Source organism: Astatotilapia calliptera, chromosome 22 (assembly GCF_964374335.1).
Source record: "Astatotilapia calliptera chromosome 22, fAstCal68.1, whole genome shotgun sequence".
Lineage (NCBI taxonomy): Eukaryota > Metazoa > Chordata > Actinopteri > Cichliformes > Cichlidae > Astatotilapia > Astatotilapia calliptera.
This window is the reverse complement of record NC_137442.1, coordinates 11,290,995-11,574,047: the sequence shown is the minus strand read 5'-3', so window position 1 is coordinate 11,574,047 and position 283,053 is coordinate 11,290,995. Positions and strand designations below refer to the sequence as shown.

The 283,053-nt window shown below is 40.0% G+C and overlaps 3 protein-coding genes across 5 annotated transcripts; all 3 read right to left on the bottom strand.

Annotated features, from left to right (window-relative positions):
• Nucleotides 1–40,107: 40,107 nt before the first annotated feature.
• Nucleotides 40,108–169,038, bottom strand: samd12 (sterile alpha motif domain containing 12). Of its 2 annotated transcripts, none has more exons than XM_080296400.1 (5): nucleotides 168,880–169,038; nucleotides 142,239–142,447; nucleotides 126,883–127,012; nucleotides 110,742–110,882; nucleotides 40,108–41,118 (listed from the first exon to the last, which is right to left on the bottom strand). In XM_080296400.1, the coding sequence occupies exons 1-5, from the start codon at nucleotides 168,890–168,892 to the stop codon at nucleotides 41,087–41,089; spliced, it is 525 nt and encodes a 174-aa protein (XP_080152526.1). In that variant the 5' UTR covers nucleotides 168,893–169,038; the 3' UTR covers nucleotides 40,108–41,086. The 2 variants fall into 2 exon arrangements, with proteins under 2 accessions (XP_080152526.1, XP_080152525.1); XM_080296399.1 differs by lacking the exon at nucleotides 168,880–169,038 and adding an exon at nucleotides 168,106–168,277 and having other exon boundaries at nucleotides 40,942–41,118.
• Nucleotides 169,039–174,060: 5,022 nt separating this feature from the next.
• Nucleotides 174,061–177,446, bottom strand: abrab (actin binding Rho activating protein b). 2 transcript variants are annotated; one of them, XM_080296367.1, is made up of 4 exons: nucleotides 177,303–177,446; nucleotides 177,080–177,137; nucleotides 176,223–176,993; nucleotides 174,061–175,765 (listed from the first exon to the last, which is right to left on the bottom strand). In XM_080296367.1, the coding sequence occupies exons 3-4, from the start codon at nucleotides 176,975–176,977 to the stop codon at nucleotides 175,282–175,284; spliced, it is 1,239 nt and encodes a 412-aa protein (XP_080152493.1). In that variant the 5' UTR covers nucleotides 176,978–176,993; nucleotides 177,080–177,137; nucleotides 177,303–177,446; the 3' UTR covers nucleotides 174,061–175,281. The 2 variants fall into 2 exon arrangements, with proteins under 2 accessions (XP_080152493.1, XP_080152494.1); XM_080296368.1 differs by lacking the exon at nucleotides 177,080–177,137 and having other exon boundaries at nucleotides 177,303–177,442.
• Nucleotides 177,447–190,220: 12,774 nt separating this feature from the next.
• Nucleotides 190,221–249,387, bottom strand: angpt1 (angiopoietin 1). Its single transcript, XM_080296398.1, has 9 exons — nucleotides 248,458–249,387; nucleotides 226,877–227,032; nucleotides 226,095–226,216; nucleotides 224,644–224,876; nucleotides 217,635–217,762; nucleotides 215,774–215,875; nucleotides 211,280–211,446; nucleotides 196,352–196,482; nucleotides 190,221–192,139 (listed from the first exon to the last, which is right to left on the bottom strand). The coding sequence occupies exons 1-9, from the start codon at nucleotides 248,851–248,853 to the stop codon at nucleotides 191,976–191,978; spliced, it is 1,599 nt and encodes a 532-aa protein (XP_080152524.1). The 5' UTR covers nucleotides 248,854–249,387; the 3' UTR covers nucleotides 190,221–191,975.
• Nucleotides 249,388–283,053: the final 33,666 nt, after the last annotated feature.

Below are 283,053 nucleotides of genomic sequence, written 5' to 3'. Positions count from 1 at the left end.
AACTAGGATTGTGTTAACCAGAGAATTTAGTGTAATTTGAGACGTGCTCTCTCAAAAGAAAGCTTGTATCTTTTGAATGCAGTGTGTGCACATCATTTCACATTTCCGTAAATCAGGTGAGACAGAGAGACGCAGTTGCTTGAGCAGAGGCAGCTGTGTTAACCGCTCACCATCAAAGGCACCACATACCCTCCCCAGTTCATCCCATGTATTCCAACTGTTTTGGAACATTTTGTGGCTGTGTGGTCTCGGCATGATTGTGATGAGGGCTGGGAGTCGTTCCAGTGAGCTTTGCCTTGCTCCGCTCGCTCATCCTTCCTTGTGTATGCTTCTAATATTCCCACCACAGAAAAAATTCCCTGCTACAGTGACGCTTTTGTCTCGCTTTCCTTCACAGGACTGTATTAGGGTGGAGATTTGTGAAGGTGAGAAAGCCTTTGGTCGCCTGTGAAGCCCTATAAGGTGGATTGTGCAACACTGTCACGTAAAACATTCCTTTTTAATCAGCCAAAAAGAGAAAAAAAAAGGATCTGAAATAAAGAAAAACATGTGCTGATTTTCTTCCCACCCCCTTAAACGCAGCCCTGATGACAGTGTGATCATGTGCAGGGAATTTAAGAAGTAGAAGTGACTAGTTTTTACTACCAGGAAAAGAGAGAGGCATTCAAAGGCTATTAGGACTATTTGGAATAAAGATTATTAAAGTAATGCTACATAAGTTCACCATCACTAGAAAATGCTTCCCAGTGTGTAAATGGCCAAACATTTGAGAAGAATATATGGGACTGTAAACCATGTCTATAGAAAAATATTACACATTTTTAACATGGAATGTAACAAATTACCTGTTAACAGCAAGCAAATACTTCCAGTCTCATATGCAGCATTACTGCACAGCTAATATGATTCTCAATTTGTAGATTTAATAAATGGATGAATTTTTGCTTGTGCAATCTCTACATTTAATATCTTGACCTGGGTACTCATTTGGCATTTGAATAAAATGATAAGATGCTACACAGTGTTGTCTAATGAAAAAAAAGAAGCAATAATTTCTCTTATTTTAAGCCGTGACTGAGCAAACACGCTAAGAAGGTAGTTAAACAAAGACCTGGATTACCGGTGGACTGACTCTCCTTGCGCAGATAAACTGTGTATAAAACACTTCCCCTCAGTGATGGCAAGTAGCCACGATAAAGACTTGCAAATTCAGGCTGCGGTAAACAAATACCCATGGCTGAAAGGTAATCTGTGAGTTCAGAGAGTTTCAGGCAAAAGGAAGACAAAACAGCCTTTGGGCTGCTGCTGATTGGTCGCTGATAAACTCCCCTCAGGATGATGTAACAAGCTCGGCTTGACAAAGGGCATGTATGTGTGTGGTGTGTATGACGGTGCGCGCAGGCTCTTATGCCCCAAAAAGACTGGATTTCAGGTGTGTTTGGGTCCATGCACCCGGCATGCGTATGCACTGGAGACTATATTTTGCTGGCTGTCTGTGTGTGCATGTATACGATGAGTCACAAATCTTATTGAGTTTGCTTTTAAAGCCTGTGAAGTCCCACCTAATACCTGGGAATAGAGTTCCACTGATGTACTGTGTAATCTTGGCTACATGGTCTCACTGGGAGTGTGCTCTTCCAGCCCAACACTGCCGCTTTTATTTAGAAGATTCAGAAAATAACACAAAAGCTTTCAGAGAGCTCTTATTGAAGCATTTGTCTTGTCACCTGCTTTACAATTCCCAAGTGCTATATTGTTGCAAAGTTTGGGTGGGTAAAAGTTGAGAGTCACGGAGATGCAAACATATTATAATGAAATGCTGGTCAAAACAGTGTCTGCGTTGCTCAACCTGAGGCAATAAATTAATTCCACATATTCTCATGGCTGACAAACAACAAACGGCACAATGACAAACAGGTCAGAAGTTTAGCTTAAAGAACTGATGAAGCTGTGGCAAGTGAGTGGGAGTCAATCTGGACTTTCTGTTCTGACTGCTAGCCTCACGGACTGCTCGAGGCTACTGAATGCTAAATGGTGTAGCCTTGGCTATCCTTTCAAAGTGCTGCTCATTCCGTGTGTGGGATGCCTAGTAATCTCCTTATTCTTTATTTATTTAAAGCGACCTTTCGACTCCCGAGCCGAGATTGCTTTGGGCAAACTGAGCTGGGTTTAAATGTTCGGGGGTGTGGGAGGGAGGCCATCGTTTGTTGCCAGGGCCCTGAGCGAACCGCGCTCAAACTCTACAGTTTTAACCCCAGAATTCTTCTGGGAAGCGCAGGCTGGCAGGCAGCGGCAAATGAAGCGTTTCAGGTTAGATGTGGTGATAGGTTTTTGTCCTCATTAAAAGAGAAATCCCTGCCACTGCTTCCTCATTTGTATTCCACGGCAATTCATTCGAGGTGGATTTTGATTTGAGGGATTTGGATGGTATAAGGCCACTGAAGCCAGGAGGAGAAGAATGAATCTTGTAGCTTCATCTTACGCAAAGCCCTGAAAGAACAACTTTACATATACTTTTCCCTCACTTACTTTCCAACTTTGCTATTAAATACAAACCCTCCGCCTTGGCTGAGCAGCAGGAAAGTATTCCTGCATATGGAAGGGTCTAACCCTCGTCCCGTGAAACACCTATTCTTAAGCACACTTACTGCTGAATGTGCCAATCACTTGAAACATTGGCCCCACTTCAGGGAGCTGAAACATAATGAGTGTCAGTATCATTAAATCTACCGTGCTGATATTAAATCAGTATCATTCAAAGGAGCTCATGCTGATATCATTGCTTCAGAAAGTGCTGATGCTGCTCTGGGACCTGCAGGCTCCAGTACGAAAGGATTTTGCATCCATTCAGAGATTCTCTAATTCCCCCAGGCACTACACTGCACAGTAATCCACTTAATTTACAATTACCCATGCAAGCCACACTCATATGGAATGATAAATGGACTCAAGTAATCCTACGGATAGAGCTTGCGAGTGTGGAAATCAGACCGTACTGTACACGGTGTGTTCTGTCGTTCTATCATTTGTCTTCATATACACAGCAAGGTATATACACAAGGACCGCTCTCAGTTTAGTATGCACACCCACATACTGTATTTACAAATATATATGCTGGACGTACCCCATGTATCTCCCCTGTGCAGACTGCATGAATTCCTCCCTGCCTTTGAGGAGATGCGGGGCTAAAATATGGCTGCGCAGAGTGAATGCTAATGTTTTAACCTCCCTCCTTGTCAGAGATCAGAGGAGAGTTTGCTCTTCTTACCCCTTTGAACTTTAACCTGCTTTTTAACTCTGCCAACCTTTATCTTTGCTTCATCTGCAGACGGAAAAGGTTTTTGGTGGTTTTTGCGCAGGCGACAAAGCATCTACAACCAGGAGAGAGCGGCGTCGTGAGGTATAATGTTTACTACGTTCACCGTGATTTTGTTAATTGTTACTGACTGCAAAGGAGCAGATTCTAATGCAAATATGAGTTCAACAGGTATCTAATCATAAACCAGAATATAGGGCAAATTGAAAATGCAACTTGCTGATGATATTGGATGAAAAGTAAACAACTGTCACGCTTCAATTGTGCAAGCATTTGCACAATTCAGAGTCCATTAGATATTAATAAAGATATACTTGGTTTTTCAGGAATCAAAGACATGTACCTTGCCTAAAAATATTGAAAGACTTCCCCTTTATTCTTTTTTCCCCCTTTGATTAAGTGCTATACTGCTTGTATCCAACTTCTTAAACGTTCAGTTTGTGTTCATGAAAAAGAAAGATGAGTTGCTGAATTACAAGAAACACTGCTTTGGATCAACTGGCAGTTGATCCAAAATGCTACAACAAGAGTACTGATAGGGACTAAAACTAGAGAGCATAGCTCTCCCATATTGGCTTCTTTTCATCGGCTGCCTGTTAAATCCAGAATCAAATTTAAAATCCTTCTCCTCACAAGATCTTAAATAATCAGGTTCCAGCTTATCTTACAGAGCTCATAGTACTGTAGCACCCCAATAGAGCACTTTGATCTCAGACCACTGGTTTACCTGTCGTTCCTAGGGTTTTAAAAGTAAAATGGGAGGCAGAGCCTTCAGCTTTTAGCCCTGTCTTCTATGGAACCAGGTCCCAGTTTGGATTTGGGAGGCAGACAACCTCTCTAGTTTTAAGATTAAAGCTTTCCCTGTTAATAAAGCTTACTGTTTGAATTTTTCCTTAGTTATGCTGCAAAAGACCAATGCTGCTGGGAGCATTTTGTCTTCACTCACCTTTTTTCACTCACTATGTGTTCATACAACACTCTACTTTACCCACATTATTTTAAATCTCTGTCTGTCTTGAGTGTGTCTCTTGCCCTATTTTCCTCTCCTATCTCCAACCAGTCACAGCAGAGTCTGATTCCTTCCTGTTAAAAGGCAGTTTTTCCTTCCTACTGTCACCAAGTGTTTGCTCATTGGGGGGTTATTTTATTGTTGGGGTTTTCTCTGCATTTTTGTGAGGTTTATAACTTAAAATATAAAAAATCTTGAGGCAACTGATTTGGCGCTATAGAAATAAAACTGAATTGAACTGAACTTCTTTCCATCTCACTGACAAGAAGAAAGCAATCCACCATTGTGGCAGGAAACAGCCTCTGCCATCACTGACCATCAAAAATACAGACTCTGTCACCAAACAACTAATAGAGATTAAGTTGGAGATGAAGTAAGTTACCAAGTACAGGGAGGGGGGGTTACTTTGTATATGCACGTTTCCCTTTAAGGCAAATAAATCTTATTAATCTTATTCTTTGTCTCTCTCCGTGTCCACATGACATCCATCTCTGATTCGCTTGCTCCCACAGATCTCTCACTTTGGTCTCCCCGACACATTTGATTGGCCTCTATTTCAGTTTCTAGTGAAAGACAGGCAAATCTATCTCCGTCTTTCACTTTTTAATCACCGTCTCTTGCTCGTTTCCTTGTTCTTTCTTTCTCTCTGACTTAGCCTCTCTGACCCTTTGACTCAGTCAATTGTGCTCCCTGTACCTCGCCCCTTTTCTCTGCTTTGATTCACACGTTTTAATTGCCCATTCTCCCATCTCCGGAATTAATGAAATCTTTAATCATACAAAGATTTATTAAGATTTAGACTGGTGGGAAAAGAATGTCGAACAGGAAGGAAAAATGAAACAATATGTGGTATTTAGCTTCTTGCAGAGAACAGCAGATGTTGATAGCAGTGATTAACCTACAGCCAAATAGCTCAATCGCCCCTCGCTAACAGGAAATAAATCACACACGAACCTCAACAATCTCAAATGAGAAGCATGTTTTTCTCCCTCTGCTTTGTGTATCATTCGCTGTCTAAAGCCTTTGAGATCAACGCTGTGAAGGAAACATGGTAGATCAAAGTCTTTTCCCTCAACCCCCTCTTGCTGCAGTCCTCATGCAGGGAACGACAGATGTGGGTGATGGGTTGACGGCAGAGAAAACAATGCAGTGAAAAAGGTTAGAGTGACATGTGAGGGCATGTTATGACTGCTGCTTTGACTTGACAGTGTAGGGTTAATTATGGATGGCCTCCTCTGTTGGTGAGGGCTTAACATTAAGTTGCACAGCCTAAGATAGCCTGGCTGCCTTCTGGCTATGTGCGCATTAGGTTCCCTTATGTTTTATTACTGCTCGAGAATGCATCGGGCCGGTGGAGTTCCACGCAGGATTTTCTGACATGGGAAGTTAACAACAGTTTTTTAGCTGATGTTTTATTGCTGACACATTTTACTAATGGATTACGAGTGAAACACATCCCCTGAGTAACGTGGAGCTGATGTAACTGCTTAACTCGCCCGACTGAAAAGAGGAACCAGAGACTCATGAAGAAACACATCTAATTCCTTCTTTCCTCAGCAATGCGATGACAATCTATTCCCTATAAAATCAGTCCGACATTACGGAGAAACACTTCCACTTCTTTCAGAGGGTGAGATGAGAAGATTGATACCAGTGTCATGGGTACCTTAGCGTAGTGCAAAGCATGAAAGTGTGTGTGTGTGGGGGGGGGGACGGCTAACTTAGGCGAATCAAAACTCACTAAAACTGAAATATATTAGCACAGAGTTTCCCACACTGAGTCACACAGAGCAGGTATTGTAATACATGCTGTCAGTTTATCTGCACCTGGCAAACTATGTTGAAACAGGCAAAAGCTCTTCCACAGAGGACAGACGTCGATGTTGTTTCCACATACAATAGATGCCCAGTCAGAGCGTCTCTTACGAAACTAACTATGAATCATATTATTACAATAAAGAGGCCAAATACATGTTTCTGTTGTTTAAATCATTTTTAACTGACTGAAAATGAATTTGATTACTAAATGGCTGTGAACAAGTCTCCAATCCAACACTCATAAGTCATTTACCTTTACTTACATGTACATTTTGTCCCATTAGTTGCTCGGTGAACCTACATGACTGGACTGTTAACTCTTTACCTACTGATGTCTACATTTCAAACCTACCGTGCTATTGAATCAGTAGGTGGTTCAGGTAGACTTTAGAGTGTCAGGTTAATAGCTTAACCTTCCTTGGATTTATTTTCTTAACTTTCTAACTCTTTTGTGTTCATTTCATTTTGTTAATATTGATTAAATATAATATAATATAATATAAAACAATCCTTATACACGAACATCAACTTAAAAGCACAGGTGTAATTTGAGAAACACACTGAGCAAACGGTGCCTGCTAAGTACCTACTGGGGAACAGTCATCTATAGGAACAGGAATATTGAGATACAGCAGCGATAACTTGAAGAAATTGTTTAGGTTGATGTCTGGGCCATTGTAATACCCTCATTTTTTTTCTTTTTCAGCTATTCTATTGTAAACGTGCAGCATTGCTTGGGATTATCATACAGTTGTAGGTATCAGACAGGTGGCCTCACATTTGACTAGAATACTTTGGTACAAAGATGGTAAGGTTGGGCGATATGTAAAAAGTTTCCAAACAACAGTCGTCAGTTTAATAACAATGATAGGCGATATATTCGTGCAGATTTTTTGATGGCACTGTAATCATGCACTGACTGATTGCACACTGGAGGAGAAGGCGCAGATAGAAGTGGACTGTTACCTCAGCGAGGCGGTCGTAGACAGAGAAGAAGATCCGCCGGCTTGGTGGAAAATGCATGAAAAATGTTTCCCATTGATATCACACATGGCATGGAAAGATCTGTGTATACCAGCCACAAGCACCCCATCAGAACACATCTTTAGCACCGCTGGTAATATTGTTAACCACATCCAAAAACCAATCAATCAATCAATATATTTGTCCAGTCACCCAACCCTAGTGCACGGTCTACTCAGTGACTTCAAGGTGCCCAAATCATCACCCCTACGCCACTGTGCTTGACAGCTGGTATGAGGTGTTTGTGGTAAAATGCTGTGATATGCTAGCAAACATCTATACTTTGGTCTCATCTGCTCAGAAGTTGTTGGGAAGTCTTGTTGTTCGATAATATGCAAGTCTGTTAAACCTAAGCCATGCTGCCGTGTTAGTTTTAGAGCGAAGAAGCTTCCTCCTGGCAAACCTTCCAAACAAGCTATACTTGTTTAGTTTTTCCCTTCTTCTTTTTTTCTTTTTGACTCTCCTTTACAATTCAGAGCCATGATGGTGACTGTTGAGAGTTGGTAAACCATCCAGCTACTCATAATGAGCATTATGTTGCCATGTTTGTCAGCCTGAAGCAACTTATGGACACGCAAGTGGAAGAACAGAAATATAAAATCTAAGACAGCCTGTGCTTCTGTTCCAAGGAGATGGTTGCTTTGATGGGTTTTATGTTTCCAATTATGTACGGGTTACACAAACAAGAAACAGAGTATTAATCAGACAGCTTTAGTGATAGGCATATTTATTCAGTGTGTACATGCATCCTTAACACCTAAGTAGGTCACTAGCTTTAAAAAGATGAAGAAAACCCCTGTTTTTACTAATGATTTATGCGCACACGTATATATAAATCAACAGATTATTAACCATTTTCTGTTGACGCACCGTTTCATTCCACACTATAAATTTACATCAAATTGTTCAGTCAGGGATAAGTAAGATATGCCCAGTTTATTTGATTCATTAAAATCGGTGCCTACAAAAGCACCACTGGAGGGTCTGCTGTGTTTTCACAAGACACTGCATATTCATAGGCGTTTGATTGCACAGATGCCATAATTAGCTCGGCCGGGAAAAAGCATTCTGAAGTGGTTCTGCCCGAGTGTATCTATTTAAAAGACCTTGTTTTTGTATTGTTCACAGAGTTATGGATCGGAATGAAATGATGTCAGGGTGGAGGAAAAAAGCCTGAAACATTTAGTCGATTTACTGTCTCACCCGTCGTGGAAAAAGTTGCTCAAGCCAGAAAAGTAGTGGATTTGTCTCTGTTGTCTGCAGTGTGAGGAGTAATTTGCTACATTTGGGGAAATGTGGGATAATTTTTGCTTTGTCATGGGGAATGCAATGATTCATGCTAAAAGAAGCCCAACATCTGGCCTCATTAATCATTTCTTTTCAAGTCTGGGTTTTCAGGGAATCGTTTTCTATTTTTTTTTCTCAACACATTCTCTCTATCTTTTTCTCCCTCTTTCCCCCACCCCCCCGTCTGCACTGCTTGTCATCTGTTGACATTCTGGCATGCCTCATCACCCATATCACTCCTCCCTCTTTATTTGCTCCTTAATTTGTTTAGATGGCAGGAGAAGGAGAAGGGCGAGAAGGAAAGTGACTAAGGTGTGGTAGAAGGATAGAAAAGAAGGATAGAGTGTGGGAAAATGAAGAAGTGGAAAGCTGTAAATCAAGTTTGATGAAATCCATTTAACAGTTAGGGAGTTCCTCATTACTCACTAAGCTCCGAGTGAATGCAGTGACACATCCACATTAATGCCACATGCTACGCTGCCCGGGGCCAACACAACACAACGATAAGAACAGTGTTTTCCATTCACTGTGATGTCAAGCACCCACACGCCACTCGTCACGCATTTACAGCGTTTGGAAATTGCTGCTTTCTGATAAAGTTCCCATGACCACTGTGATTACAGCTGACACATATGTTACTCTTTATTGCATTACTTTCATAATGTTGACTGATTGGGTTACTGAAACTGAAAGATGACACTCCAACTAATTGCAAAGCACTTGGAAGGATGGAAGCATACATTAGGGTAAAGGAGCAGGTCGAAACACATCATAAACTGCAACTGAAATGTCAGTGCTTTCATGAGAAAAGCATTAGTCACTGCAGTTTTCCCTAAAACAGGATATGTTTACACTCAAGAGACAAATTCCCGATGACTAAGCTCCTTTAAACTTGATGAAGCAGTAATTTAATTCAAATCACTGTTTCTTTATTCTTTATTTTTCTCCAAAACTATAATTTCTTTCCAAGCCAGATCACAAGCCAGTGCTTTCATCCTGCTCAGAGGCTCGACAGATCATAGAACATTTCTTTCTAGAGGCCGAGGATGAATTATGTAATCGGTTGCTTAATATAACATACTTGGTGAGAGAACTAAAACAAGAAAGACCCGACTGATGCGATGGCATTCTTCTTCCTCATTTTCTTTCAGATGGTATCTTTAAGAGTCGCCACAGCAGATGATCTGCCTTCATCTGACCCTGTCCTTTGCATCCTCTTCGCTCATGCCAACCCTCTGGATGTCCTCTTTCACTACATCCATGAATTTCCTCTGCAGTCTTACTCTCTTCCTCCTACCTGGGAGCTCCATACTCAATTATTTGCCTCTCTAACTCAACCCGATGTACTCATTTCTAATCTTGTCCATTTAAGTCACTCCCAACAAAAATCTTAGCATCTCCAGCTCTGCCTCCTGTATTTTGTCATTCCCACCATCTGCAAACCTTACATCACAGAAGGTCTCACTATCATTTTGTAAACCTTCCCTTTCAATCTCGCTGCTTCTGTCACAAATCACCCCTGACACTCATCTCCACCCACTCCTGCACTCTCTTCTACACCTCTCTTGCCTGTTGCTTTGGATAGTTGACCCCGTGTATTTAAACTCGTCCACCTCCACTACCTCTACACCTTGCGTCTTCACTGCTACACCTGCCTCCCTCTCAATTACACACATTATCTGTCTCGCTTCTACTGATTTTCATTCATCTTCTCTCCAGGGCATACATTACCACCTCTCCAGGCTCCGTTTCATGTTTCACCCGCTCCCTACTCTTACTACAGATCATCTGCAAACATCATACTGCGTGGACACTCCTCCCTTAGAACAGTAACTTCCGAAAAAACTTGTGTTATGTGACAGGTTCTTTTTATTTTGATGGCTGTTTGTTTGCCAGAAAGATTATGCATAAATAACAAAGCCAAATTTCATGAAACTTGATGGAAAGATGGAGCATACACATTATAATTTGATAAACAGGGAATTAACCTTGATGGATGATGCATTTTCTGAATGTCGCTGCAGTTTTGTTTTGTTTTTTGGCTTGAACAGCTACATTGCAAGGTCAGCAAAAACTGACAGGCAGTAGAGAGTAGAAAGAAAGTGTAATTCACATTTTCTGCGTTACACCCAACTGAATGTAAATGAACAGTGTGTTACCGATTTAAAAATATCTGTAATGTGAGTTGCACATCAACGTGCAAAGTGCAAATAAAGCAGTTCCAGCGAGACAAAGTAGTCTGTCTCAGAATTACAATGCAGCAAGTTTAAGTCCCAGTTTTTTAGTGTGGCATTATTTTGGCACTTTTCTTTGGCACAGAGAAGCTGCAGCTGCAAGGACAAGCTCACTGGCACTTACAAACAAACATATGCTAAACTCACTCACAGCGCCATCAGAATATAATCAAGATCTCTGTGGTGCAATCTGGGCACAGTAAAATTTATAAAAGCTGGGAATTGCGACAGAGCTGTCTTTGAAAAGGCCAGTTTAACGTTGAATCTGAAGTCTGGGGCAGCAAAGTGGAAAAAAGGTCACAAAGCAATAAGGTTTAGTGAGGTATTTTTGTGCTCTCAAACCACAGTCTTCTTCCAGATGTTTGTAAGATGGTAGAGCTGCGATAACATGAGCATCCAGCTAAAGGGAGTCATTGATGTTATGATTATTAGATAGGAAGCTACACCTAGATTTTTTTGCAGACAGTGATTCAGTTTTTGAAGAAAATACATACTATATATGAACTGGCTAATCCAGCTGACAGGGCAAAGATGAAAAACACATTTCTTACCTCATTTTCCTAATCACTTAACTTGGAAAACATCTTGAGGTGAAGGAAAATCGAGGAGAATTTCTAAGGACTTAGTGCTGTGCAAAGAATCGGACTAGTCTTGCACTAGAATCTTCACAACGCCTGCCACACTAAACACTACATTGTCCAGAAGATGAAATATAAAATATGCATGTTACTTCACCCCATGCGTTCCTCTGGTGAAATATTTTATATACCCTATAAATTAAATACATATTGTTTTCTTTTTTCCTGCTGGTGAAATGACCCAGTGGAACTCCTTTTCCTCTGTTTTGTTGATGCCTTCGTGACTGAAGTAAACTTCTCATTCAGGACTAGAAGATCCTGAATGGATTAATGTTTATCCTAAAGGCTGCCAGTACAACAATGGACATACTGTGTTATGCAAACTGAACCACAATGAACTTTAAATCATGTTTACTATATTTAACACCTTGAGCAAAGCCTAACGTTTGAAGTTCAGCTGTTGGTGCACCAGGCTGAAAATTCAAAGCACATCAGCAACAAACTTATAATTAAGATTCATAAGATTTTCATCACTTTTCAGGTGTGTTATTAATGTTATGTTGCTATGATTTGTGGGATGGCATTGTCTCCTCTCCTTAAATCAAGGATAAGCCAGTGTATCCTGTGGTAAAGGAGCTAATAAAGAAGCTCTGATGTGGCTTTCCTTGGCATTTAGACAATTCAACCAGCCCCTTTTATGGCTACCGTACAAACTTGTGGGGCATTTTGCTCAGTTAGGAACCTTCCTAAGGAAATTTGACTTCTCAGCCACACCCTTGCATCGATGACATATTTTCTTGCTACAGTACATCAACACTTACAAGTATGAAGCAAAATGCATCCCAAAGCGCCTCGGGAGCTGATTTGAGTGATCAGATGTCAGTGCATATCAGTAATCATTTACACTTTTATTTGGGCTGTTTGCTGTATCCACGAGATATATTAAACTACAAACTCACCCATGGAGACACTACACTACACTGCACCATCTACGCATGTGCCCTTTAAGTGGACTCCAAAGAAGAACAGGAATGATCTCTGCTTTTCGTTGTCTGCAGGTGTCGTGTAGCAGCAGTAGAGGTGGGCTGTTACATGTAAATATAGATAGCATCACTGTCAATGTGGGTATTGGAATTGGATCGATACCAGTGTGATAAAATCGATATTTCGTTTCTGCCCTCTAAGTTTAGCATGTGGACCACTGAACTGTGTCAAATACACTTTTTCGGAAATGAAAATATACACGCACTGTGAAAAATGCCTCACCCTTTTGGTTTTTAAGTTGGTTTTATTTATAATCTGTCACACGTTTAAACAACAGAAGTTGACCCAAACTGCTTTAAAGACCTTCCAGGTCTGCATAAAAACTGATTTTTCGAAATACACGAAAATCTGAAAGGCACGTTTTGTTCTGTTAGCTAGCAATTTTGGAGAGTAAAAATCTAAGTGATTTAGCTGCCTTTATAAGTTGAAAGTATCAGTATCAGCGTTGGTATTGGCAATACTAGCCCCATATTTACTTGGTATCAGATCAAATCAAAATGTGCAGTACCGCACAGGACAATGCAGCAGCACTAAAAGGAGGTGAGATGGTGTCTTTGGCCAAGAATGATGTTTAAACCTCTGCTTGGCAATTATTTTCCTGAACAAAGACAGTTACCTCAGTGCCCACTTTTCATTCTGCAAGGTCCTCAGATCTGATATCAGTAACGTCTATAATCTCCACGGACTCAAATTTTAAGCAAGTAATCCTACATAATCCTCAAAGAACAGCAATTCATACACGCCTGCCGATTAGAGAATTTATAATCGCATAGCTCACTGTAAGACATTACCATCGTTTTTTTCACATATGAAAAAGCACATGTTTTTAATGAAACCTGTCTGGAAGCTGTAAAGAAATGCTCAGGTTTCAAACAGAAGCTCTGACAATACAGTCTGTGTGTATAAAAGTGTATGAAAGATGTATTCTTTAAAAATATTACCCTGTTTTCTGTTGGGTATACAGTATAAATATCAAAAATTACTACAAGCATTCCTTATAAATAACAAAAGTCTATTTTAAATCCACTTTGTTGTATATACAACACACAGTGACACTAAAACTTAATGTACAGACGAGCACTTAAGACTAAATAGGCTCAGCATCAATACAACCCATTATACTGAAATTACAGCTACACAAAGCAGAGAAGCCCCAAACATACAAATACTCACACATACCCACTCACACAAGAACAGGGAGTCATCCAATTTAGTGAATTTAATGCAGTGTGCTAAACAATAGTCTACATCACAGGGAAATGCGCACAATGAAGCCATACGAAATAACATAATTGTGGTGTGCTTGCCAAACAGGCAAAACAAAAACCCAGTCTCATGCGTGAGTGCTCTATAGACCGACTTCTATTCAGAGGATTTCTGCGCTTCATGGACGTGTCAGAGAGAGATGTCATTAAACTCTCACATACTGACAGCAGCTGAAATGATAAATTATGGGTTTGTCCACTTAGATCTGTAGAATGTCATGAAAACAGCATTAAACAACAAAAACCGGCACTCTTCAAATCGATGAAGATTAGGCCTCAACTTGTAACAGGACATGGGAGATTACCTGTTTTAAAGATGAACTAAAAATATAAAAACCCTCCACCAAATCAAGGCCAAATCCCAACTGAGCAGTTGTAATTTAGCATGAAAGATCTGTCGGCTTTATACTTCCTTATGTGTGGAGTTTGCATGTTCTCCCTGTGTCTGTGTGGACTTTCTCTGGGTATTCTCCCACAGTCCAAAAACCTGCATGTGATTAGGTTAACTGGTGATTCTAAACTGGCTGTAGGTTTAAAAGGCTGTCTGTCTCTATGTGGCAGCCCTGCGACATACGGGTGTACCCTGCCTTTCATCATGTGACACCTGGGAAAGGCTCCAGACTCCCCGTGACCCTGAATTGGATAAGTGAAAGAAAAAAATTCAGCTTTAGATACTCATTTACACACTCAAAGTGCTTTTATCTACATTGCTCATTCACCCAATTAGACACACATTCATGCAGGCTTTTATATACTCCTAACCACTTTCTAACATTTGCACACACTCACACTCCAGTGGAGGGTTCAGTATCTTGCCCCAGGATACTTCTCCCTCTGTTCAAGAGTCGGGGATCAATTCGCCAACCTTCAGATTGGCAGATGACCCACTCAACCATCTAAGCCCCAGCTGCCTCAGCATGGTGGGCATCACAGTGGTGCTGTGGTAAGCAGTCCTGTCTCATAGCAAGAAGCTCCTATAGGTTCAAATCTACTGGCTAGCTGGCCCTCTGTGTGTGGAGTTTGGATCTTTTCTTCCACCTTCCTCCCAAACACATGCCTGCTAGGTGTTGGCTGTAGGTGTGAATGTGATCATGAATGTCTTTATCTGTGTTACCCTGTGACAGACTGGTGTCCTGTCCTGTTTGTACATTGCCTTTCACCCTGTGACAGCTGGGAAAGGCTCTGCCACACCATGACCCTAAATTGGATAAGCACAAGAAAATGGATTCATGGATCAAACCATGTCATTCTGCTCTTTATTCTGTGGGTAACAGAATGAATCTGAAGTCCCTTAGGTCTCTCTGTAGTCTGCTTTTACTGTCTACCTTTGTCTGAAATCCAAAGCATTGTTTCATAGCTCAGGATTCCAAATGATAAGTCAGAGTGAGCCGTGCAATAGTGAAAACCTGAAAACTGGTGTTTATTTAAGTATGTTTAAATGAAATAATGCCAACAACATCATGTTACACGTTTTTATGCTTATGTCTCTTTATTCTGTTTTCTTTTGGTGAAAAACTACTAACTGATTATGGAAAAATAAGGAGAAACTATGCAAAATAGTAATTAATCCCTCATTATGAAAGCTCAAGCGCTACAGAGCCCCTTATCTCCAGCTGGCTTGGACACCGATTCCATAAGGGATTTTGAGCCAATAGTATTGGCAAAGAACAAAAACTACGCTCGAGAAGCTCAAGGACACCCCACTGGCAACTGACATCTAAGAGTTAGCTTGGTTCATCGGGGTCCAGAAAAATAAAGACACGCAGATCAAGGTTTTCTCGGGCCAGTATTGTGTGTATATTCTCCAATTTGAGCTCAGCTAAGATAGAAGATTTTCAGCCTCTTGCTGTTTCATCTGTTCTGTGGGAGAAAAAAAAAACTGAGGGGTTTTGGGGAGGGGGTTAGCGGGGACACTGAATCATCTGGCCTTTGTTGGCCATAAACCTTTGTAAAATTGGGACTCACCCTAACCCTTTATCAAAATGGCAGATGAAAATAGAGGGGAGGGGAGGGGGAGCAAGAAAAACCAACAGATAATAAAGCAACATGAAAGAAGAGAGAACACAGGGCGGAAGGTGGATGGATCTGAATATCTGGGCTGCAGAGTACACTGAAGAAGGGGTGACGCAAGTGGCGTGAGACACAGATTAGAGTAACTGCCATATTTTCTTACTGACTTCTCAGACACGGTGTTTCTAGCATATCTAACTATATCACTCATTCGTACAGTATTACTGCGGCACATGCTCATTCTATGCATGCATCGCAAACATCACATGTTGTGGAGGTGGAGGACAATGTGGAGTGGAGTATTCCTCTTTCTAAGAAGCAGACCCAAGGGTTTGTTCTGGCCTCAGGGAGAGCACTCTCCTCATCCTCTCAGGGAGGTACTTTGCCAAAGCAAAGGAGAGGAGTGTATGCCATGTGCAATGCCTTTGTCAGGGTCTTTAAATTTTAGTGAAAAGTGTATGGGTGGCATTTAGTTGTCGTAGAGCCAGAGTTAGAGCTTGGTTTGCATTGCTAGTAGTGATAAAAACATGTTCCCAGTGGGTGTGGAACTCTACCACAGCTGCTCTTTGTCCCTTTTACTCTTCATAACTTTTCTAGAATTTCTAGGTGCAGTAGAGGGGTAGTTTGCAGCTGGGGGCAAATGAAAATCAGCCCCTCCAAAGACAGGACTGCCTGCTGCTGTTGGCTCAAGTGGGGGAGTTCACATACCCTTGGGTCATGTTGTTGAGTGGGAGAAGATTGGAGCAAGAGATATGCAGGCAGATCAGTTCTCTGCTGGAGACAGAGAACCACAAGTGTTAAACCTAAAGGCAAAATCAGTTTATGATCTGCATTCTTACATTCACCTATGGATGCAAACTGTGAACAGGGACTCAAAGATTAATACTGGCGGTACAAATGATGGAAATAAGCTTCCTCGAAAGCGTGTCAGGTTTCACATTTAGAGAGGCTTGAGGTGCCTGGACAGTCTGCTTCTCAGAGTAAAGTTAGTATTCCTCTGAATGGAAAGGAAGCAGCAGATTCCTGCCAGCTGAGGTGTCTTTGGCATGTCTAAGTGGGAACAGGCACCCAGGGCAGATTCATCCAGCAAAGAGGTAAAGGCAGTGGTGACAGAGAGAGCTCTGGGCAGCTCTTCTTAGACTGCTTCTCCTGCAACAAGGACCACGATAAGTGGTATGAAATCATGTTTGGAGTGAGGTCTGTGGATGATTTTCTTTTTTTTTTTTTTTAAACACAGCTGTTCTTTTAGTTGTATATTAATAGGATGCCTCTATAGATTTGTCAGTAACATCGATTTTTATTACTATTTCACTAATTCCAGATGAATTCAGTTAAAGTATTACATCCTACTGGCTTTAATAATCCCTTAATCTTACCTCCAGCACCAATAGGTGCTGATAAAGCTTATAAATACAGTTCAGTGGCTGTTGGATGGGCAGCCTTTTTATTGATTGTCATCACCAGGCAATACATAAAACAGAGCACCAAATTTAAATTTGTTCATGACCAAATACATTTTCATTAAGTTTAGATTGCATTAAGTACAAGTTCATGAATGTTAGCATGCTAAAGTAGGATATTGTTGCATACGGTTAGGAAGCAGAATGTGACAATAATTTCACCCACTGATTCAGTAGCTTTTAAAACCACCTTTAGTAGCAATAATTTGTAGTTATTATTTTCTGTATGACGGGTATTATTTTAGGTTACGCACAGCTCTCTTAAGGTCCCACTACAGTATTTCAGTCAGGCTGAGATTTGGCCATTTCATATGACTGTATGCTAGAGAATCACAAAGCCGCTGACATAGCTGCAGATGGTCTCTCCTTTAATTTTTTAAAGACGTGAGCAATAAAAAATAATGAGTTGGCTGATGGATTCATGAAGCGACTCATTTTTAATCAAAATTTGACCAATGAAATTGACTTGATTTATTTTAGTTTCTAAAAATTTACCAATATCAGGGAAGTAAGGCTAGTTCATGTACAGCGAGACACGAGTTAGGCGAGTCAGAGCAGGCATCAAAAGATATACTGGAAGAATAAAAATGCATACAGATATTTCAAAAAAGATGTAAAAACTAAGTTACAATAACAAAAACAGCAAGCCAGTATTTAATATTTTGACAATCATGTTTTATAAGTGATAAATCGAAAAAAAACAATTAAATGGGCAACATGAAAATCTCCTGCAGGCTGTCACCATGATTAGAGCCCTTGGTTCTTTCCTCTTTCCTAATGACTCAAGAGTCAGAATTATTAGAGAACCAGTGCTTTTAATTAACTTGCTCTTCCTGCTCCTATCATATTCATCAGCACTGTAACCCTAATGTGCAACATTAACACTGTAGATTGCATTAAGACACCCAACAGAAAGTGTGTCAGTGTTTTCTTGTGTAGAAGAGGGTGAGAGAAATATATACGAAATGGAGCCGGAGAGCGTTTTTAAAACTCGTGGTTTGGGCTGTGTAAACAGACAAATTCACAAATTTGTAAGTGTCAATAACTTTCTGTAGAATGATTCTCTCTCTGTATATATATATATCTCCTATCAGACATGTAACTTTAACTACAGCACAGTTGCCAAGTCTGAAAAAAGTTGCTCTTTTTTTTTTCTTTTCTCACTGACCCCCCTCCTCGCTTCACGCTACTCTGAGTTTGAGCTTGCCTGAACAGCTTGGTGTGCATCTCTGTGATACATTCCATCTTCCAACGGCTCCGGAAGATCATAAGAAGGATTTCCTCCATGATTTATTCCTGACAAATTGTTAGTATGGAGGTAATATGAGGCAGACACAGAAAGTAGCATTATTCAGATTACTGTGCAATTTGTAGCACCCTGTCGTACCCTTAATATAAAGAAATTGTAAGATTTTTTTGACTTATCCTGCTTTGTTTTGTTTTGCTTTTTACCCTTTTTTTTAACTTTCAGTATGTGGTGGAAATGTGTAATACTAAGATTTGCAGGTGAAGGATCAGAAATATGGTTAAACGGATCCTACATCTGCACAATGAAGTAGAAGGGAAGAGAATGAAAGAGGAAAAGCTGTATCGCTGTATGAAAGCTCATAGTATTCATAGCATGAATGCCTCGGGCAAGAGAAAGAATTACATTGGGAGGGAATGAATCTCAGGCTTTTCTTGCATTAAATGAGAAAAACAACAACAAAAACATATTACAACTGACTTATGGTTGACTAATAAAGTGCAGAGCTGCACTGGAAAGAACAACTTAGTGAGTATTAGCAATTTAATGACCCTGTATTCTAAATTATGTCCAGTGTCATTCACAGGAAAATAAACACAAAGCTTATTATAGCCGAATTTGGAAAATTAAATGTAAACCATCATTCAGTTAGTCAGCGGTAAGGTCAGTTATTAATCACAAGCTTTAGATTTAAATAACATTTCAGCAAAGAAAGCAGCAGCAGGACTTTGCAGTCATCGCCATGTTTCTGAAAAGCTGAGCTCGAAGTCTAAAAGCCACGTTTCCTAAAACTAAGTAGCTCAGAAATATAAAGGAGCAACATTCAGAGCAACCTCTGTTGGACTAGAGCACCAGGATCTTTTAATCGATGCACCTCACCTGTCGCTTTTCCTTATATTTGTTTAGAACAGGTTACTCAAGTTGTGCACGTTAGACACAGACTGAGTAACCTTATCTTCACTTCACCATTGTCTCTTGTCCGTTGTGTCCATTTCCTTGTGACACACACACTCACACACACAGTGAAACAGACAGAGAAGCAGGGAAACAGCAGTGGTGAAAGTAGTTCTAGTTGTCCCTGGTGAAAGTACCTTTCTTTGCTAAGGACATCATTACTACACCTTTACAGAGTGAATAGTTGCTTGCTGAGGCCTGTACCATGAAGCAAGTTCACCATACCCCGGCTATCTTTCTGTTATCTGGATTCACTTACCCTGACACTGCCATTAATGATAAGTTGTCAGAGGAAGCTGGTTATCAACTTGCTGAGTTAACCCAGAGCTTCCTGGTGCACGTTCACATGAAAGGGCCAGTGTTGGCAGTATCTGACCAATCGCAGTTATCGTCAAGTGTATTTGCAGGAGAGTGGCCGATCTTTCAAAGGAGGATGGAAGTGTGGGACGAGGGAAGGCTGAAGAGGTTAAACACACAAAGCAAAGACTAAAAGCTACACGGCAGGGTGTTTGAGAGGAGAAGCATTGTAGAGTAATAAAAAGTTTGAGCTTTGGTCAGGAAGACTGGAAAAGAGTTACTGTGTTAATAAAGTTTAATCTATTTGAAGCTTGGAAAGAGAGCCGGTAAAAACGGCAACTCTGTAAGTTTACAGACTGCTCAATATCACAGCTCTAGCATTAAGATAGAATACTGTGGATTATTGAGTATTGGAGTATTTCATTTAATTAATGGTAAAAAGAGTGTTTTAGTTTTTTCAGCTGGTACGTCTGTGGTGTTTTAAAAGTCTGATAGTAAGAAATAATTATAAAACGTAGACTTGGTCTACATGCGAATATGATAAGCAAAGATAGCAAAGGTACAAATCTTTTTAAAGTTTTAAAGCAGCCAAACAATCTATAAATATCTATATTAAAATGCTCATAACAAGGCACTTTTAAGTAATTTTGGACCCTGGACTCGCTGTACAGAGGTCCAAGGAATGGTGACACTATTTTCTTGAGAACTCAACTGGGGTTAATCCTGAAGTCACCTGGAAAAGATGAAATCCTGCTTCACAGTACAGGCTTCTGCTGCAGTAATACCATATACATTGTCTCATAAAGAAGGTTTAAAATCAGAGGGCCAATTTCAAAAGATGTATGTCCTTCATATCCGTTACATTATGCCCTGGCCAAGGGGAAACCAGAGCACAACACAGAAGAAGTGACTCCCCTGCTTCCCATTTCTGAGTCTAGAACGCTGCCACTGTGAAATCTGCTCTCCAAACAATTTTAGCTTATTTATCAGTTTTCTGATAGAAAAACATCCGAGTGGGAAAGGACAAAATGACCAGTTATTACAACCTGCAATAAAATAAAAAAATAAACACAAACATTAACATACACGGGTATTTTTGAAAATGCAGATTTTTGTGTTTAGGTGTGGACGAAGAAAACGGAGATTAAGTCACGCAATGCCAAAGGTGTGCACAGTTTTTCACGTCACGCTGTGCCCCACGTTATTGTTTACATGAGATAAATTTCTATAATAAAAAATACTGTTGCTGTTAATCTTACTATCTGCAGTTTTTAGATGCTTGCATATACACACGCAGTTACTGTCCCTCATTTAGAAAGACAGAGGAGTCCGAGTGAACTTCGGACGTGGCTTCTACATTTAACACAGACGCTCTCACAACCCAAATCTCGATGTCGGTTTTGAGTGAATTTCATTTAAAAAAAATTACATTTATGATTGCTGTATGCATTTTGTTCATTCCTAAGTTGTGAGCCAAAAATAGTCTTTAATTATTAACATTTGAAATGATGAAGGCACTTGAAAAGTAACACAAAATAAGCTACCTTTTCAGAAAAGTTAAGTTTTTGGTGTTTACATGTGGATGGAGAGATTTTTTCAAAACTGGAGGTGTGGATGGGATTAAAACCCCCCAGAACAAAAACGGAAAATCTCTGTTTTCAAAAATACCTGTGTATGTGTGGAAGTAGCCTAAGACCATCAAAAAAAAAAAAAAAAAGATTCCCAAGATTCAAAACCACTTTTACTGCTGGGTGTGTGTTGCCAGGAGGGAGAGTCAAGCGTCTTGTCAGGCTTGAGTTTCAAGGTGGTTCCTCCAGTCTTTCACCTATAGATCTTACGTAATTGGGAAATTAGCTCTAACTGTAGGGTTTAACTAATAGCAACAAAGGCAAAACAAGTACCTTCCAACAAAACGTCACTTGGAAGCTTGTTTCCACTACTAATTTTCTTCTTTTGTCTGTCTGACAGTTAAAGTTACAGGTTAGTATCTCAAAATTTGATTTAGACAGTGGTTGAAAAACATTTCCATGAGTAACAGATGCGGTATTTTTTGCTAGATGCTAGCATTAGCTTGCTAACATGGTCACATCTTATAATATTTACTTATGATATAATATTACTATAATATTATTATTATTATTATTATATATTTATTATACTAATAAACCTTGCTTAAAACTTACTTCTAAAATATAATAGTAAGCACTTACTGTGTTCTGTATCTTAGCATTTTAGCATGCTAATGGGAATTTTATAATGCTTTCAAAGCCAATTGTAGACATTTTATTTGTTATTATTATGTCTATGGATCTAGCTGAAATGTTAGATTTATCAAAACATTTGCAGACATTTTTATGAAAAGCAAATATTCATGGTAAATGGCCTGTATTTATATAGCGCTTTACTAGTCCCTAAGGACCCCAAAGCACTTTACATATCCAGTCATCCACCCATTCACACACTGGTGATGGCAAGCTACATTGGAGCCACAGCCACCCTGGGGTGCACTGACAGAGGCGAGGCTGCCGGACACTGGCGCCACCGGGCCCTCTGACCACCACCGGTAGGCAACGGGTGAAGTGTCTTGCCCAAGGACACAACGACCGAGACTGTCCAAGCCGGGGCTCGAACCGGCAACCTTCCGATTACAAGGCGAACTCCCAACTCTTGAGCCACGATCGCCCATATTCAATTCAATTGAGTTTTTTTTATTTAGCACCACACCACAACAGAAGTCGCCTCAAGGTGCTTTATATTGTAAAGTAAAGACCTAACAATACTCAGAGTGACGAGGATTTATCACCTGCCTCAACAGTGATGAGTAAAACGAAACAAACAAAAACCATATTTCTACATTACTGGGACAAATATTCTTAGACATGGTCAGATGCCAGGTGCAACATCACCCTACTGTGTCTCACAGCTAGCAAACTAAAAGTGAAGTTTTACATATTTGTGGCACATCAAGGTTTTGCCGCCTAATAGTTAAGCAGGTACAAGCTGACCTACATGCGGTAAATAGAGCAGTTCTTTGAATCAGCTATTAATCAAAGTGAGTCCTTACAAACTGCTGTTGTGCTGCACAGTTAGACGAGACTAAAGGCAAACACTGTTATGCATCATGTCGGCGTTATAGTCCTACTGAGGATCTGTTTTTGAGTTTCTCCCAGGTAGGAGGTCCCTCAGGTTTCTCTCTGCATTACTTCTGCGGGAAGATGATACGTAACGCTTCATCTCTTCCCGTCTTCCTACCTGTCTTGATATGCCAGCTACAAGCAACTGTATCCATTTACTGTAACTGTCTGTCAACGAGTTGGCCCACCTGCTTTCTAGTGTCTTTTTAAAACAGGAATCACGGCTTTTTTCACTTGAAATGAATTCATTTCACCCATACTGGACTCGTGCCACTGCACACCGTGCTATGGGCTGTTGGTTTGTTATTGTTTCACTCAGCTGTTATTTTTTTGGGGGGTGGGGGGGTGAACCTTGCTAAGGAATGGTGCATTTGCACAAGTGCTGTCAAAATGCATGACTGTTAGTCGTCACAAATGTGTGGGTGGGCATGTGAAAAATGAATGGCATTTTGAGTGAATGCACTCTGTTGTGCATAAGTTTGTATCAACACAAGGAAATGTCCTGAAATGTTGCTCTAACCTTGCGCTCCAGATGTTTTCATTTGGTATTCAACAGACTTTAATATTGACTGACTCCGAACTGCCAAAACACATCAGAGTGATAATGCACATTGCAGTAGGCTACACTGTACTCAGTTCCCAGATGAGGCACATTTTCCCATGTTTTTTTTTTTTATGCTGGTGGAAATATCTCTGATGCTGACAAGCTGAAAGATCGGAGGTCTCTCCTGTTAAGTAGTACAAAAGGTCGCTCTTTGTTTCCTTCTATTCTTCCTGCTTTCCATCACCTTCTAGCCCCTCAGTATAGAAATTTGGATTTCTTTGATTATGTAAGTTTAACACTGCACTCTCAGTTTTGCTTTGACTAGTTTATTTTGTAGATTTCTCCGTCTTATGAACCTTTCTTAACAATGCATATACACCTTTTGGTATCTGTAAAGACTATCAGAGGAAAAGAAGAGTCAGAAAAGGTAACACAACTCATTAATAGAGTTAAACTTTATACTGGATATTCATCTTCGTCAGTTACATCTCTTCTGAAGTGGAGCTTGTTTACCAGCTCTTAGAGAGTAGTGACAAATGAGGCAAGTCAGACAGTCAGCATAAAAACCTCAAACATTTCACCTCTGCTGAACCTGATTTACTCTCATTAACCTAACTTCCTCCCTCAGTGGCTTTCAGCTGTCTTTGACCCCATACCTTCAGCCTCCTGCTTTCCAGAAAACATGTCCTCATTTCTGGCTCCCCGATGCCTGAAACATCAACCTGTGAAACCGATTCCTAAACGGCAATGTTAATGTGTGACTGCGATTTTAATGACTTGTTACACTGAGAGAATAATGTGGCCATCGTGAATGTTTGATCTCGACAAAGCTACAGCATTTGGGTTAAATGAACCAAATATGCTAATCTTAGTAGCCGTAATTTGCAAGGACATTATTATAAAGCATTAATCTGTGTTTTTCCTTTTTAAGAATATCGAAGTCTGAATATTTTTCTATCCAAAAGATAGGAAAATTGTTATTTTACCAAAGTGAATTGTACACTTTTTTCCCACTTTTTTCTGTGTATTTATTCCACCACCCACTGACACAGGAATGGGGAGCAATTCAAAAGATGGGTAACCTCTGAGATAAAAAACTTGGTATACCAGCTGATAAAATGTGTGGTAATCATGAAATAGAAACACGTTTAACCACAAAACTAAGCCCGTCAAACTGTTTGTATATATTATAGAAAAACATTTCAAGCCACGCAGAATGTTTCTGATGCATTTTTGAGGTCTTAAAAATCTCGTTGACTCTTGTTGCAAATAAACAAACAAACATGATTTTCACTTTCTGAAATATAGAACTGATCTTTTGGTATTGGACCAGCACACAGTTTAAAGCCACATTTTGAAATACTCACAACACTGAATGTTTGTTTTTGCTCATGGAAACAAATTGTTCCATTTTGACATTCTTGAAAGAGTAAAAAAATCTAACTGAGCATCTGCAGAGAAATGGTTTCAGTCAGAGCTCATCACAGTTCAGAAGCAGCTTCAGTGGAGGTTACACATGATCTTCTTATGGCCTCTGACAGTGGAATCATCTCTGTGCTTGTCCTGCTAGACCTCAGTGCAGCGTTTGATACTGCTGACCATAATGTTTCAGAACATGCTGCAGGTAATAAGGTACTGCACTGCAGTGATTTGAATCACTGAATCATATCTACTATTTTCAATTCCATTAACATTGTATGTTTCCCATAGGCAGTATTAGAAAGAGTAGCATACATGTTCAGTGCAGATGGTTCCCGACTTTATCTATCCTTGAAACCAGATGACACACATGAATTAGCTAAATTAGTTAATTTCCTGCTTCTAAAGTTGATAAAACATGGGTACATGAGATTACTTTTGGATACAGTTTGGATTTGGGAAGCAGAAACCAAATCCATCAGGCTTAAAACTTCTCTTTTTGATAAAGACTGAATCAGGTGAGCCTGAATCCTCTTTTGGTTAAGCTGTAATTGGCCTATGCTTCTGGGGGCTTCCCATGTTCCTTTTTCACTCACCTCTTTCCACTCATTATTTACAATATATATTATATACAGGGGCCAGTAGTTATTATTAATCTCTGGCTCTCTTCCACAGTGTGTCTTTTATCCTGTCTTCCTCCTTTCACCCCCAATTGATCGTGGCAGATGGCTACCTCTTCTCTAAGCCTGATTCTGCTGGAGGTTTCGTCCTGTTAAAAGGGAGTTTTTCCTTCCCACTGTCACCAGGTTCCTGCTCATAGGGTTTCTGATTGTTGGGGTTTTGTCTCTATTATTATAGGGTCTTTAAAATATGAAGCACCTTGAGTTGACTGGAATAAAGAAAACTGATTTGATTTAAAATGAAAATGACAGCAACAGTGTCCTTATTCAGAGGTTGTGGTCAATCACCATTCACTGAGGAGACTGTAATCTGACACCAGTTTAATCCCACATACGTCTGTTTTCTTTATTTCTACTTCTTTGTTTGATATTGACTCTGGTTTTCAATTGTGGTTTGGCTTCTTTATTGGTGATTTTCCTGCATTACGGACACACAACACATTTTACCAAGATATATATCAATTTCATTGTTATACTGACCACAAATAGGGCAATAAGTATCCATTTCTTCTTCTTCTTCTGGCTGCTTTTTCAGTTGTTACCACAGAGGATCATCTGCATCCATCTCACCCTGTCATACCAACCCTCTGCATGTCATGTCCTCCTTCACTACATTCATGAATCTTCTCTGTGGTCTTACTGTTTCCCTCCAGCCTGGCAGCAGCTTCATAACTTCCACATTAACTATCCCTCGTCTGCACATATCTAAACCATCTCACCCATGCCCCTCTAACTTTGTGTCCATACAGCTCAGCCCAAGCTGTCATTCTGTTACAGAGATTTCTTTTTCCCCCATTTTGTTTTAACAAAAAGAAAAAAACAACATTTAAACAGCTCAACACACACCCGACAATGAGCAACACCACCCCCTCGACAGTCCTACTACACAGTCAACAAAACCACAAAGGGTTAGAGTAAGCAGTAATAACAAATAAATGCTATAGTAATAATAATAATTAATCAAATAAAACAGGGGAAAAATGCATCATCTCAGTCTACTATCTATATGTCTTTTTAGGGTATCCAATAAACAGCGATAATAATGTGTTTTACAGAGTGGGCAGAGGACTTCCGCTCAGCAAAACTGTTTCCTTTCAGAAGCACATTTTTCAAGTCCAAGGATAGATAGTTTAATAAGAGTAACCAGACCCTCAGGAATGACTCATAATTTCCTTTTATAGTAGCATACAATCTTTCATGCAGGAGGATATTAACAATTTTCCCAGTACCAAAGGTGGGGAAACTTTGATCCAGTTGTGTAAGTTACACTTTCTTGCAATTACAAGGAGCTTCTCCAGCGGTCTGTAATGTGGTGCAGGTAGGTGGAACTCTCTGGAGCGCAGGCCTGAGAGGAAAACACCAGGACCTTTTTACATTTTTATTTAAAGTATTCCACTAAGTTCCTCTGAGACAAATGTCCAGAACCTGAAAATTAATTTTCACTCCCAGAAGGAATGAAAATATGTTCCCCTATCAGAATGGCACTTAATGCACGGTGGAGAAAGGGAGCGATTTATCTTGTGCAAAACAACAGGAGTGATAGGCAGCCTGTGAAGAATCTGCTACTGAGTCTGTCTCGGTCCACTCTATGTAAGGGTGGATTGGATCAAGGCTACAGCTCCCCGTCAGTTGCCTTCTATATATGCTATATGTAAATCATTTTTCTAATTTATGGGCAAACTTTGCATAAATTAGAAGTACAGTGCCAAGGAGTGAATTGCATTTTGATGGTTAACAGAAATGGAGGTGACATGAGAAGATTAGGTATGAATTGTGTCCACCCTGGTCACTCTCAAGAAAATCTGAGCATCTTCGACTCTGTGACTTGTCTTTTTGTCATTTGTAAAACGTCCTGTCCTTCATCCTGCCTGTACTCTTCTTCACCTACTGTGCAATATCAGCTGCTTTTGATGGGCGATCCCTGATCTTCAAACTCATCCACCTTCATAACGTCTTTTCCTTTTGTCTTCATTGTTACTGTCTTGCTTCAACTGGTTTTATTCCTCTTCTCTGCAGTGAACAGTTTGTGTCCACCTAGGTAAACAAATAGATCACATATCGTGACTATTTCCAGTACTAAGTGGATTTCTCAGAACAATGCCATATCCAGCACATAGAGAGAAACACAAACATCCATAGTCCTACTTTTCACTATGGTAATTTCAAATTGACTGCTCTTTAAGCTATTTTTTTGGCCTCTACAAACTGGTAAATCACCAAACTTGTTTGCGAGGTGACTCATAAACTAGAGCTCAGTAGTCTAGGGCTTAATGCTGCTTTAAGATTAAGCAATTAAGACACTTGGATGAAGATAATGAAAAAGCAAGCGCTGATTGCATCTTCGTCTGCCATCCTGCATTAAAGTCAGACGTGCTACAGCCTCATCATCACACCCTTTCATTTCACCTTGCCAGATTAAGTACTCACATTGTTTTATTTGTAATGAACAGAGGATCAAAACAGGGGTGAGTGAAATTACGATAGCTCTAAAAATATACATATTTGGGTAATCTGACCCTTTAACTCTATTGGTGTAGGCCAACAGAGTTACTACAGGCCTAATCTAACACAACACAAAACTACTCAGATTAAACACAGTGACATATAAACTGTCTCTCTTTTACTTTTTCTGTCCAATCCTACGTACCCGTGTTTATACATGTGTGTGTCTGGAAGTTCTAACTTGGTTGGCACCCAGGTCCCAGCTGTCGCAGTACAGAGAATCTGTGCCAAGCCGGATACCCACAGGGCACAGTGAAGCCAGAGGCTGCCAGCTGGCCCACCACTCCCAGCCCTCAATGACTTACACACACACACATACACAATCCTCACACTCAAAACCTCTTCCACAGACCTCTCAAACTCACCCACTTCCCCCTCCTCAACACACACATTTAGACGCACTCGGGATGGGCAAACATCCAAATCTTGGCATGTCGGAGCCGTAAAGGCGACAGGAGTGTCAACAACATCATGCTGCCGATACATAATCCTGAGTACACCAGCACAGTCACATAGCCTCAATCAATAAATCAGTCCCCTCACTCAACACGTCTTAAGGAAAAAGAGGCGGGGCAATTGCTGCTGGGACATGAAGTGATGTCATTTTTAATTATGGCGCTCTATTTATTACGGTAATGCGAGATCATAATAGCTGAGATTAAGAGGCTGACTTGGAGATAAATGCGAGAGTGTAATGTTCGAGACAGAATGTAGGCCAGCGAGACAATCAAGACATTGAGCTGTAGCTGAAGGATAAGAGCTGAGTGTGACTTTTGTTCCCCAAATTGTTGTTTATTCACTGTTTTGTTGCCATAGATCTTAAACTGCCCATTCATATTGAAATGGTTATTGTTCAGAGCTATTTCGGCCTACACATTATGCAAATCTCGGGAAGGCCAATCAGCTGAAAATGCTCCACAGTGCTGGTTCTTAGAAATGGAAGAATACTTGTCATCACGGGTTATTGTGGATGGGAGGAAGAAAGCTCAGTGTGTTTGTTTGGTGCGAGGTCATCGTCTGAGGTGTGGACGGGATGTCATTTTTTCCTTTAGCTCGTGTCACTTTGTTCCAATCTGTGCCTGGAAGTGCTCACAAGAATATACCGAAACACACATCCATGCATATCTTGTGCCAACCTATGCACGCACGCACACAATATCAAAAATGCATATGGTGGAAAACAGATACTCCTACTTCACCCATACATGCAGGCAAGAAAGACAACACTACGACTGCATATGCAAAATACACCCAGTCCCTGCAGCTCTGCTCAATTCTGACTCACTGACTCATATGCTGAGTGCAACATCAGATCAGTCAGTGCAAGGGTTTTGCCGAAATTGAATTTCCAAAAACACTGCATAACAAAAGCACTGCAAATATACATGCATACTGTATAACATCTGTATATATAGAAAGATGTATTGTGTGGGTTATTGCAAATAATAATAATAATAATAATACATATTGTTCATCTGTATGCCTTTGCAAAGAAAATGCAGCTTATAGAGATATAAGCTAGCTAGGCAGAACCTTCATTATAATTCTACTGTTTTTTCAGTGCTCACTGATATGTTGCTATTACAGCCTGATAACAACCAATCCGGTAGATTTTAAATTGTTGCCATAAGGAAACCACTGGTCTTGTTGCATCACAAAGCCCATGTAGGGGGCATAATCTTAATACAAAACATCACAATCGTTGTTTGTTTTTGCTTTAACAAATCTATATGAGTGTCTTCTAGTTTGGCACACCTAACACATTGCAAACAATGATATATATATATATATAACCAGTGTCGGGTGTAATGCTTTCCCAAAGGCATTAATGTAATCACATTGCATTTCTTGTAACCTAGCAATGCAACAAGTTACTGTACTAAATTAAAAAAAAACATATTAAAGTGATAATTATGCTATATTGCGTTATAAAGGTTCTTCGGTTGTCTTCATGCCAGGTGGACAGTGTCTTGAAGAACTCAGAATGATATCCACCTCTAAAATTTGACATCATTGGCCATTTCTGGGTCTTAACTCCTCTTCAGTTCCCAAACTCAAACAAACTGTGGCATCTCTGAGAGTTAAAACTGTCTGAAACAGCAGTGGGGGAAAAACTACAGTAACCAAGAACTTAATCACAAGCACTACACTCAAGCTAGGTAGCGCTCTGCTTTACTTTCAAAACTACTTCAGTCTTTGTGGGTATGGATTCTACAAGATGTTGGAAATATTTACCTGAGAATCTGCTCAGTGTCGACATAATTCACGTTGTAACTCTAACTTTGTCATACTACCACATCTTAAAGAGCCAGTAAATGGTGAGGGCACCGAAGCTTACCAAACCCACTGCCATGTTCATGAGAACAGTGTTTAAATGACAGTTAATCTATCGCTTGGTGCAACAGTATAATGGAAGTAGCTCAAAAGTTACATGTGGATGCACGTGGTCACCAACAAGAGGCTGTGGCATTCAACCAAGAATTACAGCTATTAAGGAAATATTGCTAAAACCGCTACTCAACACCACCACCAGCCCAAACTGTTGACACAAAGGAGGTTGGGTCCATGCAGCTGATGCCAAATCCCAACCCTCGACAGATATTAAGGTTCATTTCTCCAGACTAAAGTAAGGTTTGGTTAAAATGTGCCCACTGCAGCTTCAGATAAGAGTGGAACTTGATGTGCTTTCCTTCTTTTGAGGTCCATCAAGGTTTAACAAGGTGCTCATTCTGAGTTAGCTTTCTGCCAGCTGTAAAACAAACAGATAAAACATAACCAGCCACTGCAGACATTCTCTACTGTGTGTCTGTGTCCAGCCCTCCTGCATGCTCTCCTCAGGCAGCAGTCTCACTCATTTCTCCTACTGTGTGCCAAAGTGCAATTTTTGGACAATTTACTGATGTGCAGACTTGAAAACAGCTTTAGAAATTAATAACAATATATTTTTGGTTATCATCTTTGGCAACGAAATGCCACAAAGACAAAGAGACCCTTTCTGCTATGACTCAGAGAAACTGAGCTTCATTTCGTACATGAACTTCTGACAATTTCAAGAAATTTCAGCACTGTTGGATAATCTTACATGCTGCGCACAGCAGGAAATTGTTCGTCTTGCATGCAGTCACATTGCTGGAAAATTGCATGCATGAGGCAGGACACAGGCTAGCACTGAATATACTTAACTATTACCTGCAATATTAGAACATCACAGAGCACCACGTCATATGGACTTTATACGAGCAAGCTGAGAGCTAAAGGCTAGTTAATGTTCTCTCATGCGCCTCTGCCAGCAAGCCTAATTCCAAGAAATGTTCAGTGCATATGCACTTCCAACTTGACAGAGTAATCATAAATTTAGTGCCGTTTAGGATCGGTGAGTGCCAAAACAAGATAAAAACGTTTATGAGAATAATACTGTGAATATACCTGCCTGAGAATTTAGAGATTTTATTTTAATCGGATCCACAGTTGACCAGAACCCACGTCCAAGGTTGCACAACAAGGTAGGAGGAGAATTTGTTTTGTTCCAAACATCTATCTATTACCTGCAGCTGTCATGATATTAGTATAGAAATATGCAAAAGAGTCCAATTTTCTCTGAAAATAAAATGCGATTGTACAAGAGAAAATGGAAAACATGAAAACACCACGAATAAATAAATAACTGGATAAAACGTTTCCTCATGTGGTGGCTTTACTTGGATTTAGAAAGCTGGCCATATGTGTTTCAATTTCTACTAATCATCAGCCTGAATACAAATATGCCCCGTCATATTTGTTATGTTTAATTGCTTCTTTCTTAGTAACAATTCTGGTAAGAGAGCATTTTAGGACACTGATGTTAATCATTTACCAGGACACTGGAAATACCCTGACATCAAATATTTCTTGCCAAGGTGGGGAAAATGTGGAACAGTAAGCCTTTAAATTAATATTGACTCATACAGACAGTGGATGAAAGCAATGAGGCCATCAAGCAAGCCTACACTTTAAACCCCTTAGGATACCCACACCACCAACCATTTTACTGTCCCAGTTCTGTTGCACAGTGAAAACAGGAATAGACGATTTCTCACCAAAGGCACCACGTTACATCATTTCTTCTGTTCTGTGTTTTTGTTCTTTTTTGTTTTTCTTTCCCCCTCTACATGGTATCATTTCACAGCGAAGTTGTCAAGCCAGTCACTCAGAAACCCGACAGATCAAGGCCCAGCAGTGTGAAATGTGTCGGCCATTTTGGCTCCGTCAGAACTGGTGGCACAGAGAGCAACAGCTCATTAGAAGGCAAGTGTGACAGAGCCTCTCTCCCCACTGGGTTCAACTTTCTCACCCAAACAGAGGGGGAGAGCAGAGGGAGAGGAGGAGAGAGGCAGATGGCGCAGAAATAGAAAGAGGAGCTGGAGCGGGAGGAGGGCTGGAGGGAAAGCGAAAGCGAAAAAGAGGGGGATAGATGGGAGAGAGAGGGCAAGCTGGGAACAGGAAACGTGCCGGCGGATATCATTAGGGTCGGGCGCAGGGCTGTTTAACGAGCAAGCTCACAGCACCCCTCCATCCTCTGTGGCGCCTGCTGGCTGGAGGCCCCCAGGTTCTGGCTACCCAGTAGGGGCTCTGGCATGTTCCATCTCGGCTGAAGGGGAGTTTGGTGGGGAGCTCAGGTTGAGGATTTATTTTCTCTCACAACCTGTGGAGCACATTGACACATGTTTTCACAGACTTAAAAAAAAAAGAAGAAGACAAGAAACATTCACTGAGGTTCACACACACATCCTCAGGGAGGAGAGATTCCCCACATGTGCATTCTGTCTCTCCCCCATTCACGTCGGAGGTATAACTGACACCACCTGAGACATAAACACAGTGGTAATAATCCTGGATTCTCCTTGATGTTGAGCGGCGGGTGCGCACAGCTGTGCGAGGTGCTGGGAAAAGCCATCAGGCAGCAGGTATTAGCTGTTGCCTTTTCAACTGTTTCACCGTGGTGCCACCATGGAGACTGACCAGAAAACACTTCCCTGTAGACCTCTATTAGGAGCCATTTCTTGTTTGAACACATCGATTCAGGGAAGGAAGAAAGACATGAATCATGAGGCTGAGATGCTGTACAAGACGGTACAATAGCTAGGAAGATGAATAAATAGGCCTCTCTTGACTCTGCATCATAGATGGACAATATACAAAAACGTAACACCTTTTTATTTGCTTTAGGTACAGTTAATCTAAAACATTCCTTCCAACTACAGGATCTTAACACATTAATACTCCAAACCTGATTGTGTCTAAATCACTGATTCAGTTACACTTGTATACATAGTAAAATGTACACCTGATACAGCTAAATTTAGAATGGAATTTGGGTCAAATATGCAAGAAGTTGCAAATACCATCTGTATATACATATGTCTGAAGAGACAGGTGGTGCACAGAAGTGTCATTTTATGCTAATATTGTTATCACTGATACACTTCCTGCCCCATGCAACAAAGTTTAAGTATCTTGGGATCTTGTTTAAGAGTGATGGCAGCTCAGCCAGGAAGCAAATCACCCATACAAACCCTCCCGAAAAACCAGCTACGGATGGTAACCGAATGACTGAGACAATCGATACGAGTTCCTTCTGCAGCGTGACTGATATCCGGAGGGAACTTTGGACACAGCATCTGCTAATTCAGGTGGTACAGGGGTCTGTCAGGTTGCCTCCTGGGTGTCTTCTTTCAGAGGTTTTCCAGGCATGCCCAGCTGGACCCCAAGTTAAACTTTCTGGAGGGGTTATACATCACATCTGGCCTAGTATGTTATCTTGGGATCCCACAGGAGTGGCTGGAAAATATTGGTGGGGAGAAGGAAGTCTTGAATACCCTGCTTAGCCTGCTAGGAAGGAAATGGACGGATCATTCACACGTCCTTACTAGAAAGACACTTTTTTAAATAAAGTTTTAATGTGGACCCATCAAATGTTGCCACAATCAATTAGTGCAACCAATGGGAATCTTGCCTTTGCAGTGTGGCTGTAGCAAACCTTGCAAGATAAACTCCAATGAAATGAGACTGTTGAAAAGGGAGTCGACCAAATGTCAGCTTGATCTCTACCGAATCAACACACAGCACAGGATGATAAGAAGGCTTAGCTAACTTAGGTGGGGAAGGGAGAGACTCTCCTGATGCCCACTTACCTGAATGCACAGCTTTCTGAAGATATGACATGCTCATGAAGAACACTCTGAAGTCTTTCCTTGCAGACACTGACATGTGCAGAGATAATGATACACACAGAGACACCGTACACGTGTCCCGCTGACATCCAAGGCTGATCCTCGCCGCAATGAGCAACCATCAGTCGCTTTGGAAGTTTTTATATCCGTCATATTGACAGGATCAGTGAGAACAGGATAAAGAGGGGGTGGTGGTGGTTGTTGTGGAGGGGTTTAGGGGAAGAGAGGGTGAGGTGTGGATCAAAGACAACAAAAGGATAAAATGCAAAGATCAAAAACACAGGAAAAAAGGTGAATATAATTTCAACAATGAAAGTGAGAAAATAAAAAATAGTGAAATAAAGAGTTTGAAACAAAACAGGCAGAAAATCAAACAAGTGCAGAAATATAAGATGTGCCGAGAGCCGGGGAATGCAAGAAAAAGACTGCGGGGGGGTCGAAAGGTTCTTGTTCCTTCTTTCCTTTGACCATAAATCATGAAAAAACCAAACATGCGATAACCCTCACTGCTCAGTGGGATGCAGTGTCAAGCACTAAGTAACACACACTGGCAAACACTCACGGTGTGTGGTCAGAGCCCCTTATCTCAGAACCAGTGCTCATCCCGACACTCCAAAGGGGCTCAGTGTGTGCACTGTCTAAGATGTTTAATTCATACAGCTGCCTGCTTGTGCTCGACACGAACGTGTGACGGAAGATGGGAACGCGGAGCATTATGCACGACAGCCAGGCTGGAGATGACGCAGAGACACAAAGCGGGGAGGCTACACAAACAGAGAGGAAGAGAGAGGGAATCTTTGAAGAAGACAGAAGTGAAAGAAAGTCATGTAGGAGTGTGGCGACAAAGAACACAAGGATATAGAAATAGACACGACTGAAAGCTGTGAAGCAATAAAACGATAGCAGGGAGGGAGAGAAAAGAGGGGAACGAAGAGATGAGAGGGCACATGTTTGGGATAGATTCTCAGTCGCTGGCATACAGAGAATGAGTGACTGATAGAATTAGAGCAGCAAAACTCAAAGAGCGAAAAGAGGGACAGGGCAAAGTGAGAAACCAAAGGAGGGAAATTTCCAGATACAAAAAAATTGGGGATGTCACCCAGGCAGGTGGCGAGAGCCCAGAGTGCTGAGGGTGTGATGCGGGTCTCGGGAGAGGAAGGCAGGGATTGAGTGTTAGCGATTTTCTGTCCCCTCTCTCGGTCTCTTCATCCCTCACGCCTGCTGTGCACCTCTTCTTCCTTAGCCCGCCTCCACAATGCAGCATGGCTCTTTTCACAAGCATTTCAGCATGTGTAGCAGTTCTAGGACATCAGTTTTATTTGCAGATCACATGGTTTGTAATACACTGGTATTCTTTAGTTTTTCAAAACTTTTCTTATGAAACCTGTACAATACTGTCTCCTTCTAATGCAGGTACTGTATATGTCCAAATCCCTGGTACTACAATACAGTTCATACCCTACAGCTAACAAGCTCATTAGCTATTTCCTCAGAAGCCATGCTTAAAGAGGTAATTTCATTCATTATTAATTAATACCTTGATCATCAGGCATACTAATTTTCCACATAGAAAACATATCAGATTAAGATGCAAATTCAATTGAATCTTGGCCTTTAGGAAAAAAAAAGTCTAAGCCTGTATAAAATTAAAATGCAGACACTGACTAAAGCTCTCATTTTTGCAAGAAATATCCAGTAAAAGGTTGTTTAATATGTTTACTAAGCTTCAGACACTTTAATTGGTTTCAATTTAGATTTGATATTATATTATATTGGTGGCAGAGGCTCATGGGTATTGTAGTATTCTCTTAGTACAGAATTGAAGAAAACAATGCTTTACAACTCTATACAAAAAATGATGGTGAATACTGATATACACGCTAAACAAAGTCCTAAAAACATGCTTGCAAAGTAACCAAGTGAATCAAACACCTAGACACAAACACAAAGTCTAAGTTAGTATATCTTGCAACATTAATAAATTAATTTAATTTTAGGGGTCATTTTAACTTCAGAATACAGAATAATCTTTTTAGTAATAATCAAAATTCATCATCCACTCATTCGCAGTTTCTTAAAATACAAACACCGTATCGCATCCATGAAACACGGCGTCATTATTTTACTCTAAATATGATCATGATTTAGTAATTGAGCGCCACAATGTATCAAATAAAAGTTAAATCTACTGACTGACACGTGGAATCATCAAGAAAGTGTTTAGCGAGGGCATAAATCAAGTGAGCAGTGGGGCAATTTTCTCATAAACCTCTGTACAGTTTGACCAGAGGAGTCGCCTCCTGGTGGCCATCACGAAGAATGCAGGTTTAAGAAACTACATTGGTTTCATTTTTCAGACTTGGAGGCAGTGCTTTTCTTTTATAGCCAATATGTAGCAACGTCCCATCAGTCAGCCCACAACAGTAACAAAAGCATCACTAAACCTAAAGTGCATGAGCTGTACACACTCACAAAAACAGCCAACCTTGCACAGTGTAAATCAGTTTTTTAGAGGATGTGTAATACAGTAGGCGGAATAAACAGAGAACACATATACATGAAGATTAATCTCTTTATTATGTACACTTATTACGATATCAATTCCATTATCATCCGTTATTAGGCACCTTATATGCAGATAGATTGGGGGAAGAGACTTCGCTCATATACCTGTTACAAAAGCACTCTGAGCAGAATTGAAACATGCTATCAGCTGGGCAGAAAACAAATCTGAGATTTGTCCTCTATTTAAATTCTGTTTGAGGTGTCATTTGTTTACATGTATTTACGCATAACTAATGTGAAAGATGTCAGCGGCTGTGACTACGCTTCCTGTTAACTGATGTGTGCGCTGCTTGCATTGTCACTCTGTGTATGTGCTTGTGCATTTGTTTACACGCAAAGTCTGTGTCCTTGAATGGATTTTACACGTGTGTCAGCATGTGTGAAAGTGCTTGTGCAATAACTGTTTGTGTGAGGTTTGGGGATCTCTTGTGTAACAGTGCACTGTGTATCAGTGTCTGTGAGTGTGTGCCAAAACTCTTAGGGGCACTAGAAGTCTGTAAGGCCAGTTCAGGCAAGTTCCTAGACACCTTGGTACAGGTGCCACAACTCAAGCTGGTTATACCTGGAATATTAGAGCCAGCAAAAACTGTGGAAACTTTCCCCTTATGCCACTGGAGTTGAATCTATTCCGTTGCTTCCCTCCCTGCAAGTAGGGAACACACCCTCTAGAGAATATCAATACAAAATCAATATTTTACTCCCTACACCCTGGGTTACCATAGTGCTGCAGTCTGGCATATGGATCACTAAGACACAGTGCTACATTTGTTATGCAGTGGAATGCCTGCAAGCAAATTGACCCCATTTTTTTTTTTAATTTGGGAAAATTCATTTCAAAGACACTTTGGAAGGAAACACATTTTGATATGAATGCTCTGAATAATCCTTTACAACCACACTGAAGTGCTGAGCTGAAAGCGAGTTAGAAAGCAGAGTGCTTTCTTTACTGGACTACCATCGAAAATGATGAAATTCTATGCAACTGTTTCATGTACTGGAAGATCAGAGAAGTCAGGGTTGATTTCGTTTCCTACTAAATTTTAAGAATGCCTGGACATTTGCCTTGTCAGGTTCTTGTGTGCTTTTGACCATATCCAAACATGCTTTTCCTTTCCTTCTCCTTTTTCAATTCAGGGCTGCGGGGGGAGCTGGAGCCTATCCCAGCTGTCGTAGCGCAATAAGCAGGGTAAACCCTGGATGGGTCACCAGTCTATCGCAGGGATAACACAGAGAGACAGCTAATTATTCACATTCCCACCTACAACCAGTTTGGAATTACCCAAATGTGCACGTCTTTGGACTGTGGGAGGAAGCTGGAGTACTAGGACATGAGTGCTCCCCATGAACAACCCCACCCAGCGGATTCAAACCCAGGACCCTCTTGCTGTGACGTGATAGTGCTAACCACCACACCACCATGCTCCTCCCAGTATGACTCCTATGTCCAATAAAGATTAGCAAACTGGTTGGAAACTGGTACAGCTAGCTTTGGTCTGTGTGAACATAACAAGACCCACCTTCTTTCTCTTTTCTACAGATTTCTAAGTTTTTGAAGTGCTGGTATATAGATTCTGTTGTATGCTAAGCTAAGCTAACAGGTTGCTGCATGAAACCTTCTACAGGTAGACATGAGAGTTAAACTGATACAATAGTTTAACTTTTTAAACACAGTAAGATGTTTTTTTTTTTTTTTTTACAATTTCAAGACTTTATTCTGATCTTATTCTGTCATCTAGTCTTATTCTTATTACAAGAAAACTCCTTAACTTAAAATGTAACCTCTTAGAGCTAGATGTTTAATTGACTGGTATCGCTTTTTTAGTTTTTTTGCTATGCTGAGCTAGAGCTAGATTTGTACATCAATATGTGCTATGACAAAGATATCAGAGATACCTAGTAACAGGTTTGGTGATGCCCGTTTGATGCTGCTCACAAATGACTAATGATTATAGTATCATGAACACCCAATACTTCTCTAAGCTAACATGCTAGCCCAGAGCCACTGCTACAAATTAGCCACATGTTTCTAGCTTTCCACTGACACAACAAGACCTTACATGTTGTACAGCTTGTTTTCTTTAGGTCTTCTAATCCCAAAATTGGTGATTTGTTTCAATGAATAACACCTCCACGAATATATCACCCTCCACTGATTCTTTGACACATGGTGGCAGATCTGAATTTTTTTACGCACACCTCTATTCAGCAACTCTTTACCAATTCAAACCATTCCTTCAAGTTTGTTTATGGACATTTTCCAAAGAAAAGGAAATCAAGTAGTAAAGAAATCAAACTTAAAGGAAGCTTCAGCCCTCCTCTTCCCTGCTGTAGCCTTGACAGCCATGGACACAGCACCACCACCCAACCGTGAAATAACCACTTGTGTTTTAGCCCGAACAACTCCATTCCTCTTGACTGTCAGAATACACCCCCCACCCCCGCGGTTTTTGTAATCCTGGAGGACCAAGTGTATGTCCCGAAGAGGTGATCAATACTATTCAATCTGCTTGCAAGTCTTTGCTGCATTAGGCCGCGGCTGCTATACAAACCATGCATGGGTGGACACAGAAGGACCGGTGTGCAAATGGAATTCCACTAAAATGTGATGGCTCTCAGGGGTCGACCCCATTTTTGTTTTTTTCCCACCCCCTATTCTCCTCCAACTGCAGCTGCTATTTTTTTTAATGTGCCTTTGATTGACAGATCCCATCCAGGAAAGAAAAAGATGTTGCCGTGACAACAGCTCCTGCTACACCAGCGTGGATACGAGCTTCTGATAAATATCACTCTGATACACTGAAATCAGCAGCTAACACTGAGAGGTCATTATATTGGCTACAGATTTTTATAATGTCTTTACACTCACAGACATCATGAAGTGCTCCAAGTTACAGCTGTTTTGTTTCATTACAGACAAATGTGCTTTTAAGTGCTGTTAAAACGTCTATAATATCAACAGTGAGTGGCCATTATTCACATTGACAGTAGAGATTTGAGTTTCCCATCTGACATAAATAGGATGCGGTGTATGTTCCCAATATGACTGAGAGAAAACATTTCCATGTTGAGCTTTTGCACACAGCACGTCTTCTTACTACACTATTTTCAATATATCTCATCTAAAAATAGTTTCAAGCAGTGAGATGGAAAGCAGACAAAGCAATAAAGAGTTGGTGAAACAGAGGGGAGGAAATGAAAAAGGCTCCTCTTTTGTTATCTCTGATGTCTTTTCTTCTTTTTTTCCCTCTCTCCTCATTAGAGTAAAGAATTTCAAGTCAAAGCCCCTCTTTGTTCAAGGAGCCCTTTTGCTTTGCCTTCTTCTTCTTTTTTTCTTTCAGCCAACCCCCCTTTGGGTTGCCAAATTAGTTTACCTACTAGCACCAGGCTTTCAGTGACACCGAGGGACTTTCCTCCTTGCAGTTCATCTCCGTTTCAGGCTCTGCTTCATCTCCACTGGATTGCTTTTCGCAACAGTGTGACTTGTTTCAGGGAGCCAACTTAAGCGTACCTAATGTGATGCCAGGTTCAGTCTTTATTCTCCTACTAAATGTTGTTTGTTTTCACAGTGAAGTTCTTTCAGGCTTACTGTCTACCCGTAGATATATACAATATAGTGGGCAGAGGGAGACACAATGGACACTTCACCGGGTGTTGTCAAAGACTGTTCACAGGATCTATGCATAGAATGAGAAAGAGGAAGGACACTAAAGCACATACATGGTTGTGTGTGTTTTGGTGTTACCCTCTCATGTTTGAGGAAGTACAATCTGGATATATGGAGGAAAAAAGGTAGAAAGGGAAGTATAGAGTAGTATAATAGCAGTCCTATGGACAGTCTTTTTTGCTGCTTTTCTGAGAGTCCTCAGCGGGGTATAACCGGGATCGGTAATACAGCACAAGAGTACGCACGGGAGAAAACACACATTAAAGTGCTACGATGAAGGAGCTAACATGCCACAAACAGTTCAGGACTTGTGTTTGAGTGATTGGAAAGTGGGTTATACTGTAGATGTCACTTTTTTACTGTAGGGATAGATAGGCGGCGGTGGGGTCCTTAAAGAGCCTTAAAAGCACAGACAAAGCAGAAATTATCTCTTTGCTCAAATACCTTTTGGAAACCTTGTTAGGCTAGAGTTTTGGGAGAAGGAGTGAAGAGAGCTATGAGAGAAGTCAATGCGTGAGAAGGTTTGGCTGCAAAGGTCAGGAATGACTGGGGATGGGGCGTCTGCAATGGAAAATATCGGTCAGGCTCCGAGAAGCTGCGAGCAATTGTTTGAACTGCGAGGAAACAGCGAGTCAGAACTTGTGAGAGTTCACAGGAGTGGCTGGGACGAAGGCATGGTTTCCATCCAGATCGGTCTTTGGAGAAATAGAGGTCGGACACTGAAGAGATGGAGAGCTGTGATAGGTCCAGGAAGAAGTGTAGGTGGGTGTCGACAAGGCGATGCGTATCAGCGTCCTTTTGCGGCTGGGAAGCCCTTCTCCATCAATCTATGGTGAAGACGGAGTGCACTCCAGAGAGGCTGCAGAAAATGAGAAAAAAAAGAACATTGGAAAAAGTTTATGAGAAAAAAAATCTTCAGAAAACACAGTCCCCGCTGAGATGAGGTTGAGAAAAATCAGAAATGGCAAGAAGGAGAAAAATAAGATAAAAACAGAAGAGCAAAAACAGAAACGATGAGGAACATCTCTGGAGGAGCCGGGAGAAGGGTTCAAAACGAAACCAAGCAAAGTGACGTAGATGAGAGAGGAAATTAAGAAGTTGAGATCAAACAGAGAGGAAAAAAAACAGAAAGGGCTGAGATAACAAGCATGGGCACAGTAAGGCATAAAAATGGATCTAGTGGGGTGGTGGTGGTGGGATTGGTGGAATTAGAAAAATAGAAGAGAGAGGCGCGAGATAAGAGAGACAGGATAAAAGAGAGAAAGCGGGAGAGCGAGCGAGGGGGAGGACGAATGAAAAGAGGAGACATAATTATAAAATGGCACGAGAAAATCAATGCAGTGGGCATCATTGTGCTTGCAGGAGCCGTACAAAGGGAGGTGGAGAGCAGCAGTGTGTCCATCAAACAAGTACACACCAGCACATGGTGTCTCTGTCTCTCTCTCACACACACACACACACACACACACACACACACACACACACACACACACACACACACACACACACACACACACACACACACACACACACACACACACACACACACACACAAGGACTTCAAATGCAGAGTGAAGACAAGGAGGATGAGTCAGGCAGATGAAGTGGAGAGAGACAAGTGACATTTAGAGCTCACTCGGAGCATGTAAAGACAAGGCATAAAGATACATGCCAACCCTGCCTCTGACAACAGCTTTTGTACGTGTGTGTGTGTGTGTGTGTGTGTGTGAGAGAGAGTGTGAATGCAGACCTTGGTGCAACAGATTTGTGACTTTATACGTTACTCTTTTCAACAGTGACAGCTGAAGCTCAGGGCAAATAGCTAACACAAAGCTGAGATGTATTTTTAAAACTTTTAAAAGTACAGTTCAGATCTTTAAAGTACAAAAGCCAGTACTTTGATGTACCTTGACAGTACTCCATTACAATTAGAACGCGTGTATTACAATCCACTTTAAACAAATGAAAAAAGCAAAATGTAACCAAAAGTACTCAACCTTTCACTTCAAACTATAAAATATAATTAGACAGTCGATTATATGTGACTAATCCTTTAATAAAATATAAGAAGTCTTTTGTGATCATTTAAAAACTAAAGATCTTCTGACTTGAGTGTTTTTGGCTCAAAAGAAAAAAAGTTGAATAAATGCTCGGGTCAGACTCTTTTCAAAGGTCATCTATTACTTATATTTCTAGCTCAATATTTTTTTTTTTAGATGCTATGCATGATTCACAGGTTAAAATGAATTGAATGATCTGATACTGGCTCTTTGTACATCCACTAAGTTCATCACTGAGAAACAAGGCAGAGTTTCTCCACTTTGTTCTGATTGGCTGTTCCTCACGCACAGACGGCCGGAGCCGTTTACCTCAGATAACCATATAAAGGAATAGCCTCTGTCTTTGACATCATAAACATCCAAGAATAAAAAAAACGGCCTTAAACAGAGCAGTCTAAAGCCTGAGCGTTTGGCTCATAAGGAATACTTGTCCACATGCTGACACCAAAAATGTGAAAATCTGGCAATGTGTAATATGAGCATCCATCACTGTAACAGTATGCATATGGCAGGTTTAAAAAAATGGAAAAGTATCATAGATCTGCTTTAAAGAAACAAGATTAACACATCAGCAGACTTCCCAGTGCGCACTGTTTGACATTTGAATCTCTCATGAGAGTCTTCTTTTCATTGTATAATCCACCCCCCCCCTCCCCCACCCTGCAGATATGATAGGAACATGCTGTGCATCTGTTCATGAATTATGGCTGTTTCTTTTCAAAATAATCTAAACAATAGTATTTATGATGATGGTTTGTACTTGATCTGTAACTGTTACTGGATGCAGTCTCATATATTGTCTTTCTCTGGTACAAAGCTGCAGCTATAAGTTCTTGTCACATTAAAATAAATTATTCACAAATATGTTACTTACAATAGAACAGATGTTAAAAGTGGTTACAATTGTACCATTTCATGAAAAATTATTAGTTCATATAATATTTGACATTTAATAGCAGCAGCACATCTCAAAAAAGCTGGGAAGTGAGCAACAACAGGCTGGAGAAGTAAGTGGTACTAAAAGGAAACGGCTGGAAAAACATTTTGAAACTAATCAGGTTAATTGGCAGCGGGTCAGAAACAGGATTGGGTATAAAAAGAGCATCTGAGAGAGGCAGCGTTACCAGAAGTAAAGATGGGCAAAGGTTCACCAATCTGCAAATAACTATGTCTGTGACAAATTGAGGAAAAATTTGGTGTGAAATTGTAAAGACTCTGAATATCTCATTATCTATAGCACATAATATCAGTCAAAGATGATGAAAATCTGAGCAATCTCTGTGTGCAGGGGACGAGATCAAAAATCAGTGGACGCCCACAATCGTTGGGACCTAAGGCAGAACTGGACTGGATGCATCAGTGCCTAAAGAACTGTCAGCTTGCACATCTGCAAAGGCGCCATCAGTGCTGAAAGGCATATCCAGGTTTTAAAGCGGCATAAGCTCCTATCGAGACGGCATCTTCTTTTAGGGAAAGCCTTGCATATTTCAGCAAGACAATGTTAAACCTCATACTACTGCTATTACAACAACATGGCTTCAGAGTAGAAGAGTTCAGTTGGTTAACTGGTCTGCCTGGAGTCCACATCTTTTATCATCTGAAAACATTTGTCTGGTTATGAAATGAAAACTACAACAAAGAAGATCAGAACTGTTGAGCAGCTCGAATCAGGCGAGAATGGGACAAAATTCCTCTCCAGCAACTGGTTCCCTTAAGTTCCCAGATGTTTACGGGCTGTATTTAAAAGAAGAAGGGATGATACAAAGTGGGGAAACATGGCCCTGTCTTAACTTTTTTTAAGATGTGTCTCTGCCAGTGCAAAAAAAGCAGAGATGAGATTGTTATCCTTATCACGATGGAGGGGGTAGACTTCCCAAGTGAACTCTGGAGCTATGTTGTCAGGGGCAACATGGCTGCTGGTATTGGCTCTACTGGCTGGGTGACAAGCTAAACTAAGTATATTTCATAAGGCCTCTATGGAAACAACAACAACACCCTTGCTACCTGTATCTGGGTTCCAGAGACCCCACCCAAGATCCAGACCTGGGGGAGGGGTGAACTGCTACTGGTCGGGCATTAGTTCATGAAGTCAGGCTTGGCTCAACTCCAGTGAGCCGCATGTGCCGGCCCTACTGCAGACCCACCACCCAAAGGATCATGCAGCTGTGGAAGTTGAAGGCTTTGGCTTCCAATACCTGGTTACTTAAAGTCTTAGGTTCAAAGTGTTTTTTCCTTCTCCCACATACTGAGTTTTAACATGCTACTAATCTAACCCTCAGCCATATAAATAAAAACACTGCAGCGTTAAATACTGTTAGAAACACACTTGAGACTGTCCGGCAATGATTAGCTTGTTTAAGGAGTGTAGGAGTTGAGTGATGCATGCTCAGAAGCATGTATACATCACGTCAGGCGGTGCGCACACAACTGGGCGCACACTCTTACTCCTTGTTAACTGCATTAGTGCCAGGGCTTATCGGTGCAGCAGGACCACACACCACAAAAGGCTGAAATTCATTACAGTCGTAGGAGGGCCCTGACAAGCTGTCAGCATGCTCAAAATGTTCTTCAAATCCCACCCTCCCTTTAGAGGTTCGCTATGTCTTTTGAGGATCGGGAGAGTACTGAGAGCTATCTGTTTACCCACACACACTCACGCATGCACAGGCGCGCACACACACGTCTACATCTTAATTTCAAGGATAGTTTGCATTGTCACACGCAGAAGCAAACGTCTACATTTACAAAGCAAAATGAAAAAAACCCTCTTAATTTCATGGGTAGTTTACATTGACTATCACACACACACACACACACACACACACACACACACACACACACAAATAGAGCACACGGCGTATGCAAACACATTACTCTGACATAGTGCTAAATGGAGAGCAGGCCCAGAGGTGCAGTTCAATGACATACTCTGTATTTCCAATTTATGTTGGTGTCACTGCGTCTCTATTGGCTGCTACCACACACACACACACACACACACACACACACACACACACACACACGCGCACACACAGCATCTTAATATAAAGGATAGTTTTCTGTTATGACTAGAAAAACATTTCCCTGAATGCCACAGAGATTACTGTTGCCATAAAACCACGCAAAACAATAAAACCATAGCTCCTCGTAGATCCTTTATTTTAATATATTTTCCAATCTACTTGACCCAGTAAAAAGCAGAGTTTCAAAAAAAAAAAAATGGAGTATGAGGCTCCTTTAGCTAGCACTGTTTCAGTCTTCAAGGACAGAAAAGGGCAAAGTACTTTGAAAAATCTTTTCTTTAACATAATTACTATAATCTGCCAAACCGAAATTAAACTGAGCAGCGTGTGAATGCCTCCCTGACATAAGTGTGGAGCGTGTGTGTGTGTGTGCGCGCACCAGCATCTGACAGAAAATTATGATTTCGGCATGCGTCTGTGGTGTGTAATCGCAAGTGTGTGTGCGAGTGTGAGTGAATGAGAGGCAGAGAACAGTTGGTTTGTCTCCAGTTAAACTCACCAATTACAAAACCCACTTTTCATGTTTACGGCCCATACGTAGGGAAAACTGATATATTACTAATGTTCTGTTTCACAGTGTAATACACACGGATTCCATCTCATGCCCATATGTTCGTATGTTCAAACATAAATGCTTGCAGGCCTACAACACGTGCACACAAACTCTCTTGTATTGACAGCGGCTCGCTCTTCTGTGCCACCGGTATGACTGATCAACGTGATTTGCCTCTATTAACACATGAGCAGCTTTATAGAAACAAGGAGTTAAATGTCCAGATCATCAAATTTTCCCCGTCTGTCTTCCTGCCATACTTCACTCACGCTGTCATTGCCGTCTTTTTCTCCCCCCCCCTTCCTTCGTCTCCTCTACAGCTTGCACCCATGCATTTGTAATCAGAGCTGTCCTGCTTGTTCAATCAAAGCACACCTCAGCGTGCGGCTTCATCTGCCGCCTCTCTGCTGCGTCTCGATGTAAAAATGTAAACGAGGACGCGGTTGCGCCGATTCTGTCCGCCCTGCTTTGAACTATCTGCTCCATACGGGCTGGATCCTGCACCTGGTGGTGGTGTCCTGCTGCTGGGTCACATTAAGATGAGTTTTCAAAGGATTGCTCTTCATTATCGACAAATCCCACGGAAAGACGAATCCACAGCGTCAAGTGTCATCTATGCAGTAAAAGTCTGCCGAGACAGGAGCTCCATTTATGTCCACAAAAAAAAAATACAACTGAGCCACGGCGTTGCACTGACTAACAGGTTCCTTCATTACAATGAATGTGGGCACTGTAGTTTATTTTGAGCCAGTCCCACACACAGATTATTATTGCAACAAATGTGCATAAATGTGTGGGTGAATGTAGTCCAATGAATACACAAATACGCCAACAAATTTAACTCAGTTTACTCTTGTTGGAGTTATTTTTGCTACAATACAATTAGTGTCATGCACTCTATACCAAACACACAATCATGGTTAACCACATTTAGCTGAACATCTGTCTTCTGTGGCCTTCAACTGAACACCTTTGGGAATCAGATGTTTTAGATGTCCACCGCAAGCAAAGCAGCGAGTCAGGGAAAATCATGTGGAAGAACGGTGTTCAGTCCCTCCAGCAGAATCCGAGACACTTTTAGATCAATGCTGGGGATATATAAGGAGTTTGGTGGCATCTTACTAAGAGAGTTGATAGTGTTTTTTGCTTGAATCTATAATCCATAAATTAATTGTGACCTGTTAAATGTACCAATCGATGATTTTCTTATTTAAGATATGTAGATACTCGAGCCTCCGTCGTGCTCAGATAAGCTTTATGGAGCCTCGTCTTCCAGCGTCTGTTTAAAATAGGTCATCTTATTCTGCGAGTCAGAGCAAGCATGCCTGCTTCTCTTCCTGCCCTGATTTCAACAACATAAACAACTGACGGGATGTTTCCCCTTCTCCGTCTCTCCATCTATCTCTATAAAGCAGAGCTCCTCATCAGCGTAACCCAGAGAGGTTAAATAAATACGTTTATTTTATGCAGAGCGAGCGAGAGGGGAACGGAAGTCCTCAAAGTGCTTGTATTTTGGTTTTCGAACTCGTGTCAAGTTGAATTTGTTTGCTACTGTGCCTTTTCCAGTGCCACCTGCCAACACATACAGTGACACATACTCGCACTTTGCACATGCACAGACCTTGCCTCCATGGTTCGGCTTCCTTTAGTTGCTCAGCAGGGCACTGTCAAACTGAGCTCAGCATTGTGCTGCTCTATCATGCAGGATATCTCTACCGAAACGAAGCTGTCACATCGTCAGGGCTTTAAAAAAAACAGTGATACAAAGAAGCAAAAAGCGAAACAGTAAAAACAAGCTTTTCATTTATTTCAGAACATCTATGCTGTCATTTGTTTGTATCTATATTTTTAAGCATGTCTATGTGGGGAAGTCTGCGTAGATATGCTTTTAGATCATTGACTCCCAAAGTGTGGTCCGCAGCCCCCTAGTGAATCATTAAGGCACAGCAGGTGGGTCACGAGATGCCTTTTACAATAAATAAATAAACAGAACCAATGAAACAAAAGCAATGGAATTCAAATGTTAAACATTATTCTGGATTTTCTGATATAAAAGAAAGTAGGTTTGGGGATCTCTACAGCACATCATCCACATGGACCCCAGTATAAAGGTCCTAATGTTTGGTTTTGTGTAGTTTTTGCAACCTCTTCAGGCAGGGCTACATCTAAAATTTACCCGTTTACTTGCTAAAATGAGACTCAAGTAAGAGTAGATCACTATGATAAAAGAAAAATGACATATAACTCTGAATGTTATATTCCAGTTCTTGAAATGGTTTCGATCGACTGAATCAAGGCGGAAACACAACAGACACTGGACAATTTGTTACTTCTAGAGCTAAAACAACAATGAGATTAAACAACTGGGTCAACATTTGGTTGTTATGATTAATACCAATTCAGGATGCTTACTGCAAATGGTAAGTAACATTACTTATCTTCAATTTTGCGAATAAAAACATTTGCAAAATTCAAATTTGTCTCAATTAGTGGATGCTGACACGGATCCCTTACTTTTCTAAAGTTATTTTTTTGAGCATTGCAGGCTGTGCTGCAAATTAGTGAGCAGATCTTCATTATCTGTTAAATTGGATTCAGAAGATTGAAGATGTTGGTACTTATTTTATACACAAGAAATATTCAAACTACAGTTTGACTGTAACTGTAACAGAAAATCTCAAGTAACTTTTCAGGGGATTTCATTCACATCTTCATCAGAGTTTTGCAGTTCCATACTTGAGGCTTAGATAACAACTGAACAAGTGTCATACATACCAAGGAAGTTTGCCTTTAAAACCTACACATTTTGGTTGAAAGCTGAACAGCTTAAGTCTCTTAGTCTGCCAGTCTGGTCAAATGTGGTTATATGTTGCTGCTTTCTCTAGTCAGCCCCAGATAGAAGGTACTAGTTGATTTTTCTTTTTTCATTATTGCACAGTGAGCTTGCTCTCCCTGTGAACAGACGTTGTAAATGAGTAGATTTGGAAAGTAAACAACTGTGCTAACTAGTGTTGTTCTGTAATTCTGTCATGTAATGTTAAAAAAAAGTCAAGTTTGTCAGAATAAACTGGAACATAACAAGTCAGATGAAGCAAAAAGTAACAATATACTACATCAAGATGTTCATGCTAGCATGGAAGAAACCAAGGCTACTGGTGCTAGCATTGCTAAGGTTAGCCAAACCCTGGAAACTCCCAACACTGTGTTTGGAACATCGTGTACAGCACAAACTGCTGCAACATTTAAAGCGGGATTTTATTAATGAGGAATGTGATGAACGGTTTCATATAGCACTTAATGTATTTGTTTGCAAGACATTTTCCATCCTATCCATGAATTTGAAAATCATCCCAAACAACATAAAACATACATTTAAATTTGTACGTATGTATCATTGTAAATTACACTCGTTCTGAGAAAAAGTGCAAACCTAGTTGCTGAAGACGTGCTTTCGTTGATACATGTAACTTGATTGTTTGTTTTTTTTAAATTAACATATTTCAAAGAACAGTAACTATGCACTGAAAGTTGTGTCCCACAACATATGTACCATGCTGCCAATAAACATACTTAACTTGGAAAAGGAAGGGACAAATCCATGAGATCACACGAACAAAGAGGAAGGGACATAACCGAGCGATATGCTAACACCACAGGTAGACTAAAGATCAGTCCTCTTTGTATTTTTTTTTTAAATCTTTTCTGTTTTTGTTAGGTCACAAGGGTTACATCTGTTGCCCTTGCAATTATATGAATAGTAAGATTTTAAAATAAATATATAAAATTACTAAAAATTTATATTTGTGTCTATTGAAAAGTTGGGCAAGGTAGATTTTGAAAATTCTGAAATTGAATTAGTATTCAGTATGATGCTGATTATCTTTAACTTAAATGTCAATGAAACAATATATAAACAGAGTTGTGCCAAGCAAAGCAAAGTATGGCTTTAATGCCTGAGCTGGGCGAATCTAATTTTGTGATGATTTATTATCTGTTTTTCTTAAGTACAAAATAAAATGAAATACAAAATGACAGATAAAGTATATGGTGACAAATAATTTTACCCATTCTGCGCTCTATTTACACAGTTTGGTATATTTCTGTTTTTCTTAAGTGATTTACTCAAAAGCCGACCCCTGAGGAGAAATGTAAAGGAAAAAAGCAAGGCTCTAGCACTGTGGACTCAAAAAGAAAAGCTTAAGACATGTGGGTAGAGTCAATGAGAGAACTATATGAAGTACCCTCAGCTCACAGGTTTCTGCTGACACTGATAAATACCTGAGGAATGGGACACAGTCGAGAGGTTGGCTATGCCGTCATTAACCTTGTAAAACCTCAGCTTGTGCTCATGATTAACGATGCCCCATTATATGCTGCTAAACAGCAGCAGAGGAGGTTTTCTTCCCCCATACCAAAACACCACAATACTGCTTTTCAGGGAAAGTCTTTCTGGGCTTGACAACGTTGTCCTGCAGGGAGCTGAGGGTTTAAAAAAACAGGCCTAGCATTTTAGCATCAGCTAAAAAGATTAGTTGGCAAGTTACAGAATGACCCACTGTATCCTAATATCCTCTGACTGCTTCTTCTTTACATGCCACTTACTTGTTTCCCCTCCCAGTCTTGTTCAAAGCTCTGTTATTGTTTATTACAATAGACCTCAGTGGAGTCCCCATAGAAAACTCAGTGATAAGCAAAATACTCTGACACAGAAAAGAGGCTTTTACCATATGAAAGGCAGGGAGAAGAAAAAGGAGAGAGAGAAACGGGAAACAGATAAAGTGAGAACAGATAGAGGTGCTGGGATGGGGCGAAAATGTGCGGAGTGAAGGATGCATGTGGGTGAGAGAGTAAAAGAAAGAGGGAAGAGAGTGTGTGGCGGGCGGGATGGGGAAGATAAAGGCTGAGCTGTATTCCCCGATGTGGTTTCTGTGCGTTGCTCTTCGCAGCTCCTGCTCCAAGGATTACTGCATTTACACTCCAACTTAAAAATAGCCCCCGTGATAATTTATTTAGCTTGAGCACGCCATCCAGCATTGTGTTTCCTGAGAATAGACTTTTCCCTATCTGAGTCTCTATGAGATTCTTCCTCACTTTTCCCCCCCCCTTCAGTATAGCGATAATATTCTTTTTATCTCCAATTCCCTAAGAAAGTATGTCTCTCTAAAAATATATATATATATAAAAAAATCACAAATAAACACACTGGCCATGTTTGCCCGCACAAAACTTTAAACTAGCTATACAATACTTTTACATAAACCTTAGGTATCCTTACTCAGTGCAGTGGATGAAATACCTCTCAGCTACACCTTAGCAGGTACCACTCACCTCTGTGTTTGAGGACACATTTTTTAAACATTATCCCTGCATAACATGACAACTGATTGATTACAAGAGTCTCATCATGAGCCACAGAGCCTACATTGCTGTTGACAAGAAAATGTCCTATAATAGCAGATGCCACTCATATCATCATCCTTTGAGTCTTCATGCATTTGATCTTGGTGTTACTGGATATACATGTTGTGCAGTGACACGAGACTCCAGACTTTGCACCCAACATGCACCTAACTTTGTTTTTTGCACTTTATTATATACTTTAAGAAGGGGGGAAAGACAGAAGTAAGTGAAACAATAGAAACAAACAAGAAAATAGACCGAGCCCAAGATGCCAATTTGGACACAATACAATATAATCACTATTATTACCCATTGTGTTTGCCTGCGTTTATTTTCAAAATTAAAGACATGACAGAGCTGCAAAGGATTAAGATACTAGTAATACAAATTACGCAAGGTCCCAATGTAACACTAGAGCTTTGGTTGACAAAGCGATACATAACCTTTATTACACAATAATTTCTAGCAATTTCAAAATAGATTTGGCTACTTTAGCTCTTCAACCCAAAGTATAAGAAATGAAAGCGGCATAAATAGTTTGTAACACAAAGAGTAACCTCTGTGTGCTTACAAAAGCAAACAAAGAGGCTAAAAAGTGTAATATAATGTAAAACTGTACATTTTATTCATAAATGGGCCTTTGCCTGGCAGATTAAAGATTTCTTTTGAGATAAATTCAGTTTAATAATCTAATGTAATACAATAACCTCTAATATCACTGAATCTTTTAAAACTCTACTTCTGAGGTGTCCACGTTCTTCATTAATAAATATCTGGTTACGGCATCTTTCTAAGGTCAGGTTCTGAGAGGGTTATACATGACTTTATCTCAGCTATTGTAATGGACTTTTTATTGGTGCAACTGGTCCAGAAAATGCTGCTGCATGTCTCCTTACTGTAACCAGTAAAAGCAAGATCACATCTCCCCTGTTCTGACCTCCCTTCACTGGCTCTTTGCGCACTTCAAGATTGATTTTAACATTTTATTGTATGTTTTAAAACTTCTTAATGGGATATTAACACTTTATGTCCCGTCAAGGTCACAGAGGTCTATAGACCAGTTACCGCTGTCATTCTGTTCTTATTGTCTGACCCTTTTATTTTATGAATGTCATTTTGGTCAGCTCTGCCATTTTAAATGTGCTTTATAAATAAAGTTGGACTGCATCAGTATTTTTTACTGAAATTCAGCTGTTATATGTGTGGTTTCCCAATATAGCGGTGTATCCCATGCTTAACTCTCCCAGTCCCACCATGCGATCACAGCTCGATGTGTAGCTATGTGAAAATTCTCCATGGAGTGTAACCAAAGCCAATGGACATGAGAGAAATTAGCGTTACCACAACAATTCTGATTCTAGGACAAGCCTCTAAGCCAATGATATACTGCTCAAGTGAAGAAAGCAATACTATTACCACAGTGCTATCCAATTTGCCCTTGGGGTATGCCTTAAAATGTACTTTGAGAATACTTGAAGGAAATGATCCCACTCAAGCTTCTCAGTTGATGCGGCGCCTATCTAGACTCAAACAGGGCATGTTCAAAGTCAACAGCACTTAAATATAAGATATGGGAGGGGGGCTTCAAATAGCACAGACAAAAAGGCTTGGTTGCTATTTTCGAATGGGGAAAGTGCTTCAGTAGCCGAGGTTAAAGGGGATCATCAGTCTTCGTGGCACAGCGAATCTCATTTTCCACAGAAATTTGATGACTCGACAACAGGGAGGACGGCCATGATGTAGACAGAGGGAGCACGGAAGTGGTGCTCAAAATAAGGAAAAAACTGCAATGTGTTTCACTCAGCATTTTCTCTTGTCTCTCTCTCTCACCTTCTGTCTCTTACTACAGAAACCCTAAGAGCTGTTGGTGAATAATGATGACCTCACATCACCATGGCTCTGAAACACTGGCAACTCTTGTTTCCCTTTGTCACTGGAGTAATGGGATCTTATTTTTCACTATCAGGTCTCTGCTCTTCTACTAACTGTGAACAGTTGTGTTGAAGATGGCACCGCTTGTTGCCTTCTGTTCAAAGTGACCGCCAATGATTGAAAACAAATTAGGCAAAGGAAAACAAAGAGGCATTCAAAATGCTTTAGCTAGCTACATCACCTTGTGGCCCAAACATGAAAAAACAAAACAAAACAATGTAAAACAGACTTGAGAGGTTTGACCATTGCTAGTTACTGTTATGCTGACAATGTTCCCATTATTGCACGGTACATAACCCAATTTGTCAATCTGTAAACTAGAATAATGGCTACTGCTTGTGTTTGAGTTATGCTAGCTGTGCTATGCTAGCTTGGTCCAAGCATTTTCCTGTGATTGACTTTTAAAGTTATTGACCTGCTTTAAAATGCTACACTGAACAAAACTGGAACAAGATGATGACAAAGAAGAGACCTAATAGAAACACAACATTGTTCTTGTACTGCTGTGATGAACTAGTTTAGCTTGTTAGCATACTAAATAGGAGAGAATTCCAATCATTAGAGTTTATGGTAATGGAAAAGCTTTTAGGGTTGGAAGACTACTGCAACAAGATAATGGTATTTGAAAGGACTAATTCAGTGAGTAGATAGTAGAGGTGGGATGTAACCAAGTACAACTGTACTCAAGTGGATTTTAAAAATGTTCTTTACTTTTCTTGAGTATTTTTATCTCTACTTTCTACTCAACAGACGTAAGGAGGAGGGAAGAATAACACAACAAAAGCATGCTTACCTTAAGTAAACCTCTAGTGTGAACTCCATACAGCCTACTTTGAGGCAGTTCATAACAGTGAAGTGAATAATCTACAATTTAGGCAACAGCAAATACAGCTTTTTTTCTTTTTATTTCTGTTTGTTTTTCTGTTTTTCTCTGTTTGTGTTCTACATAACAGATGGTCAGGCTGACTCCCTAATTACAGTTATAATTTAAGTTGAAATAACATTTTTATTTCCTCGTATTGTATGTTGTTGTACTGTATGTGGTTTTTCTATGTTAATTTGGCACATGTTTCAGTTTCCTGTGGACCAAAATGCCTGTTACAAACATCCTCCAACAAATTACTTTTTCTGTTTAATACTTTTATTTCAAATATACATTTCAAAGTCTGTATCTTTCACTTTTACATAAGACATTAATGTACTTCAGCTTCTACCAAAGTATTTTTTTAAGTGAAGAACATTTGTACTTTAGCCACCTCTGTTTTGATTGGTGTAGACGCTAATAAATAGAGCCTTTGTCTTTTTTAAAAATTTAAATTATTGTTTTTTAAACAACAATTCATTTTTTACCTTTACCCAAGAAGGGTAAAAAATATCTTAAGAACAAGAGTACAATGAGAACAGTTAGAGTGGCCTTGTCAGGCTCTATGTGTATGAACTAAATGAATGAAGCCTATATCTTGAAATGGCTACATTATGCTAAAAGATGTTATTTTCATGCAAGGCTAAAAAATGCCTAAGAAAATGACTTAATATAATATGAAGTGTATTTTGCGGTGTAATAATGTTTATCTAATGTAATTGCGCATTTTTTATTGTTGCAAGCATTCTGTCAGTTTCATATAACAACAAAATGACTTGCATGAAATTATCATAAGCAAACTGCTGAAAACCACAACTAAAGACATTTTCTTTGTGTTTTCCTCAATTTCCATTTAATCTGACTCATGCATCCGTTTTGTCCCCGAAGGCACCATTTCCACTGATGGAATCATTACCCTCTTTCACGCAGTGACAACGTAAAGAAATAGTTTTCAGCATTTGGTTGCAGTTACCAAAGGTGCACTATTGAAAATATACATTCTCTTGTCAATTTAGCCAGTGGAAGAGATACAATAAGGAAGTGAGGAAGCTCTCGCTATTCTCTTTGGAGGGGACACTGTGTATACTCGGTAAATAAATCTGTGTGGTAGCGCAATATAGCGCCTTCCTCTCAGCGACATAACCAATCACCATAAAAGAAAATTTCATTTTCCTCTCTGCTGAAAACTTTTGGAAGCACTTTAATTCCTCTTGAGTGGCTCTGGGATTTCAAGTTTAAACTAATTTGCCTGTCTTGTAATTAAATAAGAAATCAATTCTACAAACAATTAGTTCCGCTGGCACATCCAAGCCAGTTGAGTGTGCAAATGCTCATGTGTGTGTGCATACAGTAGTGTTCATGCACATTTCTCGGGGTGTTTGCTGTGTGGGTGGAAGAAAATCTTTTTCTGTGAGAGTGATTGCTTTCTGTGCTTTGTGAATCTGAGAAATGCAGGCATACCTTAACACGTCGTCACGTTAAGAACTCTGTAATTCATCAGTACGAGACATCTGTAACAAACATGAATCCTGCAGACTGCTATCGGTGTTGTTGACTACCTAAACGAACTGCCCGGTTTAGACTTTACCGCTGCTCTCGCAATATTCTAGCAATAACGCTGAGGACCTGACTCGAGTGTCATCAGGCACACAATTGTGAGGTATTTTATACAAAATAAAGTTTTGCATAGGCTGCTTTGCTTTTTTCATAAATCTCCCACAATGTATTTGAACAACCTGCAGACAACAGGTATGCATTCAGTTCGAGTGGGAGGAGAGAGCAATACAAATAATGATAGGAACATTATAGCAACTGCAATAAAACAAGTATCTTCAGGCAAAAAGAGGGAGCGCTACTTCCCCTACTAATTTTTGGCTGCATTTCCATGAGACATGTTTACTGTGAGTGGCAAATTAGCATCTGCACTCTCTTGCAGGGTTATCCCTGCACAATTGTTGCACGTCAGCACATAATGCTGAGCGTTCTTTTGCCTTAAAGCTGCACTAATTAATATTTTAAACAAACAAAATCTTCACGCGCAATGTACTCTTTACAATGCCTGCTGAAAAGCTAATGGCAGACACATAATTTTTGCAGATATCTGGAGAGATTTGTATAAGAGTTCTTGTACAAGCATGGAAACGCAAACAACTCAAAATACATGCAAATGTAGCACCTTAGGGCTGTTTGTTGTCGTTCTAATGTTGTGTTTCTGCCACATTCGGTCTTTGTTTTACAAATTTCTGATATCCAAATTAGTAATTCAACACAAGCCATAACTGCAATGCAAGCAAACGAGTTAATTTTGTTCTTGTTATACTTTTGATTGATGCAACTAATTACAGCAGAAGACAGCTCAAACCCATTTTTCACTCTTGTAATAACTGATATCAAAATAATGCAAAAACTGCTTCCACCAAACTCTTAACAGGTCACTGTGGATTTTCCTATATTGTAAGGCAGTGCTCAGTCTTCATGTGCTGACACCGAAATCTTCCCACCAGTCCCTCACACCCTCCCTGCTTTAAAAATAAATCACCTGAAGTAATTGTGTATTCTGGGTACGCCGCCTGCCCCGCCTGACTCTGTAGCATTAAACGTGTATTTACCAACTAGGGGTCTGAATACGTGACGAAGCTCCTGGTTTCCCAGCGGGGCCATACCTGCCACGACTATACCGCATCGCCCTTGAGCTAGACACTTTTAACCTTAGCAGAGCACACAGGCACATCATGTCGAGTAGACTATGTATAAATGGATATAATTTTCGCGTCAGGGTGTGCGGGTCCCTGCGGATACAGAGGGGGCCATCTGCAGGCAATGAAGGAACCATATGATGAATATTAATCATCAAATGTGCAGCATATCCGGGGAGGCTGTTGTAAAGAAATACATCAAGGTGGGAATTGAACATATACATTCATTCCCAATCAATAGTGCCATACCTGCTGTTGCAACGAGGCAGTGTGCTCTAGCATGGCCTCCAGTCAGAGAACTGTAGTTAGAGCTTTATGTGTTTGTGCGCGCCCAAGTGTGTTCAAATTACACACACATTACACCGCCTGCGACAATGGTGGTCATACTGTGCAAGGGGCTAGCACTGCTCTCTGGTGTGTGTCTTTTTTGAGGCACACACATCTCCTGATAACACACTCTCCAGTGTCTACCTGTAGCTTCATAATATGTCTGGGTCAACAGACATTGGTAACGCAGAGGGAGGTTAATGTGAAGCAGACAGTGTATCTGCTTCACTGCTGGCAACCATCAGCATTGTTTGCTAGATGTATTAGACACAGTTGGTGAACAGCGCTAGCAGAGCTGCACCCATTTGGATACAGTTGAGGCATCTGACAAACTTGAGATTTGATCTCCAACATAGAAAGACCTTGCATTACAACAACCTCCTGAACTTTGAATTTTTGTTTATTTTTTTCAAATGGACAGGCAGAAAAACGTGAATATTAAATTATTATTAAGTCTAATTTGTTATTTTTCAGGGTGTCAAACAAGGCTTTTGCATGAGAAATATTATGCATTGGCATTATGCATGCACTTTGCAATGTAAGGTAAAGACCTCACAATATTAAAAAGAAATGCCTTGGTGACAGTGGAAAGGAAAAACTCCCTTTTAACAGGAAGAAACCTCCAGCAGAACTAGGCTCAGTAAAGTGAAACAACAGAGTCTGATTTCATGTTTTATTATGTGTGAAACATTGATTTCACCCCCCCAACCCCCCGTTTTCTTTTGCATTGTTTGACTGCTGATGGCTTAGAATGTAAAATATCAGAAGATTGTGCCAAAGGGCCCACTGCATTATCTCAGAGCCCTCTGTGGCTTCAGAAAAGGATTTGGTTTGCACACGTTAAGCATATTTGAAGGCAGATACTGTATTGCAAAATTAGGAGAGCTAATGAATCATAAAAAATACATTTGACCCATCAAATTCAGTTTTAAACAGGCTCATTAGAAGACTGTACAAGTTGTCCTTCAAAGATAAAAGCAAGACGGAAGTAGGCAGAGGATTACTGCAGGGTATGATGGAGTCTGCTATTGTACAAGCGAAATCGACTGCTTATGCTGAAGAACTTGAGTGCAAAAGGTGTCCACTGTTTTTTATTTTATTTATTTTTTGAAACTGAAACTGGTCTCTTTGGGAAGTGAAAGTGAAGAGAGGGAACATTTGCACAAATGATGACTAATCGCCAAAGCCTTGTTTGCACGCGCCCCCCACAAATAAACGTGTCACCTGTTTTCACCGCCTACTTGACACTGAGTAATCACACAGTGAGAGACATCTGCCATGTTACTGGATGGCAGCGTTTCATCCCACATCACTCCTAGCCAGTTTGAAGAGAGAAAATAAGTGCCACAGGAAGCACTGTGGGCTTGGGACTGACCCCTTAACACCAAGGGCCTATTATCAAGGCTTTTCTTAGCAGTGTATTAATAGGCAAGCTATAAAGGGTTTTCTTAGAAAGTATTCCACATATTAGGTGTGAACTTATACAGAAGAATACCTGCTATGACCAGAAATACTATACTAAGTGCTTATACTAAATGGGAAAAAGTAACAGCACAAAAACGGTGTTGCAGATGGAAGCAAAGGAGAAAGGAACAACCTAAAAACATGGAAACTATGGCTGGAACAAAGTACTAAATGAATGTGGCAAAGTGGGAGGTATACAAAGCGCTTGAACAAGAGAGAAGAGTCGGTATAGCTTTTGAAAATGTCTTTGGCTAATATGTGTGGCAGATGGTTAGGGTAGAATTAAAACACAAGCAAAACACCAAACAGTAAAGAGAATCAAAGAAAAGCGTTTCATAGTCTAGTTACTGCATGTCCCTGCGTCTTCTTCTACAATACCTCTACCTAACCACACTATGTAGGTTCAAATAAACACTGAATAATTTAGAAATGCTATTTGACCCTGGTTTGCAGCGACGTAGGCTATATCAATAGGATCAGATGAAATTCAGGTACGCTGGATATGAGCCAGTACTCTAATGAAGGGCTATTACATATCCTTCTGATAACAAGCCTGGCTTTTCTGCTTCTTCAAGTGTAAGGCTAAGACTGGGGAGAAATGACTGAAGTACAGAAAGAAATGCAAATTGGGTTTTTTTTCCCCTCAAGCATCCACTTTATGATAATCACATCTCTACAAGAAATGAGATGATTTGAGAAAACTTGGGGATGCCTAATTACCAACCCGAGAAGAAAGATTAATTTATTTCAGAGGCCATGAGTGTGTGTGTCTGTGACACAGGTTACTGGAGACGTGCTATTTTCTTTCATTGAAATACATCTCGACACACTTACTCGCGTCTTTTGCCATTTGGGGTTGAGCAGTTAACACAACACTGACACAATTATCTTGAGAATTTGATGCGATGAACGTGTCGCCTGTTTATACATTCAGCAGGCACGCAGACACATTTGCATTTATTTGAGGCTGTGCTTGTAAGAAAAACGTAATTCAAATATTCACCTCGCTTTTAGCTGTTTTTTTCTTTTGGTTTCCAGCAATTCCAGAGGGAAATATCAGATTCTAAATGCTGCAATTCACAGACTAGTTGCTAAGCTTGTCTACTATGCTGAAAACTGTGCTGAGGTGAGACTAATCCAAAACTCTGCTGCAATGCTATTTTGAAATATTCTAAGAAACATATCTAAAATACAAAAGTAAGTTGTATTTTTCTGCTTCTAAAAAATTTTTAGGATGAAAAACATGGGTAGACACTGAATTAGCCCCTCAAAATTTACTGTATGTTAAGTTGCTAAATCTTAATTTAAAAACAACAGGAAATCACATTCATGTAATACAAGATGCGTAAATAGTGCAGTATATTAACAGCTAGAAATTTATATTGGTAATTACTGAGAGTATAAAAGTTAAAGCACTTTGCATATAAATAGAGATACAATGTAAATACTGCAATAGAAGTATAATCTGTTTTCAGAAAGAACACCATCACATCAGTTAGGCCCCACTCACACGGCCCTAGAGACAGGTTGGTGATAAACTGGCAACCACAGGTCACAAGGGGAAAATGTGTACTGTATTCTCTGACTGGTTGTTAGTAATTACTGTCAGTTGCCCTGAAACTGATTGCTGAAGCAGCCCAATTCACACACATCTTTAGACAGATCAGTAATCCCCTGGTAACTAACCTGAACTGGAGAAAAAAAGATGTTTTTGCAACCAATTGACAAGTGGTCATTGGAGGTTGCTAGCAGTCTTGAAAATGACTGCAAACACAGTGTTGCACCAAAAACCTCCTTGCAAGTAGAGCTGGGCGATATGAGATTTTTTCATATCACGATATGTTTTTTTCATTTCAGGCGATAACGATATCTATCACGATATAAGCCAAATAACTATATTTGTAAGATTTAAATGTGCCGTTGCTCACAAGTAAAATGTGAAATAATCAGCAGCTTGTTTTTATTTAAATATTTATTTCCCATAATAAGTTCAACAGGGTAGATGTACTTAAGGAACATGAGACTTTTTCAGATAAATAAAGGCAAATATTGCAAACTACACAAAAGGCAGCTGCTAAAGCGTTTAAGTTTCAAAATAGAACAAACGAAACAGACTAAATTGTCAATTCCACTTAGAAACAAAGTATTAATTCTAAAAATAAATCTTAGTTTGTTTTACAGAAGATCAGACAAAACTGACTAACTTTTGTCAATATCAAATAAACTGAGAACTAAAAGGAAATTCTCAATCTCTCCTTGTTGTATAGCTTAGCTTTTCAAACAGTTTTAACAGTTACTTTAGTCTGACAAAAGCCGAATGACGAATTAGCGCTTCCAGTCAGAGACTGAGGCTACGTCCACACGTACACGGGTATTTTTGAAAACTGAGATTTTCCGTTTTCGTTTTAAAAAATAATCCCGTCCACACATAAAGGCAGAAATGAAGGAAAACGCTGCTATGAACATGCCAAAGCAGCAGGTGGCGCTAGATTCCTAACCGTGCAGAAATGTTGGCCAATCAGAAGTCTAGAAGCCTCGGTGGGAAAAAGTAAACAAAGCTGGGGCATAGAAGCAGAACCGAGTCGTATGTGTGGAGGGACAGTAACTGTGTGTATATGTAAGCATTTAAACACTGCAGAGAGTAGAATTAACAGTAACAGTATTGTAGAAATTCATTTCACCGAAACAATAACGTGGCGCAGTGTGACGCATGCACCAGTTTATTGTATTTCCAGACTTGCTTTCGGCACAATTTACAGTGCACGCTACTCTGTTTTTTGTCAGACTTGAAATAGCTGAAATACCTTCACACTACGGAACTTCTTTGGCTCTTCCGTTCGACAATCTCTCCGGCATTGGAACTATCATCTGTTTTCTCTTCGGTCACGCTCGGTTGATTTTTCTAGTCGGCACACTCATTTCCTCCATTACCCGCTGGCTGCTTCCCAAACAAACACACGTGTGGCTTGGCACTTGTGCTATACGGTAACAAGTCACGCGACGTGACGCTGCGGCTGTGATTGGTTCGGCTCTGCGCTACTTAATTTGGATTGGCTGACCTTTTTTTTTTTTTTTTTTTTTGAGGACAAGAGCGGCGAGGTCTATCGCGATAGCTTAATTTCTCTATCGAGTAAAAGTTATATCGCGATACATATCGTTATCGTTCTATCGCCCAGCTCTACTTGCAAGTGTTTGGTTGCTAGCAGCTGCTAGTAGTGCACTATATATAATGACTTATCTAGCAATCCCTTCTCCAAGATGTCATGAAAGTGTGAAAAAAACAGAATGTTCGTCATCAAAGTAAAAGCCGACCCTTTTAAAATGTGTTTTGTTCTACACAACATTTACTTTACAGGCAAATGTTTGGCTATTTCCCATTTGTGTCCCAAGTTTCACTACAGTTTGGGGACAAGCGAAGACAAGTGGGCATCTTTTGTGCAAACTATGAGGAACTGCAGCAATCTGCAAGTGACCAAAGCAATCACAAGAAGGTTTTTGGTGTAGCTCCCTCTTTATGATAATTTTATTGTCTGGGAACATTGCGCAGGTGCTGTACCAACTTTTACAATTTTAAAGTTCTCAACAAAAATGAAACAGCTTACAGGTTTGAGGAGGCACACTCTGTTGACTGATTTGAGAAGAGCAGCCTGGTCCTTAAAACCAACAAGCCCGAAGAGTTAATCAAAGGCTTCAGGAGAAGTGGAAGTACCTTCACATGCATGGACAAGCAGTTGAGAGTAGAGAAACTAAAAGTTTCTTGGACACACCTTATTCAACATCCTGAGCCCACCATCGACAGCATCCTCACAAATGGTATAATGGTGTGGCACAGAAGCTGCACACCTGCTGAGCTGAAGGATCAACACCGAATGGTGAAGACTTCACAGTGTGTAGTAGGGCTGCAGCTCCCACACCTAGCGGATGTCTACAACACCCGTCTGAGGGAGAAGACAGCTTCATTTCAGACATGTCACACCCCGGTCACCCTCTATTTGAACTTTTGCCATCAGACAAATGATACAGACTTACACAATCACACACAAACAGACTGAGGAACAGCTTTTTTCCCAGCGCTGTAGCCTCCATCACCTCTCACTCAACACACATACACTACAATAACTTGCACTGATCTCATTCCATCCTATGTAATTATTGGATTAATACAAATTTTATCTGCCTAAATATTGTTATTATAGTCTATTTATTGCTTTTTGTAATATTTGCAGATATAAAATTTTGTTGTACTTGAATAATGACAATAAAGATTATTCTATTCTGTTTTTGTGCAGTTAGGCTGTTTTAGTTGCTTTTGCCTCTTATGTGGTATATGTAGGGATGGGTACCGGTATCTGTTCTGACATAAACGGTAGTAACCAGACTGAAAAGCAGCGCACATTTTGGTGCTTTTTTTCCCCCTGAAATGTCATACACTTTGGATTCTAGCCAATCATTTTACCTTTGCGAGCGTAGTAGGCGGGCTCAGGTACATACGTTCTTTTAGAGCAGAGCTACAGATTAAAAATGCCCAAGGCAAAGTGGTCAAAGTCTGGCTGTACTTCACAGCAAAATATGCAAACTCAGCAGCCTGCAACAAGTGCTTTAAGCTGATACTGTGCAAAGGAGGTAAGTCCTCGACTCTGATAAAACACCTGGCGACGTATAGCATTTTGTTAAAAGCCGAGAAATGCACCATATTTGATAGCTTGCTGCGAGACCTCACACCGGGCACATCTATTGCGGGTGGGTTGCCTGTTATTGGACCCGGTGTTAGCAACATCCCCCAAAAACCCGAAGAGGAGAGTCCTGGCCCCTAGCCCTGCCAATGTAGCAGAAATGATGACGGATGATGATGCAGCAGCAGCCGTTCTTCTCTGCGTGAGTAGCTTAATGTTGTCCGTGTGTAATTTAGGTTGAGTAGGCTAACCACGTTATTACATTAATGCACGTAAGGTGAATTAGCAAACATCATCGTAGTTACATGCGGCTGTCTTCTTCTTTGATGGCAGATACTCCCTTCACCCTGGCCAAAAAGACTAAAATGACCAAAGAAAAAGTGGAAAACAGCTAAACATGAGAGGTTTTTGGACAAAGTTTGTGTTTTTTCCATTGATTAAGCACTGCCTCCAGCCAAGAGTGATGCCATAAATCCCCTATAGCTGCAGAAAAGGCTAACATTGTTATCTTTTTACAAAAAAAAACAAACAGCTGAACATGAGAGGTTTTTGGACCAATTTTGTATTCTCCATTCTTTAAGCATCGGTTTGAGCACTGTTTAAGCACCGGCACCGTTTCAAAAGTACCGGTTTGGTACTGGTATCGGATAAAACCTAAACGATACCCATCCCTAGGTATATGTAGTTTTTCATGAGCTGGGAACCAGTAACACCCTCCTGCGTAATGGGTCATAATTCAAATAGCAAATAACATGAAGTGCCCAAGACTTCTGGAAAGTGTCCAACATTCATGTAGCTATCCATGTGGTTTGTGGTATCAAAATTTGCATGTTTTTGTAAATAAGCACATCAATGTGCACGTGCTTCAGACTAGCAGCCATGGGGTAGTGTATCAAAGGCAGCAAGCTAACAACGTATGCTTCAGTGCCTCTTTAAATGAATCATATGTCTCACTGAGAGAGCACAAGGCACTTCAGAAAAATCTACTTGACCTGCTCTATAAGAGCACGCAGGAGTAAAGACAATTGCGCTAAACCCCACTGCTGCTGAACAAAAGGATTTCATTCTTCATTACTGGTGGAGGAGAAAATTAGTTTGTCTTCATGCACCAGTGGTGGCGAAGCAAGCAGGTAGAGTACAAACCGCCTTGCACCTCAGTTTGACAACCAAATAACCAGAACGGCTTCAGAGACTGAACCAAATAACACAGATCGTACACAACAAAAGGCCATCACTGGCAAGCTAACTGTGATTCAGACAGTTAGTCAGTTGGAGGGAGTTGATAGACAAATAAGCATTGCCGCCCTCGTCTCTTTATCTCCTCGTTCTGTTTAAGGCTGCAGTTGTGTGATTGATGGCTGAATGCAGGCCTTAATTTGTAGGAGGTGAAAAGATGGGGATTACAATGCCTGACAAAACAGGAACAAAGGAAGTGGAGATATAGATTGAAGGCAGGAGGAAAATGGAGATGTGAAGATCCATTGTTAATCTTCAGCACAGATAGAGTGACATTTGCTCGCGCAGAAGACGACGCCTGGTTAAATACTGCAACGCATATATATACCCAGTAGCACTCTTTGAATGCAAAACTGCTTAAAAAAAAACATTTTCAGCCTGTCACGATCGGCTAATATTTGAGATAGCAAGGCTTATATTAGGGTTGATGCAAATGCTAGTTGCCATGGTAATCAATGCCAAAAATCTGCATTCAAATGCTTCCTTTTATTGTTCAAGATTACGCCTGAGTTGTTTGACGTTTTACCCTTTGATTTAAGACCCTTGCATTCATGCACCCAGGATGATGACCATAAACAGTACTGTTTATGGTCATCATCCTGGGTGCATGTATATTATATATTTACAGGAGAAAAGTGCAGAAAAGAAAAGGATTTCTCCAGTTAAGTTCTATATACATCATACTTTCTTTTGAGACATTTCACAGCCTTTTTTCTGTCACATACGAAGCATACCTCAAAGAGATAAGTGTCATAACTCGGAAAATAGAGAAATGGACTCGTGAGAGGAGACTCATTATCATCACTTCCTACCTTCCATTGTGATTCCTCCATCCTCCATTCACTCTAAACAACCTTCAGTTTCTGTTTGCATCTCCCTCTTTCCCCTTCATTAGAGACTTAATTGTTGGCCTTGTTTTAGCCCACATTTCACCAGAATGTCAATAACAGCTGTTTTGTGAAAGCCGCTGGCATCTCACAGATACGTAGAAGGTGTTCTTTGGCGTTTGGCTGTACGGCTGTGATCGTTGCAATGAAGTTAAACACACTGGGCGAGTGTAATTCCTCAACGCGACGGATTACTGATTTGAAGTGCCGTACTCTGAACCTAACCAAGTAGTTTGTAGTACTTTTGTCTTGGTTAAATATTTTCCCTGCTGATTCATCAAAGGAAACTGCTCTTTTCTATGATGGCAATCCCTTCGGATTCTGATTGATAGAAGGGCAATTTTTTGATCCCTGCTGTTCCAAACACTATTAAACATTCTCCTCAAGCTTCCCTCGTCCCTTCTTTGCTGTACATTTAAGAGGAGTAGCTGGCAGGTAATTACATTCGCCTAAAGATCTTTATCCTGGTGTAAGTGTGATAGAGTCTCAAGTTAAGGTGGCTGTTTAAAGATCATTTACGACACACTTGTCATGTCACCACCGCAGAAACCGTGAATATGATTTGTTACACAAATGTGTAATTTTTTTCAAATTTTTTTTTTTTTTTTTGCACAGACAAGCTCAGTCTTCAACACGTGCATAATCACTTGCACTTTGCTTCACCCCACAATTACAGAAACAGCCACTTCAGGCAATTTGAAAGCAGCCACAATAAACGAAGGTGTTTACATCATCAGAACACTTTTCCCCTTCAGGAGAAAAGAAGAGAGGAAATTAGTGTCGTTCTTCACATGTCAAGATTAAAGAGCGCTGACTTGAGTAAACACTGCCTTCTCATGTATACTGATGGAGACCCTCTTTGGGCTTACTAAAGGCATGTTATTACACGTAAACAAGTTAAGTCAGTGGATACTCAGTAAGTGTGCGTTAAGAAACAAACAGTGGGTTTTGGCTTGTTTGACATGACAGGCCTGCATAGGGAGAATAGTGGGAAAACTCTGTGCAACAGTGTGGTAAAGCAGACCAGACAAATGGCAAATTACTGCATGTTCGGCTTTATATCACCTGAAACGCAGTACAGACAAACACTGCTGCAGCAAGGGTGTGCTGTTAACTGGCTTCTGCTTAGTTGCAAAGCTTTAAACTGAATTTGATTCAACAAAGCTTTGAATTTTTGGCTTGCTTTTCATTTCTCCCAGCTCTGAAAAACAAACACTGTATGCTGCATTGTTCCTGTGTAACACTGGGCTGCCAGCACCCCTGTTTTATTTACAGCTATAAAAAAAACCCATATGTTTTCCAGAAACCGATAGCAACTGGGACTTGTTTACTTACATTAGAAGATATTAGTGCAAACTACCTTCGTTAGTCATCAGTGTACATTCTTAATCTTCTAAAGAGCAGCTCATATACCTGGCTGTCTAGAAGCTTCCACTCATATCATATACCCAAATGGACTAGTTGGCATAAATTTGTGGACGTTTGGCTCTCACCAGAGATGGGCAGTAACTGTAATCCGATTACTTTTTCAAGTAACGAGTAAAGAAAGGGATTACTATTGCAAAAACGGTAATTAGATTACTGTTACTTTCCCGTAGGAACGCTGCGTTACTGCGTTACTAAGACCGTGATTTTTTTGCGAGAATGTCTCATGACAGTGACGTAAGCGAGTGCGACGTTAGTGACAACAGCTGTGTGCAGATCAACAATGGATCATATATCGAGTGGGGAGAGAGTATGAGCGTGCAGCGTTTAAAGTGTGGAAGCACTGACCTTACTTTGAGTTTGATTCCATAAAAAGTGACAAAAACATTAGTGTCTGTTGTGCGTGAGAAGAAAACTTCTTTTTACAGTGAAAAAAACCCCTAAACTTCCAAGCAAGCACCAAGTGCGCAACGATGTAATGGGAAACTCAGAGAGAAACTCGTGGATTCTTCAACTGACCGCTGCGGCACACCTGCACCAGGGCAAACCTCCGCCTACCCCACTCCTGCTTTACAGGTGAAAATAGAGCAACAGGACCGCTGAGTCTTTGATTTTATTTATTTTCTGCTGTGTTTCACTTGCATCTATTTGAAAGAGTGAGTGTAAACACAAAAAATATTTTATTTTATCTGCTGGAATGTGCAGAAAATAGGTTTAAATATTGAACTAATTTCTTCCAGTCAGAGAATGTTGCATATAATTAAATTTTTGCTTGATGCATAAAGTTAAAAGATTAAAACTAATAAAACAAGTTTTAAAAAGAGACTTTTCCATTTGATTACATTTTGTATGATGGATTATGCAGAAAAAGTAGAATTGGGCTAAAAGATCTATTTCTTTATCACCTATTCAGGTTGTAAATCGTGTTTTTAAAAAGTAACTGAGTAACTAAGTAATTAATTACTTTTGAAAATAAGTAATCAGTAAAGTAACAGGATTACTTTTTTGGGGAAGTAATCAGTAATTAGTTACTGATTGCTTTTTTCAAGTAACTTAACCAACACTGGCTCTCACATACTTTTATACGAATGTGAGTAAAATATGCTTGGAAAAAATGGATGTGAACATCGATGCAAAGTGATAGAAAAGAGATCTGACAATGTTGACAAGAATGAAATGAATATTCAGGTGCGATTGTTTTCTCCTCAACATTTCACACAAACTGAACGCTGACACGTTATCACATTTCTATTTAAGATGATATTTAAGATGAGTCTCCACCAACAGCTTAGGGAGATATCTGCCTTTTTAGCTGCTACTTGTTCACTATAATCTTGCTGCTTAAATCACCCATTTCTGAAGATTTTGGAATATTTGCCATCCACTGACCAAATTTGGCTGTCGAGGTGGATTACTCAGCCATCATCTATAGAAACCTCTGCCCATCTACCGACTGAAAGGGTGCACACACTGCAAAATAGGGCTTATTTGCAGTAAAAAACATCTTATTGTGTATTAACTGCATTAAATACGTTCCAGAGTGCATACCACAAACACGTTTGAGAATGTTTAACTCTTCGACACGGCCTGAACTTTCTTATATAAACCTTTATCACCTTTATGCATTGAATGATTTGACATACCTCAGCCTTTTTTGACTTCATCCTTGTCTTTTATCCTGTAAGATCAGCTTCTTGACAGCCATTCTTCCACTGAGATCTACACTACATGGTCCAACTGAAGGGTCACATGCATCTTTCAGGTCCTGTGTCAGCAGTTTACTCGTTTTTTTTCTTCCTATTTCTTAAGGACATGACAATACTAGCAGTATTTCAGATACCATTCATCTGCTGTTTATATACTATTTTCCTTCACCTCTTCTTTTGTCCTCCACTTGCACAGATTCCTCAAAATTTTAAGAATGCACTACACACCATGCCATGAAATACCATGCCAAATTTCTGACTAAAATCTCTTCAGGAATCACCTTGGTGCAAAAATACAACCGTATAACCGTTTTAGCTTTGGCATTTTTGTATATTCACCTAAAGAGGTGGGAACAAATTACGAGTTTCTGTGACAGGCTGAGAGTTACAAAGTGCCTAAAGATACCGTTTTGCTCGTCTCTTACGCGTAGACGTTAAGGTGCTTTTTTTCTGCTTGAATGATTCATGGGTGAATGCCAAGTGGCTTGACAAGCAAATAGCAAAAAGGAAAAAAAAAAAGCATTCTTGTAAAATGGTCAGGTACAAGGACTGAAAGGGAAATGAGTAAAACGGCATTTAATGTCTAAAGAAAACCCTTGAAAGGCCTTCAGAAACCCTGGAGAACTATTGCTCAAGACCACTTTCAGGTTCCTTGGACACAAGATATAAAGAAATTAAGGATGGCTCAAGACCTTTCCACAGTATTGTATAGCCATGTGGTGGTTGAAGAGGTCACATCTTTTGTCAAATATAACTTTAAGTCTTAATACAATTGAAACAAGTGAGATCATCATCACAAGTGACCGCTTTCCACTTACAGCCTTTTGGACTATCTGCTGAAAAATGCTTTGTTATGTGTGTGAGGAAGAGTCCCTGCTCACTTTGCTGTTCATTATAACGGAATAAAAGTTAGCACGTCTCTCCTCCACAGCTAGTCAGTAAATTTCTATGTAAATCACCTCATTACTTCAGTAAATCCCAAATCCTTCCCCTTTAAAGAAACTTGTGCCAAAATATAGCACCGCGAGAATTATTACACTTACTTTTGTGTGCTAAACATTAGACTTAGTTCATGACCTCAAGAGAGAAATCGCGTCAGTGCTGATGCCATGCAAGAATCATGCAAACTCTCAGCCTAAGAACATTTGTTCCCCGGGAGATGGTGAGCCGACGTCGCACGACAGTGACATTTTGTACACTCTCTGAGGAATAAGCGGGCAAAAATGAGATGCCACTATGATTAATAACCCTAAAAATTTATGCACACAGTAGACTTCAGGTGGCAACAATATGGATTCTATCAAGCGAACAATGACAAAGTTTAGCAATTTTGGCTCCAAGGGTGCAGTCATGCACAACGTCAGGTAGCCAATTTGCAGCAAATGCATGTATAGGCATTCGACTCCCAGTAATCATGTAGAGCTTCCTTCAAAACAAAACTGCAATCAAAGAGGATTCATAAGTGTGTGCAAGACAGTCATCATTTGTGTGTGTGTGTTTACTTGCAGAGTGATGACTGTGTGTATTTTTGTGTGTGCGGTACCTGCCTGCCTCCTTCACTATTCTCCATCAGGCTGTGTGCTGTCAAGCTGTGTTGTATAGCGTGGAACCATTCGATCAGTCTCAGGGAATAGAGTGTGTGTCTGCAGCGCGGCTATGGCCACCACTCTTCTCCCAGGAGTCAGTTCACTTTAATTGAAACTCCACTGAAACACAAGCCCGGGCAGTACAGTAGCTCACACAACACTGTTATCTGCAGCATCTCTGTCTCCCCATAGAAATAGAATTAGACTGACAGCCCCTGGCCTGGAGACCTGCTTTGTGACCAACACACACACACACAGGCAAACACACACACACACTGACAAAAACCACTCTGTCTTGCACCAAAATAAATTCACATACAAAACACAGTAACACAGTAACAAAGACAAAGGTGAAAGCGCATACACACACACATGCGCACACACCATCATATAAACACACTCACAAATACAGTGTGCTGGAGTGGCTGTGGCTCTCTATCAACCAAGAAATCTCATATTGGTCTGCACTATATTGGTCTGAGCTGCCACGGAGGACAAAAGAGAACACGGAGGAGGAGATGATGGAAAATAGAAGGATGAATTGAAGCAGAGTGAGCGATGGGAATGAGACAAGAGAGCAGAAACAGAGGAGAGAAAGAAGGCGACATTAAAGGAGACCAGAGATGGGAAACGAGTACACAGATGGCGGGTGTGTGGAGAGAAAATGAATAGTTACCTTCTTTCTGGGCTTCGCTATGCCTCCTTGTTTGAATTGGGTTCAGGCTAAAGTTTAAGAGCTAATGACTGTTTAAGCCTGTTAATGAAACCATGGGATGCAGATTTCTCACACAATATAAGTAACTGAATAAATAAATGAATAATGTCAGAAGAACCTTTAACTACCATAGCTGCCCAGGAAATATAGATAATTATGTGTATAGGAAATATTTTTGCTGTGTTGTTAACTGTCTCGTAGCAGGAATATGTATATTATATATACAGATATGCAGATAGGGATGATCGTGTCTCAAGAGTTGGCAGTTCGTCTTGTAATTGGAAGGTTGCCAGTTCGAGCCCCAGCTCCGACAGTCTCGGTCGTTGTGTCCTTGAGCAAGACACTTCACCCGTTGCCTACTGGTGGTGGTCAGAGGGCCCGGTGGTGCCAGTGTCCGGCAGCCTCGCCTCTGTCAGTGCGCCCCAGTGCAGCTGTGGCTACAACTGTAGCTTGCCATCACCAGTGTGTGTGAACGGGTGGATGACTGAATGTAGTGTAAAGCACTTTGGGGTCCTTAGGGACTAAGTAAAGCGCTATACAAACACAGGCCGTTTACCATATATGTAGCCACAACTCATGCTTTGCAGATCTACTCTGTTAATAGAAACCTTTGATAACACTGTGGCTATTTGTTGTGTTTGCAAATAATTGTCACGGTTATTGAGGATAACCTCAATAACAAACAAACAAAAGTTGAAAAACTTTTGTTTGTCCTAATAATTGGTCATCTGCCCCACATAATAGATTTTTTTTGGTCATAAAACAAAGGCTAAATGCGTATGAATATAATCCTATTAGAATATGTGGGCTGACTTATATCATGATGAATATCATGATATGAATATGAACATCAACTGCATCAGTTGAAGTGTATGGATGGCTACCTATCTATCTACCTTCATCCCTGCCTATTAGCTTGAACACTCATCATCACGGGGGTTTCTTTGTAATCTCGAAACACAGATGTGTGTAGTTTGGCTTGAATGTGCAGAAATCACAAGTACTGTACTACTGGTAATGTAGCAATGATCTTGTGAGAAGAAAAAGGTGCGTTTCTTAGCCGGCATATCACCATAGCTAAAAACTGAATGAAAATTTTCCATAATTTTATTATATTTAGACTGAAAAATTGGTCATGAAGCAAAGGCTAAATGCGCATGAATATAATCCTATTAGAATATGTGGGCTGACTTATATCATGATGAATATGTGGATAAACGATGGCTTTTGGTAAATGTTTCCTTTGTTAAAAAGGAAAGCAGAGTTCACTACATTGTTATCCACTTTTCTAAACAACATGTAGGAATGTTACAGATTTGTGGGCATGTTTTGCTCATCGTAGATCAGCTTTCATTGATTTGTTATGCTTTTTGATTCCTCTCTCTCTCTCTAAAAAAAAAAAGAGCAATACAAACAAGAAAAAGAAGAAGTGAAGTATCAAATATTAATTCGCCTCTAAACCCTTTGCCAGTTGTCTTGATCCACACCATGATCTGAGCTTCTGCAAGGCAGGGTCACATGGTACCAAGAAGCAACAACATTTTGAGAGGGTACTTCATCACCCTTCCCCAATTTAAAATTTCACACCGTTTGCTAATGCATCCCCACCATTAAGGACCGCATAATGAGCAGCAGGACACTGTTTAGCATGCGGTAAACACCTGCTTGGCCCCAAATCATATTTCACTCTTTCTCATCGTCAGCAGCTCTTACAGAGATAGTGTAGAAGCTGAGCTGTAGAGGACAGGAGGAGCAAGAGGGGCTATTTGTATTCTACTAATCCTCCAGTACAGTGCTGCAGAGGGTAATGGAGGTTAACATGACTTTCACTTAAAAACTCCCTGCTCTCAGGGAGATTCTTAGGGGTGAGAGGAAGGTGCACCTCCAGATACAAACCCTTCCAGTGACATGCTCACCTGAGGACTGCCGAAACTCTTTGATGGGGGTCGTGAAACTAGGTGAATTCGCCCATCGGAGACAGTGGATGGCAAAAGTCAAGACAAGGGAAAATTACAGTGAAAGGGGAAGGGCACATGTGGTCGTGGTAAACCATAATTGTGTCATTGGTCTGTTAATGATGCTTTCGTGAAGGCACTAGAGCATAAGCACACACGTATGCAAATGTTTCCAGCAATACACACAAATCTAACTTTGCTGTAGTTCAGTATTTGTGTAATGGGAGTAACTACCAACAGTGAGGTTTCTTGTGTTTTTTATTGATTTAAGCACACATTTTAACTACATTTCAAAAGTTTGTGTTTAAGTCTTTCTAAATGCATTTCACAGCTATATAATATGTTGGCTACTACAATTTACTACTAATGACTCGGTATAAACTGCTCCCTCAGTCACAAGGGGTCACCGTAGTAGAAGGAGGTGCAAATTGGATTTGGTTGAGATTTCTTCGTGGGATTTGTGTCTCTTCCCAGCCTCAAATTGAGAATCTTTTGCATGTTAGGTAAACGTTAACCACTACACTCTGAGCAGACTGTTCTCATTCCTGAGATGTAATATACTGACGATTTGTCACATCCCGAGGCGTTCCATGGGAATGCAAAAGCTGACCTTCCACGTTCCAATGCTACGCGGCGGGTTGTGGATGAAGTCCAGTAGAATGACGGTCCCGCGGTAATAGACGTTCCAGCCATGTATTACCGTCCTAACCCTAACCCTAACCTTAACCACCACTTTAATGACGCTGACGTGTTTTCCAAAGCGATTTAAGCAAAAATAAACGTACATGTGTAGATTCATTCCAAACGGTTCTCATGTTTCCTCACTTTTCCGCTCTCGTAAAAACGTGGCGTGTTGGGCCGATTATACTGCCGATTTGTCACCTAGCGTAAAATGTTACGCTTTAGGAGTGAGAACGTGTTGCTCTGAGCCCTCTTCACGATCCCTCTTCTACACTTGCCCACACAATCTGAGCCTTGTCTCTCGAACCTTGTCTCCAAAACGCTCAACCCGAGCTGTCCCTCTGACGTCTTCATTTTAAATCTCGTCAGTTCTGCTCGCTCCCAATAAAGTCTTTGCTTGCCATGTCCAGCTTGGCCTCCTTTTGTCAGAGCCACTGAGTAACATCACCTCCCCAGCTATATGAAGATGCTGCTTAAACATACTCTATATATGTTTGTGTATTTACTTCATCCATTTCTTCAGTCAAAGCAGAATGCTTCTCTTCTTTTCGTTACAGGGTGCTTCTACACTGAGCTTCTACATTTCCCCAACTAGACTCCTGTCTGAGTCTATATACAGTATTTACACAGTGAGGTCTTCATCAATTAATCATCAATCCACTCATCTATTTCATGACTGTTTTTTCATGTTTTGCCTATTCTGCTCATAGCTGCATGCCTGGTTGCCAAGCAGAGTTCATTCATATTTAGAGGTATGTTAAGCATTTCCAATTCATCTATTCATTTGTATTATATCTAGTACCTATAGTGAGGGCACTGCATCCATTATATCTTTTATTAAATATAAAGTAATATGAGATGCAAAAGCATGACTGTGGCAAAGACCAAAATCTAGATGAATGCAGAAAAAGCACCTGTTGCTGCACATACATTTGTAAATTACTAATGCTGAATGCATAGAACATTTCCTCTCTAAATCATATATTAGTCTTACATTTGCATATCCCATTTGCAGATCATACAGCAGCTTTACATTCTGAATCCATTGAGTGGAAAAAGATTTGACCTGAGGCTTGCAGTGCATCCATAAGGCTCATAAAGAAAACATTATCTCTAAGAGAACATGAAGTTCCAGTGCTTTAACTGAAAAGATGTGTTCACATGTTAACGCAGTCTGTTTTTTTTTTTAGGCGTTTCAAGGCAGTTATGCTGTAAAATATTATTGTAACCACCCATTATTAATGCATATTATTCAAAAATTATTTCAAAATATATTTTCGCTAGAGTATATCAATTGAAGCTACACATTTCAAACTACACACTTCTTCTTCTTGAGGTCAGGCCCCATGGTTTGTAAGCATTCACTCTGCTGAAGTATCCTTGAGCAAAGCAGTTAACAGCTGCTAGCTTATATTCTCTGTGTTACCCTGGACTCTGACAGTGTTGAGTGAAAATTATTTTTCTATAAAATATAAGCCAAAGAAATCTAAAACATTATTGTACACTAAGCACTAGTGGTGCAACGGATCAAAAATCTCACGGTTCGGATCGGATCACGGTTTTAAGTCATGGATTGGATCAATTTTCGGATCAGCAAAAAAAGAAAAAGACAAAAATGTAACATTTACTTATTCACTTGTTAAGGTATTTTTTGCCTGTTAAAAACAATCAACTCAAGACTCATTCCACGCAATTATTAAAAATAATTGATGATACAATATAGGGCAGTGTAGGGCTCTGTATCTACCACTCAATTCAATTTTATTTATAAAGCGCCAAATCACAACAACAGTCGCCTCAAGGCGCTTTATATTGTAAGGTAGAGCCTACAATAATACATACCGCTCATTATATTGCACTCCGCTGTGATACAATGAACTGTCACGGCCACGTAGCTTTCCGTTGACCTGGAGGTCCACCCATTTGTAGAAGTTAGAGCAACAGAAGATGCCTGGTACAGTTCAGCCATAACTTAAATCTTTTCCTGCTCATACATGCTTGGAACGATCTTGCCACTAAAGTGGACGCGCAACGGGATATCATAGTGTGGCTCAAGCACGTTCATCATAGTTTAAACTCCTTGTTTTGCACAACGGAATATCCGTCTCCCGTCTGCAGCTAAACACCCCAGTAGCTTTTGTAATAGCTTTAGCCCGGTCGGACTGGGCAGCAAAGGGCTGCTTAAATACCGCAAACTCCTCTGCTCCTCCACTTGGACCGCTAGCGCTGGCCATAACTATCGCTTGACAGACCCACCACGCGCACCATACACATACTTTTTTTCTTCTTTTTCGAATCTTCCAATCACGTGCGTACTGAACCGTGGAGTGGGATCGGTTCGGATTACGGATCAACCGTGATCCGTTGCACCACTACTAAGCACTTTTATTCACTGACTTCTATTTAAGGCGACTGGACATCTGGCACAAGATATTTCTAACAAATCAACTAATGTTATCTGCTTTGCAAGATCAATATATTTAGAATAGGTCACTAATCACCACAGACAACTTTTAAAGATAATTTCCAACTCCATATTTTTATTCCGGAATCTTGCTTTTTGTGATCTATAAAGTTCAAACAATTTTTATTTATGGTAAATGGCCTGTATTTATACAGAGCTTTTACTAGTCCCTAAGGACTCCAAAGCGCTTTACACATCCAGTCATCCACCCATTCACGCACACATTCACACACTGGTGATGGCAAGCTACATTGTAGCCACAGCCACCCTGGGGTTTATGTCCTTTAAGTCAACTTTTTATCTGATTGCCTGCCTCTCCGAACTAGAGATGGACCGATCCGATATTACGTATCGGTATCGATCCGATACTGACCTATATTTCTGGATCGGATATCGGAGAAAAATAAAAAATGTAATCCGATCCATTAAATATCACGAAAGCACCTCACAAAACTTGCAACACGCCGTAACTCACCTCAGAACGTTAGCACGTCGGAGCAGTATGCATCACGTGATAGAGCGGCTGTGGCATGCGGGACCAGTCGGTGGTCTGGATAGCATGTGGAGCTTCGCTAGCAACCCGGCATTTCATCTCCGACAAAGTTATCCCGAGAGAAGTAAAGCAAGTGTGTAAGTCCATCTCTGAATGTTTGTAAAGCATTCCTGCGTTAAGCTTAACAAGCGATATATGGAGCGACTGCCTCTCCTGCTGCTACTTCAATCGTGAAACTGCTTAATGATCAGCTGATCGGCTTTTCTGTCGCGAGTCCGTGTCTCTAGTTTGCTTTTGGCCCACTTTGCACCAGAAAGAGGAAACCAGCGGCTGAACAACAGCAGCACGTTTAAGCTTGATCAGCTGTTGTTAGAATTTATTTATTATTACTTTCTACTCGAGGATCTTTTTCTACGTAGCTGACGGCTGGTAACTGTGCAGGGGCGGATCTAGCAAAGTTTAGCCAGGGGGGCCGATAGGGCATTAACAGGGAAAAGGGGGCACAAAGACATACTTTTCTTTCTTATTCTCATTTAAAATGTCTAGTTTTAAATAAATAATTATCCGAATCTTACACCCAAAGTTTTAATTTGATGTAAAATGAATAGAAGTCCATTACTGTATATAGTGACTATTAAGTCTAATATATATATACCCTAGTAAGCTATAGTACTTTTTCCTTTGGGAAGGTACCATCTGTGCAGTCTGCAATTTTGTTGAAGAAAGATGTTGAATCTATTTAATATTTCTTGAAAAATAATTGATTTCTGTGCATTTTTTTTTCACACTGCATCAAATTAAGGTTGATTACGTCGATTAAGCATCATGAGGTGGAGTGTGAGGGGTGGTTCCCTATTTTTTATTTATTTATTTTTGTTGTTGCTGGGAGTTGGAACCCTATTAGTTAGGTTGCTTAATATTTACGCTAAGTACTCTTTAAAATACCAGAATAGGGAGGATGGTGTAGGTTTAAGTTTATTAGATTGATCAGTATTGCTGAACTATGAAATATTTTTTTTTGCATACAGGTATAACAGAATAGCTTTAGTGTAGTTGTTGTTTTAAACTTGAGTATGAACTTATACAAAATGCAGCAAGATATTTAAAAAACAGTTTTGTTGATTAAAAAACACTATATCGGATTCATATCGGTATCGGCAGATATCCAAATTTATGATATCGGTATCGGTATCGGACATAAAAAAGTGGTATCGTGCCATCTCTACTCCGAACCACATGTGTGTGGGGTTTCTCTGCTCACAGTCAAAGCTGGGTGACTGACATTATATTAGGAAAACCTAATAAGAACAAAATTAGCAGCTCTGACTTGGCCTTTTGATAAAGTTGCACATCACCCCAGTCAGCATTAGCTGAGAGTGTTTCATTTGCCGAACAAAGAGCCTTAATGTTAGATTAACTGGTGATTCTGGTTTGGCTATAGGTAGGTGTTTCTCTCTCTGTTAGCCCATGGTGTACCCTACCTCTCGCCCCATAGGAGCTGGGACGTCATCCTCATCCTAGATGCTGGTTATTTGGTTAGAAGTGAAAACATACTCTTTGAACATATAATACGTGTTTTAGCTAAAGGTTCAAACAGCTGGGGCTTATGGAAGATGAAACAAGTTTCCTTAATAGGGAAAAAAAACCAGGAACAATTTCTTTATATTATTAAATTACATGTCTGCTACACTGATCATTAACTGGAGCAGACTTTTTGACAAGACCTCATTTACAAAAGTCACAGTTTTATACAACTGAGCTGTAAGCGCCTGCACTTTTTACTAAACCTTTTATATTCTAATTAGGTAGCTATGCTGTAAGTTAGCACTTCTGATAAAATCGCAGTCTTTGGACAAGGAAAATTAATTTTGTTAATTAATGTTAATGGAAATTTACCAAAAAAGAAAACGTTTTTGGTGATAAATCGCATCTGTTATCCCCTCAGACCATCTGTAGGCTGTTGTAATGTAAGATGTGCTGTGTTAGAAATGTGTTCCAACAATAAGGAGGGGCAGTAGAGTTGCTGAGTATATGACAGAAAGATGAATATAATCTGTGATTTCATGCACATATACTGTATGCTTAGTGTGCCAGTTTTGCACACTGACTTTACTTCATCATTTGAGCAGTTCTTATTGGGAAAAGAACAGTAAAGCAGTTACACAAGCAAAGGCTGAACTTTCTTTAACCTTGCTCCACTTGATTGCTTAGACCATAGAAAAATAAAATAAGGACCATAGTGGACTACGCGGCCTCAAAGAGCCCTCAGGAGGGTTTAAGAAACTTTTAAAATTAAACATTGTCTGCAGACATTCATTAAAATGAGAGCAATGTCAAAAGAACAAGGCAACTGATGTGACTCAAAGACTGAAAAGGTTGTTTTCAGAGTGTCAGGTTGGCTTCAAAGAGACATACATTTAAAAACGGTTAGTGAGAAGGTTTAAATGAGAAGAAAAAATATTCTCCTTCCCAAAAATGAAGAATACAGAAAGTATTCCACTTAGAACTATGAACCAACTTCTCAGATAAATGGCACCATAGTTTAAAAATACCGAACATCCACATGGAGCCTTTTATTCCTACTTTCTGCAACTCAGGATGCCACTGGGGAAAGTATCTGCAGGTATTTTCCTCAATGCTTCATCTTCTTCACTCTCTGTGGTCTGGTGAACCCCTAAGGTGCGCAAAAGTAGTTGTATGTCAGGCAATTTTCCGACAGACTTTGTGAAACTACCAGGTAGAAATGAACAACATCTTCTGGAACAACATTTAAACTGAGGTTAAACTGAAAACTGAACTTTTCTGTTCTCATAACAAGGAATAATTTGCTTGCATTGTTTCTTTTATTCCTCATCCAATCTTCAAACATACAGGTAATTCTTTATTCTATAAGTTTGTGCCTGTAGGTCAGCTGCAAGCTCTGCAGAAGTTCTGCAAAGTGTACGTACTTCGGCCACCTTCTTCACTTGGGAACGTCAGCATATTCTAATTATGTTAGCCCGCTCTGCCTAGTTGCATGGCCTTGCTTTCCAATGAATCACTGTTAATCCCATTTTTTGCTACTTAAATATATATATAAAAAATCGGTCTCTAGCATGCAGCCTGAAAAATAGCAGGGGACCTGCGCTCAATATCTTTGTCCAATAGTATTGTAATTGTGTGGGGCTAAGGTGGCGGGAGCACAGCGCCTTGGTTTGGATATTGCCTGGTTAGATTTCCCTTGAGTCTGATGCAGTGTAAGTAGTCTCTCAAGGTCTCTCTTGCTCACATGTGTCTGTCCCCTCCTCTCTATTTAACTGTCTCTCTGCCTCCGTCTGGCTGTCGCACCCACTGCGCCATGGGAGAGAAAAAAGCATGTCCCACCTCTCTGTCACAAAGCAAAAGGAACAGAGACAGTAGCACAAAACAAAAAAAGTGTGAAACCATGTGAAGGTACTGATTTGACTTTAGTAATCTGGTTCATGGACAGCTCTGTAACCGGTTTAATCACTCACTTCCCACACCTTGATATCTCCCCTCTTTTTGCCTTTTTGCCACTGGGTTTCTCTTCTTGTCTTGGCCTCTTTACTTTTCTCCCTCTCTGACTCTGTTCATTTACACTTGGCAGGAGAGCGAACGGATGGGCCTTAATTCTTCTGCTGCAGCCTGGACGAGCTGGCTGGAGACACAGGGCCATTTTGAGAAATAGGATTAAGGGGGAAAAAGTTCAAAAGTACAAGAGGGGAATAGGACAGCGAGTGACAGCGAGAGGGAGAAAGCCGAGGAAGGGGATTATGAAAAAGAGATGGAATGCGTGGGAAGTCTGACACGTCATTCTCTCGCAGAAGGTGAAAAATGTTGTGTAAAGATGGGAGAGTGTGACAGACTGGCTTTAAGTCCCTGCGCTGCACTGCCTGTGCTGCAAATATGGAGGTGATGAATAAGGCAGCGTTGTTGGCTGCTAGTCAGAATTAAACTATGCAGTTGGAAACTTTAATTTTGACACAGGCCACATATTTGGTAAGCCCAACTTTTGATTGGCTAATGCATCTTAATAGCTTTAGAGGTATAAAAGGTTGGGTGATGTTTGTAGTTTGAGAAAGACAATGTATATATGTGTGTGTGTGTGTATAAATGATGACCTCTTGTCGTAAAATGGTTCACTGCGATGAACTTTGAAGCATCTGTCTGACATTTTCCCAGCGTTCCCATGTGATGGTAAACAAGAATGGATAGCATCCAGGGCTGAACATAATAACAGCAGATGACTGCCATCTTTCTCGGTGGCGTGTGAGAGATGTGCATTTCCGTTGCTCAATTTGTCAAACGATCGCATTCCCATTCTGGTAAAAATGACTAAAAATAGTTCAGTTCAAGTCATCAATAACATTAAAAACTCAGTGACAAAAAGTGAAAATGAGGAAATATGATTAAAGCCCGACAGCTTCATTAAAAACAATCATTCAAGTCTACATCCATCCAGTGGTGCAGATGAATGTACAGAGGAGCATCTGTGTTGTTTAATATGTAAACGTTTGAAATGTAGCTATTAGAAACAACATCATCCGTCAGTTATTGTTTCAGTGTTTGAAATTCAGTCTGATATTACAGAGGATTATGTTTTTCTTTTTTCTGCTCTTCTCCAGAGCTTTTAACAAGGTGGGAGTAAAGCAAACCGCTTTCCTCCACCTCCCACTCTCTTCTCCTACATTACTTTCCTTCCTTTTGAGACAAATAACCAGATTAATATTTCAGAATAAAGAAAATCTAACAATGTTGATATGAAAACTTATTTTATGTTTAATTATTCTGTGACAATAAATCCGTATAGAATTAGCGATGCTTACAGGATCCGTGAGGCGGGTGGGCAAGACCTTCATCACCGCTCATATTCCAGTGGACCAGCAAATGTGGGTGCAGCTGGGCAATGATAATATCCCATGTAGCCACAATCATTAGATAAGCAATTGCACTTACACAGCACATTTTAATTTTGAATTACAATAAACCCGCCTGTAAGTCTCACCTTTTAATAACCTGGGAAATTATGAGTGAGAGAATCATAACCAGCTTTTCAGTCCAACACCTTAATTACACCAGCCTTGCTTTTCCATCATCTGTCAGAGACACTACCAGAGGGCACACACACACGCACGCGCACACACACACACACACTCACAGACGATGTAAAATGTAATTGTGAGGCACTAGATTGGACTCAGCAGACGTGTTTAAAATGTGTAAGAATAGTATCGTGTGGTTGAATGCAGGGTCTCTGTTTATCTGATGTAAATATCATTTAATTTACAGCCAACTGTTAGGAACAGGACATTTATAAGTATGAATTTCATGAGCATCACCACTACAGCCTCAAACCAGCACTGTGGCAACAAATCTTGAAGCACGTTACATTTAGAAATGCATGAAACAGAAGATCAGCACGGAGCACAGATAATGTGTTTCCAAGCCTGGGAAAGAAAACGTGTATTTTGTTCATGTTTTTCACCAAAATATGACCAAAATAGTTTTTGTGAAAATCTGAACAAAAATAAAATGACAGTGTTATTCTGTAGCAGTTGTTTAAGAAGTTTCCACTTGGTAACGATATTAAGTGCACTGCAGCAGGAACTGTTCAAAGCCATTTTTAAAGCTCACAGGAGGAAGCATATGGATGTCACTTACTTCTTTACAGCTAAATACCCTTTGTGCAAATGTGCAGGTTCTTGCATTAATTTGAGAGAAAACAGGATTAGAGCCAGGCACCACTCCCACACTGACAATCTTTAAGGGCCGCTATCAAATGATAGATTCATTGTCATTATTGTTGTTGTAAATACATGGTTTGCAAAAGAATTTTGGAAATAACATGCAATATGCTTCATTATGGCTGAGGGGTACATAAAACGAGGATTAGCTATGAAATGTAGCCAGTTTTTATTTATTCAGAAAATACAAAACTAAATATAAACTTAGACAAAATGTGAAATTGTTACATCCCTACGGAGAGGAAACCAGGTCAGCAATCTAAGATTAACATTCTTATTCAGAAAAACTGAAAGCCTACTCCTGTGGGTCCACTTCCCCCCTCCCACAAAAAAAACCGATGCACAGATAAACAATGCAGTCAACAAAGCAAACGGTGACTCACTCACACCCACATGTCAGTTACCTTCGCGCAGTTCATGTGACGGGGCGGCATCGTTGCTTCAGAGGAACCTTTTACTCTGCAAGGGTTAGCGAGTGTGATGTAGGTGTAAAAACAGATGATGCTGCACCAGTGAAGTTTGTGTCAAACACTTAGCAAACAGAGCATCTTGTGTGCCAGTCGATATGAAACTTGCACAGGTCAAACCGATGTCGGGTTTATGCAATCTCAGCCTGTGCTGCTAATTCCCATAAAAGCTGGATAGAGCATCTCTTCAGGGTACCAGGAAGCAATGTGTGATGTCTAACAGATGGATGAAAGTCACCATGCCCTTCTTTGTGTTTTCCCCCCCATGCAAAAAATTCAAAGTTGCAATGCCCTGTAACTTCTGTCACACTGCTAATGCTAAGCCTGTTCTGGTTTCCACAGTAGTCTATTTAATAATGATGATGTCCTCTCTTTGTGCGGTCAGTGCAACTCACATATTATTGATGTAGTCAACACAAAAAACCAGAATGCCCCCGAAAGATCACATAGCAGTTATGGCCTGAGAAAAGCTGCATATTTTCTACTGCAAAGTGTTTGTTAGAGTTAAATAGACAGTGCTGAAATTAAAGGAACTTAGATGAGAACTACTTTCAAGTTATAATAGTTAATAATAGGCAAAGAAAAAGCAAAACCAAGAGTTATTATGAATGTTTTCAGCCTCCAGGGTCAAATCAGACTGATGGGGAAAAAAGGAAAAAATGTGTATTCGGCCTAATATTTCAACTGATGATTTAATGTGTGCATAATGAAAAATAATATATCCCCCATAAATATCTGCTGGGTAGATTTGGTGTCATGCGCCCCAAGTGTGCAGTGTATCATGATATTGCCGTGCCAGGGCAGTAAATGGCTGGCATAGCAGAGCATGGCCTGCCTCATTCTGCGTCTTATGGTTTCTCCGCGCCCATTTTATAGTGGCAGCACTTAAAACCGTGACGTGCTATAATTCTGCACTTTCTGCAGCCAAACGCTATAACACTGTGTAGAAAAGGTGGAGGTGGAGATGGGGTTGAGCAAAGCACAGAGGGGAGGAAAACTGTATAAAGAATGAGGGAACGGGCGCAAAGGGTGTGTATGTGCATGCATGCATACACGTGTGCTGTACATTTGTTTTACATCCAAACACCTTTGTTATAAGCTCACTGCCCGAGGCGGAACAAATGACTGTAAATGGAACTATTAGTGAAACACGGAGGGTGAAAGGAGGAATTCAAATTAAAGTGTTTTCGCTAGCCACTTGCTTTCCTTCAATCTGCATAATTACTGTTAGGACACCAAGCACTTGTGTATGCATGTGTGTGTACATTTGTACATTCAACCAGGCATTAGGGGTCACAGAGGTTTCCTTTGATTTGCCAAGGTTATGAACACCAAGCATGTTTCCTTTCATTATCACCACAGGAGCTGTTTTAATTACAAAGGAGGGAAAGTTGATGTGGAAGCCATTCTTTCATGTTTAGTGCCTTCATCGTCCAGCTGCGCACAGATTCACAATCAATATAAAACAATGATGATATTTAAGTTAGAAATGACACCTGTGCTAAAATTAGAGGTTTGTATCAGCTCAATAAAAAAAAAAATCATTACATAAATGCATGAATGTGGATTCAGAGTGCTGTGAAAAAGTATTTGCCCCCTTCCTGATTTCTCTTTTTAAAGTTATTATTCTGTTTTTTGTTGGATTTCCTTCATTAAGGGAGAAAAAGCTGTCCAAACCAAGCCCGATGTGAAAAACCACAAATTAACTGTCATTAATCAAAAGTTTTGGAAAGCTGAGTTTAGTTAGTTCATCCCTGAATGCCGCAGAAATGTGGTGAGGTCATTTTAAATAAATTATTGGAATTAAAGTTAAAATGATGCTGTTTCTTGTTTCAGGAACTGCGTCTGAACTACGATGTCTCACCACTATGTCACAATGTGTCAGAGTAATGGAAGAAACTTGAGGTAGGTGGTAAAACAGGAAAACAGACACATTTTTTCTATCTGATTTAAATGTTGACTTTCAGCTTTAATTCCAAGGGTTTGACAAAAATATTGAAACTGTTTAGAAATTACAGCCATTATTGTACACACTCCCCTATTTTTAAAGTTTTAAAACTAATTGGATGGTTGACTGACAAGCAGTTTCATGGCTAGTTGAGGCCCGTTTCCTTGTTCTTTCATGACAAGCTGGTGTTATAAAACTGTCATCCATATTGATCCTAAGTGTAGAACTTGCATTGGGTAGCTGTTCACTGGAACTCTTAATGAGGTCCAAAGAGATGAGGCCATCATTAGAGTGAAAAACTAAATAAACTTATCAGAGAAACAACAAAAAAATTTAACATTCTAAAAAAGAAGGAACGCACTGACCAACTCATCAAAGCTGAAAGTTCACGGATGACACCTAAAGTGAACAATGACATAATCATTAACATGGTTAAGAAAAAAAAACTTCACAACATCTAACGAAGAAGTAAAAAAACCTCCAAAACAGGCAGGTGTATTATTATCATGGTCTAAAATCAGCAGATGTGTAAATACAATTTACAACAAGGTGCAAACCACTCAAGAAGACAGAGGCCAGATTAGATTTAGCCTCTAAAAGAGGCTGCACAGCTCTGGAATAAAATTCTTTGGACAGATGAAACCAAAGTTAACTCGACTGATGGGAGGAGAAAAGCATACCGCATCATCGGTCAAACATGGAAGAGGCAATGTTATGACATGGGCATGTATGGCTTCCAGGGTCTAGCGTTTGTTGACGACATGACTGCTGATAGAAGGAGCAGTTATTAAGTCTACACAGTTAAAACGCTCAGATTCAGCCAAATGTTGCAAAACGGGTTTAACTGAGCTTCCTAGTGCAAATGGATAATGACCCGAAGCAAACTGCAAAAGTAACCCAACAGTTTCTCAAGGTAAAGACATAGGATACATAGCCAAGATAGTCACCTGATATCAACCCAACAAAGCATGCTTTTCAGTTACTGAAGATAGAACTGAAGGCTGAGAGAAGCTGCTGCAACAAAAGTCTGGCAGTCACAGACTATGAAGAATCTTCATCCAAGTATTATGGCCAATACTTATTTTTAAAATGACGTTAGTTTGTCCAGTTAACTTTGAATGCAGGATTATGAATAGTAATGGGTATAATTCTTAAACCAGTGATGCGATACTTTTTGTACAGGATCAATTTTCTATTGTATAAAAGATGCAATGTTCTCTTCTCCCTCGCTTCTCTTTCACCTCAAATACGTGGGGCTGATGGCTGGCCCCTCCATGAGTCTGGTTCAGCCAGAGGTCTCATCCAGTTAAAAAAAGGAGTTTTTCCTCTTCGAGTTACCTAGGGGATCATCTCATCTCCAAGTCGTCTATTTATGTTTTATGCTTTACCTTATAATACTTGCCTTGAGATGATTATCATTGCCATTTCATGGTATATGAAAAACTGAATATAAACGTTTGAACCTGTAAATGTATCACAGTTCTGCAGTGAAGCTACCATTTGTCATCTGATTATTTAGCTTAACTCTGACAAACTTTAGCCATGTATTTTCATCTTCGGAGAGTGACACAGATCTCCAAAGATCTATGTGTTTTAATGCAGACAGAGTTTACGGTATACACCTAGCACGGCGTCACAGCTCGAGTTGTGCTGCTGCTTAGCATCATTGTGCTTGTCAGTAAGAAAAAAAAAAGGTACAGCACTCGCAGAGTAAACTTATTATTTACAGTTTCCTAATGCACAGGAATGCAGCCGCAGGTATGAGATGACTGAAACAATAAATCAAGGTGCCAGCCAGCAGTGGGAAATACTAGGTGTCCCTCATTAATTGAAGCAGTAGCAACGGCTGGCAGACTGGCTGCACTGGGGCCAGGCCATCCTCGGGTCAGTCTGGACGATAATCAAAAACTATGATTGTATCAGCAATGCCCCTGAAGCACGGTGACTGGCAGGAGGCAAAGGAACACCGAACAGTATCAGGCACAAAATGCAGAAGATTCACTGACAGAAACACTGAGAAAGACAAAAAATACACAAATAGAGAGAAAAAAGGGAATAAAGTAAAGAGAAAACAGCTTTAAGAAATCACAGACCTCCAGTGGGGCAGATGATAAAAGATGTGAAACGCTGATGTGTACACAGAAAGTGTGAAGAGAAAAGAGTGAGCGACAAGGAGTTTGGGATTCATAGCTGGTGTATGAAAGAGCAATGGGGGTGAAAGGTTGGGGGGGTGGAGGAAGATCAATCATGTGGAATAGCAAAAAGACCTTTCAACAAACTGGCTTTAATCTTCTGACAATGAAACAAACTGGTCTTGATTTGAAACGTCTTCCTGGGGCGCGAGGGCCCCCGCTTCTAATAGCTCCCCTCTGTGAACAAGCTAAATCTTCAGCGGAGGGCAAGTTCAGCCCAGAACTCGTCTCTCGCTGCACGTACATAACACAGCAGAGGCATGGGAAAGCAAGAAGAAAACCCTACCTGTTCCAAAGAGAGCTTAGTGGGAACATGACCATTTATAAGCAGGGCACTTATGGCTCATATTACTCATGTAGCACCTAAAACACCAAAGTGAAATCAACATAGAGAAAAAAAGATTACATAATGAGAGAGTTCTAAAAAAGCCTCATTTATATTTCATCCCTTAGGCAACCTTTCCTCTAAATATTTATTAAGTAATTAAAATAAAAGTTAAAAGCATCTGAAGCTTTAAGTCCTCTGGTGGTGTTGTGGATAAAAAGCTCACTTACAGTTAGTTCTTTTGAAAATTCTAAGCTTAAACCAATGCCATCTAAAACATATCTGAGGAGTAAAGTACTCTGAAAAAGGGAGCCAGCTATCATGGGATCAATTAATGCTTTGCTTTAACGCTAATGGTGCCAGTGGCCACCTTCTACCAATATAATATATACATATATACCCAGAATTGTGGCTGGGTTGTAGGGGGACAATTACTTATTACACTCAATGACTCAAAATCAATTTATAACTTTTCTATAATGTGTTTTTGGGGTTTTTTGGTGATATTCTGTCTTTCATTATTCAACGAGAAATTACGATAAAAATTGAGACTGCCATCTACAATCCAGTTTTTAGATCCCTTCCCAGACACCTTAATGCCCACTCATATCCTGGACCTTTTGACCTCAGGAAATCACATGATAGGGTGGGGCTAGGTTTCACAATGAGTTCACCTGAAACAATTGCTACATCCGTTTTCACACATTGGCTTATGTGATTAAGTAGAGGATTAATAGGGGTCCATGTCCCTCTTGGGAGACACTCTTATAGGGCTTGAATCTGGGACTGTCCACCATTTGAGCTTAGAACTGAAGAAGCTTCTCAGATAAAAGGTGAAAGGATTCAAGCAACTTAAAGAAGTCCAGATGCTTTTCTCTCCAAGCTCCTTAGACTACAATGACCTGGATAACTGAGAACCTTCACAGACATGTTCCTTTGTAAGTAAGCAAACTTCTAAATTCAGCGAGTGAAATAATTATCATCTCCACTGTACATAAATAAAGTCATCAATAGTTTAGGAGTTTCTTTTCTGTTATAAACCTTAATAATGGACAAATTAAGATGTTTAAATGATGAAATGCTAAAGGACCCTGCAGGCAACTTTCATGCAAATCATGCCACTTAAAAAAAATACATGCACAAACTAACATTAGCAACTCTGTGATGAAATAAAGTTTATATTTTATACAGTGACACACTCACTGTATGAATAAAATCAGATGATATCCCTTTTAGTTGTTTTGTACTTAGTGTTGCTCGTCTGTACCATTTGCTGCAGACCTTATGGGTCTTTAAGGGTCCAAGCAGCAAAGCTATTGTAATTTTTTATTTTCTTTCTCTTCTTCTCCTCCCTTATGTTCTCTTTTATGTTCTTGCATTGTGTTTGTGAGCATGAAACTTAATCACATCGTCCCAAATTGGAATGTGCGATATCTAACACCCAAACTTATCTTTGGTTAGAATAGAAACACTTAGGCTGTTTTAAAGTTTAAAATCAAACTGTGAAAGACACCCCCAAAAATGAACATATGACATCATCGCCTCAGTTTATCAAAAGGTGTGCAGACAGCCAAGCCTCCCTGATAGCGTGGTTAGTAAACCACCTTCTCTGGCGATATAAATGATGCAAAGACCCAGGGTTTAAACCTTCTCACTAATAATACAGCAGTTTATGCATGTGGTTTACTTTCAAGCGTGCACTAAGATCATCAAATGCTAATAGTTCCAATTCCTGCATTCTGTTGGGATGCTGCTGATTGTTGCCTGTGGCAATTGCTTTCATCATGACCCAAAGTGCAGAAAATGTGCAGTGCACAGGATGGTGCATGTGATGATGTGCTCCGCATTTGGAAGTACAGCTTTCTAGACCTTCCATCAACAGGTAAAATGAAAACTATATATTTTTAAGTTTTAAAGTTTCCACTGAAACGAGTACACAATTACTTTTAATTACTCTGCTCAGAACAAAAAAAATGACAAGAGGGAAATAGATAGGCTGACATTTTGGCACGCAATCAAGCATGAAAAGACTAATGGCACCAATTAAAAGTGATGTAGGGTGGGCTGATCACTGTTTCTTACTAAAGGGTTTGATTTAAACTTTTTTTACTCTGCGTTTTAAAGTGGATTACTGTCACTTTTGTGGGGAAAAAGAAGAAGATCAAGTGAAGCATGGGTGCAACAGCAGTATGCATAAAATCTGTTCCTACAGAAACATATCAGATCACATGCATGCATGCTACGAGGCATTTGTACTGTACATTATGCATACTTTTAAAGAAATTGGTACAACACAATGCACATTTTCTGATTGCATTTATATTTCAAAGAATGCAAAAAAAAAAAAAAAAAAAGAGATCAAAGTCAAGTCGGGCATATTATAAAAGTTTGCTTATTCTTCCACGTGTCCTCCTCCCATTTTAGTAGTAATAGTTTGATAAATGACTGTCTTCTTTTCAGATAATGTCCAATTGCAAACAAGACCTTTTTAAAATACTTTTTGTCACTTTTGTTGTAATAACAATTTCAACCCAAAGTCATTAACAGCTTGCCATCAATCATATCTGCCCCCAGAGTGAGAGATGTTACAATAATAATGGATGATCAGTTGTGATGCTGTACTCTTGCTAAGTACGCCGTCATAAATCCTTGATACACTAACCACGATGCTGTACTGGCGTAATATACATCATTTCCTTTTATGTACCTGCTCGTTGCACCCCATTTCCCTCCAAATGTCCTTGGTATCTCGCTTCCTTTTCACTTGACACCATTCTCTCGATCTCCTTTATGCCTGATGATTTTTCTTTGCATGTCTTTCAGTCTCAGCCCCGGCTTTGCTGTCTATAGACGTTTTCATAAATGCACCTCAGCTCTGAACTGTTCTAGACAAAACCTGACGAAGATGTATGTGGGAATGCAAACGTCAAACATAGCTGGAGCAGACATTAAAAACTCTTTAAGGTCCCAGTCACACAGTGACACACTAGAGACCAGACAGCAACCATCTGGCAACCACAGTTTCTGAGGGAAAAATGTTCATTCCATGACCTGTTGGCGAGCAGTTTCTGGAAGTTACTGCACCAACATACTCCTTGATTGATGGCGAATACTGATTTTTTTCATAGTGACCAGCTGGAGGCTGACAGTTCTCTTAGCTTGCATGATCAAGGTCTAACCTGCCAGTTTCCCAGTACAAACACTGTGGGCTGTTTACAGTAGCTGTGCCCTAATGAGAATATCACAGGTAATAGTGCATTGAATTTACAGCAGAAGAGGGGGTGTCATGTGTGCTCAAACACATGGAAAGCAATGAGATGCAAGGTAGCAAGCTTTCCAATGATTCCAGCAAATACAACATGAGAACCTCCAACTTTAAAATATTTTAAATGAACATATAAAGCTCTAGATGGTCAGACCCCTGCTTATAGAGCAACTGAGACCTTATCATTGCAACTGACTTTTTAGCTTTACCCATAATTTTTCCTTCATTAGTTGGGCTGTTGTTTGCTTCAGTTTGCATGAATTGAAGTGTTGTATGTTGTTATGAATGTCTGACTATATTATTATTGTATGATTGTGAGTCTGTGTGCTAGAACGTGTTCACTCATCTTGGCTTTTATTTTCAAACTGTGAAGCATTTTGCAAGTCTCTGCGTTTTGAAAAGTGCTATGCAAATAAAGTTCATATGTTCATACAAATCTCCATATTAGAAACATTTTCAGTATTCCAAATATTTCAGCAGTACTTTGAAAAAGTTACTCTCCTACCAGTATAAAGTGCTTAAACCAGAGCACAGGTAAATGGAATACACCTAAATAGCCCTTTCCTACCAAGCTGCTGCTAATGGACCCATTAACCCAAACAGCCATTTATGCTACATAATTTTAATTCAAGCATTGTTCTAATGCATTATGCGCTATCCTCTAAGTAGGCTGGAGACTTTCAACACTGCAGATCCATCTTATTAATAAATTATCACAATTAAAGTACCATGGAACAGAAATACATTAACACATTGTGGTGTCTGTTCTTATAAGGCATTAACCAATGGGCTTAACGCCACACTACCTCAAAGCTGCATAATGGTTGCCTTGACAAACAGTGGGCAAAACAGCTTCTTGAGTGCCATTTTCCTCTTCTCCATTACACATACGCACAGTAAGTCTGGAGCCAGTACTTGGGCATGTTTATGGGTAATGGCTAGTCTCTGAGTAAAGTACGTGTCCTATAGCTATTGATCCAGGTTACTAAGATCATGAGCAAATGCTGGGAAGCTGAAGGCGTGTGCTCAGGAGTCTGGTCTGTCCACGCTGTCTGGGCTCCTGGATGTCCGGAGGTGGTCAGTGAGGCTGGAGGCAGCTGCAGACTAAGTGGAACCAGCCAATGCTGCCAGGCGACCAGTACGATGACTTCCTAATGGCTTCTCATTTTGCTTTAAACTAATGACTGCGGCTGTGCACAGTGAAATCTTACCCGCTACTTCTGGTTTAAAAAGGCATATAAAAGCAAACTATTGAGTGCTTGGGATTCATCATCTGTGGAGGTCATTTTATATAGAGTTCAGGTTGTGATTTCCCACCATCGTACAGTTTACAGAGTACTTCTGCATGATGCACCAACTTCATTAAGTTTTCATAACTGCTGGCATCCAGACTCTGACAACATTTGGCCTTTGTGGTGCAAGGCCACATCTATACAAATGATATAATGATGGATTAACTCTGTAAATTTTCCCTTACAGCAGTCACGTTACGGGGCAAAAACTACCATAATGCTTTCAAGCCTTACTGGACCTTCGGCAGCCCAGGACTCTCTGGAGACTCTGTCAAAAGTGCAGATCATATCATATGATGTCAGTGGACCTGTCAAAGCAATCTGTTTCCCTCTGCCATGGGTCAGATGGCAGGACACTGAGACACAGACAAGTGCACACACCACATTTGACAATTGCTGATGCTGTTCCTCGGGCTATTCCACCTTTTCCACCCATTCTCTGTCTTCCTTTGGTTCTGGGTACATCTTTCTTTATTATCTCTCTTTATTCCTTTTCATTTTCTCTTGGTTTCATCCGTTTCCTCACATAATTTGGAATTCCAGCAGTGCCCTCTTTCCTTTAGCTTCATTAAGAGATCTGCACATGTTGTTCATACTTGGCTGCATCCTGCTCTGGTGTCCTTGTGAGCCGGAGTTGGAGGTAAGAGCGGGCTTGGTGCATTTATGCATCTCTTGCTTCACCGAGAGTAAAACTAGATGAAATGAGTTTTGCCTAACCTTGATTCTGCTCAGCTATCTGTGCTTTTTTCCTCACCCCCCAAAAAAAGAAGAAGAAAAAAAAGAAGAAAATAGCCAACTAGCAGTCCAGTTTGAAGCGCTTCGAGGGAGGTGAAAAGGGAAAGTATGTAATTGGGGCCCTGAAAAGGAAGATTTCACTGCATGCCAAAGAGAATTATAGCTTGAGGTTATAAGAAATACTCTGAGGAAAATAGGCTGCACTGGTTCTCTTTTTATTTATTTTTTTCTTTCTTCTTCTTTGCTTATTCCTATCAAAATACAACTGGGCACTACTTGCTGTGAGATCTCTGCTATACCTTGATTACACAACAGCCCGGTTGCTTTCCTAACAGGGGAGGCATTTACTCTCTGAGGTGTATTGCTATACAGTGGATGTCTGCCGCTGGGCTTTGTATCCCTGAGACCACTGCCATTAATGGCCAAGGTTAGGTTGCTGTCTGAATGGTGAAACCATTTGCTCCTAACTGACATTTCCCTTGTATGAGCTCAAAATGGCTTTTAATGTGGAGTCACCCAAGGCATCGAATTAATATTCAGAGAAGAGTAAAAATGAGTCTGCGAGACTTTATTAAGAGCGATATTGCCATACGCTCCATATATCTATATGAAAAAGGAAAAAACATGGCTCACTTTGTCAGACATAGGTATTCACTTTGTCTGCATTTTAATCACATCTTTCAGGCACCGCACCATAGATGGAGTCTCTGAGGGAGGAATCTGGGTGACAGGAAATTAAGGAAAATAATTAATTTGACCTTCGCTTGTGGCAGGAAAAAGAAAGGGAGAAAAGGCAAGCAAGCAAGTGAGAAAGCAAGATAGATAGATAGAAAGCAAGAAGAAAGAAAGAAATGGCATCAAGAGAGGTTTAAGGAGGAAGCGCCTCCACAGAGGGCAGAAGCCTGAGGAGAGAACTTGTATAATGAGAGCTCTCAGCTCTCCACACACTCTTGCAAGACATCTGATTTGCTAAAAAGCCCAAAGGAAGGACAGTAGTCACCCTGAGCTCCTTAACTCTTCAGAGTGAGTGGTTTCAATAAAGTCTTTGGAGCAAGGATATTTTGTTCACTTATGATGGCCAACGGGACACACAGATAACCTACGCTGCTGGCCATCCTTCACCAAAAGCCCTGGATGTGCTGAATTTGGCAGATCAAGGTCGCAGAATAAAGACGTTTTGTTCAGTTTTTAATTAAAAATGTTTACATTTGTACACAGTTTCACCTATGAAAATGTGCAAAACATCCAGAGTTAAATGCAGCAGACTTTGAAAAATGCAAGTATCATAAAAAGATGGACACTGCTCTGTGACTTTAAGAGTTAAAAGCATATATGTCAGTTATTGTTTTTCGATGAATCTTGTTTTTGGCCCATGTACTTGGAAGAAAAGTTAAAAACTTTTCAGGCTATTTTTATTTAGTTCTATTTGAACATAACTGGCAACAAAAATATGTCCAAATGTTTATAACTGCACTTTTAGAGTTGTTCGTAACTGCATGGTGATGATACAAAGCCTAGACTTCATGTATTAAATATTAAGGTTAGCCCATGTACAAGTAATTCCTGATTTCATTCTAATTGACAGTTTTTGCTGCTCTAATATCTTTATTTTTTCATCGTTAACTCAGTTTCCCTGGGTCTTTTCCCGTGTGTTATGAATAAATCTTTTTCTTTTTGGTATTGGTATGGGTTTTATTTTGTTGTATTTATCCGCGACACCTTAAAGGCCGGTCTGTGTTGGACATAAACCGCTCTGTGGCGCAAAAAAGGTTGGGGACGCTGGTTTAATGTGGTCATCTTAGGCAGATGTCTTGCAAGCGTGTGTGGAGTTCTTTCCTCTGTACTTAAGCCGAAATTTTATATATATTTGTACTTTTCTTGAGTTTTTTGGACAACTTTTTACTTTTACTCCCTACATTTTTAAACAAATATAAGTACTTTCTACTCCTTACATTTTGAAAACGGACTCGTTACTTTTGGTTCATTTAACGGGTCAAGAGGAGGAAGGGTGAAGGGAGTGACTGGTATTTAAAATGAAATGTTTCTATCAGCTCAACAAACAGCAAGCACACACGTGCTGTTGCCAGCTAAAGGTTAAGCTGTCCGGTTAAGCAGTGTCAGTGTTGGGGGAATAAATCATAATTTTTGTGTTCTTGTGTACTAATATCATTTTATTATATTAATACAGCAAACTCTTCAGCTACCTTTGTACAAAAACGGTTAGTAGAATTGTCCCTCAAGGAATTCCTTTTTACTTTGAGTACATTTCTGAGTTTGTACTTTTTCACTTTTACTTGAGTAAAAAAGTTGCTTCAGTACTTAAGGTTTTTTTTTTTTTAACTCAGGCATCTGTACTTCTACTTTAGTAAAGAAAGTCTGTACTTTTTGCCACCTCTGATCTTAGGCTCACAGCACTAGTATTGAGCACAGCAGCCACAACCACCTGCTGAAATCATCGTGAAGGAGGGCAATAGGACAAAGGGAACTATAAAGGACAGTATAAGGTAAAGAAGGATTATTTTGAACTGTGACTCACATAGAGAGTCAAGAAAAACAAATGGACCTGGAAATTAGCACACAGGTCCAGGGGTACAGCTTGGAAGCAAAAAATCTAAAAGATCTCTTAATCTTGTACATGATCACAGTGTCTTACCACTTCTGAGCCAACCTCACAGTGTTCCCACTTTGTGGTTGTAAGCATTAATGTTATTGATTTGACTGCTTGTTATCCCACAATCACTGGACTGTAAAATGATGCAGTAATTTACTAGAGGGGGAATATGTGAAATTTGTTTTATTTATGGTTAGTAAAGTGTCTCTAGTTACTTGGAATCTTCATTTCGGCACAGTGTGCGTGTCGAACAAGTTAAAAAAACATGGAAAAAAAGCTGGAGAGGGTATCCTGTTACTGAAGAGATTTCCTCTATAAATCCATGAAGCAGGGGGAGATCATTCATTAAGGGGCCTGAAGCAAAGGAAACATAGGTCTACTAAATCCCAACAGAAAAACTTTCTTCATTTACTGCCCCCGGGCCATAGTACTTTACAAAAGCTGTCAGACTGGGAAAGGAATAAGAAATTCAGGCCATAGTTTCAGAGATTTAAGCAAAGAAAAGAGACAGTAGCTCTTGTTATCTGGAAGGAATCAAAAACAGCACTAACATTAAGGGATGTCTAAGATTTATTTGTTTACTTACTTTTGAATGTTCGCGTGCATATATTATGTCACTGATAAAGTATGGGAGCTGAAACTACATTTAACATCTTTTTAAAAAGTGTTTTATACTGTTGATTCAAGCAAACAAACGTGTCAACAACCGAAGAACAAATGCCACGAATCCAGTGGACAATAACAGGCACAAGTGCACAAAGTGAAAGAAAGTGAAACTGTCAAGCAGCTATGTCCAATTTCTTCAAAGGTGTCCTCATCTTCTCCTTTAAATGAGTCTCTGTTACAGTAAATGAAGCATAAGCAGTGAGCCTGTGTCTACATTCACAGATTAGCACTATGTACTCAGAAAACCACTTTCATAGAGCTCTGTCAGCTGTGTAATTCAAGTTTCTTTTAAGAGCGATGATTTCACAAGCCAGTAATAGCATATTTACTGGCATAAGGCTGTTATTGAAAACTCTGAAATGGTTATAAGCATGAAATTGAATACAGAAGAAGAGTAAAATGAGATTTTTTTTAAGAGGAGAAAGACGATGGCTTAACAGCTTCCAATCTTTGTATTTGGAGTTAATTCGTGGAGATTCAGTGCACTCACTAGAGGGTTTTACACACAACTATCTGAATGGCTAAATGGCATTATAAAGAAAACAACCTAATTAATCATAACAATCTCATTCCCTCTTCCATTGTCTCAGAGTTTGACTTTTTAAGGTGTCAGAAGAGTTAATGTGAAGCCATAACTCACTTTAATTTGCTAGAGAAGGGCAGATATTTTTATTTTTCATCCAGTCCTCCTTACTTTGCCTCAGACATGGACAGATCTTTTGATTCTCTCTTAATGCCCAAAGTATGTCAGGGGAAAATATCAAGGATTTATACCTTAGATGAAGACATTTACGTTAACATGAATAGATGGGAGTTGTTCGGTTGTTTTTGTGTAGATCCAACACGAACATTTAATAAACCCTCAAATAAAATGTGACACATAAAAGGAAAAGCAACCTCTGTTAACACAAAAACATATCTGCCCTCTTGGTTGGTAAGTCTGGTGCACTGATAAGTGCTTGCAGCTGGACTAGAAACAACTCTGATTGCAAACAGTCCTGCAAAGTCAAATCATTTATTCAGTAGATCTTTCTCAGAAGAACAAAGTTGGCTACAAAGTCTCACCAGAATGACACAATGCAAGAAATGCAACAGAAATGCATCAAACATGGTAGAGCCAATGTTATGCAATGGGATTGTTTCCCTGCTAGTGTTTATTGATGAGACTACAATTCATCCCACTGCTTTCATGAGCAAAGTTACTTTTGAGCTGCTGAAAATGGGGAACAACAGTTCATCTCTCAGAAGTGGCTGGAATTCCACAAATCCTCCAACAATGTTGCAATAAGTTCTACGCAAAACATCCAAGAAATTACACCTCAAAGTTTTCATGACTACAACATCTGAAAAATCCCTTTTAAAAAAGCATCCATGGAAACAGTTGGTAAACCACAAGAAGATGAATGGCATCATGTCATCACAACTTTTTGGCAAAATGGTGTACAAACTGATACGTTGAATATTGAACTCTGTGCTAGTCAGATAGTGTAAACTGGGGACAACTAAACAGAAAGAACACAATCGAGCAATTTATAATTATAATTCAGAGTAAATTCATTTATGCTCACTAGTTCTCAAGTAGTAATGTTTTGCTTTTATGAAACAGTGAAAGATGAATGTTACCATATTATTTTTAACTTAAGCAGATCTAGATTTAGTTACTATAGTTTTTTTTCTTGCTGCTGTTACAACCAAATTTCCCCTTGTGGGACAAAGGATTATTCTATTCTATTCTATTCTACTCTACATGTTTTTAGGCTCTGAGCATAATTTGCTATTAAGTACACAGCACTGACAAAGCAAGCAATATTACTTTCTTAAAGGTGGCAGTATTAACACATATTTACTTCATTTATAGTTTAATGTGAATTGTTATTTACAGTTTATGCCTTGATTAATTTAAGATTAAATTGTTATTACATAACCAAAAAGGGACAAAAACCACATGAAGGCCTTTATGTATTTATCTGCAGTTTATATAACCTTTTGTTAACTGTCAGAAATTATAAATCTGGTCGTGGAAGCATATTTATACAGCATAGTTATACATTAAATGTGTGTGACAAGAGTGACAGCCTTAAATATATCATGAAATTAATTTCAGTGAATATTTGCAGGAAAAATATAACCAGAAATAGAAATATAAAACTTCAGAATTACTATTAAATGCATTCAGCATGACAGTTTTTCTGGAGGTCTTGTTCATACTATTCTGGTGTATCTGGCATCAGTTATTTGGCTTCTGAGGGGGGCAGCTCATAAAAATATGAGACAATCAGTGAAAATTTCTCCCCAAGTTACTAATTTGTGCATATTTTATACTAAGGAAAGATTTCATTACCACATATTACCATTATCAGGGTAAACCTTAGGGATGTAAGAAAATATCGATAAAACGAAATATCGCGATATTTCGCGCAATGATACTGAATCGATATTTAAAATCACTGTTATCGATTTTTTTTATTGAAAAATGACATGCATTTACTGTTTATTTCTTTTGTATGTTGGAATTCAAACTCCGGCCACTGGTTTGCAGTTTACCACCTTTACTATGACGTAAAAACGAGGTCTCGCGATAACTGTAGAAGCCTCTAGTTTGCCAAAAGAACGAAGTAGAACAGTCAGTGGACGTGTGTGATACTAGCTAACTGATGACTGAAGAGGAGAGGATACAGCCGGCCCCCGCAGCTTTCAAAGCTGATGTGTGGACTTATTTTGGATTTAGGACAAAAGAAGGCAGTAAAGACTATGACAAGAGCTATGCAGTCTGTAGAATCTGCACCGCCAGAGTCAAATATTCCGGTAACACAACAAATTTACGAACACACGTGTCTAGACACCATAGCGACGTAGCGTCAAATGCTAATTTTAAAACGAAACGAGGTGATCCCTCTCAACGGACAATTGAAGAAGTTAACTTTTCGAAACTACCAGCAACTTCAACTCGTGCAACAAAAAAACTGCAGTCAGTACTTGTTTTTATTTGCAAAGACATGCGCCTTCTGAGTGTTGTGGAGAATAAAGGATTTCGTAATATGATTAAAACGCTGGAGCCCCGTTACACCGTTCCTTCTCGACAACACATCACGGACTTTGCTCTGCCAAAGTTGTACCAAGAAGTCAAAGCGACAGTGCTGGACTCTCTCAACTCGGCTGAGACAGTTGCTCTGACATGCGACGCTTGGACTTCGAGAGCCACTGAATCGTACGTAACTGTTACAGCACATCACATAACGGACCAGTGGAACCTTCAGTCTCATGTACTACAAACCCGAGCCATGCATGACAGTCACACAGGTGAGCACATTGCAGTGTTACTAACTGACGCTGTGGCTGAATGGGGATTGAACGCAAAGGACCTTGTTGTTGTTACCGATAATGCACCAAACATGGCTCTCGCGGCTAGACTTGCCTCAGCTATCCAAAGTAGCAAGGAGTTTCCTATGCATTCCTGGAACAAGTGTCTCTGCAGAGAGAGTTTTCTCCTCTGCAGGAGACATAGTAAATGCACAGAGAAGTGTCCTGAGAGCTGACCATGTCGATCAGCTTGTATTCCTGCACAAAAATCTGGAAATTGAAAAATAAACACTGAGAAAACACTACACATGTAAAATCTCTGATATGAGAATGTTTGACATTTTGGTTGAGTCTCATAAGCACTTTTATTTAGATGAGTAAATTCCTTTTTTCAGGTTGTACTAAAAGTGTTCCATTGATGGACACTGCAGAGCTGTACTTTATTTTATTAACACTTAATTGTAATAGCACTTTACATTTTTTGTTAATGTTTACTTGGATGGATTCTTCAAGCAATTTCATTTTTGATTTATATTTGTTTATGTTAAAGTCACATAAAAAGTACTTTGTTTTGATGCTCCATAGAGCAGTTTTTGGATAAGTATTTTACAATCATAGTACTTAGAAAGACTTCAGTGTTACATGTTTACTTTTTTCATGTTAAAAAATACTTGATATTTCAGTAAAGTAGTCTTTGTTTGTTTATTTGACATGACTTCTAATAAGGCAGATGTTAATTTCTCCATTCATTTTGAACTTAGAGTGTTTTTGTTTCAGATGTTTCATGTCAAGCATTAAACAGTTTGGACTGTTTACTTGAGTTTTCCTAATTAAATTTAGTCCTACTAAACACAAATATCGTCTGGCTTTTAGTATTGCAATATATCGTATCGTCTACCCTGTATTATGATACATATTGTATCGCCAGATTCTTGCCAATACACACCCCTAGTAAACCTACAATAAAAATGTTCTATATACTTTTTTCCTTCTGTTTAGGAGAGCAGCTGTTTCACAAGCATCACAAAAGCACTGCCAGGTCTATCATGACAAAGATAGTGTGTGGGAACAATGAAGCCAACACTACTTTCTCTGGTTTTCATGCCAGCCCCACTGAGGCTCACTGTGGGCAAACAAAAACACGTGAAGCCATTTCAAAATGTTTGTACTGGCCACGAATGTCAGTAGACATCGATAACTGGGTGGGTACTCCAAATATTATAACTGTTTTTTTTTTAAACGAGGCTAAAAGTCATTTGTTAGAACTTTCTAATTAACAAAGGTGTTCATTTAATAATTTGAAATTCCCCTGCCACAATAATTGCTCAGGTTTCCCAGTGCACAGTTTGTCAGGCAAGTGCTACTACAATAAAAAACAAACAAACTGTAGAGTACACTCCAATAAAGGCTAGTCAGAGGTTAGAACCTGCAGGCAGCAAATCATAAGAAGTCACTTGGATGGTTGACCAAACATTTTTCTACTAACCATATGCAGATGAACAGTATGGGACAGCCGTACCTGGATGTTCGAGCACTGTCTTTAATTTTTATATGATGAATTTACTTAATATGTCTTTCTTGTCACGGTTCTGGGTCGGTTCGACAGCATTTTGAGTTCTTAGGTTTTGTTTTTGAATGATCGTTTTGTTACTTTTGTGCCTCGTTGATTATTATTTAGAATTCTATGTTTCTGTTTATTCATGTTTAAGGATTTGTTCTTCGGTTGTGTCTCATGTTCAGTATAGTTCAAGTTCCATGTGTTATATTCTGTCTGTCTCTCAGTGTCAAGTCTGCGTCTTTGTGTAGTGTTTTCTTGTTTCCTGTTTTATTGTGTAGGTCTGCGTCTCATGTGAGTGTGTTCAGTTTTACCTCCCTTGTCTCGTTAATCACTCCCAGCTGTGTCCCCCACCTGTGTGTAATCTCCCTGTGTTTCTCTGAGTGTATTTAAGTCGTGTCTTCTGTTGTTGTAGTCGCTGGTCCGTCTGTGTATCCATCGGATTTCATCCGTGTGTTCTCCCTGCTGTCCGTCATCACTTACCTCCGCCCATCCTTCTTCATGTTCGTGTCCTGGTTTGTGTTTTGTAGTTTAGTTGTTCCCAGTACAGATAGTCTGCAGTCCAGTTTGCTGTTTTTCTATTTTGTACTTTACTTTCAATAAACCACCTTCACAAGTGCCTGCGTTTGGATCCTACTTCATTATCTCCACACGGCTCACTTCACTCGCTGTGACATTTCTATTTATGGTTTTCCAGTCATTTGAACTGGTTGGAATGGATCTTACTGGAAAGCTAACAAAAACCAAAACTGGAAATCAGTATGGTTGCATGTTTATTGACTACATCACAAAATGACCACAGGTGTATCTGCTGAAGTCCAAATCAGCCATAGAAGTGACAAACTGCCTGATTACATTTCAATTAAACCTTAATCAGGATTTTTTTTGTCATAATTCATGCATGAAAGGGTTAAAGTATTTTAAGTATCTTAATTTCAGCTAAAACATGAATCCTGGAGGTGACCAGTAGTTATAGGAAGGGCTTAATCATTGTAATGCCATTTTTTATATTGATTATTGATGACATAAATAATTTTTATTATATTTTCAAAGATGGCTATGTCATCTCCTGTCCAAACAAAGTTTTTGATTTAATGATTATAATTTTTGAAAAGAGCTGTATATTGTTTTTCAGGTTAAAGTTCAAACAGAACCATCATCCTGGTATTGATAACTCTGTGTGTGACATTTGTATGACTGGTATATGTTTTAACTCTTACTGTAATGCATTTCTATTTGCACTATGCTTGAAATTTTATTTTTGTAAAGAGACTAAAACCAGTGCATTTTATATATTATTGCAGCTCAGCAAAACGGTGAAATGTTGAATATATATTAGATTAAAAAAAAATATCAGTGTTTGCCCCATCATCTGCAAACAAACACTGTCAGAGACTTCTTTAAAATTGTCGGTGACCACCCAGGAACATGGGTTGACTATATTGATGCCGTGATATTTGGGGTTCGAACAAAAAAAAAAAAAAAAAGAAAGAAAGAAGAAGAAGCAGATGACCACCAAGCACTCACTTTGGCAGGGAGGCTTGTTAACCATCCAAATTTCCCAAACAGTATATGGTTGTTGTTTTTATCTTTCTGTCTGTGACAAACTACTCGACAATCAAACACGATACATCTCAATAAGAATTCATAATCCATATTTTACTAGCGCTGTGCACCTTTTCTGAGATACAAACTCTCTATAAATATTAATTAAGCTACAGTGTAAACCTTTGGTGTGACCACTTTTAGTACTCGACATAGTCTGACCTCTTAAAAAGGCTTTCTTGTGATTACTTTAAGTATTACACATGATTATCTTTTACTGTTCATTTACTGGATATATTGCTTATCTAATGTGAAGGACGCACTGTACACTATGCTGAGAAATGCAAAATTTCATATGAATCATAATCACTATATAGAAATACTATCTGTCTGCCAATTTATATAAAATCCATTGGCTAATTATTTTGTGTTCAGGTTATAAGGTAGTTATTAACATGCCACATTAGATCAAGCCAATGGAGTATGATGTCATTGTGGGAATAGTGAACGAACATCATCACTAGACCTTAGTGGTAAATAACAAATTCATTTTAAATATTCATTTAAATCATTTAACCAAGACAAATGCTTGTGGATACATGGATTTTTAAGGGAAACATTTCTTTATCATTTGTTCTTCTTCACTAGACTTTGAGGTCATACAGCCACAACAAAACAAGTCTCTGTAACTGGATCCATTAGAAGAGACAAAACAGGACATTCAGAGATGTCTAGAAACAACAAGGCAAGGAAAACTGCCCAAATGTTATTCCATTATCCCTTCTTATACGAATATTTAAAAAATATATTTATGGTATTAATTGTATTATTTTGTTAATATGAAACAATGTGTATAATTCTAAAATCTGGACCCACAAAAGTTTCATTTTTGTATAGTTTAAAAAAAAACAACAACAATGGTATGGGTATTCTCTATAGCTTTTAAAATACCTGTCCCTGTTTTTCTTTGTGTTTATTTCTACCCTCATGTCTGTGTCTGATGGTTCTTTCACAAAAGACAATGCGGCACAGGCAGAATCTACACTGCTGTTAAGGTCCGGTACCAAACGACTCACGGACCGATTCACACAGATATCGAGGAGAACTTTTGTAGATTTTAATGGATTGATTTTGATACATCTGAGTTGACACTGGTACCAGACAAAGATTAAATTACCTAATCTATTCATTAGAGAGAGAGAGATAAACCTTTATTAGTTCCACACGTTTGGTCAATTACAATTGGTTTCCAGGGCATTTGTGTGAAGAAAGGCTTGCAACCTCTCCAGGTGGACTTGCGATACAGTGAAACATCCCAAATAAGTGGATGCTACATCGTGTAGAGTTCGCTGTAAGTATGTGTCCTAATCCTCATAACCTTCATATATCCATCTATCCAACCATCCATCTGAAAAGATATGAGTATGAAAAATGCTATTTTTCAATTAATATACCATTTACATTTTGGGTAGAAAATATATATATTTTTTAAAAGGGACAATATCTGTCCTATTGTCAAGAGAAGCCATAAACAAACACAGGCTGCAAACTGCCACCGCTCTCCTTCTTAATACACATATGTAACACATCACCATTCGATTTTCATACAATCCTAATATTTCCTTTTTAACTACTGTTGAAATTAACTATAGCAATAAATATATCTTTGGCTGTGTATGTGGTATTTTTTTGTTTTTTCTACAGATGACCACTGTGGATGTCACTACAGATGTCACTACTGTGGATAGAAAGAGCATGACACTGATGACAGCTGTAAACTTAATCAGAAACACTTGTTGTCAAATGATTACAAGACATCCCCGGAAATTCTAGGCTGAATGAAAAGCTAATAATAATAATTATAAATAAATAATGTATACTTTATTGATCCCGAGGGGAAATTCCTCTCTGCATTTAACTCATTCAGTCAGTAAAGCAGTGAGCAGTGGATAGGGATTGTACCTTGCTCAGGGGTACCTCAGGGTAGTCTTTCAGTGGATTTAAACCCCGACCTTCCAATCATAGGACCACCACTCTACCTACTGAGCTATCCCTGCCCACAGTAATATCCCTGCCCGCAAATGGCACTAATAGAAAAGTCACACAATGTGTGATGTAGCCCCATAGTTCTTGTGGTGATGAAAGATGGAGAAAACGGCAGCCATTGCATCCTGCATGCTTCCCAGTGACCAAAAAAGAGGTGAGATGGTTCTTGGGCCAGTTTTTACTGCAAGACGTTCAGTTAATTTTACAAATGCATGATACAAACATATACGTTTCAGTGCATAATATATTCGGATTCTCTGATCACAACCTGATGTAGGTTAAACTGTTATTTATAAGCGTTTCAGTGGGTATAAAAGCGCTTAATATCTGGAAGGTAGGTACCCCAATCATGACGTTCTGTTAGTAATACTCTTGTATCTTTTGCCTGATGGGAGAAGACTGAAGGTGACTAGCTTTCCTGGTGGCATAGTATGAAGGTATGGAAAGCAAAACCCAACCAACGATCCTGGAGCCTCTATATACTACTTTGTTCAAGCTTTTGTTTGTTGTGACTGGCTGTTCTAGTCAGGATGGAGAAAATAAGGACTATCTGTAACAGCTGTGTAAAATTGGGTCATACCTTCCCGACTGACCCTGTATTTTCTCAGCTACTGGAAGAATTCTCTGGTGGGCTTTACTCACTGGTGTTTAATTCCCACGATAGACTGGTGTATAGTGGTGCCTAGGAAGTGCTTGAAGAAGGAGACACTCTCAACAACCTGGCCAACATCATTACTAGAATTCCCACTGCTAGAAAATTCAGAGGAAGAACATCAGTCTTTAAGTTGAAAACTCAAATGAAGTTATGCAGCAGGACAGCAACCTAGCATAAGACTAAATCTACCTTTGAAAGGAGAAAAAAACGACTTTGCAGTGGCCAAGTCAACGAACACATCTGAAATGCACTGAAATTGGCTTGGGACATTAAAACAGGAAAGAAGGCATGGTGGAAATTCCACCATAGAGATGTTGGAGACTCGCCTCAAGTTATCAGGCCACTTTGTAACAGTGGTTACTGCTAAAGCGTGGCACAACTCCGACCTTTGTCATCAATGCATTGGATAAACAGTTGGTTCAATTTATATAAAAATTCTTACAAAACTTGCATTACAGGTTATTTTTGTTTTATGTTAAATCTGACACAGCACAAATGCACATAAAAACAGGACAGGTCAAAATGCTAATTCATGCTAGCTTGGCACCAAGAAGTGTGGACATCCTTGGAAAACAGAAAAGCGACTGGTAAAAGTAATGCTGAAATGATGCTTCATCTAGTTGTGACAATATGGTGTACTGAATCACCTTATGATATTCAGTTTTATTGGTTTTCGGTCATGGATTCACCTTAATGTCCTTCCTATTCCATATCTGACCCTTTCATATGTTTAGACACTGTAGAAAAGCTGTCATTTGTTGATTTTATCTTTTATTCATTTCCTCCCTGCTGAAGCGGAAATATTAGCAGCTGTATTTGACAGGTGTTCTCAAACTGACAAAAAAAAAAAGCCTTATTTATTTATTCATTCATTCATTCATTTTTGAGGTGATATATTGAGGGCTTCCATACTGTTATACTAGTTTAGTAGTAGTTTTACTTCAGCTAAAGGAGGAAAAGTTCTTTTCTCACCTCTTTCAGCATGCTCACCCTTCAAGCATCAGAAACAGCAACACAAATTATTCTTTTGTTTACTCTCTACACAAGTGCTGGAATAATCTTGCCAATGTAAAAGACACGATGTTGCACAACATTAATCAGATTCCTTCAGCTCCAGTGCTGCTCCACATTTCTCAGTCTGAACCTACAGTGCACACCCCTGCTTTGCTTTTATGCTACCACTGGTATCGTGCACCACACCACTTTAGATCAGTGTTATTCTGAACCCTGCTCTTATTCCAAAGCATCTCTAAGGCTGCTATTAAAAGGCTGGATATACCACTGGATATCACTTTCCATTTGGAGGACTTCAGCCCATCTCTGATGACTGTAGGGAATAAGTGGTCGTGAGCTTCCGCTGTCCTCGTGGCAAAGAGAGAAAGGGAGAGACAAAGAGAGGGGAGAAATCTAATTATTTCTCTCCCATGGCCCAGCAAGCCTTAAAGGTTAATCACTGTCCGTTGAGCTAATTCTGTCTGGGTACACTGCAGTAATTACAACACCTGTCTCTCGCTCTCCCTCTCCTGCTTCCTCTAATGCCTTATTCTGTCTGTTTGTCTATCTGTGTGTCTGTCTGTGTCTCTGTCTGTGTCAGTATTTAGACAAGGGCATAACTGTTCTAATTTGGCGTCTGTACACCACTACAGTGGACTTCAAATTAGGCAATTAAGATATGATTAAACCACAGACGTGTCAAGTTCAAGACAACACTTCTTACAGCACAACAAAAAAAGCTCAGGCAACAGGACAAACAGCCTCAGGTGGTGACCCGGCTTCCAACCTCTTAATATCTCAGTCGAATGAAGTATATATTTGACAGACATAAACCGATAGAAAGCGGCATGGTGGTTAACACAGTCGCCTCCTGAACATCCTGGGTCTGAAACCGCTCCCCAGCTGGGGCCTTTCTCTTTGCATTTTGTCACTTGGTTTCTTTCCAGGTACTCCCGGCTTCCTCCTGCAGTCCAAATATATACACGGGGTTAGGTTAAATGGTGAGTCTAAATTGACCGTAGGTGTGAATGTGAGCATGAATTGCCTGTCTCTATGTGTTAGTCCTGTGACAGACTGGCGAACTGTTGGGGCTTTACTCCGCCTCGCATCCTATGACAGCTAGGATAAGCTGCAGCCCAACCGTGACACTGAACTGACGTGGATAGAGAGATGTGTTTATATAGGTACAGAAAGAGAGATGTATTCATATCTTGCATCACATCTCTAAGTGAGGAGGGTTTCCTTTTCTCACCCCCTCTCTTTCTCACATTCCTCACTCATTCTTTCTTCTCACCGCCTTTTCTCTCTCATCCTACCTTCTCGTCACCTACTGTCTCACTCTCTCCCCACTACTCTCAATGCTTCTCTTCCTCCTCCTTTCTTCCTCTTCATTATCTCAACAGCACTCAACCACCGTCTCTTTCTCACCTAATTTCTCTCTGTCACTGGCTCGGCTTCTAAATGTGTACAGCTGTATCTCACTTTAGCAACAGCTGAAGGAACTTCGCCCTGGGCCTAGAAATACTGCACCATCTCTTCTTCTTCCACTTTTTTCCCTTTTACTACCAAAAGTATGTCCAGAAGCAACAGCTTAAGAGTACCTCTCACTTCCCACCAAAGTTCAGTGATATAAAGTGCCTTGGATGCACCACCTATGACTGCTGAATAGAAGTTGAAGCATGACCGGTGTTCTTGATATTACTGTGAATAAAAAGTGCTTATGCATACTTTAGAAAATTGCTAATTTATGCTTAGTAGACCTTAAAAGACCCTATTCTTATTAATTTCTTATCACACTGCCATACACAAAAAGACATTTTCTACATCCCCTTTCATCCTCTACTTCTTCTTTCTGTTTCCAGATTTCCTACAGTTATCAAATTAGTATTTTTGGTCGTTCTGTTTTTTCTCCCTGAGGCCCAGATAGGCTTCTCTAACAGGCTGCTCCCTGCTGAGGCCAGTGGCCTAATGCTGCTGAGGCTGGTGGGCTGTCATTCCCCATATCATCAATACAAAACAGAGAGGAATGAGAGAGTGAAAAAAAAGAAGAAGACTGGGGAAGATGAGACACAAATTGTGACAAAGAAGCTAAGAGTAGCCCTTAGCAAAGTGTCATCACTCAGACAATCTCCATCCTTTCCACTCTGTCTTTATGTTTTCTACGTGCTAAGGGACCAAAACAGAAGAGGGGACAGTGCCAGCTTTATCACATTCCAAATGTTTTCCAAGAATTTTGCGAAGTGACAAAGATCCCTAGAATTTGTTTCTTGGCCCCTGAGGCGAAGCTCTGCTTGAGAGTCTGTGCAGATGGGTGCTGATGGAAACAGTGGTGATGAGGAGTGCTGCTGGTAGCTGGTGGAGGGAAGCTAGAATTGCTGAGAAAGAGACGAGGGATGCTGAGAATTCACAGGGTGAGGAGGAGAGAGCGAGAGGGGAGAAGATGGAAAACAACAGCACCTGGCTGGCTGTTATGCCTTCGCCAAGGATAGAGTGGAGGCGGATGTATGTTTCCAGTGATGTTTATTTGTTTCTCTGTATGTTTGTTTGTCTGCAGGATTCAGTAAAAACTACTGAGCCGAATTTGATGAAACTTGTTAAAAAGGTGGGGTTGGAGCAACAGACAAGCTCATTAATTTTGGATCACTTTAGAATGTATTGAAGAATGTATTGTGGAAAGTCAGATGAATGGTCTGTCAAAAGCAAAAAATGAGACTGAAGGACAAACTGCATTTACGTATCCTTGTGCATGAACATAAATGGAGGAAAATGGTGAGCTTTTTGTAAGGCTGTTTACACTTCTCAGTTTCTTCCGTCTGTTTCATGTAATCCCCAGAGACTGTATATAAAAGAAAGCCATAACCACCATGAAGAGCCACTGGTCTGAGCTTTGATGTGCCAACATTAGCATTTTTGAAGCCAGATGGAGTGCTAAGTAATCAGCAATTAACTGCACAATGAGCTGTATTATTTGTCATATAACTGCATTCAAATTATGCATTTGTGGATGACATGCACCATTATCCACTTCAAGAGTGCATCAACAAGGACACAGATTAAACCAGAACGACATGTAAAGGACTGCGAGCCTCACTTGTCTCAATTAAAGTCAGAGTTCATGATTCAAGAATAAGATAGACAATGGGCAAAAATGGCATCCACATGAGAGATCCAAGGAGAAAACACTGACTAATAAGAACAATAAGCTTGTCTCACATTTGCCAAAAAAAGCATCCTGATGATTCCCAAGACTTTTGGGAAAATATTCTGTGGACTGACAGGACAAAAGATGGACTTTTTGTGTGCTGTTGCATCTGGTGTAAAACTAATACAGCAGTTCATATAATGAACATTATAGCAACCGTCAAATATAGTGGTGCTAGTGTGATAGTCTGACACTGTTTTGCTGCTTCTGGACCTGAATGACTAGCTATAATTGATGAAACCATGAAATCTGCTTTCTGCGAGAAAATCCTGAAGGTGAACGTCCAGCCATCAGTTTGTGCCCTAAAGCTCAAGCACACTCGGATTATGCAGCGGAACAATGATCTGAAACAGGTCAGGAAGTCCACCTCTGAATGGCTCCAAAAAGAACAAAAAACAAAAACAAAATGAAACTTTTGGAGTAGCCAAAACAAAATCTAAACTTAAATCCCTCTGAGCTGCTTTGGCATGACCTAAATACAGGTCATTTTTATACCCGCTGTATTGCTCCTATACTGCATATTTCTAAAGTGTGTTTGTTAACAGTACATTTACTGCTACATGCATTGAGAGTAAGCTAACGCAGGGAAAGTAAGACAAAAACAGTTAAACCTTGGCTGTCAAAATTATTAGAGAAAGCAATATGTTTAGTAGTTAAAACAGTCTAAGTTAATACTGCAATGTTACTTCTTAAGAACATATTCTGAATTCAGACAGCTCTACAGTATGCAGATAAACTGTCCACTTACAATTAAAATCATTCCTTTTCCTTTAGTGTTAATAAACTCAACATATTGCTTGCAAAACTGAAGGTATTTTGTTCTTCTGTCAGCACACGAGCATTGATCCTATGCCTGTGCTTGCGTTGGAGTTTAGCAGCACCCACACATATTGCTGAGATGAATGTCTGGCATACAGGTAGACTCTTTATAGCTATTCTGAAATGTTTTGTCAAACAACCTTACAGTGTAACCATATAAGTTATCACAGCCTGACCTGTGTAGGCAGGTAAAGTCGTAAATCTTAAAAGGCAGCGACTTCTGTGCGCATCTCTCTTTAGAGCCGTACATGCTGTAAGCGTAGTTAATATATTTTTTAAAATGCAAAGCATATATAACGTTCCAGAGAAGCTTGCAAAAAGCGCACCGTCTTAAAGGGTTTTACACGCTGATGTTGCATCTGGCCTTAAAGAGATATATACACTTATCATGCTCCACCAGGTAAATGTGGAGCAGGATAGCTCTAAACTACGCCTTTAACATCAACAAGTTATCATGTTTACCACTCTGAGCTGTCTGTGATCACAGTACACCAAAAGATACCAAAAGAAACAATTTGTTCATGACTCTCTCAGTTGCATAATCATTTATGATTCACCACTTCCTGCAGGCTTTAAAACATGCAGTGATTGCCATGACTACAGATGGCATGTGCATAAATGCTGCACATTAAATGATTTGAATATTTATCAAAATGTGACATGCTGGGTTTATTGAGAAGAATTTTACATTGCTGACAGGCAGATAAAATATGTGCGCTTAAAACCTAGATGCTGATGAAGATTGACAGCATTATGGTCCAGCGTATATACTGTGTGCAAAGGGTTCTGCTTAGAAGACCCAGCCACAGGGAGGCCAGTGAAATCCTAGTGCCAGAACCAAGCCTGGATAAAGGGGACGGCTTGGGTTGAAAGATTCATGGATGTAGTGAAGGAGGATATGCAGAGGGTTGATGTTCGAGAGGATGCTAGGGATGGAATAAAATACAGGCAGATGAAGAAGAACATGTTCTGCCTAAAAGTTACCTTGTGTGAGAAGTTGAAGAGTCCGGACTTCCTCCCGGACACGAAGCTGCAGGACCTGCTGCAGGATGTGCTGCCTCTGCGCTTCCTGCATGATGCCCATTCTTTCCAGCTTTCTGTCCGTCAATCTCATCAGAGCCCGCCCTGAACAAAACACGCAAAATGAATCTGAAGGTTAAAGGTGAGATGCCTGGGTGAAATTTAACATGCACAGCTGGAGACACTCCAAAAAGGGCTACCGATAACGTATTCGTGCCTGTGGAAGAGCAGAGTGTCAACGGCATTCAAGTGCAAATTCCTAAAGCTGTTCAAGGACGCAATATTTTCTTTTATAAAAGCATAAAGAGAAACTGTTTTACGACTCTTTCTTTTTTATGTGACCGTCACTTAGCCTGAAATTTCCAATTAAGCCCAGTGCAACTCACTGCAAAGCAGTTTCGTCTCTGCATAAATATCAGTACTGTGTATCCCTTGAGCAAGGATCCCTCACAGCTCTTTCCTTAATTGCAAATCCTTGTATAAAAATTCATAATTTAATCATGCAATCAGTTTGTATGAAGGGGATTTAGGCTGCTGATAAAAAGCCATGCAGAATATGGTGTAATTATTAACGCTTCTTATGAGTGCCTTTGTAACATGTGGGATGGTAAGCAGATAGGATAATACTGCAGAGCAATTACTAGGCATTAAAGTTCGTCCCCAGCAGCTCCCTTTCCTCTTTCGCCCTGATGGCTGTCTGGACAAGAAAATCTGATTGGTTTGACTGCCAAGAGAGTAGCTCGGTCCTGAAAGCCTCATGGATGCTGGTTTCTCATATTCGTCCCCATCTTCTTTTTGTTCTAGTTTCCTCTGTTCCACGACTATTTGTGGTTTGATCAACAACAATCAAATGCGAAGGCTCAATAATAAAGATTTAATATAAAAATGTTTCCTTTTGTTCAAATCCAGCCTGCCTGCAAAAAAAAGGCAGACTTTACAATTTCATGTCTCTTGACTTTCTTGGACTATCTGTTGTAGATTGTTTGGGCATGCTGAGCCCCATGCTACCACTTTGCTACCACAGCACAAAAGGGAGTTTGCTTGGAAAGCTAAGTACCCTTAAGTGTTATCGGTAAAATGTTGACTGTGTTTGGCCAATTTTCTTCTTTCTAACAAAAGAAGCTCTTGACTCTGCCCTACGGCCAGATGGGGGTAAAATGCCTAATATAGTTAAGACGCCTCAACTTGAAGTCGCACTGAAAGACTGTAGACATTACAAAAACACTGGGGAACTAAGTAGAGTCATAAAGACTCAGAAGTAAGAGGAGCATATTAAATGGGAAGATGGAAAGACGAAGACTACTGATGTGAAAAAAGAGAGTGGAATCGGAGGCTGAGAGTGGAAAGTCGGGAAAGAAGAGTGAGACGTACAAACTGACAGAATGAAAAAAAAAAGAAGGATGCACACATAAAGCATGCTGTTATGAGTCTATAAATATTGACCAGCCATCACTTGGCACCTGATCTTGTAACTCAAGATAGATTGGCATGGCAACAGAGGTTTGCTTTTTCTGTGCTTCTGTAAAGTCTACCTTAAACAACAGCAGAAACAACAAAGAAAACACGGCGTACTTTACATAATGGATAATAATGCATGCTTAGAATCTTTATATGTTATTATTATCATCTTGATATTATGAATTTGGAAAATTAAAATAAAACTATAGAGCACTTGTGTCAAACTCCAGTCAACTTTTAAATGTGTCCCTGCTGCAACACACACACATGAATAAGATTAGTAGGCCATTAGCAAGACTCTATAGACTGCATGCTGAGGTGGCAACCCCTAAGCCTACTGAAGTAAATGTAAATAAATGGAAGTAAATGCAAGTGTTTGGAAAAATGTACTTTTATTGGACCATCTTCATTCGCTTCGCTTCATTGCAACATGAATCAAATTGTTGAATGCCACCTCAGCTTAAAAGTTTCAGGACACCGGCTCTCGAGGACTGGAGTTTGACACCCCTGCTTTAGAGAAACTCCCCTTAGTATTTATTACTTTACTAAAATTTGTTATCACAACTTGCCTATTGAAGCTTTAATGGGCATCTTTATTGAGACTCAGGATATCTACAAGACTGCTTTAAAAACACTGTGTTACTTACTGTAATACCGACACTAATGTTTCCTAAAGCAATACTGGCAATACTTAAAAAGACTGAAACTAGCAGTGAAACTAATAAAAACTAAACTACAATGAAACATTTTTCAAACAATAAAAACTGGAAACACTCTGGAAATTTTTTTTAATTAAGAACAAAAAGTCAAAACAAACAAACAACAAAAATAAAACTAATAAAGAAAAATAGAAGTATAATAACTACGTTCTCCGCAACTTTAATACCCACCCGTCATTATTTATTTGCCCACACATTGTGTGATCACCACAGACAGAAGATTGGGATACTTAAAAGAATCAAGGTAAGCTAAACCTCATATATCTTATTTCAGGTCAATAAGTTTAAGGAAGAACTTTCATTCAACCATATGTTCTTACTTTGTAACATTCCCTTGCTTTCACCTGTTTGTGTACCTGCTGAGGCTCTTGGTGTACAATCTGAAGGGCAGGCTTACAGTCTTTTCCTCTGTTGCCATTATTATGTGCTGAAACTGCTCTCATTGGACCCTGACATTACTTTGTTTGTAGATGGCTTGTGACTCATATGGCGTAGTAAGTGGACCTTGGCATGATGTTTTTAAATGTCTTTTTCCTCTTCTTTCTCTACAATGTCACCATCACGGGTGAATGATTCCCCCGCTGAAGCCAGTCCAACATATAAGCTGAACAGTTACGTGATAATTGGTTTTGATCTCTTCCACCCAGACTTTCCCTGTTTGCTTATCCTAAGGACAGCTTCAACCCTTTTTTATCTTTACTCCCAGATTTTTTTTTAATTATTATGTGATTGTAATTTTAACAGATTTTTATCATGAGGCATGACAACAACATGCACTGTATTGTATGCAGATATTTCCCCCATTGTTCTTTGTAGAACTCAGAACTCCTAAATTGATTCTACTTTCAAACTTTTGAATATAGCGATTTGTAGTGTGTTACTTTGAAGCCGATAGCCTGTCACTTGCATATGCCTGTTGCTTCGGTTGCCTAGGTAACTCTCTAATGTACAGGGTGGGCCATTTATATTGATACTAGAGATGGCACGATACCACTTTTTTATGTCCGATACCGATACCGATATCATAAATTTGGATATCTGCCGATACCGATATGAATCCGATATAATGTTTTTTAATCAACAAAACTGTTTTTTAAATATCTTGCTGCATTTTGTATAAGTTCATACTCAAGTTTAAAACAACAACTACACTAAAGCTATTCTGTTATACCTATATGCAAAAAAAAAATATTTCATAGTTCAGCAATACTGATCAATCTAATAAACTTAAACCTACACCATCCTCCCTATTCTGGTATTTTAAAGAGTACTTAGCGTAAATATTAAGCAACCTAACTAATAGGGTTCCAACTCCCAGCAACAACAAAAATAAATAAATAAAAAATAGGGAACCACCCCTCACGCGCCACCTCATGATGCTTAATCAACGTAATCAACCTTAATTTGATGCAGTGTGAAAAAAAATGCACAGAAATCAATTATTTTTCAAGAAATATTAAATAGATTCAACATCTTTCTTCAACAAAATTGCAGACTGCACAGATGGTACCTTCCCAAAGGAAAAAGTACTATAGCTTACTAGGGTATATATATTAGACTTAATAGTCACTATATACAGTAATGGACTTCTATTCATTTTACATCAAATTAAAACTTTGGGTGTAAGATTCGGATAATTATTTATTAAAAGCTAGACATTTTAAATGAGAATAAGAAAGAAAAGTATGTCTTTGTGCCCCCTTTTCCCTGTTCATGCCCTATCGGCCCCCCTGGCTAAACTTTGCTAGATCCGCCCCTGCACAGTTACCAGCCGTCAGCTACGTAGAAAAAGATCCTCGAGTAGAAAGTAATAATAAATAAATTCTAACAGCAGCTTATCAAGCTTAAACGTGCTGCTGTTGTTCAGCCGATGGTTTCCTCTTTCTGGTGCAAAGTGGGCCAAAAACAAACCAGAGAGACGGACTCGCGACAGAAAAGCCGATCAGCTGGTGATATTAAAGTCCTGTTTGTGGCACATTAGTATATGTGAGGGGGCAAACTCCTCAAGATGGGTGGTGACCATGGCGGCCATTTAGAAGTCGGCCATCTTGGATACAACTTTTGTTTTTTCAATAGGAAGAGGGCCATGTGACACATCAAACTTATTGTTAATGTCACAAGAAAAACAATGGTGTGCTTGGTTTCAACGTAACTTTATTCTTTCATGAGTTATTTACAAGTTTCTCTTTGTTCACAGCCATTGACATGTCGAAGAGGTTAACACGTGAGTGGATCGAAATTGTGTTGATATTTGGTGAACGCAATAACCGGGTCATTGCAGTAGATTTCAATGCAAGACACCCTACGAGACCACCCGTCTCCCATGCTACAGTTAGCAAACTGCTTGCTAAGTTTTGTGAAACTGGTTCAGTGTTGGATTTGCCAAAATGTGGACGCAAGAAAACTGTCACTAATGAAGAAACATCAGTGGCTGTCCTAGCTTCATTCAGCAAGAGCCCACAGCGTAGCACTCGCCGCATGTCACTGGAGAGTGGCATTAGTCGAACATCCCTTCGGCGGATATGAGCTCCCCTCCTTCTAGAAACTTAAAGTTTAAATTCAACCATAAGCTGCACAGTTGCAATTTGAGTAAAAGTCTAGCTTTTTTAATCTCACAAGTCTAGTGGAATATTGTGAATGCCTGCAACATGACAAGCTCTGCAATTATCATGAACAAGCTGCCAGTTCTCAGCGGTGAATGCCAACGCGCCGCTTCTTCCGGTCAGTGAGGCAGCATTAGCGGGGTGGAACAGCTTCTGTAAGGCATCCAGGCTTTCACTCTGCTTTCCCGCAGTTCTGAGCCATTTGCTTTGACAATCCCACCAAGACTCAGCTGGGAGTTTTTCATACCACAATTAATACACTGTGCACTGTAGCGTGGTTGTGAGGAGAGGAAGAGGAGGAGAAGGAGGAGGTGGACAGCAGAGGAAATTGGTCAAGAGGAAATAAATGAGGTAAGGGGAGGAGAAGATTTAAGAAAGGCTGAACGTAAGGAAGCGAAAGAAAAACAGTGAATCAGCAGTAAAAGGCCCCAGAAATGCAGAGGTGAGAAGAAAAATGAGATAGGGCCTGGGCTGTGTGGACAGTGGTGCGAACGAAATATTATGTCGGCCTGGTGTTCTGCTGCTTGGCCAAGACAGTTATAGCACTATGATATAGCATGGCCTTAGTTCATTTAACATGCCAACACATAAAGATCATGGCAAAAAGACAACATGACAGAAAACCATTAAGTTATCATTTACTTAAAACATATAGTTTACACACTCACACTGTGACACTGTCATCCTTTCCCGACCTAAAAGCGTACCGTTTGGTCATGAATCTAGTTCTCAACATGTGCATAATGACTGTCCTGTTACTGTAGGCAAGAAAGAAAAATGCTGGCTATGATCCAGTCACCACAGCTCGTTCTCTTTCAGAATATTGATTAGACAAGAAATTTCATCCATCTCTGAAAACCGAAAGGGTTTACTCTCTTTCTTTTTTTCACTATCATTCTTTTCCATTCATTCCCCTTTCTCGCTCATTCCATTTAAATGCTACTTCAGAGTTTTTATTTATGAAATTTAGGCAAAGATGACAACCCTTCGACTTTCCAATTTTGGCCATTGAGCTGTTAAAGCTCTAGTATTTTCCTGTCCTCATTAATCAAGCAGCAAAAACTGATGAATTGTGGCAAGTCATTGTTGCAGACGCGCCGTTGGTGTTTATCCAGTTAATTCATTTGTAGGCTGTGGTGATCTGGACAAAGCTGGGGACATCACACACACCCCTGTTTCAACTATGAGTGTTGGACATTTACCGTATTTTTCGGACCATAAGGCGCACCGTGTTATAAGGCGCATTAAGTGAAACAAATCAAGTCAAACTTTACTCAACTCATTCTTCTTGCTTCCTCCACTTCCGTACCATTGCTTCATTTATGTTGAATTCCATCACAGCTGCTCTATTCCCGTGTTGTTGCAGTATATTAATGACTAACCTCGTATTGTTGATGGATTATCTAAGTTGTTCTCCTGACTGAAATTTGGTCCGTTTACAGCATCCTGCCATGCGATCGCATTTATCCCTAACAGTGTTGCCAACTCCTCAGTAAGGAAAATCGCTATTGGCTGTCCTAAAAGTCGCTAGAAGTCGCTAAATGACGTCATTGCCTAATTTGCATAATTGGCCATGCTAATGTAATTGTAACCTACGAGAGAGAAATAACATCGGGGAAGAGACATAAAGAAGAGATTTATTTATGACGAAGTCTCCAATAACACCAGAAAAAGTCACCAGATTTGTCGCTAGTCGCTTTTTAGAAAGAAAGTCGCTAAGGGGGTCTGAAAACTTGATAAATATAGTGACAAAGTCGCTAAGTTGGCAACACTGGTCCCTAACCATCGGGAACCCTCACGTTAACTTTTATTGAGTGGAAAAAAGTTAGCATTCATCCTCCAGCTTCACTGTTTGTTATGCTAACATAGCTGTGTCGCTGTAACGTAGCACATCATTATATACCAGCTAGTCCAACTTCAGTAACCCTACAAAAGTCACTGCTGTTTAGTTTTCTGTCGTCATTTATGTTGGAAGTGATAGCAGAGCTGTATGTTTTAATTTTTTCAGAAATCTCTCAGTAAGAACATGCTATATCATGTTTAGGTGGAAACTAGCGAGCTAACGCCTGCTAACTCCATTAAAGTTAATAAATTCTGTTTTCATGGATGCCTGGATGTTAAAATTTATTGTTACACCTGGTAAAGCAGCAACGCTGATCAGTTTATTAAAGATGAAAGAATTTAGACAGTTTTAAAATCTCAGTGATGCTGCAGTGTTTGTTTGACTTTGGGACCTGACTTTGGGTAAGCGAGGCTCCCGACTAATGCTCCGACAATCCATCAAGCAGTGCGGCTTTGTAGCTTACCAAAGTCATACCAAAACATTTTTGACAGATTTTTCAGCACCGTGTACCACATAAAATCAGTTAGAGGTCAATAATCACAACTAGAATTCATACATAAGGTGCACCAGATTATAAGGCACACTGTCCATTTTTGAGAAAATTAAAGGATTTTAATTGCGCCTTATAGTGAGGAAAATATGGTAATCTACTTTAAGTGTCCAATAAGAAAGTCATAGATCTGAAACAGAAATTCAGAAGCTGCTCCACAAATAGCAGTTAAGTCGCAGCAGGAGGGCGATTTAACTGAAAAAGGACAAAGGCCCTTGGCAACTTTGCTTTTATATAGGAATATAACAACAACAAAAAAACAACCAATTGATACCGGCAACGATTGCAAACTGTTGGCAATCAGCTGTCTGCAATTAGAAATTTGCCTCATCTGTCTGGGAGTGAATGCAGTGAGTGTGAGACAGACCTCATTTATTCGGAGACAGGCTGTCTCCCATCAGGCAACCTGTGGGCAATGAGCTGGTTGCTGTAAATCACCGGGCAACTGGAGGTTGCCATCTTATTTTTACTTTGGTGTAACTAAGCCATTAAACTAGTTGCCTGAGGCCTATAAGGAGAGACCCAACCCACCACCATCCAAAATAATAAATACAAATATAAACAACCACCCAACTCATTCAGGTCAACCATGTAGTGAATTGAATGTTGAGAGGATTGAGATGATACCCTTGTCACTGAACTATTTTCCACAGAAACAGAGGCAGAGTTTGTTCTACTCTAGTGTTTTTACACGCAATTTGAAAATGTGTCTATCAGTTGTGTCTGTAGGATGTTAAAAGGAAAGGGTGTATATGTGTTGCTGCACATGTTCTACCTGCAACACAAATGTCTGAATTTCAAGTGTTGAACAGCAGGGAGATGAGGTGCTCTATTTTCATTATACTCTGTGTATTTTAACACACAAACCAAATATGGGTACACATGTTGTGCACACATACTTCCTAAAAACACACTGACGTACACACAAACACATTGTCCCTGGGAATTAGATTAATGAGTGGTGGGTGAGCAGCAGTGTTGGGCTGCAGATTAATCTGCAGCTATAGCGTGACCATAGTCAGTGATGAATGGGAGCTTAAAGTGCATCTGTACACACGCACGCACGCACAAACACAAATACATATACAGACAAAGCACTCACACCCAGACACTGATCCTGCAGTAGCCCACTTCATTTTGCAGGTGGAGCTAAAACGGCATACTAATTATGGCTGTGTGTGAGGCAGCCATGTGTAAGGACAGGAGTACAAAGGCAGCAAATTAACAGTCCTCTGCCTCCAATTTCCAAAATGGCACTTTTCAGCCCTGACAATTTTTGGCAGCTGTGCTCAAAGCTTTCGATACGGAGCAGGAATGTATTCTAAGACTTTTCCTCAGGTAAGTCTTCCATACCAGTCACTCATCTCAAATCTCCTTCTCAGCTGTGCCCATATGGGTGTCCTCTGGGGATGAATGTCACCGAGCTGCATCTGGAAAACTGCACTCCAAACCCGCACGACAATCTGTCAAGCGCAGAATAACAAGCCATGCAAGTGTTGAGCGCTGGATATCCAGTACACTTCTTGCTGCCATATGTGATAGGATCCCCCTCAAGAATAAAACCAAGATAACAGAATTGGATTCAACTAGCGTGCAGTGACAAAACTGTGGCAGCACTGGGCATATCCTTCACTAGTATTCACTGTGATGTGGCGCAGCTTGAAGTCCTTAAAGTCAATGGCAACTGATTGTCTCAGTCACGCAGCTGCCTGTAGCCCTGGAGCTAAAAGGCTACTAAAGCTACTGAGCACCTGTGATCCAATGCTAATGCTAATGCAGAGTGTAGGAGAAAAGCCCAGTTATAATCCTAGAGAGAACAAGGTTCAGTCTAAGTAATGAAGACAGTCCCACCAGAGATGGAGAGACACACAATTACATGCACCCAGACAGATAATAAGCCGCCTCAATCCTCCACTTGTCACATCAGTAGTAGCCTCATGCTGATTTCACCATTACTGATGTATTCTAAGTTTGCCGATCATTATACTGCAACTCTGTTGGATAGCCACAGCTAACAACATGCAGACAGCTCACTTGGACTCTAACACTGTGGAATCCATCTAAATTACTGAGATGACTTGAAGTTTGCCGTGGCAATAACTAGCCATCTTTCGATGGTTATTATGGAAGGACAATCGCTTGTCATTTTAGATAACTACCGTTCTGCGAGATGAAGTAGATTGCTGGATACACTTGTGAGCCAGAGAGGTTGTGATGACCCAGGTGAAACCTGCTTTGAATCTGTCATACCAACCTTGAATTCACCTACACTATCAAGTAATCTATTGCTGTAGTAGGAAGAAGAAAGTTATTATTCTAGAATTATATTTGGGTAATATTTACTTTTTTGGTGGAATACTGTAGATTTTCTGGGCCTTTGATGTTTCTATATTGCATTTATTTCTATGTGGCGCATGGGCATGCTGCACTTAAAACGCACTGTGAATTCGTAGTTTCTAAATAGTAGGTATTAAAAATGTGGCAAGCAAAATATGTAAACACATATACAGTCCTATGTGCATGGCGTTAAGGAAACCTTGTGAGACTAGTTTTACTGATGCAGGAAACATTTAGGAGAATCAGATGTCTTACACAAAAATATTTATTGCAGAGAGCTTGGTCCTGCTGAATAGATCACAGCAATTCAGGCTGACACGTAAAAAAGCCACCATCCACTTAAGTGGCCATTATGATAACAGCCCATATTTTACCCTACACAAAAACAAGCCATTCACAAGTATTGCACATTGCTCTCCATACACCACTTTGTGAATGAGATATTATATATGGGGCAGGTGTTACTTGGAAGGGAAAACTTGTAAACTATTCAAGGTTTTTCTAGTGAAGCCATAAAGATGGAGGATGGTAGGAAGATGTGATTGGTTAGTTGGTCTGCTGAACTACCTATGAGAGACCCCATCCTCAGGGTAACCCCTTGAAATCATAGCTAAGCGACAAACATCTTCACATATACACACAGACAATAAGCATGAAATATATATATTGGGGCTGAAATACAGCGCAAATCAAGACAGAACCTAAACAGATAACTGTAAACACTGTTGTACCTTGCTCCTGACCTCTTCTTTACTGATAACAACTTGAACCAGATCTTTGGATTCATCACACCATCAGACACATTGCCACAGATTTTGGGTTCGGTTCTTTTTCTCTGGCATACCTCAGCCTCTTCTTCCTGAATGGCTTCAGATAGCCTGGAGGACTATTTCTTAAGACATTGAGGGTAAGATGGTAAGATGGTTCTCTTAGCAATAAAGTTTAAAGGCACTGAGATCGTCCTTGTAACCGTCACCCACCACTGTTGTGTCATCAGCAAACTTCACAATGAAATTGTAGATACTAGTGGCCGTGCAGTTGTAGATGTAGCGTGAGTACATGAGAGTTCAGTATACACCCCTGACGTAACACCACGCTGCCGTCTATGAAGGCTGCATGACGTCACACCGCGCGACACCGGTGATAAGACCCACCACTGTTGAATTGTTGGCAAACTTCACAATGAAATTGGAGATGCTAGTGGCTGTGCAGTCGTAGGTGTAGAGTGAGGACAGGAGAGAGCTCAGTGTTGGGTCTGTGCTTCCACAGGGCCCGCTGGTTTAGAGACTTATTCCCATTAACGAAGCAAGACAAACAGCTCAACCGGGTTTTCACATGCTAGCAAGGGAAGGATCTCAGAGCAGCCCTTCTGCCCTCGGTGTCAGACCACTTTGAAGAACCATCTCCCCCTGCAGCCTTTTATTTCTGTGACACACAGTTTACACAAACACCCACTGTAAAAAACCCCATGGCTATAAAAGGTTAAAACACTGTGTCTTTGTGTGTGTGTGTGTGTGTGTGTGTGTGTGTGCGCGCGTGTGTGCGTGTGCGTGCATGTATGTGCGAGCATGTGCGTGTATGTGTGTTTGGGGGTGCGTTTGTCTGACCTCCTGCTCACCAAAGGGTCATAAAGGCAGGAAGTTTAAAACAGAACCTTCACATAGGATGTGTCCCTATAATAAAACACTATAGCCTCCTCCACCATTCAACAGCCTGGGGAGGGCAATAGAAACAGGAGAATGTCTTTGACCATATAGTTTGAACCAAGACTTGCAAATTTAAGTAACACAATGACAACATTTAACAATTTGACTCTAACACTCAGTATACACCCCTGACGTAACACCGAGCTGCTGTCCGCGATGGCTGTATGACGTAACAACGCGCTGACCTCTGCGAAAGCTGCGTGACGTCACACAGGTCACACCGCACTGCTGTCACACCGGTGTCACCGCAGCCACCATGCTGCGCTGCGTGATGTAACACTGTGCTGACTATGAAGGTGTATGCTGTTTGTATGAACTGACCAGATGGTCTGCCAGATGTACAGCTAGGAAACGGAAGCTGTTCACTCTTTCCACTGTTCACTCTTGATGGTGATGGTGATGTGCTCTTCTACACCTCCAGAGGTCCACTATCATCTCTTCTGGTTTTGTAACATTTAGGGTGAGATGGTAGTCTTAGCACTGGAGTTTAAAGGCACTGACATCCTCCTTGTAAACTGTCACCCACCATTGTTGTGTCATCCGCAAACTTCACAATGAAATTGTAGATGCTAGTGGCCGTGCAGGCGTAGGTGTAGAGTGAGGACAGGAGTGAGCTCAGTATACACCCCTATAAACCCAAGTTAACATTATTCAAGAGAAGTAAATTGATATGAATTCCAATCACATTGCCTACTCCTCATCATAACTCACAGGTAGGCTAAAGCAGTGGAAGCAATTTGGAACCAGGGTTCCTAATTCGTGTATATAATTAATGCATGTCATTTAAAAAAAGACAAAAATTAAAGAAAAAATAAAAATAAAATAAGAACATTTAAAAAAAATGAAAAAAAGCCATGCACATGCCTTCAGGCTTCTCTAAGGCACTGCCTGCTTTCAGGCTTTGCTTCCATTGCTGAATCACACTAGTAAAATACTTGGGAGACATAAGCAGAACAGTGTGACACGATTACTGTGCTTGAGACTGTAATCATATGAACACATAGTGGCAATGAGATAAGTTGCCTTTGAATAAATGTCCTATTTTCTCAAAATCGTTACAAAAGCCTCACTGGTACACGAGCTGCAATCACTTGGATATCTGCGCTTCTCTTTTGGGCCGAGACATTATTTTTTTTCTCTTTTCATCAATAAACGAATATCTCTTTTCAGTTTATTATTATATCACTATTTAACGACAAGTCATTCACGGTCTCTACAGATTAATTTTTAATTCTCTATATGAAGAAAATTAAGAACGCCATTTTCTAAACATGCAATTGGCAGGACAGTAATTAATAACATGTAACACACTGACATGTAATCGCCTTGCTAATGGTTTCATTAACCATGATTCCTTCTGCCTGTGGATCAAATTGTCCCCCTAAGAGCTCATCAGCTCACTGCACAACTCAATCACTCAAACAACAACCACCGATGGATCTTTTATGTGGCTCGCCACTTGATTTGGAGCCATGTTAGTCCCTTTGACTCATTTGCTGTTTGCGTTCTCATCTATTACCTGGAAGCAGTCTGTAGAAATCACTGCTTTCATGAAACAAAAGCTCTTTAGATTATGAGTTACATTTATATAGTGTTTTTTTGTCCTGATGACAATTCAAAGTGCTTTTCACTGCAAGACACATTCACATTTTTTAAAACTATGAAACTATAAATATAAACAGATGGTAACTTTTTTTTCCTTTTTTTTTTTTAAAAAGCACCCTGTGAGTAACCCTGAGGCACACAAACACCACCACAAATACCCTGGCATATGCTAGTGTGACAGCAACCGGTTGGAAGTTTTTACCATCTCATCCAATCCTAACTTGAAAACTGTTGTATAAATGTGGTTCATCCTAAAAACAAAACAAAACACTGCACTCAAATCTGGACCCCCATCTTCGACAGTTTTCTAAAACCAGCCCCTGCAGCCAGCCTCCACAGCTGCTTCTAATTCAGTCACTGTACGCCCTTAGAGACACTCTGAATTTCCACACTGTGATGTAATGGTCTCCTCTGACAGAAAATATAAGTTAATAGCGACTCGCCCATTTTTCCTCCTTCATCCTCTTTGCTTCTGATTACCTATGTCATCGCACCTTTTATGCTGATTACATCTAAAGTATCGGAAACGGTGTGTTTAACTAATTTACCATGCCAAGCTATTCTCTCAACCAAAAGAGCTTTGTCTTTGTAATTACAACGGATTAGGGACTAATATCTAATTATGCCTTAATATGCTTTAATGCATTTTTAATGGCAGCTGAGTGTTAAAGTCAAATTCGTTGCCGTCTCTGTTGGGGGTGGGAGGTGAAGATTGAGGAAGGGAAAGGGTTTCTTGGCAGCAGAGGCTGGAGGGAGGATAGGAAACATTGATTTCTTTGGCAGAGGTTAGAGGAGCCTAGAAGGAAGCCAGCTGCTGCATACTGAAGTCGCTCAACGTTAAAATGTTGCACCAGTCCTGATCCGCAGTAAAATGCATTTCCCTCGCCGCTGTTTTATGTCAGGAGCGGGAGGACACAAATGCCTGTTTGAATTATGATCTGAAATAGAGACCGTTTATTGATTTGCTACTTTATGAAGGGACGACTACGTTGCCAAGACAAGTGAGATTGAGTACCGCTGGCAGCCAAAAAGAGGGCTGACTTTTCTGTCAGAAAATACAGTCAAGAATTGCTACGGTCTGGAGACTCCGATGCTAAAAAGCCAAAAATCTATTCATGCATACACATGTGCACGCACACGCACACACACATGCACGCATGGTTCTGATTTTCAAGGGTCACAGCTCATGGCTAACAAGCACACTGAACAAATAGATATTCTCAGACGCACGCCTGCATGCTCTTATAAATGTATTCATACTCACTGTTTGTTTGTCTACGCATGATTGTTTTCCACAACAATATTCCATCATTTGTTTCCCCCTTGTTTATTCTAATAGAGTGTAGGAACAGAAAAATATCTGCATAATATTTCAAAGATTGATTGGGATGCAAATTGCCTCGTGAGCCCAATTGGTGTGGCTTGGCCTGTTTTAATTGGGCTCTGTTAATTAATGCTCAATGTGAAGACAAACTGAATTACTTGCAGGTTTTGTGCATGTCATTATCTCCTAATTGTGCCAGCGTGAATGTGTATGTGTGTGCGTGTGTGTACAATATGAGCATGAGTTTTCATTTGGTTAACCCTTTCCACACCTGTTAGAGCCCGCAAACATTATTACACCTTAATAACAATCACAGGTCATTAAGTTAATACACTATTAGGAAGCTAGGTTCCAGGGTTTTATTAACTGGGAGACTAAAAGTGTAATTAATTTACAGACTAACTGGATGCACTAGAATTGTTAGGCACACAGAGGTGTTTAATCTTAAAGTTAGATTAATTTTTCCGTATTCAGATATGGACCTCATGAGAAATTTCAAATGAGTGGATGGATAAGCGCTCTAACTGCGTGATTAAGAGTGTTTTCAGAGGCAGGCCCTTTAAATCATCCTTTTATATTTGCCTTGTAAGTCATCTGAATCGGCAAATATTTTATTTAGCACACGAGCTCCGAATCAGTCCACAGAAACCAGAAGCTAATGTTTCACAAGTGACTCGTCAATACATCACTTTTAGCTTTTACCTTGAGTGAAAAGAAAACAAAATAAAATCTGCTGAAATGTCTTCGCTTGAAAACGGATTTAAAAACAAAAAACAAAAACGCAGCAGTGGTTCAGCAAGCGTGCAATGAACTGTGGATCTCTCAGACCTCTATGCTGGTGATGAGATATATCTGCAACTTGAGCTGCAAAGTGGCGAGATTCATATTTTCAGGCCATTAAACAGGAGATGCTAAATCTCAAAATCCTCTATGCAGACGTATAACAGAACAAATGCATCAACGGGTGAAATGGGAGCGTGAGTCATTACACCACTCATCATGACCACCAAGTGATTTATCCTGCCAGCCAGTCACTGAGTCGAGGAGGTCCTCGACAGCAACAAATAAACATATTAATGCGATCATTCGTGCTCTGAGAGGTAGAGAGTGCGGCAATTAGCGCTCGTCTGTTGCCACGCGGGCTGGAGTGTCGTTAGGTCAGAGTGACCTTGAGTAGCCTCGTTAGGAAGATGATTGACATGGCCGGCTGTTTTCGGCGGGAACGCTGAAAGTGGGAAGCGAGGGATGTAGGCCGGGTGGCAGGTGGCAGACAGTGGGTGCAGAGAGCACCTGGGATGTTATGAATGAGATCTGGTTTTGTCAAGAGCAGATGTGATAAATGTACCAGTTTCATGAACTTGACTCCAAACCTCATTTAAAGAGAGATATTCAGTGATTTAACGTTGTGATATTTGCTGCATATCATGTTACTTGCACTTTAGCACTTTTTCAGGAGCAAAACAGATTTGCTTTGTTTTTTCTTACTTTCTTTAATTAGTTAGCAGAGGTCTGACAAAGGTGGCTGCAAATATATTTAAACTCTTCACACATGCATGTTGCACCTTTTCTAAATAAGCCGGTAATAAAAAATTGGAGTTTACCAGGCAGGAAATGCTAAATCTTTAAATTCTACAGTTAGCTTAACCTCTGTGATTGCACAGAGCTCTCAGGAAGTGAGTATCTCAGAAGTGCACTTATTTAATTACTGATATCAAATGGAAACATGTTTGTAATGTTACGTTACGTTAAAAGCCGCCACTATGAGTTCTACTAAACTGTCCATATAGCGGATATAGCAGTTCAGTATCTATACATCCATTTCGTCTTATCCTATTGATCATGAATGTGAATGGAAAAAAAATCAACCAGGTTTTAAAAGAGCAACGAGCTACTAGAAACCCGTGGATAATAAGCCATAAACCTCCTCAAATGAAGCCACTGTACAGGTGCCAAAAACTACCTGTGATGTCGTGCTGTTTGAACGAATCGCTGTAGATCTGGTGCTGATTGGGACAGTGTTTCTTCAGCCATTTGCACACGTCCTGTTGGGTCCACAGGGCCACTGGCTTGGACAGCTTCACATATCCTGTCTGTATAAGATACAAACATAATAATAAAAAAAATAAGAACTCCTTATTTTAAAATCTTTTTACACAGTCACCATTTATAACCATTAATAAACCCTGATTATGACGTTTATGGACTACCGCTTCCTCTTTTTGGTCAAATCGTTTGATCTAGAAGATGCAGGTAAAATACTGTTATGTGTCAGTGTTTTCCGTTTTGACCTGGTGGGATCATGCCACTTTCACTTCTTAACTGTATTTTAGTGTATCTGAATTTTTACAGGCTGCTTTGTGACATTTTCCCTTCTGCATCAGTGATCAATGGCTAATAAGTGATTTTTTTACACTATAACTCCAGAAAAATGTTTAAAAAGACAGTCATGAAATCTACAGCTGGGAGCTCAGCACAAAGTAAAATATTAAATTTTGAATTACACACACTGTTATGTATGAATTAAACATATGTTCTCAACATATGTTCACATTGTACAGCTCAGAGAAACGTATCGCTTGCGTTAAAGTTAAACACTAAATGGCTCATTTTTCCTCAACAACAAAAAAAATCTGTATCTAAACACACACACAAAAAAATGATGACTGAGAGAAAGGTGGTGTTAATTTGTGCAAATCAATTCTGTGAGGAGAAAACTGAGAAACACAAAGGGATCAAAAACATGGACTCGAAATAAGCAGCTAGAAGATGAACACCTTGTGCTGTCGTCTCTTTACATGTGCGGAAATTTGGCCCCTGAATTATAACACGAAGCTTAGAGGATAACTTTAAGTTTTCTATTTTGATTATTTGCTTTAACGCCTGATAAGCACGTTAATCAAAATTACAGATGTCAAGAATGCATGCAAGCTCTGAGCGCTGCAAATGCACCAAACCAGTATAAGAATATTTCCACACAAGCAGTAGACCAGCCAACATCAACACCACCAAATGTCTCTGCACATATTGAACATATGTTATTCTCTGTATATCTTATTATTTATTGTGATTTGCTAGGCTTTCTTTAAGCGCCGATGTGGGACAGTACCACACTTTCATTGTACTACGTGTAATGGCAATGAAGAGTTAAACTATTAGTGCACTTCTGAGGGAAATTAAAAGTATGCCCCTTCAAGTGTCCTGTTAGTTTTCTTGTTGACTGACTTTTGCTGTATGCTGGGAAGTCTTGCAGTGTTTTATTCTTTCTGTATGGGCATCTGAAATAAAAAAAGAATAAACTAGACCATAAGAAAGACAGATATCATACTGTAAAAGCACAAGAGGACCAACACTTACTGCTATCCAGGGCCAATAGTATCCAAAACCTATAACATTGTAGCTGTAGCCAGTTTTGACAGAGAACTATGAACGAGTGCATGCATACACTTCTCTGTTTTGCATTGCAGTCTTGCTGCAAGACACCTTTCTTATTTAAACGCACTACTTCAACAGCGGGCTATGCAGTAGACTGCCAGCGGATTGCTCTTGAAAGTGCTGGCAATGGATTTGATTTTGATTGAGGGGGCTACTAAAATTACAAACACAGAGAGGTGATTAAAATTTCACATCCACTCCCCTCCACTTCAGCCTGCTCTCTGGCTGCCGTGTGGTGCGGCATAGCAATGGAAGCCCCCTCTTTCCTCCACCCAAAGAAAGCAGAGCAGCAGGTACTGGCAGCATTTCTCCCGGCTTGTGCCTTCTCGCTCCTCCTTTCTATCCCGTCTCATCTCTCCCCAACGTTCAATCTCACGCAGGCCCTGTCAGATCTATCGCGTTGTCTTTCTCACTTCTTCTCCCCGCATATTGTAGCCCTCGTCTCTCCCATCGCCCTTCTCTCACCTGTTTCTTATTATATGGTGCTACCTCACTCTTGCCTTTTCGGTGTCTTTTCACCGCTCCTTCCCACTCATCACGCGGCATCCCTGAGAGAAAGAGAAATTGAGGGATGTGTACATGCTGATTTGGGCATATGGTCTGTATCCCGTGTAGGTAGGCGAAGTGACAGACAGCCAAAGAAAGCAGGTAGCTATGTACGCAGAAAGGCGAGGCCGCCTCTCTTAATACGATTGCTTGGCAGCCTGCAAAGGATAGGTGTAGAAACTGCAGAGAGGGGAGGGTGTGGTATTACAGGAAGAAACCACATTAACCATTAAACACAGCTCAACTCAATGCTAATTAACCCCGACTATAAGCCTGAGGCGACAAAAGAGAGAGGGAGGCCAGGATGTCGTAAGAGTGAAGGATGGAGAAGAAAAGAAGAGAGAGAGAGAGGAGTGTGAGTGTGTGTGTGTGTGTGTGTGTGTGTGTGTGTGTGTGTGTGTGTGTGTGTGTGTGTGTGTGTGTGTGTGTGTGTGTGTGTGTGTGTGTTATGAAAGCATGTGAGAAAGTAGAGTGTAGAAAAGGAGGAAAAAGAAAAAAGAGAGGAGGCTGGGAGTGTGAAGGATGGCCGGACTGACAGATGATCCAGAGGAATGAAAAGCAAAAAGCCTGGTGCTCCATGGTAGACTCAGCAGAGTTTGACACAGGAGACTCTCTCATTTTCCATGAACCCATTTGTGAGTCAATGGCCATCTGTGTTTTACATTCTGCACTGATTTAGCCCATAGCTGTGTTCCCTGGGCCTGTACAATAGGTGAGCCGGTGCCTTTCTGCCTGCCAGCCAGCCTGCAGAGCCAAAGGGCGGAGAGAAAACAGAACAGAGAAGAAAACAAGAGTACAATCATGCTCAAAGAGCCGTGTTCAAGAGACTCCAGGCCAATTAGAGTTTTGAGTGACAGCGCAGGGGTGAGAGAGGAAGCCCGCTTTATTTCTAAGTGGAATACGTCTGGGAACGAGCACACAAAGACGCACGCATTTATCCACATGTGCAGCCCGTTCGCACAAATGCGTTCACACTGGAAGGAATGCGCATAAATGCAATGCATACGCGCGCACGCGGCACATTTATATGACCGCCATCTGTGCCGATATGCGTACAGTGTTGTGATGTCCTTGGATTTAATTGATATCTGAAAGCCCAGTAGAGCTTCCAGTATTCTTCACGTTACCTTAGCAACAGAGCAAGGACAACCTCAAAAATTAAAAGATGAGAAATAAAGCCTTTTGGGGGGAAAACGCACAACCCTAAGATGAACCAGAGTCTGCGAAAAACATACATTTCCAGTCACACTGGAAAAAAACAACTATTACATACATAATGAAGCATGTAATCCCACTAACGCTGATAAGCATTTAAAGATCCAATATGAATGCACTCAGCTAAATTAATCAAGAGGCAATCACATGGCCCCTTTGTGAGGACAGTATTGGAATACAAAAAAGAGCTGGGAATTAAAAAGCGCTGAAAAGCATTCCAGAGACAAACACCATGTGACTGAGAGAGTGAATTTGGCAGTGGTGTTGTACGGCAATAATTGTTTCTTAGGAGAACTGCAAACCCCCCTCATCCCCGTGCCGCGGTTTTCATTTTGCCTCCAAGATTGTCGGGCTGATTGCAGGGTCAAATGGCTTTTCACTCAATTAAAAATGTTAACTACAGCAGCAATTAGCTCATGTAAGGACATTGTCTTGTCAATAATTTGAATTTAGTGCTAAACTGACCACAAGGAGCTTATGAAGTGAAACAGATTTATTAGTTCGTCTGAGTTTTGCTTAGTTACCAGAAATAACTCAAATTCAACCTCGGCTCTGGATATTTCCCTGGACAATATAAAGTGGCAGAGTTCATTTATTGAGCAAATGCACACAAGGGCAGAACAAATACTCGATAGCTATTTGATAGCAAAGTGCTGTTCCTTTTATTTAAAACCGTTGTCTAGTAGCCTTCATTAGGCGCAGCGGTGTTTGTTGAATAAATCGTAGCTGATTCCCTTTTTGTCCTAAACAGGTATGAAAAAAAAAATGGAAGTAATGTTCACACAGTACCAAAAGTTGCGTGTAAAAGTCAGCGTTTCTTAATATTTTGCTTCTAAACAACCAGACTTTGTTGTTTTGTTGTCTTTAGGCTTTCTGAAGGTCTTTCAAAGTATTTTTTTGGACATTGCTTTTGCACCGATTTTCCAGCCTTTGTACTTGTTCATTTTTAAAGGAATGGTTTTCTCTTTTCTTTGCTAAGCCACTTAACAGCACTGACCTATGAATCACTCAGGCATAAAAATGGCACTTTACTCAAGGGATGAACCAGTGTTGACACAAAACAGATAAGACAACTAAGCAAAAACACAATTTTAACTATTGTAACAGCAGACAAAAAACAAAAAACCAAAACATAATTTCTGACAGGCATATTGAATTCATGATAACAATTCCCAAAGAGCTATTGGGTTTTTTTGTATGTGAAGTGTATTTAGTATTTATTTATTTATTGTCATTGTCAAGAACAATGAAATTGCGTTTGGGGCTTCCATACAGCCCAAAAAAAAAAAAAAAAAAAAAAAAAAAGAAGAAAATAATAAATACCCCTTAAAACCCAAGTGTACATATTTAACCCAGTGTGACTCCAATGCAATAAGACAATCCTTAGCAATAATGTTCGTAGAAATTCAGACAAAGACCTGAGAAACATGACAAAATACAACAATGCAACCCATTCAATATTATTGTACTGTGAGATATGATATCAGATATGATAGTTATCTATTTAAGAAAGAGGGGGGGGGGGGCAGGAGGGGGAAGAGAATAAGGATATGATGCACCAATGCAGACCAGTTCATTGCTATTAAGAAGTTGGATATGGTTATTGTCCGTGAGAGGGGGGCAGAGAGTTCAGGAGCCTCACAGCCTGTGGATACAGGCTGTTGGCCAGTCTGGATGTTCTGGCCTGTATAGACCTGTACCTTCTCCCTGAGGGCAGCAGATGGAAAAGGTGGCGCGCAGGGTGATGTTGGTCCCGCAGGATACTGTGCACCCTCCTCAGACAGCGAGTGGGGAAGATATTACTGATCTCTGGCAGACTTGTTCCAATAATTCTGCCAGCTTCTTTCACCACCCGCTGGAGTGCTTGCTGATCGGCCTTGGTGCAGCTGGGGAACCACACTAGAAATCCATACGTCAGAACGCTGCTGATGGCACAGTTGTAGAAGTTCAACATCAGAGATCTGGGAATGTGTGCGCTCCGCAGTCTCCTCAGGTAGTAGAGGCGCTGTTGGGCCTTCCGTACAACTGAGGTGATATGGTTGCCCCAGGACAGGTCCTCGGTCACAGTTACCCCCAAGAATTTAAAACTGCTCACCCTCTCCACCGCCTCACTGCCAATGAAGAGAGGCAGATGGTTGTTATGACCCCTCTTCCGGAAATCTACAATGATCTCCTTGGTCTTTTTGGTGTTTAAGACCAAGTTATTGTCGTGGCACCATGACTCTAGTTGTTGCACCTCTGTCCTATAGTTTGTCTCATCATTGTTGGATATAAGTCCGAGCACTGTAGTGTCATCTGCAAACTTAACAATGAGATTGGACGCGCAGGAGGAAATACAGTCATGGGTGAAGAGAGTGTATAGCAGAGGGCTCAGAAAAGTGACTGGCCTAGGTAAACAGTATCTGAAAGTTGTGTCCTTTTGCACATTACTATAAATGTAGGATGCAAAAACTGTCATGGTCCTGAGTCTGAGGACTCAGTGTTTTGTGTTTCCTTATGCTTTTGTTCATTCCGAGTGTGTATTCTGTTGTTATTTTGCCATTTGTTAGGTTTCTGTTCTTTGCCTGCCTGCTCCCACTTCTCTGTGTTCCCTCTGTCTGTCCATGGTGTTATTGTGTCTGCTCATGAGTCTGCCTGTCAAGTTCAGTGTCCTGTCTGGTTCTCTGTCTGTTAATTTCCTGTTTTATTCTGAAGGTTCATGTCTGATGTGAGTGTGTTCAGTTTACATTTCCCCTGTCCCGTCAGCTCTGATTTCTCCCAGCTGTGTTGCCCTCCTGTCTCTTATCCCCTGATTACTGGTGTGTGTATTTAAGCCCTGTGTGTTCTCCTGCCTGTTGCCAGTTCGTCTGTATTACTCCATGTAAGTCCGCGCTTTTCTGCATTCATCTGTGTCTCTCTGCGTTTTTGTATCCTCCGTCAGTCTGCGTCTCTCTGCCTTTCACCCCGTGTCCTGTGGATTTCTAGTTGCTCTTTAGTTTTCCCAGTTTAGGTTTCCGTTAGTTTGTCTCATTATTCGTTTTCTGTTCCTGCCACTGACACCTTGTAAATAAACTCCACTAATCTTTTCATACACTGCTTGCTCTTGGGTCCTTTTTCCAACTCCACACGGCTCGCCTCGGCAGCCGTGACAGTACGAACCGGCCACTATGGACCCAGCAGCAGTCAACCCGCCCGAGGAGCTCCGGGAGGACATTATGTACTCAGTGGACAAATTAATTAACCTATGGCTGGAGCATGAGGGGAGAGAATTCCGCCAAAGCATAGCTGTTCGGCTACAGCGCTTACTTTCTGGTCTCCCCTGGTTGCTCAGCTCACTTCACCCGCTCACACAGAATTTTGTTCTGAACGAGCTTCATCTTCTCCCCCTTGCTACCACCCACCCTGCAACTCATGCTTCACTCCCCGACCCGACGGAGAGTGTCCTGCCCGGCCCGTCGGTCCAGCCTTCAAATGGGGATCAGCACTCACGCCGTCGACGCCCCTCGCCACAGTCGGACCCCAGGATATCAGAGCGGCCGACTGAGGTGAGTAGGAAGGATAACAGTTCCAATTCGGACCTTAAGACTTTTTCTTCCGGGATTGTTCGGGGTGTGTCAGTGGGAGCTAATTCGCTAAGCCTACCTACCTTCGTGGTAACCGATCTCTCCCAGGTTGGCATTTTTAAGACTTCAGTGAAAGCAAAGGGCTGTTGTTCTTCTGAAACTGTTAAACCCGTGTCAGCCAACCCAGGGTCTGCTAAAACTGTGACATATAACCCAGAGACCATTAACACCAGCTCTGATGATACTAGGACTGTTTATTCATTTGAACCGCGGCCTCAAGCTCAGTTAGCCGCGCGGCCTCAAGCTCAGTTAGCCGCGCGGCCTCAAGCTCAGTTAGCCGCGCGGCCTCAAGCTCAGTTAGCCGCGCGGCCTCAAGCTCAGTTAGCCGCGCGGCCTCAAGCTCAGTTAGCCGCGCGGCCTCAAGCTCAGTTAGCCGCGCGGCCTCAAGCTCAGTTAGCCGCGCGGCCTCAAGCTCAGTTAGCCGCGCGGCCTCAAGCTCAGTTAGCCGCGCGGCCTCAAGCTCAGTTAGCCGCGCGGCCTCAAGCTCAGTTAGCCGCGCGGCCTCAAGCTCAGTTAGCCGCGCGGCCTCAAGCTCAGTTAGCCGCGCGGCCTCAAGCTCAGTTAGCCGCGCGGCCTCAAGCTCAGTTAGCCGCGCGGCCTCAAGCTCAGTTAGCCGCGCGGCCTCAAGCTCAGTCTCTAATTCCACCACCGTTGTCATCACAACCACTATGTCAGTCACCCTCAGTTCAGCCTCCTGTTCAGCAGCCACCAGCCCTGCATCCTGTGTCAGTTGTTCCACCTGTAAAACCATACAAGTCAATTCTACCCGAAAGACACTGCTCCTCGCCCATCCACTACAAGCAGAGAGACAAATCTAACAATACTGTCAACAGTCCTCAAAAGCTGGCCAGTTCTGAGACTGCGACACACTCCAGGGCCTCCCCAGAGGCCGGGATTCAGCCCCCAGCTGATTCTGGATCCCTGGAGGTCAAGAAGCCAGCTGAGGACTGCACCCAGCTGTCACTGCCTGAGCAGAGTCAACGCTCTGGGCAGCTGAAGTCTGCTATGTGTTTGCCAGGGGCCACTGTGCCTGCTGGTTCTGTTCTGTTTCTGCCAGAGGTCCCCGCGCCTGCTGGTTCTGTTCTGTCTCTGCCAGAGGTCTCCGCGCCTGCTGGTTCTGTTGCGTTCCTGCCAGAGGCCCGTGTGCCTGCTGGTTCTGTTGCGTTCCTGCCAGAGGCCCGTGTGCCTGCTGGTTCTGTTGCGTTCCTGCCAGAGGTCTCCGCACCTGCTGGTTCTGTTCTGTGTGTGCCAGGGGCTCCAGTGCCCACTGGTTCTGAGACTGTTTTTGCTGGGGGGCCCGAGGAGCCCGTCCAGCCATCTGCCTCGTCAGCTGGGGGGCCCGAGGAGCCCATCCAGCCACCAGCTGCAGTCTCATCACCCTCGCCTGCTGCGGCCTCAGAGTCTTCGGCCTCGCCTGGTCCGGTTTCAGCATCATCCTCATCCTCGTCGCCTGGTCCGGCTCCAGCATCCTCATCATCCTCGTCGCCTGGTCCGGCTCCAGCATCCTCATCATCCTCGTCGCCTGGTTCGGCTCCAGCATCCTCATCATCCTCGTCGCCTGGTCCGGCTCCAGCATCCTCATCAGCTTCGTCTGGTCCAGCCTCCGCTTCGCCTGGGGCTGCAGGGGCCACGCAGCCTTCAGGTCCCCTACTACCACCTCCACATCGTCGGTCATCTGCCAGGCTGCTTGTTGGGCATCTCCGCCACCGTGGACGCCCTCCTGAACGCCCTCCTGAACGCCCTCCTGAACGCCGCCACTACCTTCCACGTGGCCGGCCTCCGGACCTGCCCCACTGCCGCTGCCTTTCACACGGTCGGCCCCCGGAACTGAACTGTTTTGGCCTCCGGGTCGGCCCCCTGACCTTGTCCGTCTGGGCCTTTTCGGACTGTGTCCCTCCGTCCTGGACCCCCACCGCCCGCCCTGGTCGGGTCGTTTTCTGTTTTTTGGTTCGTGGGGGGGTTTTTTGGTTTTGGTCCGTTTTTGTGTTTCTGTTGGGCTGTCTGGTGCCAGCCCTTGAGGGGAGGGGGGGGGGTACTGTTATGGTCCTGAGTCTGAGGACTCAGTGTTTTGTGTTTCCTTATGCTTTTGTTCATTCAGTTGCTCTTTAGTTTTCCCAGTTTAGGTTTCCGTTAGTTTGTCTCATTATTCGTTTTCTGTTCCTGCCACTGACACCTTGTAAATAAACTCCACTAATCTTTTCATACACTGCTTGCTCTTGGGTCCTTTTTCCAACTCCACACGGCTCGCCTCGGCAAAAACAGAATCATGTAATTTTAGAGTTTTTCAATTGCTTTGTTTTGTATAAATGCTTATTTAATGTGCTAGCAATTCACTTCAAATAAATAACTATGAAGACTAGAAGATTGAAAAACAATTCCCACACTGGCTCATAAACTTTCATAGACAATACAAGGTCCTGACAGCCAATCTGAACTTATTTTCATAAAATTATGGATGCCTCAAGTAGAAAGAAGAGAGCCTATTATCAGTGCTCATTTCAAAAGTCACCAACACGCCACAGTCACACCTTCACACACTCATTCAAACAGAGGTTTATTCTATGCCTTTAAGAGCTTTCTAACTATTATACCAGACTCACAAACTCTTGATGTTTGATCGCACAGTATCAGCAAAATACTGAATTTAGTGTTCAGTATTTTGCCCAAGGACATGCAACATGCAGACTGGAGGAGCCAGAGAGTGATCTTTCAATTGGTGGATGATTAACTCCTGAACCATTCATGGTGGTGCATGAGTGCACACGGAAACCTTGAACTACTGTGAAAACACCATTAATGCTATCCAGACATCTTTTTTTCAGGAAAAGGCTTTGCTTATTTTAGCAAGATGATGGAAACCTACGACAACTGGGATAGGATACCCTATAACCCCCAACTGGACAATAGATGGGTGGATGAATTAAGCTAAATATATGATAAACTAGGTCCTAAAATGTTAAACAGTGCTGATTGTACATCAGTAAAGGACGGGAAAATGTATCATTTGAAAATATAATTATCAAAACTACTGAAATGCTTAAAGTGTTAAAAATGGATCAGGATGCAAGACAGTGGTTCTCTTAAATGTGCTGCTGACATAAATTTCAATGTGAGTGTAAACAAGTCAACATTAAAACCACTGTCTATAATACTGTGTGCAGTATTTTTTTTTTTTTTTTTTTTTTTTTTAAAAACGGCCCTGCCAGGGGTAGTTTGCATCTCAGCAACAACAAGTGGTCCGAGTAAAAACCAAATGAATGCCAGAAATTGAATTTCCCAAGCAGAAAATTGCATTGTAATAAAATTATTGGTGTTAGTCACATGGCTAATCAGTGTATATTAAAAGAAAAAAGCTCATTAGTTTCAACATTTCGATTGTTTTTTTATTTTTACTTTCAATTAAATCTAGAGATTAAATCAACTGCAAATTTGCAAAATTGTATTTTGGTTTTTATTCTAGACAACATTACAGCTTATTTGGAAACACTGTTATAGCTAAATATACCAATATACTCACAGCTTCTCAAAAATGCAATCCTGTATTTACATAAGGTCTTAAAACAAAGTGCTACCACATTATATCTCATTCTTTGTATAAGTTATAATTCTAGACTCTAAATCTAATCTTGATTTTACCTTTTAATTCCATCCCTCAGTTCTCAACAGCAGCGGGAAAACTGAAAGGTTGTATTAGACGCTTCCTTCTTCCTCCACCCTGAACTTCCTTATGTTACATGAGTCACATTCCCTGTTATATACTACCCTCTAGTGTCACCACTAAACACTGCCTCCACGTTTAACTGCAGACTGACGGAGAAGCACTAAGAAGAGCAAGGCAGCTGCCATTAATGTCATGTTGACTGAGTGAATGGGTGTCTGAGACACGGAGCCCTGTGTCGCCTGCCCTATCTCCACTGCACAGCTAATTAACAGCTCTGGCATGTTCTCTCTCGCTTTCTTTTCTTTCTGCCTCGCTCCATTTCTCTCGGCAAGAGCTGGCAGGAGATGAAAATTCCCTGTATTAATTAATCTGTTACATACAGGAATTGGGATGAAACCGTGATACGGGTGCGTGTATGTGTGAGTGGACAGGGTAGAGAGGAGTCCAGAGAGCTGTGGATAGCTGACAGAATAACACGCTGTGCTGGAAAAATTAATAAGCCTTAATAAGGAGCCTCTGTTTGAAATTGGATTTACAGGCGATGCCAACTTTACTCAGGCACATCAAAGAAAGTACACCAGATCCCTTCAGAGCACCTGACCTTGGGATTCAGCGGGGTCCATAAAGCATAGCAGGGCGTGTTAACACCAAACAAGATATATTCACCTTGGGCTTCATATTGATTACGACTGAGATGAGGTTATTTGCTATGGATGTTATAGCTATCCACAGAGTCTAAATGGCTGTTTTATGCTTCATGTTTAATCTATGGCTGAGCCTTGACTCGATTATAAATCCGAGCAGGCGCATGATTCAACTTTAATCCAATATTTAAAAATTAACGCCGCTGATGTGATGAACTGAAATGACCTGCTGTATGCTGTTCCACAGAATGGCACAAAGGTCTGGATTTATTATGTCTTCACATTTATTCAGTGCTAATTGATGGATCGTTAAAACAGGTACTTACACTCCACATGAAAAATGAGATGAATGAGCCCTAGCATCAAACTCTCCCTCTTAGTCAGCAATCCTGACAAAATGTTGAGTTTCTCACCGGAAAAGCCGATGAAGCTTGGTAACGTTTCTCTTCTATCAACTGAAATGTGTTTGTAGGGCTGAAAAAGCACTCGAATGTGGCACCGGAAAGTTTCAGTTAAACAGGATTTAGATTTCTCAGGGCGAGGTATCAATCACGAGTGCTGTGTTGACTCTAGAATTAATACAGACTCTCAGTTTCATCTGCGTGGCTGCTGTTATTTAACAGCCAACAACATTTGATTAGAATTTCTATTTGCAAGATATATAGTCCCTGGACTCATATGCATATACACGGACAAGCCAAAACATTACGACTGCTCACAGATGTAGTGAATAACATTGATTATACAATGATGCATTTCAAGGTCTGGGATTAATTAGACTATAACTGAACATTTGGCTGTTAAAGCTGCGCAAATGGGCAGCAGTAAAGAACTAAGTGACTGGCAAGGGTGAAGTTGCAGCCAGATGACTGGACGGGAACATATCTGAAAGAGCAACACTTATCAAGTGGCCCAGTTTGGCACTGTTGAGTACAAACCCGCAGTGGTCTGAGGAGAGACAAGGCATGAACTGATGGCAAGATGTTTTAACTGTTCCCAGTTAAACTTGAGAGGCTTGATGCACCCCGGGCAGCAACATTTGATGGTGCAACACTCCACACGGCACCTTCAATGGTCTTGCCTTGATGGGTCCATTGACTTGGCACCACACAAAGACCAACAAGCAAATGAGTTGAGACATTGTAATGAGGGGACATGACAATCAGGGAGTGCTGAAGAGAAATCTAAGGGGAAAATACTGTAACAGAGGAGGCAAGGAGCCAAACAACAGTGTAACCTGGGAACATATGAGCCACTGACGCCTGCTCGCAGCACAAATGTTGTTGTTAAGATTGTTGTAAAGATGTAGGAAAGTGTACTTTTCTTGGCTTTTCACCCATAATATTATTATTATCTATATTAGTAAAACACTCTGGCAGGATCAGGTAAAGACATTGACGCTAAGGTGCTCAAACCTTATTTTGCAGCAAATAAACATCAAATTTTTTAAGTATCACAGTACAGGATTTGGTTGCAGTTTCTATGCTCTGTGCTTTTTAAGATTATCACCTACTGCACATATAACTGCCAGGAGGCATTCCCTAGATGACAGCCGAGTGGTGAGAGTTTCACTTATGAGGACTTTGATATGAGGGAACGGGAGGTTTTGAAGCATCACCGTGATTTAGACTTGGTAGTGCATGCATATTTATGAAATCAAAAATAATATGCCGAGCCATACAGAATGTGAAAGAATGTGGTCATATAATAGCACACATATGTAATACTAATTGAAATTGAACACCATTTAATTAACCTCAAATCCTGTAAGTACTAATAAATACTATCTGTCCTGTGTCTCCAAAGCTTGATAGTACAGATTACTATGAGACATAATTAAACTCTTTCTAGACTAGTCTACTTAGATTTTTCCAAAGATAGGAGATATTAAATCTATCGCACAGGGACATGTGACATTGAGGCTGAAAGTTGTCAAATAATTTCTGCAACTTTCTGTTTGCACTAATTCAACCAGGCCAGGCTGCAGGTCTGGTATTTCAAAGAGGTTTACACAGAAGCTGGTGTCTGACTCAAAGTACTTTAATCTTCTTTCATTGTCGTAACTGTTGATCAGGAAAGAAAAAGAGCATATGGCAGTTTGCATACGTTGGAAGTAAACACTACTCTCCCAATCCGTCTATTTCTGGAGAGGAAACAACTTATGAGTCTTCACTGCTGTTGATGGGTCCTTTCATCTATTATCAGGGACACCAAGGAAAACAACAGCTTGTCTGTCACTGCTTATTCCACATTAAAGTTATTGTTGGTGCTTACAAGGTGGACAGAAACATAAGGGGTTACTTTATCTACATGACTGGCATACTATTTTGTGCGTGGAAAGCAAAAGGATGTGTGCCGTCCACATAATGTGACAACAAATACCATCAATGTATCATCAAATAAGAGTAATAAGTGCAGTTATATCACCACAGTGCAGTTAAGCATGCTATGTGAATTCCTTGTGAGATCTGAGAACTTGTGCTACAGTGTTTCAAGTGCTATACTTTTGTTTAGATACAGTGGAGCATTTCATTAACTTGGTTTAGCCTGTTAGCATTCCAGCATTTGCTAATTAGCACTTAAGAAAACACAGTAATTACACTTTTATCCAAAACAAAGCAGCTAATTTGAGGGGTCACAAGTGTAAATCTAATACTAAGACTTTCATCATTTCAGTTTTTAGTGCGCTCGAGGTGGCCTATATTTATTTTGGGAATTTGGACACAAAAAATTGGACAACCTGAAGCTTGCTGTCAAGCCAGAATGTAGAGCAAACACGTTTGCAGCTAATCAGCCATAAAGCAATAAAAACTGAAATAACAGTCACCCCCAAAGCAGGTTTTATTTCCAGGTTTATTGTTTATTTTACTCTAGATTTGATTGATTTACAACATTATGCTGAAAGGAAAAAAGATCAGAAAATAGCAGCTGAGACCATAACTGGGCAAAATGTTTTAGTCAAATGAGGATTAAGGTCCTTTTTCTCATAGACTTCTATACAGCCACACTTTCATTCTGCCCATTCTGGCTTTTAAAATAAATATATATTTATGACACACTGAGAGCTTATATCCAACTTTTACGCACAGTCTGTGGACTTGATGGATTTTTCAAAGGCATTAAAAACCTTTTGAAAATTTCACAGTTAAAGATCAAACTACAACTCCCTCAACAAATGCAAAGAGACATTCTTTTTTAAAATGTACCTAGCAGCCCTGAATTTTTCAAAACACTACGCATCAAAAGACATTAAACAGTCTGTACCCCCCAAATAATATAAAAGATAATACATGTAACAGTTCAGTGTATTTAGCATTTGCTAGCAACTGGTCATTCAGCATGCTGCCACCTGCAATACTCACACAGCACCGTCACCCAAATCATCCCAGTAGTGAGAACACACTCCCCCTGACTATTTCAATTCTAAACTCACGTGTCTAACTCACAGACTTAATGGACAAACATGTAATATAAATATTAGCCATCAGTCACCTGTTTTCTTTTATTAATCCAAGCTTCTCTTACAGTTACCATGAGTCTGAAAACTGCTGACTCTGGCGCCCCTTAGCTGCAGTATGATAGAAAACACTATGAAGACACTATGGCAGCGGTCCCCAACCCCCGGGACACAGACTGATACCAGTGAGTCGTTTGGTTCCGGGCTGCGACAGTTGAGGCTCGGGTGTGAAATTTATGGTTTCCAGGGGGTTTTTTTTATCGTTAACTCGGTTTCCCTGGGTCTTTTCCCGTGTTGTAGTTGTGTGTTTTCAAAGAAATATTTACACGTTACCATAGTGACCAGAGAGTATTAAGGGACAGAGAGAAGGATGTTACACTCAATTTGTTGGTCATTGTAGGAGGATGCTGCCAATAAAGTTAGGCAATTACACAGTGAATTCGCATTTATTATTATATTTGAAAAATACCCCAGTTTGTGTCTTGCTCGTATCATTTTATTTTGTTGTATTTATCTGCGCCACCCTAAAGGCAGGTCTGTGAAAATATTGTCTGACATTAAACCGGTCGGTGGCACAAAAAAGGTTGGGGACCGCTGCCATATGGCACTATGGAGACACAGAGTACAGATTTGCAAAGAAAAAGAGGAGTTGGAGTTGTTATATGCTTGAAATAACAGGAGATTAAATAATTAATAATTGAAAAATTAAAAATTGAAAAACAAAAACAATATATGCTATGCTATGATAGATAGTCTTACCCGGGTCAGCTCAGACTCTGAGACAGATCGGTGTGGCGGGGAGCGCCGCTGGTACCTAGGAGGGCTGACATCCTGATAGCTTGGGCTGTCGTCATCCAGCAGGACAGACCCCACGTCCACAGACTCTTCTTCCTCCTCCAGCTGTGACGTCATATTCTCCTGGCACATCTGGTGGTCGATGCCATTCTGGCTCAGGTTGCAGTGAACAGCTGAGTGTGTCAGAGGCAAACATTTCCAAGTGATTAGCAAAGGGTAACAGCAGACATTTGCCATAAATAGGACGAAAGTGTAGTATTGCAATTTTAACTGGAGGTGCTTTGCATTACATTTGAATCACTTAGGTTCAGGTATGTACTAGCTAAGGTATGTACTAGCTACTAGCTAATAAATTAAGATTGCAGTTTTCTATAAATGGGCCTTTCAATGCTTGTGTAGTACACAAGAGTACTACATCGTTTCTGTAATAGTATAACATCTTTTTTTAATGGTCTCTTTTTACAGTTCTCTTAAATGTTAGATTATTAAATTTCCTGGTGAAATTCCAAACTGTGAGCAACACATGTTGAATAACCCAGTCCTCACACACTGAACGCTACACTTCAGAAATTCCACAAGATGGCAGCAGAGAGTGACTTATGGTGAGTAAGCCAGTGAAAGTCTCAGTAGTTCATTGTAATGCAACCTGTCTCCTACTACCAGACAGTTCTTAATACAGTGGACTGTTTGCAGACAGTTATCCAAAATCTGTATTAGAGCATAAATAATAACAGCAAAGTTTCAGGAAAAAGCTAAGTGTTATCTATTATTCACTAACATCAGAGAGACAAGTCCCAGAATGATTCTACATGATGAGAACAACCCAAATGTAAGGCACAAAAATATCTTCTGCAAACAAGAAGATGAGCAAGTTATGCAGGAGATGATATGCCCCCACGGAGATAATCTGGAATTTACATAAACAGGCAAACATCCACAGAAGAACCATGACAAGTTCTCCAAAAAGACAACTTAACTGAAAACTGTGAAAAAGCACAACAGCAAAGGAGTTGTCTCATACATCAGAAATTTAGTTTTTCTATCCTTAATGTAATGACCCTTCTATGAATCTCATGCTCTTAAAAGTAAAGAAGACAAAGAGAATTTTGTTAGTGTGGAACTACCAGCAAAGCCAGCGTTCAGGCATCCATAAGTTGAAAATTCCAACAAGTTCAGGCAGGCTACAAAGTCGAGCTCAGCTGCCGGCCTGGCAGATCAGATGATATCAGTGCCAGCACAGATCAGCTAGTCTCTCAGCAAACTGGCACATCTCATTACGTGTGTGCTATTGAATATTCTGTAACCTGCCAACAGTTTCTGTAACAACTGCAAGCCGCTCAGCAACCCACCTGACTTCATGTCGACTCTGTTGTCACTGATGCCAGCTGTGCTAGATCATTTTGTTGCCATGCCACGAAATACAAATTACTCCAGACGGAAAGAAACATTTTCTTTGGACTTCAGTGGACCACACTAAATTTTTTTCCATGTTACACTTGCCTAAGACTTTCAGTTTTTATGGAAAAATATTGCATTGTAAATTGACGACATTCTCAGCATAACCCAAGACTGGCTGAGCACTACAGCAGGAGAGTTTATCTTTAGCCACAAAAGCCTTTTTTCTTCTGTTTTTTTCCCCCTCAAAAATCCTGCACAGTTGATTGCCTTGATAAAAAAAACAACTGGAAATCTGTGTAAAAACTTGTGTTATGACTGCCACAAATTGGCATTCAAGGACATGTCTCAGGCAGATGACTTAAAAAAGAAAACAGCAAAAGCAATTCCTGTGAATCAATTTGCATGCATGTAAGAGATGAATGATAATAGTCACATATTGGCAGAAGGCTTGTATTACTCTGTGTAAAACCGTATCGTACCATTTCCTCCATGAAGGGCTTATTTTTAGTTGTGTTTTTCAGGAGGTGTCAGACTCGAACACTATTTTAGTCTCATCAGGCAGTGATGCAGGAGCAGAAGTGACAGCTAGCAGTGACTTGTTAGGTGTCACTAAAATAGGCCATTTGTCATCATAAAACCTGAGCACTTGTTCTAAAAACACCAGCGTCTCATTCATGTGGAATGGAAGTCAAAAACCCTTTTCATCACACCTGAAGTCTGCTTGGATAAAAGGTCAAAAAACATGTTTTTCGAAAGCCGCACATTCGGCTTTACTTAAAGGTCTAAAAAGAGTAACCGAATGAACTTGAAAAAAGGAGGGGAAAAAAAAGCACAACCGTGCAATGTGTCTCATATAATTGCCTGCAATAAATACATATTTGAATGTCCTTGATATCTTGGATAGACACATAGGCTTTGGGGAGGGTATAAAAGGACGACAGCTATCTACTACCCACGACTGCAGACCTGCTGACGGTTCCAACACCATCATTAAGTTTGCAGATGACACCACGGTGATTGGCCTCATCAGTGACAACGATGAGGCCGCCTACAGGGAGGAGGTGGATCGTCTGGCTGAGTGGTGCGACACAAACAACCTGCTGCTTAACACAGAGAAGACCAAGGAGCTCATCGTAGACTACAGGAGGAATGCTGACCCACATCCACCCATCCACATTAAGGGGACGGCTGTGGAGCGTGTGAGCAGCTTCAAGTTCCTGGGAGTCCACATCTCCGAGGATCTCACCTGGACGACCAACTGCTCCAAGCTGGTCAAGAAGGCTCACCAGCGCCTCTTCTTCTTGAGGACTCTGAGGAAGAACCACCTGTCCTCAGACATCCTGGTGAACTTCTATCGCTGCACCATCGAGAGCATCCTGACCAACTGTATAACAGTCTGGTACGGGAACTGCTCTGCCTCGGACCGGAAGGCGTTGCAGAGGGTCGTGAAAACTGCCCAGCGCATCGCCGGAGCACCACTTCCTGCCATAAAAGACATCTACAGGAAGCGGTGTCTGAAAAGGGCTGGGAAAATCATCAGAGACCCCAGTCACCCATCACATGGACTCTTCACCCTCCTGCCGTCTGGGAGGCGCTACAGGAGCCTCCGGACTAAGACCACCAGGTACCGGAACAGCTTCTTCCCCACAGCTGTCAGACTCCTGAACTCTGCCTCCTGACATCTGACCCACGTTAACTCATGGACTGAACATACACACACACACACACAATGGACAACTGTACCCTCAAACACAATAATAACATGGAGTGAACCACCACTCACAACCACTAGCACTTTATATAGCCTCTGTAGGAATTATATCTCACTTATCTTAACTGCACTACTGTATAGCTCTGTGTAAACAATCATTCTGTACATACGATAATTTTTAACCCTACAACTGTTTACAACTTGCATAGTTCCCATTTCTGTATAGCTGTATATCTCAGATTCCTGTAAAGTTATTTATTTCATATTCTGTATAGTTTTTCATATTTATATCCTGTTCATATCCTGTACATAGCTTGTACTCACTACAGCCTGTACATACTTATAGTTATAGAATATTCACAACATACTTCATACCGTGTACATTATAACATAATAGACCCATTTCTGTAATATACTTACATATCTATATTATTGCTAATATATATTGTAATATATCTATATCACTAAAGCACTTCTGGATGGATGCAAACTGCATTTCGTTGCCCTGTACCTGTGCATGTGCAATGACAATAAAGTTGAATTCTATTCTATTCTATTCTATTCTATTCTACTGGCCAAACAAAAATGCCAGTCTGCTTGTTGGCAGACAAGCACGGCCAGGAAAATTGCCAATTAGCGACTTATTTGAGACCACTGTCAGAGAGCAATTACAAGTCTGACACAGTTCAGACTGGACTGAAACAAAACAGCAACAATATCCGTGCTGCCATTCAACATACCAGCGGGGCCACCTACAGTAGATTTCACTTCTATAGTTCCTCCTCATACTGCAACATGCTATACGTCTGGGAAATAGAGTGTGAACACATTTAAAATAAGGGAGAGAGTGCACTACATTTGTTCAAATATCTGACCTAGAATCACACCATAGATAGATCTCATGGCTAAAGCACTTCTGGGTGGATGCAAACTGCATTTCGTTGCCTTGTACTTGTGACATGTGCAATGACAATAAAGTCTATTCTATTCTATATAGTCACAGAGCACTTGAGCTAATACAAAAGTTGCCTGAATGACTCAGATTTTGTTCAGATTACTGTTACCCTGTCCAAATGCCAGAATACAAAGACCACTTAGTGCTTTACTTGCTTTTAAAATATTACAATCTTTTTGAGGACCTATGAAGTCACAATAAGATTCTTATTAATAATTTAAGTAACTTATATTTGGCAGTATAGCTCTCTTTATGTGCAACAGAAGAAAAGCTAGAGCCAGAGATGCAAAGAACAAAGCTGATACCACAGCTAACAACAGATCTAATATTTATTGAGCTGTACACAGAATGGAAAGAAAAAACTGGGGCAGGGGTGGTTTGCAAAGCAGCTTACAGATGATTATGCTCAATACATTGAATCCATTATATAGCTGTTGTGATGAGCCTGATGATAATTTGTTGTAATGTTAAAATAAAGGGTGCCATGCTGGAGGCGTTACTTCTAAAAAGTGAATTTGTACGCAATATAAAAGTGTCCTATCATGATACTGATTATATATATAATCTGCATTTATGTTGCTAGTGCACAAATCCAGACTGCTAGAAAGTTGTTACAGCTAAAGGTGGGAAAAAACCCCAACTTGAGGCAAAACCACCAGTACAAAGAGGAGACATGGCGGCTGAAGTGAAACCAAAAAGTAATCAACCGAGCATCTCACTAGTTAGACTCTACATGACAGGAGGACCAAGTGGTGGATGGAAATTAGTGATGCAGTTACATGGCTTTAATCAACTGCTTAAAAGGTCTGAGCCAAGATATAACATCTCAGATGGAAGATATTAATCAATTCAAGTTCTATTATTTGATAGTAATGTGCAGGCTCTATAAAAGTTTCAAGGTTACATCACTTTACTTGTTAATATTATTATTATTACTTACTTAAATGTTTGACATTTGGAAAACACTGACTAAGCTGCTTTTGGGTTTGCATTTGATGTATTGCACTATAATGCTGCTGCACCTTGTGGTAATGGATTCACACTGTGAATTAGGCAGTCTGTCATCAGTGACACTAGTTCATTGGAAAAGAAGGAAAAGGAAAAAGGTCGCTCATGTTGTTTGCACCAATAAGTAAATGCTCCTGCCTGCAAGCTGCAATGTCTGACTGGATGTTATTTAGTATTTGTTTTTCCTTATATCGACCGAAAAATAATTATTGGAGATTTTCTTGAAATGTTGTGATATCATTTTGCTATACCAACCACCTGTAATTAAAATAATTAAAATCTTTAATTTGTGATTTAATCCCTACATTAGGAATCATTGGAGTGAGTTACCTATTCTAAAGCAAGATGAACCATGCCTTAAATAGCCTTAAAATAGTACGCGTGCTGTGATACGTCACCGTTAACTACCTCTGCTACTTTTATGATTTAAATTTTGTTTAAGCAAAGCTTTTAATATATAACTATATATGAACTATTCCTCTCCCACATGCCTCTTTTCTTACTTGTGTTTTTTGATACCTGTACTCAAAGTGTGAGGCAGTCTACTGATTGTTTATGGATCACTCTACACTTGGTTAACACACTGACCGACTCTTTGTGTGACATCTTTAACCAGCTTTCTTCGTTTTCTAATAGGACAAAAGGCAAGTTGCTCTAAAATATGCCACATTAACTAACAAGGCTTACTTATAGATGGATGGACTACAAACGCCTATCAGGTGTAATATTATGAGGCTAATATTCTGTTGGTCTCCTTTTCGGTGCCAAAACGGCCCGGACCCACTGAGGCACGGACTCCACTTGACCACTTGAAGCTGTGCTGTGGAATCTGGTACCAAATTGTCACCAACAGATCCTTTAAGTCTTGTGAGTTCCGAGGTGGGGCCTCCATGGATCAGACTTGTTTGTCCAGCACATCCCACAGATGCTGAGCGTATGAACCACGTGCATCGGTGAGCCTTGGCCACCCGTGACACTATCACTGGTTCGCCACTCTTTCTGACTTCGACCACCTTCGGTAGATTCTAACCACTGCAGACTGGGAACACCCTACAAGAGCTGCAGTGTTGGAGATGCTCTGAAACAGCCATCTAGGCACCACAGTTTAGTCCTTATTAAACTCACTCAAATCCTTACAATTGTCCATTTCTCTTACTTTAAACACATCAATATTGAGGACAAAACGTTCACTTGCTCCCTAATATATCCCACCCATTAACAGGTGCCATGATGAAGAGATAATCAGTGTTGTTCACCTGTCAGCGGTCATTATGTTATGTTGTGTATTACTACTTTAAAGAAAAATGTCAAACATGACACAGCTATAGTCCTGCTGTTTGATTCCTGATTAAAGAACAGAGCCCCGTGAAGCCCCATTTAAACCATACAAAGATCATACATGAGCGGGCCATGTTTTAAACAAAGCCGAATTGAGATGCGTGGCACGATGCATTGCTCCCTCTCACTGCTTCTTTATTCTCTCCTCCCAGCTCACTCCTTCCCCTTCCCCTCCTCACCCTGACTAAATTCATGACTGGTGTGCAACCACTCTGGAGGAGAAATGAATTATACATCCTCTGCTAAGAGCATCTGAACAATGGTACAAGTAGACTAAATGGATGGACGGGTGAGAAGATGGTGAGAGGAGTTAGGCAAAGGGGGAGGACCACAGCAAACAGAAAGGACAGCCGCACTGGCCTGTCATCGTTTCTGTGGAAGAAGGGTGAGTGGATAGAGGGCTAAAAGATAGATTTTCTTTTCTCTCTCTCTTTTTTTTTAAAATAGCAACAGTTGCTATAAATAGCACCATTACATTCTTCCCTCTCTCCTCGCTGACATGCGCCGTGAAAGCTTTGCGAGGGAAGAGAGATAGATGAGGGAGGATATCCGCCTCCATTCTCCCACTCCGTTCTTTTTCTATCAATGGAACTCGGTGTTGGGAAATGAGGAGAGAAAATGAATGGAGCACACTTACGTAGAATTGTTACCGAAAACTGCCATCGCTTCAAAGCCAAATGCATTTCTATTAGAGGAGGATAAAGTAAGAATTAGATTAGTCTTACGTAACTCTGGTTCTCTTAATTACTGTACATGACTTTTAAACGAGCAGCCATTATCAATTGAATCTGAAAAGGACCAACCAGCAGGAATCTGTTTGTATGCCTGCCATGAAAAATTGTAGGCACACTGAATAAACTGACTGCTATAATAAAAATTTTAAGGGTTTTGGACTTGACAAGTTCATGCCGACAAAAAAATATATACAGTGATTCAGATCATCAAACAAAGATTAGACAGAGATAACCTGATAAGCACAAAATGCACTGATTTCATATTTTAAGGGAAAGAACATTCAAACTCTTCTGGCCCTATGTGAGAAAGTAATTGCTCACTAAACCTAATAACTGCTTGTGTACAGTTGGCAACTGCAATCGAGCGCTGGCAATGAGTCTTTCACATCACTGTGGAGCAACCTTGGCCCACTCTTCCTTGCAGAACTGTTTTAATTTAGCCACATTGGAGGGTTTATGAGCATGAACAGCCCATTTAAGGTCATGCCAAAGCATCCCAATCAGAGGTCCTTGACTTTGACTGGGCTGCTTTGAGCCATTCGAGTGGACTTGCTGGTGTGTTTTTGGATCATTGTCCAAGCACTTGAGCTTCAGAGCACAAACTCATGGCTGAACAGTCTCCTTTAGGATTTTCTGGTGAAAGCAAAATTCATGGTTCCATTAAATTTGGCAAGTCATCCAGGCCATCCAGGTATCACACTACCACCACCATGTTTGACTGTTGATATGATGTTCTCTTTATGAAATGTTGTTGTGGTTTTACAACAGATCTAATGGGACTCAAAACCTTCAAAAAGCTAAACTTTTTCTCATCATTTCACAAAATGTTGTGGATATTCAAGATGTTTTTGTGACACAGGACTTAGTATCCTTTTTGGTCACCAGTGGTTTTCTTATTGGAACTCTCCCATTTGGGCCCAGTCATTTTATTTTTGTTGAATACTGAACACTGACTTTGTGAGGCCTGCAGTTCTTTAGATGTTGTTCTGGGGACTTTTGTGACCTCCTGGATTAATCATCAGTGCAGTCTTGGAGTCATTATATTCCTGAGAAGGTTTACAAATGGCTTAGAAATGTCTTTGCAATCACTTCCTCACTGATGTATGTCAATGATTTTGTGTCACTTCACACTTTTGAGATCGTTTACCCTGCTTCACTTTGTCAGACAGCTTCTATTTAAGTGATTTCTTGATTCATCAGGTCTGCCAGTAATCCGGCCAAGGCGTGGCTAGCATATGCATATGGAGTTTTGCATGCATTTTCTTTCCTTAACATTTATTTAGTCTAGAAGGCTTTTCGGGGCTGTTTGCAGAGAAGCCCAGTCATGTCATATTTGACCAGAAATAATCAGGATCTTTGTATTCTCAGACTGTGCACTCCTGAAGAGACAGGCAGCTGTGTCTTATCTTTGCCAGAAACTGAAGTCCAACTTCAGTGACCGCAGGGTAACCCCTCTCAGGCAGAAGTTCACAGACGTTGAAAAACTGGGATTCATAATTGAAAGAAACGACAACTGCAACAGCTGCAGCTTTTGTTCCATTTTAAATTTGGATCTACTGTTTTCAGTGTAATAGCAAAAAAAAAAAAAAAGAAAGTCAAACAGTCTTTTTAAGTTTAATAAGTGTTTTACATCAATGTGGAGTCCTGTTCACATCCCCTCATACTTAAAAAAAAAAAAAGCATCTTGGTGACACTGCTGATACATTGGCCATGAATTGGCTCCTCTGCAGCACTATAGTGTTAAAGGTGCAACAAGCCGAATTTAGAACTACTCAATATTGCATCAGAGTACCAGTGAACACTGAGATTTGACACACCTCTTGAAATCCTACAGTAGAGCGTCAGCGCTGCAGTCCATGACTTCAAAGTTGGGTGATGTAACAAGACAGTAACCCAGACCACACCAGTAAATCAACAAGAAGTCATTCAGAATTCCCAGCGCTTTCCTTAACATTACTGAGATCCCATGGCATGACCTAAATCAGGACATCCTACAAATATCAACGAACTGAAACAGTAATGTCAGGTCCAAAAATAGCTTCTTATTTGAGTAAAGTCCCTGAGGCTGCTATAAAATGTCTAATAGAAGTTTTTGCTGCTAGAGCTGGTACAAAGAGTTACTAGATTCACATATTAACTTTCCTTTTTCAGCATTGTGAGTTATTACTAGGTGTATTCAATAAAGATGGAAATGACTGAAGTTAGTGTTTTGTTAGCTCAAATAATGTTTGAATAGCCTACAAATATGAATAAGATAAAGATCAGAATATTTTTTTAACTTCTTGAAAATATGTTTTGTGTGTATAAAAACAGTTAAAGTAAGCACAGTGTGGAAAACCAGTTTAAATAAAAAGCACTCAAGAAATTTATTGATGGTTGCAAATGTCACCAACTGCAGTTTAATAGAGAGCATTGGAGATCTCATGGAAAATTAGATATATCTAATGGGTAAGTCTGAATGTATTTATTAAGTGAATATTTAATATTTTACTGCATTGGACAGTTATTGGGTAAGATTTTAATTGATTAGTGTGATGCTTAATAGATAGGGACATTGTCTGTAGCTGTAATACAATCTGAAATGGTGTAATATTACATACAGTACTTTGCAAAAGAGCAATAGTTATTCAGGCTTTTATCTTTCACATTTTTTCTTTGGATGTTGTCCCCTTTCACTCATTTTTAGTCAAATCCTTATACTGATCCATTTTCAGAGATATATTTTTGGTTTCTTAAGCCACTTAACTCTGACCATTCAAATATAAAAAGGGCACCGAACTCAAGGGACGTACCAGACAATTTAGAAAACAACCCATTTTGAATTATATCATCAGACACTTTGTTGCAAGAAGCCTAACGCAAAAACACAATTTGTTCCCATTTCTTTAGACGAATCTATGAAAACTTCCAAAGATGGCAAAATATAACAAAAATAATGCAAAAATAACCTTATTTTTGCACTTAACTGTGATTCCCAGGAAGCTATTGGCCCAAAACATGGCATATCCTGGCATGCTGTACAGTCTGCTGTAAAAATTTTAGGAAAATGGACAAGTGGAGGAAAAAATAAGAAGTGGCAGACCTTAAAAACTATCTACAGCAGATAAACCGTATCTCAAAGTCATGTCCTTAACAAATGGGTAAAAGGGTACAGCGAAGACCAGACAGAACCTGAGAGACACATGTGATGCATCATCAGTTCATCCATATAATATTCACTGAAGCTCAAAAAAAGTGGAAGGTTGGGAAAGACCGAGATATGCCAAATTACACAAGAACTGGACTGAAAATCTGGGACAACACATCTTATGGACTCATTAACCCAACTTAGAAATTTGTGGTGTAGAGTCGACCATCATCGTCAGAGGTCAGGAGAGATGTACAATAATGACTCTCTACAGCCATCTGTAAAACATGCTGTTATGGTTTGGGGCTGGATTCCAGCCTGTGGTGTTGGGGATCTTTTCAAAACTGATAGAATAATGAACACAGAAAACTATTCAATTCAGTCTTACTTACAGTATAAAGCACCAAAACACAGCAACAGGCGCTTCAAGGCACTTTAAACTGTAAGGTAAAGACATTCCAGTAATACACAGAAACCCCAACAATCAGACGACCACTTATAATCAGTCACTTGGTGACAGTGGGAAGGAAAAACTCCCTTTTAACAAGGGGCCGTCATCTTCTGCAGCTGGTTGGGAGTGAGGAGAGAAAGACAAAAAGACACATGTCTAAATACTGACTTCCATTAGAAACATTATGCTGTATTTCCATTTATGTTCGCACCATTCAGTAAAACACCGTATTCCCATTGTCCTACCAATTTATAAAAAAACGAGCGGTAGCTTAAGACTTGAACAGGACTGTATGTTGCATATTTACCCACTTAAACAACTGTGTAAATGGCATTCTTGTGCACTTAACATTCAGACTCTTCCAGGGGTTTGGGTATTTTATGTTCAGAATTAAATTGGAGATATTTAAATATAAATGCAGTCCCCCAGCCCACTGCATCAGCTGTACAACGTGGTTGTAGCCTGACATTTATGGTTTTTCTTCATGCAAAAAAAGCTTTCAATAAATCTAATGACTGAATGACCAAGTGAATTCCTATAATTGAACACTTAACTGAGCTAACAGAGGGTGAGATGATTTAAATATGTACCGAGGCCGATGTGTTTCCCTATCTCCTCATAAAACTACACCCATGCAAGAAACCCAGTGGAAAGAAAAAGCACATTTCCAAGAGGGGAAATGGAAGAAGCCAGACAGCAAATTTCTGCACTAACTTTAGAGCCAGTGTTTCACAGCACGAGCTGGTTCAAAGTGAAACCAGTAGTGGGTCCATAATCAAAAGTGATGTTTGCTCTGTGTGGGTGCTCAGGCTCATAGTGATCTCTTTCTCTTTGGCTGACTCCCAGGGTGTAGCAGAATGAAATGTTTGTGAATAGAATCAACTGTTATGACCCAGAAACAAAGCCTAGAGAAAGAGGCCAGGGCGAGCCAGATGACTGGAGACTGTACAAACTGCTGCTTTGAGACCTTGAGTTTGTTTTTTTCCTGCTTCCAGAACTTTTAGTGAAACAAGTTAATATGTAATAAGCTAACAGTCATGTACACAGGACAGGAAGGACGTGGGTGCCTTCATTCCAGAGCAATTGCGCCAGCAGACACTCTAGGGGAATTTGAAGAGGTTTTCTGGCACCCAAACTAGCAGGATGTAGAGAACATGGCATTTCAGTCAACTGCACAGCTGTGACTCTTTTTATATGTTAACGGTAGCTTAGAGCTGAATCAGAAATCAGTCTCTGTCACATGGCTGGAAACATGCAAAACTCTACATCTAAAATAACTAAGGCATTTGGGAGTAAATGTGCGGATTTGCACATATTTTCCAGGCACATCGTCAGTTGCCCCCATCTGTTATCTCTCTCCTGTTAGCTCCCACACGTTCATGTGTGCCCAGGCGAACACTGCATGCATTCAGAGTGATGTGCAGACGTTACACAACCCTGCATGTATATATGCAGACAAAGACGTACGCACAAGCTGTGAAGACACCTTCCAAACACTGTGTGCGTTTGTAATTCTCGCCCAGTCTGCTCGGAGAAAGTGAGCAAACCTAGCAAATCTACTTGTGGTGTCCATCCTCTGCTTTCCAAATTAGAAAAGAAAATGTGAGAAGAGTGTGTAAACGTGTGAGAGGAGTGTGTCTGCTCAGTTGTCTGCCCCCGAGGACCTTGGAAAGAGCATCTCCATCAGTCAGGGACAGCAGACAGTTATATCCTTGTTACATGCTAACTAAAGTACTAATTAGAATGTATCTGAAAACTAGAAGGCGACAGGAAATGAACCTCATGGCCTCCGGTATCGGATGTTCTGGACAGGAGCCTGTAGAATAAACTCGCTGCCCAGAGAGACAAAAGAAAGTTACATGTACGTGATCGCTTTACTTATTCTTTTGCAAAGCTCTTTAAGATTAAAAAGGATTTCAAAGGCTCTTCTATCAGAATTAAACAAGATCAAGATATTCTTTGAGTTTGACAACCATATGTACAATTTAAGCATTTTCTGCTCAGTAACAAAATTTAATTGGCAGTGTTTAATAAGAGACTGCAGCAAGTTTGTTAAAAGTATTTAAAGTGCCTTACAGAAGAGGTGCTGCTGCTTTGAGTAGAAGGAGAACACATGGTTATGTAAACCATTTGCTCTGTGGTATTTGACTTCAAGCTGTGCATAGTTTAGGTTTTTATGCTTCTGAACACTGAAAAAGTAGGGCACCCTTCTTTTACACTAACTGATCCATGAGTTATTAATACACCTACTGTTAAAGCCTTCCCCGGCTACATTAACATTCATGAGCTGCCTCTGCAATCTGGGACTCAGGTGAGCTCAGGTAACAGTCACAGAACATGACGTTCAGTGGGTCAGCTCTGTTGTTGTCATCACCAGATTTGAAGTCAAACATGCACTTTTCTGCACACTTGAAATTGAATCAGCTCACTTAAGTTTTTGTGGCAGAAGAAACAAAAAAACTAGTGGAGTGGTCTACAATATTTGAGGAGTCCAAATATAAATGCTCGCTTTAATTTTTATTTCACGAAAAGACAAAAATGTGATGATAAAGTCAAAACTGTGCCCATGCCACAAACAACTACCCACTATCTCTATCGGAAGATCAGCTCTTTCTGCAAGCATCATGACAATATGCTTAACTCTGTTACACAATAATGCACAACCCTGGACCCCGGTTGATGTTAATGCCGAGTGCATGCCGACCAACAACAAGCCGCCAGAGCCTGACCTTCAACAGGTAGCAAAATCAATGATCAGCAGTTAGACCTGCAGCATCCAAAAGGATCGCTGTGCGCACGAGATTTTTCTGTAAAGTGCTGCGATGTGCTTTTGCCAACTTTTTGTCAGTTTGTTAATACTCCTGTGCCTTCATTAGAACAGAGATTTGTGCCAGTGTGTACACAGGTGGCCTAAGGCTCATATTGTTAAATCTCAAATATGCAACAGTGCATCAGAAGCAGAGTATTGCTAAAGTAATGCAAAAGTAATATGCCCCATGGTGCAATGCATTTTACATTTTACATACATACATGTTTGTTTTTGCCGTTTGTGAGCAGGTAGGTGCGCCAAGGATTAAGATCAGGCTGACTGTGCATGGAAACACGAGCGCGAAATGTTACATTTAGGTTCAGTGGCTTCAGTGATTCGGTTAAGCAGTAAAAAGTTATAATATGTAAGATTTCCACATTTATATGTCAGTGATTTTTTTTTAGTTAGCAACAGTGCTGTCCCCAAGAAGCTATCAGGTTTTGGGCTCCTTTGATCACAAAATACTGTTTATACATTTTTCCGGAGATGACTCGAGAGGGTTTCAGGAGGAGGGCCGGTTACAGAAAAAAGTTGGTAAATCCTGCAATAAAGTCATTAAATCGGACACAGTAACCAGAGTGGAGAATGAGCTTCCAAGCTTAAATTGTAGCTACATATGTCCACATTTTATAAAAGAATATCAGAATATTCTGATATGAAAAATTGAACATCCATGCAACAAAAACAAAACAAAAAAAAATATTTGGGGATTTCCCTAATAGCAATCAACATTTCATTAGTAACCTGTGGCTGTTTAATTAGACTGAAATGACACAATATGAAAACATCTTAAACAATTAGAGCACAATAATTAAGGATTTTTAAGATTGATGCAGATATTTTCATCCGTATATCCATTTTCTCCCACATATCCAATTCAGGATTGTGGTGGCGCTGGAACTTATCCCAGGGTAAAAGGCGTGGTAGACCCTGGACAGGTTGCCATTCTGTCGGCAGGCTAACTTAGACACACACAAAATCCACACAGAAAGGCACCAGCCAGGTGGCGGATTCAAATTCTTCTTGCTGTGAGGCAACAGTGCTAACGACTGTTCCACGGTGCTGCTCCAGTACTGATTTTATTTTTTCCCTTTCAGACACACGAAACATTGGTTAGTAAGGAGTTATTTAAGAGTTCTTACTGGGGAAAATATGACAATGGAGTTGAATTACTTGTTTACGCTCTAAACATTAACACTAATTACAGTTGCAGAGTGCCCTCTGTTGGACAAACTATGTAATATCAACACTCCTAACATGGTTGAAGGGTGTTTCTCATATCTATTCCTTATTTCTTAAATTTATCAGTCATTTTAATGCAAATATATCGAAAATATTGTCTTATTTTCTGGGGGAGCCCAGAGATCAATTAACAGATGTCCATAAGCAGCGGTGAGGTCAACAACTACGCTACTTCGTGATTTCATTTCAATATGCTTTTTGTTATTTTTGTGATCAAGAGAGCCCCATGCAGCTTAATTTATAAACTGTGCATTTAATACGTAGAAAGCAAAGAGAGAATCTCACTACTCTGAAATGATTAGATGGGATTTTAAACAGGATACTCAGACGACTAAGTCAGCCTTAAAAGAAGCTTTTTGGAATCGTTGCCATTAATTTTGCTCATGCACACTCATAAGGCTGTGGTTATGTTCATATGTCAGCTGCTGAGACAATGAGGATTGACTGCATGACTAACTATCAAAGTGAAACCATGTAATGAGTTAGCCAGCCAGCTAGACTCTACGGGCTCTTAATTCACCCTGACATCCCATCAAAAGTTAACTGCATTCAAACTTCATAGACTGCCCTCTACAACCCCAGGGCTCCATCAGCCATGGCTGCTTGGGACTGTGTCAAGCAGGCGCAGATGTGCTCAGCTTTGAATATTTCTTAGGTGCAGAGTGTGAGGGAGGATAAAAAGAGAGAGAGAATGATGGATTGAGAGACGGTGGAAAAAAAAAAAAGTTGGACGGTGACTTAAAGTAAAAATCCGAAAGACAGACACAATGAGTCAAGTGAGACAGAGCTGGAAAGAAAAAGACAGACCGAACTGACCCACTTTGCAAATACATATGAGCTAAATATAACTGCTTTTCACTTTGGCTTGCTGTGATGCTGCTTTATGCCTGTATTCCAGGCATAAAGCTGTTAGCATGCTCTGCTTCAAAGGCAGACAGTAAAAGGGTGAAAAAATAGAGTGTCTTAATTTAGAACTGAGTAACAACTATTAATATTTAATGAAACTCAAACTTCCTCCATTTGCCCAAAACAACAGAAACTATTACATATTAATATCAAAAGTTTTTGACTCAAATCTCATCAGTTACCAGGTACGGTATACAAGACATGCTTTGAACCTTTCACTTGTTTTATTTGAAGAAGTTTGAAGCTGCTTTACCAATATAGCAATCCTAGACATCGTATATGTTTATATGTGTAATATATTTCAATATCAACTAGCTTTTACTGCCTTAAGATACACGTAATGCTTACAATGCAGAGTCATGATTCGGTATCACAGTGTCACTTCAAAAAGCAGAATTCATATAGAGACACAAACTGTTTACATTCTTCTGCTTTAAGGAGGGACCGGCTGATTAACAGCCATCAGGCATGATGTGACCAATGCAATTTCTCCATTAGTTCCAGTCATATTCGATCAAGCCATGGTTGGTCAACCAATATGGTAATGAAAGAAACCCAAAACTACAGCTCTGTGTGGCCATATGTTAACTTGACAGAATGACTGTATGTAGGCCTCACGCCGCGCGGCACTCATACAGTTTACTATGCAGATATTAAAGACAACCCAAGAAACAAAACTAGATAGAAGATTTAAATACTGGAAAGGTGCACGAGAAAAAGTCTGTCCTTCTGATTCTATGGTACAACACCACCTCTACCCACCTTTGCCAAACACTTTGACAGCCTGATGTTCATATCCACTTCCCTGGAGCCTATCCCAGCTGGGCACAACCTGGACAGGTCGCCAGTCTGTCGCAGGGCTAACACATAGACAGGAGACAACCAGCCACACTCACATTCACTCCTGCTTTCACATCTATGGGCAATTTAGAGTTTCCAATTAACCTACTAACCCCACCAACTGCATGTCTTTGGACTGTGGGAGGAAGCCGTAGTACCCGGGGAGAACCCACGCAAACACAGGGAGAACATGCAAACTCCACACAGAGAGACTGATGGTGGAATTGAACTCACGACTTTCTTGCTATGAGGCAACAGTGCTAACCACTGGATTTTAGTCCTTTAATTGATAATTATAGGATATTATATCTAACCTATTTAAAAAAAAACTATTTGAATTTCCCACTGTAAGGCATATCTAAAAGTGCTCCCCTGATGTTTTCAGCAATGAGCTCATTGTACCCCAGCACACTGCTGTTCTTCAACGGCCTGATTAAATTAGTAGTGATCTAATTAGCTCTGTTGCCACCCCCCTGAAAAACACTTCAACTGAATTACAATTAACATTTTGTCCATTTTTGGCCTTCACTGTGGAGTACTGCTGTAAGTGGAGGATGCGTTTCTGTTACCATCTGCCTTTGCTCATATAGTTTAACAGAGTACTTCTGAAAGTACAACTACTAGAAAAGTTGCATTTTAAAAATGTAATTTTACAGTTATCCATATTGTTATGGGCCATATTCACACACACTTCCTAACTGAACCAAAGCTCCTGTTTATTCCACCTTAAGAGAACTTTAAAGAATCAGCTTCACAGCACTAAAAACGCCACATAACGATTTTCTTCACCTGACAATGACTCTCCATCTGTGCCCACTATATCATCAGTGACACCCAAACTCTCAGATCAGCAGCTTCAATCAGTCAGCAGAATGGAGCGCAGATGACTTCATGGTCACCAGGGACTGAAGCTGACACAAAGCCAAGTTTTTGCACTTGACACACCGGGGTGCCAAATATTCACAAAAAGCAGAAAGGGCATCCTTTTGGAAAGAGACGAGAAGTGCACAAAGGGCCGGGAGCGCTTTGCAAGGATGAAATAAGCAAAGAATGACTGGAACATTCAGCAAAATTTGTCTCCTCCCCTGGGCTTAATTTCCCTGATGGTCACACTTCATAAAGGTCGATAAAGTTACTGTATACAGTAAATTTTGTTCTGCCCTGTTTTGCGGTACGGACAAGAACCCATGCAATCAGCCAGGTATTTTTACAATGCATTTTTAAGAATGCCTTCACAGAGGTTAGACAGAAGCTATCTGCATAAAACAACATTATTGTCTTCATTAATTTGCATATTCATCACTTCTAAATGTGGAAAATTTACACTTTTTCTCCCTTTCATCGCTATAATTCTGAGAACAGAATTAGCATATGGCTCATGATTCAAGTTGATTGAGCTGTACCATGAAGCATCCCGAGGCTACAGATGAAACTTTAAATACAATGAGAGGGAAGTATTAATGCAGGTGTGATAGGAATAGATGAATAGAACAAAAACTACAATTTGTAATGGTGCTTTTAAATTAGAGAGCTGGTTAATGGTTACATCATTTTACATCATTTTTTTCAAATGATAAGGATGTAGTTTTGTAGAACGACTTTTATTATTCTTCAATCATCTATACATACATTGTGTTAAACAATGTAGTTTGAAAAGTGACACTAGGCATGCAAATTTTTTTTTATGTATTTATTAAGTGCAATTAGGATATTTGTTTTGGATCTATGGTACTGATGTACCCCTTAAACTTCTAAAGCAAATCAAGTTGTTCCTGCAACAAGAAACAATATTAACACACATCCTCATTTTCCTCATGAGATGCAGGCTTAATATCTTAACTAATATAGTATTTCTACCAAGTGAAAATAGGCTTATTTGTTATTAATATACTTAAGTGAAAGATGCCAATTGTACCTTCTGATGTAAAGTGAGCCAAACAGTACCTAGTTAATGTCAAACCCATGCTATGGAAGTCACCAGAATCAATATTTTCAATTTATATACTGTAGGCACAGTATGCTGTTCATGTACAAATGCTGCAGTTCTTCCAGAACTACCAGGGGCATCATATGCCTCCAAGTGTTTTAGAAAAGAAGAGGAAAAAGAGGACACCCAAAAGCAGCTAGCGCAGCTGCTCTGACTATATGATAAGAATAGCATAGTTGGGTATGGTACTTTGCGCTTCAGGTGGATAGCCCAGGGGTGATGCTCTCTGGCTTATTTCAGGCCAAGCGAGAGAATACTTCCAATTTAGCAAAGCACCTAAAAGATCAGCATACAAAACTTAATAAAGAATTCAAGGTGAATGAGTTTCAATTTAACATCAATTCAAAGTATTATCCTTCTTATGTTACCATTTTTTAGACAGATGTCCCTGTAGGCCAAATTGTTTGCAATGGTTTACATGAATTAGCGTTAATATTGTATATGCAAAATATAATGTTGACATTTCAAATAAACAGTCTGTCACCAGCATTTGGGTACATGGAATATTCACTTTGTAGGAATAGAAAATAGTGTAATTTTGCTGGTACTGGTACCAACTACTACATCCCATGGTATCACAGCATCCCTAGCTCACACGTTAGTGTCACTTTGGTTTGGTTTGTTGTGCACCTCTTGATTTTGTAAGATGGCCGGGTGGAAGACATGAGTGTGTCTATACTCAGTACAGGAGCTCAAAGATTCCCAGAGGACTGAGAGCAAGATGCTGCAATAGTCTTTAAACATGAGAAAAAACTCTACAAGCACACCCAGTCACACCCATGCAACAACAGTAAGCCAAACTTTAGCCCACTTTCCCTACTAAATCAGTCTTTTTCTTTAGGTTGAATACGTCTACATATCTTGATTTGGCACACATTTTTAAACCAGATACCTTTCCGACATAACCCTCTGCATTTATGTCTCCCCCTGGTCTCAAACAAGTGGCTTTTAGATGTTAGCTGAATTTATCAACCACTACACTGCTGAGGTACTACCAAGAAATCAAAATAAGAAAAGGCATTAAGAAAACATACCATATTTTATTAGTTTAACATTAAAGTCATTGCCTTTTTTTCTGTGTTTTTTAATTGGTCCTTTTACTTGTACAGAACACGTTCTAGTAAAACTGAGGGAATATAAACTAGTGCTGCGGAAAAAGAAAGTGTCCAGACCAGACACACTTGGCCTTTCCTTCTCCTGGATTTCTTTCTCTCAAGCTGACAGTCAGAGACAGCAATGCAAGCTGAGCCAGCTAAAGCACTCAGACCAGGGACAGGTCCAATAGAATTGTAATGAATAACCCATTGACATTTGTTAGACAGACTCTTTCAGGTACTTGCCCTTTACATCAATCCATGGAAGTAGTGGAAATCTCTGCAAGTCTGTTAATGAGAAAGTCTCCTTTGTGCACGTTGCTTGAGGGCATGTTTGTGCCTACCAATACTTTAATTTTCTATTTTTAATTTTGCTTATCTCTTATGCTAAACTCCAGGCAGCAGCACTTTAGTATGGTACATCAAACATGGCTGTAGGCCTACCTAAAGGAGGACGATTGCACAACACTGCTCTCCCTCGACATTTGCTGCATCCGCTTCTGTCATCTTAATCCTATTCCTGCTGAGTAAGGTTTGAAAGATCCTCGTCCGATGTAGTAGCTCCTTATTAAATTGACTAAGATGTAATCCCATTCCACTGACTCAAATAAACATGTTTATTCTCCTAATTCTATTCCTGGGCTAGATCCGGGGGAAGGATTTGAAATGAGTTTTCTGAATGGGTGCACAGACAGGCAGAGCAGGGCAGGGCAGATCAAGGAGGCTGGATGTATAGAGGCAAATAGAAAGAAGGGAAATGAACAACCTCAGCCACAGGGGTAAACACTACTGCGGCTAGACTTGGGGTCCAGCTCTTGCCGCTTTCTATATGTGTGTACATGCACACGTCCACATAATTCATGGTCCTGACACATGTTAGCCTTTTAGTAGCTTGCCTGGTTAAATTATAATGACGTTAGCATTGGAAAAATGTAGAGCCTCTGTCATGCTGATAATAACAATGAATGCTGGCGGCTGAATGATTAAGACGTTTACTATGTGGTGTTCTCACCCTGATTGGGCTACCGGATCGCTACCAGATATAATCAAATTTTGTAGGAGACACAGCTGCTATGCTGTCCTACAAAAATTAAAATCTACCCAAGATTATCTTAAAACTGAGTTATCTTATAAAACAGTTTCAGCATGGGCAAGTTGCAAGTGAGGGAATAAAACATCACCTAGCAGGTCTGAAGGGTTAATCAGATACACTGGAATGTTATCACAGCTACACTGACTTGCTGCTCTGAACAGATGCTTGCAAACAACAGATTTTAAAAAATGCTGTAACATAAATAAAACAAGCTAATCTACTTGAGCTTATTCAATTTAGTTGTGTTAGGGTATGTGGAAAATGTTAAGCAAGATTTAATTTGCTTAATAACCCTGTTATTGTTTTGGTTTGCAAGAGTCCTCCTGCATTGGCGACCGCCGGTACCAACACTTTCAGTTTGACACTATTCTATTTTTGGTCCCAACATGGCCTTAAGGCACCAATGTCTTCTATCAGAACTGCTGTTCAGAAGTGCTCACACCTTTCTGATGTGGGTGCGTGTGACCATTTCTGTAAAGTTCCCAAACCAACAGTCCAACATTAACACCCACGCATCTACTCCCTCGTGCTTCATACCCAAAGTGAGCCAGCATTTAAACTTCTCTCTTCGTGTCTCTTCTTTCATTTGAAACATAATTTCTGTCACATAAATAAATGAGTCAGACACTAATACACTATTATACTCATATTTTAACAGTACTGCGTCCCTACCCTCCATACGATGGTTAGCTTCACACTCAGTCATTGTACCAGTACATTTATGATACAACCTTTAGTCAGCAGAACGCTAAAATTAATTTCCCCCATTAAGTCATGACTTTGTTTACATAAGCTGTTATGAAGCAAGGTCACTTGATGTCTCCATCTGTGCTAAGGGCCCCAGGTGAAATTATCTTAAGCTACATCACTAAGGATCCTGTGTCAAGTTTCTGGAGTATAACCTCAGTGCCTATCAAATTAACTATGTGTCAGAATAGACATCCCAGAGATGCACTGATCAACCAGCCAGGTACCAGAATCTGACAATTTCCAGCAGTCTTGGCTTTGACCAGTGACCGGTCAGTTAGCCTCATGTATGTCAGATGAGATGGTTGGTTTCATGCAATAGCAAGCAAATAGTCATGCACATACTTACTGCCATGCTATAAGCAGCATGCATGACGGCTGTGGCCAGTACTCAGTCTGAGTGTAGAATACACAAAGTTTGCCAAAGTAAACCAAGGGGGAACCCTAAGTATGAAAATCTTCCTAAAATCAAACCTAAGCTGAACATGTCCAGTTTGAAGAAGCTAACAAAGCCAAAGTGGCTAAAGCTAAAGCTATTCAGACGCAAAGCTAGCCACCAGCTAGCAGCCTCAATATGAGCGAACGATCAAAGCGAAAAAGAGAAACGGGTGAATGTTTTGTTACCTAAGTTATTCTGCAAAATTGAGTAAGTACCTGTGATTAGTTTTGTTATATGACTGCTGCATGTGCTTATTTTCTTAAGGTAAAATATATCAGCAGGTAAAGGTTCATCTTCAGTTAATTACAGTATATGTAGCTCTTTCCAGTAGCACAGCACATTATATTTAGTTGCTTCACCGAGAGAAGATCCTAAAATTTTGCTAACAACATTTTGCATTGAGGAAATGTTGACTTTTGCTCGCATTCTGTTATGTCAGTTAAAGATCTATGAAAGAAAAATATGAATTGTTAAAAAGTTAAAACATCATCGGAAGATCACTCAGAAAAAAATTACTGGAAATTGGAATGGGACAAGAAAATTGCAATCAATACACATGTACATCAATCTCTAAGTTGTTCTGAGCAATCAACACACCCTCACTTACTCAGAATCTAATGTGTCAAAGAGTGTATCAGAAACATGACCATCTTCTTTCTCAGATTTTACTTTTTTCATTTAGACTAGACTTTTTTCTAGAATTTTTTATGCTAACAAAAAAAGCAGTGCTTGTACAAGAAAACAGTGGCTCCTAAACAGATCATTTAAAAGAAGCTATAATCAAATTTCACACCATTTAAAAGACCCTAATTAAACCTTCCTCTCGAGTGTAAAGTAAACTATTTGCCGGCTTATCATTAAAGAGCATTGCAAACATTTGTGCTTCCTTTGTTATTTTGTGTAAACTGAATCGGCTAAGCACAGCTAATCAAAAGTGCCTTTCAAAGTAAAGCTCAGTGGGGTCCTGGGGTGGCAGTCTCGAAAGCCCTCATTTCCCAAAGAGCTTTTTTGTCCTCTCATAGCTTATAAATTATTAAATATCTGACCTATATTCTCTGTCTTGGAAGGGTTGGTGGAGAACTGGAACAGAACACAATGACACAGCAGAGTTGTTGTGATGTTTTTTTGTTTTTTCATCACATCTCAAATTAAAAGTGATGATGCTGCCGCAAGCTTTGTCCCACCCGCGGGGACAGTTTAGCAATAACTGCAGAGAAAATAATGGTTTTAATTAGATCTGATCTAAAAAAAAAAAGAAAAAAAAGAGGCATTTTTAGCCAACTGTGGCAAATTTAGAAGTAGAGATCAGTGAGCATAGGAAACCAAAACAGGAAGGAGAAATAACAAAAGCAGGACATATAATTTAATATACCTGCACTGTATGCAAACCTTACTTTTATTTTCTGTTTGATTGTTTAATACGGCGGTCCCCAACCCACGGTCCGTGAGTCGTTTGGTACCGGGCTGCAAGAGTTGAGGCTCGGGTATCAAATTGATGGTTTTCAAGGGGTTTTATCGGTTTTTATCGTTATTTTTTTTAAGCGTTTTTATCGTTAATTCGGTTTCCCTGGGTCTTTTCCTGTGTGTTATGAATCAATTTTATTTATTTTTTTGGTAGTGGTTTTGTTTTGGTTTTGTCCGCGACACCTTAAAAGCAGGTCCGTGAAAATATTGTCAGACATAAACCGGTCCATGGCCAAAAAAGGTTGGGGATCGCTGGTTTAATTTATAAAATGCTCAAATAGAACCCTGACCAATATAACTTTTCTGTTTTAAAAATAACAAAACACAAAAAATCATGGAAAATCTCTTGTATTCAAAAAAAAAAAAAAAGACAAATAGTCACTGATTAATTTTGCAACAATAAACTATTTCATTTGACAGGTGATTTGACTATAGAGAGCTTGGACTCAAAAAGGTTTAGTGCCCTTTGCTTAGCAAATATAACACAACAGCAAATAAAAACATACTATGTCATAAAAACATCTACAAAGTCTTACCGGTACTTAATTAAAAGTTTAGAATCACGAGGAGAAAACTGAGCTAAAAGCATCAAAATTAAAACTACTCAACTGCAAAAATACATCCTTGTGAGTGTTATTAAAAACAGGAAGTGGCGCTCGTTTATGTGTCCTTACAGATTAAACATTTAATCGTTAGTTATTATTCATCCCTGGCTCTGTTCCACAGCCTGTTTTTTGTCCTGTCTCCCTGCCCCTCACTCCACGGCCACACCTCTCTGGAGGTTTCTTCCTGTTAAAAGCCAAAAGCTTGCTCATGTGATTGTTGAGTGTGCCTCTCTCTTAATGTAGAAGCGAATATTGTTGTGATTTGGTGCGATATAAATGACACTGAACTGAATTCAATTATAATTATAGAGTTGAAGTGTGTGCCTCTGTGGTTACTCACATAAATATGTGGGATGATTAATCAAGTAATCTAAGCAAATCTGCACTCATGTTTTGATGTTGGACTGAATCTTTGCTTTACTGTCAGGTGCTGAACTATTTTACTTCTTTGGGCCTTGAAATAAAGTGTGAATTTAATTTTAGGATCATGCAATTCTAGATAACTGAAACATTACAAGACACTCTAACCAAACCCCGAAGCTGTAGCCCACTCAGGTATCACACACCCAAAGCCTCCTAAGTTCAATGTAAGATCCTTTTTCTATGTCTTTTATAATGTGAAAAATACAGCTGTCAGATGAAAGTAAACATTTCCCTCTTAAATTTAAGGAAAAAGTGAATCAGTAAGAGAATACCATATTACTTTCTTCTACTCCGAGTCACAGTATTTCTGTAGCATCAGTACATTTTACCTTCAGCATAAGGCTCCGCAGGATGTTTCTGACAGCTTTGGAAAAGTTTGTGCGAGCTTGGTTTGTGTGTGTGTGATTTTCTTTCAGATTGTGGCTGTTGCAGCTTCAGTGAATAGGGACGTGACTCATAATTCATCTCTGTGAGTGACACAAGTAAATGAATCGTGTTCGAATGCAAAGATTTATTCCATAGCTGCATGAACTGCTCAAGCCTTAAGTGGTGACATTTTGTTTGACTATCTCCTATAGAGGTGCCAATCCTGTAAGATGATTTTGGGAGCATTAAATCATTTCATGGGAAAAATGAAGTGATGTCATGACTTTTAGCTGTGGTGTGGCTGAGGACTGATGCTATTGCTCCTTGAAGAAATGGTTGAAACTGGACAACAGACAAACTACGCAGCTTTGGAACAAAGAGTGCATCTGCAGACAGCCTTGCTCTTACAGCTTTGAATGATGAATCTCAAGAGGTGCATGAATGAAACTATACAGGGGAATATTCTGGAAAGGTTGTATCTAAGATGCTTTGAAACAGATGACGTCTCTATACCTGTTGTTCAGCTATCTGCCCTATTAAGATGCAATATCATCGGAGCAGTAAAGACACAACTTCGTGGCTGCAACATTTCTCGACTGGGGGCCAAACACAGAGCTTGAGAATGTTTAAAGCGGCCTTGAACCTTACAATAGGTTTAACCAATGAGGGGAGAAGTATGATCAAAGGCTCTAGGGGCAAGCACAAATGCTTCACTAAAATCTTAAACAGGACCTTAACATTAGAGAAAATGAAGGGAACAGCAGTCAGACAGCATTTATCTCATCTCGCTGTTTAATCTGTGCTATCAATGCCACTACACATACATCCTGGACAAAACAAAAAAACCTGTATCCTCACTAAGATAACTTAAACCAAAGAAAACAAGAGAGACTGGTTCAGGTCAGACAATACACAGACATGGCTGTGCACACAAACGTCCCACATAAAAAACCTGATCTTGGCTATGCAAGCGCTTCGAAATGTCATACCAAACATACCTGCGTGGGGAAATACACAAACAAAGGACTGGAGAAGCCCTCACAAGCGAGAGAGCTGGCTGCACTCAATGCGTTTAAAGCATGCCTCTGACATACCTCTCATTGGATTCTGGATCCACAGGATGCCTCCGATAAGGTGAGGAGACTGGCCGAGCATTGTGACTCACTGACTGCCACTTCCCTCACCTCAAACGTCCGGAGCGAGCACCTTAACTAACTGTGTATTGACACTCACGGGGAGAGGCAGGTGACCACCCCTGTCCACATGCCACACCACCTGCTGAAAGGCGAGCAGCCTCTAAGAGACTGTTCTTGTGGAACAGGTTGAGCGCTCACACGGCGCGCTGTTGCATCACGAAAAAGACCCGTGAATAAATCCTAGCAGAGATGGGTTTATCTTAATGTTCTCTCATAAAAGTGATTCAGAATCCTCCAGAGAAAATGCCGAGGCGACCGTGTCAAAGGACTTCGGCGATCCTCGGTCGCAGACCTGTTAACCGGGGCTCCAATCGCAGAGCAACGTCGAGGCGCACAGGCTGCCACAATGTAAATACAGAAAGAGGCTGCGCGTTAACACGAGGCTTTATGGTGTGTGATCATGGATCAGCACTCTGAATACCAGCCGTACATTGATTCAATTGTACAGCGTAATAATAGGCTCGGAGAAGATGACCAAAACGGCGCATCTAACGCTGACAGAGCAGAGGCTACAACATCACCCAATCACAGCCTTTCACAGCTGACCTGACTGTGTCTTGGCTGAATCGTGTAAATCCTTTCATATGATAACTATACTATTGTATGCAATATTAGAAAGGACACAAAAAACCTGACACGCCGGTGTGGGCAGCGCATTGTGAGGCGCCTTACCTTCCACGGCCATGGTGCTACTCCACAGATTTGGGCATCACTCGCAAAGGGGAGCAGACGAAATGTAAAAGTCAACGCTCGCTCATTGTACCTTGTTTGGTGTGTTATCACCACTTTGCTGCGGGCAAGCCGGAGCGCACAGCTGCTGCCGCGCCTTAAAGGATTCTGGGAAGTGTAGGCTCAGCGCTTACTGGAAGGAAGAGGAAGTTTCCTGGGTTTTGCAGAGAAAGCAGTTTTAGCCGTAGCTGGAAACAGCGAGGCAAATGTCTGTGTACGCAGCACATTTCAACGCAATTAAATCAAAGTCTGCAGGACAGAACACACACACACACACACACAAGTTAAAAAAAAAGAATAAAAAATTAGCTTGCATATTATGTGAGAGAAAGCACGCCCACTGGATCTAGATTTTAAGCTTGGTACAATTGCACAATGGAAGCCAGGAGCTGACATATAAGATAAATCCTGTTGTCTACGCAGGAGAAATAATTTGCTTCCTCCTTTTAACTAATTAGGTCTTTGGTCAGTAGTTCATGAGCCAAATGTTTGAACACAATCCCACCACTTTGTTACTGTAGCAGCTAGAGAACAATCAAGAGTTAATTTCACTGATAATTACATTGTAGCTCTTTGTCTGTCTTACTGGATCCTGATAGAACAGTGGAGCTTTCACACACTGGGGCCTGATGACTGGATGTGGCACCTCCTTTGTCACCTTCCAAATCTGTTTCAAGTCCATTGTTACATCAGATGCTTTTGTTGTTGTTATTATTATTATTATTATTATTATTAGTAGTAGTAGTAGTATTAGTATTAGTATTATAGCCTAAGCTCAATCTGTCACTATCCAGGTGGTCTGTGCTGTCACCATATCTCTTGAGTGAATGATATATCTATGACAGATTTTAGATTGACATGCTAGACAGTGCTTGACCAACATCATCAAAGCACCAAATTCGGGATCTTAAAAATTAATATAAACCCTACGCTGCCTACAGTGACTACAGTCCAGTGATCACTACAGTCATCACAAAACTATAGAAACCCTTTTTAATCAGAGTATAGCATCAAGTCAGTCAAATTTCTGGGATATTGATCTAGTCAGTTAGGTAGCAGAGGGGATTGTTAATCAGGTTCAGCTACTACTAACAGGTGGATTATTGAGGCAACAATGCAGGTAGAGGCCACCAGACATAGTAGTGGTGGACAAGCAGAGGAAGATGGCTGTAGTGATTGATGTAGCTATACCAAGTGATCGCAATATTAAGAAGAAGGAACATAAGAAACTTGAGAAATAACAAGGGCTGAGAAAGGAGCTGGAGAAGATGTGGAGGTGAAGGAAACAGTGGTCCTCATGGTAACTGGAGCCAAGCTCGAAGGATAAAGACAGCCCCGTGGGAGATTGGGGAATTAATATATATGTTACTGTTACTAGTACTAATTACGACAGTACAAGCATTTTCCAGAGAATTATGTCTTCATTACTTAGGAATGCTGCTCCCCTGTTGAGCTACTTCTTGTAGCGACACAATATTATACGTCTTAAACACAAGATGGCGCCAGAGCCTTTGCAACGTCAGTTTTCATTCAATAAATCCAGACTTTCATTCAATATAATCTGACTTTCATCAAATATATTCGAGTTTCATTCAGTATATTCAGATTTCTATTTTAACTGAATATTTTCCTGTTCGCTTAGTCTTCAGCCAGGCTGTGTCCCATAATGTGTCTCGCGGCTCTAGTTAAAGTGGAACGTTTTGTTCAAAGAAGATCTATGCATCTATGATCTATGCATTAAGTAGATGTTTATTGCTTTCTTATTTAAAGATACAGGAATTAAACTCCATCGAGCCAGCAAATTAAATCGACTAATTTCCAGTTTACACGTATAGTTGTATTTTTGTTGGATCGTGTGGAGGACGGTGAATAATGGCATTAAAAGTATACAGTGAGTAATAGAAAGATGACAGATTGCCAAAAGAAAACAATTACAGTTATCAACACCCGTTTTCTCGATCACTGATGTGTGCAATTGGGCAAAAGCAGTAGGTTAACTACTTTATAAGGATAAGAAGAAAAAAATAGTAATTATAACTTATTTTCATGTAGATACTTTATCATTTTAGATACTAATGAAAATACCCCTAAAGAATTTTGTGCAAAGTGCAATTCCTGTCCAAAAACTGAACAGATGATGCTACGGTCCTCAGTGTGCAGTGTTGTTGTAGTTTGGATCAAAAACAGCCATAGTGGAACTGAATGCTGATAAATAAATGAGACACAGACAAAGACAATGTAAGATAATTGCTGGTGGTTAATATGCTGCATTCTCATGACCAATAGATCAATAGACCTATCTCTTTTGTGCTAATTTTGAATGAAAGCAGTGTTAATATCACAAGGTGTAATTTTATTTTTTTATATTCACCCTATGATGTGGCCACTGTAGGTTTCCCAGACCCTTACAGCTGTGATCCTATCTTCTCCAGTGATAGCAAATTAGGTGCCACTTCCTGACCCGACAGAAGGGGAGAAAGAGTACTGAGGCTGGACTGCAAGGAGGAGAAAACAGACGTCATGAGGCAGCTGAATTTGTTTGACAGCGATGAAGCAGATCATACTTTGTGAACACAGTGCACAGTTTACTATTATTGCTTGTCACTTAATTGTAAATCCCTAAAATGCTTTAAAAACACATAATTGAATGCTGAAATATCAGATACACCTCATTGCCACTTACAGGAAGCTGAAGCAGAAGCCACAAGAAGCGCAACGATAACAACAACAACAACAACGACAAGCATTCTGTGAACATGAACACAAAGAACTATTTAATTATTTAAGAATTATTTAAAATTGGTGTTGATTGTAATTATAGTAAAAATGGTCTCACCTGTCTGCTTGGTTGTTTAGGTCAAAAAGATGAAGACGCGAATACTGAAACGTGCGTCTAAGTTTAGGCAAAACTGTGCAGCTACACTCTCCAGTTTACAGCAAGACGCAGCCTGGTTCATTTATACTCCCTTTAGTGCTTCAACATACAAATGATGGGCGGTATTTTCTGTTAAAGCATATTTGCATGCATATAATGTGTTCACATTGAACACCTGCAGACTTCACAGTTGATTTCACTTTTTGACTAAAATTACCGTAAGTACAGATATATAAGCAGGAAACAGATACATTTTAGTCTCCCATTATCAAACCATCCCTAGGTGCTGCTCGGCAGTGATAATGCATGCTACATTCAAAATTATATGCAGATTTGTCCTAATTAGTTAAATGGACTGGTTCTTATATAGCTGCGTAGCAAAGTTTGAAACTTTACAAAATCACATGAAATCTTTTAAGAAAACGTCCTTGAAAGCAGTCCTTGAGTGGGATTTAAGTCTGTATGTGAGCTTCAAGAAGGCTGTGTGAGTACACTATCCAGTTTACAGTAAGAAACTGGCTACCATGTGTACATTTATAGTGCCTCACATTTGAATTAGGAGATAAAAGTTTTCACTGGTCTGTTGCACAAGTATATGCAGTAGCTGGCGTTCAAATTTATAAAGTATGTCAGCTAGGCATGTTTCTCATTGTTAGCATGTTAGTAATCTGAACATGACTGAAAATCCTGCAGAACCAGATTATTAGTTGTTCTTGATTTTACTAACCACCACTTTACTTAACCACCACTCGGCCTTGTTTGGCAGTGATATTGTCTGAAACCTCCAAAACCTTGTGCAGACTTTTCCTGTTCACTTGGGGTTCAGCCACTCTGCAATGAACTAATGGATATCTGGTTAAGAACGCTTCCTTGAAAACAGTTACTATTTAGAATTTTAAAGAATATCATTTTAGTTAAAGAGCTTTACATAATGGGAGTTTATGTTATCAGCTCTTACATGGTGTCTCATGGTGATCCTGTGTTCTTGACAGACATGTCAGGGTGTTCATATCAGTTCCAGTCAGAATACAATGTTCTATTTGATAGAAAGGAAAGCCAATCTGCACATTTTTTTTAATCATACAAGGAAGAGGAAGACATGGAGCCCGAGCAAAGACTAAAATAAAACCTGAAAGAGGACTATATCACCTTAGCAGCCGTCGATCACTATTGCACATTTTATTTGTTCATTTTTTCTGCTACTTTGTCCTCCATCATTGTTTCTTGTGGTTTTTGGTTCATTTGCTATTTATGAACATATTTAAATGCAACTTTTACAACAGAATAGAAAGGTGTAATGGACTTTTTCTGATGAGAGTAGCAAAAGGGCATGTCTGCCTTCTCAAACCTAGATTAGAGAATGTTGACATTAAAAAAATGTAACTACGGCGTTACAGTCGGAACCAACCATAACACTAATAAGCAACTGTGTAGTAAAAATACTTTGTTTGGACACTTTTGTGATAAAACTGATCAAAAAGATCTACAAAAAATTGGACCTGGCTGATGTTTCAGTTCATTATTTAACCACATGCAGCTTAACCCATTTCACACTCACCACTCACCACGATATTAGTCTCGTTTATAGCAGGCAACTAAGAGGTGCTACTACACTCAAAAAAAAAAATAATTAATTGGATGAACGTAATTTTATCTTGCCACTTATATTCCATCTAAACAAATCATGTTATATTAATCCATCTTGGTTGTGTTGTGTCAACACGATATATGTGTGTAGGTTTAACATAATATTAACATTAACATTCAATTAATTTGATTTGATGTTTCTATGGCGAACGTAATTAAATCATGTAGCATCTACATGAAATTCAGCAACTTAATTTGTTCTTGTTGAGATGACATGATACAATCCAGTAAGAGTGGCTGGATCCAGGCAACTAACCACTCTTACTAGATTGTATGATGTCATCTCAACAAGAGATGGTTTACCTGGTAACATTACCTTCCTAAGCGAGAGGGAGGGTGATGGGGCTTCTTATGTGTGTGTCTTTTGTGTGCATCACCTGTGTGATGGAGGGAGACTGCAAAAGGAAAGTGCACAGTCTGTCTCTGAGAGAGTCGCTTGTAATCCTCAGACCCTGCTCAGTCTGTAAATTGCTTGCTGATGAAGCTGAATGTTCACTGCAGCCCAAAACGACCCTCAGGCAATCAGACAATGTCCAGGTGCTCCCGGAGGCCAGTCCAGCCCTCAGCTTAGTAAGTGATTAACTGGTAAACATATCCAAGCATTTATTTTTATCATTTCTTTTTTATTTTTAATCCCAAGACAAAAAGCATCACAAAACACAGAATACAGCAAGTCATCATAGGCTACTGTATGATTAGGAATCCAGCTTATAACTATAATTTCGTTCATTTCAGCACTTTAATTTTGACTTATTCACACTTTACTGCTGTGCACTCCTGTAAAGCCACTGACAGTTGAAGCGATTAACACTGATTATCCTGTTCTAATGTGATCTTGTACCAGCACATCCTCTAATAGTAAGCAAAAGCACCTCGAGCAACACACTAAAAGAGGACAAAGTGCTCACCAGGCCTCAGTACTTCCCAGATTGTAGAATGATCCCAAGCAACAGCCTGATCAAAGTAGACCCTTTGCTGCAACCCACAGGAGGTTTTCTGCCATGTCTTAGTGCAAAAAACCCACAGGGCAGCCACAGCTGTCTTGTGGAAATGACTTAAAGACTATTAGCCGTCACTGAGGACCTACACAGTATTGGCCAGGTGGTTTTCATGAAGTGGATTTCTCCAATTTAATGAGTTTTCCCATTTTCCCTTGCAGTCTTGGTCAACCTTCGATACCATTTCAAAGAGCTGTGGTCTAAAAGGCCACGGTGTTTTAAAGTACTGTGGCGTTCCACTGCATTGTGTCTGGTGTAGCGCAATGAAAGCTGAGCTGCATGTATTCAGGCAGCGAAACCCAACCCATGTTTGAATTAGTGTACAGAATACTGCAAAGCTGCTGATTATTTGGTACGTTAGCACATGCTCAAGTATCTCATTAACATAAACCATGAAGTGAAAAAGAGACACTCGTGATAATCTGCAAGCTACTCTGAATGGATTTTAAGGAACCAAAACCCCAACACTTTATCTCTTCAGCGCTTGTGATTTAAAGCTTTTAAGTCTCTGCAGATTTCTCAAAACACTGAGCAAGACAGCTACAGCTCAAACACTGACAGAAAGAGTCGTCAAGTATCTACCAAAATAGCAGCAAAAGTATTCTTTGGATAATCCGTAGAGAGACACATCCGCCGAGCTCAGCTTGTATCCTTTTGATATTGTTCTGCAAGTGTCCACCGAGTAGTCCTGGGTCAAACTGCATCTTAAATCCTCCTCTTAGTGCTGTCTGACAATGACGGGGGTTATTTCAGGTTCAAATTCCAGTGTGCAAGCAAAGAAGCTGTAAGAGGATTTCAAGAACAACTTTGACCCAGGTGTTAATATCACACCAGAAGAGTAATAATAACTCCATCATCCTGGCCTTGCCACAGCATCTCGCCCTCAAACTCCACTTTCCCATGTTTCCTGGCTCTCATCAGAATCCCCACCACCTTGTCAGAGATCCGAACGTATCTGTCAAACAGTTCTCCAAATGTGACCCGGGTCTTTCCATCTGGGTCCGGATCGGCCATAGTTCTGATCACATAGCACATGTCGTCTATTTCACGGTGGATATGTTTCTCCGCACGTTTGGCCCTTTCTGCCGTCTTACTACCCTCCTTTGGACGTCCGTAACCCTCTTGACCTTTCTGGAGGCGGAGGGACATGGAATAGTCATAATCAAAGTATTCACTGAAGGGGTTGAGTTTCTGATTAACTGTGTGCTCAGAGGCCCAATTCTGCCAGCGGCTCTTGAGATTTCCCACGCTGCTGTATTTCTTGGACAACGTGTTGATCTTGTTGGCATCCTCAGCTTCTTTTTTGTAGCTGTGAAGCATGTCAAGTGACACAACAAGTCAATACAAAATGAACAAGACACTCAGTACTGGTTTTTATTGTTATATTGGTTATCATTTCTGCTTCTCTCTTGGCCAGATCTGATTTGAAAAAGAAAGGTGTAATCTTAATGAGAAAGTTACCTGTATAACTAAACAGGGTTTCAGTAATCAACAGAAAGAACTTGTGGTTTTACTTGCTTTTAAATGTAATTGTTGGAGACAAAAATGATAAATGTGTGCAAGTTTTTGTGTGGTCTAATGAAAACATCCAGTCTGTCAGCTCAATTCTCTATTTCTTAAATATTGAAAAGAAGTAAAGAGTGTTTGAGTTTTTAGAATTTGTTGGATGAAAGTTGATTTGGTGAACATTTTATACTCCCTCTTAACATTTTCTTTTTTGAAAACTTAATTCTGAATACAAAATGAAGCCCAGTGACACTACTTACATTGGAACTGAGGATCTTTTTATTCCCACTGCTGTCTCAGAGTCTTCTTCACAGTTGTTTTCCTCTGCTTCTTCTGAAAAGCTTGTTCTGTGTGTTTTATCTACTTCCAGTCCCTCTACATCTGCCTCGAGGGGCCCACTGTCCTCTTTACGCCCACAGGTGAATCCCTCTCTTGGATCTCCTCCTTCTTTAACAAGCTTCTGCTCATTCTCCACCTGCTTCCAGCTTTTGGTCAGCGATGACACCATGTTGGAGCACTTCCTCCGACGGGTGGGCGAGCTTTTCTTCTTTAGCAGTCTGTCAATCTCCTCATCTGATGGGAGATGCTCCCTCTTGATTTTTTCTGTCAGGAGCCCAATACCTGCACTCTTCTCCTGAGCGCTGCTGGTCACTGTCTTCACCACTTGCTTTGTCTTGATAAAAGACGCCGCTGGTGGCTCATCCGATGTCTTAACCTCACCAGTCTTTGATGTCGTTGTTTGTGTAGCTGCGAGACCTTTAGAAGCTTCTGTTTGCTGCGTTTGAATGGATGGAGGCTTCTTTGAAACCCACTTCTTTTTGGGTTCCTCTGGTCCACCCAGTGAAGACGGAGCCCAGCCGCTTGGCTCGCTGGCCTGCTTGTTCTCATTCTCTGTCACCCATTGCTGCCAGCTGCTTGCCAGGTTGCACACCATGCTAATAGTGCGGAGCTTCTTGATGTTCTTGTTGCTGAATGGTTTCCTTTGGGAAACTTGGCCATTGTGTTTGTCTGACATAATTGTCTCTATTAGTCTGTAAATACAGGCACAATTAATCCTCCCAAGTAAGCTGTAAGATTTGCTAAAATGAACTCATATCCTCTGCCTGACTCGCTGTACCTTTGTTGCCTCTGTTTCCCTGCTCCCACACACAGCTCCAAACTGGGGAGCGTAAACCCTAATGGTGGAAAGTATTCGAGTCATCCCAGGCTACCAACGTGATCGTCTTTCTCTGACACTGGTCACCCCCATGCACTCATGTTTCATCACAGATTAAAGCGCTTGTAACTAGAGGTGGACAGGGCAGTAAAACAAGTGCAAAACAGAATGACAAAAAACTTACCATTTTATATGCATTCAACATGTTCAGCTTCATAGATATTAATGATGATGATGTATACTGGGAGATATCTGCAACAATTACACAATATTCTACTTCGCTTTGCTAGCTTTTGCTAACCTTTTGGTTAAAGTACTTGTGACTCTTGATAAAAAGTATAAACCTGTTTTACAAAGTCTTACAAAGAATACGTTGAACTCATAAGCAGTTAAACCCACTTTTAATGGTATCATCTTTACTGCCACAAGCTGACATTTTTGGTGTAACACAAGGTTATGGTGGCTAATGTTAGCCAGTGTTATGAAACTTTAGAGTTGCTGAGCCCATTTGCTGATTTCCTTGCTACTATAAAGCTTTCCGTTTTACCCTTTAACTGTCTGAATATATTTTGTGGTCAAGGGGTAGTGGGGCTTTAAGGGAACGTTTCAGATTAACTCTCTGAAGACAACAGTGATGCATGAAGTAAGAAGGAAAGAAATGCAACAGTACATTAGTATAATGACTGAAACTAGCACCACTGAGGGAACAATGGGCTGGGAGGTCAGTTCCTTCGTCATAATTATGCAAATTCACATGACCATGAAAACAGAAATATTCAATTTAAAGTACAAATTCAGCACCTTAACTGTGTACTCGACTAGCTTTTAACGGTAGCTAGTTAAGAAACTGGTTATAAAGAAAAAGAACAAGTATAACAAAAGGAAACTCTGGGGAGTTTCAACCAGGAAAGAATATGATACCCGCAGAAGACTGGGATGTCTTGCTTACGCATGCAGTGGTTTAGTCTTCCAATGCAGAGGTAAGGAAATCTCATCTCACTCAGTGGAGAGTGGCATGTATTCTGACGTTAGCAATATCATCAAAACATACTGCAAGCCTTAGGGGGTGTTTAGTCCTGTTTTAAGAGCTGTTTTATTTGAAGATGGTTTTATGTGTGTTGATTTTACATATGCATGTCTGATGAGGAAGGGGCCTGTTTATAAATAGGACTTGGAACATACACACGCACACAGGCATTAAGTTGCATCTGTTGGCAGTCTGTCATGGAGGGTGGAAGTGACTCAGAGAGCATCAGCAGAGGACATGTTCTCAAACCAACTCAGCATGTTAATATATACAGTTTCAAACTGTGCAGAGAGGAAGGCTAGTGCTCCTCCACAAGGACAAACGGGCTCACTATGCTTTCAAGTCTGGGGATAAAATAAAATCTGTGCTTGCAAATGCTTTGAAAATCCAAACAAAATATTAATTTTAATCCAAAGTAACAAAAAAACTGCATTATTTTTAATGCTTTTAATGAACAGACTGTATTTCATTGACAAAACATGCAGCACTTCCTTATCTAGAAACTGCCAAAGAGTTTGTTTTCAAACAATAAATGTTGTGTTTAGGTACAAAAAATCACCCTGAGACAATTTACCTCACAGGGCTTCTTTGTTTTTATATGACACACAGCCACAACTCGAGATTTAAAAAAGAACTGACCTCAGATAAAAGCTATGAATGTCTGGCTGAAACTAAATTTGGGTTTAAATTTAGGAGAAATATGAGGCGAAAATAAGAAACAGGGCACTTCTGCCCAGTAAAGAATGTGATACTTGCACAAGATGAGAATGCCCTGCCTACTCAGTAAGTGGTTTGGTCTTGCAGGCAGACAGGAAATTCAAGCTCTCCATGCCAGCACGCATCAGCTGATGTCTGCATGTTCTGTACCCTGCATTGTGTCAGTGCTGCTTTCCCTGCCTCTGTTTGGCTTCATGTATTTACATACAAAGGTGAACAGTTCCCAGAACATAGCCATTCTGCAAAATATAAAGTACTGCAGTACTATTCAACATGGTCTTGCCTTTTTTGACTGATACTTTTATTTTATTTTATTTTATTTTATTATACATATAACTGCATTCTATTTTGTGTTAATTGTATTTTCTTGTAGGGAGTCCAATATGCTAAAACATTAAAGTTGGTCACAATCAAGGCAATGCTCAATTTGTTTTTTAAGAGTTTAAAGTTTAATTTTGGAGAAGGAGTTTTTAGTTTGGTTCTCTACCACTGGAGGTCACTATGACTTCATTGTTGGAGCAGTACACGAAGCATCAGGCTACAAATAGTTTACCTATGTGTTTAGTATTTTCACACAGAGCAAAAGGGCCTTTCTACTATTAAGGAGACAGGAAGTTCCACTGCATATTGAATTTAATCCCTATAATTTGCATTATAAATAAAATATCCAAATATCCAAATAAAACTCCAATTCCAAAAAAGTTGAGATGCTCTGTAAAACGCAAATAAACGATTTGTAAATCTCTTGAATCCACATTTTATTCACAATAAAACATTTTACTTCTATGACAAATATTAGCTCATTTTGAATTTGACGATAATAGCGCTTCTCGAAAAGTTGGGCAACAAAAGACAAAAAAAAAAGTAACTGTTTTTTTAAATTATTTAGGTTAACTGGCAACAACTCAGCAACATGACTGGGTATCAAAGGGTATCACAGACAGGCAGAGTCAGAGTAAACATGGGCAGAGCTTCACCAATCTGCAGAAAACTGTTTGCAAATTCTGGAACAATTTCAGAATAATGGTCCTCGACATAAATGTGTGAAGACGCTGAGAATATCATTATCTGCAGTTCGAAATATCGTCAAAAGTTTCAGAGAACCAAGGAAAATCAGTGTGATCTTCGGGGGCCCTCAGGTAGCCCTGCATTAAAAACATAGAAATCCCTGCATGGGCTCAGGACCACGTCTAGAAATCACTGTGAATGCAGTTTGCTATGTCATCCACAAATGCAGTTTGCAATTACAGTTGCTCCGAGACAGTAACAGTAACAGACTAAACTATTTAAATAGTACAATATGTTACAGAGTTTACAGATTTAAGAAATAGCGCTAATATATACAAATCGCTCAATTATACACATTAAAAATATTACAGAGGTGATTATAAATATCAAGAATATTGACAAATGCTCCAGAAATGCTGCCATCTTCTCTGGACTGAGGTGAGGTGGAAAATTGCTCTGTGGTCAAATTAATTAAAAAAAAATTCTCTTTGGAAAACATGGATATCACATCCTCTGGACTAATTGGGAAATTATCCTTGACCCGTGGTGGCGTGTTCGCAGACAGCCTCTGTTGGGGGCAGTGCCAAAATATATGGTACATCCAGTCTGTGGGATACGCATGACTGTGATGTTGTTGGCCAGTCAGCCAGAAATGGAGCAGATCAAAGTGATAACAAAGAAACCGAGTGTTATCCTCTCACTGTACTTACTTTTTTACCACTTGGATCGACTACAACTTTACATGTGCACCATGAACACGTCACAGAGTTGAAAAAAAAAAAGGGCTAAGACAGGAAATTAAATAAAACAAAAAACATCCTGGATACATGGGGGTAATTATTTTAGGGTCTTTACCATATAATACATTTTTTTTGCATTGAGCCGAATGTCGTTGTCATGTGTTGGTGCTCCATAAATAAAAATGAAGGGAAAATGTCTCCGTGAACAAATCCTGACCAAAGTTACACTTCAGTCATAACCATACTTTGTAAATGGAATGATGCTTATATAGCACTTTTCTACTCGTGGGCTCAAAGTGCTTTATATAACACACACACACTTTTTTCTATTTTTTTCTACCTAAGTGCTTTCTATTTAATATTCACACTCCAAAGAGCAACTCAGGTCCAAGGATCTTGCCCAAGTAAACTTTGGCATACAGACTGCAGCAGCAGGGGCTCAAACCGCCAAACCTTTGATTTGCAGATGATCTGCTGTTTCTCCAGAGCTACATCCAGATTGCTGGATGTAGCTCTGGATCAACATCCCAACATTTATATGTTGGGATGTTGATTTGATCATTGCAGCAACACTTCAAGTCTGATGAAGAGGATAAAGACAAGCACAGACAGAGCACAGAGCACAGACCAGTCTGCATTCTGAGCAAGACATCCCAGTCTTCTGCATGTACAGCATCACATCTATTACTGAGCAAGTATCTCTGTGCTATCTCTGGAAGCAACAGGCTGCAGCAAGCAAAAATGAACTCATTTGACAGTAATAACCATTAACCTGCACATCAGATGTAATCAGAGGTTACAGCTGGGTAGAATGATCCAGAACGACTCAGTGTTCTGGGACCCTCTGTAAATGAACAATTACATCTGATAGGCAGGTTAATGCATTTTGACATTTCTTTGGGCAAGATACTCAACCCCAAGTTGCCCCAATGTATCCACAAGAGTGTGTGTGCGTCGCATGTGTGGATTCGAGTGAATAAAACATGTAGTAGAAAGAGCTTGAGTAGAAAGGCATTGTATAAAGACCAGTCTGCTTACCATACACCTCAAGAGTGGTAGATATCAGTTTGATGATGATGCTGATTAGATTCACTCATCGAATTCTACCCCTTTATCACGTCCAGAGGTTGGAAAATCAGCCATGCAGCTCATGAAACATCTACTTATATGTTGCTGTTATTATTCAGATAGCTAAATCCACAAAGAGCAGTGAAGTTATTATGTATCTTATTTCTCAACGCTGCACAACTAAACCTGATCTTTCACTGTATAATGAAAAATTAATGACACAGAATCCATGGAGCTAAAAGTGACAAAGATGCTTCAGGTGAGGAGAAAGAACGTTCCTCTAGACTCAATGAGTGCAGAGGAAGTCTGAAAGGAGAGACACTGCACCTGTGCTTCTTGGTGCTTATGAACATGTGCAGTGTTACTGCTGTTTTGTTTACCCTGCACTGCTTGTACTGAATTTGTTTCATTTGGCTGCAGATATTAATGCGCCTCAGTTGTACAGGAATGCATTTGTTAGGGGCTCTCAAGCTGTTACTCTGACCTTTGCCTGTGTTCCTAGATTTGTGTTGTGCTCGCTGTTATCCTTTTGATCATACTTAGAGTGTTGCTAAAATGATCAAATCAACTTCCCAACATGCAGATGAAACAGATGTGATTGAAAAAGTAACTTTGGTCAGGGTTTGTTTGCAGGGCCAGTGTGAAATGACAAGATGGAACAGCTGTAACTGGGATGTTTCTTTTTTCCTGTCTGTAGACCTTCACTGATTTGTTGCCTCTTCATTTTCAGGCCAATAAACAATATCTATAACTGTCTAACTGCTCTTGACAAATAATTGGAATTACCTACACAAAACTGCAGTTTTAACGCAGCTGTATTGAGCTCTTGAAATGCTGCAATGCTGACCCTGACAAAGAAGTCAGCCGTACAAATCTGTCTTGGCACAGGAAAAGTAAACCACTATAAAATCCACTAATACTTCCTTCCGAAGAGGATAGATGTTATTGTTTGACTGTGTGATTTGTCTTTTATAAATAAAGATGGGAAAGACAGTAAATTAGCGCTAGCTCAAAGCAGTGAGGCAAAGAAGAGACCTCGTCCCCTGCGGAGGGATGGACGGGATGACAGAGTGCACTGTTGGAACCAGACAAGTTGATTAGCTGAAGGCCGAGGGAGAGTTTAAAGGTCCCTGGTTTGGATTTATGCGCTGGGTTTGATGACAGTGTTTTACACAGCGAAGAGCCTGGAAGAAGACGAGGAAGAAAAATAACAGACAAAACAGGAGCATAGTGGCAGTGTTTACATTTATATGATGTATTAGTAGTGCTGTTTAATGTTACAGATTTTTTTTATGTGTAACTGATAACTGCTAAGGCTTTATCAAGGATTAAATGGTCTCCTTGAGGGGCTTTGAGGCTCTCCTTATGCACACACAGCACTGACTTCTGACAAATCTAGACGAATGACGCTAACGCTCACAGTTACAATGCTAACATGATAACATTTATAACTTTGAATATTTATAATGTGTTATCGAGCTTAGATTTTCGACTTTGTGCCGTAAAACAAAGTCTGCACAGTGTTTTGGAAGTTCTCAGATGCTTGTGGGTGGCATTTCTCAGTTATAGTTCAGTTACACAACAGTGAACCTCTAGGAAAAACACTGGCTGCCCAGTGATTGCACTGAATGTCTTTGCTGTTGGAGAACAATCACAAGCAGTTGGTGCTGCAACCAAATGGTTGCCCACAGTTTGTGCGTGCAACACCTTCAACCTCTGGGCGATCACACAGGTTGCCTAGTGAAAGGCAACCTATTTTCCTCTGACTGCAGTCACTCTCAGAAAGATTGGCAAAGGTTTGCAAAATGATTTATGGCTGATCGCTGTGTTATCAACAGATTGCACGAAATTGCCAAATTGATCTTACTCAGTCACAAACTAATAGCAGATTTCTTGGAGATTAACTTTGTTTTAGCTATTTTATTGACATGTTGATGCTTTGAAGACAGCAGTTGACTGCAAGTAGTCACAGATGCTGTTGCCATTTTCAAAGAACCCAAGTTACAAGTGTATTACACACAGTCGCAGTTATTTTGGTGACCACAGTGTGCAGCTTCTCTTTTGTCTTGTGTTTGCAGAGTTGGGCATTTATAGTATAAAACCAGCAAAGATTTATATGCATAATCTACATGTTCCCTGCAGAAAAATGATGATTTTCCGTTGCTATAAAAAAATCAGACCACTTTATATAATGCACTTCACAAAAACAAAGATTTATTTTACCCAGATAAAGAACTTTCTCTCATTAAATATCATAATGAATAAGAAAAATGATAAAAGACAGGTACTTTAGTGGTAATTGGCATTGCTGCACCATTGTGTCATTGCTTCACAGCAAGATGGAGCTGGGTTCAAATCCACCAGTGGTTTATTTTTTTCCCTCTGGGTGCCCTGGCCTTCTCTACTGAGATTGAAAGTAGTTTTCTGAAAAGTATATCCCTGTGTTTTAAAAATGACACCTTTTAATATCTTAATCTAATTTTTTATTAAAGTATTTACACTAATTAATGTAACTTGTATTATTCTCAACTATCTGTTTTGGCATTTTATTCTTTTACATTCCCGTTTTGTCTCTTGCACGTACGCCACTTTGATGCACATGCTGGCTTTTGTCACAGCTGCTAACAGCAATTCTGTGTTAAATTTGTGGCTCGCAAACAAGGAACATATCAAAGTGTTCTGACATAAAGACGCAGACTTGCCAAGTGCAGATTGTGATAAAAGGTTTATTGAAGATTAGGACAAATCAGGCTGCTTTTCAAAGTATTCTTGATCATTTGCACGCCTGCGCCTCTGCATTTTAGACGCATTGAATATGTTAGTAAAACACATGCTGTTTGTTTTGTGTCATGCTCTCGTTACCAGATATCTTACAAAAACATGTTGCTTTTGGCTGGCATAGCGTCACTCAGCTCTCACACTTCATTACTTCTAACCGCAGCAGCCTCTGGAGCAATAATTGACCACACACTTCTCACTTGTTACATCATCTTTTATGGAAAGTGAGTTCCAAATTAAAACGACTAAAATACGGCCCTCATATTCTTTAGCCACTACTTCCTGACATGCAAACCAACTACCCGTGCTTTTTTGCAGATTTTCCAGCGTAATTAAGCAAAAAGTATATACTATGTTCCCATAACTTCAGGATGTTTAACAATCATCTAAATCCATTTGGATAATTTGTCCTTTGCTTAAATTGGTGAACAAATCAACATTTACAGCTGAAAGCTTTCAAGCCCTTCAGTAACCACGCAAGTACAAAGCCTTGGTGTTATTATCAGTTTGAATGGTCCCTTCCGTTGCCTGCAGCCTTTCTTTGCTTCACACCCTCTGTGTACAATAACTGTCATTCTTACTCCCACAGACCATCAATCACGTCAGGCTCTTTTTGAGTTTTTCTGCATGAGAGAGTCCCGCACCTCAACATACGTTTACTTTTCTATTCGTCTCCATTTATTTTGTTAAACTGCAGGACTTTTCGCTCAAGACCAGCATATACAATTCAAACTGCTTTATAATCGACAATCTGAAAAAGTAAATCATGACGATACCAGATAAAAATTGGTCTTTTGTGGTCTTGAGACATCAGAGAATTGTTAATGTACATTTGGACAAACTCCGACATGTAACATTTTAACTGAAAAAAAACTGAATAAAGTATCATTCCGTTTGATAAGCTACAGAGTACCAGAGTGAGAAAGGGAATGATTTGAGTTACATACCTCAAATATGAGGAATATCAGACCTCATTCAATCTGATGAATTCGAGAGGTGACTACACCAAGGCTGTTTCAATATCATGCTTTGTGCTGTTGCATCTTTTTAAATGGCTTGCTTTACTGGCAGTTGATTCTGTCTATTGTTGCTAGTCTTGGAGCTTCCTCCTCATGACTGAAGGTGTATGAGATCCATTTAAACCTCAGAAAAAAGTTGTCATAGGAATAAAAAGATAAAATAACATGTGGCTAAACACTAAATACACTTCTACCCTAAAAATGATGGAAGGAGCCTTTTCTTGGTCGCAAATCTAACACATGGATTTTAGTTTTAGCCTGCATCCAAAAATACTGGGTTTGTAATTTGAAACTTTAGTTTGGTTGTCACAACACTTTTTATGGAATGTAAATCAAACACTGCATTATTCCTGCTGAGATAAGCGCTTGATAAAGGTGGGTGTTTTTCTCTAAACCTTTCAGCGAGGTTTTTGAGTTCACAATGCTTTGTCTGCCAGATGAAGACGTACTCAAATTTAATCTACACACGTGGCTTAACAACCTGATGTGGCTTTGCTTGCATCACGAGCTTCCAAACCAGACCCTAAATGGATATTTACGCCTCGGGTCTAATATGTGCAACAAGGCTGGTTATGTACTGAATCTAAACTCTAAAATATGACTGTGTGAGAATCATCGACAGTATATAAACAATCTGTTTTTAGAGCGTCGTCTGTCATGTGTAGGCACAAGCCAAGAAGTGTAGCCGCTGCTGCTGTATTAACCTGCTGCTCAGCTTATAGCTTGCATTCTGTTTTCCTGCAAATGCATATTTGTCTTACTTAAATGTTTCAGATCAAACACATTTTTATATTCGACGAAGATAACTCGAGTTGATATTAAATGCAGATCTTAAAAATGATGATTTCATTAGTTAAGGGAAAAAAGCTATCCAAACCTACCTGGCCATTTTTTTCTTTTTTTGCACCACATTCGACGGCAAGAACTGCAATCAAGTGTTTGCAATAACTAAAAGTACTTTGTCTCACTCGTCTTTGCAGAAATAATCTTCAATTATTTTTTCAATAGTGAAGTATTACAGTTGTTATAGTAACAATACTAGTATATGCAACACCTCCAGTTGCATGTTTTTGGCATCTTGATGCAAATATTTACTTTGCAGAGTTACAACCAGCGATGGGAAGTTATTTTAAAATAGGCGTAAGAGCAACTCTGTGCCACTGAGTCTTTGTGTTTTACTTGCATCTATCTGAAAGAGCGAGTGTAAACACAAAAAATGATTTTATTTTATATGCTGGATGCAAAAAAATAGGTTTAAATGTTAAACCAATTTCTTCCAGCCAAAGACTGTAGCATATTAAATTTTTGCTTGATGCCATGTGCATAAAGTTAAAAGATTAAAATTAGTAAAACAAGTTTTAAAAAGAGACTATTTCATATGATCCAATTTTATATGATAGGTTATGCAGAAAAAATAGAACTGGGATGAAAGGTCCATTGCTTTAATACGTATTCAGGTTGTGTTTTACCTTTTTAAAAAGTAACTAACTAATAAAGCAACTAATTACTTTTGAAAATAAGTAATCACTAAAATAACGGGATTACTTTCATGGATAAGTAATCAGTAATTAGTAATTGCTGATTTCAAGTAACTTGACCAACACTGGTTACGACCGTAGATGACCACTATGAGCAAGATAAATAGTAAATGCTAAATAAGTGATGTTTGGAGACCTTTTGTATTATTTTTTCACATGTAGAACAAAAGGACATTGAATAGAATGTATTTTTATTGTCATTACAATACATGTATTATACAATGCTATATATATAAAATTAAAAATGATCATGCAACAGTGCAACATATAAACAAGATATGCCCACTAATGATGTTGTTGCTTTTTCCTACATCACTTCAAGGTATTTCAGGTTCCCCACAAATGAACCAGACGTTTGTTTGTGGAAATGTAGGAATTTTTTCCTTTTCAGGGGCAGCAACTGCAACACAAAGGCCCACTGACCACTGGTTCCAAGATAAACACATTCAACGCACCAAATGCCACTGATGAACAAACAGATGGCTTTAGAGCTGCAACACTACACATGCACACACAGATTCTCAAAGAGTCACGAATGTACTTCTGGTAGCTGTCATGGCTTTATTATAGTCACTGCCTTTTTAGAAGAGCAACTGAGATTCCAGTGGACAGGAGGTCCTGCCATGAGCAGTGATTTTTTTTAGCAGAACTTTAGGATGTAGTTACCAATTTAGGGTTAAGACTCCACTGAGTACTTACAGTTCTATATGCTTTATAGCAGGCTGATTTGTGGTCTCCACTAAATGCAAATCTACAAAGACGTATGCTTTTTTCTGCTCTTAGTCCAAGGGCAGACTCAACATACATTCATGTGACAAACTTTGTTAAATTTTGGATTCAACCAAGTCTCATTACGGCCTCTTCAGTCTGGAGACGAGTGTGTTTTGTTGCTTGTTCCACAGACAGCTACATTTTGCACAAAAACAATTCCAGTGATAAACATCTGCTTTTGATACAACAAATTTATTTCGCTGACACCATTCATTTAGTTTACAGTTGCAATAATGGACATAGCTACAAAAATACAACTGCTTCTTCTTCAGCACATTCTTCAATAATAATAATATAACAATAATAATAATAATAAAACAAAGAATTACCTGATTTTTGTTTCTGAGAAAAATGAGATCCACATATCAGGACGTTTGTTTTAAATTTCGATAGAAGGGTAGCAGGCCCTTGTAGAGCAAAATTTAGTATTTTGGTCTAGACAACTGTTATGTTCCCCTAAAAAGGTCCAGGGATGAGGTTGAAAAAAGGAGACAGGGAGGCAAAATGGTTAAATTAAAGAGTTTTATTACTGCTTCTATTAATAACCAAACTCAAAGAGACAGACAAGCCCCTATCACCATTTAAAGAAACAAAACTCAAGCGTTGGTCAGTGAACTGAAAAGCAAGTAAAAAAGGATTAGTTACCAAACACACTCCTCTCCACCGAGTAGGAGCCAACAGTCACAAAACACAGCTCACTAGCTGCAACCACTAACATGGCTCTCTGGCACTAGAGTTCACCTTTCTCTGGCCTTAAATACTTCTAATTGCTGATGAGAGTCAGCTGTACAGAAAAAAGGTGACACGTAAGACAGGAGAGACAGCAGGACACACCCACCCAAGGGCAAACTCAGGAGGTGGCCCCGCTAGGGCTGTGACAACAACTCAAAATGTGATGTCCACACATGTGGACGCCAGGTCCTAGGAGGTTAAAGGTCACACTTTTTTGCTAATACCTGGCATTCAGCCTATTCATCCTTTGTTTCCTCTTTAGCCTGGGCCACTATTAAATGCTTTACTTTACTGCTTGTCAACACTTTAGGAATTATGATACTAATATTTTGTACTTTTTAAATCGTGTCCATTTCAAAGCCTTACTGTGTGGTTCCAGGTGCATCATGACAGGCCTGAGTGTTTTCCGCCACCTCTGGAGCTGGCTTTGCTACCCATGCTGCAACAGTTGGCTGTCATGTTGGAAAGATGGCATGCTGCTGCAATTGGTAGTGATATTCTAGCCACAGATGTAAATGTGAGTGTGAGCGGTTGTGTGTGTCTCGGTGTTAGCCCTTTGATCGACTGTCGACCCTGCCTTTCGCCCTATGTTAGCTCAGATATGCTCCAGCCCATCCACTTACAATAATCTTTCTTAAGAAATATGAAAATGAAATCCGATATAATTGAATTAACAGATGGCAGCTACACTTATGTTTTCAGATTCACTTTTCTTCTCTCTGAATCCTCATTACTTGTATTTGTTTTAGTTGAGCAGGTGGTCTCTTCAGGGGGTTTCAAAGGCCTGCGGTATGACTGTTCATACTGCAGGCACTGTATTGTGTTATATCTGATTTGGTTGTGCTCCAGTGCCGTCTGTCCTCACCTCCTTCTGGGAGTCCTCGTTGACCCTTAGCTTTTTCTGACTTAACAGGAAAGGATCCATTTTCAGCGCGGTAATCTGTCTGTCAGTGTAAGAAACTGGTGGCGTGTGTGTACGTGCGTATATGGAGATTACAAGAGGAACACCACTTTGCTCAACATCCCTAAGCCATCACTGGAGACAAAACTTCCCAGTCTTTAGTACCTCCTGTCTTCACACCAACAAAGGACAACGCTTAGGACCACAAAGGTGTTTGCCAGGTTTTTGTGGACCCTCTTCACACTCCACTGCCTCTAAAGAACACATTCCAGTGAGGGTGTTGGGTCAGCGAAGGCGCTGAAGGACAGTCTGTGGTCCACAGGCTGCAGTAATTTGTTTATTCTGAGTAGGCCCAGGAATGTCAACTATGAAGAGACACTACAAGTCATGACAGCTTCGTTTGACACTTTTAGCAATCTGTCATTAATACTAGTGAGCAAGCAAAGCGAGCCACCACTCAGCACAATGCCACTCCACTGTGTGGACAGGGAGAGAGTTTTAATCTCTGCAGCATCTGGTTGGGTTCTTCAAAAAAAAAAGGAAGATGAAAGCACGTCTGTTTATCTACGTGATTTATCTCGTGTCTTTCTGCACCAACACATTCACTTTGCCCGGCTTACAGTACAGCATTTGTATATGAAGATTTACACTCCTGTAAAAGATCTTATCGTAAAAGGAGGCTTGTTGAAGCAAAGGAGAAATAAAAGGGAGATGTAATGAGGGCTAAATTCTGAAGCCCCTTGTTTAAACCTTTGTCTATCATCACATCATTTTTGGATGACAAAGTCCAGCCTAAACGCACATTGAAAACATTAGTGCATCACATGCGCTTTTATTTAATCTTAGCAACACAACACTGACCACATGTTACAAAAGATGTTTAAATAAATCAGCAAATCTAGAAGTTAACGAGGTAAAAGCAAAGTTATCAAAGGCACATTTTTTCCAGGGTTATTATTTTAACTTCTATGTTTTATGCTCAGCTTCAAAAAAAAAAACACCACTGTACCTCTGGCAGAGTGAAAACTGCAAAAAAAAGAAAGAAAAGAAAAAAGCAGGAATGCTGCTTTACATGCACACCCATTAAATTCTACAATTTTAGTATGCTAATAAACATGTCAATTGTCATTTTACAAGTTCCAGATACACTTCATCTTCTCGCCGTGTGTACCTTTAGTAAATACACCACAGTAGATTCTGTTTTTATAAGCTGGAAGTTATGAAATACATGTTCACACGGATCAGTTGGTGGAATCATTAATTTCATGCTTCATATCCAACCCAGACTCCTTCTTTTTCTCTTAAGCCGAATTGATGAGAAACAGAAACTGGCTGGATTCTGTGGCTGTGTCATGTTGATGTCTGTGGAAAATATTTTGGATGTAACTCGCCCTAATGATCTGCTCTTTGTCGAAAGTTTAGAGGTCGGAATTCGATGAAAGCTATTGGACAAAAAAAAACAACCCCTTTCACCTCAACTCGCTCGAGACGCTAGCTTAATATAAGCATTTACACCTTTGTGAATATGAACGAATTGCTTTGTGGTATTATATACTGAATGCTATGTACAGTATATATAGTGTAAATCTGTAAGAATAACTTGTAGCAAGTGTGCAAATGTGAATGTTTTTCCCTCAGAGTCGCATATGCATTGGGATTAATGTCCTTGAATGATATTTGTCTTGTTTTTTTACAGTCAGCAAAGGTAAGGTGATCACTCATATCGTGAACTTTGGCATGTGTTAGTTGCTTCTCGGCCAAAAACACAAGGCAAATACATCTCAGTCCAGAATCTAATCCAATAATAACCTCACACGGTGAACTCTAAAAATAATCACACTCTGTCAAAAACAAGTGCATAATTGCCAGCGAATAACTGCAAGCGACCTTCCTAATTCTTACCAACTGTATATCACCACTGGAATTTCAAGGTCATCTTAAAAGTTCTTACAGTATCCATAATGCAGACAGGAATTCAGTATACACTGTACGAAAGATAGTTTCATGAGTACAGTTAGGATAACAAAAAATAATACTAAAAACACAATATGTAACACAACCGTGATACTGATGGCCTGTGTTCTGTTAGCAACATTTTAATTACAAGTTACAAAAAAAGTCACAATGCTGTCCTGCAGTTTTAGAGTCTGTGCAGCTCTGTGGTAGCTGCTTTCTATTCAAACAAACAAAAAACGTTCAAGTCCTTGACATTATTGCAACACAGGTCCAGGAAAATAAATTGAAGTGCGACATTTTGTGTGAATATTCCCTACAAGCTCACACATTTACAACGTCTTCCTCATTTGTAACATCAAACTTGTGAAATCGCTTGGGAACAGAAAATCAGTTCTGGTGCGTCGCGCCTTGATCTGCGCTCCTCCTCCTCGCGCCGGCTTTTTCAGCTCAGTGTCGGGAAAGGTTACGAAGCAACAGCGGCGCAGGCTGAAGAAAAGATTCACTGGGTGACTCCCCTGTCCAGCGAAAATGAGATGAGACGAGAGTAGGAAATAGGAAATGTCCCTCTAATGTGTGGAAGTTGAGTTCACAAGTTCAAAAGACTAGGAGAAGTCCAGTGGGCGGATCATCATGGTTGTTGCTCGAAGTGAGTAACTGGGGCCCTTAAAGTAGTGCCACTTGATACCGTTCAGCTTCCCTATGTGTTGTCCTTGGTTAAAGTACATACCATTAAGGTTTGAAGGGCCACAGGCATCAAACCACCAACCTGGGAAAAAGACAAAAACATATACGTATTATTAACATATAATACAGACCAGAGAATTATTCCTGTATTGTTGCTGTAGTTATAAAGTTACTTCAACCGCAGGCTTTGTGCTTTGTGAAGGTTGAAAGGTTCCCATGGCCTCACCCGCAAAGGCTTGGCATAAGTTCAGACACCGTTTCCTGCTATCTGCTGAATGTGTTGCTGTCAGTGGGTTCATCAGCATGCCAGTACCTGTTGCTGAACACTTTTGGGACCTTCTTCTATTTAAAGCAGTGCATGTATGTGCTTCAGTGGGACATCAGAGCAGTGAGAGGCATGGGAAACTTTTATTCCACCCACAAGGTGACACATTTTATAATTTCTCTGAACTATATCGGTTAGATGAAGAAGGGGCCAAAACTCAGGCACCAAACTCAGGCATGTTGAGTTTTTAAGAGGGCCTCTTTTATAGTTTTATCCAGTTTCTCAAGTACATGGGAATAGCTTTCCATTTCTTCTTAAAGGCTAAAACTGTGGACCAACTGGCAAATGTCTGCCGAGGAACTTCTACATCTTTGGTAGCCTGAATCCTATTAGTAATCTTTCAGAAGTACTTTTAATCTTTAATCATATATTTAATGTCCACCTTTTAACTCATTTATTTGAATGATACGTGATATTTTCCACTGTGACAGCGCTGGTGATTTCCACCCGAAAGAGACTGGTGTCTGTGCCAAGAAGTTAGTACCAGCAGAACACTGCAAAATGGATGTGCCTAATGTTGGAACAGCCGGTGTCAGTGGTTGCTGGGACAGCTACAGCAAAAACACAAAGAAATAAAAAACAAAACAATGATTTGTTGACACAGCCCACGGATTTTGAATCCCGTGATTTTCTGCCAATAAAAATGACAATGGAATCACTTTCAAAACTAATGATATGTAACGTTCTCAAATCTGCCAGAACGTGAGCTGTTTTGTGAAAATGCACTAGCACGAGCATCCTGCTGGTGGGAAATGAAAATCAAATTTTGCCTGTTAAAGATTTGGAAACTGCAAATCATGCTTTACTTTCCTCTCACTTCCACGGCTCTAACTTATTTTCTATGCAGGAATAACACAGTTAGACCCTTATAGCCCTGGCCTCTCTTCACCAAGGAGTGAATACAGAACTCAATATTAATTGATTATTAATTCTCCGTGTCACCTGTGCAGTGGGCGGAGAGTTACTACAAGCACATCTTTAAACTCCTTCTACTTTTTCAAAAACAAATTGGAAATAACATTAAAAGCATCTTAAAAACTTTATCTTTAAAACAAATCTGGGTAAGAGGTCTTTTTTATTTATTTAAAGCCTATCAGTGAAGCTTGCAATATTGTTATTCAGACAGTTTCTGCTCTTACTTTTAGACATTTGTTTCACAAGTATAATATCTCCTGGTTTGATCCTGGGAGAAGACACAAATTCCTTCGGGCTTATGTCACGAAGGGCACAAATCAAACATGCTACAGGAGCTACCTGCCCCTGTGATCCTTTGTGAATTAAGGGAAAAGCTGTACCTTTCTATCTTATTTGATGATGATATAAAATGCTGTTTATGTTATACTTTCATCCACAGAGTCTGCGCTCTTAATAATTCACTTCTTGCTTGTTTCTGTGTGTTTCACATCTATTTAATTTTGCGATTTTGAAAAACAGGAATTCATGAATTTCTGGTTTATGTCATCCTATCTGCCACTGATCAGTTCTTATATCTGAATCACTGAACACACACGGGAACACAGTCAGATATAGATGGAGGAACGGAATGTGTCAGTCACATGGTGACAAATGGCACTTCTCCCTTCTGGCGGTCCTGAATACCACAGCGCACAACAGCATGACATTTCACTGAGACCTGTCAGTAATCAGGAGCAGAGTTTTGCCCTTGTTGCTGGCACACATCACACAGATATAAGTTTCACATTGATTGCTGCTTCATCCTAGGACAAATGGCTAACCTGGCATGGAAACCAGTGCACTCCTCTTTATATTTCCACTGCTGCGTATCATTTCAGGTGCAAGTGCCAGTGGGGAAGTGAAATTGCACTTGTGGTGGTGCAATTTCACTTCCCACAAGAAATTCAGTGAAGAGAAGGTTAAAGCCGGCTATTTTCTGAGCTCGAGAATAAAAAGTATAATTAAGGAAAGGGGTTGCTTAAAGTGGCAGGAAACTCATCAAGCATCTCAGTAATTCTAACAATGCATGTCCAAAATCCCCATGTAGAGAACCTGCACTGCACCAAACAAGAGCTAGAAAACAGCTTGTCCTTCAGCAATGAATGTGAGCATTTAGCAAGTAGGAGAGAGATATTTTCAACCCAGCACTTGGTGGAGAACAAAACAGAGCTGTGAAGACCAAGAAAGACTTAAACACACACACACACACACACACACACACACACACACACACACACACACACACACACACACACACACACAGAGACACAGATCGAAATGAAAAAGCCAGTGTTTTTAATTTTTTTACACCTAATATATCAGGACTAAACGTACTATAAAAATAACAACTGAGACAAAATTAGTCTTTAAACTGAAAAACCTGTTTTTTTGCAACGCGTTCTGTTGAGTCTGCTTTATTTTATTGAAATTGCATTCTTTCCTCCCATAAAGCAAATGTGGACCACTTGCCATCTTTTACAGTACTTGCTGATATACTGCAGACCACACAACCGCTGCCATACACATAAACATTTAGTGTGCACATCTCGATCCTTTGGGATTAATGATTAGTGGCCTCCCGGTTTCCAGCCCACAGCTTTTTACGAACTTGTAAAATATTTGAGGATGTTTTCCTTTGAAAAACTCTCAAGCACTGCAGTTTGTTCTCATGATGAAAGATGTCCTCCTTACTCCCGATGTCTGAGCGTCATCCCTACTGTACGCTCTGGAGCTGGGTAAATATATATATTATGTGTGTCCGTACTGTATCCTCCTCTGTATTCTTAGCACGGCACGCTGTGGTTGTCCTCATAAAGGTAACAGAGACATATTTTCCCCTTGTATATTCAAGGTACTGACGTCATTTAATGTCAGACTTGTTCTTATAAATGCAGGGAGTAAATCAAATGATATACCGCATACAGTACCACTAACTCAGCGCTGGGTTCAGCTCAGCCTCGAATCAGGCTACATATTGTCATGCTTCTCATTTGCGGCTGGCCACAGGCGGGCCATGAATCAAGCAGAGTAGGGTGTTGATCATTGATCAATTCCAAGTTCCCTGTAATCCACTGCATTTAGAATGACCTAAGAGGTAATTCTGATCTTAAATTTGCATTTAGAAAATCCTTGATTGGTACCAGGTCAGGAATCCACAGCAACAGAGCTTCTACGAGGTGACATCAAGGGTCAGCGGGCTCCACTTACACAGCATGAGAAGCAGAGACGTTTTAAATCTCTCTGACACTTGGTGCCGCGCCCAGGGATTTTTATATTGTGCTTGTTTCCAACCTCAGTGTTACACATGTGGGAGTGGATGCAGAATATAGACTAATAGGTACAGATAGATCTTTAATTGGCCACATTTGCAGAACGAGGAGGTTTGTGATCACAGTGACCCGAGCTTATGACTGTGCAGTGAAGGTTGTGGTTATGGAATAGTTATAGTTCTGCATCACGCCCTCGTAAAAGTGCATTGTGTCCTGAGCACTGCGTAAGAAAAGCGATACTTCTACCTCTTCTACGTTATCCTTTGGGGTCTTTTTGTAATTGTTGAAATTGCGGTCGTGGTAACGTTGACATTTACAAAGCAATCTGGTGAGATGGGGAATGTGACAACATTACGAAGAACAAAGTCCGACGGAGCAAGAAACCCAAAATGATAACACAAGAGTTTTAAACAAACCCTTAGGGAAGCCAAACAATTTTGGTTATGAAAAAACAAACAGCTTTGATAGTGTGTGCCCAAACTGACCAGGACCGAGCTGTACACAAACATCGCAGACCCATTCAGCAATTAAAGAGTCAGTCATTTCTCCCAGGAGGGCCCAAAAATGAGCCGAGACACACGCGGAGCAAAGACCGGACTCATATTTTCCAGGTGACTTCAAATGAATATGTTTAAACTAGCAGCATTTTTGAGACATTAGCGATTTGATTATCTGATCGCTCTTCTTCCTGCGCTTGACTACATGTGTAACTACAATGTTACAACCACTGCGTGAATGCACTTACCACCAGTTAGCATGAGGGCGCATTTGCACATGCAGTTGTCATTGTCCATGTCCTTGGTACTGAAGTCTGCTCCGTGGATTACTAGACTGCTCTGTCTGCCTGCAGTCCCACTGTGGCTTTTCAGGAACAGCCTGAAAGACATCAGGAGGAAAAGGAGTGAGTCAGGACTCGAAAACATGTATGTGGGAGGAAGTGGGGGAGAGAAGTACGGCGAACATTGAAGGCAATAAAAGCACAGAGAAGACATAACGTGGTGCAGGAAACATCTCCTGAGAGATATTTATTTTTCAGTTGTGAGAGAGTACATGTGGAACACCTGGAACAACATTAAGAACAGGGTAGAGAGAATCTAAAATAAAGAATGAAAGACGGAGTGTATGAAAGAATTACAGACGAAAGTGTGAGTGAGACAGAATGTCTGGGAATCGCATGTCAGCCTGCAGAGCCAGTGAACGCTGATTTACACCGCAACAACAGGCTAAATCATTAAATGCAGACCTGTAACAGCTACCTGCAGTAAAAGAGGAATAAATAACCTGCTTAACAAATCATTTATCCATAGCTGGACACACAGGGAACAATCTCAATACAATATTTCTTCCCTGGCTTCTTGTGTCAGGTACATAGTCCTTGGACTTCTTCTGTTCACGATGTAGGACGATACTTTTTTGTCATGAAACCAAACATGCCTGTCAATTTTCCTACCAAGTCCAGGAAGATTTTGCAGCAGGAGTGCAGTTTTCTCATGTTATCTGTGATTTATCGTGTAAGTTCTCTTGGATTGTTTGGATACTGTGCACATGCTACTATTAGTAATATTCTTTCTGCAGGTAAAGTTTATTTTTTCAAGACTGAAAATGAGAAGATGGTTCAGTACTACCAGAATGAAATAAGAACGAAGTATTTCGCCTATAAGTACACTAGATTGGGTGGCATTGTGGAGTGGTGGTTAGCACCTCTTTGCCACAGCAATAAGGCCTTTCTGTGTGCAGTTTGCATGTTCTCTCTGTGCTTGTGTGGGTTCTATCTGAGTACTCTGGCTTCTTCCCACAATCCAAAGATATGCATGGGGTTACATCGAATGGCGATCATGTAGCACCCCTACATGATCCTGATTTGGATAAGTAGAAATAAATGGATGTGCAGATAACACTTACCTGAAAACAACATTTTAGTTGTGGAATTCTTGCACAGAATTTTTAACAATAGCTACATAAAACTAGTAACTGATAATTATCAGTGTGCTTCTGAACCAATTTAGTGATTTACTTTCAGTAGTACGATTCATAAACATCCATCTACTCATATGATGACTACTTTTTCTAGTTTATTCTGAATTAACTGCAAATGGCACATAAAGAAGGTATGATTCTACCTTTCTTGCTTTATCCCTGTAAACACAGCCATAAATGTTTCTTAATTAGCTTTTTTCTCTCTTAATTACCTAATTAAGTCTAATTTTAGCAAAGTAATAGATGTGCAAGTTTACTAAACTTCTAGTTAAGAGAAAAAAATCAACAGAGCTTTTTCAAAACAGCCTGAGTTCATTTAGGTGCATCTATTTACTTTTTCACTAACTTTCATCTTCCCTTGCAGTGCATTAAATCCAAAGTGCATTATTTTCACTGGCGTTTAAAGCGTCTGCAATCATAAGCTTACTTAACCTTAAAAGCTTCTGCAGCTCAACGTGGCAAAGACCAAGGAACTGATCGTGGACTTCAGGAAGACCAGGAAACACTTGACCCCTGTTTCAATCCAGGGGGTCAGTGTTGACATTGTGGAGGACTATAAATACCTTGGAGTACACATTGACAATAAACTGGACTGGGCTAAAAACACCACAGCACTTTACAGGAAGGGCCAGAGTCGTCTCTATTTTTTGAGGCGACTGAGGTCCTTCAACATCTGCCAGAAAATGCTGAGGATTTTCTATGAGTCTGTTGTGGCCAGTGCGATCCTCTATGCTGTTGCATGCTGGGGGAGCAGGCTGAGGGTCGCAGATGCCAACAGACTTAATAAACTAATCCGTAAGGCCAGCAATGTTGTGGGGATGGAGCTGGACTCCCTCAAGCTGGTGTCGGAGAGGCGGATGCTGTCCAAGATAAAGACAATGTTGGATAACACCTCCCACCCACTCCATGACATGCTGGTCAGTCACAGGAGCACGGTCAGTGAGAGACTGAGATTACCGAAAAGCACCACTGAACGACACAGGAAATCATTCCTGCCTGTGGCCATCTCCCTGTACAACGCATCCACTTAACACACTGGTTACTGCTACAACTACACATGTTTCTTTTCCAGCTATTTATTTATGAGTGACTTATGTATGTATATATATGTATATATTGTACTATTCTTAGTTAGCGTATTGTCTGTCTTGTCTTAATGTTGGTTTATGTTGGTTTATAATGGAGCACTGTAACAAAAATAATTTCTCCCAGGGATCAATAAAGTATTCTGATTCTGATTTATACTTATCTAAGTGTATTTTAGGGATACTTTCTTGAGGCCTCTAGAGCAGAGCTTGGTAAATATCCTTTTAATTTAAGAGATGCTATTGAAATAGCATGTTGGATCCAGCATGTTTAGGGGACTGATGAGCCATCACTAAGATGAATTCCTTCACACACTCAATGCACAGAGCACAAGCTGAAAACTAATATGAAGGTTGGAAGCAGATTTCTCCTGGGTGTGGCCCACTGTGAATTCAATCCTGGTGTGAGTGATATGTGCTGCATGGGGATATGACAATTCCTGCACCCATTGGACAGAACACGCCTTCTCTTATCCTGCCATATCGCAGATTTACTTTTTTCTCCATGGATACCTTTGTTTTTCTCACGCTCTCAGTTTCACTTTCTCCCAGCAGAAGGAATTGCACATCCAAAGATCAGGATTGCATCACCAAGCCAGTGAGGTCTCCATTATTATTATTGTTGTTATTAAGTACGGTTCACTCCCAAACAAAGTAATTGCTTGAGATTATTTTATCGACAACAGGGGAGCTTGGGCGTGTTGTGAACTTTGAGTTCACACTTTGAGTTTTCTGATGAGAAAGTAATAAATGCAAAATGCGGTAATTTATGTTTTAAGTAAACTCACCCAAAACCTTTTTGAGGCTTGTAGCTCTGAGGCATCAGGTTGTGCATCTCAAAGAACCAGACTGATAGGCTTCCCAGGAAAGAAAATCACTCAACGTGAAAGACTCCTGTATTTGGACAGCTGTGTAAACGGCCGATTTGTGCACCAGGGTAAAAAGTATGTCTGCTAGTCACAGAGGGGAATTCGCTAAGCCACTAAACCAGAAGGCACAATCCTACGACATAAGGGTGAGTCATGTTTCTAATCAGTGGCAGCAATGACCGCTGGACATGGCAAGTTTTAATAAGGACCAGTTACAATTATGCAAGCGGTAAAGTGTCTAAATGTGCAAGTTCCTGTATGGGTGTCCAAAACTTAATCAGTGACACATTGGAGTATTATCTGGTGTCTAAAAGGCAACAGATGTTTTTGGAGATATTTTCCAGGTCAAAGTAAACTCATCCCAAAGTGCTGCCTCACTTACATGTAGAATGACTTCCATCAGCTAATTCCTGATCCCGACAAATACAGCATTCAATGTCGAGGATGTGGTCTGCTAACGCTCTGATAAAGAACAGACTGTGCTTCACATTTACTCTCTCTGTTTTCTTTAGCTCTTTACGATCTGCGTTTGCCTGATGAATCGCCAAAGCAGATCTTCAAGAAGTCTTTTCGAAATGATGCTTTGACAAACTGCTCGGAGTATTCTGTGGCTGTGCTTACCAGCTATGCTGCACATTTAAAAGACCAAAATCCCCTAATAAGACTGACATCTGCAGTTTTTCCTGTCAGATTCCATTAAGCACGTAAATGGTAAGTGGGATAATCCAAAGAGGGGCCAAGTTATGAATACAAGAGGAACAGATGCCTTTCCCGAAGCCTGTTTAGAATTAGACAAAGAAAAAGACCTTGGCAGATATGGCATCTTCCTGTTAATGAAATGTATCAAAGGACAGACATCTGCTCAGTCAGACTGGAAACTAAAAAGGCAATACACGCTAATCTGATCTGGCGTTAAAGAAACTTAGTAATGCAATTCGTCAAGGTACATTAGTGAAAAAATAATTTTGGAATTATTTGGTTGTCTTAGTGACAGGAAAGGAGTTACGTGTCATCTCAGGTCTCTAACATCCACTGGAAATGCTGGGTGCTTCTGATGCTCTAAAGTTACAGTGTGTAAAATGCTGCTAGATGTCAATAGATTGCAGATTGCAGTCAACTGAGTTTTGCTTTATTACTCCTCCTAATTGAAGTGCATAATCGTAGCTATGGTAACAACTTTGGCTGCCATTCATCTGTAGTGAGTGTAGGCTGTTAGTTCACTACTTACCTCAGCAATGTGTTGTGTGTCCTGTCTATTTACTCTACAGCGTGTGGCTGTAAAATCTTCTCACTTGTAACCAATGACAGCAACACTGAGGTGAATACTGAGCTGTTGAGGAATCCTGTCAGTAAGCGCTGCTGTTAGCCTCTGTTAGCCTCTGTTAGCCAGCGTAATAAAACTTTCTTTGAAGTGTATCAAACATAGTTCGACTTGGTAACTTGGCAAATAAAGCCTTACATAATGTGAGAATGTAATCAAACTGTTTATCTGGGGGGAAATGGGACTTTTAGGACACTTAAGCGTAATATTAGCTGGCATAATGTTTGCTTTTAACCAACTGTTGTTGGAGACGGGAGGGTCGCACACAAAATCCTGTGTTATCTGCTGACAATAAGTAATTCAACATCCTGACAATATCAGGAATAAGTAAACATGTTTTGTGCATATTTTCATGTTTTAGAGCCCTGACTTTAGAAGAAGAGGCTGAAGTTGAAAGAGTGGAAGAGGATGACATTTTTTTCCAAATACTGGTCATGTTTCCTATGTGCTCTCACTCCTTTGGTGAAGGAGACCCCTTCTCAGATCATAAATGAACTTTCATATCTTGAGTCTGAAGGTGCCAACATGAAGTTCTGCTAAATAACTGCTCATCGATAACATTAACCAAGCTAAGGCCTAAGCTTAGTTTGAGATGCTGTAAAATGAGGAAAAGCTAGGCCTACTATAAATATGCTCGTAATGTGATTACTCCAGGTCAAATCGACTTTTTTAATCTTAAAAAAGAACAAAGAAAAACTGAAAGAGATGTGAAAACAGAAACTGTAATAAGAGTTTCTGAAAAAGACAGAAATATCCAAGTTCGGTGTCACAAGAAAGTCGTATTATATTAGGAAAGACACATCAAGGAACAAATAAACCTGAATATGGAAACACAACTTAAGTAAACTGAGTTTTTATAAGTGTTATTTGGCTGAGCTGAACCCTTAAACCCTTAGATACAGATTCGGTTTCAGTCATAATGAGTCGACGCTCTAGAGTATTACAGCTGCAAACTGTGTACGTGGGAAATCATTTGTAGCGCTGTAAGGTGAGCTATCCGATGACACTAATATGTTTATCTGAGACTACTTCCAAGTGAAACTAGGTTACAGTGATTGACATTTTATCAGACTGTAACCTAAAACACAGTCATTAACATTATTAAGAAGAACAATTAAGGCCGTGCACGTTTTAGTTTTTTTTTTCAAGTTTAGGCTAAAATTTAGCACAAAGGCTGCATTAATTAACACAAACTCAACTTTATATGTGTAGAAATCTGTTTCATTTAAAGTAGTAAAGTGTTCATGAATGACCCCTTAAAGCTGTTTTTTCCCAGACTTAGCGGATTACAGCTGAGTACGTGGGATTCATGTGGGGTCCTAGATCTGCAAACACGTTGCCTCTTTGAACTCTTTTTTTTTTTAGCTGACATGTTCTATTTCTCAACACTCTGTGTTACTCTGAACTGGGAGAACATTTCTGTCATATTGTAACTTCATAGAAGAATTATTCTGGGAAGGTTTGGGTCAAGTCCTGAAGCAATACTTCTAATGGAATGTATGGCACACTAAAGTTCAGGGTGCTCTTTGAAGAAAATGCCAGAGATAAAGTACGGATGGTGGCTAAGCATGCTTGTTTTTTTCCCATCTACTTATAGGCGACTACCCTGTCAGCTGAGAGTCCTGCATTAGCCTCTGCGCCTTAAGCCACTGCAGAGGTTAATCACTCTGACTGAGGGCTAGCTTCCTACCACAGAGCCACAGAGGTATCTGGCTGGCTACTCTCTTGCCAATGGGTGTCATATAGCTCCACTGAGAAAATCATTCAGGCAGGCATTTGTCATAGTGCTTATAATCTGGCAATACACTTTATAATTTACATTGTTGCGTTGAGTAAGACCACTGCCATATCCATCTTATTCATGCCTGTTAAAATATGCAGACCTATTATGCTTACTGTCACACATACTGACCCTGGATTTTCTCCATCTGACCCAGAAAATTCTTAGCATTGATGGACGAAAGTACAATCAGTTTTATGTTGCATATCTGAAAGCTGTGAACCGTCGAGAATCAGAATCTATCTAACTTGAAATTTGCAGGGACGGGATTCAATTAGCTCCAATTTAAGGTATCCCTGATAATCTCAGAGTGAGTCTTGGATAAAGAAGAAGGTAATCATATTTTGCAACTCAAATCTCTGCCAATTTCTTTTGTAAATCTCCAAATGAAAAACATCTAAACGAGATCTGATTCTACAGGGACCTTAGTCATTACCATATGGAGAAATCACTGAATTTTAGGAACTTGGCTTTCTCAATGGGGAATCTGAATAAAGATGTAATGGCTCGTTAAAAAATAAACATACTGCATAAGTCTTCTAGCTGGGAGATTTTGAACACGCATACTAAAGATTTTTTCATGTAAACTTTAATTTCTGTATGTGCATATACTGAACTGATGTAAATCTTTCTATCTCAGACAATTTTGGAAACGATTGCTTTACATATCTGGATCTTCAGATGTGCATTATTATTTTAGGATGCATTAAATTCAGTGACCCACATTGCTTTCCCTGTGCTTAATGAAATAATTACATGAAACTAAAGATTACAGAGGCTCACTCAGGCTATGAAAAAAGTACTAAAGTACTGCACAAACATTTTGAACCACGTCTCATTGCTTTTTATCTTCTAGCAAAATGGGAAATTGGTGTCGTTACTGAAACATATCCAAACCTCAATATAAATATAATCTAAGTAGAAGAAAGAATCAAAGTTTGTATAATTCTCAAAAAGGTTGAAAGTCAGTTAATGTCTTATACAGCCTGAACTCTCTTATGTAAGCTTTATTAAAATTTCTTCAAGTAGTCTTCGGGAATAGCTCTCCAGGTTTCTTGAAGGACATTCAAAGCTCTTTTTTGGATATTGGCTGCCTTCACTCTTTCAACATCCCACACTGCTACATTAATGTTAGGCCCAGGCTTTGGGGAGGCCAGTGCAGGAATGATGGCGTTCCTTCATATGTTTTTCTATCAAGGTATGCTTTTATACTGGCAGTGTTTTTGGGACCGGGGTAAAAATAAAGCTGTTGCCAATCAGACGCTTCCCAGATATTATTGAATTCTGGATCAAAATCTGATGGTACTTCTTTGCATTCATAATTCCATCAGTTTTGGCAAGATTCCCAACAGCACAGATGCAAATGCAACCCCAAACCATGACAGAGCTGCCACCATGTTTTACAGAAGACCTCACTGGTGTATTCTCCTGACTTCCTCTGTACTTACTGACAATGATTTGAGCCAAAGGTTTCAAAATATCATCACTCCATAAGAAATGTTGCCACTGATTTTCAGTGTAGTTTTTTTTTTTTTTTTGGCATACATCAGGCTTTTCTCTTTATTTCCTCTTGCCTTAAGAATGGCTGTTTAAAAGCTCTCATTTAAGGAAATCTCCTGGGACAACTATGATCTTTATTTAGTTCAGTGAAACTATAATCCTCCAAGAATCAGACTGACAAAAAAAACCATATACTTATACCCATTGTGAAAATATGATTGTGGGCTATTCTTGTGAGTGTCCAGTGCAGTTTACTTTCTGTGTATATCCTGTATTTGTCAGTTTTCTGTGTTATTCCTTTGTTCCTGCTAATTGTGTTCACAGCTCTCCTGCAACTTTTTCTACCTTCTTATTTATTCTTTTGCTGGCTAGGATTCATGATAATAATGGTGATTTATTAATTTACAAAGAAAACCTTTTATAAAAGCATCATAAAACAACAGCAAATGTCATTCTGTAGATCCCCCCTCCCCTTTAAATCTTTGTTGTTTTTGTTTATTCCATTTACGTTTCACAGTTAGTCATTTTTAATTCTTTTTTGCATTACTTTGCTATTTAACTTTCATTTTCATACTGAACAACCATGTTTTCTGGTCTCTTCTATTAATATTGACAATGCAGAGCCATTCTATGAAACAACAAAACTTTGACAAATGACAGTAATTAACTGATTGTGTTCATCTGACGGCTATAGTTAGAACAATATTTGGAGGTCATGAAATGATTTGACCATTTTCTTTTCTGCAACCCATGCTGTGGCACACCAAGCAGATTAGATATGATGATAGGGAACTTTTTTCAGCTGTTTATAAGGAAAGTAACCTCTGCAATTATGGTGGCTTGAGTCACAATGAAGCAAAAAACCAAAATAGACCTATAGAGTTTTCCACTGAACCACAATTCAAGCTTATACGATTGTGAAATGAGCTCACTTTACAATCATGTAACTTTGTGGTTCAGAAGCAAACTCCATAGGTCCAGTGAAATGAAATACCTGTCAAAGTGTTAAGATGTGCACATTCATGATTAAGACAACCTTGCTGATGTCGGCGTTCTCCCTGCAGATACTGTGTAGATTTCTGTCTTTTTTCATGAGCTGTTTCTGCATTGATGCAGTTCTCCTGCTCTCGCCATATTATCGCTTGTGATTTATGGGAGAAACAACGTTTTGAGGGCATGACTGCTTAATATGGCCTTCAGTGCACTCAAGAATACATGCAAACAGTGCACTCATCTACAATCTTATTAGGTACACCTTGCTAGTACTGGATTGGACCTCCTTTCTTCCTCAGAAGTGCTTCAATTCTTCATTGCGTAGCTTCAACAAGGTGCTGGGAACACTCAGTGATTTCCACATGATAGCATCACACAGTTGCTGCAGATTTCTCAGCTAAGCATCTATAATATGAATCGTCTGTTCCAACACATTCCAGTTTGCACTACTGGACTGAAACCTAATGAACTAAGTACATTTATTGTCAAGTTCAAGAAACCAGTTTGAGATAATCAACTTTGTGACATGGGATGATATTCTTCTGGAAGCAGTACACTGTAGCCATAAAAGGATGAACATGGTCAGCAACAAGACTTAGATAGGCTATGGTGTTTAAACAATGTACACCATCAGCCTGAACCGCTGGTACAAGGCAGAGTGGATCGATGCTTTCAGGTTGTTTAACCAGTCAATCTGAACATCTGAAACCTTAGACCAATTTTGGTCTAAGGTGAACTGTAGCCTCAGTTTACTGTTCTTAGCAGACAGAATTGGCATCCGGTGTGATGTTCTGCTGCTGTAGCCCATCTGCTTCAAGGCTCAATGTGTTGTGGTTCCAGGGATGTCTTTTTGCATACTTTGGCTGTAACAAATGGCTTGTTGAGTTTCTGCTGCCTTCCTACCAGCTTGATGCAGTCTGGCCATTCTCCTCTGACCTCTGACATCAACATGGAATATTTTGTCATTTTCAAACCATTCTCTGTAAACCCTAGAGATGGTTGTGTGGGAAAATTCCAGTAGATGAGTAAGGATGAGTGAATAAACCAGCCTGTCTGGCACCAATAACCATACCACGTTCAAAGTCATTTTAATCACCTTTCTTCTCTGTTGTGATACTCGGTTTGAACTTCAGTAGGTTGTCTTGACTATGCCCGCATGCATAAATATTTTGAGCAGCTGTCATGTGATTGGCTGATTTGAAAAAAAAACCCCCAAACAAATCAGGTCAGTTTAAAGGTAAATACTTTGACTCTTTGTTTTAACGTCCAGTACCAGCATTTGACATTTGACAAATCAATTAGAGATGGCACGATACCACTTTTTTTATGTCCGATACCGATACCGATATCATAAATTTGGATATCTGCCGATACCGATATGAATCCGATATAGTGTTTTTTAATCAACAAAACTGTTTTTTAAAATATCTTGCTGCATTTTGCAAGTCTGCAAGTTCATACTCAAGTTTAAAACAACAACTACACTAAAGCTATTCTGTTATACCTGTATACAAAAAAAATATTTCATAGTTCAGCAATACTGATCAATCTAATAAACTTAGACCTACACCATCCTCCCTATTCTGGAATTTTAAAGAGTACTTAGCATAAATATTAAGCAACCTAACTAATAGGGTTCCAACTCCCAGCAACAACAAAATTAAATAAATAAAAAATAGGGAACCACCCCTCACGCGCCACCTCATGATGCTTAATCGACGTAATCAACCTTAATTTGATGCAGTGTGAAAAAAAATGCACAGAAATCAATTATTTTTCAAGAAATATTAAATAGATTCAACATCTTTCTTCAACAAAATTGCAGACTGCACAGATGGTACCTTCCCAAAGTAAAAAGTACTATAGCTTACTAGGGTATATATATTAGACTTAATAGTCACTATATACAGTAATTGACTTCTATTCATTTTACATCAAATTAAAACTTTGGGTGTAAGATTCGGATAATTATTTATTAAAAGCTAGACATTTTAAATGAGAATAAGAAAGAAAAGTATGTCTTTGTGCCCCCTTTTCCCAGTTAATGCCCTATCGGCCCCCCTGGCTAAACTTTGCTAGATCCGCCCCTGCACAGTTACCAGCTGTCAGCTACGTAGAAAAAGATCCTGGTGTAGAAAGTAATAATAAATAAATTCTAACAACAGCTTATCAAGCTTAAACGTGCTGCTGTTGTTCAGCCGCTGGTTTGCTCTTTCTGGCGCAAAGTGGACCAAAAACAAATGAGAGACAGACTCGCGACAGAAAAGCCGATCAGCTGATTTAAGCAGTTTCACGATTGAAGTAGCAGCCGGAGAGCGAGAGGCAGTCGCTTGTTAAGCTTAACGTGGGAATGCTTTACAAACATTCAGAGATGGACTTACACACTTGCTTTACTTCTCTCGGGGATAACTTTGTCGGAGATGAAATGCCAGGTTGCTAGCGAAGCTCCACATGCTATCCAGACCACCGACAGGTCCTGCATGCCACAGCTGCTCTATCACGTGATGCATACGTTCTGAGGTGAGTTACGGCGTGTTGCAAGTTTTGTGAGGTGCTTTCGTGATATTTAATGGATCGGATTACATTTTTTATTTTTCTCCGATATCCGATCCAGTAATTTAGGTCAGTATCGGACCGATACCGATACGTAATATCGGATCGGTCCATCTCTAAAATCAATTACCCAAATTATCTGAATCATCTGACTATTACTAATGCGCTGTTTTAACAGTTTTATTGTAGTGGGCAAACCCCACAAGAATCCGATGACCGAGGAAAGATAAATAGCAGGTCCAAATTTTTACAGCACTTGTAATAAATGTGACATTTATGCTGTGTACATGATTTCATCTGCAAAGGATTAGGACCCAATATTTCACAAAGAAATAATTGCACACCTCCCTCCCTCTCAACAAGTTGAGTGGTTTGTGCTTCACAGTATACGTAGATGAAACAAGACGCTGGCAGCAGGACAAGCATTTCCTGGCGAGCAATTCTCAGTATTGTTTATGATAAATGGTGAGTCGTGCGCAATGGTGGACCTAGATTATAATTCTGCCTTCTTTCCAAGTGGTGCTTGTGTTCACAGCCTTGCTTTCTTTAGTGCTTAGAGAGTGCATGCTCGTGAAAGAAAGAAAGCAAGAAACACGCTGACTGACTGTACAGTATAAGGTCTTTATAAATGTTTGTCTGACTAGTGCTGGCGCAGTCAGGATTCCAGTAAATTGCCTCAGATGAAAGAAAATATTTTAAAACCAGCTAGAACACAGGCCCTATCACTTGCTATCGCTTTTAAAGTTTTAAAGCAACATAAATGCAGTCTGGCGAACTTTCTGGCAAACTTGCAGATTCTTTTACATTTAAGAGGAAGTAGGTGCCAAAGCAGAAGAAAAAAAGCCCAAAACAGAATGTGGCAATACCGGTTTGTTTGGGACTGGCCATCTGGTTTGTTTTGGCCCATGTTTCAGAGCAGCAATGAGTGATTATCATACCACAACTATTTTTCGAGAACATATCTATTTATAGAGATCTGCATGTCTCCTTAGCAGTATGAAACTGAGTTGAAAACAGCCTGGATTGGCTGGGGATGCCCTTTGCCTGCTGCTGTGTGACAAAAACAACAGTTTTTACATAAAAATGTAAGAAATCACTGTTAAATCATGTGTGAAAAAAAGCAAACGGAATTAGGGTGTTAAAAAATAAATGCATTTGTTTCTGTAAAAATGAGTGTGAATGAAATGCATGTAAATGTGTAGGATGGTGTTTAGCTTTTGAACACTTTCATAAAGTTCTTACTTTTACAATAAAGTACATATTGATCAATACGTTTGGCCTGCACTTCACATATCTGTGAACCACAGCCAAGAAATAAAGACCGAAAGCAACAAGGGATGGAGTTTCATTCGGCCCTCACATTTTGAGTGCTCAAAACTTCAACTCATAACAAAAAAAAGACAACTTGATCTCTTCCGCCTAAATGAAATCCATTCTCCAGACCCTTAGAGAAAACACACAGCCCACTCCAGGTACAAGCTTCTCAACACAGAAAATTTGTAAAGTGAAACCCCTGTCGTCGCAGGACTATTCTGAAAATTAGATATGGCAAAAGGCCTACCGGCCTTGCTGCTGCAGGGAAACGCTTGAAGCTTGTATTCTTTGATGGAGCTCTGGACCGATTGTGGTAAAGGCTTTCAACCACAGAATCTTGTTCCTTAGTTCATCATTCAAAGATGAACAAAAGTCACTTTGAAACTAAAAGGACTTCTTATCACAGAGAACCAGCCATCCAGTGAATTGGAGATGTCAGACCTTCGCCTATGAAGCCAGCAATTGCTTGGAGCTCTGGAATTTGCATCAGTTTTCCACATCTAAGTGGGCCAAGCATCTGCCATAGTTTGAAGCCTGTTATCATTAACCCCCTCAAAAGAAAACAGAAACCTTTGCCCTGCAACACGCAAGGACAAAGCATCCATCAAATCAAAGTACAGTTTGCAATGAAGAGACGATGACAAGCAATACATTTGGGCTGGAAGGAATTTGCTAAGAGACAAACCTGACCACAGACTTATATAACAGGAAAGACATGATTGAGGTGTCTGGAAAGCTCGGTTACAATTCATGGTTATAATCTTAACACTTTTGAACGTTTTTTCTTACCGCTAAAGTATTATTTTCCTGTCTAATTTTTTTTTCCTTGCTTCGTTTCAGATATATGCTATAGATACAGTCTTAGAATGTCCAGACGTGCAATGATGTAGGCACGAAAAGGTGAAGAGAACACCAAATCTTTGTCCACACCCTGACAAGTCCGTGGCTCAGGAGGCAGGTTGATCCCAGACTTCTTCAGCCTGCAAGTCTAAGTACCCTTGGGCAAAATCCCGAACGCACATTAAACACCCCATTGTGTTGTGTGATAGTTGAGTTCTGAAAGCACTTTACTGTTTACACAACAGCCGTTTCAATCATTCATTTCACGGCTGTCTGATGGAACAAATATACTTCGCTCTTAATCAATTCTGTCCACACAGGCTGTGTAATAGCTTTCATTTGACTCACTCTGTGTATGTAACCGTGACTCAAAACATATTTTTATGCTTTAAGACTGTTTGCTTCCATATTACGTGAATAATTTTGATTGTTTGTTGGGCTTTGAACACTGCCAAAACTTGACTGACACTCTGCTGTGTTTGGACTGAACTGTGTCAACATTGTGCAAAAGCCTAGAACTATGGCAGGCTTTGAAGCTGTAATGAGACACAGCAGTGCATTGGGCAAAGCGCTAGTGGCATCATGCTAACACGTGAACAGTGACAAAGCTAACAGGCTAATCTTCACCATGCTGGCATACTAATATTTGCTAATTGCTACTAAACACGAAGTACGAGTGTTTGGAATAGCATTGGTTCTGGTGGTATTTGTTCTAAGCTAAAGAGTTGGCCTGAAAGTGTTGCCACACTGAAGGTGAAGTGTGTGTGAAGAGAGATTTTAATGTTAAACTGCCTTTTAGCTGACAGTCACGCTAATAAGGCCGGGCCGCTAATCATGCGCAGTTCTAACATCACTCGGGCTTCATTCATTAGCTTTGTGTTAGCATTCTCCCTTTAAATAAGCTACATTTGATGTCAAGGCAACAAGACATCAAGACAAGATGTTTCTTTTTGTCTTGATGTCTATAAACACTTTAGTGATCAGTTTATGCCTTCGATCACTCGTTTTGTGTCATATTCAGTAAAACATGAAGTCTATTTTGCAAATTGTAGTCATACCATGCGATTCAAAGTCAAACAACCCTCCTTGTCTCATGCGTTTGTTTGCAACCAAGATGGCAATTGCAGAAACTTTCCACTTGAGTCTTCAATATGGGACTTCAGAAACCAGTAGGTAACCTCACAGAAGCTTCGACCATCTTTTAAAGAGCTTATGGTGCAGATGTTAGCACAGACTGAGTGTTGTGTTGCAGTATAATACAGTTGTTTCTGTTTTGGATGCAATTTGCACTTTACCATCATGCTATGTCCTTTTGTGCAATAAAATATGACTACAATAATGTGTTACTTTGTAGCTGGCTACATCCAACACTGGTAACATGGCAATAATAAGCAAATACTGGCCTGAAAACACAACAATCCCCCACTTTGTCTGCTATTACCTGTAGTTTTGCTTCTCACTGCCTATTTGGAAGCGATCGTACAGTGAAAAGGCTTGGAGCCCGTCCCAGTCGGTCAGCTCTACACGGAGGGCATACTGCCTCTGGTTTGTCAGCTGGTAAACGTACTCATTTCCCAACCAATGCTCTGCAGACAGGGTCCCAAAACCCTGCAATGGAAAAGAAAAATTCAATAATCAGCATGTAAATACCACTGACAATACTTTTTGTAAAGCATAAACTTGAGATTATTCATTGCTCATCTCATCACTTTTCCCTTGGATGATAACATCTTCACACTAGAGGATTATGGCATGAATGGGAAGGAATTTTCTAATTTACTTTTTCCTTTTTATCAATCAGCAATTAGATCAGAACAAACCGTCTCTGATAATAAATGCTGTGGTTGTTTATCCACCAGCAGAAATGTTCTTGTACTGCTGTAGCGTCCTACCCCAAATAGATAAGACTTCCATTACATATTAGACATATTTACATGTTTCTTGAGCATGCTTTTGGCCCAGTCTTTAACTTGGATGGACTTACCTATCTATAAAATTACAAAAATCGATACCAGCTGAATTAGAAGCACACCTTTTTTCCATTTCTGTCTTCCACTAAAGTCACACATGTTTAAGTCATTATTACTTAAAGAATTCGTTCCCAAAACATACACCGCATGCATGGACACTCCTTCAAACAAACTCCAAAGTTTGTATTTGATCACAGTGGCTCCCGGTCACAGGCAAAGTGCTTCTGACAGCAGCGAGAGCAGTGGATTACAGAGGGGGGAATATCACTAAGCAAGATGACATTACAGGTCTGACAGGACAGTCAAGGCTGCTCCGTTAAAGATTGTAAAACAGAGGGGCTGAAATTGTCAAAGCGGTAAAGTCAGAAAGAAGTTGTGTTTGTGCTCTGAGTGTGTAGTGACAAAGAATAGCAACGAGGGAACACAAATACGGGGCATTCCTATGGCCTTAGCCATGTCTTGCTGAGTGGGTGGAAGAGAAAAAGGCTGGGGCCCATTACCACTTTCTCTCTTTTTCTCTCTGTCGCTACAATTGATCTTGCTCCTGATGAGATGTTCCCATCTAAAAGGCTTTAAGTTTGATCCAATGCCTCCTACTGTGACCACAGTTTATCTCAAAAATTCTTGCTTGGAAGAGGCTGCATGTGGGGATCTTTTGACAGTTTTCCCTCATATAATTCTGAAGCTCTGTGATTCTTCACACGCAAACCTGATCTACATCACTCAGCCCACAAAAAGATGAGGAGATGGTTAGTCATATTGTTGGACTGAGCGCTCGGTTTGCATGTCAGTTACACTTTCAAAATGTCCTGATAAAAAGGAAATGTGTATGTTGAGCACTCATATCTCATATGTAGATCTCATATCTCTTACTGACTTACTTGTTCCCAACCTTTGTTTTTTTTTTTTGGTTGTCAGGGGAGCTTTAGTCATTTATTAGCACCACCCATCCTATCACTTATACACCACACAGCCAAAAAAAAAAATAAAAAAAAAATCACACACTAATATTTTATTGGACCGCCTTTAGCTTTGATGACGGCACCATGGCGATCCTTCAATAAACTTATACAAATTCTTTTTTTTGCCCAGATCTTGTCCCGATGATGGGAGGGTTGAACATCCAAATGAAGTCTTCTCCAGCACATCCCAAAGCTTCTCAGTGGGGTTAAAATCTGGACTGTGGAGGCCAATCCATGTGTGAAAATGATGTCTCATGCTCCTTGAGCCATACTTTCACCGTTTGATCCTGATGAAGCGTGGCGTTGTCATGTCGGAATAAGCCGGTGCCATCAACGAAAGAAAAAAAAAATCAGCTGATGGGAAAACCTGGTCATTCAATATATTCAAGTAGACAGCTGACTGTATTATCTGGGAACATAACATTGATGAACCTAGACCCGGCCAAATAAAGAAACCGCAGATCACAACACTGCCTCTGCAGGCTCGTTTGTAGGCACCAACATTTATCTGCTGCTCTTCTTAACATGTTCCAGCCATCACTTTGGAATGAGTAAATCTAGACTCTCCGAAAGTTGATTCTATTCATCTGGACTCAGCGTTTTCTGTGGAAGACACGTTTCATCACTCCTCCAAGTGACTTCTTCAGTCTCAGCTGACTGCAGGTTTCTCTAATCTTATAAACCGTACATTTGTATAAGATAAGATTATAACTTTGGGGAAACCTGCAGTCATCTAAGACTGAAGAACTTACCTGGATGATTGAGCATGCATCAAGATGTAAATCTAGACTCAGACCATATGATCTTTTTCCATTGCTCCAGAGTCAAATCTTTATGCCTTGTAGCAACTTAAAGCCTTTTTTTATTAGCCTCACAGATAAGTGATATTCCTAAGGTTACATAGTTTTTTTGTTCCAATTCCTTGACTTCTCTTCACATCGTCTGTGTGGAAATGCTCCCAGTTTCACTGCTAAACATACTGTTGATTATTTTACTATTTGATTTCACCACTCCAATCATACAAGACTTTTTTTCCAACTACATTTCTTTCTCATTCCAGATTTGAATAACATGTTGGGCAGTTCCAAACCCGATTCGCTTCAATAATCTCCTCAGTTGTTTTCGTTGATTGAAGCAGGCCAATAACTTGATCCTTCTGAAATGGCCTTTCGCATCAGTTAGGATTAAATAATCTGTTGCCAGCCAAAACAATTAATATCTGAAGTTATTGTGCAATAGGAAGGCTCTTAACTATTTGCTTAGTTAAATCCAGGGTTTTTTAAAGTCATGTAGTGTATGCACATTGATGGGTATTTTTAAAGGTTTTTTTTGTTTCAAATGTTTATCTACAGCTTTTAGCTATATATATATATATATATATATATATATATATATATATATATATATGTTTTTTTTTTCTTAAACTACTTAAGCTCAATAATTCAACTGTTTTTGCATTAGCTGAAGGTCCAAGGAGCCAGTTTTCAAGTACTATCTAGTACTACAACAAACACATTTTAAATGCTTGCTTTCTTGCTGACATTGATCCCCCTTAAACACATGGCATGATATTAATACATTAGAAGTGACTCAGACTGATGGGCAGCTGAGCAGTTACTGTAAATAAAGGTGTTACCTGATAATGCACCTACATGCATGATCTTCAGATCATATTTTAATGCACACGCCACATTCCTCTGTGGTCTCACAAAGAAACTGAGTCTGAGGTTTTGCTGAAATATTAACAGATCTTCTAAATACAATAAATGTGTAAGTACAAGACTTGGGAGACCAAGAATGTGAAAATTGATAACACAATAAAACACTTGTTGATGACTTCTAAACTTTTCAAGGAGACTCTAAGCTGTTAATTAGCCACATAAATGTCAGCCAAGTCCTGCGAATGCACTCCGTGCACTCCCTCTGTGCACCTGTTCAAGGCAGGAAGGTTTCCACTGGGGTTTTTTTTCTTTTCTTTTTTATCATTTTATATCTTTCTGTTACCGTTTACGCTGCTGACCTTTCACCTTTTTATTTTACCTCAAAAGAGTGAGATTGAGGTCGCTTTGAATGAGAGATTTCTGCCTTATTCCAATATTGCTTTTGTTGATTTTTGTTCAGGCTCTTTCAATAAAAACGCCAACATGAAGATTTCTCATTGAAAAACTGCTGTGGGTTTATATCTGGTCCAGTGTGCAAATTCTCTGCTTTGTAATTCCCCAAATGGCTTTATCTTTTCCCACTTACTGATAAATTGTACAACAAGAGCAGCTGAGAGATGAGGTAAAAACTCAAGTAGAAACAGATTATACGGGGAAAGAGGAAACATTAACTGAAAGCAAGTGCAAGGTATACACAGGCAGCTACTATAGCAAACACTAGCAATTCAACAGGCAGAAAAAATAAATCCAAGTTACCATCTAAACACAGCCTAGGTAGGAAATGTTAACACCCTCAATGCAAATATGCACAGCTTTATCCTTGATGACAAACACCTGGCCCAGCTCGACTGAGACTAAACAAATGCTTTGTTTTCAGATTTAGGTAGTAATTTCCTGTTGGAGAAGAGGAAGAATAACAGCAGTGAAGCCTCGGCTAAGGAGCAGTGCAAGTCTCAGACACCCTAGACAATTTTGCTAATACAAAAACGACAGGGGAGATATTGCCGAAGAGGAATGACATCTGGCCGAAGCGTTCCAAATGGTCTTGGATCAGTGCATCCCGACTCTCATGTTTTCATCATGTTCAGTAAAGGCCAAAGTGTGCACGATATTTTTCATCATCACACAGTGGAAGCGTATTTTTTTGAAACAGGAGGTCTCGCTCATCGTACGGTTTCGTAATTTATGCTTAATGGATACAGATGAGCGCGCTCACTCAGTTTCTGGGTGTGTATTCACTTACTGTCTCGTGTTTAAAGAACAAACATTATCCTCTCGTTTTTAATGGATATGAATGAGTGCATGGATGGAGAAGTGCGTGCACGTATTTGTCTTGTCTCACCATCTTGTACTCCTTCCATGTTCTCTGGAAGTCCACGCTGCCATCTTCTCTGCGCTGGATGACTGTCCATCCGCCACCGGCTGTTTCCATTCTGCAGTAGACCTATGCAATGTTAAAAGGACAGAAAGGGAGGGTTGGAAAGTACTGTGTATGAAGGTGATAGAACACTGATAACACCCATAGGTCTTTGCATAGCCTGAAGATGTAACGTAACTACCAAACTAATGAATTCAACATTCAACATTTCAACTCTCAGCGGCATTTACAAACAGAGCAGGGTCACTTGGACAATTATTTGGTTCTAGACACTCCTTTCTCTTGCTTTCTCGATGAATCATCTTTGGGAATGCAATGTATCTAGGTCCTCTTCAAACTCAATCAGCGTCTCCTTATCCCTCAACAGCTCCCTCGAGATGTTCCTCATCAGTGGTCCTTGTTTCTGCAAAATCAAAGCGGAGGTCCAGGATGGACACATGCCAGCAGACACCTGGGTGTAATGTGGCCCTTAACCCTTAACCTCAGTGTGTGTAAGCTGATAATGCAGTACTGGCACTCTATCTGCAGTGTTACTCTTTGTTTTGAGGCGGATACCCCGGGGTTTAGCGGAGAAGGTCTCTCACCTCAGCCAGACCACACAGCTGAACACACATGAACAAAGCCTGGGTATAATTAAAGCGGTAGCCCAGACAGAACCCTTCTTTTTAAGACTAGCTCTTCATGCATGCCAAACACACACACACATGCTATGACCATCCACTTTACAACCATCGCTAAAAGTATAGAATAGTATAAAATAATGTTTTTTTTAAATTAACTTAAATTTTTTCGATCTTTTATGCATAGCAAGTAACACACACAAAATAATTTTCAGTGCTGACATGAAGAACCCAGGCTAAAGACAGGTAGGCTAGCTATATTTCCTCAGCAGCTAGTTTTCCTATATAGCTCATTCTAAAAAGACAACTGTCTCGCCCTGTGGCAGCTGGGATAAGATCCAGCCCCGCTGCGACCCTGAACTGGATAAGCGGAAGGAAATGGATTGATAGATGTAAAAAAACAGACTTTTCAAACTTGGTTTGTTTGAACAAAATTAGCAGATCTCTCAGTAATACACCATGGAAGTCGACAGGACATCTTCCAGCCAAAAAGACGTCAGACGCTTCTATGGGAGCTATCCACCCAGAGGCTTGAAGCTTAGATAGCCTACTGTTTAACAAATATCCTCCATAGTTTCCTCATCTTTCGTGGAGACTGGAATAATAAACAACAGCTCAAGTAACATTATACATTAAAATGCTGTGTGAATTTAAATTTCAAAAGGAGATTAGCCAAACAGCTATGAACAGAAATTCGCACACAAACTCCCTAAGTCATGAAATCATCGCTCTCATCAATCAGAGAACGTAGCCAAGTTGGCCAAGGGCTCGCTCAAAGGGAAAAGCTGGGTTTCTCTCTTAGATTAGTTATATTTGGTGCCATAACAGATAAATACACTTCAGTTAAATTCAATAGCGTAGATGTGAAATACATACACACACATACCTTTGTCACCATGCTCAGCAGTGTGGTGTCCTGTTTCGCACCTAACCTCCCTAGTAAACTCCTGAACTCTCAGAGCTGCCAAATGTATTTTTAGCTTTCAATATTTCCGCAGCAGCTAGCACTCATCATTGACACTCATCATTGGCTAATATCCCACGGGTTGGTTTTAGCTCATGCAGAGAAAGCGGAGTCCAATATTTATAAAAAACCAAGTCAAACCCTGTAAATTCACTATAAAAATGCTCCTCAGAGGTGACGAAAGCTGAGATATTTTCACATTACAGAGAAATGCTGGCTGCATGATATCACGGCTTCCCACCTTTTTGGTCTCCTGTGCATTAACGTGGATGGTGTAGACGCCATTCTTATGGAAACCAGCCTGGTACAGGTCGGCACAGTCCCGAAACCTCTTCTCTTCTTCCATGACCTTTGTACTGTTAGGAACAACTGCAGATACACAAGAAATTCGTCATGTTTTTGTCTGCATAACCTCAATGAGTGAAAATTCTCTGGAAAACACTAGGTTACGTCATATTTGACTGAAGTTTACAATTAAAGCCATTTGTTTAACATATGTGGTGTTCAAAAGTTGAAAAATAAAATCTCAAAACCTCCAAAACTCGACAATTCTCTTACTTGCTTAATGAGGAAAACAAAGAAATTTGGAAATGACAGGACTGCTGGATGTGAAAAATGAACGACTTCCTGCCTGGTTGTGTGACAGGTTAAGGAAGTCTTATATGAGCTGTGGAGTGAGCTTGGACAGTTGTTTCCACATGCTTCCCATTTTTACACTGAGCTCACTCCAGCTCCATAAAAATGCACAAACGTGAGTTTACTTATCTTCTAATCTCACTCCATGCAGTAAAAAAATATTAACTAATCCTTCTTGAAGTCTCAAACAATTAAAGCACATTTTTTTTATCACTTGAACGCCACAAAATGTGCAACCTCTTGTATCTTAAAAGTAGAGTTTAATAAGAATCACAAATTGGCACCAAACCCATAGCTGATACAATCTGCAATATTTCAGATCTACATATTTCACAGGGGGAAGAAAAAAGATAATAAAATTCTCACTGCGAGCGTAACCACCAGATCAACTTTTAGAGCAACCAATTCATTTGCAGCACAGAGGTGATCATTGCTGGATATTTTCACACTCTGAGAGAAGGCTTTAGACTGTGACAGACCAGCTGCATCCATTTCCATCTGCTGATAATTATGGCAGCGTTATTTTGAAACCAAGCAAGGGGGTAAGGACAAAATACTACAAGCTATAAATTTCAAGTTCCTGTTATAACAAGTGGTTTTTATTTACTTTCCAAGCCATACTATATTGGTGGAAATACCTTCCGATTCTCTCTCCTCGCTGTCCCTGCCTTTCGCCTCTCATAGAAGGGGGTTGGTCTCAGTTTTCACACCACTGTTTTTTATTGTTGAAACGGTTGAGTCAAAGAAAATGTCAGGCAAAAGTGAAATGTGTCAGTGATCCTTTGATCCGCCCCACCCCCTCTCCTGGATGCAGAACTTCTCAGCAGAAGCAGGCTGCTTAGTTGGGCGTAGTATTGGAACATTTTGACAAGGTATTGAGTGTCGGCAACAAGAATCCCCCGCTGTGACAGGTTGACGGAGTGGACCCTTGCTCTGCAGACTCTAATACAACAAAGAACGGCCCTGTCGGGTGGTAATTGACCCCAAGCTGGCAGACAGCGGGACACATTTTAGAGGCCTGAAAGATCACTGTCAGAGGGGAGCTTTCTGGTATTCAATCTGTAACAGCGTGGACAATTATTTCACAATTGCCTTTGACATCTACCCTGGTGGAAGAAGACTGTCTGCTGAGGGGACCGGACCCTCCAGCTTCATAGCGGCTCCCTTGAACAGCTTGCTGCCCAGCTTTACAAATATTTTTTATGTCCCAATATTTATTTACCAAAAAATATTTTGTGGTTCAGCTGGGACTCGTATTCACCAGGGGGTTCATGTGAAAAGACCAGCAGGGCTTGGGTGTTTGCATAAATCAGGATCCTTGCCAAATGAGCCCAAATACTTGAACTAGGAAGGTTGAATAAAGGAGCTAAATGGACTACCACAGAAATCCCTGCTCCCATGCGACTATAATCAGTCCTCAGTGCCATTGAGAGTTAAAGTGATTGCAAGCGAATTTCTTTATTTTGCGTACTTGCAGATCAAGCATGAAACACACAAAAAACGATGCCAATTCCTTCCCACAACGCATTTACCGTAATGCAGTGATGATTAATAATTGCCCTTGTGATTTATTACAACATGATTTACTTTTGTCCTATTTTTGGATCTCAGAAATCGCATAGCAAAGTATTAAAATCCTATCCCTTCCCTTTGCCAGATACTTGTCAAGTTGATGAACACGATGCTATTTATATTCAAGGTCAACTAGACCCAAGCTGGGTCTCTAATGAACGAATGCAAGTAACAGAAATCTTAACAGACTTCAAAGAGAAATTGGAAACAAGGTACTGTATAAAAATACTAGAGCATGTGTGCCCAGGACAGTGTAGAAAAATCATTTAAAATAAATCATTAAATATAAAAAAAGAACTGACAATGTAACAGGGTAAAACGGTCTACAGAATGTCAAACAGGGAATTGAGGGTAATATATAAGGAGGGTCACTGGTATCGTGAAAATGTTTTGGGTTCTCTCACTTTTATATCAACTATATCTCTTGAAAAAGTACACATAACACGTACACGTGATTTGCTTTTGGATATTCCTTCCATAGAAGGTATACTACATGCAAACCATGTTTTAGCGATACTCAACTCTTTATACTCAACATTCCTATCAACATTTACATGATTTGCCAAATTTTCGCCACCAATAGCTAAATCATTCTTTTACTTTGATGTTTTTTATGTTTGGGCTTCAAACGCCATTTGGTTGATGCTTGTAAAAGGGTTAGAGGTTATTGTGTTCTAGTTAACGAGAGAAAAAAAGTCTGACTTCTAAACTAAAACCATTCTCCCTTCTCTAACCTGAACCAAGTGTTACCGCAACCTAAATCATTGGAGGAAAACGCCACAAACCCAAGTCTCTGGTGCCAAACAAAGTTCATGGACTGGAAAGCGGCTTTGTTTTGAAATATTTACCGTACCAAATACTTTTCTTTTCGTGACACAATTCTTTATGCAAGGCCTCTAGTGGGGACATGTGCCGTCTATGTAATCTTTTTAGTTTTATTATGTAGAACAATTTAGAATGCTCGCTAATTGTAATTTGTAGCTTAAATGTATAAAATTGCAAACTTTAGCTTAATAAATATCAGAATAAAATATGCAGTTTTACCCTTATACGTACAACAACAGCGTGTTTGATCGCTACAAAGAAATTAAATATTTCGGTTGCACCCTTAGAAAATGCAGCAGAGTTATCCCTACTTTTGGATAGGTTATTCAGGTGGATGGAAATAACTGCACACACTTTACAACCAGCCAGTGAAGCATGAAAACAATCGCGTGCAGCAAATTTGGTCTGGAGCGTCTAACGAAGTGGTTTACCATGCTCTTTTTTTTAGGACATTACACAGAGAAAAGGCCATGTTTTTTAGGCATTGCATGGAACCTTAAAATAATTATATTCTGACTAAGCAGCTGTAAAAATGATGAATGTCATTCATTTAGTTGGATAATAGAACACTGTAAAACAAAATCACATTTAGCAGCCAGATTTTTTTTTTAGCACAGTGTTCCAAAGCTGAGGTCAGGTATTGTTCATAACAATGTGTGGCTCAGTGCTCTCTAATGAGGTTCGAGTAATGATTGCAACCTATATAAGAAATCCACTGCAGCATCTGGTCATTCTGAAAATATCTCCCTGGCCTCACTTTGCATAGCAACAGCTGAAACACACACTGGAAACTTCAATTTTAGGAAAAGCAAGCGATGGACAGCTGGTGGGAAAGAGTCTTTTTTTAAATTTAGGGCTTTTTGTAAGCATCTGTCAGTTTCCCCGCACTCAAAGATGATTTGAGGCCACGTTTTAAAGGAAGTGCTCAGGCTCCATTTCCAAACAAGAAGTTATTAACGCAAGCAGACGCCCCCCGATGGCATAAAATGCTAAATCTTCCCTCGAATGAAAACACTCATTTGTTTCTCAAACAAACTAAAGCCCCCCCCTGAACATAGAAAAACAAGCTCTGCTTCTTCTGTGCTTTAAATGCTGCTGAAAAGCAGGCGCGGTGCATCAGATGACCAGTGAGCTCTACCAACTCCTTCACCTTCTTCAGACAGGGCTTCCCCCAGGAGCTATTACAGTTTGACTTATCTGGGCTGGGGTGAGGAAAGGGCAGACCTCTGACCTGCATGCCCGCCCCAACCTTCAACACCCCCTTGGAAGAGGAAAGGACCAACCACAGAGCAGCAGTGGCCATGTTCCATTTCTATCCCCTCTTATTAGGGTAGCCACCAATCATGGGCTGGGGGATGGGCTGGGATACCCTGCTCACCTAACCAACTCTAAAAATGCCACACATGGCACTGAGTTATATGCTATAAAATAATGATTACCAGAGAATTTAATCAATGTTGTTAAATTACAACAACAACAGCAAAACAGAGATCTACAAGTCTCACATCAAGACACGCATCTTAATATAAGGAATGTGCAGATGATCCATATGGCCCAGGCAGCCCAAAAGGGTCCCAAAAGACCTCCGGTAATTAAATGTAATATATACAAATCCAGACTAAGCATAGAGGCAGTCCGTGACCTTTTTCTGCATGGAACATTAAAATTACAAAAGTCAGCAGCATGATAAATACAAAGCATGTGTTAATCATGTGCAGCAGCTATCCGCTCATGACTCCTTCATCCTTTCAAGCCCTTGTTGTTTCCTGTCTGATGGGAAACGTCGAGAAGCACTGTGGGGTCTCGAGGCGTCTCTGCAGGAAATCCACAAATGGAAATGAGGTTACAACCATCCCCCCTGACACGGACTTGCATGTCAAATCTCCTGTGACCAAAGGGATTTTGGGCAAATGTTAGGATCAAGTAGGTTTTAATGTTTAAATGCCTGAGAAGGGGGTAAATGAGTTCACTGCGTTTGACCGAACAAGAAAGGTTGCATTGCTGTCGGGTCAAACATTAGGCCAAAAGGGAAATCCCTAGTCTCGTATTAACAGTGAGGGACCCAGAGGAATGAAATAAGCCAATTACTTCATGGACAGAGTCGTGTCTAACATCTCGCTGAAGCCGTGTACACGGACTTTATAAAATTAAAGCGTCAAAAGCGATTGTTGTGAAAAGTGCACCACGCTGGTTTACGAGAGCCACTAAATTGCTCTAATGGGAGCACATCGGGTTACAATAAGAAGCATGTTTCTTTCTTCATGCTGCTTTCAATGGTGCTCGGCATTATAGCTAGTGCATCCCTGTGTTACTCTGCATGGGGTAAGGTTTGTAGAACTGGTTTCATCATAATATCGCATGGATTGTCAAATCAAAGCTATTGTAACAGAAAGATCTGACCAGAGGAACTAAGTAATCCAAAACAGCTTGCTGCCTCACGGGTCAAACTTAACATAGCCAATCCACAAACTTTGCTTTTCACATTGTGGTTTGGCAAAGGTCAGTAAGCATCTTCTTGCGTTGGGGTCATCGGTGATGGGGGTAGAAAACATTTAGAGCAGTGCATGTCCGACCAATGGATGATTGACAAGTCTTAAAGAAACATAAATATAAACTTTTCTTCCCCATTATAGTCCAAGCCGGTGAATTCTGGACAGTCTTGATTTTTGCTTTAGGGTGAAACAAGAGTAAGAATTTAAAGTTAAGCAAGTGTCTATTTGAGGCTGTATTTACACACAGCAGTGGGTTGCCAGTCACAGGATCTCCCTGTACAACTCCTCCATCCTAGTCACTGTACACAGTGCAATACTTACACCCTTTTGCACATTCTCTACTGTGAAAACAAATAACAAAGTTTACAGTTTAGGGTAAAATGTCAATCATATATATTTAATCTCTGTAATATTCTGCATATTTATAGTTGAGCTGTTTGTATATATGTTAGAGCTATTTCTTACATTTTGTAACTTTATAATATATTGTATTATTTGATTTAATTCAGTTTGTTACTGTCTTTATTGTCTTATAATAATAATAATAATAATAATAATAATAATAATACATTTTATTTATAGGCACCTTTAAGACCCTCAAGGTCACCTTACAATACCACAGAACAGAAGCAACAATAAAATATAATAAAACAAAGCAAAATAAAATTTAAACATAAGGTAAATAAAAAAAAACAAGCATGAAGATATAAAATCAAGTATAAAAGCGGAGCACTGTAAAAATGGACTAAGACAGATCAGGTGTATGCAATTCTGAATAGATGGGTTTTGAGATGTGATTTAAAAGTGGTGAGACTACTAAAGGCTCTGAGTGTCATGGTAGTCAGAGCTGAAGAAGAGCAAAGTGAGTATGTATGGAGAAGATCAGATGAATATGGAGGAGCGAGGTTATGAAGTGCTTTAAAAGTAAGAAGCAGGATCTTGAAATTGACATGGAGGTGAACTGGAAGCCAATGGAGCTGTTTAAGAACGTTATATGTTCAGTGGATCTAATTCTGGATACAATATGAGCAGCTGTACTTTGAACTGGAGAGATTTATGAGGTAGACCATAAAGAAGAGAATTACAGTAATCTAAACGAGATGTGACAACAGCATTGACAAGTATGGTAGTTCTGTTCGGAGTGAGTGAAGTCGAAGGCGGTTAATATTAAGGAGAATAGGAAGACCGAGTGATATTATTTATATGTGCTGTGAAGGAAAAAGTGCTATCGAGGATGACACCAAGACTCTTGACCTGAGGGGAGGGTGTGACAACAGAATTATCAATGGATAATGAAACACTTCTTGTTGGGACTTTAGTCAGTTTTGATTTGGTGCCTGTTAAAATGAATTCTGTTTTATTGCTATTAGGTTTAAGAAGTTGGAGCAACTGTAACCACATAATTTGCTTAGGGATGAATAAAAAGTATTTCTCAAAGGTTTTTGCTCTCAGAATTCTTGACTTGTCTTCATCTACTTCTTTGGCACCACAGACCTCTCCTGTGTTGTCTGTTGTATCTTATATATATAGCACCATGGTTATGGAGGAACGCTGTCTCGCTTCATTGTGTACGGTACCATTGCACATGCTTGAAATGACAATAAACCCGCTTGACTTCACTAGACATCAAAGGATATGCTTTTCCAAGATGGCTACAGTGTAAAACAATATTTATGCTTTGAAACATTCCAAACTTTTACACATTTATGACTCCAGTTTGCTTACCTCCATCTTTAGAGCAGAGGTTGAGCAGGTTGTGGACAGTGTCCATCATCTCCTGCTGCTGTCTCTGCAGTGCCGTGCTGTTTCCTGTGGTCCGGCTCAGCTGGGCTTCCAGCTCTCTGATAACGCCGCTCTGCCTTCCCACGAGGTTTTGGAGACTTCCCTTTTCCTGCTTCAGTGTCTCTAACTCCTCACGGTGTCTCATCTCCATCTCTAACATCTTCTCCTCTAGGAAGCTGAGGGGAAAAGCAAAACGAAAGAGTTTATTATGGAACATGGTGAAGTTGTTAATTATTATTTCCTTCCAGGTCATCCAACGTCTCTGGAATTGCATTTGTTTTCACAGGATTTAAACTGATCCACAGTTGTTTGGCAGTTTATGCTTTAATCCTGCCTCTGATTTACTAGTTATGCAATACATATCAGTTTCATTTATTTGCAATTATGAGCAGGGATCAGGTGATTAAAACATATTTATTTAAATTTCTTCATATTTGACTTTTGGTTCCCACTGCGCCGCCTATGACAGACACCCAAAGTAATTATAATCAACATGTGGCAATACTCCCCTCACTATCTCCCATGAGGTGATTAGAGAACTCCAATTCAGGAACTTTCCCTGACTAAAATACAAACAATGATGTCTGTAGGGTTAGTTGCCATGTTTTCCTCACACAGTATAAACATGTGCTTCATTGTTCACTTTGCAGGCCCATTTGAGGTAAGTGAATACGCTATTACGGAATCTGAGCTTTACAATCTAATACCTCAAAGATGATAGAAGTTGACATCAAATTCATAATCATATCCTCCCTGCAGTTATAAGATCGGTAAAGGAAATACATATGAGATTGAATAATGTCATAATTGCTTAAGCTTAGGAAAATTGCTCTCGGAAATCTATGTCCATAAGCTTCAAGCATAACTGAAGTCTGATTCACCAGAAACTATGCTTTCAAATGGCGATCTTTTTTTTTTTTTAAGTGATTGTCTCAGTCTCTGCAGATATCGCAGTGAGACCTATGGACTGAAAAACTACATCATGTAACACAATCCCGCAGGACTAATCACTGTAAAGAACATGGTTTAGAGTTATGAAAACATATCCCACAGCAATATTTTAATTGCTTGATTTTGCAACAAATACAAAGTGGTCCAAAACGGAAAGCGAGGCTTCGTGGGGTTTAGTTGGATCTACTGAGCACGAAGAGAGTATGAGCTTCTTATCATTGCTGCTGTTTACATAACTAAATATTATTTTGGAAAATCTGCTAACAATGTCAGAGAGCGCTGGTAGTAAGCTTTTGATTTTGTTTATGCAATCATGCAGCAAACAGCAGCAGCGAGTGAAAAATGTTTAGTAAATTTGCTGGCCTTTCGCCCATCGATACATCATCTTTATTACCTCCGGTTTATCTTCGGTTGCCAGTCTGTATTGTGTATTGTGTGTTTACCTGTTCTTGTCATGCAGCTTGCTGATCTCATTGGTCTGGACCATTAATTGCTTCTCCAACTTGTTGGTTGAAAGAGAATTTTCCAGCAGCTGGATCTCAAGCCTTGATGTTTGATTCAGAACCTGCCACGGCAAAAAAATACGGAATACAAAAAATCAATATTATACTTTGTTAGTCCCAGTAATCATAAATCAGCAACAATGTAACAAAATGTAAGATAAACCAAAAGCACTTGAGAAAAAAAACAAAGCACTGTACATTCAAGCCACACATAAATCCCCAGCTTTGTTTTCATTTTGTCAAGCCTACACCTAGAACATTGGAATATGTAGAACATATTTATCTCTACTATGTTTATACTTAAAAAAAAATTGTGAGCAGTTATCGTTTTAGTGCTTTTGTAACCAATGACGTACACAATCTATTGCAATTTGCAGATTATTGCCCATAAAACAATAAAAATGAGCACAGCTTGGGTGAAAACCCATTAGGTGATTCAGTACGTTGAATAAATGAGCTAAAAATGACCCGTGCACTTACTTTTCATCACCTTTTACTCAAAGGTCAACTTTACTCAATTTTCAGTACTCAAAGTACTGAAAGTAATCGATAGGCATTCATACACCATCGTTATTGTCTTTGGCCAGTTTGCTTTTTCTTTTTAAGAAAAAATGTGTAAAATAGTTAGTGAAGCACAGGATATACCTACACAGTGTTATTATAACAATTCACTCAAATATGTAGGCATCTGAAAACATTCGAAAGCATTTTTTAAGCGTTACCTGAGTCTCAACATCAGTGAGTTTGCGTGTTTGTTCAGCAGTCTGAGAGAGGAGGTTGGTTCCCATTTCCAACATGGCTGCAGTGTGGTTGTGGACAGCACTCTGCTGCAGCTGAGCCATCTCTGTTTTCATACTCTCTTTGATGTAGTTCTCAATCTACAGAAAAAAAACAAGGAGAAAGAAGCAACAGATTTACACCCAAAAAAGAAGACAGTGGCATACTGACACTGGTGATTACTGACGGACATCCAGAATATACCATCCACTGTGTATGTGAAGATACTGGCCCATTAATATATAAATGAAAAAAAAAAAAATAATCCCAACATCTTCACCATTCAGGTTTCTTAAGTTTATCTAGAAAAATACACACATACTTTTTATTTGTCACGATCTGCAGACAGGCCGTGCGGTGGTGTGTGTGATGGACCCAGGTGCATACACAAGTGAGTAGACGGGGGTGGACTTAACAGAAAGCGAGCCTTTATTATGGCTGAAGACAAAGTGCACAAACAAAGCAGGGATGGCGTGACTAGACTATAACTAAACTGGGAAAACTAATACTGCGACAAACTAAGAAAACTCAGACTATGATGATCACTGCAAGGACTGACCGTGAAAACATGGAGGTGAGAACACAGACGACGCGACACAGACTACATGAAACACAGAGACTAAATACACAAGAGGGATGATCAGGGGAAGTGGCCACACATGGGAACACAGCTGACACAGATAAACATAACAAGACATGGCAGGAGTAAACAACACTGACGGGAGACTGTCAAAGTAAAACAGGAAGTACACAGAGGTGCAAACAGGAGGAGAGAGAGAGCACGGGCATAGTGGGCTGGGGAAACATGGAATGAAACACGAGGGGAGATGAGGGCTCACAGATACATAGAGGGGCACACAGGGGATAAGAGTCACAAGGGGAAGTCAAATAAGGAACAACATAACAGGACAACTCAGGAAACATGACCTAAATAAGGAACGAAATACAAAAACACAAGGAACTGAGAATACTGGGCCCGCATGGCCCAGGACCATGACATTATTTCATATTACTTGAAAGGAACTCGATTGAAGAATGACCTTAGTTCATACAGGTGCACAAACATGCTGGTGGTTAGCTGATGCCTGAACAGATGAATAGATATTAGCCGAAGCTTGTCTGGATAGAAGTTTTTCCTCCTTATCTCCAAACTAGTCTGTGCTCCATAGCCAAACAAATGACAATACGGCGGTAAAGGTTTAGGTTCTCCTATAGATTAATTACATAGATCACCTGGATTAAGAATAAACTCTGAATTCTGTTATAATTAGGAAATTTCATGTTTTTCTTTTGGTTTTTTAAACAGTGAAGAATATAAAGGTATGGATACAGGGTATAGGAATAATAGCAGGTAGCCAGAAATCCACCAAGAAACTTGTGTCCAACTGCGGCCACGCACAACTGGCTAAAATCTACGCACTTGGCTAAAAATCTGTCAGATACAAACAAGGAGAAATTATGCTACATGCTACAATGCATATACTTCACATACAGTTTATATTGGTGGGCATAACATTTTCAGAAGTGACAGAAATATCTTTTTTATCTGTTTGTATAATTCAATAGAAAACATTTATCCTGCAACTATTTCCAGTAAATGATTTGTATGCAGATAAAAAAAAAGACTTTTTTGCTTTCATAGCAAATAAATGAACTGCAATATTTTAATCAATCCAAGACTGATGGATAATAAAAGAGAACCGAGGCGGATCCCTGTTGCTCTTCAGCAGACATTGCCAGTTCTCAGCTATTGGTGTGGCTCTGCCAAGTTGAATTAAGCGTACAATGCAATATCCTCTGTTGGCGACAATATAGAAGTAAAATTAAACATTTTTGCAGGCTGGATTTCAGACATAATATGGCTTCATCTAGCTGTGAACTACACAAGACTGATATAAGTGTCACTTTTCATATAACCTCCAATGGTCTGGCGTCAAGACATAGAAAGAAAACAAGGAGTCTGGAATTTGCAAAGTTCTAATAATGATGGATTATTCTGGCTGATAATGAACCACAGACTATGACTGAGAAAAGGTGATCGGTAAATCTGGAACTCTATGGTTCGTGTGATGATTTCATACAATCATAGACCCCGAGTCTCAGGGCAGTGAGAGGTTTGGCACAGCTTAAGTCATCTCGGAAAAACAAAACGGTATTGAAGAGACAAATGACAGAAACCTAAGAACAGCTATCACTTCACGGTTTGTCTCAGTGTGGCTGAATCATGGCTGGACCTTGCGAGGGTCATAAGTGGAAAGTACCAAGGAGAAAAGAGATTATACAAACACGCCCATTCATGTAAAATCAGCACTTTGGAAGCTGTAAAGTAGGTCTATGTGGGTGTTGGGTTATTTAGATGGTTTCTAACCTCGACTCCAGTTAAATGCAGTGTTTTTTCTTTTACTGACTACCAGCAGAAACTATTGTCGGCAGTAAAAGCAAATAGTTCTTTCCACTGCCGAGCTGAATTTGTGTCACTCAGCAGCAAGATTGGGATAGTGAAAAATGGGTGTATAACGAAAATGCAAAGGTTTTATTCTGCTAAGATAGAAAAAAAACAGGGAATTAAAAAAAATGAATATTCAGCACAAATAATTTGGTTTAAGCCTTCACTCAGTGCTTATTGCTGTTTTAAATGTTCATTCAGTAGTAATGAGTAGTCACAGAGGCCTAGAAAGTGATTCCATGCAACTACCGTTTACTAGGGAAAAATATGTATTCCCTGATGAGTTGGTAAGTAGTTGCTCAAAGTTGCTGGCCTTCACTGGATGAAATCAATCACGAAGAAGGTGCTTAGCATTTACTCTCCAAATGACAGTGAAATTTGAAAAAGTGTAAGTAAAACTGGTGACCGTTTGCCTTCAAAGTCAAAGCTGTGCCTTACCACTGTAACCAACACATTCCAAAAGGTCCAACTTTTACTTTGAAGGTAACGGTCACTTTTTTCAGTTTGTTTGCACTTCTCTCACTACTGCTTGATGAGTACTTTGTGAGTATTTGCAGACAAGTTGGCGTCTTCCAAGCAAACTACTGGCGAACATGGAAACCAGCCAGCAACCCAGCAAGCCAGGACGTTTTTTTGGTGCAGCATCCTATACCTTTTTATCAACTTCCTCCATCAACCACTCAGCATCTTCCTGCACTTCTACCTAGTAGCTGGTGATTGGCAGAGGGGTCACTGATTGGTCTCTCAGCCTGTGTGAATGAGGCTTAGCAACTGGTTTCAAAGGAACTGCCACCAACCATTTAGCTGATACTCATTTTACCCTCACAACCAGTGGTTGCAAGATGGTCATCAACTGGTCTCTGTGCCTTTATGAGTGGGGCCTAAGATCTGATATACAGAGCGATCTAAAGAAACCATATTAACATTAAAGTGATTATATTAGCAGGGGCTTTTAAAGTTTTATATACTTTCAAGTGAAAAATATTACTTAGAGCTATGTACCCCTTATAACAGTAACATAGGCAGACTATAGACAAACTTGTTAGCCACATTAAGGTACAGGTCATCTCAGGTCAAAAAGGTTAGTAGAACATATTTGTCTCTCACCAAAACTAATTAGTCCACTTTCATAACTATGACCTTAAGTAACTTCTAATTTCTAATAGTTTAATACTATTAGAGCCTTCTTAATTTCTTCTAGAAATGGCTAAATCTATCATCTCTTTTCAGATAATCATTGTTTGCTAAGTGAGAGTCTCATAAACACAAGTTTATGTTTCCCTAAGTGCTACTTTACAGAAGTATTAAGGTTTTATGGTGGTGTGTTTGGCACAAGCTGACTTCATGTGGCCTGCCTGTGACTTTACTAATTATGCTCCGCTCCATGACATTCATCCTTCAGTACCTTAAGTGCACTCTGTACCCTTTGCATGCACAGACTGGTCAGAGTAAACAGTTTATGAGGCACAACTGGATGTTAATCACCAAACAGGCTGTTTTGAGCCCTTTAGAATGTAAATGACAGGATAGAGACTTTAAAAGCAACTGTTGCTGATAGAAACGTTCTGAGCAAGCACATTTTCATACCAAGCATAACACGCAAAAAGGTTGGAATGGCATCATGTCAGACATCCAACATACGGATCCTGCAAATAATTATGGCAGATCTACTGAAATACCAATGCTTGAGAGCCAGGCACAGGATAATCCCTTTAAATGATACTCTCTGTTATGATTACTATTTAAAATAACTTCTGATCTTCTTCTAAACAATTGCAGTAGCAGTGCAAAGAGACACTGTGAAAGTAAGAAACTGCAGGCCTGGACTTTTTAAAATACTTTCCAGTGGAGCTTTGTCACATCTCTACTTATCTCCAGCTCTTTGTGCATGCAGGGAGGTGATGGTAATGGTGTTACTGGGGCAGCCTGGCTTCTGGGATACATCCCTTTCACTCATGCCTGGATGCATTGCAGGCCACTTTAACAGAGAGGATGGGAGTTATTACTTACCATGATCTACCCCCCGCATCAGCCCTTCCCAATGTATCACAGGCCTATTTGCTGGCTTAGACCCAAAGCCAGCAAATAGGCTCCACTTATGCATTCTTATCGTTCACTGACAGCGGAAGGTGAATTTGACACCACTCTTTAAAATCCGGGTCTATAATTCACTCTAGTAGGGCTTTAGAAGGTGCTACCCTGACTTACTGCAGGCCACTTTCTGCAGCTGTATAAAATAGGAGAAACTTCTGCCGTATCTTAAAAACTGTCTAACTCGGTCACTCGATTGTTTGTTTTAAAAGCCACCTTTAAATGGTTTTAGGACCGCTGTCTTAAAGTCTGTCAAGATTAGATGAGTAACAACTCAGACTGAACTTGTAGCAGATCTCTGTGACCTTTGCTCCAGTGGCCAGCATCCAGAGATTTACTCAATTGCTGCCACATTTTTTGTCCTCTAACAGGATGTCATGTGAGAAAGACTGACATAAAATAAATAAGAAACAAACATAGGCCCGGCATGTCAAAGTAGACAGTTTCATCAGGCAGTTTTAAAAGAGCTGTTTGCTACACCACACCTGTAAATTACTGAATAATATCCAGGCTTATATGCAGTGTTCTGTGACATAATTTTCTGCTGCAGCAAACTTTATTTTAACAAAGTTATCCTTTCCGTGGACTGTTGTAAACTTGCATGAAGAATCTACAACTACAACAAAAAACTACAACTGGAAACTCAACAACACTGTAGTTTGATCCTATTTAGTTCACCTTGTAGATAAGCGCTCTAACAATATAATGAAAGTTAACAACTTCCAGAGTGCTCACTCATCTACTTCCTGACAGACATATCAGCTAGCTGCAACCACACAAACCCATCCATTGCATAAGATGAGTTGTCATGTTTACTGAACAAATGCTTGGGGTATATGGTAAATCTTATTAACTTTTTGAATCAAAGTTTTTTGCTTGCAGAGAGCTGGAAGTTTCTACGTGTTTCTTGTGTGGTTCGTACTTGCGTTGGTGTTGCGAGTCACTAACTGAGTCATTAACTGTGTCACTCCCTCTGCTCTGGCTCACACAGACTATTTAGGTCTTGCAGTCACGTACCCGCTAACTATGTGATGTCAACTTGTCTGCCATTTTGAACGTGTTGCAACATTGGATCAAGTGAATAAGGCTTCAGTCAGACAGGATGAGAGAACGGCCCAATATCATATTGCAGCAACCAGTCAATTCAATGGGTATTCTGACCAGTTGGTGATTGCTGGAGGTTGATGCAGTCATTCTGATATTCATTCCAGAAGCAACAGTCACACAGCCCTATAGATTGGTCAGTGACCCCGGTAGGAATTTTGGGTCTTGAGAGAAAATACTTCCCGTTAATATCCCAATGAAACCTCCTTGATATAGTCACTAGCAGGTTGCTACAGACACCGGTATTTCAAACTAAATATGCTGACTACGAATACTTGCTGACCACTAGTTGAACATTTGTGAAACTGTGCAAGAAATGGAGACCATTTGCCTTGAAAGTAAACACCGCGTCATTTGAATCATGCAAATTGCAGTGCTGACGCACAACTTTCACTTTACAGGCAAGCATTCACCACTTCGGGTTTGTGTTGCAATTTTTCATGTTTCACTTTTTCTCAGTGTACCGTTAGTTAGCACAGTTAGAGTGTTGGCAGACAAGGTATCATCTTACATGCAAACTGGCAACTAAGCAATCTGTTAACAATCTGTTAACAACCAAAATAACCAAAAGGAGATTTTTTTGCACCACATCCTCTTTGTGACTGATTTCGCTCAATGACAGCCAGCAACCACCAGAAACCTCTCGATAATCCATCTGGGAATATGCATTTTTCCTTCAAGACTGGTGATTCTATCATGTTCAATATGGTAGACAGCTCTTGAGCACTGTGTGTGAACCTCTATAGTTGATGAATAAAGCACCTTTCAAGGCATATGTCTTACACAAAAAGCAGAAGACTGAGAACATTGATATTAACAGCAGAACCTCTAGAGGATTGCTGCATTGGTTGGCACCTTGAGTGCATTCACTCAAGTACCTAAATGAAGCACAAGTAAGGCTGGGGAAACTTGCATTGAGTCGAGACTGAAGAAATCACTTGGATTAGGGATGAAATGCTTCTTCGACTGAAAATGCTCCATCCAGACTACAAAATCAACTTTCTGGAATTCCCTCACCTGAAATATTGAGCATCGATCAAGGCATTATATTTTCTACTCCACAGAGTATAAAGTAGAAAGCTTAAAAAGAGAGGCAGGGGGACTTCCCATTTCAAAAACTGTGGAAGTGCCCTTGGTGCAGAAGGATTTTATAGGTCAGTATAGACTTCCTGCAAGGAGGTAGTTCCCACAGAATGTATTATTTGTGAAAGTCATGCCACTACATTGGAGAAGGTCTGTAAGCAATACAAGAAAGCAAGTAAACATGCTGATGGTGGATAATTTAGAATAGGAATAGGAGTGCGCAATGAATTGGGTTGTCCAAACCCTCTCTCAGCTCTCTTGATCTGTGTGAATTTGGCCATCTGAAAAACAACCAAGTGCCTGCCAGCACCTGCTTGATCCAACACTGCCTTTTCTTCCCCCTTTATATCTTTCTTGCTTGTTTTCTTCCCGTTTGTCAACCTGTCAAGACAGTATTGATGCTAATCTTGTTGTGGTTTTGTATTTCCAAGGACATAATGAAACATGTGTACACAACTTTAAGTAAACCAAGCTCTTTATAAATGATTAGGTCAATTATAGTGCGTAGTTTGAAGTACCCAAAATTGCTTGGCAGGTTCAGACGCACACCATTTTTCAACCTTCAAAGGTTTACTGTCATGATGGTTTGTCAACAGGGCAGCCAATAAAAGAAAGTGAGATTTTCTGGCTGGTATATTCAAGGCTGGGTGATATTTCTTAGGAAAAACAAATCAGAACTTCTAACCAGAGTGCAAAAGTTTTAAGCCAAATTGAAGTTCATATTTTCCACATTTTGTCAGATATTCTTAAACTATACGACTTTGCATATCATTACTCAGTGTTAACCATTCAAATAAATCACAAACACAGAAGGGGGAATATACATAATACCTTTTGATGTGGGGATTTTTTTTCCCAAACAACTGATGAGATCTCTGTGTAGATAATTTAAATGCTTCAATTGAAACGAGGCTTGATTTTCAACAAGGTCTGGGTAAAATTCTGATGCTCTTAATCACGATTTCGAAACACAAACCCGAGTCAAATTTAGATTTAATACTTCTTTTGATTATGTTAAATCTGCAAAAAACATTAAAACCCAAGAAAGAAGAAAACCCGCTTGTGTTGCTCTTGTTGCTTTTAGTCTGTTTTTTTTTTTGTTAGTTTCTTTGAGACATAAATTTTGTGTAATCTGTGTTATGCTTTCTCTTACGTGAATGGTCAAACTTGGAAGGACCTTTTAAATCAAAGTCTGACAGTGTTATGTCTATAACACATACATTCAGTGATAAACTACTAGAATATACGACAAAGAAAGTCTTTTATTTGTCAGAATGACAGATTGAGATATAAAAATTGCAATGTTGGCATTGTGTTATGAAAAGCACAGATGGACAAACACGGTCTTTTGACATAAAATAGAGAGACGGACATTTTAAAGCCTTGAACTTGAGTTTTGTAGCACTTGTGTGAGAACATCCAAGAGCAATGTTTGGTTTTCATTTACTGATTTTGATACGATTATACAGACACTGCTTGTTTTCATGAGGAAAATTTATTCTGGAAATGAATTTTCAGAGTTGCTCTGCTCGGTGCTTCTTTAGGACTAAATTCCAGTGAAACTACACATAACTCAAATCACTGCAAAGTGTTAGACAAGAAACATAAAAATATCATAATATCTACAGGCTACAACTCCTATAAAACCGAGAGAACAAGCCCATCTCATAAAATCTACGGTAGGAACAAGCTTTTATTATTGTTATTATTATAAATTTAAAATTGTATCTTTAGGTCCTTACTTTAGGTTACTGGCAGTCTGTCGCAAAAACACACTTTATTCTCATTTCTTTAGCTGAATCTATGAACAATGCCAAGATAGCACTGCTTGACAGCAATATAATAGTATTTTTGCACCAACAAGGCAATTCCCAAAAAGCTATTAGCCAAAAACTTGGCGTATCTGAGCATGGTGTGTAGTGTGTCCTTAAAAAAGTTGAGGACACTTGACAAGTTCAGATCAGTTGATCCATTTATTGTTCGAAGCCTAATCAGAAATGGCATCAGGGGAAGGGTGGCTATCAAGAAGCCATTCTTAAGGAAGAAAATGCTGAGGTATGCCAAATTAAGTAAAAACTGAAATTACACAAAAACCAGTCCCCACTGAAAATCAATGGCAAGCAGTCTTGCAAAGATCAGGAGAGAGGTACAACAGTGAGTATCTACAGCCTTCTGTAGAATGGGTCTGAAATGGTTTAGAGCTGCATTTCAGCCAGTGGTGTGAGGATATTGTCAAAGAGAATGGAATTATGCACACAGACAAGTATCAGCAGATTTTGATTCATGATGCAATACCATCTGGAAAGCATCTGATGCTAATTCAGTAAAAGCATCCCAGAGTAGAGAAAAAAGACAAGAAGAAAGACAAAAGAACACCATCAGTCATGTACTGACTTTCTCAGAGCCCAAACCTCACCATGATTGAAGCAGTATGGGATCACCTTGATAGACAACTGGGGAGCTACTCCTGCAGAGTACTTAAAGAAATTACATGCGTGAGACAGTTCTAACATGGGAATTCTTTTATGCCAAAGAGCCTTTATTTACTGCATGATGGACATGATTCAATAAATCACTGTACCTAAAGAAATGAGGGGTGGTTCAAGACAGCATTTAATGTATGATTCCTAAGTCAAGCAGATGTAACAGTCGCTATTAGAGACAAAGCATGGTTTCTTTCAATGACAAATGTAAACAAATACAGTGAAGGAAAGTGTGCATATGAATGTATATTTTCATAAATACTCCAGTTACATTGGTGCTATCTAATGTCAAAATGGTCCAAAAATTACTCCAATTAATTTTGCTTATCTAGCCTTATGGGAGAGGAAGTTCTTGCAGTCATTCAAGACATGGGAATGCATAACGAAAAACAAATAAGCAAACAAAGCTGGACCTGCTACCATTCATCCAGATGTCTTAAACTGGGAGCACCAGCAGAGGGACAGTCCTGAGATATTGTGGCTCACTTAGTCATCCAACATGAGAAGCTTTCCTCAGGGACACATCTGGACAGGAATGCACCCTTTTTTAAAAGTCTTTTTTTGTGTGTCTATGCTGCTGGCCATGTCAGTCTGCCCCTTTACTTAAGCACACAGGGATCGCAAACCCACCATCCCATGGAGGAGTCTATTACGTCCAAATATTTGAGATAGCATTCCAGTATACCCTCAAAACATCCCAGCAGGAGATTCCTCTGCCAGACAGTTGTAGAAATATATGAAAGGGGGCATGTTTTGTTTTAATTTCAGCCATGACAGAAACCTTACTACATACAGCGTTGTATGTTAAACCTCCTAGTCAGGCAAAACCTCAGGGAAAAATGGTTCCAGTAGTTTGTGTGCCAGCCCCACTACCTACCAAGCTGGGCGTCTTTTTAAATCAAAACGAATGAGCCTTTAATGACAAGGGTTGTTTCCTTCAATGTCACGTTCGTGTTTATCTTTCATCCTAACATCCCATTAAGCATAGACTCCGGAGTTTATAAACTGTTCCTATAGTTAATCACCACAGTGTGAGCTGAGCACGGCCTCCTTCACTTTCTCTTTCTGCCTCCCTCCATCCCATATCTGCACATCTACACGTGCTTGCATTTCCGAGTCTTTCTTACAATCTTTGCTTCGCTTTGATTTTAATACCGAAGACACAGAGACACTATCGCACCAGGTCCAGATTATGTTACTGTTCAGTCATTTTGCACGCTTCCACTGTTGCTAACACGCACTGTCAGTGGCTGCACGAGGCACTTCTAAGTAAGTGAGGCCGAAGTAGACCAGCTAACATGCACACATGAAACAGCTTTGACCCGAAGTTTACCACATATGTTTAAAAGGACGTGGACGCTGCTCTTATCGACGATGTGCAGCTAATGAGCAGTTTGATCTTTGGCTTCGGTTGACATGTTGCATGTTTGTGCATCTTGATCATTAGCTGCTCACGTGTTTGATGTTTTTCATAGAAAAACTGCAGTACGAGTACATTTGTACACACATTGAAAGGTTCTTGACATAGTATGTCATTGGAATTACATCACATCTTTTTCTGTTGTGCAAGGTTGCTAAAGAAAACAGAAGTAGAGAAAAGGATCATTTAGAGAATTGCACACTGTGTGCATTACCTGTCTAATTCCTGGGTTTCTGTGTTCAGTTTCTGTTTGTTTTTGAATTTCATAGGCAGCGGCACTCAAGACATGTCTATAAACAAAAGCAAAAGCAAAGGATGGATCAAATGATTTCAACCAGTGCAACCAAACATAAATGGTCATGCTCAAACAACAAAACATCTTATCCATTTTTTGTGATTAGTTTGAGGGCTTAAAGGTTCCAGGTACTAAATGGACTGTAAAGCAATAACACTGTGGAAAAAAAAAAAGAGAAGAGGCTTTGTTTTCTTTTTGAAAGCTGCCATCTCTGAGGACGTGAATGAACTTTAAACCTTAACTGTTAAGCCAACATGATGAGTACCACAACGCTCAGAAAAACTGAAATATGAACATCTAATCTTGGAACCGAACTCCGTCTGGTGCTGTTGTAGGACTGAAAACCATGAGAAAGCCACGAATCTTAGTTGTATCATGGCAAACAATGATAATTACTCCATACAAGGTAGATTTTAGGAAAACAGTGACATCACCCATTCTTTTTTGCAATCTGTAACTGTTAAAAGTTATATCTTCATCCTTCCCTTAGACGAGACATCATAGACATCATGTATCACTGACGTGTATACATTTACATGGATAATGTGAGTGCTGTTTGACAGCATGTGTCAGCTTCTGTTCCAGTTTCTGCACCTTGTGATTGCACATGCCCAGAGAAGTAACATCTCATATGATCCTTCTCAGACTATCGGCTAAGCTCAAGGTCATCTCATCCAAACACAGGCGAAAAAACAGGCTTGTGCAGATAAAACAGTGTCGTGCACAAACCCGCATGCAGAAACGGACACGAACGTGACACACTCACGCGTGCAGATTTACTAACGTCCATGTCCAGGCCTCTGGAGGATTAACCTTTCCACCTCAGAATCACAGCAAACATGTCAACTTAAATAAACTTCTGGAACTATTTGTAACCATTTGTATTTTCGTTGTAAACTCAGACCAACAAGCACATCCATCTTTTCAATCAACAACAGATTTCTAAGTTAGTTCCTGTTAAGTCACCGTGCAGCAGCGCAATTTAGAGGTAGTCTGTCACTGCACCGTTGCTGCAGAGGGGAAGTACATGAAGAAAAATGTTACGCTACATTTTTTCCATCCCTAAATGTGTGCAAAGTGCTTTCTCTACCAGTAATCACAACACTGACTGCTAAAATCCACCTGTACTAATCATTACAGCCAACTGTTTGCCTAAACCAAAAACAGCTTGATGCTTCAGGCTGACACCAAATACAGCAGTGTTTTTACAAGGTTTTCCCCTGTAACACGCACTCGAATAACAATGTAGCAATAATAAACAGTCCTAAATGAAGGTCCAGATTTCTATAAAGGTCAGAATTTGGTGTAAACAACATGAAAGCATGGATTCATCCTGTATTATATCAGTGATACAGGCGTGCTGCTGGTTGTGTAATGTTGTGGGGGATACACTTTGAGGTTCTTAGTACCAGCTGAGCATCTTTTAAATGCCACAGCCTATCTGAGTACTGTCGCTGACCTTGTCCATCCCTTTATGACCACAGCGTTCTCATCTTCTGATGGCTCCATCCACCAGTATAAATCTCCATGTCACAAAAGCTGAAATGATCTCAAACTGCTTTCTGGAACATAACAATGAGTTCACAGCTCTCAAATAGCTTCCACGGCAACCAGATCTTTGGGTTGTTGTGGAAAATGAGATTTGCAGCAGCAGCCCACAAATCTGCAGACAAAAAAGGGTCCAACTCGCAAAGGTGTAACTGAAGAAGTGGCCAGTGAGTATATGTATCAACATGTTTGTATGGGTTTTGCATTGTGAGCACAGAGAAAAAAATATGTAGGACTAGATAAATTAAGTATAGACTGATTTTTACAACATTTATCATTTAAAGTGAATTTATGAATTATATAAAAGAGCTATTTCCATGTCAATTTGGGTGGGTTTTTTTGGTGGGAGAGTGATTAGCTATAGTTTGGTGTAATGCAACAAAGCAAGTTCTAATGAAAATCTAAATCAGTATCTGCTTATATGTAATGTTGAACTTTTTAGAGCCTTTACTAGAAAGAAAAAATCCAATACACAGCTTGCTTGCCTAAAAGATTATTCGTTAGAGCCTCTTGTTACCGTACTTGATTGAATACTTAGATTGTGTTTTAAAAACAAACGAATTATGCGTTTTAGGCGTGTGAATTGCATACTTGGTGCAATTCATCACCAAATTCTGTCGTGCAGCAGGTGTTCCTTATCAGCTAATCGACAGCTCTGATAGCAGCGTGACCGAAAGTACAAACAGCTAAAACGACCAAAGAAAAAAAAACATACTGAAACAGTCGACGGAGTCATTGATTTTATGAGGACTCTTGAGTTGCACTGTACGATGTTTTGAGGGTGTTATTGTTTAACAGCAGGGAACATAAGAAATGTCACAGGGTAACCCACTTTACTGACTTTCCTCTACATGTCTGCAGTGAGTGTGCCAGCTCCAGCTGTGGTATTCTGTGAAATATGAGAAGTCTGGCTCAGGTCCCCGCTAACGCAAACACAACTCTGTACAGGGTTACGAGTGTCTTTGCTTTCAAAGCAAATATTAAGATTTGTGGGTGCAAATGTGTCTGCATGTGCGTCTATATCTTTTCGTGCATGTGCGTATTGCCACTAGCAGGCTGAACGAAGTGTCACACCAATCACAGCACTTAAAGCGATAAACCGAGACCCGACTCACTTCATGTGCCCAAAGCGCCCAAAGAAAACAGAGGCAGGTTATAAACAGCCTGCCCTTCTGAATTGCTCCAGACTGAATTCCATCAAGATGTGTGGGTCTGAAGATGTAATTCAATACGTTGCACAATACTCACAGAGCAGCTCGCCTCCCTCACTCGCACCACAAGACAATAAACGATTAAATAAATACGTGAAGTAATGCTCAGATGTGACACGAAGGGCTTAAGAACAAGTGGCTCACATCCTACCACCATAAGAACGCAACAAAAACAATGGAGACAACCATTACTCATTTGAAGATCTATGTAGGCCACAGTGCAAGGGAATGAAGCTGTTTATGTTTTCTTTCCTACTATTCTGAGTCTGTCCCAATCTTCTTCTGTCTTCTTTTCACCGTTATGCGCTTCCTGTCAACAGTTTTCTACAACTTGGCCTCACTCTACGGCCTTTTCTCCTCATTTTGGAGCATCTGACCTTGATTCTTGTGTTTCTTTGCTTTAGAATCCGAGAAACACACAATCTGCAAGGCTAACTCCAAGCAGGGTGAAACGGCGCTGCCCTCTGGAACCTCTGGAAGGCTCCCCAGCGTTGACAAACAAAGACATCCACTCAGAATGCAACATCTGTCAGGGAGAGTCAAAGAGACACTGGAGGGAGAGCCGGCCTCAAAGGCAGCATCTAAGGCGGCTTCAGGAATTTTTCCTCCACTTCACAGAAATATCTACGGGATTGAAAATTATCATAAACGAAGATCAAACAACACAACTTAGAGTGAACTTCCAAATTGGATGAACACAAACTGAAGCATGTAGCGAGAGCATTCAAATTCACAGCGTATCCTTATTTTTCATTCTGCGGCACATTGCCAGAATCAGCAATACAAGAAATTGATATTTTATCAGTTATCTTTTCCTGGAAACAAACCAGTTGGGAAAAAAAAAGAGAACATCTGACAGATTACTGCAAATTCAAACCGAGTTAGACGTCTTGGGGTATTCTCTGCAAACAGCTCAAATATCAAATATCCAAACAGAGCTTTGTTTTTAATGCCATATCAGTTCCTTTGACCTTAATCAAACTTTGATTTACAGCGTACGACCTGCATGAACCGAAGTCTGGAGGAAAACAAATAGCAGATATGGGTGAGTAATATTATCTATCATCTGCTCTGTTTATCAAGAGTCATTATAAAACAAAAATACAAAAAAAGATAACAGGCAGCTCTGCGACTGAAGTAAGCTTAAACACACTCGTGATTTGCTGCAGGCTAAAATAACAGCACATTACATTACTAACCGTGCACTTACATCGACCATAATGTCTAATGTTCCACTCTATCTAAGTTGTTATTATCTCATATTTGGCTCATAATCACTCAACCTTAGCAGTGGCAAAGATGCAGACAAGAACCTTTTTGCTTTTGGCAACTCTTCTGACAACAACTTCCACTCTAGTACTAATGGCTTTCACTTGTCTGCCCAGAATAATATTATGTATGGTTGTTCTGTTGGGAGGCAAAAAACCAAAAAACCTCTTATTTCAACAATTTTATAAGAAAATATTTAAATACCACACTAGAATAAAACCTATACACATACACTTACCTTAAAGCTGATATAATCTGTATTGCTGTATAAACAATGGCTCTGTGATGGTCTGTCAACCTACCCCATATCTTGCCCCATGACAGCTGGGATAGGCTCCAGCACCTTTCACCCTAAGTTGAACGGGTGGATGAATGGATGACTTGGTGTTATTAACTCTAAATAATTTCCCAGAGCTTTTACAAATATTGAGATATAAATAAGTAAGGAAGTAAAGTTTATTTCTAAAGTGCTTTTTACAGATATATCTTCACAAAGCAATCCAAAAAATAAAATATAGGAATTAAGGAAAACAGCTAACTAAAAACAGGTACTATCCATAAGAATCTCAACAAAAGGCCTCCTTGACTAAAAGGCGTCCAGAGAGTCAGCTAAACAAAGTTGGAGTTGGAGGCTATTTCAAAGTCTCAGTGCTGGAATTGCTTCTGACTTCATTGTTTGGTTTGTTTCTCTTATGACTCTTCTGGTCCTGGCAAACTGCTGTTTAAGTAAAAAAAAAAAAGCTCTAGTTAAACCGCTTTGTTCTTAATGTCAACTAAAAAGCAGACTTGCAAAGTTAGCAAAGGTGAACATAATGGAGTGTTTAGCAGCTGAAAAGTCAGATATGTCCCTCTGAAGTTGGTGGTGACCAGATTAGAGCTAAAAGGAATCTGAATACAACCTCTCATCAATCAGATGGCCTGGGGCTAGACTTCAGACTACCTCCAAATTTTTTTTAATGATGATTAAAAGTAATAATACGGTATAGCATATGTGCGTGACTTTTTTCACTGTGTCCAAGTGGCCAAATCACAAGAGTACCTACATTCGTAATACCTCTAACGACCAAATGAAGAAAAATTAGCACCATTAGAAGAGTGAGAGTGCACGGAAACATGAGCCTATAAGAGGAAACTCTCAATTTATTTTACAGATGCACGAATGGGTGCCAAGCTACAAGCTATAGCTACAGTGTTTTCAGTGGGGATGTCATAAATCCTGCAAGCATTTAGCCAAATGTATAACCTTGTAATTAAAGCAAAATAAATCCTCAATAAAGTACCCACCTGAGAGTAATTCACTAAAATGAATGATGGAAAAAGAAACCAAATGGTAACTTTGTATCGCTGCACTAAAGGAAACTAGACAAATTCAAAATGGACTGTCACATTACCTAGAAATGTACTGCTTCATTCATGTGACTTTAAAGAGACATAGGTGTACAATACCTGCCTGGCCAGTATCAAAGCTGCCATCATGTTCGCAGCCACCGGTTAATTGAAATACGACCTCTGGAAAAAACGGGTGAGTCTGAAAACAAAGCGGTACGGCTTATTGAGCATGACAAAACCGCTAAATGCCCCCTTTCCCTGAAAATCAGAAACATTAACAGTGTTGAACCCCATTTTCATGTCCGTGTGGAAATACTGCGGCATTGTTGTAATGTTTTTCCCTGCTCCCACGACACGCAGAAGCAGAAAGTTCTCTTTCCTTTTCACTTACAGTCAAAGCACAAGTGCAACCAAGAAAACCCTTCTGGAAGCTGTTATTGGAGCGCCCTTCTGTAATTTCTATGGTTTCCTTTTTGCAAGTTTAGAGGTCCAGAAGGACAAGACTTTTTATTCCTTGGAGCATTTGCCCGTCTTTATGTATCATCCGATTGTTAGCTTTGGACAACATTACGAGTGAAAAATAAACTCTTATAGAGGAAGTCACTACTAAAATAGATAGGTTTCCCCTTGGATCCCCAGGCACACTGTGTGGCCTTCTGACAGCATTAAGTAGAGAAACATATTCACTCTTTCTCAAATGAACTCCCAATATGGAAGGGAAACAAGCTGCTGCCCACATGTTGGTATATCCTCTAAAGCACTGTTTATGCAACGCAGTCAAGTTCGTCAAGAGGCAGAAAGATGGGAATTTCACAGGGATAAGACACCCAGGATGGTCATTTCCCCTCCATGTTCAACAGCTTAGTTTGGCAAAGGCTTCTCCAGAAACTTTCTGCAGTTTCCACAAGAGGGGGAAATGAGAAGATCTTATTACACTTCAGTGCACCAAAGAACACCATCTGTTGTTAAAGTGCACTAAAAAACACCAGTTTCATCTTTTAACATGTCAATAAAGCTGAGTTTTGGTATTGATCTAAGTATGTCGCAACACTAAATATTGGAAATTGTCGAACATCAAAATCTTATTAGCTCAGTCAATATTTTTGGTCATTTCAGTTTGTATATCAGTTATGAAAACTTGCCTGTATCCACACTCTATCGAACAACCCAAAAAAAGGGGGGGGGGGGGGGGACTCCAAACACAATTTAAAAGTAGATGCTGATAAAATGTAGCTTTTAAAAATGTTTCCACCACCAACAAAACTCATTTTATGCAATGAGTGCATATTTAAATCTGGCTCCTGGTTACATTTGCAATCTTCTGGCTTCTTTATTCCATGACGGCTGCTAACATTTAGTCGAGGTGAAATTGTCCTGTTGTTCTGATAGCATTAAGATTTTGGGACAGCCTGCTTGAAGAAAACATTTTAATAGGAGGTTTTTAGAACATTATGGCCTGTATATGTACATAAACGGTAGGAGACCTTATGGCGAGATGACACTGGGAATCCTTTTTGTGCCCTAAATTGCACAAAGTTATAAGCACGAGATATTTTAAATCCCAAGAAGATCAACTCATACTTAGGTATTTCAAAAATAAGGTTTGCTGCATTGACCAGACAGTTTATGTTATAAAAGCTTCAGAAATGGAAACGTTAGCTTGCTGCTGTTTGATGCTAAATGATTATGTTTGATGTTTGTGAGACACTGTGGTTGAGATTTATATATATTCAAAGTTTAATTGTGGAATTTTACAGGCATACACTGGATTTGGATTGAAAATGGACGATTTTTTTATGCACTTTGACGTGACATATGGTGACATATGTTTGAAATAAATAAATAAATAAATAAATAAATAATAATATTAAATAAAGCTGACTTGCCAGCATAAGATAACAAAATCTCTTCTAAGCTGTAACCGTATTGCATTCTAGCAAGGAACTAACTAATAGCAAAAACACCTGTTTATGAGATATGGAGAAAATTCGAAAAAAACTCGTACTTTACCTTCCTGCTGCATATTGAGTATGTATTTTAGCATTTTGTTAGCTTCAGTATTCTGTATCACTCTGTGTTGTACTAAGATTGGCTGGTTTGTAACAGATAGGTGAGTTGCTGCAGCAGGTGCATTGTGGGAATTGAATCCTGTGAAATGTCTGATGTACTGTCCCAGTTTTACAGCCTGTCTGATAAAGGATTTTGATCTATACTTGTTTGGTTCTTCCTTGTTGGCAAACACCTGTTGCCAACAAGTTGCAGAGCGCCCTCAGGTGGACAGACTATGCAACATCAACACTTGTAACATCACTGAAGGGTGTTTCTTCTCTATTTTTTTTTTTCATTTTCAGCTATTGCCCAATATAAACCCCATTAAAGTACAAATCAGTGAATAATTAATATCACTGTGGACAATATATTTGGTAAGAACAGAAAATAAAAGTATTATAGATAAGTGTCAAAAATAAAAACACATTTGCATACCAAACACAGTCACCTACCTGTTGTCTTTTATTTTCTCTCCATTTCTTGTTTTTTGTGGGGGTTTTCTGCCCGTGTGTTCCTTTTATAATTCTGTGAAATTCTGGTAAGAAAGCTTATCCATGGCTCTTCACCTTGCAGACAGGAAAAAGAAGTAATCCTTGAGCAAACACGAGCCACCTTTGACTGGTTAGGAATGTTATCCGGGTCCATATACTTTACCCTGGGTTGACAAAGGTAAGATCTCAGGCTTAAAACACTTCCCCAACAGCTGTTTGCTACATCACTCTTAACTGTCTACCCCCCACACTGGACTGAAAGCACAGGCACAGGGTTGCTATCTATAATAATCTTCTCTGTCCGTCTCTTTCATCAGGGCTGGTTGGAGCAACATCAGGGCGAGCTTTCTTTTAGACAAGCAGTAAAAAGACCGGCGTGATTAAGATAGATAGACCGACTGAGACGCTTAATCTTCTGTCCAATGAAAAATGTTAACTGCATCCTGATGTTCTCCCCCCCATGTAGTGCAATTAGCGTGAATTACCACTGTGTGTTTAAACTTCCCTTATGAAATGACCAAGAGCTAATTCCTCTTTATTTCTGATACTTGTTTTTTCTGCTTTTGTATTTAAATTTACAGTATTTAGAAGATACATCAGAAAATTCATGATAAGATTGTCTTTGGTCCTGCACGATAAACTCCTAGGTGTCAGGAGAGAAGCACAATGGCAGTAGTGGTGCTCTCTTCCTTACATCTGAGGAGAAAGTTATTCTAGAGGTCCCATTAGTCAAACCTTCAGTGCACGAATGCTGCCGTTGTGTTTTCACAGGGTCCCTTGTACTGTCATAGACGGATGAGGTTCACTGAGCAAAGATAGAGCTGGTATTATTATAAACCATGGCCTTTCTCTGCACTTAAGACACAGACAGAAACACATACACAAGTTTTCAGACGTTTGACTACTAAAAGTCTTTTCTCATTTTTCCTCCCTTTAATGGTGACTCTACATAAACAACTGTGACACACAGAATGCTAAATGTAGATAAAGTCAGTAGTAGCGACAAAATCCTCTTGTGCTATACCCAAGTTGGTTTGAGACGCATTTCTAAGTTCTGTAGTTTCGTAAGATATTCTGAATTTGCTGGAGGGTGGAGTAGCCCCCAACACTACCTCCCTTAATTACGAACTCAGTCAACATCTCGCTCTAGCAGACCGCTGCCACTACCTGGTTAATTGATGAGAAATGACTATTTCCTCCAACTCGTGGAGTGAAAATTACTTTCTCTGAGAAAACGAAAAGCAGACGCAGCGTAGCTCTGAGAGCTTTCGAAGGACATGTTCATTGCATACAAACAGATTAATCGGTGAAATTCAGCTTGATAAATTCCCCGTTACACTGTGATCCATGAAATCCATCAGTTGTTAGCTGTGCGCGTGTTTGACTTACAAACTGCGGAAAATAAAATAAGCCATCAGCTTTTAGGTGTTGATGGCAGACTGGACATGCTAATCTTATTTGGGAGCAACAACACTGTAGAAAGAGCAGGAGCACGAGATCCTGTGATGCCAAAACTGAAAGTTTGTTTGTTTGAATCGTGTATTCATTTCAGAGAGACGGTCTTGGGCTTTTCGGAGACACAAAGCCTCAAAGCCTGAAAAAGCAGAGTGCCTGCCAAGCAGTATCAGATATGGCTTCAGAATTCGCATCTTATTAACATATTTGAACAAAACACCTCACAGATCTTCAAATTCCCATTAAAAGGATTTAATTTAGGAGTTATTTAACCAATAAATTCTTCCAATAAAAATATTCACATAAAACTTCTTTTATATGAATCTGGATTTTCAGGCTAAACTCACACTTGAACAAAAATAAAGAGAGCATTCTCCTTCCATGTCTTTTCCTCCTCTTTGAGTCTCTTGGGGCTCCCTCTGACTTCCTGCCATTAAAGAGACAGCCCACTGGAGAGCAGAGGGTGACTGACATATAGCTACCTTTGCTGTATGAGCATCTGTGGAATTTTGCGGTTAACACAGAGAAAAGTAGGAAGACGTCAGGAAAACAGAGATGTATTAGACAGAGACGCAGTACACAGTTACGTAACCAAATACTCCAGTCTGTCCTCTTTTGTGTGTTATCAAAAACACATATTTTGTTAACTAATAAAAGTCTGTTTGTCAACTCAGAAGCAAAGAAGATTAATGCCACTATGAGACCAGGCTGCTTTCTCAACAACTGAAGGAGTTATGAGGTGTAAGTCAACCAGTTGACAGCCGTGCATTTTTAACATTTTTGATGTTGTCAGTGTTTTGTGTGGTAATCTCTGGAATTTTATTTTGAAAGTGGCCACACAGCATCACCCTTTGGGGGGGGGGTATGGGTAAAAGAAAGCTGCACTTTTCCAAGGCACATAAACTCTCCTACAGACAAGCACTTTGACAAACTACGTGTCGACTACATGAAAACAGCAAACACTGCATGGTTTTAGTCTGACAGCCTTGTCCACAAACCAAAACAAGGTATCTAGTGAAGCTACAAACAGACCACACACCCAAGCAGACACAAATATCTCAACAAATAGCACACAGCAGCCACTTCAAAAGAAAAAACTCATGCAGATGCAATTCTAAGATTTTCAGCGTGGTTCTGATTAAAACAGGAAAATTCCACTGCGTTCTTATTTCAGCTTATCATTAAGCCAAGATCATGTTTAAATGAAAAGAGAGATCTAGCACCTGATGCTCCACATAAAGTTCCTCCTTACCTTCTGTAGCCACTGGGTGTAATTCTCCATAACGTTCTCCAGCTGCTGGATCTTCTGGCTGGGAAAGTCTGGCTCAGGTGGTGGAGCGTCCCTCTGGAGAGAGTTGGCGTTGTACTGCGAGCTACTGGCCTTCGCTTCCTTGCAGGAGCCTCCTCCAGCTCCCTCTCCCTCAGGTAGGATGAAGGTGTAGGTGCACTGGCCATGCTGGATCTTATGAAAACGTCTGTTATTGGAATTACTACTGCTGCTGCTGCTACTACTAGTAGTACTCCCTCCATTACTGCTACTGCTGCTGCCGTCCGTCCCTCTCCGCTGCTCACCTCCTCCGCAGCTCACAATCACCAGAAGCGCCGCCAGCGACAGCAGGTGACGACTGTAGTGGTACCACAGCATCATATCAGCCTGGAAGCGCTGTTGAGGGTGATTAAATTTCTTGTGTCTCTTGTTTCTCCTTCTATGCTTTACTAGATGTTCTCTTAAGTGCTGAATCAGAAAACGTTAGCCTGAAACATGTATCCTCCATCCTTAAGTTGGACCTCCAGCAGTCAGAGTTCATGCAGACTTTTTTGCCATGGACGGGACACACATATATGTTTCCAAACCTCCTCTTAAGCTTTTGTCCTGGCAGGGAAAGTTGCACACATGTCTTGGAGTGTGACAGCTTGGCTATATTTCTTGGTGTTCCTCCAGTAAATCAGAGCCTGCCTGCGTTTATCAGAGTGTGCATTTAAAGTAGGTGCTGGGTATGCTGGGATAGTGTCGTCAGACCTCCCCTGGTCTCTCTGCCGTTCTTTCCTCCTCTGCTCGCAAACTTAACGACTGGGGGTAGAGAGTGAGAGAGGGAGAGGGAGGGAGGGAGACGCGCACTCTGAAGAGCAGTTCCAAGCTTCCAGCACACTCTGCGCCTGCCCCTCGCAGAGCCTGCAGAGGAATGTGACTCTGTGCATGGACGTATTTGTGTGTGCGTTTGTGTGTGTGTGTGTGTGTGTGTGTGTGTGTGTGTGTGTGTGTGTGTGTGTGTGTGTGTGTGTGTGTGTGTGTGCGCGCCAGTGATCCTGGCAGAAAGAGACCTCAGCACAGAGGACATGCTTAGACTGTGGGGATCAGCTTTCAGACCGGTTTATGTGGTTGACCTGCTCCCTTGCCTGTGTAAAATAATAATAATAATAATAATAATTTGAACGCACGCATTTAATTTATCTCTTCTTTTCTCCCTGCTCAGCTAATAACAGGTGCTACGAACTTGTCACCTGTGCTCGGGGTAGCTTTATATGTTCTTCTGCTTATCTCTTGAAAGTACAAATCCATAGTCAGGACAAGCATTGTTTTATAAACTGCAGCACCTACATGGAAGTAGCCATAGGATCAAACTGCAAACCTACGTAGTGGCTAATGGACAGCAAACCATATGCCTGAGCTACATTTACCACAAGATATTAAGTATCTTTCATTCCATAGAATTTGTTGCAGTAAATTTAAAATACTATTAGAGAGCACTCGAACACCAAAAATGCCCACCATTCTATCATTTGGTAATGTTTGCTAAGTCTGTTTGACACTATATATACTGTAAGTAGTATATACATATATGTACATGCAAATATTTAATATGTACTATAGAGTAAAGTAAAAATTCAGCAAACAGTCACAAAGCATCTGTGGTCAACACGTTCTCGGTTGGCCAAAGCCTACTGTCATGGGCTAAGTTTTCTATTGGCAAACCTAAGTCAGCAACCTCCTTATGACTAATAAAAGCCATGTTTTTCCCAGTGATTTCATTGTATTGCATTGCATTTAACAACCAATTGCAAGCAGTTGCTGTGACCAACTGGTTGCTCAGAGACTGGCTGTGCAACATCCTCAACCTCTGGGTGACCACTTTTGATTGCACAGGTCACCTCCTGGGTAACCTGTCTCCAAACAACTGCAGTCTGACTCAGACAGACTACAATCACTCAGAAAAAGTTTGCAAATACTCACTGTCTAGTTTATAAATGCAGACAGATTGCCAACGCACTGCAAGCAGTCTGAGTCAGTCTGCGCCAGTGAGCGCAATTTGTCTCCAATACTTCTTTATGCAGTAGAAGACCTGGCACATCTGGTTGAAAAATGGTTGTATGGAGCCTGATCTATGGAAGGTCTTGTCCACTGAATTTGTAGAGTAACAAATTATTAAACTGTAACTATTATGGCTTGTTTTAGACTTAAAATCATACCGCTTTTTAGGTGTCGTTTTGCTTGGTATCTTAACTACAAGAGTTTACATAATCACAAGTATATCACATGCCTTCCAGTGTCACGTTTTCATGAAAACAAAAGTGAAATCCAAGAATGAGCAGGGGATAGATGGAATGCCTTTTTATCATTAAGCCAGAACAAGGGGCAGAGTGAGGAACTACAGCGCTGAAAGACCCTGGGTTAAAGGTCAAGTCCTTGTTACGGCCAGCCTATTAAAATCTCTGATTCCGGGAGACACAGCTGTCTGATTTCTGGCTGAATTTCAACATTCCTCGTCAGTTCAAGACATTCAAATTTGTGTACATGCTTGAGTGTGTCTGTTTTTCTGTTTGTGTGTGTGATGTATGTGCAAATACTGTATCCAGCGTATGTTTATGTATATCCTTCTGCTTATGCATACTCACAGTACATGTCACAGAATTCTGCGTAATCCTGTGTGGGTTTGACATCTTGTGTATCCAGTGATATCAGAAGGCTGAAAAAAGTTGGGTCTTGTGTGTGGGAGCAGAGGGGTGGTGTGAATGAATGCATGAAGGAGACCCAAGATAACAAACCCTCTGAATAACCCAGACTGACCAAGACACAAAGCATGTTTGCTCTTGGAATGCTTTTCTTAGGTTGACGTACTTTGCTGGTGTCCTAAAAGTGAGGCGCCTTTTCCTGTGTCCAAAGGAAACTAAGGAGGAGATAATTGTAAGAACTGGGGCTTGTAAATCTAAACAGCACATGACTTTGATGCACAGCTATACATGAAAATATCTAAACAAATTTAGGAATTATGACTTAGTATTCCTTTAAAGCTACAGTATAGATATTTTCACATGCATAATGTAGGAAGAACAATGTTATTTATTTTTTATTTATTTTTTAGCCTTTAATAAAACAGACAAACACAGAAAACCAGAGGTATTAAAATAGAACATTAAATAAATGTGTTTTTTCTGTTTGAAGCTGCTACGGTTAGAGGGCATTTAGCTTTATGTAGCCTTATATGGTCACTGCAAATCAGTTCAAAGTTGCTCTTAGTAATCACTTTTATCCTGTGAGGAAGCATCTTATTGAGATTAATGCGTGTGTCCACGTGCTTTTCGTTGAAGAAAGTCCATAAAACATTTTTGGAACACAAAACGCTTAATTTTCAGCCATCTCACATCCAGCAGTGGCTTGTTTTGCAAAGGAAAACACACAAGCTGTTTATATTTATGAGTTAGTAACTGAGTGCTATAGTCTCAGATCTGAAATCTTACTGGAATGTAAACTTATTGAGAAAACAAACAGTTTACAGAGCAACGAGAGAAAAATGATTCACTAACTCTTGGCATCCCATTCTGCCTGCTCCACATGTACATCCAATACATACCCAGTTTAGTAAAATACAAAAATCTACATGTATACATAGATATATGTATATGTATATGTGTGTGTGTGTGTGTATATATATATATATATATATATATATATATATATATATATATATATATAAATAAATGGAAGTAAGGTAACATATAGCTTGCTCAGGTTAGCTAGCTGGCAGGACGGTTAGCTAGGTTCAACAGATCCAGGAAGGGGCTTTTCTTTGTGGAGGTTGAATGCTCTTCCTGGGTTGTCTGAGTCAGGACAGATTAATTTGTGCTTCTAAAGTGAACGTAGTACAAAATGACAAAAACACAGAAAATTCAAAACGCTGGGTCAAATGACCCAGGACCATGACAGAATAGTTATCTGTCTCTATATGTTACCCTGTAAATGTAGTGCTGCAGGACATGTATACATGTTTCTATACTTGATTCTAACCTAATGCTAATGCCTAATGCTAAGTCTCTTTTACACTGCTGGAACTGTAACTATTAGAACACAGAATAAAAATACCTCTTCAGTCAAAAGAATTATTTTCACTTTGATCTGCCAACAAACTAAAGCAATTTTCCTTTATTAGGCAACAGGGCAGAAATCTTTGATATTTAAATGCATACAGGAAAAAAAAATCACAGCTCTAATCAGCAGCCCCACTTTAGAAATAAACAACAACATATGGATTTATAGATTTTTAATTCCCATTTGATCATCATATGATCATGTGTGATTGATGCCGAGGTCACTCATAGGGATCATTTTGTGGTCACATGACTTGTAAAATGCCACTTTTTACAGACACAAATCCCAGGTAAACAGAAAAAGCAACATGTTAACTATTAACTATATTTTCTGTATTGGATGGAGGTATGATACCAAAAAGAATTTGTGACACGTTTATTTTTATTTAACTTTTATTTGATATTAACCACTTGAGATAACAACTGTTAGATAAAGTTATTCTGCATCCAAGTCGATCACCAATGACAACTAACAATAAAGTTTGTGTTTATTTATTGGAAACTCATTATCAACTCAAAATTCATGGTAAAAAATATTTTTACTCAGTGGCATATTGGTCCACTATTAAGATGTGAGGGTCTTTGATCTTCTATGGTTGGCTAGAACCCCGCCCCCCCCCAATGTGGGGCATAAAGGGTGTTGTCACTGGATATAAAAGGCACAAGCGTTCCGTTTGACTCCAGTGACAAACCTAAGCAACTCATTCAGAAATGCTTGAATAGCTTCAGCTCGATTTGAATTTGATGAAATGGTTGTATAACCCAGCCTAACACTGATGGAACCATTTCTTTTGGTCCTGAGCTTAACAGTTTGTCATGGTGACGGTGACTGAAGGGGACACAAATACGCGCTTAAACACGAATGTCAAGGCAGTGGTGAACTAGTGCCAGCCTCCATGCTACTGACATATCAGTGGCAGGATCTGCTTGCAAGTGCAAATGTGGGTCATTTTCATATTATTCTCCTGTTCTGAGTTCAGTTCTGATGTGTGATATCCTGAGATCCTTTCTGAAAGATCCACGGTCTGGTCTGCTGGGGCCTCAAAGGAGCGTTAATCTCACACACAATAGCCTCGTTAGCATTTGACCATTGATGACATCACTTCATGCTAGATGGCTGAGAGGTGATAGTTAAAGAGTTATGCATTTGTGGGTGCTTTGAGTGGTTGTGGTTTTTGTGAAAGACTGAATGGATGTACTGAAGTGCATGTGCAGGGAGTAAAGAGTTACACCAGTGGCTCTGCAGGCACTTCATCTACTATAGAGTAATAGGCTCGTGTTTTCAAGTCTGCTTACTTAAATCCTGTGGGATAATAATAATGGGGCTTAACGTCCAGTGGGGGGTTTTTTCCCGTAGAGAGACAAACATAAAGGATTAAGAAAAAAAAGCAGACATTCAGCTGAGTAGAAATAAATCGAGGCCTAAAACGAACACGCATTTTGCTTTGCAATTTCCTGTTGAGAGTCGAATTAAAACGTAATTCTTAAATTCCTTGCAGACCAACCTCATATGCAAATGTAGCAGACCCACCTGAAACACTATTCCTTGGTTCAACAAGCAGCATGCTAGAACAGAGTGCAACAATGGTTGCGCACTTAAAGGGCTCTGATTCCAAAATTTAATTTTCCGTTCATTTTCTCCATTGAAATTTCAGAAAATCCTCATATACAGAGTTTTAATCCTTGAAACATACCAACCAAATTCTTGGTGACTAATGACCATAAAATGATTTGAGAGGGAAAATGAAGGAAAACTAAATAAAATCCAACATAGACCGTGTGACGGCTCAGGAACTACTTGTCCCATAATCCATTGCAAATCCCAGATTCCATAGCAAACGTCCAATTTTCTTGAATTTAATTATATTTATTATTGTAGTGTTTATTTAGTTAATAATAATTCTAAAGTTTGTGTTGTGTTTTGTGTGTGTGTGTAACAAAGTATAGCCTAGTTATTGTTGTGGCACAGAGGTTCATTCTGACAGTTTTCAAATTTCATGCTCTCTAAACAATCGTAAGGTTCGTGGGTTTAAAATTTTCCATGGTAGCAGTGAACTCCACCAATCAGAGACATTGCTGTTTCAATTTGGGATTGTGGTGAGTGTAGTGCTTTTCCACAACATTACCAATAAAACACATTTTTGCTAAAATAAGGTTTATATCATACAGACTTGTGGTTTCCACAGGAGCACATGCCATTGTTTCACAATGTCACTCATAATGAATCGGCTTTGGATGGTTAAAACATTGTGGCACATAGTCAAAATCCCTACGGAGAATATGAATGATACTTTTACTTCAGGAACCTCACTGTTGAGCTCAAAGTTTTGACTTTCCTGTTAAATATACATCTGCTTTGCAGATGCCATAAAATGCGGCTTTTTCAACACACTAGCTTGACTGCCATTAAATATGATACAGATGTGTATGACAGTCAGACAGTAAATCCTCAAAGGTTGAAATCCTGTGATTTTTATTTTATTTTATTTTCTTCCTTTGCTTGTTTTCTTTGACCATTTACTAGTCCACCATCATGTTGGATAGATTCATAAAACATTGCTTTCAGTATTTCCTCAGGCTGACTTGGAATCACGTTAATGGGTCTGTGCCAGCACAAGACTCCTCTTTTGATGCTAAAAAAGCTACTGCTGGGATTTACTAAAGAGTTGGCATGTTAATTTCACAACTGAAAGCATGGACGCAGGTATTTTAGTTGTTGGCCTTATTACAGAGTGCAAAAGGAGAATATTTAAATGAATTAGACAAACACGATTTATTAGGTGAGCGACATGCACTTTACCCAACATTGTGAAAAATTTATTGCCAATTTCTGGGTCTGATGTGGCTGTAATCAAAGCCGCTAGGAGAGAACATTTATTTGAAACGAGAGCAGGAGATGCTGCCAGAATTGCATGTGGTTCATGGCTTGACATATCTGTCACAATGCAGAAATAAATGGGACTGTGTTACTGTTTTAAAGTTTGAATTTTGCAATATGCAATACTGACTTTGATAAATACATAAAGATCACACTACTACCTTGAGGCGACTGTTGTGATTTGTATAAATAAATTGAGCTATTTGCAAAAATACAAGAGTGATGTGAGATTTCAGGTTCACATGGGAGAATAGTTTCTGTTAACATCTCTGCTGTTGTAATCCTGCTGTCCACCTATTATCGGTGTTATTAGGGCATGTATTGTTTGCTCTCTCAAGCCGTAATTATGCTAGGCTAGGTTGCAGACATGGACACAGACAAGTGAAGAAACAATGGCTGAGGAGTCACTCCTGTTACTTCTTTGAAGTTCACCGCCTAGTACGCATGCACAGTTTGTGCACAAGTAAACCAAAAATGAGCAGGCACATCCACATGGACCTACACATTTAACAGCCAATGACACTTGGACTGAAGTGGACGCTAGCATAAATCTCGCCTAGGGTCACTTGTGCTGTCATTGTGGTTGGTTGACTGGCAGATTTCCTGTCAGCCTCAGCTGCACTTGCATTTGGAGCTATTTGTAATATAGTTTAATTCTAAATGTTCTAAACTCGAGCATTTTGACAGTGGCTATGATAACATACTTGCACAATGTTCAGTTTGTAGCATTGTGTTGACTAGAACAGTATGTGACTATACATAACAACAGTCTTGATATCTGCTCTTTTGTCAGAAAGATCCTGATTAAGATCGACAATAGCCAAGCGTATTACTTTTTGCTGAACCAGCATTGGATTTGATGGATTTTGTAAACAACCAGTTCTGACATGTGCCTGCTGGAGCAATGATGTCATCAGGGCGAGACCACTGGAAAAGTGACAGTGGGAAGCCATTAGCACAAGGTGGCTGTCAGTCTTCCTTTTCCCCTTGGGATCCACAGGTCGATATGTACTCCACAGGCATGGCCTCCATCTCCTGTCAAAGCATGCCATATCCCTATCCAACCTCAATTCCACCCATCCTTGATACATGAGACAAAGTTCAGGCCGAGGTGAATGGAAAAGTAAAAAGGTTTCTGTCTGTCAGTATGGTATTAAATCTTATGTTGCTCCTCAGAAGAAGAGCTGTTTTCTTTAACTCGTTTTTTCTTTTTTCTTATCTCAACAGAAACAGAAATAGGAAAGTTAGGAAAAAGGGGGCACCCACGGTCAAGTTAACTGCACTGTTGGTGGTCCTGCAGTTGGGTCTGGTACCATGATAAAACTCTAAAATGAATGACAAAGCATCAGTAAACAATAGAAACAGACAAAAAAACATAAATAAATGAAAAAGAAATATGGGTGCTTTGTGCCCACTTGCAAAAGCTTTTGTGGTTCGGACCTCGTGTTTGTTTTTCCTCTATGCTTCAGCAATTTATCATTATAGCAAAGTCAATTTCAAATTCAAGTTGATATGTGTATTCCTTAAGACGTTCTGTTTATTTTTGTGTACTTCATGTCACCAGTCCCATCTGATGTTTCCTTTTCCAACTCCTCACCCTCATTCCTGCCTCACTACAGACTGCCACAAATTTGCATGCTTTAGTTTACTTTGTGTCTCTCGCGTGTATTATAAAATTTTCATCAAATCACAGAGATCAGATTTGTCACAGTCAAGTTTACATGATATCACTATGCGTTCAATTTGCAATCATAAGGTTAACCAACGCCACATGGAAGCAAATGCACAAACAAAATATGACCTTTGCTGCTGCAATATTTGGTTGGTGCAAAGGTCAGAAGAGTGTTTGGCTAGACCCCGGGAATGTGCTATGTGGCTCTAGATATGTTACCCTCTGTTCTGTCTATTTTAGAGAGCAGTAACTCTGCAAAGCAGAAGACTGGAACACACAAACACAGATACAGACAAAGAAAGCACAACTGAAAACAACATACAAGTTACATTTATAGACTGACACACAATATATTTAAAAAACCTAAAAAAAAGGAATTGTTTACTAAATCTCATAATTCAAAAGTTTTTCTTATTTTCTTTCTTTCTTACTTTTCCACTGTGCACAACCCTTTGTCCTTTTGTTGTACTATCTATGCCTGTACTAGTCGTGGACAATTGTAAACCACAAAAAGCTGCAAACATCGAAACATACCAACAATTACTGAGTAGAGTCATTGGAATTCAAATGAAATAAGTCCTGTGACGTGGTTGGCTACAGAGCTGAGCTACTCTCAACTTTAAGGAAAGTGACACAAGTGGCTACTAATGGCAATGACAAGTACTTGTGGCTGACATATATTATGCAATATAAAGTGTCAGCTCCAAAGTGATGGGCACTGAGTATATACACTCACCATCCACTTCAGGTACACCTGCTGGACTGCTCATTAATCCAAATATCTGTGGCAGCTACTCAATACATTGAATTATGTCAACATGATTAAGACGGCATGTTCAAGTGCAAACCCAGCGTAAGAGTAGGGAAGACAGGTGATTTACTGTAAGTGACTTTAAATATTTGCTGGAGCCAGATGAGGGGAGGAGGTTTTCCAGCACAACCTAGGGAAAATAAATACCTTAAATTTTAAGGTAGAATTTAACATCTCTATCATGGTAAGAGAAAAATGAAATATCTACTTGTTGACCAAACGTTACAACCAAGAAGACCATATCTGAACACACAACACATCAATAAAATAATAATGAGGCAGTAATAAGCAAAGTCCTAAAGCTGCAGAAAACCACATTGGGTGCCATTTCTGTTATTGTACAAGCATGCTATTGTCGCGAAATCGATCAATGTAGAGCAGTGTCACAAACCACGGAGGCCCCAGAAAAGTGCAATCAAACGTTGAGTTTATTAACAGCCCGGAGAAAACATCAACATATGTCTTCTGACCAAAATACATGTTGTGGACACTTATAAAGCAGTGGGGTACACGCCCCCCCAATGACAGATTAAAATAGGTTCCAGACATTAGTCACAGGTAATCGTACATTTTTAATGGCTATAAGCAGACATAGAACTTCTCTTTTCTATAACACCTTCCATACAAGGTAGTAAACTTCAAGCCCTCAGGGTCTCTGAGGCTAATTATTGACTCTGCTCATCTGTTACCAAGTAGAATAAAATGCAACAGGTTTGCAACAAGAAGCTGGAAACATTTGGGCCTCTGCTCAGGCCTATTCCTAGATTATATGTATTATATGTACTGTAAGCATGCATTGCAGTTATCCTTCTATGTTCTAGTTTCCCTCAGCATGTATCACCTGGACAGTCACGCCAGTGAAGCTTAAGACCCTTAATGAACCGAACATCAACTCAAAATAAGCACAGATATGCAATGTGTATAAAATACTTCTAACTGTACTTGTAATAAAAGTTAACATAATGGAAGGATCCTCAAATGGACATCTTCAATAAACAACTGTAATGCAGTATCAAAACTGTGAGAAATATTATTAGATGAAATAATGCTGTAAAGAATATTATTAATGCAATTATAATGATGCAGATTATATGGCAGCAATAAAAGAATTTCTGTATCTCCACACTATGCTGAACAACACATCAAACCTTGGAACAGATGGGCTGCGGTAACAGAAGATCACGCTGGGTACCATTTCTGTCAGCTAAGAAAAAGTAACTACGAATTCCATCAAAATATCTGATCAAAATTGGACAATTGGGAAAAGGTTTCCTGATCTGATGAATCTTGATTTCTGCTGCAATATTCAGATGGAAGGGTCACATTTGATATAAACAACATGAATGGATCCATCCTGGTCAGTATCAGTAAAACAGGTTAGTAGTGGTAGTGTAATGGTTTGGGGGCACACTTGACATTACATTTCCAACCCTTTATTATCACAATGTACTAATTGTCTGATCACTGCTTCCAACATGATAACGGGATGTCACGAAGCTGAAATCATGGACCAAAATCTTTGAGGAATGTTTCTAGCACCTTGTTGAATCTATGGTAATAGCAAGGTGTACTTAAATAAAATAGGGACTGTGTATTAGAGTCATTGGTCATCCACCATGTAAATATAAAACAAAGTCTGGTACATCAGGCACACCACAACTACTGAGGCTGTTGTATAGTTATGTGGCAGTGTGCCATAGATGGAATAATTCACTCTTGTTTAATTGTTAATTGCTATATGCAGTGACAATTTAATGCTTATTTTAATCTTTTAGCATCTCTTAGAAGCGCCTCATTATTTTTTCCATAAAGCTCTGCTGTCTCCATGAAGACTAAACAAACTCCATTTGAGTAAAAGTGAAATGTACTGTAGTGACACGCAAGCTAAACGTTATTACCATAAAACAGCTTTACAGATGATAATGAAAAAGAAAAAATGAAAGGAAAAATTGCTGTTGCTAATTTCACTGCCTTGCAACACAGCTGCCATCATAGTTTTTGAGTTGTCCTGATCAGTTGCCTAGTTGTCAGTATGTTGCCTTCTAATTGTCAAGGCTAAGAAAAAACAGTCACCGTCCAAGTACATTTTTTTGAATCCAGTGGCTGGTTCGACAGCTTGCATTCAAAATCGATTCCAAACTTTAAGACCTTCACTCATCGCATTCCTTAGTCTTTAGATAATATTCTTCACGTACATTTCCCATTCTGTCCTGCCATATCAGATAAAATTAAGTCCTGTGCAACAGCAAGCTGACACCTGATACAAGCCGATGAATGCTGATATCGCCATGTTTTCTTCACATTAACTCACACAATCAGATTTTGGACATAAACAGAAACATGCCTTTGTGTCAGTCTGAGCAAACCACTCAGGCTGGTTAAAGCGCAGCATGCTTGTCAGCACTCCATAACGATATTAGGCTTTGGAAACTGATATCAGACAGCAAAGCAACTTTAATTAGCAATAACTAATTTAGCTTGACTACTTGGACCACCGTTTGACATCAATTACTATAGAGTTCTTTTATTGTTGGCCTCAGATAGGGTGCATTGTTCAGCGGACATACATCAGAAAAGACAAAGTAAGCCGAGCTCTATCTTCTTACTTACTTTGTTAATTTCACTGCTGGCAAGTGCTGTTTGCTCGCTCCATCTTAATGTGATTCCAGCTCGCTGCCATTTGTCTCGTAGTATTTTCTTCTTCAGTAATGGGGCCAGTTGGTCCTCCTAACTTTGGAAAAGAGCATGACATCAGCAGATGGTTATTTTCTGGACTTAACCTGCTGGTGGAATCAAAAACACAGTGAGTCAGTGTGTAGGTGTGTGCAACATGAGATCATATGTGAGAGAGCAATAAATAAGTCCAGCTAATACTATGCTTTGGGTCTGTTCAGCTGCATGCTGGTTGGCAACAAAGCACTTTTAAAGTTGAATGTCACACACAATCTGACATACATTCACATCTTGGATTGCATGCTGCTTCGTGTCTCTTTATTTTTTGGCTGATGTAGGACAATCTAACAGGTGGACAGGTGGAGAATAAGCCTAAATCTTTAGCATCATACATTTACCCCTAGCATACCTTAAAAAATGGCGAGGAAGGAATCTGATAAGTCTTGTGAGCAAGAGTTTATGTTCCTCTGTCCACCCTACGTACACCTTCTCACAGCTCTGTTTGTGAAAATTATGAAGTATGATATAGCTAACAGGAGACAGAGCAGGTTTTTGTCAGCTCTGTCATAGTGGTAATCCTTTAATGGACAGAAGGTTAGTCTCCCGAGAGCTCGAGAATGTACACAAAGACTTTACCATGTCAGGTGCTGTATACTATAGAGACTCTTGAGAGAACATCTATTTTAAAAACGTGCGTTATCTACGAGTGATGAAACAGTGAAAATGGAAAGGAGAATACTGGCTCTTTTAAAATGTGTTAATAAACGGTACTAGTGGGCTGCTAAATCAGTCACCAACTGTTTAAAAACATGTAAAAGATAAGATAAAGAACACAAAGTTTAAAAAAAAATCCTGTGACTAGTGACACAAAGGTGAATTTTTTGAACAGTTCTTATAGTTTATAAAGAGATCATCAGATCAGAGCATCATTTATGCATCTTTAGTATTTTTAGAGGAATGACATGGCATGTTAGCTTAACAAAGAAGATAGTGGCCTGGTCACATTGCACAGAGTAGCAATAAGTTGAAGAGTTTATCTGAGAGCTTTGAACACATATTTGTAACATTCAGTCACTTTTAGTAATAGATTATTATTATTCAAGTCATCCATCCATCCATTCGCTTCCGCTTATCCTTTTCAGGGTCGCGGGGGGCGCTGGAGCCTATCCCAGCTGTCATAGGGTGAGAGGCAGGGTACACCCTGGACAGGTCGCCAGTCTGTCGCAGGGCCAACACACAGGGACAGACAACCATTCACACTCACATTCATACCTAGTGACAATTTGGGTTATCCAATTAACCTATTCCCACAAGCTGCATGTCTTTGGACGGTGGGAGGAAGCCGGAGTACCCGGAGGGAACCCACGCAAACACGGGGAGAACATGCAAACTCCACACAGAAAGACCGCGGCCTGATGTTGGAATTGAACTCAGGACCTTCTTGCTGTGCGGCAACAGTGCTAACCACCGTGCCACCATGCTGCCTTATTATTCAATTCAATTCAATTCAATTCAATTCAATTCAATTTTATTTATACAAAGCCAAATCACAACACCTCAAGGCGCTTTATATAGTAAGGTAGACCCTACAATAATACATACAGAGAAAAACCCATCATATGACCCCCTATGAGCAAGCACTTTTAACAGGAAGAAAGCTCTGGCAGAACCAGGCTCAGGGAGGGGCGGCCATCTGCTGTGACCGGTTGGGGTGAGAGAAGGAAGGCAGGATAAAGACATGCTGTGGAAGAGAGACAGATTAATAGCAAATATGATTCAAAGGGGGCAGCACGGTGGTTAGCACTGTTGCCGCACAGCGAGAAGGTCCTGAGTTCAATTCCACCATCAGGCCGGGGTCTTTCTGTGTGGAGTTTGCATGTTCTCCCTGTGTTTGCGTGGGTTCCCTCCGGGTACTCCGGTTTCCCCCCACCATCCAAAGACATGCAGTTTGTGCGGATAGGTTAATTGGATAATCCAAATTGCCACTAGGTGTGAATGTGAGTGTAAATGGTTGTCTGTCCCTGTATGTTGGCCCTGCGACAGACTGGCGACCTGTCCAGGGTGTACCCCGCCTCCCGCCCTATGACAGCTGGGATAGGCTCCAGCGCCCCCCGTGACCCTGAAAAAGGATAAGTGGAAGCGAATGGATGGATGGATTCAAAGCTTTCTGCTCTATTAATACACAGTGAGTGAGAAAGGTGACTGAAGAAGAAATACTCCATGCATCATGGGAATGAATTGCCCAGCAACATACACCTATTACAGCATAACTAAGGGAGGATTCAGGGTCACCTGATCCAGCTCTAACTATATGCTTTAGCAAAAAGGAACGTTTTAAGCCTAATCTTAAAAGTAGAGATAGTGTCTGTCTCCTTAATCCAAACTGGAAGCTGCAAAATGATGCATTGATTCTTTATTTTTTTAATGCAATTGAAACAGGTTTACAGAAAAATTAAATCATTATTTAAACTCCTACAGATCATCAAGCACGATGAAAGTCCAAGATTATAGACAACTGCTAATGGTCAGATTTAAATAAGGGAAAGACCCGACACGCGGTTATTCTATTAGTACAGAAGGTCCATGCTACACTTTTTCTACTGCTAGGTTTACAATTAGAGGGGAACTGCTAAGGAATGACCAGGTGTGCTCAGTATCTTAATTTTGCTCTATTTTCTGTTTTGCATTTTCATATGTAATATTGCATTATGGTTTATACTTGTGTTGTGCTGCTGCTTGTTGGACATCATTTTTGCAAATGTTTTCATTCATTTTTCATTCATTTGTTTGAAATAAAGTACTTTTCAACCGTGAGTTAGAAAGATGCACAACAAATGCTCAAAAAATGTGTTTAGAATTATGAATAGGATTTGATTGAATGTTTAAAGAATTGTCTGGATATAATGGAACTTAATATGAAAACGCATTCCTTTAAACTGATGAATTTCTGTGTTTCTCAGATTCTCCCAAACTCTTTTTCGCTCCGTGTATGGTCTTATTCCAGTTTTTAATCACCTGTTGACAGCACACGATGACTCTTTATTTTTCTGTCTTTGTAACTCTGACATTAATCAGCCACTTGCTCCTTTATGATGGTGATGATATAGCTCCATGTTGCAAGCTTATTTTATCTTCCAACTGGTTCATCATTTAACTTGATTGAATACATAGTCACTTTATTGGTCTTGTGTCTACCCAGTAATTCATTTTGAGCTTTGTTGCCAACAATATATAGAATATAGAATATGAAGGGTTTGTTTTTGTTAATATGAAGAATATTTGTCATCACCTGCCCAGGTGACTGCTGCACAATGTGCTGTCGCCACCTCAGAGTCATTGGCTTAGCCTGTGTTCCAGTATGTTCGATGACAGCAATGCAATATGAAAATATTTTTGTATGAAAAGTGCATTTCTATATTTCATATGTGGCAGCCTCATCATGTTTCTGTGTTTGCACTGGTTCACATAATGAAGAAATGTCACCACATATAAGGCGGCTGGACCAAACATGGACTGGGTTAAAAAAACACTGTTGTCAGCTGGTTTGCCCTTTTCCTCATTTTCACATCACATGTGCTCCCGCAGGAATCGAAAGGAATTAGGGTGTTCTGCTTTTGTTTTCTCGTTGCCTTTCACCACATCGATAACCGCTCCATATAACATAAAGTTTTCCAGAGTTTTCCTTTTTTCTTTCCAGTCTGTGTTGTGACGATGACACAACCGTACTGCAGATAAACTGAACAAAAAAATCCAATATGTGATTCACATCTTTTGACATATCTCAACTAAATCTTAGGTCATTACAGCAACTGGGATTAAAAAGGGCAACATTTTTATGTCTACAGTCAAATTCAATGTAGTTTGAAAAGCACAAGTCACACAATGACTTGCTAATGTGCCTGTAAAATGATGCTTTTACAAGCTCTTGATTAAAGTCAACCAAAACACGAGCGCAGAAACACTGGAACATTATTTGTTTTTACCATGTAGGGTGACTGTGTAATTTTTGCAGAGATATTACTTGGTAATCACACATACAGTATAAGTGGCAATAACACAGCATTGATTTTCTGCTGTGTGCTGCCAAACTCGCTACTGTGCCAAGATTTGATTTATAGCACTCTGAAAGGATATATTTTGTAAAGGATATGCTTTTAATATTATATTTTAATAACAGCCATTTGGAAAACAGGGCTCAACAGTACAGGGAGTGCAGAATTATTAGGCAAGTTGTATTTTTGAGGAATAATTTTATTATTGAACAACAATCATGTTCTCAATGAACCCAAAAAACTCATTAATATCAAAGCTGAATGTTTTTGGAAGTAGTTTTTAGTTTGTTTTTAGTTTTAGCTATTTTAGGGGGATATCTGTGTGTGCAGGTGACTATTACTGTGCATAATTATTAGGCAACTTAACAAAAAACAAATATATACCCATTACAATTATTTATTTTTACCAGTGAAACCAATATAACATCTCCACATTCACAAATATACATTTCTGACATTCAAAAACAAAACAAAAACAAATCAGCGACCAATATAGCCACCTTTCTTTGCAAGGACACTCAAAAGCCTGCCATCCATGGATTCTGTCAGTGTTTTGATCTGTTCACTATCAACATTGCGTGCAGTAGCAACCACAGCCTCCCAGACACTGTTCAGAGAGGTGTACTGTTTTCCCTCCTTGTAAATCTCACATTGATGATGGACCACAGGTTCTCAATGGGGTTCAGATCAGGTGAACAAGGAGGCCATGTCATTAGTTTTTCTTCTTTTATACCCTTTCTTGCCAGCCACGCTGTGGAGTACTTGGATGCGTGTGATGGAGCATTGTCCTGCATGGAAATCATGTTTTTCTTGAAGGATGCAGACTTCTTCCTGTACCACTGCTTGAAGAAGGTGTCTTCCAGAAACTGGCAGTAGGACTGGGAGTTGAGCTTGACTCCATCCTCAACCCGAAAAGGCCCCACAAGCTCATCTTTGATGATACCAGCCCAAACCAGTACTCCACCTCCACCTTGCTGGCGTCTGAGTCGGACTGGAGCTCTCTGCCCTTTACCAATCCAGCCACGGGCCCATCCATCTGGCCCATCAAGACTCACTCTCATTTCATCAGTCCATAAAACCTTAGAAAAACCAGTCTTGAGATATTTCTTGGCCCAGTCTTGACGTTTCAGCTTGTGTGTGTTGTTCAGTGGTGGTCGTCTTTCAGCCTTTCTTACCTTGGCCATGTCTCTGAGTATTGCACACCTTGTGCTTTTGGGCACTCCAGTGATGTTGCAGCTCTGAAATATGGCCAAACTGGTGGCAAGTGGCATCTTGGCAGCTGCACGCTTGAATTTTCTCAGTTCATGGGCAGTTATTTTGCGCCTTGGTTTTTCCACACGCTTCTTGCGACCCTGTTGACTATTTTGAATGAAACACTTGATTGTTCGATGATCACGCTTCAGAAGCTTTGCAATTTTGAGACTGCTGCATCCCCCTGCAAGATATCTCACTATTTTTGACTTTTCTGAGCCTGTCAAGTCCTTCTTTTGACCCATTTTGCCAAAGGAAAGGACGTTGCCTAATAATTATGCACACCTGATATAGGGTGTTGATGTCATTAGACCACACCCCTTCTCATTACAGAGATGCACATCACCTAATATGCTTAATTGGTAGTAGGCTTTCGAGCCTATACAGCTTGGAGAAAGACAACATGCATGGAGAGGATGATGTGGACAAAATACTCATTTGCCTAATAATTCTGCACTCCCTGTACTGTTCAAAAGTCTTATCTTTATGTTTTGATAGGAAAATTGTAAATAGGTGAAGGCATTGATTGAAAGATGTGCAACATATATATGTAAATATAGTTTATAAGGCAAAAGCAAATAAATTCTAAATACCTTCATTCCACAACAAAGCCTGAACTTTTTTAACCAAGCTTTCTTGTAATTTTTTCAAGTAGTTCTTCAAGCTACCTAAAGCTCATCTTTGGATGCTGGCTGCCACTTACTCTGTTCGCTGTCAGGATGATCCCACACTGCTTCAATAATGCTGAGGTCCGAGCTCTGTGGAGGCTAATCCATGACTGATGATATTCCATTGTGTGTTTTTCTTCTATCTAAAGATGCTGTGTTTGGGATCATTTTCAAAAAACTTAAGCTCCCACTTTAGTGGATCAAAATCTGATGGTACTTTTTCTACAGCCCCAAACCAGCGTCCGCCGCGTTCTCGCTGTTGTATCTCTCTCCTGACATTCTCAGAACATATTGCCAATGATTTGAATCAGGAATTTCAAATTTGGATTAATCACGCTACTGATTTTCCATCCAGTTTGTGTGCAATTTATCACACTTCAGCCTGTTTACCTTTGACCAGAAAATCATTCAAATCAAGGGCCAGATTCATCTCTCGGGGTTCTGTATCGGGTCTTCAGAGGATTTTTTCCCCCTTTGCTTAAAGTTCATACATCTTCTTAAAGTTTTTCCGAAGTTGTCTGTTGTGAGGACACTGGTTCCTTCAGTTAGACGCCGTTTTTATGCTTAAATGATTCATAATTCAAGTAAGTGTTAAAGGGCTTAACAAAAACAAAACAAACAAAAAAAGTATTGTGTGACCACAACACTATGCACACTCATAAAGTCAAATGCTGTTGAGCCAAAGTTCAAATGCCTGTTGCCAAAGTCAATCATGTGCACTAGAATGAGTTTAGAAAGAGTCAAATAACACATTAAACTATTGCTGACAGTATCTCTTGCCCCTCATAAGTGGAAGCATCACATTTTTTACTACAAAATCAGGGAGAAAACTGAAAAGAAAAGATGCAATATAATGCCAAAGTTAAATCAGTATTTCCACCTTGCGACATAGATATGGTTTTCAACAGCTTTTCTGCATATGGAAACAACCTATGAGGCGTCAGTGTCTGGTGACGCTTGCATCAACCTCTAGAAACACAATGAGGTCAGGGGAGTGAGTGACACGGCGTAGCATGGACTCTCAATACCTCCCAGAAAGCAGTCCTATTAGTTGCCTATTAAAACTCAAATAGCAGCAGAGCGTGTCTAACATGTCTGGCAGAGAACGGGCAGTCATTCACCTGGTGATCTGTCAGAAACACTGAGTGTGCTACAAAAGCCAGATCTTCACGCCCCTCGTCACACTTTACGTGCTGAAACACTTGAGGTGCTTCTCAGTGGTGATTTTTATGGCTGCTGATCAGAAACAAATGTCTCATTAAACTGTCAGAATTGATGAATTGATTTCCTCAAACCCGAATGATTCGTGCTCACGTAAGTGATAACTTAACTTTATCAGTTTGATGTCACGAAGTCAGTTGGAAGGTGGGGAGTGGCATAAACTTGCTCTTGCTGTGTATATGTTTACAAGAGATATGTCACATTAAATAAAGCCAGAAGTGCAACAAAGGTTTACATCATGTCACATTGTTGTATGGGTCAAAGGGCCAGCACTAAACACAATCAATGACTGCCTCGCCTCCAGGACACACGACAGAGGTCCTTAGTGGTTATTTGAGTATTTGTCTATGAACTTGTCACGCACTAAAGCCGCTATTACCAAGTGAAAATAAATGGAAACTAATTTAGCAAATGGGAAGCAAAAGCTCTACCACATGGTACTTGACCTCCGCGACACACTGGTTTGACCAGCTTACCGATCCTTCTGGTTCTGTTTGTTGCTTCTAGTGTTTTAACAGTTGACAGAGCTGGGGCTTGGAGGTACACAGCACTTTCCACTTCTCACAGATGGCTAGGCAGCTCCGGCACATTGCCTGCCATGCCTACCATGTCCCAGTGAGAGCCACCCACCGCCGTGCAGTACAAGTTCAGTTGTACAGACAGCTGACTGAGCCAGATCCTCTGCATTTTAGCACTAGTACTGAACTATTTTTTATATTCTTAAAGAAGATTGGATTTAATTATTTTACTGCTTTATGACTGTATAATTCAGTGATACGTTTACACAGAATGCTGTGTAAATGCAGTTATCCCATAGTGCATAGCCTCTGCTGCAGGAAAGTTGGTGGGTGTCTGGGTGAAATCTGCTGCAAAGAGAGTTTGCCAAAAGACTCCATGTGATTTCTTTGGGTCACTAGGGGATTGCTGCGGTCAGCTGTAGTTTGCACGGAGGACGCCAACTCTCCTGCAAGCACTCATTAACTAACTACAAAGTGGTAGCAAAACTGTGAAAATTGTACTGAAACTCAGTACATTCACATTCAAGTAAAAGTTTTGCGTTACCACTGAAATCAACACTTTTAAAAAGGCCAACTTTTACTCTCAAGGCAGACATTCTTGCAGTTTGTGTATATGCACCTAATTTCTTGTAGCAGCAACCACCAAACTCCTGCAACCACTTGCCAACCTGTTGCAGTGACCAGTGGTTGGCAGACTATTACTAAGCAGTCTCGAGGCTTGCAACACTAGGGGATTAGCAATTGATTTCACAGCAACAGCAAGCAGCCTAAAGCAACCATTCCCCAAAGGTCAGCAATTACTCATATTTCCCTGGTGGTCGGTGGTTGCAAGGCAGTTGGCAACTGGTCTCTTGCCTGTGTGACTGGGCCCCATGCTCACATATGTACACTGACCAAATGTAGTGGGGGCCAGACAGCTTAGCTTAGATCGCTGTTAGTATTCGCTGATCTTTCAAATGTGAAAAATCACACGGCACACCACCAAACAAATATATCACAAAAAGCATATTAATAATTTGTCCCAGCATACTAGATATAGCAGAATTGGAGTCATCTCACAGCATGACTATTATGTAATTTCTTCTTTGTCTTCTTCTGTTTTACTGGCAGTTGGCAACTCATTTAATTAGAGCAGGTAGTTGTACTGCCCTCTAGTGGAAGAGAATGTAATTGTTCTGCCTGTTACGGTGGAACCAGATAATTTTCCACAGCACACCTGATAATTTCTCACGACACACCTATGGCCACGGCACAGTGGTTGGGAAACACTGGCTTAGACAGTAAGCTTAGCACAAATACACAAGGAAGATGGTTAAACAGTCAGTTTAGGTTTGTTCCAGTGTTCAAAAATTGGTGTGAGTGGTCCATTTTTTTCTACTAACTATATCCATCAATCATGTAAAGCAAGAATAAAGCTAACATTATGGCTCACTTGAGGGGAGATATTGTAAATGTTTACATTCTGTTACACTGCTGTGAGCCTCTTGACTCAAACACTTTGTCCTGTAGAGTGATCCAGCTGGTGGGTGAAGTTCACCAAAAGAGAAAATGCTCCCTACTTTAAAATGCTCAGGTGTTTGGTTTTTTTTTTTTTTTTTTTGTGCTCTGGGCAATACTAGTCAAGAACCGTTTAGTTCCATTATAGTCATGAAATACCAGATATCACCAAACCAGATTAATCTGGGTGGATAAACAGCCCCACAGCCCAAAGGCAAAGTACAGAAATGTTATTTTGGGGTAAATTCTTTCTTTAACAATCAGACATCTTGACTGGCCTCACTTGGAGGCTTATATGTTGAGCTATTCCATGACTGGGTGCAAGAAACTCTTGGTAAGTAAACAGGTAAAGTGTATTACCAAAAATGTTTAACTGCTATTTTAGCTTATTTTTATTTGATGGATTTGTGATGGCGTGGTCTGTCCCAGCTCTTACTTTTGATCATTTCTGTGAAATGCATATGCTCGGCAATGACAGATTGATGCGAAGCATATTGTTCTCTGTAGAAAGATCACAGTTCAGCTCACGAGGAATTGAAGACGTAACCATCAAAATGTTGTTTTGATGATGTTTTATTGAAAACCAATGAACCACACCCAGGTCTTGGGTGTGGATGGGAACAGTGTTTTCTTTCACTGCCATACTAACGTACTAAGAGTCGTCTAGTATAAAGTAACATTTTTTGGAAAAAGTGAGCACCAATCAATCATTGTAATTTATTTCTTTTTTGTGTGTTTCCCTCCAAAACTCAAATAGATAAAACATCTCTAAAGGTCTTTTCTAGCCAGCTTTCGTCTTAACCCATTTGAAGTCTACATTTAGAAGCAGAGTTGTATTTATTTGAGGCAAAAGTAAAAGTTAGTTTGCCTGCCGCTAACAAAGGCTTGTGAAAAGCTTTTGGATTGTTGGACTTTTTCAACACAAGAGTGCATTTTCAATTCCTGACCTTTCACACTTAAATTGTAATCACATTTGGGCACACAGCATTCGCCATACGTCTTCTTAATGATGCCAGATTTTATGATTTCTATATCTGACAATACAGAATACATATGCATCAATCAGGACCCACCAAGCAGATAATCAACTACAAATGTGTGGGGTGGAACATTTTATGTCATCCGTATCTCGCCTATCACACAACACCACACGGGACACTGGAAACGAGCCAGCCTTTCAACACTACATCAAGTGGTTGCTACACATAACATGCTAGTCCTATTAATTCTCCTGCCACGGTGAGGAAGACATTTTGTACTAAATACCTTCATATGCTGTGTTCTGCTTGCCAAAAAAGCTCTTCATGTTTGGAGATTGGTCTCTTTAGGGGCTATTAAATAGTCAGATTTGGCCTGTCAGTGCCATTTTTCAGGTTCGACAAAGACCATTCCATGCTGGATCTCCAACAGAAGAGGAGGAAGGAGATAGGTATAAATCCCAGAGTTACTAGTGACGTAACTACAGTCGTCTATGCATGCCTTAGCAGGGCTGGCCAACTTGAGAAGGTGATGACCAGCCACTTGGCAAAGGCGTCACAGGAACTTATCTTAAGATCATAAATCTGTCGTGGTTCCTACCTTTGATACGGAATATGTTTTTGATTCCAGGAATAAAATTTACATCTGGAGATTTCAAAATGAAATGACACAGTTTTAAGAAAGGATTGTAAACAATGAATCACTGTCTTGTCACTGTGCCCTTTTGATGGATGTTGAACAGCTCAAAGAAAAAGAGAGAAGATATGGTTACAATAGAGGTCTTGACCTCTGATAAATTATGTGGTCATCAGTGTGATTTAAAAGGAGCAAAACCATAAATTGGTGGAAAGCAAAAAGACAAAATCCTAACAAATCCTAGTTCTCTCCATTTTTGGCTTCTCAAGCACAGAATGCAGCTTTTCTGTCAAGTTATTTTGTGGGAAATTGGCTTCCTTCAGTTATTATTGTGCAACTTTAAAAAAAATCCCCGACTACAATGACTAAAGGCTAAACATTTATTTCACAGAAAGGGGTGAAAAGCTAAGGACATTGTGTAAAACTTGACTTCCAAGGAAATTCTCCTCAGAGGGTTTGTGTGCAAATGAAGTGTTCCTCATCTTTATTCTGAGGTTGTTATATTTTATAACAGCAGTCATAACCAATACTGACCGCTCACCTTTCCCTGTGACTTCTCATAGAGTCCAACTTTCAGCCCTATTTGATTCTACTGAAAATCTTTAGTCTTTGTATCTAAAATAATTTACGGTTATATTTACATGGCTATCGTCATTACTCCCTGTTATGTTTGAATAAAGCATTTTATTCATTCGGTTCAAGTCCTTGGGATTACAAAATGGGCTTCTTTAATTGTGCCTTGAATACACACTATGAAAAAGGAATGAGAGCCCACAATGTTTTCCTCCTAGACCTCCGACTGATGCTTAATTAATCATATACCGTGCTTGAATTGTTCCATGTAAAAACATTGTTTCTTTTGCAGCTATGATAAAGGTGTATTGAAAGCGAATCTCACATGTGAGAGGATGTTTAACAGGAAAACATCCCGCCTTTGATTAATTTTGGGGCATCCTGTTATTATAACTACTGCTGGTGACAAGCGTCATCCTAAAAAAGCGCTAGCAAGGAATCTGTTACACTTATAGCAACCCTTGCAAACAAGACTTTCCATGAACTTTTTTAAGCCCACAAAAATGGCAGCGACATAAAGACTAAAACGAGAAAAATCTTGGACACCAATTGTCCCTGGGCAAGACATTGGCAGGACAGAGCAGAAAATGGGATTATATTAATGTTCGGGTTGCATTTTTATATCAACCCACCCATCTCCGACTTACCACACAAACATAAATAAATAAGCACACATGGCACTGCAGCAGGGAACTGGTGACAAGAGAAAGAGAGAGAGATTGTGCTGGTGCATCATGCAAGATTTCCGAATGTAACAACATTCAATACAGGAAATAAGTGTTAAAAAGAAGATGGGAAGTTCAGTTCACTCCAGTGCAGAGTTCCTATGCAAATTTAAATTCCAATCTAATGCAACAGCCAAATAATATTATTTCAACCCAAATAACACCTCTACTAGGAAAGTGTAACAAATTCTCAGTAATGCATGTAGTTAAAACAGACCTCAAATGGCCCCGAAGAAGCTGGCATCAAGCTGCTTCCAGATGTTAAACTGACAAGGTTCCTGCCAAAGACAAGGTCTAATGCTGACTCATTAAGAAGTAGGAGTAGATCTTTATCCTCGCTCCACTTAAACCCAATGGTTTGGATTTCAGGACAAAATAGTTAAAAGCCGCTGATTAATAATTGCAAGGTAACAGTTATTCATCAAGTCGAGGACAGTTAAATCTTGGGTCATCACCGAAGGAGTCATTCACAAAGTTGGATAGTGAAAGGAGCTTAAATAGTTTCCGTTTTGATAGTTTTATACTTTCTGTTTTGTGATGAATGAGCCACAAACTGGCACATCTGGCTCCAACAAGCAATTAATTGGAATTAAGTTCACAGCTAAGTTTTCTGGGTAACGGGGTTAAAAAATATACAAAGAGATTGGCCACTGGGTTTTAGTATTTAAAAATGGACTCGTGCAGCCAACTCTGTGGTCAACCGAGATTGTGTTTAAGACAAGCTTAAGAAAATTACAGAGGCAGCCTGTTGACATTGGTGAGGAAAATGCAATTGGTAGCCCGCAAGTTAATAATGTATGGAAATTAGATAATTTGACTGTGGCCAGAAAATAATATGGCATGAGATTGTGATAAAACATAGTTTACTGAACACAATGGGCAAGGTTCCATTATTTGTTTTTATTTTGGTATGAATTATATTGTTTTACTTCAATATCCGTGGTAGTCAGACAATTCTAGCCATTCAGCTGGTATGTTGGGCTCTGTAAAAGGTTTTAATTTGAGTCCCACTGTAGGAAGTGCAGGGAAATCTGCTCTACAATGAGAGAACAATAATGCTTTTAAGACTAAGCATTAACAACCACAGCATTCACATTAATAAAATCTGCATGAGGAGTTGCAGCCATTTACAGCTTTACTCTAGACAGTGCTGACAGGAAGTGCTTTTATTCTGAGTTCAGCTCGCCCTAAACCCTACTCTGCTTAATTGTCCTTCCATATAATAATGAGGACAAAATAAACATCATGCTGTTTTACATTAAAGACTTTAAAACTAGTCACCGAGACCATAAACTAACCAGGAAAGTGTTTAGAGGAAATAAATCAAGGGTGTCAACGGCTGTTTTCCTGTAGACTTCTACACAAACTGACTTATTTTTAACAGCCAGACTTGCTGGCCCCTGCTGGTCATTATAAAAATGCAAATCATTTATTTTTAGGTACAAAAGCCTGTTTGTAAACTTTGTTCTTTTTCACATAGTTGCAGGCATTTTAAGTCTGAATGACATAACTATTTGAAGCTTCCACTATGCACCATTTTTCTAATTTATTAATTGCTTATGGCTCAGTCACACAACTATATAAGTGGAACAGCAACTTCATTGCGACTGGGAAAATTGGTTATTGCCTGATGACTGCACAGACTTTTTTTTTTCACCAATTACAAGTAGTTGCAGTGACCAACTGATTGCCTCATCTCAACCTCCTGGCAACCTGTCTCCAAACGACTGCTGCCCACTAACTGCAATCACTCTCTGACCCAGTATCACAGCAAAGCGCGTAACATGATTTCAGATTCCACTCTCAGGCAGATTGTCAACATGCTGCAATCAGTCGTAGTCAGTCTAATGCTAATGAGTGCAACTCGACTGCAACAAATCTCTTTGCAATAGCAGAGATAACTCAACTGGTTGTATTCTGTTTATATTTCTATATAAAAGCAAGGTTGTATGTTTAGCAGTTAAATCATGATACGGCAGCAGCTACATCACAATTTCTGAACAGGCATCTGAATTCATGTTTCAGATCTATGAGGTTCTGGCTTGAGTCTGAAAATACATAGTTTATTTTGAATTTTGGTGTTTACATAGACAGATTAGCAATTTTCATTACTTTAATCACAGTTAGTTGCTGGTTTATTACTAACAGATTACATGTAGCACATACATTACAAGTTGACACAATTAAATTGCAAACTGAGTGCAGATTGCAGACTGATTCTATCTTATTGCCATTTTATTGACACACCAAAGTCACTTTGAAGACACCAACTGACTGCAAGTTGTCACAGACGTCGTCCCTGTCTTCAAAGCAACTGTTTTGAAAGTGAAATAATTGCAAGTTGATTGTGACACAGCTTTTGTGACTGCAGCATTGTGTGTGATTATACCACTACGGAGCACATCACACGGTCTTTACTGATCTACATTATGTCATTTGTTGAGGAGAAAATGATTTACCAGCTGTAAATCAACAACAAAATCAACAACCCATTGACGGCTGGGTAAGGCTAAGATTGCTCAAGTGTTTCCTTCATTTTTATATTCAAACAGCTGAATGCTAATTCTTTAATGCATAGAAAATAATAATAAAAATGGAAACTAGTTTTTGACTGCTATTAAAAGAAGTGGGTTTAAATTGGTTTCTGTGTGTTTCTCTGCCTTTGCTTGCTCCTTGATGCTGTGTATGCTTACTAGCACCCTCTTGTGTCATCACTGCCGCCTTTTTGTCACCTTAAAGCTGTTTAATGAATAAAATCCAACTTCTGCTTGGAAACTAAGAACCATACGCCAATGCTAGCACTCGCTGCCAAGCTATTTGGTCTTTAGTCTGTTGATAATAGGCAGTCTCAGTGGCGCTGTGGGTGAACTTTGTGATTATACAGAAAGCTATCTCAAAAACATAATAAATGTCTCAGATATGGACCTTTCAGCGTGACTAACAGTTTCAGATGTGTTCTGATATATCCTAGTTACAAGGATTCATATCCTTTGCTCTGGCAAAAGCAACACTAAGCTGTTAAAAACAAAATATTCCATGACTCGAAAATGTCCCACATAAACATGTATGCAGCACTTTAATGGTGTTGCCAGCTAAAGCGAAGCTCCTTGTAACTATATAAATCACCATTTTACAAAGTGGACTTAATGAAATTAAAATGTCGCATTTCATAGTCACATATCACGGTGCACTTTGTATGTAAATACATGCTTTGAGTATTCATGGAACACCCATTTTAACCTCCTAGGACCTGACGTCCACATATGTGGACATCGCATTTTTGGTTATTTAGACCCAAATACTAAATTTTGCTCTACAAGGGCCTGATATCCACTTACGAGGACATTATACTGCTACTGCTCTATCAAAATTTTAAACAAATATCCTCATTTGTGGCTCTTATTTTTCTTAGAAACAAAAATTGGGTAAAAAAAAAAAATCTGGTAATTCTTTGTTTTTACATTCACTGGGCCCCAATCAGCCCAAATATCAAAGAAAAATTAAAAATGCATGCTGTGGAAGAGTTCGGGTCTTAGGAGGTTAAAGCCATTATCTTACATAACACTTTCAAAATGCTCCTTTTACATCAACCACTCAGTCCTGATGCCTTCTTAGTAACACCAACACCTTCCCTGTTTAACACAGGTAGAAAAAGAAAATAAGACATTAATAAGCTCACAGGTGGAGTTTAGCATTAGCCAATATGCTATGGGGGCTATTTAATGAATACAGCCATCTCGCTAAGCAACATCAGAAGTAAAGGGGAAACATGTAAATCAGATAACTTCAGAGAAACAGTTCTCCTCTTTAGTTGTGATTTGAATTGCATCAACTTTACATCAAAATGCACCCTTCAGATCTTTTAACATAGTTCAGCTTTTTTAGAGGCATGTATATTTTAGAGTATGACTTGATACTCTTCACTTGGACAACCAGATGCCATTTATGTGCAGGTTCTCAGTCGTGTGCATGTATGTCAGGTGCTTGTGTGCGTGTTCGATATGATAAAATAATTCAAAGTATCTGGAGGGGCTTTGGTTTATTCCACTCCCTAGTGCCTGGTGTTGTTGACGTGTTTGGAGATAATGTGCACACACTTTGACTTCCTTCTAAGTGTAGGGACGAAGTGCTCAATTAATTGTGTTTCATATCTGCTGAAAGGTCTCAGGATATCAGCAGCGCAAACACCTTTTTCTTCTCTTACACCCTCTATTTTTACCGACCACTGACAGCCGTACCGCGCAGCTGATTTGGGTAGAGGCACCACATGGTATCCATTCCGACAGTTCGAGACCAACCGGATGCCTGACGCCTGTGCGCTCTGATCCCACTGGTGCAGATTAAATGATTCTCAAATATTGATGCAGTCCTGGTTTTATGCCTCGTGCAAAACCGACACCAGCGGACCACCTCTGCAACATCCTCATCGGTTTGAATTGCACCTTTGGGATGTAAGAACTCATTTCTCAGTGGTTACAGTCAAAGTAAAGTAAATATTTAACACAACACTGGCCATCACGTTTCATTATAGAGGCTTGCATTTTATTTCCCAAACAATTCACTTCAATGGCCAATTTGTCCTAATCTATCTAGGAAGTCGTGCTGTGTTAGCAAACTGCCCTTCAGAGCGCGCTGCTTTGGGAGAACCAGAGTGTGAGATGTCTTAGTTTATCTGCAATTATGCAATCACTTTCACAGCTGCTCGAGATTATGCTCAATTTGCGGCGCAAACCTTGATATGAGCCCGCTGCACTGTGGCACACTCCACCTACGTAATGATGTATTTCATTTGGCATTAGGATGCACACAACTGTCTGCTTGATATCTCTAATGTGACAAGAATCGCTGAACGTGCTCCACGGGCTCCGTCGGGGTCGGCGCGATCGATGAAGAGAGGTTCAGGAGATTTATCCTGTAACTGCACACCGGTCCCTTGACTCTGCCAGCATGTGTGGTGTGTGTCTGCACATGTAACCATGAGTAAATGTGATTAATCTGCAAACCGACACGTTCCCTTGAGTGGCCCTTAATAAATCTGATCTCAATTTAGCGGTTTAGTCCAGAGAGTTGCTTCATTTCATCTCAGTGTTGTGTTTTGCTCCCTTTTTCTCTCGACCACACATACCTGAGTTGTGTATGTCTGCGAGCTGCCAAAAGGTTTCCACGCTTGTTACAGCCACGGGCTCTTTCGCGTGTCCTGTATGTGACTTGGAGGGGTGGCATCTGCGTTGAAAGGATACTTCTGCCGTGGCAGCTGAATGGGCTCTTTGTGCGACCAGCTCAGACCTGCGCTCTGCAGAGTGTTATGAAAGCTTCGACTCACGACCTTATCTGAAAACTGACAGAAATGAGTTCCAGACTTCTGCGGGACATTTGGAGGTAAAAGAGGAAAAAGCGTGCTATCTTAGATCTTCTAGGTGATTTGTCATTCCCCCTTTTAAGGCTGTTTTTAAATTCTGGCATCATGTTTTAAAATATTGTCATTGTGAGTCACACTGTAAGTGCTGAGGAGAGTTGCAAATTACATTTTCATTTGGGTTGGATTTGTTGGAAATCAGATGACTTGCAATGATAGAGGCAAAAGTAATTTTTCCGTAATTCAAAGCTGGTGGAGCGGGTCACTTTAAGGGCCTCTCGAGTACACATAGCATTCAACTTTGGGTTATTTTGCATTTGGAATTTGCGCTTTCATCAAGGCATAAACCTTTATAATCCTATCTTTTGGCAGCCAATTTGAAACAGTTTTACCTCCAATTGCACATCAGAACTTTCATTAAAGCTCCTAAATAATGAGCACATATTGGTACTGAAAAATGCTTAAGAACTAATTTTAGAGTGTTAGAGTGCAAGGTACTTAAGATAAATAAAATCAAACCTTCAAAGTGCTTCAATCTGCAGAGTTGCTTACACAAAACTCTTGAGTGTTGCTGCATATCCGCTAGGAAAATTGTCAACCATATATGGGAATTATTACCTAATTAGTTACTTTTCCTTCAATCGCTTCTTCAGTTCAGTTGAATTTTATTTATACAGCACCAAAGCAAAACAACAGTTGCATTAAGGTACTTTAGATTGTAAGGTGCATCCCTACTCCATCACAGCTGAATGAAATGGTTGGATTACCTCATCAGCATGCCATCAAGTTTGGAAAGGCCTGATAACGCGCCATTCATTTGATTCAGGTGTGTCGGAACAAGGATGCATCTAAAAGCTGCAGGACAGTGGCTCTCGAGGTCTGGAGTTGGACACTCCTGCCCTACGGTAATAGAGAAAACCCCAATAATCAGCAAGCACTTGGTGACAGTGGGAAGGAAACACTCCCCATTTAACAAGAAGAAACCTCCGACAGGCTCAGGGAGGGGCAGCCGCCACCAGTTGAGGATGGAGGGAAGGAGACAGAACAAAAGACAGAATGTGGAGACCAGAGATTAAAAATAACTAATGATTAAATGTATAGTGGTGTAAAAACACAAGGTGCAGTCTGCTATACTCTGTCTGCTTTAGGGCTTGAGGTGTTGTACATTCAGAGATGCTCTCCTGCATACCATGGCTGCATGCAGCTCCAAGCAGTCTGGCCATTCTCCTCTGATCTTTAGTATCAACAGGGCATCTTTTTTGCTGACAACTGGAGCTCACTGGATATATTTTCTCCTTTTTTTGGCCCAATACTAGCTACCATGCTACATTCAAAGTCACTTAAAGTTTGAACTTGGGGAGGTCACCTTTGCTAAATACACTGTTTACTTGTGACAGGCTGAATTACATTAACAAACAGTTGAGCAGGCATACCTAATAAAGTGGCCAGTAAATTTATGTGTCAACTGTTGTCTTGCAGTGGTCCATTTTATTTATTTAATAATATTACTGTTAATTGCATTTTCTATTAGCAATAACCAACCATAGTTATTTTATGTATAAAAATGATTTGCTTCATGAATGCAGAATCTCTCTTCTATGTAACAATGATCCCAAATGGAACAAATGCTTTAACATGGCATTTTCACTCTGTTCAACTGGAATCAGATGTTCCAGGTTCATTTGTGCTTCACAAAATCAAAAAGCCAGACAAATATGAAATGCAAAAACTCTGCTTGATATGTTACCCTATACTGTCATTCATGACCATGAGCCATTTGACCTTGTAGGGAGTAAATGTAGTCATTATTAATAAAAGCGACTAAGAAAGATAGTTATCACGGTTAGCTCAGAAGGCCAAAAGTGTGCCCTAGAAGCTGTATCAGGGGAGAAAATGTCACAGGGAATTTAAATAAAATTAAAACAATTACATTTTTGTGTTATACCAGTCGACCTGTAACATTTTTAATTTATATATTATACATAATTGGATAATTTAATAAAGTCATATGAATTAATAATCAAGGTTTTATAATTATTATAAAAAGTTTCATTAAGGCATCAGTCCCCTGGCCGTGGGCACCCTTTGGATGTGCGGTTGTGTGAAATAATAGAATGATTTTTTTTTAAATCCACACAGTTTTAGTTTCCTTCACATTCACCTACTCCTGTCTTTCCACTGGCGATACAGGCAGTCATTACTAAAATCTGCCTTTAGGACATCTTGAGTTTCATAAAATAACTTACAAATCGTTACAAATAGAAGAACTCACACACTGCATTGAAGTCCCACCACTGACAACGCTAAACTTCACTTTAAAGTTACCAAAGTGCTGATACAGATAATGGGATGAATGATGGGCTTCAAAGGAGTTCTGCACCCACTTTACATGATCAAATCTCAAAAATCTTCTACTCAGCAGCACAATGTTGCCTACTACACTTTAAATGTAGTTAACATGAAAACTTCACAGAGACAAAGTTAAGCTGCGGATAAATACCTTGGTTTATATGGCTGAATAATTTCAACAGCAACAAGCTGATAATGATAGTTTCAGTAACGTGTGAGGTGGTCGGCACACAGCAGACTTCTTTGCACTAACAGCTGTTGATTGCAGAGCTACGATGGATTTAAGGCAGCTGTTCAGAACTAGCAGCCATGCTAAATGAACTCTAAAGGCTCTGAGCTAAGAAACTCTGGCACGTTGCTGAGTTTTAACACTTGTGTTGAATTAACATTGACAATTTATTTGTGCTTTTGTGCACGAGTGAGAGAGAGAGGTGAAACCGAGTTTTCATGCTTGTTTAATCACTGACTCCACATCTGTCATCACTGAAACAAAAATAGCAGCTATAAAACACAACATTCAAAAAGACCATCACCACCGCCTAAATTTGGGAGGTCGAATGCAAATGTTAAATATAACTGGGAGAAATGCATTGCAGTGCAGTGAATGTATATTTACTGTAAATTTACCATATGTTTTTCCCTTTTTTTTCATTTTACAAAATTTCAATTTTTCATTTTGTGTCAAGGTGCAGGTGTAGTAACAGTGCAGCAGTACAGGTTAACATCATTCCAATATGGAGCACAATGCGCTACACACAGAGAGTGTATCCTGTAGCTATTGCTAATAAAACCTTTGTCGGGCTTTTACATTCACAATGCACAAACAAAATTTGCAACAGTCAATTAAATAAAACCATAATACACTATAAATAAAAAGCTATAATAAATACATAAAGTTTAAAATATTGTGTAAGAAAGACAGAAGGACAGTCATATTTTACACTTGTCGTTCACCACGGTCCTAATAATGTGATTACTGTCTTCTCCTTGAATGTACCTCAGTTCTTACCTGAATTCATTTCTCCGTTTATCACATTTTATATTTAACACAAACATATTTTATGAGCTTCTTATATTTTGGCTTTCAAATCTTACTCAGAGCAAAGTAAGAAAATGTATTTCCCAAATTTTTAACCAGTCTCAGGCTTGCTTAAGTAGAAATCTCTTCATTAGTTTGCATATTTCCTTTTGAACATCCTCAGTGGGAAACATTTCCAAACTAAATGAGACTTGGGAGCCTCGAGTGGTCAGGCAACACGAGTCCGAAACTACAAGTTTGAACATGAAAGATGTCTAAGGGTTCAAAAGTCTTAACTTCAAAAGAAATAATTAAAGCACCTCTTCACAGCCAAGTGGGGACAACATTCATTTAAATGAGTGCTTTAAAAAAGACACTTTTCAGAAAAAAAGATGTGTGTGACTTGAGGAGAGCAGTGCTTTATAGCGGTAGTAGCTGAACCATAGTAAGCCAGTTACACTGGGTCAAAGCTATATGTTGTACAACCATGAAGCAAAGTCTGATTAGGAACGCTCCCTACAGAGATGACTGATTGGCGAATTCTATTTCAAATGATGTAATGGTTGCAGGGCCAAACCATCACCTTTATTTTCTTCAGTGCTATGTTTTTGTGTGTGTTTGTGTCACTTTGGATGCAGTTGGTTGGTGGGGGTGAGTACGCATTAGTACCACTCAATGTAGACGTCAGAACAGAGTGAGCTTAAGCCTGCAGTATCCAGGGCCTCAAATGTATTGCTTGGAGGCACGTAGCTGAATCGGGGTCAGAGGTATGTGTGTGTGTGTGTGTGTCAGATGAGATTGTCTGGGATGATGACCAGACAACTGATAGTGCTGTGCAGCAAACCACGGTTTACTGGAGAGACACAGGGCCACCTGAGATAAACTGCCTAATTGTCATCCTTGAGTCAAACCCATTGAGGATGTTTGATCGTTAGCTTGAACACTTTGCTGTGCTCTTGTTGTCCAGGTTTAACTTTACTTTGCTGGTGAGAATCTCTTTTCCCTGTTTTCCCTCAGTGATTTTTTTTCTTGCTAGATTTTAATGTGGTTAAATGAGCTGACATTTCAGAAACGTGCCTCTTCCCTTTCTGGAGTTCTGTTTGATGCCATTTAAACCAAAATCCATAATTTGCTCACTTTTGTCTATCGTAAAACCTAGCTTCATGTTTTGGATGAAGATAATGCGATTAGTCTCTTTAACAATCTTATCTGGCCTTGCTTTGAGCACGATGTGAATTTATGTACATAAGTATCGTGGAATGAAATAGAAATCAGTCAGGGAAATTACCATGACTCTCCCAAGTTAGAGTAAAAACAAAACAAATTATCAAACAAAAAAGCTATTAGACATAGGAACCAGGGTTCTGAACAATGCCTCGATTTCTGCAGTTATTCTGCAGGCACATTTCTGGTTTCCCGTTGAGTCACAGCCTGTTCTGTAAATGACTGAATCTAATCTGGAGGTAACAGCCTCCGAGTGCTCAGCAGCAGAGATCAAAGGAGTGTGTGTCTTGCAGCTTCGGTCCGACATGTCCTTGGGGCAGATGGGTCATAAAGACCTCTGATAACCACTGGTCCAGGAGTGGGGGAAAAAAGAGGAGAGTTGAA

What these genes read in the sequence shown, in the direction of transcription:
- angpt1 (XM_080296398.1), bottom strand. Translation starts at nt 248,853, where the DNA reads ATGATGCTGTGGTACCACTACAGTCGTCACCTGCTGTCGCTGGCGGCG. An exon ending in ACACCCAGTGGCTACAGAAG is followed by an intron (nt 227,033 to 248,457) that starts GTAAGGAGGAAC and finishes TTTTTTCTGTAG; the next exon opens with ATTGAGAACTACATCAAAGA. An exon ending in CATGGAAGGAGTACAAGATG is followed by an intron (nt 211,447 to 215,773) that starts GTGAGACAAGAC and finishes TTTCCATTGCAG; the next exon opens with GGTTTTGGGACCCTGTCTGC.
- abrab (XM_080296367.1), bottom strand. Translation starts at nt 176,977, where the DNA reads ATGTCAGACAAACACAATGGCCAAGTTTCCCAAAGGAAACCATTCAGC. An exon ending in AAAAGATCCTCAGTTCCAAT is followed by an intron (nt 175,766 to 176,222) that starts GTAAGTAGTGTC and finishes CATGCTTCACAG; the next exon opens with CTACAAAAAAGAAGCTGAGG.
- samd12 (XM_080296399.1), bottom strand. Translation starts at nt 168,166, where the DNA reads ATGCTCGGCCAGTCTCCTCACCTTATCGGAGGCATCCTGTGGATCCAG. An exon ending in CAGAGTCTGAGCTGACCCGG is followed by an intron (nt 127,013 to 142,238) that starts GTAAGACTATCT and finishes TATCTTATACAG; the next exon opens with ACAGGATATGTGAAGCTGTC. An exon ending in CAAACAGCACGACATCACAG is followed by an intron (nt 110,883 to 126,882) that starts GTAGTTTTTGGC and finishes TGTTTTGTTCAG; the next exon opens with GGCGGGCTCTGATGAGATTG.